Source organism: Triplophysa dalaica, chromosome 7, assembly GCF_015846415.1.
Source record: "Triplophysa dalaica isolate WHDGS20190420 chromosome 7, ASM1584641v1, whole genome shotgun sequence".
Lineage (NCBI taxonomy): Eukaryota > Metazoa > Chordata > Actinopteri > Cypriniformes > Nemacheilidae > Triplophysa > Triplophysa dalaica.
Window position 1 is genome coordinate 23,024,769 of NC_079548.1, and position 247,501 is coordinate 23,272,269.

A 247,501-nucleotide genomic window follows, 5' to 3' on the forward strand; every position below is an offset into this window, starting at 1 on the left:
CATTATTAGTTAATACTGTTTCCCTTGATGACATATCCCCATGTTTTTAAAGGGGGCATTTGACGTGAACAAGTGTTTTTCTATTTGATATGTTATAAGTTGCCCATGCATGTATGAGACACGTAAAATAAAAAAAATGAAACTGTAGGACCAAAAGATGCATTCTATCTTAAAACGAATGCTCAACCAGACCTGCCTGAAATGCCTCGTGTAACCACACCCCCACAAATCTATGTTAGTTGGTGGTATGAATTGACTAAGACCGCCCAAATGTATACTCAAGTAAGGTGGCTGTACCTTTCAGTACAATTGCGTTAGATCATAACACCTCGCTTTTCAGAGCCATGAGCTTTGTAAAAAATCTGAGCTGCGGAGTCCCACAACATTATTTTACATGAACTTCAACCATTAATCTGAGAGTAAGTACGGGTCAGGAAAACTCACCTAGTTAGCTTATTAAGAAATCCGATTTCAGTAGCTAATGGTTAACTTAGGCCAATTAATGTAAGACAATCGGTTTTCTGGTTGTAAACTGTACAAATGATTCGAGAAGACATTAAGACAACCATAATCCTATGTTGTAAAGCTGATTTATGGGAAGAACCGTGCGCTCTGTGCCACCAGTACGGCTCCAATCACAGAATCGTGTCACACTGTTTGCCAACCAAAAATATGGAGAGGCTCAGAGATGAGGTATTTTTGTAGGCTAAGTGGCGCGCTGGTTCCCACACACTTTTGGAAAAATGGAACCGGAAGTCCTACAATGCTATCCCGCTTTCAGCTTTTGCATTCAAAAATATGTCATCTCTGTGCCTCCATATTGCTCTGTGTCACACTTGAAGGAAAGGATAGATCCAACAGTTTACTCTATTGTTTATGTAGATAGAGCCACCAGCTGACACAGAGGTATTGAGATAATGTACAGAGCAACTGTGTACTGTAAAAGTACTGAAGAAATCAAGAAATAAACAATAACCTTCTTAGAACGATTTTTAAAGGCCCCATTCTTTCCCTATTTTCGAGACTTTGATATAATTTTTTGGGTGTTTATATATTTCAAGTCCATCGTCCACAGCTGTCTCTCTTCTCACGAAATGATTGGAATTTCTTCCGGTTTCTTCAAAGTCCCACCTTCCGAAACGCTCTGATTGTTAAAGCTGACCAGGTCTTTTGTGATTGGTTCCCTGCTTACAGTGTGTGTGTGAAGATGTCCCACCCATACCATTTCAGCGAGCTTCTGCTTCTCAAGCTGTTGTGATTGGTTGGTCCCCCTCTCAGTGCACGTGTATTCATAAGCTTTGGCATTAAGCAATAAACAGTAAGAATGGCGTCAACTTTACTTTATCAGTTAAAAACACGTTAAGTGTAACGGAGGTCTGCTAGTGGATATGCAAACTTCAATCTTTGTTAGAGATCACGTTTTTTTCTACTATTGCGAGGGAAATGACACCAGACCGAATGGTGTCAGACAGGTTATCACTAATAACAGAGTTGGATAATAAAACAAGCAGATTGATCAGGAGACATTTGCAAGCAGGACTTCAAATGACGTTTCATAGAAGTGTTTTAGACAGAGGTTTGCACACACAATATCAGTGTATTACACAGAACAGCTTTCACAGCTGATGTTAAAGTGATGAAGCTGTTATTTGACCGTCGGTTATCTGAGAATGTGTGTAGCTGAATTCTTATTGCCAGCTGTAGGACTGTGATGAAAGTGAAAGTAGTTTAGCGCGTAGCTCAGTCAAATGTTTACAGTCTCTGAGAAATGACTACTGATGCTCCTCATCTCATAATTAGATTCTTGAATTTCACAGACAGGGTCACAAACAAATGTTGAGTGTTTATTTTTGACCAATATTTACCAATAAACATTTACCATGTTTGAAACAAGTTAAAAAGAAAACAAACAATTGTACCATTGTACAACAGCACAATTGAGATGCCACGCGGCAATTTACATTTCTTGCAATCCCACAGGTTCTTCATTGCTCGTACCTCCTCGTGACCTTTGATTGATAACTGAGATGAGGCCATCACTAGTGAAATACAATGTTTCCATGGAAACGGCTCTATGGAATGAGGTCTTGATATAGTAGTAAATTTTCCATCATTCACTAGAGATACATTACACATATTGGACAGTGCCCCTTTATGTTATTGCATGGAATTGAAATTCCACATTCTCTATATCATTCTCAACACAAGATTATATGTTCCTATTGTACAATTGTTGTCACGTATCATTGATGGCTGGTCATTTCTTTCATTATTTTTATTAATATTGGTGAGTGTGAACTCGAATAAGGCCTACAAGTGTAAATAAATCACAGTTGTTCTCCTGCATTACCAGGGCAAAGTTTTTCCTGTGTTGTCCAAGAATCCACCATGTTGTTTCTCTGTAAGGCTGCTCATGACCTGCAAAATGTCTGCCACACTGTCTCTTGATTCAAGAGGTGCCTGGTGGAGAAATTACATTTAAAAAGACATCAGATTTCACTTTCATTGGCTGAACAAAAACAAACAAAATGGGAATTTTATTGTCGGACATAAATGATGTGATATTAATTACAAACGTTTAACATGCTTTTGTCTTTTGTTGTACTATTCTGTGCATCATATATATATATATAGACGTTTTGTTTGGCTTGAAATGAGACTCACCTTATCTCCACCCATGTCAGTTTTGACCCAGCCTGGATGAATGGAAACGCAGAGGATCTCATCTTGCTTTAACTCAATAGCGGTGTATACAGTCAACATATTAAGACCCGACTGTTAAGATAAAAAAAATGCAAGTATTTCAGATTTAATGGTGCAACCAGATTAAGCACGAAATGAACTAAATTAATTTCAAAGTTTCCCTCTAGTGGCTGAAGGTGGGAGTACTGGATATGAAATGCATCTGCACCTCAGTGCCAGATTTGAGCAAACGATATACTAATAAACAAAATAAGTACCTAACCAAATTTTGGATGGCGTGAGGGTCAACAAATGATGGACTAAATGTCATTTGGGTGAACTATTCCTTTAAAGCATAGCGGGGCCATTTTTGGGAGTTTTAGTTCAGTTCACAGAAGGCCGGTTTGGAAAATGTTGATGTCACAGAGAGCAATTTTAAGACGGAAAATAAAATTGAACTACTGTTGTTTAGTCAATATCTGAGAACAAGCTTTGCGTACCTTGCTGACACTGTAAGAGAATGTTGGAAAATGAGAGTACAGGGAAAGCATCTGAGTCATGGAGCCCAGTCCGGCAGAGATGTTAATGATAGCTGCTTTATCACATGACATGCCTGATCTGTCACTGGCTTTAGCTGCAGCGCGTAGATACGGCAGGTACTCCTATCAGAAAAATACAAGGACATTTAATAAAGCTGCAAGCAGAGGTGAAAGGGATGACCATATAGACTGGTGCTTGACTCTAAGAAAACAATGCATGGTAGGAATGTGAATTTAAATAGGTAAATATCAGTGTATTATTCTTATCTTTTAAGTGACACACTTCCTTCTGCCAGATGGTGGCAAAAGAAGAAGTGATCTGCTGTGAACTTTCTGTTTCAAAGTCAAAGATTATTCAAATAAATAAATGAATATTTAGGATAAAACAAAAAGAAGGTCATACTTTCAGTGCTTAATCCTTAAAGGTATCGTATGACACGACTAAAGATGTGATGCAATGTGTTCACACGATTTAAGGTTTAAAAATGCTGTATTTTCCACATACCGTGCTTGTTTGCATCTCCTCTTTGCTCTGCATCTCTGAAACATGCAGCTTTTTTACAAAGCTCATGACTCTGAAAAGTGAGGTGTGCAATGATTGGCCAGTTAACCAGTGTGTAGTGATTGGTTGAATACTGTAGCCGTGTGATGGAAATGTAACACCTCTTACCATATTTGGAACATCAGGTACCAGAGCAATTGTACTGACAGATACACCAGCTTACTTGTGTATACATTGGGTGGTCTAGGTCAAATCATCTCACCAACTGATGTAGATATGTGGGGGTGTGGTTACACAAGACGTTTCAGGCAGGTTTGGGTGAGCATTTGCTTTTAGATAGAATAGATCTTTTGTTCCCACACTTTCATTTTTGGAATTTTACGTGTCCAATACATATATGGGCAACTTATAACACACCAAACAAGAAAAACACGTTTTCGCGTCATATGACCCCTTTAAGAAACGGATACTTGAGGCACTAGTGACCTAATCCGTATTTCAGAGCTGTTAACAGCACTTTCTGTTACCTTGGTGACTGTGAAAGGTCCCATAAGGTTGGTGTTGAAAGCATCACGCATTTCCTGATCCGTGGTGGACTGCATGGTGCCATGCGCGAGCACGGCCGCATTGTTCACAAGCAGGTTTAAACCGTTCTTCCCCAGCAGAGAAGACACTTTCTTGGCAGACTCTTTAATACTGCAAGGGTCGCCTACATCTGTATGAAGCGTGAGAAAGCACCAGCAAGGTTTTGTGCAACCGCTGCTGTAAAATCAACTGAATGACACGTACCAAATATAACAAGTACTTTTAATCGAAAAGATAATAATCAAATTTACCAAGACGCACAATGGTGATAATGCCGTGATGCTTTTCAGCTAGTTCTCTGAGTTTCTGAATGAGAGGAAAACAAAACCGAATTACTTCAAGACTTGAATGCTGCAGTTGTGCTTTCCTTAGGTGTCAATTTTAATTTATTTGATATTTTTTCCATGTATACTATATGAAGATAAAGTGCTTATGAATTAAAGTGTACTTACTTGAACACTGTAAACAAGCATTCATCATGCTTTCTGGCATCAGAATTTAAAACTCACCTCAGATTTTGGTCCATCAGGGTCACGGCAGCAAGCAAAAATCTGCCGCTTTGGACAGGTGACCTCCGAGAGTTGTTTGACCATTTCTAAACCCAAACCTCGGTTTGCCCCTGTGATCAGGACACTGCATGCTTTCACTGCTGCCATGTTTCATCAACTGTCTCTCAGGAGCTGCTCTTAAAGTGTTTGTACAGCCTGATGACACGCCCCGTAATCTTACTTCACTGAATAGGAATGTTTGTGTGTTGCGTAACATGTTATGAGTCGCACAGAAAATGGGTGAAATGCTACGGTACATGTTTCATGCTGACTAAGCAAAAATCAGCTGATTCAAACTACATGTCCTATTACATCTCAGATCAGACATTAGCTGCTCTAATTTTCATCAGGAACATTTCATCACAGACTTGTGATAAAGTACATTTGATTATTACATGACTCATTCTGACTGGTCAGTTGTGGCATTGATGAATCAACGTTTCCGAATAATGACGATTGTTGTTCATAATACCATAAGACACAAAGATTCTCTGCATTCTTGTGCTCTTCAGTCTGGTGTTAGTTCAATAATGGCTGGTGAATTTAACAAGGATTTTTCGTGTGTTTTGATTTTTCATCATCTTTTGAAAATTAAATATGAACAACAACTCAAGCAGATATCATGCCGTATATCAGTGGTTCCCAACCTTTTTTCCTTGGGCCTCCCCACATACATATATGACAATCGGAGCCCCCCCAACCCTAATATGTGTGTGTGTGTGTGTGTGTGTGTGTATAATTGCTACTCACACACACATATATAGATATATATGAATAATAAATCAAATGTTCAGGTTATTATTCAGGGTAAAGTCAATTACTGCTTATTTTTAAAAGGTGTCTTTTCATTTTGCTCAATAAAACTTAAATTTTAGTTTTGTGCATCAGTTGGTGGAATGATTTGACTAAGACCGCTCAAATATATACAAAAGTAAGGTGGTGTACCTCTCAGTACAATTGCTTTGGAACCTGATGATCCAAATATGGTGAAAGGCGTTACATTTCCATCACACATTTGCAGTATTCAACCAATCACAACACACTGGTTAACTGGCCAATCATAGCACACCTCGCTTTTCAGAGCCATGAACTTTTTAAAAAATCTGTGCGTATCAGAGATAATAAAAGGGATTATTAAAGTAATAATCCCTTTTTACAAACAGCATAAAATAGAGACTGTGTCTGTCCCCCGGATTAGCAAACATAAAATATTGCGTAAACCTCTTGAAAGTAATTTAATAAACGTTAAACAAATCAAACATGAACAAAATACAGATAATCAACTGTTACGACTCGGATTGCTTAATATTAGATCTCTCTCAAATAAAGCACTTTTTGTTAACGATTTGATAACCGATCATAAAATAGACATGCTTTGTTTGACAGAAACATGGCTAAAGACAGATGATTATATTACTCTAAATGAATCCGTTCCCCAAGATTATTACTATAAACACGAGCCTTGTCTAAAAGGTAAAGGGGGAGGTGTCGCTGCACTTTACAATAATTCTTTTATCACCTCTCAGAAGTCTAATTTTAAATACAATTCTTTTGAAGTCATGGTACTTCACGTATCGACACCTAATACTAAGGACAAAACATTTTTAAAATTTATTCTATCTATTGTATATAGGCCTCCAGGGCACCACACAGATTTTATTAAAGATTTTGGTGGGTTCTTATCAGGACTAGTACTGGCCGCAGACAGAGTCCTTGTCGTCGGTGACTTTAATATCCATGTAGACAATGATACAGATGCCTTGGGACTGGCTTTCAAAGACACTCTTAACTCCATGGGCGTTAGTCAACATGTGTCAGGACCCACTCACCTTCGTAATCATACTTTAGATTTAATACTTTCTTATGGTATAAATGTGGACGATGTTAAAATCGTTCAGCAGAGTGAAGATATTTCGGATCATTATCTGATATTATGTTTGCTTCAATGGCCTACGGCTGCAAATCAAACTCCTTGTTACAAATATGGTAGAACGAGCACTTCAACTACCAAAGATGCGTTTCTCGATTAATCTGCCTGAATTGTATAAAATATCTAGCATGAGTAAAAACGTTGACGATTTTGACACTACTATTGAAAATTTTAACACTACTTTCTCGGAAATATTAGACACAGTTGCTCCTCTGCGTTTAAAGAAAATTAAAAATAGCAGCCCATCACCGTGGTATAATGAACACACTCGGACTCGGAAAAAAAGCGTCCCGGAAAATGGAGCGCAACTTTAAGAAAACGAATTTAGAGGTATTTCGTATAGCATGGAAGAATAGTACTCGAAATTACAGGAATGCAATAAAAACGTCTAGATCCGCCTACTTTTCAACACTAATAGAGGAAAACCATCACAACCCTAGGTTTTTATTTAACACCGTGGCTAAATTAACAAAAAATAAGTCGTCATCGACGTCAGATTCTGATTATCAGCATAACAGTGATGAATTTATGAACTACTTCACGAGTAAAATCCAAGATATAAGAGAAAAAATTATAACAATGCAACCTGTAGTGAAATCCGCTGAACAAACTAACTACAGCACCCCTAAGGAGAAATTGCAATTATTTTCTACAGTAGATCACGATGAACCGTCTAAAATCATAAGATCATCTAAATCAACAACATGCATGCTAGACCCTATACCTACAAAACTACTGAAAGAAATGCTCCCAGAAATTATAGATCCTCTTCTCACTATTATTAACTCATCTCTGACATTAGGACATGTGCCTAAAGCATTTAAGGTGGCTTTTATAAGTCCTCTTTTAAAAAAAACCAAACTCGACCCTAGAGAACTAGGGAATTACAGGCCTATATCGAATTTACCTTTTATATCTAAAGTTCTGGAAAAAGTAGTTTCAACTCAATTATGCTCCTTCCTCCAAAGGAATGACATTAATGATGAATTCCAGTTTGGATTTCGAGCATGTCACAGTACAGAGACTGCTTTGATCAGAGTTACAAATGATCTGCTTTTAGCGTCTGACCGTGGCTGTATTTCGTTATTGGTGCTGCTAGACCTCAGTGCTGCATTTGACACCATTGACCACAGCATACTTCTACATAGACTCGAAAATGACGTCGGCATTAACGGAATAGCATTGAAATGGTTTGAGTCTTATTTATCCGACCGTTTTCAATTTGTAGTAATAAACAATGAGGTGTCCCTCAAATCACAAGTCCAGTACGGTGTACCACAGGGCTCAGTCTTGGGGCCTCTGCTCTTCGCTTTATACATGCTACCTCTAGGAGATATAATAAAGCGACACGGATTTAGCTTTCACTGTTATGCTGATGATACTCAACTTTATATTTCCGCGAAGCCTAATGAAACTCAGCAGTTTCATCGAATAAAGGATTGCATAGTTGACTTAAAAATGTGGATGAGTAACAATTTTTTACTACTAAACTCGGACAAAACAACAACAAATGATGTACTTGTTGCATCAAAGAGTGCAGAACAGTACTCTACTCTCAGCCAGTCTTGTCTCTTTGTTCCAAGGTTACCGCAGGATGCAGTTCATGCCCAGACCTGATGGCAGAGCTGAGAATGGGAAGCGGTGACCTGACAAGAGCTAAGAGGATAGAGCTGGATAAAGGACGCCACAACTTTGTTTTTCCTACAACATTTCAAATGCTATTAGATTGTTAATGATAATCTTAAATCCTTAATTTTTATATTTTATTAAGCCTTGTTGTGCAAGCACTGTTGAGCTTGTGCAGAGGCAGCAGCTTTTGCCAGAGGGGAACTGGAATCCCCTGGTTGGGCCTGGGTTCCCCTGAGGTTTTTTTTCTCGATGGGAGTTTTGGGTTCCTCACCACCGTTTGCATATTGTTTTGCACTATCTGCATGGCCGGGGGGGCTGCTTTCTTATTCTTCCTTTTATTCAATGTGGAAGATATGATTGTGTCACGGCTCTGTCCCCAAGGCCCGAATACCCAGGACTGGAAGGACAGGACCGTGACACTCTATTATTTATGAACGTCGTACTGAAAGTTAAGGGTAGTCCACGAACGCACGCATGCGCAGTAACGTTTGTTTATGTTGTTGCTTTGAAACCGTCTATATCTCTTTGTCTGTATTTGAGTGTAAATGCCTTTTCTGTATTTATCTTATATAGAATGTTTGTATACTGAAGGTTTCTATGCTCTTAACAAAGTATTTCTAAAAGTATATTTTTTATAAATAAAGAAATGTAATTGAATGTGATGTTTAATACTTGATTACACATACAAGCTAATTTACCCATTACCATTATTAAGTGCTTTAAGATTTTAATTTTTTTATCATTCTTAATTGTGATAAATCATATAAACTGAAATCAACATTGTTTCAATTTATTTATTATTTCATTCTTAACTTCATTCCAGCTAGGGCTGTCACGATTATAAAAAATTTGGCTGACGATTAATTGTCTAATAAATCATTGCGATTATAAAAATTAATTGCCTGTTTTAGGGCTTTGACATTTAATTCTCAAACATTTTTTATTCGGCTTTGAAATGAGTCCGACCATATTTCATATTTTCTCTCTTTCCTCATGGTGACAGAACTTGACGTATTCAAGATCGATGTCCTGCTCTCTTTAAAAGTCTTTACGTTCAGTCAGTTCATACACAAACATATACGTAATAAAAACTTTCTTTAAAGCTCCAGTATGTAATAATTTTGTAATAAAATTTCAGAAAATAACTTGCACAGTGTGATATATTTCCTCCAGTTGTGTACTTACAATATTTCAAAAGTCTCTAAAGATTTTTTATTTCAGAGAAATTCCGATTTTAAATAACTGGCCGTCCCGGAAAAGAAATGTCGCCTCTAAGTAACGCAATGTCCGCTCTATACTTTGTTCCGGTGTAGACCAGAATATCACATGGTCAAATGCGGAAGTGGTTGATATGGATCACGATTACTCTTTGGCGAGTATTGAAGTGCCAGTAAAACGGAAGCGTCCATATTTGGATACACGCAGACTGTGTGACAAACGGAGGAATAAAACCAGGATAAATATCGGCCAGGCGTTTTCGAGATGGAGAGAGCTGCGCGACAATCTTGGACTTGACAGAGACTCTGCTCTCGCGAGTGTATTGATAGACAGGTAAGCAAATCAATTATTTATTTTAGAACGATTGGTTTGAGCACGTTAAACAACACGGCATTAACCATAAACACGTAACACTGCACAACATTAACCCAACAAATCATTTAACAAATAGCTGTAAGTTGTAACGGGATAATATAGCATAACATTTCACGTTCCTTGCAGTTCATTAATTATGATGACATAAAATAATACGATCAGATATACAGGTAATACAAAAACAAATAAATTACCTCATCCGTGATCATGATTCGTTTATCCAATTTAGATACATCGCTATGGCGAAAACGCATTTAAAACGACATCTCCCATCGTCACCTGCTTCATAGCGTCATCAAGCTTCGCCTTTGTTATTGTTGGAAATGCGCCCTCTTGTGGTCAAATACCAAGGTTACATACTGCAGCTTTAAGTAGGAAACTAGACGGGCAAGCACATTTTTTATTGAAGAGGAAAAAAGCAAAGAGACCTCTAGGTTCATCATGACGGTTTCCCACAGCTCAGGTGGGACATGTTCCAGAAGACATGTGTACTCGTCGATTTTCTTGTAGCGCTCTTGAAGTGTCTCAACTTCACTGCATCATAACTGGGATGATGTAATAAAGGTAAAACACATGTTAGCTGCACCATATCTGTACAAATGAAATGCTAAGAGACAGAATAAGTGTTATGTATATGTGTCTACTTTCATTTCAAGATCTTCAATTTTTCCCTTTAAGGTCCTGATATCTTTGACAACAGTCTGAGTACTGTGACGCATTTATTTTTTCAGAATCATGATTTTTTTCAATAACACTGACTTCTCAAAAACCAAAAATATCAACAAATGAAAGACTTCATAAAACTATAATAATGAGAAAATGTCTTCCTAACGGACTCCATCGAGGAAATTAAGCAGATGTGTACTTCCATGCCCTTCTTTACTTCTTCCACGTATTTCCCGTCCTTCCTCCTTGAATTTCTTTATCTTTTATCTGACTTACACCCTTTTTGTGAAAATCTGTAAACTGACAATGAAATAGAGAGGTGAGGAAGAAGACTTCTGACATCAAAAACATGTTACAAATTAGGGATGCTCCGATCCTATATTTGTATCGGAAATCGGCGTCGATACTGAATTAAATTCTAGATCGGGTATCAGTGACAAATTGCACCGATACCCGATCTAGCTTACATAAAATTTCTGCTAGGCGATGTAAAAGTTCCTGGAGACACCGGCGCTTAAACACTCTCGTGGCTGTGCTTTGCGAAGCGTGTGACATCATACGCTAGCAACGTGCTCTGTACGTAGTGCGCGTGAACAAGCGAACATAGCTTACATTGAGCAGCGAACAGCATGGAGCGACAAAAAATATCTGCCATTTAGATTTATTTTAGGACAGCTACGCCAACAAGTTACACCGCTGTTTGCAATACATGCGAAGTAAATGTTCCGAGGGGTTGTGATAAAACTGTTCATTATAATACTACTAATTTAAGCACGCCGAGTTCAATAAGCTGAAGAAACTAAAACGAGACGGTACGAAGCAGCTAACTTTGGAGGAGACAGCGGAAAGAATTCAGAAATTTCCATCTAGTAGTGTGAAAGCAGCGAAAATCACTGAAAGCATACTGAATTTCATTGTTATGGATTTGCAACCGCTGTCCGTCGTTGCGAACAATGGCTTCAGACTCCTTATAAACCACCTGGAGCCTCGGTACGACATGGTAAGACCTGAACTGTACCAAAAAGTCTGCAAACACGTATACGGAAAAAAATAAAGATGTCAATGCGCTGAGTTTTTGGGATAATTTGATTTTGAATTTCTATTTGCACCGACTAAACTATTATATCTTTTTCCGTTTATTTTTACATGTGCAGTTTTACCGCAAGCTAGGGAAGCTAGTGTTTTATTTATCTTTCGGTGTTGGATGTTAAATTTGATTTCCACTAAACTTTAGCTTAGTTTAGTGGACTTTGCTTTAATGACTAAAGCATTAAAAAGAGCTGATTCCTGTTTGAATATCTAAAGCAGTGAAGCTATTGCTTTTTTGCTCAATTTCAGCTGCTTTATTGTTTATTGTGCATTGATTTTTAAATTATATTTGCACATAACAGTTATAAAGAGATTTTGTTTCCATTAATTTATAACTGTTTATCAAGCTAGTGAAGCTGTTGTTTTATTCAGCTGCTTAATTTGCACTTTAATTTTGAATTTCAAGTTTAAGATAGTGAACATTTTGTTTTATTTTGCTGGTTTAATAAATAATTCACTAAATTTGTGAATCATTTGTTTGTTATTTTGTTTTACGGGTCAGGAAATGAATGTTAAGTCGAGCCTGATGTCTTGGACAGCAATGCACACAGTTTATTAAGTAATTGTGCACTTTAAAAATGTTACCTTAGTATCGGATCTGTACTCAGTATCGGCCAGTACTGAATCTCAGGTATCGAAATCGGTATCGGAAGCAAAAAAGGTGGATCGGAGCATCCCTATTACAAATGTTTATGTTCGACCTGATCAAAATATACAACAGGCAAGCATTCTCTTATGTCCGCAGTGTACACTTGATGTTCCTCATCAGTCTGTAAAAACAAAGCAGGAAAAAGAGATGTTTGATACGTCTTGCAAGAGGATCATTTGTTGGATACAAATGTATTTTATGAAAAACAACAACAATGAATGTAAAACAAGATACAGTAAATGGTGTTTCTCTCATGCGGTCTTATTTGGCTGTGCTGACCCGGGCTTCTTCAGTTGGCGCAGTGTATTCATGTCATTTTACCATGTGTGCGTCAATAAAACATAATAAGCTTTTACCCTCTACTAACAATGTGGTAATTTGGTATTAAAAGCATGTATATGAATGCATTAGATTAAAATACCATGTGTTGTGGGTGCTCACAGAAAGCAAGCATTTGATAGATTATTATAATTCATAAAATATTTGTATATGACATGTATTTGACACAATTATTTATATTGTAATAATATTGTCTGTATTATTTATTCAACTATACTTCAAAAAAGTAGGAAAATTGACAAAAACTTTACCGTGAGATAAGTTTTCAATGCATTCAATAGAAAATAAAGTTTACAGCAAAGACCCTGGATCTTTTTGAAATGGGATGTTTTTTGTTACAAATAAATGAAATCTCCGTCTCCCACTTTGTCTTTTTCTTATGGGCTGTTTACTTTAGTAAGTATTTTCATCTAAATCTGTGTTTTTTGTTTAGATTTGAATTATGAACATTGCACAGCATCGTGATACTACTTGGTATTGAGATACTTCCACTGGTAAAGTATCGTAAGACATGTTTATGTTACCGTGACATCCCTACCTTGTAGTGGCAATTGATATTTCAAGTCTTTTGCTCTTTTTATTCCATCCAATGTAACTTAGAAACAAAAGAAGGACTAATTTTACCATGTTTGTATTAGTGGAAGGAAGATTTTTATGAAAATCTTAAGTGAAAATTACATAAAAAACACATTTTACATTCAAAAGATAAAAAATAAAATAAAGAAATAAATGTATGGTTTGTGTGCTTTTCCTTTAAAAAAAGTTTTGTGACATTTCTTTAATGATATTGTAATCATATAATGAACAAATTTTTCCATGAACAAGATGCCAATGTGTGACTATGAGCCGTGGGGATGTATTATATTCAACATATTTTGAACTCTCAAAGTGCTTTTACCCATTAACCTCCATTATATGAATCACAATGCACCGCAGGTTCTGCTAAATATCCTCTTGGCCTGAATGTGAGTAAATAAAAAGCAAATTTTATATTTGGGTGAACTGTCCCTTTAACTATTTGCATTGCTGTTGTGTTAAAACCAATTTGCTCACAGTCATTCTGTTGTACTGAATATATTTGTGTCTGTTAGTAGCTGCAGCGATCACACAAAATAAATGAGAAGCCATCCGTTTTACTGATTTTATTATGCCCAATAGGCAATAGTGCATTATGAACACAGAGCAGTGGCATGAGACAGTCTCTCTCACTCCTTCAGGACAAACACATCCTTCATCTACACATGCATGATCAACAGTAAATAACCTGACTAAAGAAATAGCTGTACAGATCTCATCAATGCAAACATCAAACACATCGAGAAATCATTCCATTTTGTTCGAAAATCTTTTTTTTATTGTAGATGAATAAGATAGTGGTCATCTGTTTGGTCCAATTCCCATGTAATAAGCTCCTTTTTGGAAAGAGCTGGGGGATGAAAAGCAGACTGAGCACTTGTCTTCAGATTGCATTCAGATCATTCCAGCAGCTGACAAACATTGAATTCACATGACAGAGAACATACCCCTTCAAAGTACATTTGGCAACTTGTTCCTTTGGCGGTCCAAGTAAAGAATTTCAGTGCTGGCTATTTAACATACATTCACATGCACAGAGACTAAAACAAATGACATATTTAAATGCACTTGCGTGGCCTCGGTTCTCTTGCATTAAAAATCATTCAATGCATAAATTCAATGTTTTCTAGTTTTTAAAAACTTCATGCATTGGAAAGTCCTCTAGTAAGAAAATAGGGATTAGACTACATTGTAAAAAGCGATTTCATGCTTAAACCTTAAGTTTGTGAGCAATTTGTCAAAGTCAAACCACTATTTATTTATTAGAGAAACTGAGAAACTTGAATTGTACATGTATAATGTGATTTATAAATGTAATCAAATTCAGGAGTAATTGTTAGTCTGTTTTATCATAAGGACTATGATAAAATAAATGAAAAAGCATCTTAGTCCTCAACTCACAATTACTCTTGAATTTGATTCAAGTTTTATGAATCACATGTTACATTTATAATTATAGTTTCTCTGTTTCTTTACATGTTGTGACAAAGAGAACATTTTTGTTTTTTAGTTTCTATTTACATACTCATAGAGACTGGAAAATGTATCCAAGGTCCTGGAAAATGTATCCAAGGTCCAGTTTTTGTTTCTGAAAATCAGACCCAATACTTTGTTGATGGGTTTGATACACACAAGTGACTTTTCCATATTTCCATATTCCCATATTTCCATATTTGTTAAGAGTGTGTTCTTTGGTCCACTCTCTTTTCCTGTACAACTGATTTCAGGTTGCGTTCGGAATGCCTCGGTTTCTTCTCGGTTTTAAAGTATTTAATTTTTTTCCTATTTGTAATAGATCAGGTCAATAAGACGGGAAAACAGACAAAAAGAGAGGAATTTAACACAGGTCTGCCATGAAGCTGTGAGTAATGCACTATACAGAAGATGTCTAACAAAGCTGGGATGATTAATAATGACAAATTCACACATAATTCACAATAATGTTATCATCATGATATCAATGACATTAAATAATAAAAATACCATAGGTAAAATAATGCTAGTTTATTTTGTATTTTCTCATTTTTGGCCATGAATCCCATCAAAATACAACTGGAGGAAGGTGGAGACTTTGTAACCAAAACCGCCACCTACTGATGAAGTGTCTACCAGATATTGACACAGAATTATTTACAGTAGTATCATGTGTGATGAGGGTTATTAATATCACGGTTATTGTCAATACCAGTTTATTCCGACACCCTTAATGCAAATAAAATATTATTCTCATTTCAGTTTTGTAAAAAGAGAAAAATTAAAAATGTAGAATTTAAATATTATAAAATAATTTGTAATAATGCCATTATGCTGATTTTAATGAAAAGAATAAATTTTTACCAAAACACATAAAACAATAATGAAAGTTAAGACAATTTGCTTAATTGTCAAAGTCACAAAGCAAAAACGGTCAAAGTCACCGTGAACAGAATGTTGCGGTCGTTTTTACTTCTGTATTTTGACACATTTCCGAGTGAAATGGAATTTCTAATGACAAAATAGTGGGCGTGGCCTTCATATTACTCTGCGGTTTGACTGGATGTATAAAAAACAGCCGTTGCATTTTGAAATTGAACAGGCAGCAGACTGACTGTTGAAGGGGAGGAGTTAACGGATGCTCCGCCCAAGCCGTCTAACATTCGTCATTTAAGATGGATACTCATGACAGGAAGGAAGTGCATTTACAGATTTGAACTAAAGATTATGAGGACAAGCGACTTTTAGAAAGAGAATGACCCACATTGATAAACTATCTACACTGAACGCTGCAATATTTCATGAAAAAATAAGAATTGTCATTTTTTATTTCACTTATTACCACTTTATCAATAACCCTCGATTTCTTTGTGCAAACATCTATTGTGTGACCTGGCCATACTCTTGACGGGTTTTATGAATCCATCCATTAACTGATCAAATAAATCTTCGCGCTTTGACTAGTAACATACAGTTTGACTTAATAAGTGAAGGCAAAAGCAAGATCACTTTTTACAGTGTAGATTCAGTTCACAGTTCCATCCTCACAGGTGCCACGTTCTTCAACGTCTCATTGTTTTCCCTTCTTTTGTTGTTTTATACAATCCATCCTTTCCTCAGCGGTTCCACAGAGAATGTGATTTTGTGCCGGTAGTGATTGTGTTCATAGGTGAGTGCTGTCCTGTGTGTCAAATCTGTGTCCCTCTGCTGGGCCGGCACTTGGTTTGCGACCACCGGCCTGGTTAGGCACTGCTGACAGTAGATCTGGTCTGATCAGATACCTGCAGGAATCATCGCAATAAACTCTTTGCATTAAGATTTTTAGTTACATGGCATTGCGCTTCACAACAAAACAAATCGGCCGGAATAATTTGGAAAATTAGAACTGAAAAATGTATTAAAATATTGCAATATGCATATCACAAAAACTAAATGATTTTAATACTTCACAAAATGATGTGTAGGCAGTGTTTATTTCTGGTCTCAGAGACTGCCATGTCAATGTTTGTGCCTATATGTCTGTGCATTCATGTGCAATGATAAAAAATTGGTTTTCAGTTTTAAAAAGTATTTAATAGGGCTGTCAATAGATTAAAAAAAATTGCGATTAATCAGAACCCTTTCGTGTGATTAACTATACAATTAATCACACACGTATAGTGAAAGTAAACACACACTATTTCTTTTGTTTAACATGTTTATTTTAGTGCTGTCAATCGATTAATAAAATGAACTCACTAATCACACAGCTTTTGGTGTTTTTGGATATACTTTAAATTCTAATAATTTCACATTTCATCTCCAAATGAACGTAGAAACAACACAGTGATGTCAATACTCACACAACATCATGGAGTTCCAGGCGTGTGTCTGGTGAGGGGTTTATGAGAATATAGGACAGTCTGTTGCCCTGGTCTGTCATACCATCTGACAAAAGGCAACCAGACATAAGACTATAAATATAAACTGTAACAAAGATACAGTATAAACATAAATCATTAAAAAGATAAAGAACGTTAGAGGAAGGTTTGACCGGTGAATTAAGAGGACATGGGTGTTCCCAACAATGTTTGAAATTGGATGAAAAGGGACACTTGTCCATGGTGTAATGTTGGCACTATCCTTGCTTCTACTGCTGTATAAGGTGTGTTTGAATTTCATGTGACTGCATGGGCCGTATGACATATTTTAAGTTTTAGTGTTTTTAACTGGCAAAAATTCTGTTATGAATAATCTTATCAAATTACAAATACTAGAGATAAAGTCATCATTAATTATTATACTATTATAAGTATTTAAAACAGCAATTTGTAACTTTCTTTGACTAAAAATAAACAAATTTGTTATTGTGTAAATTCAGTCATATCTTTTCTTTAATTTATACATATTGTTAAACATATAGTATGTGCTGCATGTAGTATAGTAACTTGGTATTAGCACCTATTGTATTATTGCTCCTGTATGACGTGTCGCTTTATAGCACCCTGAACTCTTTGTAAGACGCTTTGGATAAAAGCATCTGTTAAATGATTAAATGTAAATGTATAGAGTAGTTAGAGTTGACATGTATTGTAATGTAATGTAGTAAATGTACAGTAGTAAGAGAAAAAAGTCTATTGAGTCAAGACCCAGAAGAATGTCTACAAAATATTACTACAGTACTAAAAAATGTGTGTTTGCTTTATTGTCTGGGCACCACTTGTTTTTTTATATATTGGAATAAAATACTTACAGGGCTTTACAGTGTGACATATGTGCTGCGCGTTTATATGAATTGCATTTGTCGATGTGCTTCTTCGTGTGTGAGGTTAACTAATGGCGCGATGTGGGAAAACATGGAAGGAATCAGGAAAGCTTAATTCTACTATTTAAATATGACCTCTGCTTGTTCTGCGTGTCTATGACTGAATAAGCTGCACAGTTTAACATGATACAAGCTTGACACTCCTGGATTTGTCTGTATCTTAACTATACGAGGACATCAACACATGAACTTCATCCACACAGTTGTTCTAAGTTTATTTTACAAGCATTTTACTGTTTGTGTGAAGCTACTGTCAAACACACTGAAACTCAAGCGTCTTCGCCGAACGACCGCCAAAATAAAAGTCTGCTTTATTTGAACTAGATGAAAAAAATATTAAATTGTAGTAAATTTATAAACAGTAGCCAAGACTTTAGTATACTTTATATATTTGAAGCTTACTATAGTGAATATTATAGTATACAATAAATCAACTGCAGTTTAATGTAGTAAATACTTAAGTTTGCAGTATTTTTCATAGACAAAATATATTTACGACTGTATAGTAAAGCCTTGAAAATACAGAACTCAGATAAAATCAAAAGAAGAAGAAAAGTATATGCACCTAATTCATCCATTTTTATAAGGTTAAAAATAAGTTTGCCCTTTTGCCAAATCATTTTGTCTAATAAATACCTTAAAAAAAGAGATGTCTTGTCTATTCTGTACCACACACCTCATAACATATTGTTATGAATCTGAATGTATAGCATGATGATGTCAAATTTCTTTACACAGTAATAAACCTTAAAGGACACATACAGCAGTACACATGTGTACACACTTACTGAATCCTGATGGCGACAGACCCAGGTGTTTCATACGTGTGCGGACCAGGGCGTTAAGTTCCTGTCTCTCCGAGCGACGGAAAAGATTGAGTCTCTGCTGGCTAATACGCTCGGCGGCGCTCCCCATTCCCTTGGCACCGCTGGAGCTCCTTCCACCCTTACGACTCAACCGTCGTGCCCACTGCATGCTCTTCCTCCTCAGGAGCGGGTGGTCCATGGCCTGCGAGGACGAAGGCGGCTCGGACGAGGTCGAGTTACGGTGAGGACCGGAGCGGCAGAGTAGAGGCTCGCGGGGCTCTCGCGTGTCCTCATAGTCCTCCACTGTGATAGACACCTGAGACTGAGACGATCAAACACAAAGTCATCACAAACCATGTCCATGCTGGTAAAAAACTTTTTCCCTTTAGTGACCCTGAATGCTTAACTCTACACTTAGGCCATGCTGAATGTCAAGGCACCATATGTGACCCTGGACCACAGAACCAGTCATAAATAGCTCAGGAATATTTGTAGTCATAGTCAAAAATACACTATAAGGGTTAAACAAATCTCAATATGTTGATTTGTGTTCCATAGTAGAAAGAGTGATACACATGTTCTGATGGGGGTGAATAAAAGATGACAGGATTTTCATTTTTCTCTGAACTATCCCTTAACATCATTTTAACACACTGTCAACAAGCGGTTTTCATTGTGAAGAGCGACTAATGACCCTGGTCGTGTACCTCTGAGACGGGCAGTTTGTGTGCTTCAGTGCGGTATATTCCAATGGGAATGTCTCCTGATGAGGAGCACAGCTTCTGGTAGAGGCGTCCATAAGTACGGATCCACAAATCTTCCTCCGTGATCTTCATCTATAATGAGGAACATCAGGGCATCATCATTATCATTTCATTACAACCATCATCATTATCCACATAATCGCTCAGACACGATTCAATTACAGCTGTCTTGAGTGATTCAATAACAGATTGAGTGATGGGTTGCTTGCACTCACAGCACACAGGAAGCCAGATCCAGGCATTGAGTCCAATCCTAGCAGCAGTCTGGTGATGGAGATCATGTAGTCCTTTACAAAAGACTACAACACACAAAACATCAAAAGAGTTTAAATGGTTTGCAAACAAGTCAGTATGACTATCTCAACAACAAGAGTCAATATTTCAGTGGACACCTTACATCTCATAATAAACCGGTATTGACAATAACAGGATGGGGGTGTCACAAAAAAACATTGAGATTACCGGATTTGGGGTCTCACACTAACAGTAACTATGCTTTCCTGTAGCTCAGTGGTAAGAGCATTGCCTTAACAACGCAAGGTTGTGGGTTTAATCCCAGGGGATTGCAAATACCTATGTAAAATGTAAATCGCTTTGGACAAAAGCGTCTGCCAAATGCGTAAATGTAAACTAGATTAGGGGAGTCACACTAAACCGGTCTAAACTTTTTCTGTGCCATTTTAGACAAGTATATTGTCTGTGATTTATTGACCAGATAAAAGACAAAACGCACAATAAACAAAATAAAGATAAATTGGACTAATAGCATCATTTATTTGATTAAGAAGATACTACAATAATACTGTAATCATGAACTCTTTTGGCCACGATAACCCTGCAGGGAAAACTTGACACATGAAAGCCCCAATATGATCTTTCTATATCATTTTAAAAAAATCAAAAAAAAATATTGGACATTTGGAACACATTAGCATTACTGTTACCTGATACAGCAAAGTGTCCAACATACTGACGCTAAACACCTTCCCTGCTGCAAATGGTAATCTGAACATGAAGACCAGGTTGGAGCCTCTCTCTCTCTCTTTCTACAGAACACACACAAAGCAGATTGATATCATTACGCAACATCATGTGGCCACTAAATATTCTGTCAGCTTTTAAGGTTTGCAACCTTGTTATAAACGCTACATTTTTGTGTGGTTTTGCTATTGTCAGTTAATGGAATAATGCAAAACACATTCAATAAACAAAAAAACATGCAAGCGTATATAGCTAATTTAATTTTAGTCATGAGTAAGGTAGTTAACGTACACATGTCCAACCCTCATAAAGCACACCTGAACCAGCTTATCTTAAATTCACTTGTCTTCAGGACAGTAGATCTCCAGGATCTTGAGCATCCTTGTTAAACAAATATATAATACTTTATGCCAGACTCACCTTCTCCAGTTTGGAGAGAGCCAGAGAATAGTGATCCTTCACTTTGAACTGCATGAAGCGCATGTTGGCAGGATGGGTGAGTTCGGTTATTATACTGAGAGCTGGAAAAAGCCTTTGAGAAACGATGAGAACATCCCGTCATGCCAAGTCCATCGAGCAGAAACACACATGGTGGCGACTGGCGAGGATGGACTTACCTGAAAAGTGTCTGGACGTTCACAATGGTCTTGGCATCGGCCATGTAATCCTCCTCTGCGATCATGGAGCTCTCTTTGTCCACCACCACCATTGTGTCGGCAAACGTCACCCCGCAACGCAGAAGACTGTCCAAACTTTACCAGCGGCGAGATCAGCGAAGAACAGATAGAGAAGGAAGGAAGAGTTTTGGTGGCGTTTTAAATCTTCTTCGAACAATGACATGGGAAGCACTGGGAGATTTTTAGTCGTCTCTTACTTGTCGATGGAGCCCACGGTGTAGAAGACCATAGGAAACCAGCAGATGGCTTCTAGAAAGTCTGGCTCCGGTCTAACAAACAGCACGGAGAGAGATGTTGAGCATCCTTGACAAAAAAGGTGCAAACTGAATTACACGTTTCTGATGACACTTTCCTAGACTTCCGTACAATAAGGACCAGCTGCAGGCCATCTAAACAATGCCATTCTGCCCCTCATCATACATCCAATCAGAAGAAAAACAACATGACTCAAACGGTTTATCGCATTATATGAAATCGCATCTCCTGGTATCAGTTTTCTGTTACAGGACAGACAGTGATTATGTGTCATCATAAATGCAGAAAATTGATGGGTGGAAGGTTTGTGAAGAGCAAGCAGATGAACGACGTCTGAAGGCTGCCAGCCTGTTCTGAGACACTCACACGTTCTCCAGGAGCAAAACAATGGGGTTAAGCTCCTTCCTGGGCCGGTAATACGCCCTCAGAGGAACGATGAAGTTATAGAGACCGTTTCCAGCGCTTTCTGCCGACACGATGATGAGTTTGTTTTTAAAGCCGTACGAACGAGCGTCCTCGTAGGGCATATGATGACAGGCCTGAGAAAAGAAATGATTTACTTTTAGGGTTTTCTCTTAGTTCTGTAGTTTGGGTGAAATGCAATATACACCCATTGAAAAAGATTTGGAGACCCTTTCGAAATTATTTTCAGCTTTTCTAAATGCACTTTAGAAGTTTATTTCTACCAAATTTTAAGAAATTAGGGCTGGGTAAAAAATATTGATTCTTCTATTTTTATAGATTTTCAATTCAATCCAGAGGTTGGCGCCATTGTGCAATTTGAATTCTGATATCTGTTTTATTTCTTAAACATGTTTCAAATTGTTCATGATTTAACACAGATCTGCGCAAAATTGAAGCTATGTTTTCTAAATGTCGATTTAAACAATGTCGCGCAATGACTGCGTTTCCATTTAAAGATGATATACGAATAAAGTGCATTTTGATTCTTCTCGCGATAAGTCAGTCTGGCCGTACTTCTTCTTTGTAAGTTTTATGGCAGGTTGCAAACTCACTGTTCCTAATAAATCTCCATACTGCACACACTCGCATCGGGGCCGTCATATATGATATTACCCTTAAGTGAATTCCTCACATCCTATCTCTCCAAATCTTTTGACAAAACATACCGCGAATGGTCATTTGACTTTTTTATACGCCACATGATTTGTAAATAAGACAAAATGTGTTCCATTGCAGATCTGTGAAATATGTCTTGATCGTAATGCCTGAAAATCACTTCATGCGAGAGCGTGAGAACATTTTTGCGATCCGTGGGAGTTTTTGTGAAATTTGCATATTTCCATTTGACGTATTTTCAATGCGCTATTTATATTTGCGCATTTCGAAGGATAACGGAAACCTGGCTACTGTTGCAATGATAACATTTCACTGATAACTAATCGACATTGAATCAAAGCGAATCGAATTTGAACCATATAAATAAGAATGGAATTGAATCGACAAATTGGGCTCAAAACCTAGCCCTATTCAAACTATTGTTTCTGTTTGCATTTATTTCTTTTATATTCAGACCTGAAATACTACACAGAAACAAGTTCATATTCACTTTTAAACAATTAAAAAAATATATATAAAAATATGTTTACCCTGATTATTAACACATTATTGAGTCTTTCACATTGCTTTATGTACTTTACGTCACTCCTGAGGTTTGAAATTCAACAGACACTGGACTGGTATAACCACAATACATCTAGAAATGCTGATTAAATGAACATTTGTAATGGTCTCTTCATTTTCCGTGGCTGTATCTTTAAGATTTGGAGAGAGAGGCTCTCACCTTATCCAGGCGCAGACAGCAAAATGGCATTTTCTCCTGAAGGAGATGACAAAGTGCAGGAGAGCTGCCGATGTACGGAGAGTTGAGTGGATAACCTTTCACCCATCTGTTTCAGAAAGTCAAACACAGACTTGTCATGGAAAACGGTACATGGTAAAAAAACAGGCATACAGACCTTTCAATGACATTTTGCACAAAAGCAGTGTTGGGTAAGTTACTCTGAAAGAGTAATGAATTACTAGTTACTAATTACATATTCGACAGTGTTATTAGATTACTGTACAAATGACTCTCTCCATAAAGTATTTCATTACTTATTAGTAATGACTTTCTTTATCCTACATCAGGGGTGTCCAAAGTCAGTCCTGGAGGGCCTGTGTCCTGCAAAGTTGAGCTTCAACCCTAATCAAACACACCTGAACAGCTAATCAAGGTCTCACAAAGCAGATTAGAAACTTCCAAACAGGTGTGTTAAACTAAATTGGAGCTAAACTCTGCAGGACTATGGCCCTCCAGGACCGACATTGGACACCCCTGTCCTACATCAACCTTGATTAGTTAAGTGATTTAAAGATGGACATGAAACAGCTTATTTAATTCATTCATATAAATAATATAAAACTACATAAAGTAGTATTATTAACTGACCAAAGTATTAGAAATGTGAGAATTATACATTAGAGCACAGATTTTAAAGTTAGACTTTGAAGTTTGATGTCAATTCCACTATTACACACACAAAAATTACACAAAGTATTTACATTACACTTACTCGATTTGTGCCATCTAATCTACATTTGTAATTAGTAAAAGTTTATACTATTTCAATAAATATCTATTACATTATCTACAGACCAACTGTTCACCCTGTAGCCCAAGACTGGTTGCCCACTGGAGCAGGGCTGAGCCTGGTCAGTACCTGGATGGAAGAACTCCTGGGAAAAGCTAGGTTGCTGCTGTAAGTGGGTTAGAGAGACCAGCAGGGGGCGCTCACCCTGTGGTCTGTGTGGGTCCTAATGCCCCAGTATGGTGATGGGGACACTTTACTGAAAAAAAGCGCTGTCCTTCAGATGAGACGTTAAACCGAGGTCCTGACTCCCTGTGGTCATTAAAAATCCCATGGCACTTCCCTCCAATGGCCCTTGTCAATCATGGCCTCTAGTATCTCTCTCTCCTCTCCACCTATAGCTGGTGTGTGTGGTGAGCACACTGGCGCCGTTGTACTGTGGATGCTGCACACTGGTGGTGGGTGAGGAGAGACCTCCCTGATATGATTGTAAAGCGCTTTGGATGTACAACAATGCGCAATGTAAATGCCTCATTCATTAAAAACTAAAACAGAAAGAGCTTCAGAGTCGTTTACTTCTTGCAGAATGGTCTATAAAGCCTACTAGAATTTGTTGTGACTATGATCCGTGCTCATGACAATTACTGTAAATGGACCAAATCAGATCACAAATTACACACACGTTCCTATCAGAACTACCCTTGTTTAGCTTTCAAGAACACACATAAGATTTGTTCCTTCAACACATCTGTTTTGAAACAGATGGAGTGATAACCGTCATTTTAAGGTATTTATAGCAGAGGTGAAATACGGACTAAAACAAGCCCACCCATAAAACAATTGGTTGAAAATGTCCTGTTTTTATTCTTCATTAATATTTCAAAACTTTGATATCAAACTGCAAATAACATCCAGCAATAAAGGGCTCGGCATATTCCAGGTGAATTGCGCTTTCGTTCTGCGTTTTGGGGTAAGACGAAGCTCGAAAACGTTGAGAGACAGTGTTTTCGAACAATCCAACACCCCTTTAATTCTGGAGGCGGGGTTAACATGACGTATGCAAATAGCCGCGACATTCAAAAGCATTCATGCTGCTCAAATGTTGTCGTTTTTTTTTTTACCTCACCTCAGCTAAATAAAATGACGCGTTATTTCCAGGTGGCTCTACATAACACACACACCTATTACTTAATGACCATGGACCAATGGTGGCTTGAGGGTGTTTTCCCGGCCAACAAGAATTTACCCAAAGAGATCTATTTGGTTTGCTGCTGCGAACTAGTGAAACAAATTGTCGTTTGGACCAGATTTTATTCGCAATCAGGTCACAGACGGTCATTTTTTAGATTCCGAATGCAGTATGCTGAGCCCTTTAAGGTCAATATGAACAAAGATCTGAAAATATCTTTATAACTTACTCGCAGTGAGTGCCCCACCACCGGCCCTTCTGTTCTCCTTCCTCGTCCTCCTTGCCCTCTTCTCCTCCCTCGTCCTCTGACTGATCCCCGAGCAGGTCAAATGTGGGGTTGTGTGCCCCGTCCACCACCTCCAGGACAGGTGCGATGCTGTGTCTCCTCTCTTCTCCTGAGCCGCTCACGGCAGGCAGAGCTAACGTGTTACAGCCCATGGCTTCTGTCCTGGAGCCGCTCCTGCTGACATGTCCACTGCCCATCGCCGCCGGACCTGTGCCTTCTGGACTGCTGTCACTGGAGTCCTGCAGGTCTATGGCTACTGTGCCTGATGACACACAAACATATTCGAAACATTTAAAGTCATTGTCAAATCCTAAACAACAGTGCATTGGGCACATTATTCCTGTTGCAAAAAAACGGGAGCTCAGATTTGTCTGCAATCGAAATTACCGAAGATCTCAATATGAGCTGAAACATAAACAGATTATTTTACCTCTACAATCTTAATTTCATGTTACACCTCCACACTCTTTGTGAGTTTTAATGATGGTTGCATTTGTTTCGGTTTTTAACTTCATCAAATCTTCTGAGAGCAACACCCCAGCAATATCATTGTCCTCTGTGACCATTAATAGATAATTAATAACAAATAGATGAGTTCCAGCGCGTTTCACTAGGTGGTGATATTATACCAAGTTGTTTCTTCAGCCAATTTCAGAAGGATCTTTCACATCTCTCAGATATTCAATGACAGCAAAGCAGGTTAAACAAGTGCTATCGAACTAATTTTGACTCTCAGCATCACAGATTATATTCCAGGATTACAGTTTGTGTGTGGGTAATAAACCACATATTGTAATTTAGATCTCCATAATGAAAATAGAGGTGTCGCAAAATGCATGACATCATCCCTTTATCATATTTATTTAATTTAGCGGTCTTACAATATACTGTTTTTTGCAATAATTTGTGATATTAATTATACTGATTGATATTGTGTTAATACTACACTCATACTGTATGAGAAGTTCGCAAATTCAGCACCCCTTTTAAAACTTTGCCTTAAAGGAACGGTTCCCCCAAAACTGAAAATTCTCTCTTCATGTACTCACCCTCAAGTTGTTCCAAATCTGTAAAAATGTTGATGTTTGGAAGAATGCTTTCCATAGTATGAAAATTGCTTTATTCATTTCTTTGTTCGGTTCAAAAGAAGATATGTTGAAGAATGCAGGAAATCAAACGTTTGACTACCATTGTCATTTTTCCTACTATGGTAGTCAATGGTCGCCAAGAACTGTTTGGTTACAAGCGTTCTTCCAAATATCTTTCTCTTTGTTCATCAGATTAAAGACATTTATGCACATTTCGTAAATGATGAGGATTTTCTTTTTTTTGGGCGTACTGTCCCTTTAAGAGACACAATCCCTATCCTTGTAAATTGGCAGTGATTCACTGGCCAAAAAGAGAAAACACAAAATAAAATGTGTAGAATAAATCTGATACTGTGATAGCAATATATGATGTAAAATGACAGCGATCGCAGCTTAAAATAAACATTTTTGTGTGTAAATCTAACTCAAATACTTATATTATATAAATTATATTATAAATACTATAATAATAAATACATAGCCTTCAACATGTTGTGATCGTGACTACTCAAAGTAAAAAGTGAAGATTTGAGTTGACCAACCCATGCTGGCAATAATGCTGTGTACTGGTAGGCGAGTGAGGCCGTGATAGATGGTTTGAGGGACTCCTCTAGCGTCGACCCCGGGTCCCCTCACTGGCTCTCTCTGGCCCCTGACAAACGCAGAGTTCTCCTCTTTCGAGATGTTGATGTAGAAACAGGTGTCCGAGCCTCCCATGATGTGGCAGGGTCCGGGGTTCAGCAGGATATTGGCAGTGTCCATCCTACGCACTCCGATCAGACACACCCCATATCTGGAACAGCAGGTAAAAGTGAGTGTTTGTGTGTGCGTAACTGCAGAAAAATGCGGTCCACGGTCTTACTTCTTGTGTGCGTGAAATGAGGCAAAGGTGAAACTCTTTCCCTGATAGTCTCCAAAGAACTTGCTCTCCTCCAGCCGGATGTGGTGCACTTCATTGGCGGCACAGCGCCGGTAGGTGCGTTGCCAATGGTCGACTGAGCCAGCACCGCCTTCCCTGTCACAACAAAAGCAAAAGATCTGGCAACCCTGGTGACACATAAACACCGATCATCTTTTACGAACATTCACACATCCTTCTCACTGGAAACTGTGAAATATCAGTTGTGCAATGGTGTTTTAGGTTATTCGTGTCAAATCTAGTGTGATGTGCATCGTGTTTTCGGTCATGCAGACAGATTTTTTTATGATGCTTTTATGGTTTTGTTTTTTTGGAAGCCAAATTGGTCACTCTACATTCTACAAAATGAAGAAAATCACACCGGTTCAGCATAAAATGTGACCCTGGACAACAAAACCTTTTATCTAAGTCTTATGGGTCAATATTAAGAAATTTAGAGTTTACATAATCTAAAATCTGAATAATTAAGTTGTTAGGATAAGACAATATCTGGCTGAGATACAACCATTTAAAACTCTGAAAACAAAAAAAATCGAAATATTAAGAAAATCGCCTTCGAAGTTGTTGATCAGAGGCACTGTGACAGGCCATCCACTCACAAAAATAAAGTTTTATATATTTAAGGTTGGAAATTTACAAATATCTTCATGGCACATGATCTTTACTTAATATACTAATGATTTTTGGCATCAAAGAAAAATCAATAATTTGCCCCATACAATGTATTTTTGTCTTTTACTAAAAATGTTCCTTTGCTATTTAAGACAAATGCTTATCAAATGTTTTTCGGGGTAGTTTTTAGACCTTATAGTTGATGTTAGGAAATAATTGTGTTATATATGTGCACTTGAGGTGTGTCTGTGACATGCCTGTGAATGTCAGAGATGATGTAGTGGAGGTGAGAAGCAGAGGGAGTGGAGGAGTGTTGAGATGGAGGAGGTGAAAAACAAAGACACATCACGCTGAGATAAATATCACTGTTTATGGCATCCCTGCTGCTGTGTATATTGATGTGTGAGCGTCGAAATTGGACAAGCGAGTCTGACCTGTTGAGGGGCTGGAAGGCACCCGCTCGCTGCTTGAAGGCTTCTGAAGATGCCGTTCTGATAAAAAATGTAACACATGATCATGAATCAATAGTTGAGAACTTTGTGCGTCTGTGTCTTGTGAAGGTCTGGTGTTGTTTTGTCGGTTTGATAAGCACATGTGTGTTGCCAAGATATCTGTGACAGAGTACACAATTGAATTGACCGCTTTTACACAATTTCAAGGTGCCAGAGCATTGATTTTTTACTCAAAATGTACTGGTTTGATACAATAACCAACAGGACAAATCATAGATGAGACTTTAAGGGGATACTGCATCCAAAAGTAGTCCAAAAAGTCATCATATACTCACCCTCGAGTTGTTCCAAACCTGTATACATTTATTTGTTCTGATGAACACAGAGGAAGATATTTGGAAGAATGTTAGCAACTGACATTTCAAGGAACATCATTGACTACCATGGTAGAAAAATATACATTTCAAAGAACTGTTTTCTTTCCTACGTTCTTCAAAATATCTCATTTTGTTTAACAAAGAACAAATACAATCATTTTACAATCCAATAATATTTTTTCCTACTACAGAAATCTCAGTTGCTAACATTCTTCCAAATATCTTTCTCCATGTTTATCAGAAGAAAGAAATTTATACAGATTCGGAATAACTCGAAGGAGAGTAAATGACCGGTTTTCATTTTGGGGTGAAGTATCTCAACATCGTAGTATGTTGAAGTATCTCGACAATCAAAAGTCAATATTATTGAAGATCTCAATATGAACATTTCCCTTTCTGTCGGTCTCTCGACGTTGTGTCGAGAACGACAGATGGGGTTCGCCCTTGAGAACCAATCAACTCTGACTACTATAGAAAAGGCCAATGAAATTTGGCGAATGCAATTTGCATGCCGGGCTCCGCCCCCGGAAATCCGGTATAAAAGGAGGCCGGCGTGCAGCATTCACTTACCTTTTGTTCTTCAGAGCCATCGCTCATGAGTACAACTCAGGATTCAATCCTCTACAACTACACGCTGGTGCTACGACGTGTTACAGCGGATCGTCCCTTCCTGCAGCGACCTTCCCCTGGGCGTCTCGGCGGTTCCGGAGGTGTTAGAGATTTTTTCTAAAAGTCCTTTTCAGGACTGACTGAGCATTCTCCAGCGCGGCATGTCCCGCTGTTCTCTTGGGTGCGGCACCCTCATCGAGGAGGGGGATGGACACGATCGCTGCATTAGGTGTCTGGGCGTCCAGCACACTGAAGCAGCGTTCGTTGACACATCTGCCTGCACTGCGGGCAGATTGTCATTCAGAAGTTGCGGTCACGGGTGGCTGTCTTCCTACGGGAACCAGCCACCATTTCGTCTGCTACCCGGGCTGTGACATCTGTGGCTACGGCCCCGATGACCACCCACGTTAGCAGCGTTAGTGATACGGGGAACTCTGCGAACGTAAACCCGCCAGCCAAGTGCTCACGGGCCGATCGCACCCCGATTCGCTCTTCTGAACGTTCCCCAACCGGCGGTGGCATACCGTCCGGATCCTCACGCACACACTCGGAAACGATGTGTGACGTAGATGAGATGTCGCTCGCAGCATCGGAGGGAGACTGGCATCCGACTCTGCCGAATCCAAACTCCACCCCCAGCGGTCGAGTTCAGGAGGAAGCAGAAGTGATGTCATCCGTGCTAACCCGGGGATACGTGGTTCCCGAGGTCGGTGCGCGGTGCAAACCGCGCCCACCCCGGGTGCCATGTTTTTCCCGGAGGTGCATGAGGAGCTGTGTAAAACTTGGAACGCTCCACTCACGGACCGTTCCAGTGAAACCAGCTCCGGCTCCCTTACTTCCCTCGATGGTGAGGCAGCCAAGGACTGCGTCGAGATCCCCCGGGTGGAACGTCCGCCTGCGGTGCACCTGTGCCGCGGACGGCTACCACCTGGGGGGGGATCGACCACTCCTACCGTCCAAAGCACGTAAGACTTCGGCATCACTGGTGTCGAAAGCTTGCGATGTTGCGGGCCAGGCTGCCTCCTCTCTCTATGCCTTGGCCATCCTGCAGGTCCGCCAGGCCAGGGCGTTGAGAGGGCTCCACGAGGGTAAGGCCGACCCGGGTATAATGCAGGATCTCCGTGCCACCGCTGACAGCGCTCTACGGGCGACTAAGGCGGCGGCACGGGCCCTGGGTCGGACGATGTCCACGGTAGTGGTCCAGGAGAGACACCCCCGGCTATACCTTGTGCAGAAGAGTGACAGCAAGGAAGTCCGCTTTCTTGATGCACTCATCTCGCAGGGTGGGTTGTTGGTAACACCGTCGAGGACTGCGCTCAGCAGTTTTTTGACGGCGAAGCAGACAGTGGCAATTAACCACATTTTTTTCACGCCGCGACTCGGCCGCCTACAGGCCTCCGAGATCTCACGTGACGTCTGCTTCCCTGCAACCCAGGACCCTTTCGACATCGGCTCCGGTTCCTGTGCCCCCACAGGCGGCACCCCGGAAGCAGAGGTCGAGGGGGAAACCTCCACCCCGTCAGCAACCTCCTCGCGAGAAGGGACACTGACGGGAAGACCCCAGGGAGAACAACATCGGGCCCGAACCTTCACAGCCACGGCTCTGATCGGTCGGTACGGGACGACTCCTGCCTCGTCACCAAAGCCGGGCCCTTGTTAGGGCTTGGCGCCCACTTACTCACTGAGTTTTCTGTTCTCCCCGGGTTTACTTGCAGCCGATCGCACACTCCACTGGACTGTGCTCGGCGAACCGACCTCACACCCTGGCGAGGCGTGAGGTCGTACACATACGACAGCCGTCACCACTCTCAAACCGACAGTGCGTGCCGTTGTCCCGCCAGGCAGGTAAGCAGGCGGAGCAAAAACCTTCCCTCCGGGGACTCCCCGCGACATGGTTAGCTCCGCCAGCCGACGAACCACCCCCCGTGGGAATGATGAAGCAGACCGTCCCCTTGGTCACCCTGTCACAGTCCCTGGGAGCTCGAGAGCTGCCCACACTGTCTCGCTGGCTAATGAGGGCGGTCCGTCTTGGTTACTCGATCCAGTTCGCCAGAGACTCACCCAAGTTTCGGGGCATCATCTCTCCCTCTGTCAGAGGCAGGGACGCCTCCGTACTTCGGGTAGAGGTCACCACCCTTCTGGCAAAACAGGCATCGAGTTCGTCCCTCAAAACCAAGATGTTCAGTGGGTCACCACCCGCACTTCATCGTTCCCAAGAAAGACGGCGGGTTGCCCCCAAAGGCTGCGTACCCTGAACAGAGCACCTTCACAAGCTGCCATTCAGGGTGCTCACACAGAGGCGCGTCCTGACATCTATGAGGTGTCAGGATTGGTTCGTGGCAATCGACCTGAAGGACGCTTACTTTCATGTCTCGATCCTCCTCGACACCGGCCGTTCCCACGGTTCGCGTGCGAGAGGCGGGCATATCAGTACAGAGTCCTCCCTTTCGGTCTGTCCCTGACCGCCCTTTCTCCCTGAGAGGAGGAAGGCGAGCGGGTACTAAACTATCTCAGCGACTGGCCTATCTTGGCACACTCGCGAGATCTGTTATGTACACAAAGGGACCTGGTGCTCCGGCACCTAGGTCGATTGGGACTCCAGGTCAACCAAGAGAGGGGCAAGCTCTCCCCAGTGCAGAGCATCCTCTTTCTCGGTATGGAACTCAACTCTGTCACCATGTCGGCACACCTGTCCGCAGTTGTGCCCAACCAGTGTTGAACTGTCTGAAATGAACATTTTAGGCAGACAGCGGTCCCCCTGAAACAATTCAGAGGCTCCTGGGACACATGGCGTCCTCGCGGGCTAATACCCCTCGAGTTGATGCACATGACACCGCTCCAACACTGGTTTCAGAGTCGAGTTCCGAGGAGAGCGTGGCACACCGGCAGCAGGCGCATGGTGATGCCGCCCTGCTGCCGACGCACCATAACCCCTAGTCTTTATGACTTTTTCGACGGACTCAGGTCCCTCTGAGCAGGTTATGAGGCAGGTCGTGGTGACGACTGAAGTCTCCCTGCAGGGGTGCGGTGTAGTGTGCAACGGGCACGCAGGTGGGGTGTTGGACGAACCCCCGCCTGCGCTGGCATATCAATTGCCAAGAGTTGTGGGCTATGCTACTTGCACTGAGCAGGCTACGGCCTCTCGTGCGAGACATACACGTGCTGTTCCGAGGACAGCACTATAGCTGTAGCGAATACAGATCGTCAGGGTGGCGTTCGCACACAGCAGCTAAACACAACTTGCTCGACGCCTCCTCCGGTGGAGTCAACAGGTGACTCGTTCCCTGCAGGCCACACACCCCGGGCAAACTGAACTAGACAGCCGACGTGCTTTCTCGCCAGTTTATGCCTCGTGGAGAGTGGCGACTCCACCCCCGTGCAGTCCAGCTCATTTGGAGGCTGTTCGGGTAGGCCCAGGTAAAACCTGTTCACCTCCCGTAACACCACCATTTGCCCGCTTGATAGTCCCTGCCCTCGGCACGGATATCCTTGCGCACAGCTGGCCGCGGGATGGGCGGAAGCACACCTTCCCCCCCCAGGAGCCTTCTTGTACAGACTCTGTGCAAGGTCAGGGAGCAGGAGCACCAAGTGTTATTGGTTACACCACACCGGTCTAACCGCACTTGGCCTCAGAGCCGATGCTCTGGACAGCGACTCCCCCTGAACCATTCCCCTGACAGAGGACCTGCTCTCTCAGGGGAAGGACACGTTCTGGCATCCCAGATCAGACCTCTGGAACACCCATGTCTGGTCTCTAGACGGGACGAGAAGATCCTAAGATGGCTACTCCCCCTATACGGCTGAGACCATCACCCAGGCTAGGGCCCCATCTACTAGGCGGTTACACGCCTCTAGACGGTGCCTCTTCTCGTCCTGGTGTCTTTCTCAACGAGAAAGACCCACTGAGGTGCTTGATCAGGATTGTGTTCCCCTCCTCACGAGACTGGAGACTAACATCTCCCTTCCACACTGAAAGTGTATGTAGTCGCTATTGCCACTCATCACGACTCAGTCGGTGGAAAGTTTCTAGGGCAACACGACCTGGTCACCAGGTTCCTAAGCAGCGAGAGGGCGGAATCCGCCTCATCTCCGCTCCATACCCTCTTGGGACCCTAAGTGGTCCTGGGGAGCCTCAGGGCCCCCCAAAGAGCCCCTCGGAGGTTCCGATCTTCCTCATAGAGTAAGACGGCCCTCCTGACGGCGCTCACTTCCTTCAAGAGGGTAGGGGACCACCGAGCATCCTCCGTGTCCCTGGATTGCCTTAAACTCGGCCCTGGAAACTCTCACGTTATCTTGAGACCCAGGCCCGGATGCGTGCCCAAGAAGTTCCCACTACTCCCTCCGGGGCCAAGTGGTGAACTTGCAGGCGCTCCCCATAGGGGAGGAAGACCCAACCCGATTAGTGTTGTGTCCAGTACGTACTGGACCGCACGCAGAGCTCTGAAGCTCTGACCAGCTCCGTGTCTGTTGGAGGACAGCAGAAGGGGAAGGCTGTCTCCAAACAGAGGCTGGCGCACTGGGTCGTGGACGCCGTTACGACGGCATTCCGATCTCAGAATCTCCCATGCCCATTGGCAGTGAGGGCTCACTCCACACGGAGTTTAGCCACCTCCTGGACACTGGCAGAAGCGCCTCTCTAGCAGACATCTGTAGAGCTGCGGGTTGGGCTATGCCCAAACACCTTCGCAAGGGTTAACAACCTTCGCGTAAACCCGGTGTCAGCCCACGTCCTGCGTGGCGACATGTAGGACTGGCATCCGGGGGGGCGTATGCCTGCGAAAGCACCTTTCCACCCTCTAACAGGTTGGGTCAGTGTGCTATTTACCTTTTCTTCTTACCCGAACACATCGCTAAGAAACTGGTACCTCACCAGCCTCCCTTCTTACCCAGACACTGGTTAAGAATAGGCATTCCATCCATCACCAAACAAGCACCCCCTGGGGGCTGGCTGGGCAGAGCAGCCTTCCCCCTTAGGCCGGGATACCATGTGAGCTATCACAGATAGCTCTAACCGGACCTAGTGCTACCGGACGTCTGTAACACCCCCTCCGTGGGCTGTTCCGTCTGATGTATCCTCATGAGAATGGTTCCCACTCCTGGTAACCCATGAGCTTCCCCAGGTGGGCCTCCACCTCGCGGTTAACTACTCAGTCCGCACGTTCCATGCGTTCTCCTCCAAGGACGAGACCATACCTATATCCACCATATTCCTCCCCACGGGTAGGAGGTGGCCTCTGTAGCGCTTCTCTGATTAAGAGTCGCGCTTACCCGGTGTAAACTGATCTGGACGGCCTCTCGCCTATAGAGAGCTAAGGCCCCGTCCGTGAAAGTTACCGGTCAGGGCTGTACCCATCTTTCTCCAAGAAAGCTCTGGAACCCCCCGACCACCACACTGGAAGGTTACAGTCTCACGAAAGCTTCGAGATGACACGCCCAGGCTTGTTACCGTCGCTTCGCTAGAGATTGTGACGCGATACAGCGTTGTGGCGTTTTCCATAGGCAACCCCATCTGTCGTTCTCGACACAACGTCGAGAGACCGACAGAAAGGGAACGTCTTGGTTACGTATGTAACCTCAGTTCCCTGATGGAGGGAACGAGACGTTGTGTCCCTTATGCCACGAACACGTATCGTATTCTGCTGCAGTTTGAGAGGTCTCAGGCTCTTCAGAACAAAGGTAAGTGAATGCTGCACGCCGGCCTCCTTTTATACCGGATTTCCGGGGGCGGAGCCCGGCATGCAAATTGCATTCGCCAAATTTCATTGGCCTTTTCTATAGTAGTCAGAGTTGATTGGTTCTCAAGGGCGAACCCCATCTGTCGTTCTCGACACAACGTCTCGTTCCCTCCATCAGGGAACTGAGGTTACATACGTAACCAAGACGTTCTCATCACATTTCCACAAAACCCAATTCTTCATGTATTTGACTTCTTATTTGTTTCTGTTTTTTTTTTATCCTAAGGAATTTTAGGAGAAACATCTGAGACTAAATTGATACTTGAATGTAACACAACTGATATCTCCCGAAGGAGCAACTTCTGAACAATACAAACTTCCTCTGGTGAGTTTCCCATTATTTTGTGGCATAATAATGGTTATTTTTATATAAAGTTAATTCGATATCCGAGAGCAGAGGTGAATTTTCACTTCAGTATTTCTTGCTTTCAGACAACAGAGTCATTCTCTATTTAGGGGTACATTTCAGGTCTGCCAAAAAGTCAGAAAATCAGTATTCTTTTTTGATAAATAAACTAAGTGGTGAATAATATATTCCCTTAATATGCAAAATTAATTATTAATAAGGCTAAGGCATTTTTTAAAATAAATAAACACTGAATTGCCAACATTGTAATCCGTTTATGGTTGGTAACACAGTTGATGGTAACACAGTGAATTGTAACACAGTTGACCTTTCGGCCATTTTAGGGCACTGTGCAAACTGCTCACCTTGGACTAGTTAATACACGACCTTGATTAATTTATGTTTTTGTATTCTTTCTCTTCATAATAATAAATATAACATGTGACACAGGTTCAACAGAACACGTTGATAACACATTTGACAGTCAATGAATCTACTCTACAGTACATGCAGACAATAATATGGATTAAATATTGAAGTGGAGAAGTTATGATTTACCACACCGCCTTCAAATTTTCCTCCAAAAAAGGAAATGACATCACATGATGTTGGACATGTGACTTTGTAACAAACCATTGCTGATGTATAGGGACATTTCTCGGACGAAAGTAAATGGATGATTTAATGTAGATGCATGAGCAAAATATTTTTTAATAAACCATCCTCATGATTAAATGGTTATTTTGGACAAATATTTGTAAGAAGTATATACAGAAACATGTATTCTAGAGCTAATCTGAAGAGCAAAACCTCACATTGATCAAATCGGACAGCACAAAAACAGCAAACTCCAGAATAGAATATGTCATTTTTGCAAGATAAAAGATGGGTATTTATTGGATTTTTGTTTAAAATGAATTAGAAATGTCCGCTGATGTAAAATGGATAAAAGAGTCCATAAACATGACATGTACCCCTAATTGTAGAATGACTCATACATCTACAGATGTTTTTTAAGTTGTGCAGTCTGTTTCAGATAAATCTCATTACAAACATCTACAAAAAACAACTACTTTCTAGTGGCTGTTTGTATTTCTGACATCATTCAGGCAGTTTCTTCCTGAGTGTTCTGGTCTTGGTCAGAATAAGCTGCAGTGTGAAGCAGACTCTCTGCTGTTAGTCAGAAGTCTGGCTCCTTGAGACCGGGGGGGGGGGGGGGGGGGGGGTTGATTCAGCGTGTACTTTTACTGTATGAGAGAAATGTTTATACTCACTGTCCTCTAGATGAGTGAATCAATAAAGTGATCAGGGTGGAGGTGGCAGGACACACACAGTTGAGGGCCAACATGGCGTATTTAAACTCCTCCTCACACACCACATGATCTGCAAAATAAACACGTGTCCCAAATGACATACTACACTATGCACTTAAGCCATGAATTGTATGAATTCTACAAGGGCAGTATCGTCCCAAATGGAATACAAAACGGATTTATATTAACTGGAAGTATATGTGCTTTCCTAGACGAGTGCACATGACGTCAATTGCATGTATAAAAATCAACTTTCACATTGTTCAATTAATGTAGTTTTCATAAGATTCATAAGTGAAACTACAATCATTGGGTGTCCACAGTTCCACACTTCATATTTTCAGTTGAAAAAGTGCATCATCTGGGTGCTTAAAGAGCACTCCCTCTTCGAGAATTTTCTATGTGAACGCACTACTCACATTTGTACAATAAAATGGTGTAGAATAGTGCAGAAGAGCGCAATTTGGGACGCACCTATTCACACATTATAACAAATCACACAAGAATTTACATTCTAGAGGTTTTCTATTCATAAAAATATATATATATATATATATATATATATATATATATATATGAGAATTTTTGTTTTTCTAAAAATTAAACATTTAATTTGATTAAAGCTGAAAAAAACACAGTTAATCACATGGATCACTCTTTACTAAAAATAAAAAACACCTAAGCTATGTGTACTGTGTAGACACCAGTTTTCTTTTATTGCACTTATGCTTTTTGTCGTCCTTATGTTGTTCTGATTGCTTCCTTTGCTTCCCTCATCTGATATGTCGCTTTGGATAAAAGTGTCTGCTAAATGACTAAATGTAAATTAAAAAATCAAATGTTAAAAAGGAAATGTTGAAGTGCATTCACTAGAATTGTATTTTTATGATTACACGGCCATATCATAATATCAAACACTGCCCAAAAATATACGCACGCACTGTTTATTCTATGCTTTAGACACATAAACATTTTAAAAAGCATATAAGCTGTCAACAAATGTTTTGTTATTGCCCCTAAAAGTCCAAAACGGTTTATCGTTGCCAAGCTGAATGCATGTCTCAGTACTTTAGCCTGCGTTTCATTTCAAAGACACATCTTATAGGGGGGTCAGAGCTCTCGGCGCCATTAACAGACTGAAATAAGGCAACGTCTGGGATCTCATGGGATCTCCTTTAACTCCCCTGCCCTCTTAAACAACCTCTTCACAGCTGAATGAGCACACATCAGAGGAAGACCTACACGGCCGTTTAAATGTCAGAGAAAAAGACAGTTCAGGAAGAAATGGAAAGTAGGAAAGCATGAGATGATGCTTATGAATGCTTAAGTGTCCAGTATATATACCGTTGAGATGCATTCATCTGAAGAGAGAGTAGCGGTGCCAGAGAGACAGAGCATGAGTTTCATTCGGCTTGTTGTTAGCGGAGAGAGAAAACACATTTAGCAATTTTTCAAAATTGGGAAAATTCCATTCCATTCCATTTTCTACCGCTTATCCGAACTACCTCGGGTCACGGGGAGCAATTGGGAAAATGAATCAATAAAATCACATTAGCATCGAGGGAAACAGTGACACCAGACGTATATTTTCAGCTGCTTCTGTATCATGTACTTCAGATTGAACACAACGTAGGTGTGGACCTACAGCGTACAGTCAAACAAACAGTCTCAAAACACAAAAGAGCGCCTTTTTTAATCATTTCGGTCCCCGTTTGGCCCCCTGAGGTTATGTTGCCCTCTTTCTGGGCACTGCCTTTCAATTTTACTGTGGTCTATTTTTGGATGTTTTTGAATTTGGAAATAAGAGGAAACAGACATCACCTCTGGGTCTGCTGTCTTATTAAAGAACCTGTGTTCCTCTCACGGCGGGCTTCTGATGGGAAATAAACGATAAAATAGCCGCTTGTTTTCTCTTCCTGTTGATTTCAGCATGTCATGTCATTTTTTTGTGTAAGTGAGAGATGTTAGTGACGGGAGCTTCGCCGCTTTATCAGGCTGGATAGTCAGAATCGAACATGTGCCTCTAATACGACATTGCATTTTGGGATTTGAGAAATTAGCAACCCTTTTTAGGAAAAAGATGAAACAATTTTGCTGCAATTCTGATTTGAAAAGCCTTTTCTACAGCAGGCCGTGCTCAACCGTTTTACTGGATTTTACTGACATCTATTCAGAGACGCTGCTCACTCAAGGATAGAAGAATGTTCCAATTGTCTGACTAACCCGAGTCAATTCAGAGACATGCGTAGGCTATGCCACTAACATGAATTAAGGTAACATTGTCAACATTAGGAGAGAATCTAGAAGGACTGAATGTTCTCCTGGAACAATTCGGCACAGTTTCGCCGTGGTTAAACAAGGTTTTGTCTGTTCTTGTTGTTCTTTAATATCAATGTAAAGAAGTATTTTTTTATTCATTAAAATGTATATATTTAATTATTGTGTACAGGGATTTCAAAGTCAATAACATTATAATCAATAATCAAGTAATGCTTTTTACTTGTTGATTGTTTTAAATCAAACATGTTTACATTTTTTGTGCAGTAACTGTAACTGTAACTGTATATACACATTTAGTCCCCAATGGATTTTGCAGAGATTTTTTTTTATTTCTGCGGCCGAAAACGCATAATTTCGCAGCGTCTTTATTCGAATGTTGCAATAAAAATTACGGGTGAGGGGGTTGTGTGGCGTTTGTGGTAGTATTTTCGTCTTGTTGTCCAGTACAAATATCTACAAATTCCATTGTATGGTTAACAACAATACTGTTATTTTAGCATTACTCATGTGACTTAAGATCTTACACATACAGCTGTGGCACAAATCTTACTTTCTATGTATTTGTTTTTCATTTAATTTTTTTATTTTTAATAATCATAACATTGTTTGATAGAAAATTTATTGTCCGCAAAAATACAATCTATAAAAATAGATGTAAATGATATAAATAGGTCGCGTTCTTTGAAATATTCTTGTGTCAGGCTGGAGTACTGGAGGCGGCCCTCGAAGACGCACAAACCCTTGTAAAGATCAAACGCTGAATTAAAGACTTCAATTTCTCCTCATGTCGAGCCTTTCTGCTTCACCACTTCATCTCCTCCTCCACCAACTCCCTCATTTTCAGCAACCTCAGAAAGCAAACGCTGACCTCGAGTGAAGCAGGTTAAAGTGCTCTGATAATTGTCTTCCACATTTTTTTCTAAGGCTGCTCTTTTGGGCAGCCGCTGGAAGTGAGAGATTGTTCTCACTCTGTGCACCCCAGCAAGACGGTACCAACAGGGACATATCTCTGCCATTAGCATCAATTAAAGCAGCATGCTGGTTATGTTTATGAATGAACCGCTGTTCAAACAGCCACTGCGTAGAACGGAGGAGGAAACAAAACAGCCAGTCACTAATTCCAAACATGCCCACGGAGCAGAGAAGAAGAAACAGTTAACACAATCAGACTGGCAAAATTCTACCATTTTCTCACCAAATGCAAAGTTGTGAGATTTTGTTACATTGACGTGAACAGTAGAGCTAAAGTCAAGTCTAGAGAGTCGGAGTCATTTATGCCACCCACTCAGCCACTTAGAGCATATATTGGAGGCAGTGTCACAACACGTCTGCCACGCATACAGAAACTGCACATTGATGCGTTCCGCCGAACTGTCAAAAAGCAATCGTTTTGTTAGACGCCACGCCGCCCACAGGGGGCAACCACCTCTTGACTGATATCAGTTTAACAAAAGCTCACAGTAAATGAAATACTTTTCAAAACCCTGCAGGGTACCAATGTGTTTCACGTATAGAAGAATATAAAAAAAGCTTCTGTCAACGTATCGGAAGCAAAACAATGTACTAATGAAAAAGTATGTCTAATGTTTTCATAACATGATTTATATAATGAAGACTTTATCTTTTTAGAGGCAGCATAAACGTATTCTATTATCCAGAATATCCCACAATGCTTTGGTTGTTCTTATGATGAGCAGGCTGAAAGAATTGAATTACTGAATAGTATGAATAGCACCCATGAATGAAAAATCTGTCATAAGGGTTCCAGAAGACGTGAGTAAATTACAACACAATATTTATTTTTGGGTGAGCTATATCTATAAATCTTCAACATTTTCTTGGTTAAAAAAACAAACACTCCATAAGTTATTAGGCAAGTAAATAAAGTCTAAAAAAACAAGTTCTCTGGAAATCTCAGTTGACATCAACCTACAAAAGACAAGTAATTAGCAAATGTACGTATTAATTATGAACTGTAGCTTTAAAAGGAACCTTCTGTATAGAGAGATGTATGGCTTTATATATTAACAATGGCATTGACTTTATTATTGTGAAATTAAAATTAAAAACAGTGTAACTGTCGTAGTCTTCATAAACTTAGGCCACCATTTTTTTGCGTCTTATCTTTTTTTTTACATGTACAGCCGAACGCACAGCCTTGCAGAGTATACTGCTTTCGACTCATATGCGTACACACGGGTATCGATGCATGAGCATTGTGACACATAGCAATACATCTCCAGGCCTTCAGGGGGCAGGTTTTCTTCTAGGCTCCCAGGACATGCTTGCCACCTTGTGGTTAAACTAATTACTGCACCTAATAGAATACGCATGCGTGAGGTAACAAAATTCCGGCGGTGTGAGTACAGTACGCTCATACTATTTTAATGATGAAACTTGGTCATGCTATCCCTCGAGTACGGGTAAAAATTGAACTATACTTTAACAATTAGACTGACAGATTGTTTTTGATTCTATCTTTCTAAAATTCAGAGATCCTACAATGTTATTGAACCTTACTATTATATATATACTACAATAGTTAATGTGGGCAAGTGGGTCTACACTAGTTCTATTGCGTGTGGTTGTATGTTTGTAATGCAACACAAGAGAGCCCTGCTAAAAGAGACCATGAACCGTGCTCAAAACACAACAGAAACTGTAATGGATTTAATGGTTGTAATGGGAGTTGTGTTAGTTTAATGGAAACTGTAATGCTGTCTAATGGTTTGTGATGGATTCTATTGGTTGGGATGTTTTCTGGCAGAATAATCCTATTGGAATAATGCCCAAAACGCACTAAAAAAGAATTTTGTACTGGTTCTAATGGAAAAAGATAATGGTTCATAATGGTATTTTATTAGAAATCATGCACGCAAGAGCATCGCCACAGAAGGTCCTAAAGTGGGCAGTATTTACAGTTTATCATCTACTGTCAATGTTGAGCTACAGTTTGAAGAGAATCTCGCTAAACAAGCAAAATGCTAAGTCTGGCGGAGGCTAGCAAAGCCGTTAACATCGTATAGACCGTTTTGCATGATTTAAACAACACTCATTATATTTATTTAATTTAACATATTGTTCGTCTAAAAGACATTTAACATTTCGATTATTGTTGGCTGTTTTTTGGCAACACTACACAACTGTTATTTTTACGTTTTTTGTAGTGAAGAGCTGAAAACAGGAAGTGCTTTTGGACCCAGTGTTGTTTACATTTGACCACCTACCGTACACTACAAGCTACCATTATAAAAGCTATTGAAGACAGCGTTACCTTTTAACTGTTAATAAGCTGAATCTCAACTAAACATTTTGTGACACAAATACTGACAGAACATATCACAGAGAAACCGTGCAAATAAGTCAATGAATATTTTGGTAGGAGTCCGGGGAAGTGGTGTGAATAAACACAGCTTCTAATGATTTCCAGAGGAAAGTGTTACAGAAGTGAAAAGAAAGCAAGCAGGATGTAGAGAATTTATTTAATTCACTTTCCCAACACGTTAAAAAGCTCAGAGGCTGACTGAGACAGCTGGACAGAAGGCCAAGCATTACAGATAACTAGAGATTTGAGTGCACCACACTCTCTTCCATTAACCCATTTGTCAAATTCACAACAACAAAGCATCCTGCAGCGCTCTTGGACAATAAAATGTGCCACTGCTTCAACATTGGACAGCAAACAGTACAGTAAATATGTTCATTTTGGCACCTCTGGGTCATTTATAATTCTTCAGCATCTGTTTACATGGTCAACACCAGAGAACACTTTATGAAGTTCAGAGCATTAACAACTTTGACATTGCACTTTGAAGGTTGTTTAAAGACTCTAATTTCTCATGCTGTCTTGAATGTAATTATATCAGGATTGATTGTCCTCATTTAACTGATCATTTAGGATTTCCTCATTTCCTCATTCATTTTTCTCATGTAGTGTTCATCTCTGAAATGTTGTGAATTGACTTTGCCCTTTCCTCATATTCCATTAAATGTGCGAGAAGGCAGAGGAGAAGTGAGGAATGGAAAGACTGGTGAAATAAACAGAAAGAATCCCATTTACACGTCCAAAAAGGCAGATAAGATGTGAGATTAGTTCCTCACAAACACTCATAAACACACACACGAGTAAAATATATCAAGCCATACTGCTCTCGCTTCACCTCAATCCCAGAAGAAAACACATTTCACACACTCACCTGCAAACTTGATGTGAAACTTATTCTCAGGTTTGAGGATCTGCACGTAGAGAGGGCAGTTCGGGGCAAAGTCCTTCACAGCCCAGGCTCTAAGAATGGTCTGGTGGTCCTGTGTTAAAGAGAAAGAGGCGTATGAATGAACAATTTCCAGGCCAAAGGCTCAATAAATCCCCCACTCCTACAAAAACCAGCCCAAAATTTTAACTGCCAAAATAATGTGATAGAAATGTATTGCAGTGTCAATCAACAATGATAATGACCATTTTATCTCCTTTAAACGAACTATGACAAGATGAAAAAATATAATTAAACCGGAAAAACAGGTCAAAGGATCAAACATAGCATTAAAGAGAGTTCGAAAATATAACTTCAAAGCGACAATCAAGAAATTAACCAATGACTTTAACCGTCCAAAAACACATTTTGTGCAAAAATGTCCTCTATAATAAATCTGATTCGGAAAGCTGAGGAGGCATTTTCCTTCCGTTCATGAACTTGGGGAATCCGCCCAATCTGGCAACACAAGACATTAATCTCCTTCTAAAACAATAAGCATCTAACCCCTCCCCCCATAAAAAAACTTTTAAAAAATATATTTATTAAAAGTGTAATTTATTATTATTATTTTTACTGTATTTTTCAACTAAATTATATAAATGTCTTATTGTTAGGACAATAAAGAGTTTTCAAATGTATTTTTTGTTAGAAGTATTTTTTTGTTTTTAACAATCCAAATATAAAATAAATGTTAACTGATATACATATATAAATAAATATTCTCAGACCGTAATATTTTAGAGAATTTTGATATTTTAATTAGCATAAATAAATGTGATAGTAAATATTATATCTCATTTATCTTTGTGTATTTTGTATTACCTGTACATTAATGAAAATAAAATATCTTGCAGTAAATATAATGAAAATGGATATTTTTTGTTAGAATGCATAAGCATTCATTCAATACATTTAAATATATTTCTCTGTGCTAAATGTCATATATTTTAGTTTTGATATGAAATATGACTTTGACATTTCCTTCAGTTTTCATGACATTCACTCAAATACCTTCACCAACATCTTTCATAAATAACTTCAGTCTGAACTGTGCTTTTCAAGTGTGAGATCAATAAAAAGAATGACTAAAAACGATAAAGCAACGCTTTGAAATTGCTGCTTCCTATTTACAGACAAAGGAGAGGATAGAAAAGAAAAGACATAATAGGTGAGAATATTGAACGGAAGGTCAACATACAGCTGCGAAGCGGTCCACTTCAAACCGGTTGCTCAGGATAAAACAGGCTTCAGCATCATCCATCCTGCAGCCACCAAGAAAAAGAGAATCAGATAAACCGGGCCAGGATCCATAACAGAAGAAAGAAGAACAGACAGAGAAGAAAAGAGAGCTTAGAGAATTCAAAAGTGTGATAAAGCAAAAGATGAGAATGAATGTTCCGTCAGGTCACAATAGCAGAACAAAACAACAACATGAAGCCCAATACATGATTCTGATTGTATTTGTTCTTTAAAATGAATACCTGTCCCTGTATGTACTAAACATATCAAAAATGCTCTTTAGATTAGTCTTAAATTTTGACTTAGTATTAGAAGATAAAAGATAGTTTAGTAAGACTGTTTAAAGGACTGATGAACTGTGCTTGTTTTATACTGTTATATGAGGTCTACTTATGATGGTTATGACATCCCAAAACATCAAAAAGTAATAGGCTATTTTCTACCCAGGTTTTGAGGCCAGCTCTGCTAACGCTAGGTTTTAACGTGTGCCTGCCTTGATTGAATCGCAGTTTGCGCAGTTTTAGCCTTCTGTGAATTTGCTACGAGACGTAACATTAGCTTACACATTAGCACCATTCACAGTTTTCGCACGCCATTAGTATTAACTGGAGACCTCCTGTGATTAATAAATGACCTCCCCACATCAGTATTTCATGTGACGCATTCGCACGGGATGATTTTACTCACATTTAGTGTGTATAGTTTGTATAGCCTATACTTGTATTGAGTTTAATGATACATGACCGTAACAGCATTTGAGACCAGTGATCCTGAATCGGACAAAAGATCACCGCGATCGAGGGTCTCAAATGTTGAGAGATTCCATGATAAATAAACAAACGGGAGACTCCCGGTAACTTATGGATGTCACCCAGCACCTGAAATAATACCAAAACACTTCAAAGCAGCCTCCATCATTCGCAAACGGTGTATAAAATCTTGAAAATTATATATGAGACCAACAAAGCACAGAGATGGCGATTCGCACGGACTTAAGATCACAGACAACCTCTGCAAATAATACAAATGACTAGAGGACCCCAAGTAATACTGATCTCGTGTGAATAGTGCTCAGGGCACATCAAGTGATCTCTAACAAAGCAATAGTGACGCATAGTACAAAAATGTTTTACTCGCATAAGATTACTGCGCAAATCCTATCTGATCCAGTATTGAAAGCACAGCACTGCTTTTTAATTTTAACAATACTAATATCGGAATCCGAAGGAAAGTTATGCAGCAACTGTATTCTTCCACAACAATGGATGGCACAATATTTAGCTCTTTAACAGCATTTTGTTTATTGCTCTATCGGGTTCCGTGCCACTGGTTCTGTCATGCGCGAACCAGTGGGTGGGGCTAGAGGAGTAGTCGTTAATATTTTTCTGTGGAGGTGGTGTTCAACCTATCATAGATAGGTGGATTCCAGAAACTGCCGTTCGCTGGGCCTGGTGTCAATAACAGATGTAATCTCAGTAACAAGAGCGTTTTCAGTTTTAACACTTACATGATGATATAACAAAAGCTTGGGTTAAAATTGTGATTTTAATTCATGCCTCTTTTAAGAGAAGGCATCTTTTATAAAGAAGCTAAAAGCTTCTTTCAGTGAAATTTAAGACTGATTCATAAATTCTGACTTGTGTGTTGCAAATTAAGGACTACAATGATTTAAATACAAAATGGCCGGCCTTGACCTCTGAGCCTGCATGGGTGAAGTTACTGAAGCATGGCACCATCAAATCATGACTGAATTAAGACATTAATTTAAATATATATAAATATATATATATATATATATTAAATGTATAAATGCAATCCATAATTTATTTGGGTAAAATAAACCAAAATGTTGTTACTGGCCAAGTACATAAAAATCAGTGTTGTAAACAGTCTGCCTACCTTCCCCTGATTGACAACGACAAGCTTATAATAGTGATTGATATATTGAGCTGTACGATTTTGTGGGAAATTTAACATCGGTTGACCTCAACCCGTATGAAGATAAATACATGAAGTAACCTGCAATTTCATTTTTCAAACAGAGATGGCGACAGAGATGCAAAAGTTAAAAACTGCAGTTTCAAACAATTATTTTGAATTATGCAAAAAAATATCTCAAATATGTATCCATTTTGGCTTGGTTTCATACACTTTTAATTTAGTTTTAACAGCTTATTTAAATAATTAAGCTGCTGAATCACATCCTATTACACTCACAGCTGTAGGCTATATAAAGAAAAGACCAAAGCTGCAAATCCTTAAAAAATATTTTTACATTATTTAATTAATTCCCTGTCATCATATCATTCCAACACATTGTTTCTTTGTAGTAAAGTCCATGGTATCTGCCTCGTTCTGCCATTTTGTTACTCTTAACTTGTCATGGTTATGTAGACTGAACCCAGGCGCAGACAGATGGAGAAAACAAAAGCACTTTATTTAAACATGACTCAAACATAAACCCACAATGGGGATCAAAAAACGAACAAAAAGACTTCAAATAAAACACTTCGCGCAAGAGGGCAAAAAACGGCAGGCAAGACTAGACTCGGAAACTTGACGTAGGGAAAATTTGCAGGAACTTAACATATGAAAGCACAAAACAAACCGGCATGGGACAGAACGAGCCGGGGCTCAATAAAGGGGAACACTTACATAATTACATGGGGAAGGTGATGGCAGGCGACGGGACTAAACCACTAAAAAACAAGGGGCCGGTGCCAAAACACGCCACAGGAGGACATGTGTCGCAATGTCTAAACAAAGGCCACGTGTCTCCACACAGAACGCAACAAAGACACAAAACATGGTACTGTCACGACCCTGTCCAAAAAACAGAAAGCATCAGACGAGAAGGATAGGATCATGACCTTACTAGGAGACGTCTTCAGCTCTCTAAAATAATTTAGGAGCTGAGATCTATTTGTAAGACTTATGAACCTTTCTGAATCACTCCTATTCGTAAGTGTAAGAATAAGAGTACAATGACATCATTTTAAGAATTTTGACACACTTGAATGGCTTTATACAAACTGGCCCAGATATACAACCATACACAATAATAACGAACATGAGACTTGTGGTTGTTTTCTTTTCTCAGAAGCTCTTACTTGGCCCTCATCAGGTCTTGATCTTTGAGAGCAGATCCCTGCAGGTAGATGACTCTCTGAGCCCACAGCGGGATATGAAGAACTCTCCGCACCTGGACGTCCATCTCGGCGGGACATAATATCACCACATAGTAATCCTGGACATGATGAGCTCAAATTAGTGAACAAAAATGGGTCAGGCAGACACTGCGAACCGATTAAATCCCAGAGGATCATTCACACATAAACAGATTTCTTCATGTAAATGAATGTTCAGTTAATCCCACTGCAAAAATGTCAGCTTCTGGCACTTCTGAAAATGATTAAACGGCATTTATCATGAGTTCTCTCGTCTCAAATTCGTTTTTGAGTAATGTGCGTGTGTACACGTATGCGGTAGGTGCACAAAAGTACCTGCAGTCTGGGGTGTGCGAAGAACTCATTGAGGAAGTCCATGAGAAGATCTATCTTCAGACAGCTGACACACAACACCACATGTTTCTCAGTCTGGGCTCGGTAGCGGCTGTAGTTCCCTCCAGACTTCTGACGCTCCATCCACAAGAAAGCCAACTGCTCAAACTAGAGCGAATGGAAGTGAATGAGGCTTAAAGATGATTTACAAAGAGATTTCACACATGGATTCTGTAGAACTGTGAAATCAGCGTCTGAAGGAGAGCTTTGGAGCTCATACAGTGATGTGAAAAAGTATTTGTCCCCTATCTGTTTTTTTGCATATTTGTTATAGTTTAAAATGATTCGGAACATCAAAAAAAATATATATTACTCAGAGAAAACCAGAGTAAATACAAAGTTCTTTTTTAAATGATGGTTTTATGTATTTAGGGAAAAACAATCCAAACATTTCTGACCCTATGTGAAAAAGTAATCGCCCTCCTTGCTACATCATGAATTAACTGTGATGAATTGAATAACTGAGTTAAATTTCACTTGCCACACTCAAGCATAAATACTGGCAGACCTGTTGAATCAAGAAATCACTTCAGTAGAACCTGTCTGACAAAGTGAAGTAGTCTAAAATATCTCAAATAGCAACACATCATGTCGCAATCTAAAGAAATTCAAGAACAGATGAGAAACAAAGGAATTAAAATGTCAGTCTAGAAAGGGTTACAAATCCGTTTCTAAGGCTTTGAAACTCCAGCGAATCACAGTGAGAGCCATTATCCACAGATGGAGAAAGAGTGGAACAGTGGTAAACCGTCCCAGGAGTGGCCGGCCTACCAAAATTACTCCAAGAGCACAACAACGACTCGTCCAGGAGGACATAAAAGATCCAAGAACAACATCTAAAGAACTGTAGTTCTCTCTTGCTTCAGATAAGGTCAGTGTTCATGATTCTATAATGAGAAAGAGAATGGCATCCATGGGAGAGTTCCAAGGCAAAAAAACACTGCAGACCAAAAAGAACACAAAGGCTCGTCTCACATTTTCTATAAAACATCTTGATGATCCCCAAAACATTTGGGCAAATATTCTGTGGACTGATGAGACAAAGGTTGAACTTTTAGGAAGGTGTGAGTCCCGTTACATCTGGCGTAAAACTAACACAGTATTCATAAAAAGAACATCATACCAACAGTCAAACATGGTGGAGGTAGTGTGATGGTCTGGAGTGCTTTGTAGCTTTAGGAAGTGGGCGACTGGCCATTTTCGATGGAACCAAAGATTTTGTTTTCCATGAACGGTTTTTGACCTCAAGCTTAAACGCACTTGGGTTATGCAGCAGGACAATGATCCAAAACACACCTACAAGTCCACATCTGAATGACTTAAAAAAACATAATAAAGGTTTTGGAGTGACCTAGTTAAAGCTCGGACTTAAATCCAATTGAAATGCTGTTGCCTGACCTTAAAAAGGCTGTTCATGCTCGAAACTCCTCCAATGTGACTGAATTAAAACAATTCTGCAAAGAACAGAGGGCCAAAATTCCTCCACAGCGATGTGAAAGACCCTCGTAAACGCTTGATTGCAGTTGTCGCTGCCAAGGCTGGCACAACAACTTATTATGTTTAGGGAGCAATCACTTTTCACAAAGTGTCAGAAATGTTTGGATAGTTTTTTCCCTTAATAAATAAAACCCTCATTTAAAAACTGCACTTTATATTTACTCTGGTTTTCTTTGTGTAATATTACAATTAGTTTGATGATCTGAATCTTTTAAGCATGACAAAATATGCAATAAATCAGGAAGGGGGCAAACACTTTTTTTGCGTGTTGATTCTGATGGTGTGTTTCGTACTGATGGTGCGTGTTGTTGTGGATTGTGTGTGTCATTAATGATGTTGTGTATTGATGGTGTTTTGGGTTGTGTGTCAAAAATTATTTTTTTATATTGATTGTGTTTTGGGTGTTATTATTGATGTTGTGTATTGATAGTGTTGTGTGTGTCAATACAGATGCTGTTGGGGATAGATATTAATGTTGCGGGTTGTTGTGGATTGTGTGTGCCAATATTGATGTTGAGTATTGATGGTGTTTTGTGTTATAAATTGTGTGCAGTTTGTGAGATTTGATATTGGTGGTGTTTTGGGTTGTGTGTGTCAATACTGATGTTGTGGGTTGTTTTGGAATGCATGGCCTGATATTGATGATGTAGTGAATTTTGTTGAATACATTGATGTGTTTTGGGTTGTGTGTGTCGATACTGCTGGTGTTGTTGTTTGTGTGTCAACACTGATGGTGTTATGTGGATAGAATGATATAGGCTGTTGTTGATTGTGTGTCAATATTGATTTTGTTGCGAGTTGTGAATAATGGGTAGATTTTGTGGGTTGATATCGGTGGTGGTTAAGGTTGTGTGTGTTGATAGTGATGGTATTGTGTGGGTTGATAGTGGTGATGTAAAGGATTATTTTGTTGTTGATTTTGTTGGTGTTGTGGGGGACAATATTGTTGGTATCATGTGGGTTGATGCTTATGATCTTGTGGGTTGTGTGTGTAGATATTGATGGCACTGTGGATTACATGGGTTGATATTGATTTAGTTAGGTGGCTACTGATGGGGTTGTGCAGATAGATGTTGGAGGTTGTTTGTAGGGGATTGAGTTGGACAATAGATATGGTGTTATGTGGGTTGATATTAACGTGTTGTGTGGGTTACTATTGTGAGTAATCTGAGCTGTGGTTCTTTTACACAATCTTCTTTAATAGCAGCAGTAAATCACTCTAGGGTTTTAGTCACAGTGGTGAGTATATTAAGGGATCCTCAGCTAAGATTCGATTGGTTTTACCGAGAGCTGTGGGTATAGTTTGCTATTCCGTGGCTTCCAGGCAAAGGGTATTCGGGAATAGAGATTTGGCACCGTTTAATTGCGAAAGAAAAGCTAAGAATATAAAACACATTGCAATGTGTGCACAGGGACGGATGGGATACAGTGGCTGCTGTCAGTCAGTGCTGTGGGAGGACTCCCTGCGGGCCGTGAGCCTTACTGGAGATTTCCCCTGTTAAGCCTGAAACAAACACGCACACAAACAGGGTCTTTGCCGTGACGCCCGCGCGCTCACACTTACGCGCGTGCACCAGCTGCATGCGGGGGGCACCGGTAAATGTCAGCTGGTATTTGTGGATGAAAAGAGTAGGAGGTCCTCGCTGGACCTGCTGATATTTCCTGTGTGATGGGAACACACCAACCAGCCCCCCCAAACCACACGAGGAAGCCGACAGGGATCTCCTCACATCACACATGAAAGACAACTCTCTCATCTCTTTTCCCTCCTCGGCCCCACTGGGAGCCTGTGCTGTCTGTGTGTGCACGTGTTGGTAAGAGAAAGTATGTGCTGAAGTGTGATGTAAAACGTGTTTCTTATACTGCCGTGTACATGAAAGTGAACACATCATCAGTGTGTTTGTGTGTGACAGTGAAATGCACCAGCTGTGTTGTCTCTCACAGGGGCCTTAAACACAAAAGTGATTTGGCTGGCTGCTTTTGTCATCATAGCCACATAAAATTTGCATAAAATGTTTGACAGATGAAAGTGCAAAGAGTTAGTCAAATCAGTTTGATTATGTGCAAAACCAGTGCGGATGAACACTGAAAAAAACTGGTAATACGCGACCATTGACATTATTCCATAATACGACTTTTATGAAAATACGTCAGTTGGAACAGAGTTATAGAGTTTAAAAATATGTTCAAGATGTTTTAAAGCTAATGTTAGAACCTATAATAAAGTAAATCCCAACCATTAATGTCAGCAGGTGCCAGGAGCAGTGCAAAAAATGTCTCTCATACTTTTTTCCAGGAAAAATGACAAATTTTTTAATCAAGAGGCATTTTCTTGATGAGCAAACTGACCTAAGAAAATAAGTCTTGTATTTATTAAAAATATATGAAATTCCAGTGAATTTGTGCTTAAAACAAGCAAAGAATAAGAAAAATAATCTTTAATTGAGTGACTAAAAAATAATTCATGATTATTTTTCTTACCCTATTGACAGACTTTGTTTGCTTGTTTTGAGCACAAATTCACTAAAATTTCATATTTTTGACTAAAAACAAGACTGGTCAATTTGCTCATCAAGAAAATGCATCTTGATTCAAGAATTTTACGACATTTTTCCTGGAAAACGAGAAAAAAGTAAGAAAGTCATTTTTTACAGTGAGGTAGAGAAGTTTCATTTTAGTTTGTTAACACATAAAAAGTCAAAGTCAGAATCAATCAAAAATCCTAGGTTTCCTAGGAATACTTTGGGTTAAAATGTATGCAATGGATGTCACAAAGCAGACTATTGTAATGGTTTTCATATGTACATTTAATGTAGATGAGTGTAATATAAAAATATAAAAATCACACTGTACAATAATACCTCGGTGTAAAGATCCCGTTAAGATATTTGTTGGAATATGACTTGGAAATGTGACATAAGTCTCTTTTCTTTATACTCTATTCATAACTTGCTTAGAGATATGAGTAATAGTATGAGATGGATCAAATGAACTGAAAATCCTTTTCATAAAATACAATAACTGCACCAGATAGACCTTGACAAAGGTAACATCTATTATTTTTTCGAACATTGTCTATGTTGGGCCCGGAAGAGACCCATTGTGTCATACAGTCACGTGACCACGATAATATTGAGACGATTTTGCTATTGCGATAACAGAATATCCATAATATTGTTGCATCCCTGGTGTCTTTGTCAGATTTACCTGTATTGGCAAAACTATAAGAGCCACACAGATCATGATGACCACCAGCAGTTGAGAGGGCCAGATTTTAGGTGTGACATCACCAAAGCCCACCGTAGAGAACGTTACCACACAGAAATACAGAGAGTCAAAGAGCGTGAGATTGTTCCCTGCTCGTTCCAGGTGCTGAATACCACAAATACTGGAGAAGAGAGAGAAGACATAACGTGTGCAGTTTAGAAACCAATTGAGAATGGAATTTAAAAATCCAGTTTCTGATCGGGCCGTTTCTGGAAACGGTTCAGTTAATTATACCCAATACACAGTACATGTTTTACAATAGTTCTTGAATATGGTTTATACACATTCTTTGCTATATGAAAGTACATCACATTCATTGCTAATTGTAAAATACTCATCTATGGACGCACCGATACCAGTATCATTATACCCGATACCAAGCTCATGTACTCGTACTCATATAGCGACACCGATACCGATATTTCACTAGACATATCTGACAGAATTGACTGAAATTTGTGCGTTGAAAGGTTGTAAACAAGCACATAAAATAAGTTTCAGTGTGTTTTGACTGGACAAATGCCACCTCACCAAAAATAATACAGGTACTGGGGGTTGAGATCTGTTTAGTTATAAGCATTCTTATCACGGTATTGGTATCGGCCAGTACCAGAAAAAAAACTGTTCTCAGCCTTTAAAGGGATACTTCACCCAAAAATGAAAATTCTGTCATCATTTACTCTCCTTTGAGTTGTTCCAAATCAGTATTAATTTCTTTGTTCTGATTAACAGATAAAAAGATATTTGGAAGAGTACTTATAACCAGACAGATCTCAAGCCCCATTGACTCCCATAGTAGGAAAAATTACTTGATCATTTTGTTTTGTTCTGTTGAACAAAAAAGAACACTATAATTTATACTTATTTATCACAACTATTCTCTTTGATATCACCTCTTTTAAAAGACTAATCTTGTTTTGTCTAGTAATGCAGAAACATGCGTTTTCTGTAAATCTGCTCTCTGTAAAGTAACAAACATTACAAAAGACACTATACAATGAATGTGAATTGAATTCAATTAAAAGCAGCATCAATCACAATGTGCCCCTGTGGCTGTAGATCAGCGTGGATGCCATTCAGCCAAAGCGTGCTGATATATGACAATAACACACTTTTATAGATTTGATATTGCTAACGTTTTCATGAAACCCAATTTCCCTGAATGCCTTAACCTGTGTTAAGTTCTGTTTACTCCTCTTCCTGTCATTCCTGTCACTTTAAACACTAAATCACCATTCAATTAAAATTCCAGAATTCAGAATTTTGCCTTTGGCTGCATAAACACCTCTCTTCGAGATTTAAAGGCTTTTCAGGTAGACCGTTCTGCATTGATTTACACGAAGAGCCAGAGGGTTTATATGATCCACGAATGGCAGAGAACAAAGTGTGATAAAACAAGCCGAAACACAATAACTGTGCGGCGGGTCACGTGCATGAAGGCGTGATCTTTCTATCTCTCAGTACTGCTGGTGTGTGTGTGTTTGTTCAGTGTTGAAGGGCCGGTTGAATCAACACACAGCTGTCAACGGTGAAAAGGTCACTCATTTCTCTCCCTTCTGTATCACGAGTACATGGCTAGCCCCCTCCTCCCCTGACAGAACAAGAGAACATGCCTCCAAACATGTTCTTAATTAATAAACAAGCATCAGACCGCTCGCATCATCACTTCCTAGCGGACAGTTCACCTACACGGTAATGTTTTAAGGATGTCTGCATCAAAGTGAAGTTCTCACCAGGTGAAGATGAGACAGAGTAGAGTGCTGAAGAGAATGAGGACCTGGTTAAACATGGCCGAATGCGTGCGCTGGATCGCTCGGTGAAGATCATTCTGGGGGGAAAACAAGGAAGAGAAGAGAGAAAGAACGAAGGCAAAGAAGCGAAAGGTTTTAATGACATTGTGCTTTCAATCACAATGACAATCACAAATGTGATAACAAGAAAGCTTTCAGTCTGGGAAATAAAGAAATGAGGATGAAATGGGACGGAGATTATGCGTTGAAAGTAGATACACACGGGCACAATGGTTGTGCTTGCAAGGACGCAGTGTGTGCAGATGGAAGAAGAACGCTTCATTACTTACAATCATGTTCTCGAGAGCATGTTTGGCCAGCCAGCAGTTCAGGAACACAGGGATAAACAAGTTTCTGAGGGAGGGCAAAATCACCTGAGTGCAAAGAAAATAACCACAATTTACTTATGTTCAAAAAGCTTTGTGATATAACACAAAACAGAGCGTTTCCAAGACTATTCAGACCTGGTGAAAGCACACATAAAACAACAGAATTTACACGTATTGTTGACATAAATGGTATTAAAACATGTTAGATAAATAGTTTTGTTGTTTGTTATTTAAAGAATTGTACTTAATAATGTTAAAGGAGTAACAGAATTTCAGGCGTGTGGGTTTGGGTTCTATTGATTACAAAACAAAATCCTGAAGGAAAAGACGATACAAAATACAAAATACACAGAATTAAAAGAAAAGTTCACCTGAAAATAAAAATTCTATTATGTATACATTTCTTTGTTCTTTTGAACGCAAATGCAGATATTTTGAACAATTTGGGAAACCATTTAGGTCTGTGGCACCATTGACTAAAAATGGTGCAATATAGCACTAAAAGTGATTCTTTGCTTGTAATCATAGGGGTTTTGTGCTATATAGCACCATCTCTTGGTGCTTCAGTGGTTCTCCAGAGGTTCTTTGTGGTGACTGAGGTGCTATATAGCACCGGTTCTGTAATAAAAACCTGTTAAGCCCATGTATGGTTCTTTATAGCACCTCAGTCATCCCACAGAACCGATTGAAGAACCACTGAAGCACCAAAATATGGTAATCTATAAAGCACTAAAAATGGTTCCCCTACGATTTCGGCCATGAAGCACTTTATGTTGTATATGGCACAGGTTTTTAGAGTGTACAATAGTAGACGTTTTTCAACTATGCGGTAGTCAATGGTGCCCCTCAACTCTTTGGTTACGAACATTCTTCCAAATATCTTTAATTGTGTTAATAAAAAAAATCTAAAATTTGTAACTTTAGCATGTCATCTTTATAGTTCTTGTTTTGTCTATGTATAGTGTTCGTTTACTCACAGTGATCACAAACGGAACTGCGCTGATCATCTCCAGAACGAAGGGAATGCGCAACACTTGCTCCCAAACGTTGCCCTGGAAACAAGGATGCACGTGTCAGGGTCAGGGAACAATGTTTCTGTGACCTTTCAGATTTGAGGATAACACAGCCTCACTTGGCTTCAAATCATCGGCAAACAAGGGTCAAATGCCATTGTCCTCACAAATAAGCTTAATTTATCAGCATCAGATCAGATGTTAAACATCTGCATTATTTTACATCCCGTCTGTTTGTTTACACCTGACCCGTGTGGGTGAAGAGCACTTGTTGGGTGTGATAGGAATCAATACAAAACGAAGAGTGAGAGATGTGTTGATGCAGGTTGTAGACGTCGCAGTAAAGATCGAAGGAAATCTCTCTGAGGGAAAACATGCTTTCCTCTTCCTTCAAAACCTGTGTATGACTTTTTCTTCTGTGAAACACATAAGAAGATATTTTGAGAAATGTCTCGGAGGTTTTGTGTCCCTGCAACGGAAGTCAATGGGTTTAACAACATTCTTCAAAATATCTTCTTTTGTGTTCTGGAGAACAAAGTCAAACAGATTAGGAATGACATGAGGGTGAATAAATGATGAAATAAATTGTAATTTTTGGCTGAAAAATCCCTTAATGACAATAAATAATCAGCACAGACGAGCTACTGAGGAACTGTGTAGAACCAGCTGCCATTAAAAAACACTTTGGCCGCATAATCCAGCAGAGATTGTCCTCTACTACAGAATATCATGTGTCTGACCTCCTTAATTACTAGTCAAATAAAGCATTTGTTAAATAATACAGTGTTTAAAGTGTATTTTTGACCTCTTGCAAGCAACATGTAAATCAAGTCATTATATTATAGCGTAAAACTGTGTGCTGTTTATCTCACCTTGTAGCTGAGGTACACCAGCAACATGGTCTCTGAAAAACTGATGAATGCAACAAGCACCTGGAGAGAGAGAGAAACAGTCAGACACAGAGACAAACAGAGAAAAAGATGAGACGGAGGTCTTATAGAAAGAAACAGCAAGGGCCTGCAGCAGTGGATGAATGGCCAAACTGAAGGCAACACAACAATCCCAAGTTTGTGTGTGTGTGTTTCTTTAACTATGGGCCCTTTCATGTTTCAGGGGATGTTGTCTGGTTATATAAAGGTGCCATTAAAACTGTCCTAGAAACTGTAGATTTTATTTTTTAACGTTGAGAATTTTAACACTGAATTTTTTTGGAAATTAAGAATTAAAGAGCGTACATCTAGAGATGCACACACATAACTGGCAATAATCAGTAACAATAAATAAAAAAATAAATGCAATTTTTGTATTATCAGTTATCGCCTGATAGTTTTAACGCATACATGTGCAATCAGCGTTGTATAAAGACATACAAAGTCATCGTCCATCACAATGTTTCACAATGTTTCATCCGATGCCAATTTGATAGACATCGCTACTATGAATAATTGGCAATTGGTGGTGAAATTTAGAATCGGTTGATCTTTAATCACAACCAAGAATTTTTCAAAAATTAACTTCATGTTTGTCACAAAGACAACACAAACAATCATAAAAGTGTTTCAGGGATATTTCACTACCAAATGCTAATTTCCACATGTTTTACTCACCCTCAAGGTATCCTAACTGAATATGTTTTTTTTCTTGAAGAATAATGCTGTCAGAGTGATAATGTCACCTATCATTTTCCTTCCAAGCGGTAGAAGGGGAGTGCAAATGACGAAATCTCCTTCCAGTGTAGACGCTATCCTATTGGCTGAAAACGAAAAATGCAGCATTCGTCACCGGAATTTACGACACGTCATCTGCCGGAAGAACAAGCCTCTGGTTCACACGGATTTGAGAGATGACGGAAGCTAGATATCAACGTTAATAGCGCTGTCAATAAGGTTATTTCTCTTAAACAAACACATGGATTGGCTTCAGAAGACGTTTGTTAAAGGAGCCAGTATTTGCTGTTTCTGAGGCCTTGATTTTCGTCAATCTTTGTTAGAGATCGCAAATGTTTTCCTACTGGGCGAGGGAAATGACACCAGACCGAATGGTGTCACAGGGGTTATATTAATAAACACTAATAACAGAAGCATTAGTTTTGAATTTTTTTATCAGACCTGAGTTGGAAAATAAAACAAGCAGATTGACGAGCAGGACTTCAAAGGATGTTTTATAGAAGTGTTTTTGAGGTAGGCACACACACAATATCAGTGTATTACACAGAACAGCTTTCACAGCCGACTTTAAAGTCATGGAAGCTGTTATTTGTGCATAACAACTATAATGACAGAAAGGAGCGATATCATAAGTATAACTTTTAGAGCAAATGAACAATAAAACCAAGCCAATCATAGTCCTTCTGAATTTAACGGGGGCGTGCAGTTAAATTGTGAAACATGAAATGACCATTAATGAATGAGGGTGTATAAAGTCTTTTTTAAAGAGTATAATTTCTAAATAAAATGACAGTTCCAATTGTAGCCGACCCATAGTTAAAGAAACCGGTGTATGTTCCTGTGTGTTAGTCTGTGTTTTTCTGACCTGAAGGGCCCAGAGCGGCAGAGGTCTGTTCACCCAAATAATGAGGGACCTGATGACAGGAGTCATTATTATGATGAAATGAGAGAAAGAAAGAAAAATGGCAATTTAGAGAGGCTCAAATCAAGAACAAAGCCCATAATTGAACGCTTTCCTTTCACACGTCAAACAAGCAAAGCAACACCTGAATCTAATGCATCTATAATGCTGCCTGAGAAATAAACAGATACAAACAAGCAAAGAGTTTTGTTAGGAACACAGAAATCAAAGCTCTGTTTTCAGTGCTGGGTAATGAACATCACTCAGAGAAACACCATCACACGTGTGTCTTTGATGCTTACTAAACTGAAAGGCCTTGTTAAACAATTTGTGGAACATTCTTCCTAATTCAGTCCGGTCAACCACATCTCTCACAACATTCACTACTTAAAACCCATCTCTTCTGTGAATACTTCACAGACAAATGAAAAAAAAAAACTCTCTCTGTTTCTCTCAACAGGTATTGGTCTGGCTTTTGTGGAATCTATAACTTGGTATAAGCACCTATTGTATTATTGTATTACCTATTGTATGACATATCGCTTTATTGCTCCATGAACTCTCTGTAGCGTCTGCTAAATGACTAAATGTAAACATGTTCTGGTATTATCACTGAGACACGAATGTGCACTGTGACCTGACTGAGGTCAATAAATCAATTCTACTGTTAGCATGAGACAAAACATATATGAAGAAAAGACCAGTGTTGTTTACTTTTGGATCATGTTAAAGGTTTTTTCTATGTTAAAAACGTCAATAACAGGAAAAAAACAGGAAAAGACATGCTGTTCATTTTCACTTTCAATGGGTATGTGCAAGAGCGTATGTTTCTGGCTTAAAATGTAATTCAAATGCAAGGTACACTGAACTATCAGGGTACAATGCAATGTTGCCACTTGTCTCACTTGCACAGATTTGGTTCATATTAAATTGGACATTTATCTGACTATCCTCCCATCTGGCCCTTGGCCACCATTCATCTCGTCCGTTACTCCTGCAAGAGTCAAGAGTCTGGATACTTACCAGTCAAAATGGCTTCTGTTGTGGGCAGAGGCATTCTGTCTGAGACAGCCAGGACTGCAGGGGAAGGAAACGCACACATACAAACACAATCTTACAAAATACAGTAAGCTTGCTTTTATACATGGAATAACTGAAGGCACTTCAATCTTCTCTCCATCTCACTTCCCTCTGTCCTCCCACACACTCACTCTCTCTCTCCCCAACACCGCACAAACTCTTCCCTGAACTCAAAACAGAACCCACGGGTTTCACTTTTGACCATTATTCTTCTTTCCTGTTGCTCACTTGCATATCCTTCAGGTGTTCCTGCTGAAAAAACACCTGAAACCAGACTTTTCTTACTGGTATCGCTGTCTGGATATTCTGGGGTTCAGTTGGTATTTTTGGCCGAACGATAAAACAAATAGACTTAAAAAGCTTCTTAAAAATTGAAATGATATCAAATTAGCTTCACTGAACATAAATAGTTTATAACTCTATTTTGAAGTCAGTTCCATGTCATTTAAGTTGAATTGACTCATAAGGCTAATTTAAATCAATTTAAAAGTATAATCAGATTTTTTTACAGTGCAGCCAGTTGGTCTCAATTTCAAAACCTTCCTGAAACAAGCAAACCCCATTCGCCAAACAGCTAAAACAGTAAATATAATAATATGACTAATAATAATAATCCAAATTTTAGAATATTTTTACATGAAGACGGGAAATTAATAGGAAATTAATAATAATAATACAAATATAACTATAATAGTTAACATTTATGCATTTTGCAGACGTTTTATCCAAACATTGCATTATTATTGCAGTGTACTATACATTTTGTTTCTGACTATGTGCAATCCCCTTGGATCGAGCACAGTTGCTAGCACCATGCTCTTTTTATCTCAGGATAAAACCACTAAAGAACATTTGTTGTTAAGATAGACTTTTTTGAGGAAAATGTTAATTGAGCTTAACTTTCTTAATTATAACCACTTATAACCATTTAAAATAATCAAATAGAGAAAAATATATGTGACATATGTTTTTTTTCTTCGCAATATTATATTCACAGTCAAAGCTGCAATCCCAAAGTGTTTTGGCTAACAAAAAACAAAAATCAGTTATTGAACAAGTACAAAGTTTCTTACCTTTCCCCAAAAGCTTACTTCAAAACACTAAGCTTACAATAGTAATCTTTAAATTATAATCTGTTAAATGCGACGTTTGACATCATTTAATGCACAACCTGCCATTTTTGGTTCAAACACAGATGGCGATAGAGAGGCAAGCATTATGGATTGCAGCTTCAACCACAAAATGTTTATTTACAGTACATCCATATTAACTAAATAGAAAACAGATTTTATGCATGACAGCATTTTTGTCGCATTGCATTCTGGGATTGTCTTTACTGCCCACTGTTTGGCCTTCACGTCAGCGGTACGCTTAAAAATGCTCAACCCAGCTCTCTCCCCAGTATTCTCACCAGTCTCTCTCCTCACGCGGGTCGTCCAAGAGCACTCGTACGATGTACAGCAGGCAGCTCAGAACCTTCAGGAAGAAGTTGAACAGTCTCACTCTCAAACCTGCGGACGAGAGCGGCATGTCATCCCAAATCAGCATTACAAAGACCTTCACAAGCAACAGAGTGGAGCCGAGTTCTCATGGACATGACACGACAGCCAAAGGACAGCACATCAAATGACCAGAAACAAATACAAGACCAACCAATTACCCAGCACCAGCCCCAGCGAGCTCCCTCAAAGGGGTCAACAGCACTCCACGTCAAAACACACACAAACTAGCACCTCACAGCACGAGAAAAGCCACAATGAGAGGCGCTCCTCGGCCCAGGAGCTAAAGGACTCACTGGATCTTTGGTTTTTGATGAAGAACAGCTTGAGACGCTCCTTGAAAGTGTTTTCATTCACATAGAACTCTACCTGCACTCTAAAAGGAAGGATGAGGTTTGGATGGAGATAAACAACAGATGAAGAAGAAGAAGAAGAAGGAGGAGGAGGAGAGATAATGGTGATGTGTGTGAGAGAGGAGGCAAGAGAGTTAGACGTATTTCCATGGCGGTAATATAAAAAAAGCAATCAATTGAGAAGGGAAGGACGGTGTTGCTAAGTTAAAGACTAAAAGCTTCAGGAGGAAATGATGTCGCGTCTTCTGCAAAGGCCAGCTGTGGTTGACCTTGCTATCTGTGATGGCTTAATGCAGAATTATAAATCCACCGTGAGGGCCAGAGCAAAAAAAACGGAACACTTCATCATTCCACTCCATACACTCTCTGTTACTGACGTTTATGCTTATTTTCAACCTTCAGACAGACGGTGATTTTGACTCTAGATTCGTATAAACAAATTGGAGAAGCGTTTACAAGAATCCACTCATATTTGGAGCCAATGAAGAAACATCAGCACAGGGCGTAAAAGCCGAAATGTGAGGCTTTTTTTAAACGTTTGAAAAAATGGAGCTGTAAAGTTGTTGAAATGATTCTGTTGGGAGCGCTTTTTTAGTGTTAACAACCAAATGCAGGGCTCCAGACAAAAACATCTGGAGTCATTGGCTCCTACAGGTGAAAAACAGGTGTGGAATTATTTTCTAAGAGCCACGTAACACTAACTAACATTTTTAAGTCACATACTTTCAGTTATCCTGTTGTGTGTACATCTTCCCTCTCATAGGTTTTGCTCACAGATAAATAAAGGTCTTATCTAGCAAACAATCGGTCATTTTCACACAAAAAAAAACTGTAGAAACTGTAATTTTGACCTTCGACCGTTTGGAGTCCATTGAAGTATGTATGAACATTTTCTTGTTAACAGAATTTAAAGCAAAACGAAAGGGCTTGTTACATTTTATGATGATTTTAGATTTGCAAATGTTCACGACACAATATAAAACTAAACTAAAGAGTTCGCCTGTCGCTCATTCTTGCTATGAACTGATATGAAATGAAGCGTTTCCTGAACTTCTCTGAAAAATCACATTGTTCATCCTCAGGGTCATTAAAATCCGTCACAGCAAACAGCGCTTACACTTTACAAGGCTGTAGTATAGTTCCCTTTTTCCCCGTACGCGTGGGACAGTGTACACTACGTGTGGCAAAAATTTAGACACCAGATTAGTATCTGCGTACTGTACACGCACCGCCAGAATTTTGTTACGCATGCTAATTCCATTTCATGCAGTAATTAGTCTAACCACCAGGTGGCAACTGTGTCCTGGGAGCATCGATTAAAGATAAAAGAAAAAAACCTGACTCCTATAGACCTGGAGAGGTATTGCAATATCTCGCATTGCATATGCATTAATACCCGTGTGTACGAGTCGAAAACAGCATACTTTGCAAGAGTGTGCGTTCGGCCGTACGCATATGCTCGTGCACTCGTAAAAAGAAGAAGTATGCCACAAGCTTTAAGCACTCACGTTGTGTGTATACTTGTCAATAACAAGCAGAATTCAAGGGAATTTTCTGCGTAGATCTGCGGACTCTTATTCTGTGCTGCCTCATCGAGCATTGGTGTGCTGAGTTTAGGAAAGAAGGAGAGCAGAGCGCTGGCGCTGAGCGTGCGGGAAGAAGCCCACTCCTGCCATTAGGCCTAGGTGACTTCGAACAGGCTTCGGTCTGACATGGGAGTTGGGCGCTCTAACAAGGAGGCTAAAGTCCGCAGCCTCTAGCCCCTGTCACTAGAGCATCTCTTGAGGTCTGGAAGTGAGCTCTATCTGCACTGCTCTCTCTTTCTCTGGCCTTTGTTACAATGGTGTTTTATTTAAGTGCGTCGCATCCATTGCAAACACTTTAATATAAAGTAAATTTGCATGGTCGCCAGTGGCAATCACCGCAAAAATATCACTTGCAAAATTATATTTTTAGTTGCATTCTGGAGCCCTGAAAGGTTTCTGCAGTGTAACAAATCACATCTTTAAGCAGAAATTTAGTAACTGTGTTTAAGATGATTGTGATATTTTAGAGGCTGTTATTGCTCAGATGTTGCTTGTTTATACCTCGTGAGGCTTGAATTGAACTCTTGGTTGTTTCATTTGAACCATTTCTTTGTTCTCATGATATTCCTTGAGAGAAAATATAATAGATTAGAAAAATTCTCTCATGCCATCCCATATGACTTCCATCCTTTCAGCTGAACACAATCAAATAATTTTAGATTTACGCCATGTTGTCTTATATGAGACTTGAAATTGTGAAGCTCTACAAAGCACATACATCCAATCAGAATTTAAAGCAAAGCGACACATTTATGAGGGAAAAATATTAGTATTTTACACCCATTCTGAGAAACTGAAATATAGACAAATTTGTGCACAAAATTCAAATGCCAGCATGCTGATTACTTCAAATCCATTTGGTTTTCATCCGACTAAAGTTATAATTTTTTCGTCATGAAACACAGAAACCAATACGTTACCAACATGCCTTTTTTATATTCAACTGAAGAAAGCAAGTCAAACATAAATTTGATGCCTTGAGAGGCTGCTTATGAGAGAGAACATAATTAGAAGTGTGCTTCCATGAAAATGTCAACCTAAGTCCCCATCCACTAGATGTTACAATCGTTTTTACTTCCATATCATGATGCATTTCCAAGTGAAACGGAATTTCGTAGTTGTGGAAAAATAGTAGTTGTGGCTTGCATTTGTCACTGCGAGTTGATTGAATGGCATTGCATTTTGAAATGGAAATGGCAGCAGACTGACAGTTTGAGGGGAGGAGCTAATGGATGCTATGCACTAGCTGTTCAAAATACGTCATTTGAGATGAATAGACATTAGTGGGCGTAAGTGCATTTTCAGATTTTAACTGAAGATCATGAGGTCACATGAAATATTGGAATTATAATTTTTATTTCTCTGGGAATTTAAAGGTCCAGTCAGTAAAATCTAGCGGCAAGGTTGCAAATTGCAACCAACTGCTCAATCCATCCCTCCCGTTTGAAACACTACGATGGCTGACAGAACATGGTGAATTACATACAAGCAGACCCGCAGTATTTGTAGATAAAAAATGCTCATTCTAAGGTAGTAAACACATAAAGCTTCTCTGTGCAGGCTCTTTATACACCTCTGAAGACATAGATGTATATTTTAATATAAAATCCAGTTCCTACCAAAGGCAGATAACTGACAAATGACATTAATGTTACATAAAGATGGATAAATTATGGCCATATAATTTTTATTTTACCTAAATTTCTTTCATTTTTAATAAATTATGTTTATTTAATTTTTTTACTATACAATAGATTTATATTTGTTCACATAAATTACTGAAGTATACTATAGAACAGTGTTTCCCAACCCTGGTCCTTGGGGCACACCTTCCAGAATGTTTTAGATCTCTCCCTATATAAACCATCTGATTCAACTCATCAATCAGGTGTTTGATATAGGTAGACAACTAAAACATTCTGGAAGGTTTGCCCCGAGGACCAGGGTTGGGAAACTGCTAGTGCGTTCAATGCCGTGTTTTGTTTTTCTTGTTTGATTAGGAAATATAACTATTGTAGGTCAGTCTTGCTGTGTTAAAAAGTGCAATAACATTACGCAGAGACATTCAGGAAAATCCCATGATTCTTTCACTTTCCATTTCTCCATATATCAAATAAAACAAGTGACGGTACATATCAAAACAATAATAGCAGCGGAGTATGATCCTCCCAAAATGGCGGCCCCAGTGCAGCATACAACATAGGGCGTGACGTCAGCTTCACATTCTCTGTTATGTGTTATTTACTATAGTAAACTACAGTAAAATTCCTAGATACTATTGTGTTTTTTAACCTTACTATAATAAACTATAGTGTTATTGGTACTACAATTTCCTTTAGCAAATAGTACAGATCTTTTTCGTCTCAGTGTACAAGTTAAGGTGTCATTTATTTTGACGAGTCATCAGGCAGACGCTTGAGTTTTGGTGTGATTGACAATAGCTTTTTTTTTTGTCTATGGGTTTTGCGAAAACTATTAAGACAGTACAAAAGCAGTGAAAACAATTGTGCTTTTTTTATTTCCTCTAAAGTGGCAGTTTAAAAGATACAAGCTTTGTGCCGATTTTCTGACTTCGGGATTTTCCGGAGTGTAGACGCAAATAAATCTTCGACCATCACTCATGTAGTATGTTAGTATGTGGACCTCATACACTCAGACACGCAGAACAGCCAGATGACATATTTAAATAACAGGATTCCTCATCCACATCAGGTTAAGAATGAGTCACAATAGCTGTAATGGACATGGCACAGATGCTGTCCAGATGCATCACGTTTAACCCTGAATAAGAGCATGACACACACATGTATGTACACTCACCTAAAGGATTATTAGTGTAAGGCTGGTGCCAAGGTGTCCGCACCAAAAGGGCACCATATCCCAGGAAACACAGAACTTCATCCAATTCAATGAACTCCCCACAGAGTTTGCATCTCCATCTCAGACAGCTTATAACAATAAATGATGATTACCAACTCACACCTTTACATCTGTTCTCTTCTCCCCCTCTCATCTCTCTCCAACTGAACTCAGAGCAATTCAAAGCTCACGCATGAACTGGATTTGACAAATACTGTATCTTATATGAACAAAGAATCTTCATATGCATATTTGGTATCATTTGAAATGTCTCAGTGCGATTGGTACAATGGTCTCATATCCACAGCAGTAGAGCAGATCATAACATAGGTTTGAGGCTTTAAAGATATTCTGCTCACTGTTGAGGTTGTGTCTTCATGCAAATGCCCATTTGTGGCCTGAACAGATCCAGGAAAGAGTCCTTTACAATCTAAATTGTTGTTGTGTGGAGAAAGGGTATTTTGGTCTGGGTATTTAAGGGAAGCTGGCAAAATGTTCTGGGGAATTCTTACTATGATGAACCCCACGGTGCTGTGTGTGAGCCTTCAGACACACAGCACTGTGTTTTTTCCGATCACATCTTTTTCTATTCTCAGGTATGCGTCTTAGACTCGTAGACTAATCTTTGAGGATTTGATGTTTTGTTTTCGTACTCTCCGAATTGAATTGAATTGTAATTGGCAAGAAACATTTACCTGACTAATAAATTGTCACGTTTGAATTGTTACGCATTATTCTGAGTTTATGGACTTTAGTAGATCACGTTATATCCTTTGTTACCGCAAATCTACGTTCAGGTTAGTCACGGACTAAAATCCTGTATTAGGTGGAGCATTGGGGCACGCCAGCTGAGATCTTAGAGATCCAGCTAACTACTTGGCATTAGTTTAAGTGTACTTAGACCATAGAGGCTAATGTTTCCGTTTAGAACAGCACATACTGTATGTTGTCTGACCAATCTAAATAAGGTATGTCTCAAACCTCTGGTTATTGAAATATTATTCTAACTAAGTGTACATAGGAAACTATGGCATGATTATACAAAGCTACCATCAGAGGAAGTAAGATTGGTCTATTTATCTCTAGGGAGTGGTCATGACCTCTGGTTAGAAATAATCATTACTTTTATTAAGTTTTTATAGTCTAAGGGGACTAGATAAAATAATGCTTTCTGAGTGTTACTAGTCATAGAACCTCCGGCAGTGACCAAGACTGACGAGTTTGTGACTGTGAGATCCGCGTGTAACGGCCGGCGCGAGACTCTAAGCGACACTGAGAATCGGATGAAGGAGTGTAATTTAGAATGAGGCAGAAGAATCGAACATTGACCCAAATTGCAGGATTATTATCACTCATAATAATCAAATACAAATAATATCATTCAATGAGGTTTCCTTTTTATCTTTTGGAGTCAGATAAATTACGCAATGTTAAAATAACGTTAACTGTAACAACCCAGAGCGCTGGAAAGACAGAATGCGCGAATGCCTTCGCCATGCCACTTGGACTCCGCCATTGGTCCAGTGGGTGGTTGGTGGTTCTTCTTTTCTCACATTTTCCACCACCTTACATTAGGAACACCTGTTCAATTTCTCATTAATGCAATTATGGTGGTGGTGTAATGGTGTGGGGGATGTTTTCTTGGCACACTTTAGGCCCCTTAGTGCCAATTGGACATCGTTTAAATGCCACAGCCTTCCTCTGCATTGTTTCTGACCATGTCCATCTCTTTATGACCACCATGTACCCATCCTCTGATGGCTACTTCCAGCAGGATAATGCACCACGTCACAAAGCTCAAATCATTTCAAATTGGTTTCTTGAACATGACAATGAGTTCACTGTACTAAAATGGCCCCCACAGTCACCAGATCTCAACCCAATAGAGCATCTTTGGGATGTGGTGGAACGGCAGCTTCGTGCATCCCACAAATCTCCATCAACTGCAAGATGCTATCCTATCAATATGGGCCAACATTTCTAAAGAATGCTTTCAGCACCTTGATGAATCAATGCCACAAAGAATTAAGGCAGTTCTGAAGGCGAAAGGGGGTCAAACACAGTATTAGTATGGTGTTCCTAATAATCCTTTAGGTGAGTGTATATAGCGTGTTTAAACACTTTAGTTCTGTTTTAATCAGTTTTCACATATCTAGGGGCTCACAAAGACACATTAGCCAGTGACCGTGTTTGTGCGAACGAGACCACTCCAGTCTTTTAAAGACCAGATCTCTGGACCAAACCTTATTTCAACTGAGCTCTGAATAATTGGACAGAGACACATAGTGTGTGGTGAGTCATGTCAGAACAATGAAAATAAAAGAGAGCGCGTGGACCATCTCACATGTCAGAAAAGAGCGATAATCCAAATTCACGTCCCCACGTGGGGGTCAACCCTACATCGTATCCTCTCCACACGTCTCTCACAGCGGCAACCCCACCAGACTATGCTGTGTGTTGCTATGGCGACAGAGAGCACCTCAGGCTTTCCTAACACACTCTCACATCTAGTTATCATAATCAAAGTTTGGTGGGCATGGAGGGCTCGATTTGTTCTGCGCAGACCCTGTCACTTAAGTGCAATGATTACAACTCTGGGCAAATGTTTAGTGAAAGAAAACAAAAATAATTCATTATAATTTAAAGCATCATAATTAAAGATACGGTTAGTGAAGGTCCACCCTAATAATGTTGATTTTTGTTTTATTATATTATATTTATGTATGACTAACATCTCATTTCATACTTTCAGTGCAACCATTTAAGTGTGCCAAGGGTGTTTAGAAATATTGCTGTAAGTTTTTTTTGTTGGAAATATATATTTTCCTCTTTTTCCACACTTTTGTAAAGCCCAAAGACTGTCTTTAAACACGCTGATAATAGCGGGCTATTTTGTACCGACATGCCTTCATCAGCATATTTCAGTTTTTTCAAGCCTAATGTACTTATATTTAATTAGCTTTTAGGTGTAATTGGATTCGACCAGAGTTCAGGGAAAGCACAAAACCCACATTGAACAATGCGTCCATTAAACACAGATCCGGTGCCTTGTGCATGGTGATGGTGGTTCATTAAAGATCGGGTATCACACGCAGTTTCTGCCAATTTCATATTAATCTTGAGTAGCTATACAGTAGTATTGCATACGTAGTATCTTCGAAGAGTATTTAGTTTGATCACATTTATAAAAGAGAGATACAGCTCTACGATTATTTTTGGAAAAAAGACGAGCTGCTTGAGGCAGGAAGTGGGACGGACCTAAAGCACTATCATACAATTCATCGCATTAATCCCTTCATGTTTTTTACATTTTACACGTACCCGCCATTTGCCAAAAAAACACAGACATAAGACTTAGTTTGACTTACCACGTGCGGTTCATGTCCAGCTTCTTTTAGCACTAAGACAACAGCATCTATCAGTTTCAAACAATCTCCAAATCCACTGTTATATCCACAGTGAATATAACATCCATCACTGAAATGCCGTAAACAACCAATCACACCTCAACTTCTCTCACTACCGCAAGAGTAACGAGCTGCAGCTGCAGGCCCACAGCGCAGCCAATCTTGATAAGCAGATCTTCCTATCACTTGTGTGTTGGGACGGGCTATTTCTTTCACCTTGCCGTGGGCATGCTTTTCCGTAGAATTGCCCAATAAAAGGAATAGGATCCCTGTTTCGTAAGACTTATAAAAACTTTCTGAAACAATTTGGAGTGCTTGGGGAGTATACACTATAAAGAGTGAACATAGGTGTTTCTTGGAAAGCTTAAACTATTTGAGTCCATTTTACAAAGTCTTTTGCTTTCCGAAATGTAACTCAGAATTGTGCACGTTTTCAACTTAACCGCAACGAAATTCTCGATTACTCAAATTACAAGACGTTTGGGTTTATATTTCAGTACGATTTCAATTGTTCACATGTTCTTACTCCGTTAATATTACAAGATATCAAGTTTAAAGAACAGGAACAGGAACAGGGACTTTCACAGGCAGGGAATGACTGATGTTGGGACTGAACATGAAAATGTACAACATTACACATGATCCACATCCTCGACAAACACTCTTGAGTGCATTCCAGGCAGTCTGGAGGGCTAGCTTCATGTTGTGCCATACCTGCAGGACCAGATCTGGTCAGTTATCAATATATGTTTTATAAATTAACATTTTCTTGTCCCCTTTTCTATCACATATTTGTAAAATCTAATTTTTGTTAGTTTATTCAGATTTTTTAAATAAAAAAGTAACCACAATTGCTTTATCACAGACTGTTAACATTCACCTGAGATGAGTGTCCTGAAGGACCTTTTCTTTTCCTGTAAGAGAGTCATGAAGACCTCATCAACAATTACCTCATAAGGTATACATGTCAGCATATTCTAATTTAATTTATTATTCAGAAATGAATATTTTGTAGTTTTGATAGCCAAAGGCAATGGAAATCATTGTTTTTTTAATATACACCACTTTAAGGATAACAAGATAGATGTGAGGGTGACCTCAAGCATCTTATCATGGCGGTGTTCGATACTCTGAAGGATTGAGAACTTGAACTATCTGCTGACATTGCGATCGAGGGATTGAAGTTTTGATTCGTTTGACATCAGTTACATCAGTTTGTGCCCTGATTCTGCGTATGATGTACATTTTCAACCGGGCATATCTGAAATTCCTTCAAATCACTTTTAGGGATTCCTAAAAGTACTCTTAGCTTGATCTGCAAGATCCATGAGAGACATTCACTATACATATGTCGTTTCATCATCATTAATGCATGTTTCTGATGTTTCAGTTATTTTTGTTTGTAAGCATGCCAAGATTTGGTTTGTATGTTTATGAAGAAAAATGTCTTTCATGAATGTGTAATTGTATGTCCAGATTAAGGAAAATACTGAAAGAATATTGAATAAATGAATTAATGCTTATAAATATTTCTTCAGCAATTTAAGTCTTGTGATAACATTTACAGTAACATAAATAATTCAAAAATAATAAAAATTGTACTTTTAAGCATTATTAGGTTTGGAATTATAAAGTTTTTATCTGCAGTCAATGAAATATAAGGATTTGTGAAAAATGAATGTGTTTAAGTTGAAATGCAGAAAATGTTGGTTAAATCAATGTCAATTGTGGGGTTGAATGAACACAAACAAGTTAAGTGCAACTGACCTAGTAAAATAAAGTTAGAAAACTATTTTTTTTTAGGTGTTAACAATTGAATGAATTGGTCAAGTTGAACCAAATATTCATTTTTTACAGTGTATCAAGTACAGAAATACTATGTCATACACTGTAATAATAAAAGGTGCTTTAAATATCCTGGTTTGTACTCAAATAACCTTAAACTCTATTTTAACTGGATCTTGGTGGTTCTTTCAGGAAATTTATAAGATTCTTGAAAAACCCCATATCCAGTATAATGCCACACAGAGTAAAATTTTACTCTTAAGTGTGTCAAAATTTTAAGAATGACGTAATTTTACTATTATTCTTACACTTAAGAATAAGAGTGATTCAGAAAGGTTCATTAATGTTAAGACTAGGTCTTAGTTCCTAAATTATTTAAGAGAGCTGAAGAGGTCTCCTTATCTAGGTTAAAGGTAAAAAGATGCCAGTACAGAGGCAGATACCGTGGACTTTACAAACAAAGAAACAATTTGTTGGAATGATATGATGACGGAATTTAATAAAATAAAAAATATATGAACAAAAACAGGTTAAATCCATTCTTTAAGGATTTGCAGCTTTGGTCTTTTCTTTATATAGCCTACAGCTGTGCGTGTAATAGGATGTGATTCAGCAACTTAATTATTTAAATTAACTGTTCACTTTTAAAATGTATGAAATCAAGCCAAAACGGATACATATTTATAATTTTTTTGTGCCAAATACATTTTTGAAATGCATCTCTGTCACCATTTCTGTTTGAAAAATGTCATTGCATTTAACTTCATACGGGTAGTAAACCGATGAAAAATTTCCAACAAAATCGTACAGCTCAATATATCAATCGATATTATAAGCTTGTCGTTGCAAATCCGGAGAAGTTAGGCGGACAGTTTTCACACTCACTTTTATGTACTTGCCCAATACTACATTTTGGTTTATTTTACCCAAATAAGTTATGGATTGCAGCTGAATATATAAATTAATAAAGAAATATATATCAATGTAATGACTGAATTAGATTATTAATAAATGGTGTAATGCTGCTCTCCCTATTGGCAGGCTCAGGTGGGTCACACACCGGACGCGAAGCCAGGCAGTGTAATGCTATTGTTTGATAGAATCAACATACTGATTTCTATGAGTGTAGACACAACGGCGCTGCTATTACGCGCGTGTCGGCGACCTATGCTACAACTTAGGATGCTGTTCTGAGTCCTGCAGGGACACAACGTGCCACGCTTAATTTAACATCAAATTAGATGTTCTTTGACTGAGATCATCTTTAATATACACACTGACCATAGACTGCAAGATGTATTTATCTGTTTGGGAATAACAGAATAACAGCGCATCAATACAGAAAACCTCTTGATTAGGCTACATTAGCAGAGTAGTCCTGGACGCGACGCTACACGGCTCGGCGCTTCCGCATCCAGTGGGCGACCCCCTTCAGAGGTCAAGAGGGGCCATTTTGTGTTTAAATCATGTAGTCCATAATTTACAACACTTAAAGGGATAGTTCAGCCAAAAACTACAATTTGCCTTTTATTTTCTCACCCTCAGGCCATCCGAGATGTACGTGACCTTTTTTCTTGAGTAGAACCATAAAGAAGATTGTTTGGTAAATCTGCAGCCCTCTCTGCTTCATATAACGGGAGTATATGAGGTCCACCTGACAAAGAGTTCCTCAAGCACATAATTCCAAAAAGCGGCTCCTGGCGATTAATGTTTCGTGAAGCGAATCGCTTGATATTTTCATAAAACTGAACGTCATTTTTAATAATATTAGCCATAATGTGCAATTTTCTTCTTGAAGTATTTGGTGGCAGATGGAATACCAGCGCCTTGTACATTTAGAGCTACCTGCAGAAAGGGAGTGTTGAGACTGTACAGTATGGCTAATATTATAAAAAATGACGTTCAAATTTATTAAAATATCGAGCGAGTCACTTCACGAAACATCAATATGTCGCCAGGAACCGCTTTTTGGAATTATGTGCTTTAGGAACTCTTAAACGATGGACCCCATATACTCCCGTTATATGAAGCAGAGAGGGCTTCATATAAGAAAAAATGTCACCTACATCTCGGATGGCCTGAGGGTGAGTTAATAAATGAGAAATTGTGCCAATACAAAGTTATTGGTTTCAACAAAAGTTAGTTCACTTAAATAATCGATAGCTGCAATCCTAATTGAAAGGTGTTTGTGTAAGTTAAGTGAGAGTAAATGACTCAAATTTTTATTTTGGATAAACTCCCGTCGTCTCATGGCACACTTTGGTAACACCACAGCTCTATTGCTGTCGTTCTCATATGGCACATGCTTTTTTGGGTTAAATGTCCTTCCACTTGAGGGAATAACAGCAGTTAGCGAGTGAATTGTAAATATCGCCACATGAAAGGAACCGAGCGGCTGGTCTGATAACATTGTTGACTAGTTAGCTATAGGAAGGGGAAAGGGGGAAATCTCATGAGAACCATCTGCCTCTACAGAGAATAAAACACACAGTCTCATACGGCTCTTTTGGTGATAAACATGGGAACTGCCAATACAGTTGCTTGTCAAAAAAAGCAATTACACAACAATCATGTCTAAAATGACTTAACAAGTAAATAAACTGCAACGCTCTACTAAATATGAAGACTTTTTTAAATAATAACTCACACAGCAGAAACCAATGAATTATTTTTATTTGTAAAATTGCACACTGCCGGCAAGTAGAGGAACAGTTTACACAAAAAATGAAAATTCTGTAATCGTTTACCCACGTTCATGTTGTTTCAAAACCATATGAAATAAAAGCAGAAGAATGGTCGCAAATAAATGGATCAAGCTCTAATAACGGAACCATAAACGTATAGTACCATTAATTAAAGATTTATGTGATCGATTCTCGAGTTGCATCCGAAATCGCATACTGTGACATTACGTACTGAATTTGAGCGTTTAAACAGTATGTTCTGTATAGTATGAGCAATTCAGACATACTGCATCCGTCATGTTTTATTGTCATGTGAGCTCTTTGACCTATGACATAATAACAACTACATGTACGTAGGCCTTGAAAAAAACATAATTTAACAACAATAAATTCATTTATCAGTAATTACATTTGAAAAACAGACATCCGCCTTAAAGTTTTCGCCTATTTTTATTTGATTTCCTTTTGAAACGTGACTGTTGATCAGCTCCCGTGGCATCATGGGAAAGAGAAGTGTCCACCCAATGCACCTGAATGCACACTCACAAATTTCGGCAGAAGCAGAAGACCATCCAGGTTCTTCTCGCCTACTGTTCTTTTAAAACCGTACAACAGCTTTGTGTAAGGAAATACTTGAAAGACGCAGACTTGGCAAACTTCATCAAATTAATTTCTCCTTAAAATGTGCATAGCAATGGACAAATAAATAAATGAATAAAATAGCCATTTATTTATTTTTTCTTCTTAATAATTGGATTATACAATATGAAACGATTTGACATTTCTGTCTGGTTAGCACCAACACTACATTTTATTGCCAGAGGAAAACTGGCAATGTACTATAGTGTAAAAATAATATCCATGAAAAAGATCTGTAAAGCTGAAAAAGTGCACATATAAAAAAAGAGCTAAAGGGAAAAGAGCATATAACAGAACTGTTTTTATGTGCAATATGCATCTGACAGTCAACAAACAACTAAAACAAATAAACAATAACAGGAGTTTCATTTTGGGGTAATCTATGGTTTTAAAGGGGACATTCTTTTGCCGTTTTTTAGGCTTTGATTATGTTTTTTTAGTGTTTAACAATGGATGTTCGTGTTTCTAATAAAAAAAATGGTTTATATTTCACATATTTCAAGTCTTTTGTTCTCCGCTGTCCCTCTTCTCACAAAACGCCTAGATTTCCTCCGGTCTATATAAGGTCCCTCCTTCCGAAACGCTCTGATTGGTAAAGCTGACCAGGTCTGTCATGATTGGTTCCCCTCTTAGAGTGTGTGAAGTAGTCCCATCCATACCATAACAGCGAGCTTCTGCTTCTCAAGCTGTTGTGATTGGTCAGTCCCCCTCTCAGTGCACGTGTCTTCATAAATTGTTAGCAATAAACAGTAACAATGGCGTCAACTTCACTTTATCAGCTAAAAACATGTGGATCGATCGAAATGTTACTGAGGTCTGCTAGTGCATGAGCAAACATCAATCTTTGTTAGAGATCTAAAAAAAAATCCTACTATGACGAGGGAAATGACACCGGACCGATTGGGTCAGAACAGTTATATTAATTAACACTTATAACAGAAGTGTTAGTTTTGCCTTTTTATGTTGGACCCGAGTTGGATAATAAAACAAGCAGATTGACCAGGAGACATTTGCAAGCAGGACTTCAAAGGAGGTTTTATAGAAGTGTTTTTGAGGTAGACACACACACAATATCAGTGTATTACACAGAACAGCTTTCACAGCCGATGTTAAAGTGATGAAAGCTGTTATTTGACCGTTGGTTATCTGAGAATGTGTGTAGCTGAATTCTTATTACCAGCTGTAGGACTTTGATGAAAGTGAAAGTAGTTTAGCTTCTCAAAGGTAGACATCGCCCCTTTTTGGCATGTTCCTTTGGGCGGAGGTTATTATTATTGTTAAAGACAATATCATGCTTGGCACTGAACTTTGAGCTTTGGTCATTTTGCAGGTATAACTCCTGCTCTAAGAGCAACATTACACACTAACTAAAGGTTGAAAAATGCGATTGAGGAGAATTTCCGCTTTAATATTTTTCATATTGGCAAAAGCAAGACATGGTTGTCAAAAGTAAAGGATTTATTAAGTGCCTTGAGCACAGCTCAGCACCTGCTCAATTATTTACCTGTGAATTCTGAACATCAATCATTATTGTAATGGAGTAGGCGGGGCGAGACCGTGGTTCGAGACTGGTGATTAATTGTTAATGAGCGCCAGCTGTGCGGGCACCGGTCTTGTATCACGTAGGAGATCGGGAACATATAAGAGAGCGAGCGACCGGACCGTCGATGAGAGAGGACCGGGCCTGAACATGTTTATGTTTGTATTTATGTTTTATTCGCTGGCAGTCGTCCGTGAGGGGCTGCTGGCTGTCTTTCTACTTTGTCTTTATTTTGATTAAATGTTTAAATGTTTGCCAGTTCCCGTCTCCTTTCTTCCCTATCTTGAATTTTGTTACAATTATATTCTGATAGCAGCACTCAGTCCTGTTTATTGTCACGGGTCTGTTATGTTCTGTTTTGACTTAGTTCTGTGTTCCCCTGCTTGTGTTCATTCATTAGTTTCCATAGATGTTAATTAGTCCCACACCTGTTTCTGTTTCCCTTGATTATGTTTCCCTGTGTATTTAAAGTCCAAGTGAAATTAAAATGTCTATTTTTCCTGAAATATTGCAGGGATTACTGTAAATAGTTTATCAATGTGGGTCATTCTCTTCCCAATGTGGGTCTTCCCCGGGGTCTCCTCCCGGTGGGACATGCCCGGAACACCTTCCCGGGAAGGCGTCCAGGGGGCATCTGGAAAAGATGCCCGAGCCACCTCAGCTGTCCCCTCTCGATGTGGAGGAGCAGCGGATCTACTCTGAGCTCCTTCAGAGTAACCGAGCTTCTCACCCTATCTCTAAGGGATCGCCCAGCCACCCTGTGGAGAAAGCTCATTCCGGCCGCCTTTATCCGGGATCTTGTCCTTTCGGTCATGACCCACAGCTCATGACCATAGGTGAGAGTGGGAACGTAGATTGACCGGTAAATCGAAAATCTTCTTCACCACGACAGACCGGTACAGCGACCGCATTACTGCAGAAGCTGCACTGATCCGTCTGTCAATCTCCCGTTCCATCCTTCCCTCACTCGTGAACAAGACCCCCAGATACTTGAACTCCTCCACTTGAGGCAGGAACTCTCCACCTACCTGAAGTGAGCAAGCCACCCTTTTCCGACTGAGAACCATGACCTCAGATTTGGAGGTGCTGATTCTCATCCCAGCCGCTTCACACTCGGCTGCAAACCGTCCCAGTGCATGCTGAAGGTCCTGGTCTGATGGGGCCAGCACAACGACATCATCCGCAAAGAGCAGAGATGAAATCGTGTGGTTTCTCCTGTTTGTTTATTAAATACACTTCCTGATTATTATTATTTTGGCATATTTGTACGCTTAAAAGATTCCGATCATCAAACTAATTTCAATATTACACAAAGAAAACCAGAGTAAATATAAAGTGGGGGTTTTAAATGAGGGTTTTATTTATTAAGGGAAAAAACTATCCAAGCACTTCTGACCCTTTGTGAAAAAGTAATTGCCCCCTAAACATAATAAGTTGTTGTGCCAGCCTTGGCAGCGACAACTGCAATCAAGCGTTTACGAGGGTCTTTCACATCGCTGTGGAGGAATTTTGGCCCTTGTTCTTTGCAGAATTGTTTTAATTCAGTCACATTGGAGGAGTTTCGAGCATGAACAGCCTTTTTAAGGTCAGGCAACAGCATTTCAATTGGATTTAAGTCCGAGCTTTAACTAGGTCACTCCAAAACCTTTATTTTGTTTTTTTAAGTCATTCAGATGTGGACTTGTAGGTGTGTTTTGGATCATTGTTCTGCTGCATAACCCAAGTGCGTTTAAGCTTGAGGTCGATGGCCAGACATTCTCTTTTAGGATTTTCTGGTGGAGCCCAGAATTCATGGTTCCATCGATTATGGCTGCAAAGCATCCCAGACCATCACACTACCTCCACCATGTTTGACTGTTGGTATGATGTTCTTTTTATGAATACTGTGTTAGTTTTACGCCAGATGTAACGGGACTCACACCTTCCTAAAAGTTCAATCTTTGTCTCATCAGTCCACAGAATATTTGCCCAAATGTTTTGGGGATCATCAAGATGTTTTATAGAAAATGTGAGACGAGCCTTTGTGTTCTTTTTGGTCTGCAGTGTTTTTTTGCCTTGGAACTCTCCCATGGATGCCATTCTCTTTCTCATTATAGAATCATGAACACTGACCTTATCTGAAGCAAGAGAGACCTACAGTTCTTTAGATGTTGTTCTTGGATCTTTTATGTCCTCCTGGACGAGTCGTTGTTGTGCTCTTGGAGTAATTTTGGTAGGCCGGCCACTCCTGGGACGGTTTACCACTGTTCCACTCTTTCTCCATCTGTGGATAATGGCTCTCACTGTGATTCGCTGGAGTTTCAAAGCCTTAGAAACGGATTTGTAACCCTTTCTAGACTGACATTTTAATTCCTTTGTTTCTCATCTGTTCTTGAATTTCTTTAGATTGCGACATGATGTGTTGCTATTTGAGATATTTTAGACTACTTCACTTTGTCAGACAGGTTCTACTGAAGTGATTTCTTGATTCAACAGGTCTGCCAGTATTTATGCTTGAGTGTGGCAAGTGAAATTTAACTCAGTTATTCAATTCATCACAGTTAATTCATGATGTAGCAAGGGGGGCGATTACTTTTTCACATAGGGTCAGAAATGTTTGGATTGTTTTTGACTTAAATAAATAAAACCATCATTTAAAAAAGAACTTTGTATTTACTCTGGTTTTCTTTGAGTAATATAAAAAATAGTTTGATGATCTGAATCATTAAAGCTTGACAAATATGCAAAATAACAAAAAATCCGGAAGAGGGCAAATACTTTTTCACATCACTGTATATGATGGATTTATAGGAGGAGCTATATAGATAAATAGACCAATTTTACAATGTAATATGACTGAATTTTTTGTTCTCTCAATGTAATATTCATCTGGTCTTCAAATATCATTTATGCTGCTAAATATCCCTTTGCTTTTGTTCATGAAAAATGTAATTCTTCATTCAAGACTGCACTGAATATTAATAGCTGGTCCTTTTGTAATGTAAAAAGCATTTTGATTTTTAAATCAAGTGTCACTATTAAATTGAGCTAAATCATCCGACTCCACATTGAACTCTAGCACAATATGGCTAATGATGATCTGAAAGCAAATGTATCTGCCGAACAACGAGGTACGAGAACAGGTCACACATCTGTGCGCTTCTGAAGGACATGCGGACAAAAGCAGTCCTCTAATAATACAGAACAAAAATGACATTCGTAGAGACAAAGAGAGATGCTTTCCCAACCGAGACAGAGGGAAAGAAATTGCACACCTCCCGGACGCAGCGGCTTCAGAGAGGCTTGAGAACGGTATTCTTCAGAAGAAGGTTAAGGCAGTCTGACCCTGACCTACATACACACTGTAGCTTTTCAACAGTTGTGGAAATACCTTTAAGAGGAAAAGAGGTCTTCCGAGTCTCTTCAGCCGGAGAAAATGTATTTGATGCATTTCAGCTCATTCAAGGTGCAAATTCAATGTTCAACTTTTAATGACCCAAACAAAGAGCTACTTTTTCATAGTTTTGTACTTTTCAGGGATGTCACAAGCTCTATATATCCAGTTTAGAGTTAATGAAGAACAATCCAGAAAGGTGGAGTTTGGAGTCATGTGTGTCTATTAATGACGGTTACAATTAAAATGCATTGGGCTTCTGGATAATAACCCCTCAGAGAACCATTTAAAACGAGACCTCCGTTAGTTCTCTCTCTCTCCGCCACTTACTTAGTCTACAAACATCCCTTGGCTTCCGTTCTCTGCAATGACTGATGGGATACTCGTCTCAATATACATTCCAACCAACAAATAAAATGAAAGTCATCATTTACCAGCCGTACGCGACATCCTTTGACAGTAAGTAAATGTGTTCAATAGCCTTTCACTCGAGTCGTCCCCCACTTTTATGAGTAGATTTGATTAAACCACTTATCAAACCCACCATCCCCCAGGATCCTTCGCTCATATCGCTTCCGCTCATGTGCCAGACCTGCATTTACATCTCTAAGCAGAAGTCTTCTTTAATAGAGAGTACGTCTTTTTGCTTGATGTAATAAAATTAAGAGCAAATGACCGTAAGTGTCAGGTTAATATGGATGTTAAGGCCCTTAATGCCAGAGTAATTCAAAACGACGTGGCCTTGATCTAGCCTCAACTTTTAATGTCCATTAGCCCATTTAGAGCGCCATATTCCATTACCGTCCCCCTAGAGCTCAGTACCGCCACACACACTGGCGTCGCTGTCCACTCCGCATGTTTTGTAGCCCTGTAAATTTCCTACTGACATACGCATGGCACTTCTGGTAATAAAAATTAATGTCAGTATATTATACGGCCGTCACAATGTGCCTTTAAAAGGAACGTACGGGAAACTGATGTAATGTGATAAGCGCATTATTTTTTAAAACAATTCCAGAGGCATGTTGCGCTAATGTGATTTGGGAGTCGGGGAGATCCGATCGTATGTTGCAAATATTCCTTCAGCGGAGATATGCAGTTGTACACGTGCGCGGAGAGGCATCATGGGAGATCTGTTTAGTGAAGAAGGTTACCGGCGGAGTCAATGTGGGCATCTCCTGTAAGGCATTACCATATTCTGTCAGCTCAAACACCCTTTAGTCTCACTTTAAGAAACTTAATTTATCCCCAGAAGACCTTCGAGAGTCAGTGCTGTAAAATTAATTACATTTCGTGATTTTCTAATAAAGTCAGGGGGGAGCTCGGTTTAATTTGGCAGGTCCACAGTTGTGATACTATCACTCTTCAACATGTTGCAGGCTCCAGAGTATATTACAGTCCAAGTTAAGTAGAGCCACACTTTAATTCACATCAGACCAGCCAAACTGAGATGAACTTTAAACAAAATATGTAAAACAGAGGTCTGTATGGCTGGCCTATCAAGTTATGACAGGATCGCCTTAAAGTAGTAGTTCACTTTCAAAATAAATTTTCATGATCATTAACTCTCACCCCCATGTTATCAAAGATGTTTATATTTTTATTTTAGTCGAAAAGAAATGAAGGTTTTTCATGAAAACATTCCAGGATTTTTCTCCATATAGTGGACTTCAATGGACTCCAAATGGTTGAAGGTCAAAACTACAATTTCAGTGCAGCTTCATAGGGCTTTAAACCATACCAGACAATGAATAAAGTTCTTATCTACTGAAACGATCGGTCACTTAATGACTTCACTTAATATGTAGTTATGTTGAAAATGTACACGTTCAACTTTGGACACTGACTCTGTACTTCCGCCTACGTCAAGCGTGACCTTTTCAATGTAATTATATATTTTGTAAAGTCATGAACGCACATCAAGGATCAAGGGGACCATTTGTGTTTATAAAGCGTTTACATTTTTTTCTTTTTAAATGACCGATCGTTTCACTAGATAAGTCCTTTATTCATCTTCACATATAATTTTTGATTCATTCTGTAACAATATTTTTCCCAAATTTCAAATGAAAAGCTTCTATTTGCGTTTATTTACAGAAAATGAGAAACCGGTCAAAAGAAAAGAAATGCTCTGTATTTTTTTCAGACATCAAATATTATTCGTTTATTTTCACTTTTAATCAATACAACAGTAATATTTCTACATGTATTAAGGAAAGGTTAAAATTTATTTTTATGTGATAAGTTTTTCATGTGTTTTGTCATGCTATCTGTCTTTCACCCTGCTATTGGAAGACTTTGTCACTCCTGTGGTTTAATTTTTTTTAATTCAACAGACACTGGACTGGAATGAGTCGACCACGATACATCTGGACATGATGATTACATGGAAATTTTTAATTTTCCCCGGCTGTATATATATATACTGTTATCAATATCATATATAAATTACTTATACTGGCCACCCCTACAGGTAAGCTTGTGTTTCATTTAACATGGAGAGAACTAATCCAGAGATTTCCCCTCTCGGCTTTATAAACTGGTTTATCAAGGTCGATACTAGACAAGGAGCTTTAGGAGAAATAATGGGGCTGCAGGGGAAAGTCTAAGAAATGGGACACGGACAGTAGAAAAGTCGATAAAAGATCTGGCCTGTAAAACTAAAAGCTGTTATTTGTATGATAATCCATAGCCCGGTATCATTGCTGAGCTGCCGGCAGCCGGAGTCCCACTCCACCTGTTTAGACCACCAGCTCCTCCGGTGAAGCACTCTCGCCATGCAGGTGTGTGACTGAGCATGATAGATGCGGTGTGTTTGAGTTTGTTTGTGTGTTTGTGCCACAGAAAGGCTTGAGAGCGATTGAGGCCACACATTCCTCCGAGGCGGTCGATGTTGATTTTATCATTTTGTATGTGATTGAATGGCATTTCTGCAAGGGTACAAGTAAATCAAAGATAAAGACTAGCATTTGTGTTCTCTCGCTCGATCTAAACTCCGGGAGCTTTATTTTAAGCCTGGTTTAAAGCAAAAGGCCACGCTGTTCTTTTTACCAAGTAAAAATACTAATATTTTGTTATAATATACAGTTTTCTTACCTCACTTCTTGACTGACTTTCAAATGATTCGTTCATTGAATCATCCATCTTATCCCTTCCTTTCCTCTAGCCTAGTCTGATGTGATTGGTCAGATGGTCTAGTCTGCTGTGATTGGTCTACCGCGAATGAGGCTCACAAGCTACACTGTTTGGGGGAGAAGAGTGAAGTTCGTGGGAAGTCCTAGTAAAATGTAGGCGGGGACTATATGTTTTGATGTAAATCCGTGGCGGTTCAGACTAGGGGCGACTCGTTTACGTGATTCAGAGTCGACTCCCTTTTTTCCAAGCCAACAGCTTTGTTGTTCATTCCCCTTCAGCTTTACAACTTGGCAGACTGCTCACTTTCAAACACGGCAACATTACTCACTGCATGAAATTTAATTTACATGATCTCGTAACATGTACTATTTAATGATATTGTATGTGATATTTCATTAAGAGCGTTCCAAATGTCTGTGTTGTTTGGTTACATGCAAACCTTGATGCTCTATTGCTAGAACACTTTATATGAATTAATAGGCCAAATGTTTTTAAAACATAAGTTGCTCATTAATGGTTTGTATATAGAACTGTTGTGTAAATATTGAGGTTAATGCTTTATATCAACATGGATGTCATCACTCGAGGTACCAATCACACCTGTGTTGATGTTCAGTACATCAGCAAATTCTGTTGTAATGTGAGATTAAAGGGACGGTTCACCCACAAATACTAATTCTGTCATAATTTATTCACTATTGTGTCTCTGTGAAGCACAAAAGAAGATGTTTTGAGAAATGTTTCTGTGTTTTTGTGTGCATACAATGGAAGTCGATGTAGTTTGGTTCCCATCGTTCTTCTTTTGTGTTCTGCTGAAGAAAGAAAGTCATACAGGTTTGAAATGATACAAGGGTGATGACCAAATGTATTTATTTTGGGTGAACTATGACTTCAATGCTGGTGGGGTGGGTGGCTGGGTTAATCTCTCAGCAAACCGACATAATTTCGTCAATTCTAATTGATGATGCTAATAGCACAGAAACAGACTTTATTTTTTATAAATGTACAATTTTGACACCTAGGGTAAATCAGATTTCTGGATAATGTCTGTTGAATTGGTTTCGCTAGAACCTTCCAGCTGGAGATGAGGGTGTCTGGCACTGGCTCTTGCGAGACTGAGTTTTGGCTCACTTCCTGTATCTGCTGCTACACAGGACCACATTTCCAGCCCTGATGGGAATGATGATAACTACCATACAGAGACCAAATGTGCTTTTAGTCGTGTACTATGTTAATTACTTCTGGGAATCCATATAAGTCATTAAAGCCAAACTCTTGTTTATCTTTTGAAATTAAATAATTGATTAACTCGTTTTTTTAAACCAACATGCTTGCGTTTGTACTATAATGCTTTGGAGGAAATTACGGAGGCAGTTTCTGGCATGACTAGAGCGCTTCCAAAGCCACTGCAATGTTATCAATTTATATGCATTTTTATGAGCACACCCGTTTTTTGAAATTGTGTTATATTTAGGATAAATGTATCTGTTGTGTGTAAAAATTGGTTACCAACATTCTGTAGAATATCTTCATTTGTGTTCTGGAGAAGTGATAAAGTCATACAGGTTTGGAATGACATGAAGGCGAATAAATTATTTAAGAATGATCCTTTTTAGGGTGAAATATCCCTTTAAAATGGAAATTCTTAACTTTTGCCTCTCTATTGCCATCTCTGTTTCAAACATTAAAATTCAGGTTAGTTATTTTTGTTTATTTGTTAATCAAAAGTAAAAAATAGTTAAAAGTTACAGATCACACCTTTAAAGTCCCTGTGAACTGTATATTGAGATCGTTTTTACTTCCGTATTTTGACACATTTCCAGGTTAAATGGAATTTCGATGAGAAAAATAGTGGACGTGGCTTGCGTTTTCCACTGCGATTTGATTGGATGTATAAAAACTGGCATTGCATTTTGAAATGGAACTGGTAGCAGACTGACGGTTGAAGGGGAGGAGTTAACGGATGCTCCGCCCAAGCCGTCTAACATACGTCAAGATGAGTCGTCAGGAAAACGAAAGTGGATTTTCAGATTTGAATTGAAGATTATGAATGTATAAAGAGAATGACCTACATTGATAAGCTATTTGCAATAAACGCTGCAATATGTTTTGCAATAGGGATTGTAATTTTAAATTCACTGGCTGCTGTTTTCAAAAGACTTTTCAAATACTACAGAATACAATACTCCTTTACAGAACACCAATGTACTTACTCTTAATCTCTTGTATTTTGATTTGACTACCACATTTTCAAAGAACTGGTAATCGCAAATATATGCTTAACGTGAAGAGGCACTTTAATAGTCTGCATAAACATACAGAGCGCAGCAATACAGGACTCGTCACGGGAAACAAGCTAAGTTTAAAGGACAACAATGTTTAGCGAGAACCAAGAGGACATGAGTGGCAACATAGCGCTGCAGAGCACATATGCGTAGGCACGCGTTTACATGCGAGCGTGTGAGCCAGAGACTTGCGTGGGATGGAGACTGAGGACTAAGTGTGAGATTAATAGAAGCGTGACTTGCGAGACATGTAGGACAAGCTCTGGCTGAGTCGACTGCTGAATTAACCTGTCTGTCAGTATTAATCTGTTCTGGGCCCCCAAGAATTTAATGCTTTCTGGTCAAACCTAATCAAGCCCATTCCCTCCGACACAGCGTCTGTCAGGTATTTCCCTCAAATAGATACTTGTTCCTCCCCAGAGTCTCCTTTTTATCTTCTGCTGCTAACAGAGAAGCCTGATGTAGGTGGGATTACTCCAGTCAATGGAAGCCTACGCATATCTAGCCGACCAGACACTGTTCACGTTTGTAACGATATGCATGCAGGATGCGATAATGGCGACACATAGTGAGGAACACCATGACTGTGTAAACAGAAGCATTGTATCAAAAGAAGGTTCTCTGGAGATTTTTCAGTAGAAAAACATACATTGCATTGCAGCTAAATGTTCTCCTTAAAAGCAATAGCTCACTTGATTTTGTTTTTATTATTTACCCTCCCCCATTGATTGATTATTGATGCAACAAAAACTTGTTCATATTTTCTTAGCTTTAACATAAAATTTTGTAAACAAACTCTTCAATTGTGTGTTTTGTGCGACTGTTCAAATGTATTTAAATCAGCCACCTCATAAAAAACCTTATACATTTGAATAAGATCGGTCTGGAATAAAGGAAAACAGTTTTGCTCTAAACGCCTTGTCAAGTTTTATGGGTCTATAAAGCCCATTGCACATAGAATCTGAAAATTCTGTTCGAAATTTTCACATACAAAAAAAAAATACGACCTTACACTTACACTAACACTTACACACTGCCTCCAATATTTTCGTTAGTCGTAAAAAATTCAGATTGGTTTCGATTTTCTGCGTTTTTCGCATATGGATTTTGAAAGGTGTTTTGACAATTCAGAGACACCGTACAAACGAGCGCCAAATACGAAAAAACTGATACGAAAATTTCGGACTATATGTGCAAAGACCTTTAGGTTTAAATTTTACCACATTTTCTTAGCTTTAACATAAAATTTGCCTACTTGGTATAATTAGCAGCTTTTTTAAAGGATTAGTTAACCCATTTGAAAATCATCATAGCTTACCCTCATGGCTTCCCAGATGCACATGACCCAGTTGAACACCAAACATTTTATTAAATAATAAACTAGCTACCATACCAGTAACTAGCGGTCATGTGCATGTTTCATCACAAGACCAGCAAAAACCCATTAGATCCCGACATACCACCACATTTCAACTAACCCCTCACGAGGTGTATGCTTCCATGGTTAAATCATGAATAAATCATCAGATGAGCTTAAAATATAAATCATCTTCTCTTACAAAAGTATTGATTCGCTTCAAAAGAGATGCATTAAACCACTGGAGTCTTTTTTATTACCGTACTATTGGATGTACAATATATGCTTTTTGGAGCTTCACCATGTTGGCTACCATATAAGACAACATTATGGCATTTTAATATAAAATAATTTGCTCGTATTCAGCCGACTAAAGGAAGTCATTCACATATGGGATGGCATTAGGGTGAGTAAACCATAAACTATAATTTTCATATTTAGGTGTACTCTTTTTGTGCGATGTCCCTCGGGGTGTCAGGTTGACCACGTTTGTGTGTCACACACACACACACACACAGAATTCATTTGTAGGTTTTATTCAGACTCATTAATCACTGGGTTGTCTGAACAGGAAACAAGCTTCTGTACTACAAAACAAATCCACAGGGAGATTTAAAAAAACGATGCCGCTTGCCACCTCCGCACGCTCTCTAATAGACAAATAACATAATCAATCCCCAGTAGGTGAGTGTGATGAGATGATTTTGGAAATAACATCCCTCTGAAATTGTCAAATTGAGGCTGTTTCGTGTGAGAAATGATCACCAGAAGTAGTTCACAAAGACGTGTCCCCTACTTTTAACCCCTTTACGGATGAGCTCTCGCCAATTAGTGCATTTTAAACGCCCACTCAGAACGACCGGCGGAGAGAGGGAGAACTCATTCTTATCTTTCTAAAGGACTACAGAGTTTTGGTCTTCGTTCCTCACCTAGCAACGGAGTGTCAAGCATATAATGCAGATTTTAATTTTCCATTAGTCTCACTCAGTGGAATATTTGACTTGCGCGTGCAAATTTAAGTGCATTTGCTCTGCCATTTATAATATCTCTATTACACTCATCTGATAAAAGCATGGATACAAGTAAAGGAAAACATGCTTTAGATCATATGTAATTGACATTTTAATCACAAATCTTGTTGAACAGTTTGTATTCTCATCCATTGTTGTTTAACATGATTAACAGAGCATGAAATAGATCATATAATCCGAAAGAAAACAAACAAAAAGCAGATCTGTTTAATAAACAAATGTGATTTAAGACTAGCTTAACTTTCATTATCATCTCGCACCAGATGTAGGCTTTTATAAAAATTCAAATATTTGTTGTTTTTCTCTATTTGCTGTCTGTAAAATGGCTGTTGAACAAGTCATAGAGATCAAAGTGTGACCAGATTACATTAAACAGCTACGTAAGGACAAACACAAAACACTCTCGAAACCTAGTTAACTGCATACATTGAAAGTATTTTTGGGCATTCCCAAATGCTCACTACGTTTTGAAACACTGCCAGAATGTATAATATGTGTTGTCGTACGACTGGTCATGCAAATACAAATATGATAGCTATTAAAAACAACTTAACTCATATTTACATTGACACCAGCACTAATAGCCAACTAATGTTCTCAATAACAGAAATACAATTGATATCACTAATATTAATAATAATGCTATCAGTAATGCTCTTCCTATAATATTATTTTTCTCTAGAATCTTAACACAATACTCCAACTGCATAATATTGCACAAATGGGCACACTAATAATACTACTCACTATCACTACTAATAACGAAAATACGAATACAGATAACACTAAATGTCCTTTACATATATATTCGTGCTAAATTTCCCAATAGTTATAATATTTCTAATACTAACAAACATGAATGCTCAAATTATCGTCATTACTAATACTACCAGTTTTTAAACACTATCAGTACTGATAATAATGCTCATACTAAAACTAAAAATGATTTATACTTATAGTAAATTATTGCACAGTGCATTCCGTCCATATGTTAACTCCTTCATTTTTAAAGCACATAAATGAACAGAAGCATGAGTGGTTCTAATTGCCTACCTGTCGTCCGTCTGCCAGTCCCCGAGCAACAGGTCTCGGAACCGGTACCGCGGCGGCAGCGGCAGCACCTCCTTCTCCAGCTCCACCATTGTCAGCACCGAGCTCTCAAACGAGCACTAATCGCCGCGTAATAAAGATTCAAACGCCGTCCTTTAGCCCTCCGATGCGATTTTTTCAGGTGGCACACATGTATGAAGTGCTGTCATCACTCAAAATCACACAATGAAACAGATCCACTATCACAGCTGAGCAACTGGTGCCTCCTCCCGCAACACAGATGAAACACACGGCACCTGGACATCCCGCTGCATTGCTGAGCCAAGCACGAGTGCTTCGGTTTAAATCAGCTGTAATAGTTGCCAGATGTTGCGGTCATGTCTTATTTCATCACTGTCCTGTATTGATTTGAGCGGCGAAGGTAATGCAGAGCATTGCGCTGTAACTCCTCCGATGTAATGTGGCAATCGAGAGGGTGGGCAAGTTAATCTGTAACCAATCTACATGCAACCCGCCTGCAGATATTTCATCGATTGTAATCCTATGGGTTAACTTTAAAGGGTCTATAATTCAAATGATGTACAAATCTGTTCAGTACTTGACGGAAATAAAAAATTCATCACAGTCGAGACAGCTTTGCTAAATATAGCGCACCGAATTGCGTTCGCATGTCACCTTAATAAACGAGAGAACGACTTTGCGCATTTAAAATAAATGCCGTGAAATGAGAAACCACGGAGAGCAAAGGATCTTGGGTACAGTAACACCTGTTGCGGTATTTGACATGGTTTATTTGCTATGGCGGAGAGAAAACGCATATTCAGGGTACATAATGATGTAATAAAACTCTATGATATGTACATGCTGGAGTCAAATTAATTGTGCTGTCGCATTCAGTTTCTCGAATCCAATCCAATGCAGACCTCATGCTGTCAATGATCTCTAACGCTCTGCCCCCAAGTGGATTCATATGAAAGAGCATGCCTAATACATCTTCATGTGAAGCGTATAGATCCTCAAAGCCTTTTAAGCCTTTATCGTAGTCGATGGTGTTTAAACAATACATTTAATGAGCTTAATATCAGTGACCCTTGTCATTATTGTTTTGTTATGCTGCAGAAAGCGTAGATGCGCAACGGATACCATCAGAAGTCGTTTAAAAGAAACACCTGCATGTGTTCAACTCAATTCAGACATTCTTCGCTGCTGGTAAACAAGGTTTTCTTTCAATTAATCACGACAGTATTTTACTGAGAGAAACGCTTCTAACGAACCGAAACGTGGTGGCTGTAAATACATGATCTCGCGCGCAAACCGGCGTTATGCGACCACTTCCGGAATTCGTACACTAGCCTGAGGCTGCGTCCAAGGCCCTGTCCTAAATGGCGCACTCCGGTCATGTGGACCTCTTCTGAGTCCACACTTGGTGAAGTCAGGAAGTCCAAACCTATAGGGCACTAGGCACGAGTCACCAAGGGTACATGGGAGTGCATTTTGGGACAGATTTGAGGTCGTCACACATCTAATCACTCTCGCGGTACTTTGTTGTCATTCGCTGATCAATCTACGCAGTGCCGCGTGAAGTCGATCACACTTGTTGTCCCGTTGTAGTTATTTGGGACAGGAGCTGCCGGTATGTTCTGTATTTCATATGTTGATATGCCACCCGAGCAATAGATACTTATGTTTGTAATGCATTCATTTGTCATGACGTATGCATCTGCTTATTTATTTGTACACACTATCTTATGTATACACTTCTTAATATACATAAATGTTGTTATTTAATATTTCTCTTTAATACAGAAGCTGTGTTGTTTAGCTTTACAGAGCCCAGAGACAACTACAAATATACAATAAAACATGGCTTATTACCTTAAGTAAGAAAATGCACAGCATTAAAAGTATTTATTCTTGAATAGCTGGCTTAATAAAAATAAAAAAGCAATAATGTGAATAAGTTACTAATCAATACATTCATTTAGAATGAAAAAAAATACATTTAAGAATGTATCCGTCATGTTTACGTAAATGTCTGACATCCACGACACTCCTCACATCCGTTCTGTGATTGGGCGTTCGGATGGATTCCTGGGCAGGGGACTTCAGTGGAGTCTCCATTAATGAGGGCTTCACCCAAGACCGCATCGAGGGCACAGAGTAGGCGCTCGCGGGCAGACTTCTGAGCGCTTAAAAGACAAATGGGACACCCTGCGGATTCGTAGACTTGACGAGCACGCGCGATTTAGTCCACGAGACCGCAAATCCACTTGAAATGCGCCATTTGGGAAAGGGCCCATATACCCCCAGTTTCGGTCTTTGCACATGAACGCTTGACTACTTTCTTGACGTATTTCCTGTTTTTGGCCCTAGTGGGCGTGAAGATGCAAAGTGAGCATTAAGTATTTCTCACCCGATGGGACGCACTTATAGCAAGTGCAAACATATAACGTTAATTGATGTGGTGTTTCTAACTATGAGATTAAAATGAGTTTTACTAAATACATAACTCTTGAGTTTTCACCAATAAAATATGTAACATTACGTTTTACTTCGAAATTATATGTAATATCTAATTATATAGTCAAGTAAGATTTACTTTTAAAGCGCTTTATTTGTATTGTATCGAAAGAAAATCACTTAGCCAAAAATAGAATAAATAAAAATATAACCTTAAAAAGTAGTAGTATAACAAACAGTAGAAATCTTTCCGCAACATCTGGCGAAACCCGAGCAAAAAGTCTCATAATTCAAATCTCGAACGTGATGCACGTTGGGATGCGCTTAGCCTTAATACCGCTCCGAAGCGGTATTCAAGATAGTGTGGGTTTAGTGTGCGTTAAGCGCACTGTCCTTTGGCATTTTAAAGACATTGGACACACTTGAGCTCTTCCTTCCTGTCGCGTGCACGCGCTCTTAAGTGGCCAAGACCGCAAGTGGGTTTTTTCGGACGCAGCCTCGGTAACGTTAGATCGTGCACTTCAGTGTTTTTGTCGCGTCTACACCGGACGCGAAACGACAAAATATATTAGAACCCATTATAATTTAACATTTTGGGATTCGGTACATAAAAGTTTGAATAAAACATTTTATTTACAGAGCAAATGTTTAACATGTTTAGAAAACGTATGGTATGTTAAAACAAAATGCATAAAAACTGCACAAAACCTATAAAAATCTAGCCGCCCTAGGCCACTCCGTTAACAGTGATGTTTACTGATTGTAGCGCCTCTACAGCCCAGCTGGGGTACTGCTCACTGGACGAGAACATTCTCTTCATGAATGCTTTCACAAACTCTGGAAACCTCTTCTCTATGATGCTCTGACGTACCGATCGCATGAGGGTGAGCTAAGCAAAGACAAATGTGGACAGAAGGAAATGAAGACACAACACTAAATGCAGTAAACCTGTAAGACTGGTTGATCATTACCTGGTAGGAGATGTTATGGATGGTTATGTGATGCATGGCTGCAGTATCACTCTTAAACAGGGCGTGGAGGTAAGCCCGACTGTGTCTGTGGTTTTGTTTAAGGAATGGAAAAAAAAATGTTTAGGTTTGAAGGAGAGATTATAAACATCAGCATATTGATCCAGAAGTTCAACTGAGATATCAAACAAGATGCCAATACCTCCTGCAGGTGGGACACTGGCAGTCAGGGTCGATTGGCTGTAAATCTTTAGCATATTGCTTCTGTTTAAGCTGCAGCGATCCCCAGGGAACCAAAGCGGAGCCAAATCTCTGAAACAGCATAAAAACTAATGTCAGAAACAGCCTCAGTAAAAGAAACAGAATACTGATAAGACTTGACGTGCAATACTGGAAGGGTATTGTCAATTACCAAAGTCTTGATTCTAACATGTCAAAATGGGCAGAAGCTCTTAAAATGTGCTTTTGAAGAAATTTAAATTCTGCGTTTTATTAAACATTTACAGATTTAAATAGCTGGGCGATATTTACGCATTTGCTAAAATAAGGATTGAAGTGTGATTATTTAATAGAACCTTACAGTCATGGCTAGTATAAGTGCTTAATGTTACAAAAACACAAACCTGGTACTCTAATGGCAAACTTTTTGGAAAACTTAATGGCCAAATTGAATCACTTCATTGAAGCTCACTTCTCAAACTTTCTGTATTTTGTATAACCAGAAAGATAATATGAATATTATATTCCCCAAATATAAAGAGTGTGAAGAGAGATCCATCACTTACTGCTGTACGAGTTGGGAAAACACAGTCAAACATATCACAGCCCAAGGCAACACAGACCACCAGATCGAGTGCATAGCTAAAAGATATTTTAAAGAAACAATTAAGATCAAATACTGACAAATAAACACTAAAAGCACTAGTAAATGATGTCGTCGACCTTACCCAACTCCCATGAGGTAACGGGGCTTTTCTCTGGGCAGGTGGTCTGTGCTTAGAGTCACCATCTTCCAGAAATCATCCTTTTCCTCTCCCCCACTCAAACCCCCGATGGCAAAGCCTGGTACATCACGCTTTGTCATTTCTGTGTGAAAAGCAAAAATTTTTATTCTCAGGAGAATGATGTTTCAAATGCACCCTGAGCAGAACATGCAGTCTTATATAAAGTACCCAAATCTATTCTCATATAGGGTTTATGTTAATTGCTATTTTAACGGTGATATAGCACTCACACCACTAAACCACAATAGACATCAAAATTAATGTTGGGTTTGAGTTGATGTTGAATGATGACACCCAGTGCCCACCATCTAAACAGGCCTTGCGCAGTTTGGCATCAAGTCCCCCTTGTATAATAGCGAACAGGTTCTGTCTGTCTGGATTCTTGTTTGCTGCGATGCAGCGGTCCAGCCAGCGCACGGAGCGGTGCATTGCCTCTTCCACCCGCGGCCCTTTCACCGTACTGCTGACCACATCATCCAGTTGCATCATGATATCCGAACCTGCACAGATTGCAGAGAATAACAGTCCACTGGGGCTATTATGTCATGAATAAGAATCACTAGAATGTTCTGTCCTGGCTGAGAGATAATGATATGCAACATGTCTCATACCCAAGCTGTTCTGTATGGCTATGGATTGCTCAGGGGTGAGGAGGATTTCTTTGCCATCATACGGCGAACGGAACGTGACCCCCTCCTCTGTTACTTCGGAAAGTTCGACAAGAGACACCATCTGAAAACCTCCGCTGTCCTAGCAACAGAAATGGGGAATGAAACTTTAGGGGGTGATGGTACCAAAGACAAATGAATCATAACAGACTATAATGGCGAAGATAGCTTGCCCATGCCTACCGTTAAAAGATTTCTTTTCCAATTCATAAATCCATGTAATCCTTTGGCTTTCTCTATTAACTCAGGACCCTGTTTGGACACATACAACAACGGTCAACTAAGTTTCAAACATAGTGCAGATTTCCATGTTTATGAGTTCTGACACATACCGGCCTCATACCCAGATGATACGTGTTTCCCAGACATATGTGACAGTCCAGATCCGCCAGCTGGTCTGCAGTGATTCCCTTCATGGTGCCCTGGGTGCCGACCGGCATGAACACCGGAGTACTGACCGTGCTGTGGGGAAGAGTAAGAGTGCAAGCTCTCGCCTTACTTACGGGACACTCCGCCACGATTCGAAGAGCAAGAGGAGCAACAGATGATACAGCTTTTAACGATGCCATACTGGATTCACTCTCATGCATGTTCGCCGCTATGGGCGCCGCCATTTTGAACAGTGTTTATTGAACAACACCAGGAAGTGACTCAAAGGTCTCTCATGAAAGTCGAATCCCGATTTGCAGCAATATTTTTCAATTGTTCTTAAATAATGGCTAACATTCTTCTGCTAAGAGTCAACTATTTACGATCAAGGGCCCTAAACAAATTTATTTTGTGTTTTTGTAGGAAATAAAGGCGTGTTTGACTTCATACTGCGCATACTAATCACCATTTGACATTAAAGTACCGCGAGATCAACTCGAGAGCAAACTGCACCTTACGGTCTCTAAACGCTCTCGCGGTACTGTGATACGACGATCAGAAGGCGCAGCGCCGCACTAAATCCCAAATGCTTAATATAATTCAATGCGATTTATTTTTTAAATATTAATACGTTTTTGCATTAATTTTACTATACAATATGAACTCAATTTTGACTTTGCGTTCTAGCTGAAGATAATAAAAAAGTTTATTTGAGGCTTAACTGACGGAGATTTCAGCCATCTAACACCTTTGGCTGTTACGGCTTCAACGTAAGCTTAGCCAATCGAAAGCAAGAATAAATCCAAAGTGGGCCTTGAGGACCAATCAGATCTTTGACAGGAGGCGGGACTCGCGTCACCGGTGGAGGTCGGATGTCGCCTGACCGGATGATAGCGAGAAGTTTTGTTTTGTGAGTTTACGAACGATTGACCCTCAGACCAGTAAAAGGATCTTAATGTATGATCTGTAATTCGCGATATATGACCGCCAACCAATGTTTTATTAATGATTTGTTTGTGACGGACTAAACTGAAAGTGTTTGAAGGGTGGAAACTGAACAGTTGTAAGTAACCCGAGCGACTTGCTGCTGTGAGCCCGTTCCTGCGCGCGGAGAGACGGTCAGAAACCATGGGCAACCGGGGGATGGAGGATTTGATCCCCCTGATCAATAAACTTCAGGATGCTTTCAGTTCCATCGGCCAAAGCTGTAACTTAGATCTGCCGCAAATAGCCGTGGTTGGAGGACAGAGTGCCGGAAAAAGCTCCGTGCTGGAAAATTTCGTCGGCAGGTTGGTTATCTTACTCGTTAACTTTACGCATCAGTTCACACAATCACTGATCACAGCATTTTCAGTATTTCAGCTGATAGGCGAACAGTCGTCTCGTTTGTTGCTATTCAAGCTGCGTTTGTGTACTCTTTGGTCGATCTATTGACTTGGATATGGGGTCATTCACTAACGCGAGTTGCGCAAGTAGCGTAAAGGACGATCTTCGCCATTCATTGAAATGAATTGGGCGTTAGTGAGACCGAAGCGCAAAATGGGGAAGTTGGCGGTATGGTGCGGACACAGATGAAGTTATATCGCGTCTTTGAGAGCTTCATTGTGGCACAGTGGGGAAATTTAACCACGCAAAAACGTATAGCTATGTTTAAGCCATCAAACGTATTTCCTTGTTTTGAGTGGTAATGTGTATACATGTATCGGATGACTCTGACACTTGTCTGAACATTGACGTCATGCACTTGTCTACGTGACCTTAATGAAAAGTCCTCCGAAGATAATACCATGTTTCTTTTTATATTTACAATATGATGATGTGCGATTAGCATATTTATGTTATTAAGATGACACTCAGCTGTGCTTAGAATACATTGTAACATGGCCAGAAACTAAGTAGTCTCTAGATATTTTGTTGCATTTCGTGACAATGTGTACAGTCCACATTCAACCAGTTAAACTATTAAGCACGTGTTTAAAATGTATTTTCTAATGCAACAAATGCATTTTTATACATTTACCCAAAAGAAACATCAACCTAGAAAAAAAACTGTAGAAGCCAGACATTCTAATATATTTTTTTGATCCTTTTTTTGGTCATTTTTGGGTCATTATTGGATAGGAACCAATAAACACTATAAGGCATTAGACATGGCCCAAAGTACACAACCTAAATAAATAAAAAATAGAAATTCTAGAATAAATATGGTTTGTTGTCAAATACTACGATCATTTCTTTAGGCAGAAAATTATAAAATTTTCCTTTTGATTTTTTTGGGTGACGTATCAAATATGTAGAATATGGAGCCTTATTTAAAAATAGCAAATATGTTAAAATACCAGGTAATATTATAATATAGTAATATTATGAAGTTGTAAATGGCAATGTCTGTGCTGTGTAGAGAACCAAGATCTTAAAAACCAAGAAGTAAAATATCAGCAGAAATAATCTTTATATGTACAGAAGTCGAGGAACCTCCCTCGTCCTGTTCTGCTCGACCTTGGGTTTTGTTCAGCGCAGGTAAAGGTTGGTGTAACCACCTGTTTTGCAGTATTCATTGGTCATGGCCACACCTGCATCAGACAACAGGCTACAGCACCGATAGATCATCTAAATCAGACTTATTCAATTTCTTTTAAAGCTTCAGACAGGAAGAGAAAGTACGACTCTGGCTGGAGATGATTGACAATATTTTTACATCGGGTCGTTTTGTGGTCTGCACATTGCTGCATTCATTTCCATCAGCATTCATCTTAGTATGACTGTTTTGTCTCCCGGTGAATTTAAATGAATTTGGTCTTTAAGTTAAACAGTGGAGAGAGTATAAGTCCGAGTAATTGGCTCGAATTTGTTGCTGTTTCTCATGGATGCAGATGTTTGAGAGCTTATGAATGCATTTATTAATTTTCCTTTCATCATTGAAGTTAAATATTAATGACTGATGTCCGCCAATATTTGTGCAAATATAGTGTTAAAAATAATGTTTATTTAATTTCTGCAGTTTTGCGTGTCTTATTGCACAATTGTATTGCATAAAGTGTATTATAGCTTGCACCATGCTGTCTAGCAGTTGGTTTCAAAAACAAGTAACAAGTAGATTTTTACAGGAACCCTTAAAGGGATACTTTAACCGTGTTGCTTGTGTATGATTGCCTTTGGACATTGTGAAGCACTTTGGTCAACCATGGTTGTTTTTAAATGTGACATTTGACTTGTTCCATATCTGTATAATTTTTTCTTCTTCTTATGAACACAGAGAATGATATTTGGAAGAAAGCTTATTACCAGACAGATTTTGCCCCCCGTTGACTCCCATAGTAGGAAAAGTTACTTGTATCATTTTTTTTTGTTCTGTTGAACTTTAAAGAATATATTTTGGAGAGTGTAGGTTCTGGGGCACTTTTGACTGCCATTGAATTTTTTCCTACTATTGAAGTCAATGGGGGGCAACATCTGTATGGTTATAAGCATTCTTCCAAATACATTTATACAGATTTGGAACAACCTGAAGGTGAGTAAATGATGACGTAATTTTCAATTGTGGCTGAAGTATCCCTTTATCTCTCTAAAACAGATAGGAATGCTCCTCATTTGTATTGTTGTGCTCCATCTCTAGAGGGTTCAGTTTTCCTGATGGAACAGGATACTAAGCAACATAACCTTGGATTTCATAATCGGGTTGTTGGGCAGGTTTACCCATTACAGAAAACAACAATCAGTGTGAGAGTGCTCTGGCAAACAGTAGAAATGAGACATTAGCGTCAACTTATGCTGTATGTACCGTCCTAAACCGCAAGCATAAAGACCTGCCTTACGAGCTTATTTTAGGGCTGCAAAGTTTAATTTGACAAATATTGCAGTGACGATTGGAACGGTGATGTAATTTCATCTCATATCGCTGCTTAGTATCTGAGCAAACAAAGAGGCATAAAATCACATGGAAACAGGAGCTTTAATGTTCAGTCATGTATGGAAATGAATGTGTTTGTCTGATGAAGTCACGTTTTGCCCATGCTAACGTAGTTCTCTTCCTCACTTTTCAACTTTTTTTCGTACAAAAAAGTACAAATGATGTGCATATCCCCATGCCTGTGGTTTTTATGGATGTCACATTGTTACGTAAACAATAAAAATTTAATTGGCATCAGTAACATTTATTTTTGTTGAACCTCTTGAAGCACTTTGTGTTCACACACGGTGGACGTAAGTAGAATAAAGTAAACTGATTACAAGCGAACCAAACGGACAGGTTTGTGTTATGGCCTCAGGCTCTGTAAACAGAAAGTGATCAAGTGGTTTGATCTCCACCTGTAAATCATTTTCACATTTTCCTGTGCTTGAGAGATAGAGTATGTGTGGTTAAAGTCACTTTTATTGACGTTTTCCGTAGTTTCTTTCCATATTCACGAAATGTATTGTTGTTGTTTGAGCCATTGTTCTTCATGAAAGCTGTAATACATCTCTGTCAGTCACATGATTGTTACGTACGCCGTTTCTTCTGTGTTTCGGTTATGCATTTATGATACGGGTGTTGTTGAAAGGCTGAATCATTGTTTGAAATTGCACATTATCACACCCACATGCCAGCCCTGCAAAGACTGTTTTCCTGAAGGAGACTGTTCATTGCATTCATCATCCGTAATACAAAGCACAGAAAAACCTGGAAAATCAATGAATTGAGTGAGAACTTTACAAGTTGGGTATCTTTTAAGGCGGTTAACGGGATAATTTGCCCCAAAATTGAAAATCCTTTCATCATTATTGGAAAGACACCCTTGTGTCTTTCCAATCCTGTATGGCTTACTTTTTCTGCAGAACACAAATGACATTTTAAAAGAATGTTGGTGACCATAAAATCACATTTCTCAAAATATCTCACATTGAAACATTTCAATCACATGAGGGTGACTCAGTGATGACAAAAGTTTAATTTCACTAAAGCATCAAAAATTCTCTTGTGCTACAAGCGAAGTTTAAGGAACTTGATTTGTTTCATTGGCTTTTTGTTCTTCGACTCAAGGGAAGAGTGTGCAGGTGGTTTACCTCGAAAGGGCCGTGTGACACAGATGTTATTATTTGAAATCAGTCTCTGGGGACTGAGTTCACTCAAAGCATGACCTGTTTCATGGGTTTTACGTGCTTTACTGTTCTTACTGTAGACATGCCCGAGTCATGAAAAAGAGAGGGTCCGGAAGAGTTTTCAAGACGGAAAAAAAAGAGAATTTATAGAACCACAACACTTGCGTGACCACCTTGTATGAATGACTAGCCACTCATCTGGGACTTTGATATGAGGCAAATAAACAAAACCTGTTCAAATATAATATAAACAAAAATCCCAGACATATTATCAGCGCAGTGATACCTTAACGCTTTAGCATGCTCTCTGACCTTCTGCTAGGCTTTTATCCACCATACCAACATGTAGACAGCTGGGAGTTAAGAAACAAAAGCACTATTCATTTCACGGCACAATCTGACCTCAGTGTACATTAGTAAGTTACACATATTAATGAGCCAGCTTCATCTGCATTTCTCCTTAATGCTTTACAATGACAGGCAGACTGTTGGTCAGAATTCATCTTGCAGAACTGGATTTTCAAGATCTTTCACTTGATTGGTGGGTAGAACTGGCTGAACCAATCACAGATCTGAAATGAAAGAGGCCAGTGGCTCCATCTCGGCTGTTTATTGTGCCTGATGTCATTGTTCGCCGGTACTTTCGCTATCTGGCTTTGCCGTCTGCTTTAGGAGGGGCTGTTATTCAGTTAGTGAGTTCTCTATAGGAGGAGCAAGGCTGGAGAAGATTATGCCGAAGGCCATTCTGTGAGAAATGTATTGAGGAAACTGCCGGTTAATTATTAATGGAGAGAAAGCATCTTGAAAAGCAAACCGCTTACAGCCCCTAACCGAAAATGTACTGTGGAGGTACCATGGTACAGGGAAAGCACGACACGTGTGTAAAAATTATATTAGTAATGAGTAATGAAAGTCAGCCTGCGATAAAGGCCATATCACAGACACTCTATTACTCTATTATTCGAACCAAATACAACCAAAGCAACGTTTATAAGCAAATAAATTGTTAAATTAATATCTTTACGATTTAATTACATATGTAAGATAAATAAAGTAATGAAACGAACTTAATAAAAAATGGGAATGTAAGCGATTCACAATAGTGATCTCACGATTCAATTTATATTCACAAAATGAGCAGAGAAATTTAAAACTGCCCTTTTATTATTTCTCAAATGGTGCACATTTCTTTGTAAACAAAAATATATTTTATGTTAAATAAACAAAACTAAACTGTCATTTTGAAACTAATTCCAAAGCAAATAGAAGATTTTAGATTTTACTTAAAAAGAAATATCTGCATATCTACTTAAAACCAAGCAGCCAATGCTGTTCAAAAAATCTATTGCGATTCACGTAACATCTCAACCGACATGTATCATCACATATAATCCGGCTCGTGGTTATCGTTACTTTCCTGATATAAAAGATATAAAATTCTTGACCAGTGTTTACATCTTGCAAAGTGATCTATTCTATAGTTCTGTATGCAAATAACCTCTGTTACTGACTTCTGATTGGCTGACATTCAGTGTTGTTGTTCATCAGTCAAGGTTTATCACTTGCTAATGCTCGAAAGACTGTGGTTAAATAGTCCAGATTGCACTTTTCTGTTCTTAATATTTCCTGCCAGAGATTTTAAAAGGAGACAGAACTTCACAGAGAAGATTTTCATATGCTGACTGTAATTCTGTGCTTGACCATCCGTGCCATCAACATGGTAAAACCTCTTTGCAGAAGTTGCGACTCTCTTCTTCCCCATTAATGCACCACCGTTATGACATTCACCACCTCCGACAATAAATTTCAAGGCAATAACTGTCTGACCTCGAATCATCTGTTATGGGTAATGTTACAGTTATTGCGTGTAATATTAAAGTTTCTGTTCTAATCTGAGGGACATGATGTGTTTGTGCTATCAAAATGCCTTTTATTTGTTGAATATGTGTCAATTACTCTTTGATAGGCTGTGTTTAGCATCTGTACATCCACAGAAATGTGTGAACCCCTTAGATTACAGGAGGTCTTTGCCAGTGTTATTTCTGTACCAGTTGTTGCAGTAAACTGAATTGCTTGAAAATAATACTGTTTTCAACCATTTTAGACCCCCAATGCGTTGAGCTAATGCTTTAATATCCGGCAAACAAAATACTCAAGCTAAAAGAATACAATTTCAGGTGTAAATAATACGTTTAACATTTAAACGGATAGGTGACATAAAGGTTCACCCTCATGTTGTTCAAAACCTGACTCTTTTTTTGCCCCCTTGGAACAGAAAATGAAAATATTTTGAGGAATGTCTCTGTGCACAGCAAAATCGAAAGTGTTAAAAAAAGTAAAATTAACCATCACAGTGTATATATAATCCACACTTCGACATTGTGGATTATATACACTCTGAGTGTTAATGTGACCTTTTTTATCATTTGTTTTGTTTGTTTTTTGCTGTTTTTTGCTCACGAGATGTGTTCTGGTGTCACTGTCTTATTCTGGAAAATCGGCGCAGTGGATTAGCCCACTTTTCCTGGTGGTGGAGAGAGACTCATGCTGAGTGTATCTGAAGAGAGAGACCAGTTCTGTCCGTCTATCTGTCTTTCCACTCTTTCTGCCGCTCTGCGGTTTTGCTTGCATAATAGATGAAGTGATACACAATCTGCTCTGCCTCCTCTATCATTTACAGCACATGAATAATGGACACCAGCCCACCTGCCTGTTTATAATGGAAATGCACAAGCCTATGTGAGAGATAGTGATCGGAAAGGAGAAGTGGTTCTTCTGAGGAGCCAATATAACGTTATTTCCCTGTCTCTGTTTGCAAATCATGCCGAGTATATTTACCTTCTTATACTGACTTATGGGGTGTTAATCAGTGGGTGTGTGTATGTGTCCAGCTCTGCTCAGTGGGTGTAAGCAGAGAAGTGTGCATACATGCATGGTACAGGGCGACTCGCATTTGGCATCTTTAGCCGCACTGCTTTCTCATGCGGTGCGCGTGCAGCATTCTGAAAAGTTTAAGTAATATCATATCGATGCCTGGAAAAACAAGAGCATCGCATATCATGCGCATTGCAACCGCTTCGTATTTGAGCAACAATTAATATAACGAATTTGCACGCGCAAAAAAATGCGGTATGTGAATGGCCTTAAGGGTGCACATCACTGTCAACGACCTGTTTTCAGTGTCTCTCGGCTCTGGTGGCCTCCAGGCTTTGGCTTTGGTCGTACAGACACATGCGTCAACAGCTAGGCCTCACTGTCTTTGCAGACTGCCTTTCATATGCACGCTTGAAAGCTGCGGTTTACTCATCTCTTCTATAACTGTGTTTTTTAAAGCACAAACTTTCTGTCCCCTCGGGCTCTGAGCGTTGTGCATTAAGTGCATTGAGTGAAGCCTCACAGCTGACTGCACAGGCTTTGATCAGGACCAGATGATGAGCAGGAACTCCCGGCGAGTCGGGCGGATATGTAGCCAAAATAGGGTCATATACATGGCAACATATTTATATTTCGAGTATGTGTGGCCAAGGCGTCAGTTTGCAGAGCAGTTTACGCTGATGGGGTAACGTAAGGGGAGGCAGGTTCAGGTCGCTTGTACACGCCCCAATCTCTTGTCTCCTCCCCAGAGTCAAATCAGGGACACAAAAAAACAGAAAATACTATTTAAAGTAAAGCAACAGGAGAAATGTCACAGTTTATTATGCAGTACACATATACATTCCTGTATATGTTCCTGTGGCTGCCAAATGGGGCACTATAACAGGTGTTAGCATTTAGCACACATTGCTCAAATGTCAAGAATTTGGATTCTTTAAAGCTGAATGTGTCATGATAACAGGCCTGAGCCATTGGTTGCTTTGTGGGTCATACTTGGCTCTGCTTTTTAGCACATTTCAAGGGTGTGCTGCTCAGTTGCTAAGTCTCTGGCCCTAGTCAAAGGAGCATCTCATGCTTTTACACAACAACAATGTAATAAAAAACGGTGAATTTCTCCCTTGTGTTTTTGGTAAAAACGCTGTATTATGCATGTCTGGCCTGTAGCTGGCGATGCACTTGGTCCTTATTTCATTACATCATTTCTTGTATTCCCTGACTCTTTTCTTGTTTTTAGTCTTAAATACATACTTTGGATTATAATTACACTAAACTGGTCAAACGGTTTCGATCACTTACTGACTCACTTCCTATTTTATAAAAATAGTGATAGTAGACATCTTTTGCCTGAAATTTGGCAGTAATGTTCTCTTGGCATTTTTTTCAAGCAGCTTCTTGGGGGTCTCACCGTAAGATGTTTTTCTAACAATATTAAAGGAATTCCTATCTATTCTAGGGATGCAGCGATTACAGAATTAAACAATTAACCGCGTTTAAAAATGCCTTTGTTAAATAATCGTAGAGGCTCCGTAACACCGCGTGTATCTGTTATTTTATTATTATTTAAAGAATAGGCACTATATCACGTTGGTAAATCCATTATTGTCTGATGTGAACTAAAAGGTGAAGGGAAACAAAACTCACGTGGAAATTCCGCAAAAATGTCAACCTTACCACAAAAAATATGAACATTTGGTGGTTCAAATATTTCTCTTCAAATTTGTAAAGCATTTGTTTTATTTTCAGGTATGTGCCATTTTAAGGATTGTCACTCCATAACGCTACATATTCCTCACAAATGGACACATGAAAATCAATATAAAGTAACTCTTTGATGTTCTATATAGAGGCATCCCTTCTCCCTTCATTGGGTATTATTTTTTAAGGATTGTGCATTTTATTTGACAAGTTTATCGTCTCCCAAAAACTTTGGGAGTCTTTTTTTTTGCATGTTTATTTTCCTTTTTTAAAATATATATATACATATATTTTTTGTAGACAGACATTTTTTGATGTTTAGACTCTATCAACAAGGTTTCAGTAAAATATGAATAGATGGTTCAATATAATCGTAACAAATTTAATCTCTGAGCATTTTTATGTCACATCCATAACACTGGAATTGTGATCTGTGCTCGCTAGCACTTAAAGGGACAGAAGCATAATAAACATCTCTGTTTTTGTTGTTTGATAAGCATTAAAGCAAAGACAAAACACACTCACCGCATCTGAATGATCAACTTTAACATGGTTTGATCTATATTTCATTATACTCTGAAGCTTATGAAATGTAAATTTTACATTTGACTCCTTTAGTCAGTTTCCGCATCTGATAACCACATTGAGTCCAACCTGTAACAACCAAAAGCACTGTTCATTTCATTTGTGTGTTTGCATTATTATGTCTATTGGTCCTATTGCTCATAATGTGATAATTTCATATTGTTTTACTTACTGATTGACTATTAGAGTTAGGCTAATAGTTTTATGGTGTAACCTGAGATTACATTGGTAAAAAACTTATTAATAACTAGACATTATTATTTATTCCTTTTTTGGCAGGGCAAGTACATTTTTTGTCAGGGCCAGTAAAAATGTAGAAATGAATGAATGCATAATAATCGTCATAATCCCTAATCTATTCTGAGCTCTTACTGGCTGCTCTTTTGGCATTACTCGAAGTTTTCCATTTCAAAAACATTTTATTTAAAAAAAAGTGTATTATTTTATAATAGGACTGTCAAATGAATAATCACGATTAATCACATCCTGAATAAGTTTGTTTACATAATAGATGTGTGTGTACTGTGGATATGAATTAAGCATTTACAATCACATACACATGAATATACAAAAATTCTCTGAAATTTAAGCATACTCATTTAAATGAAAAAACATTTCATTTAAGTGTTGGAAAACTTTTGAGCGTTCTTGGATTTTTTTGTTTATTTTGTAATTTCACTACGAGTAGCATACTGTGTACATGGCAAACAAAAATGTTGAATCCATTTATTTATGGATTTATGAAACACCTCGTGTTTTGTTATTTAATTTTTTCTTTTATTACTTCCACGTTCTAAGAAAAGCTGACCAGACCTATATCTTGGAGCGTTTTGTATTGTGTGTGTAAAGTTGTGTATGTGACCAATAAACAAGTTGATTGAATTTTTGCTCTTCAGATGAAAGCCGTAATTCGGTAAACGCTTTGAAAAGTAATGGCACATGTCTCCTCAATACAACCATGTGATTTTCAGTATCCTTGTTCTCTGATGAAACAAATGGTATTTTATAAAATGAGTGATATCGTTTGATAAATAAACATAAGTAGGGCTGCAACTAACGATTATTTTAATAATCGATTAATCTGTAAATATTTTTTTCGATTAATCGATGAATCGGATAAAAACAAAAAACAAGAAAAGCATTCATTTCCAACCCTTTATTCAAAAACAGAACTAAAATCTTTAGAAAGTGCACAAGCATGTTGCTCCTTGAACATCCCTGAGCTGTTATAAAAATAATAAAATCAAATAAAAATGGACTAACACAAAAAACATACACATGTATGCTTTACATCTGCAAAATATATAGACTTTTTTTAAATAAAAGTGCCACCTGAGCTGCCAGAACAATAAATAATTTATAAAAACTAAAGAACAATACAAATCAGAAAACTTAACAGGATTTCTTTGAATGTAAGAACTTGTTCTCTACACTACACTGCAGACAGACACTCGCAGATGCACACACTCGCAGACGCACATACTTTTGCAGACGCACACACTGACAAACACTGACACACACACACACACTCTCTCTCAAATTCACTTGAAGCTTATTCATTCAATTACTACAATCATTGTAGTAAGTGCAAGTTTCATTTATACACCACATTTTAACAAAGCTTAAGACGACCAAGAGCTATAAAATAACTTTAAAATTATATTAAAAAGTACAACACACACAAATATATTTGTCAATAATAACCTATATGGGAGAAAGCACAGAATATACACTGCAAAAATTGCTTTTCTAACTTAGTTGTTTTGTCCTGTTGTCAGTCCAAATTTAAAAACAAATCTTATATAAAGAAACATGTACTAGACACATGAAAAAGCATAAGAAATTATGTCTTTTGTTTTCTGAAAAAAAAAACACCTCAAAATTAAGTGATTGTTTGCTTAAAGCAAGAAAAATTATCTGCCAATGGGGTACGAGAAAATAATCTTAATGAGATATATTTTCAAACAGAAGTTTTAAGCATCAATTAATTTTCTTGTCTAGTAATCTTGATTTAAGATTTTTTAGATATTTGGACTGGAAATTAGACAAAATTACTAAGGAAGTTTTGCAGTGTAGCTATACATGACAACAGATTGATAAATGAATGGTCCAAAAAAGGCGAGTGAATAAAAACGTGTCTTTAGTCTTACAATGCAAAGCGCAAAGTAACTACACCACCCCTGATTATACTGTTATTAACGAGCTAATGCTAACTTGTGATGCTTGTCAATCTGGATAACGAGTAAACACCAGCACCAGGGACACTACGTTCTTCACTTCGAAACGGAACAAAAGTAGGATTCTGTAGTGACTTAACCTGCTGTTGAACTCCTCATCACAGACTCAAACATGTTTGAGTTTCAGGTGCTGGATCATTGCCGCGTTGCTCCCGCCATGTCGCGTTTGCATGTTTTGTAGTTAACACAGTTTTTCTGTTTATTTAGTGTGAAATGCTCCCGCACCTATGATGACTTGGGTCGCGCTGATTTCTCTGCCTCCGTCATGTATCTTTCCTCCGCTCGTTTTTTAATTTTTGCTCCGCCCTGTATATGAGGCGCCGAACTCTGCTAGCATCAGTGCGCGAGAGAGACCGAGTGTGTTTACTTCGCTCCGCGCTCAAATAAAGTTTTTTTTTTTTGATAACCAAACGTCTCCGTGTCGCGCGACACAACGAATCGATAATGAAATTCGTTGACAACTTTTTTACTAATCGATTTTTATCGATTTTATCGATTCGTTGTTGCAGCCCTAAACATAAGTGATGTCTGCCTAGCTGCTGTTGTGTAATGTTGGTTTCAGTGGCGCTTATAAGACCTATCAATACGTAAATTCAAGCATAAATCTGAAATCATCCAGCTCTCTGGAGTCTGATTATTAAATACTTGCCAATTCGCCAGTGAGAGACCACAGCACCAACTCAATTGCAAAAGCATCTCGGGCTCCAGTGGGCTGTCAACGTGTTTTAAAATTCATTGGGCTCTGATGCGTCTTCATATGTGTGTCTTCTGATATGAATGCAAAGAAGTGGCTGTGAACACTCGCCCCCACACTTATGAATAATTTCAAAGTATCGCCACCTTTGAAAATTGAGCTTGATTGCTATGAATGACACGGGGGCATTGAGACCCCCTTGTGCTCACTTTCTCTCTCTTTTTCTTTTATCAGGGATTTCCTTCCCCGTGGCTCAGGCATCGTCACCCGCAGGCCTCTCATCCTGCAGCTAGTTAACAACAAAGCGGGTGAGTGTGTAGATCGCTCGAGTTTGGTTTATATGTGCCTGAAACAACATGCTTTCATGTGTGTCTACGTTGTCATGCTGGCTCCCTTTTGAAGCAGCTCATCAGTTTCAGAACAAGGTTATAGCGCGTGCTGTTAAGCTGTTTCCTCTAACGCTCATCTCTGTCTGCAGAATATGCCGAGTTCTTACACTGCAAAGGGAGGAAGTTTGTGGACTTCGATGAGGTCCGGCAGGAAATCGAAGCAGAGACGGACAGGATAACCGGGTCTAATAAGGGAATCTCTCCTGTTCCCATCAACCTGAGAGTTTACTCTCCACATGGTAACGTGGCCCTAAGCTTCCTCACACCACAGCGTTCCTCACTCCGTCATCACAGCAACAGGCGTTGTTTTAATATGTCACATCTCTCTCACTGTGTCACAGTATTGAATTTGACTCTCATCGATTTGCCCGGGATGACCAAGATCGCTGTAGGCGACCAGCCGGTAGACATCGAGCACCAGATTCGAGACATGATCATGCAGTTTATCACTAGAGATAGCTGTCTGATTCTAGCTGTCACGCCCGCCAACACCGACCTGGCCAACTCGGATGCCCTCAAGGTGGCTAAAGAGGTAGACCCTCAAGGTAAGGATTGAGCTCAGGGGATGCATATTTAGTTTTTCACCCCACGGAAGTAAATAATTATTATAAATAAGTAATAATAAACAATAGGATGTATCCTACAGCTCAAGCTATGTATTACATAGCCCCCAGTCGTGTGTTAACAGAAATAAACCCAACAGCAATGTGAAAGACTGAGCGAACGCAAAGACGCATAAAGGCTGTGATCAAACATCAGAGTTATTCCATCAAATATTTTAAACCATTCAAGTACATGTTTAAAATGAATATGAACTGCAAAACAAAATGTTTGGGTGAAATGTGTGTAGTTCACAGAATGAAACAGAAATCTAAATTATTTTTATCCAATAAAATAATTTATTGAATCTTTATGCTTATAATATTATATTAGTATATTATATTTACCTAGTATATGTAAAAAAAACAAATATAAATATCATGTATAAAAAAATATCGTTTTGCTGTGCTGTTAAATATTACAGTGTCATACTCCGATTATGCTTAATAAGGTGATATATGTAAGATCATGTAAACGCGTAAAACGGTTTTCTTTTATCGGGGAAAGCTCATAAAGGACTAGGGTTGGGTATTGAGAACTGGTTCCATTTTAGAACCAGTTCCAATTTTCAAAGAATCGGGTATACGATAGGATGCGCGCATTTCGGTTCAGTCTATCGATTCCTGACCTTTTCAATCACTCGTGAAAGGCAGTGAGCATTATACCGTTGTATCTGTCTGTCAGGACCTGCGACAGGGACTTTATCTCCGTACGCACACGTGCAGTTCATCACCATCGGGCATCGCCACTATGAATGCAAACGTTCAAAAGTTTTGTTAAACTTTGTGTTAAAAGATGACAGCTTTGCCACATGCAATACGTGTGGTAAAGATATTTTGTGAAAAGGAGGAAGTACCTCTTATATGATGAAACGTGTCTAAGTCTCTCAGCCTCGAGTCCTTCTGCTAACGCACCAGATAATTTACAGCTTTTAGCAGCATCTCACACTCGGGTGCAAAATACAGAAAGAGATGAAAAAATAATCAGTTCTATTTAAGTTACTTCATTCTTTTAAATAGTGATCACAATTAAATATATCTGGGAAGCTACAGGACAACATGCTCTAGTTTATTTTAAATTATATTAATTTGAATTATCAACTTAATCAATTTAAAAATGAATTAATTTAGTATTTATTATACAGAACTATTTTTTTTAGCTAAGGGATGATCTAGCAACTGCATGTTATATATTTGATGTTGTATTTTTGTGTTTTACTTAAATAGTTTGGGTTTGTAATTGCTTCTGATTATTCCTTAATGGAAGTGTTGTTTATTTTATTATTTGACGAATTGTCACAGTTAACAGTTACAGCCTTCTGGTTACAGCCTAAATGTGGCAAGAATAAAAAGGAAAAACTGTTTTCTTGAAATATTTGCTATATTTTTCTCTCCCCACAAAAATATTTGTATCGGAACAGAGAATCCATAAGAACCGGATTCGATAAGCAGAATCAGAACCGGAATCACTAAGTTTAAAACGATACCCAACCCTATAAACAGCGTAAGCAAAAACAGTTTTTTTTGCCCATTACTCTGATTTCACGCTGCATGTAAACGCCTTTACCAGTTTTCTCTCAGTTTTGTTTACGTGCGCATGTCTGAAAAGCGCAGTAGTAAAGGTCCCAAACGGAAGTAATAGTAAAATAACGTATAAAAGTCCGCTCTCGTATCATTCAGTTGATGTAGAAACGTCAAAATGAAGAACTATTGTTGCATATGCAGATACTGGGGACATGAGAAGAGATATAAATGTACAGCTTCTGACCGTTTTCCCGGGGCATTTTTCATTACTAAACAGACTATCGACGATGACGTCACTGTAAGCGAGACAACCGACAAGTCTCAAACTTCAGTGTAAACGGGGTTTTCTTCATAGCCGGTTTATTACTATGCATGTAAACATATTGTGGGGCAATCGTGGCCTAATGGTTAGAGAGTCGGACTCGTGACCAGAAGGTTGCCGGTTCGATCCTCAGGGCCGGCGGGTAATGATTGCGGTGCCCTTGAGCAAGGCACCTAACCCCTACATGCTCCCCGGGCGCTGCAGTGATAGCTGCCCACTGCTCCGGGTGTACGTGTGTTCACCACTTGCTGTGTGTGTGTTCACTACTCACTGGATGGGTTAAATGCAGAGGTCACATTTCGGGTATGGGTCACCATAACTGACAAATTGGTCACTTTCACTTTCATATGAAAACAGGTTTCCTTCAAAGCAGATTTTTGATAGATATCCGTTTATTCTGTGCATGTAAACGCACTCATTGTCTAGATACTGCCGTTGTATAGAGTAAAACTCGTTTTTAAAATAGTGATGTTTGTTTTGACATTTATTTTATTTTTATCACAAACATTGTGATAGGTAATAGAAATATTGTGGTTAGGACTATTTGGGAACCTTGCGGATAGGACACAAACTGCCTGTTTATATATCAACAGGGCTGCGTACCATTGGGGTGATCACTAAACTGGATCTTATGGATGAGGGCACGGACGCCCGGGAGATCCTGGAAAATAAACTCCTGCCGCTGCGCAGAGGTGAGCAGCTAGCGGCCGCACAGCTGTAAAACAAATATTGCATTGACTTTCTATAAAACCTTTGTTAAATAATTTACTCATCTACCGTAAAAATGCAATGCTTTTGAGTGATATTTATATTCACAGCTTTTCTTTGTGAATATAAATGTGATTCAATACATACATTCCATTTCCATTTCTAATCATGATTTTTGCTTGAAATATTTAATAGCTTATTTATATTTAATAGTCATTTTTAGACATCGTGGAGGAAAAGATTTCAAAACAGTAAACATTATAATATTACATAACAAACAGTTCAGGTTCTAAATTCTGATTGGATGAGCCAAATGCTATCATACTTCCCAGTCTGAGCGCATGGTGAAAGTAAAGAGGTTAAGTGAGTTTCTCTGCCTCAGGTTATATTGGCGTGGTGAACAGAAGTCAGAAGGATATAGATGGCAGGAAAGATATTCGGGCTGCGCTGGCAGCAGAGAGGAAGTTCTTCCTGTCCCATCCCAGTTATAGACACATGGCTGAGAAGATGGGAACAACACACCTGCAAAAGACCCTCAACCAGGTACGACTGGAAAAAATTACCATGTACAACAACTATAACAATAATCTATGTAGCAAAATTCCACAATGGGACAAGATTCAATATCCCTTTTTATTCTTTAGCAATTGACCAACCACATACGAGACACGTTGCCCGGCTTGCGCAGCAAACTCCAATCCCAACTCCTGTCTCTGGAGAAGGAGGTAGAAGAATATAAGAACTTCCGGCCGGACGACCCGACACGGAAGACCAAGGCTTTGCTGCAGTAAGTGTATTCCCGAAGCCCTGGTTGTGAACAGTCAGCCAGATGTGTGTTAACTTGAGTGCGTCTTGTGTTCAGGATGGTCCAACAATTTGGAGTAGACTTCGAAAAGCGCATCGAGGGTTCCGGAGACCAGGTTGACACGGCCGAACTGTCTGGAGGTGCCAGGATCAACCGAATTTTCCATGAACGCTTCCCGTTCGAGTTGGTCAAGGTAGATGTTTCTTTCTTGAATGGAAACCTCTGCTTGAAATGAAGCCGATCTAGGACTTTGATCTCAAGATAACAAGTTGCAACTAGTTCCCAGCCAACCCCACACCATTCCGCACAGTTGACTCGCTTTGACAGAGTCACTCTCTCTCTCTTTCAGATTGTGTTTGATGAGAAGGAGCTTCGACGAGAAATCAGTCACGCCATTAAAAACGTCCATGGTGTCAGGCAAGTGACATTCCACTTAGAGCAAGCGCTGGTTTAACCCTACGATGGCACTTCTTACTTATCCCTCACTCTCTCACTTCAGTCACATGCTGTCTCCCTCACTCTTTTTATGATGCGGCCGTGCTCTCACAACACGACCGTCAGACCACTGGAATTGCTTTACTGCTCACCTGACATGTTTCTTCTTGTCATCATAGCAGCCCGTATGAAGCACACAATAATGTAGTATCCTTGGCCAACCGTTTGAAAGGTTCTTGTAAATCCACAAGTTTTAGACAGTTATTCATGAAAGCAAGGCAGTCGGGCCTTGAAGTTACTGTCAGAAATGCACTTTTAGGGAAGAGGTTGCGGCGTTCCTTGGGAGAACAAATTTATTTTCGTGAGGTTAATTTAAAAAAAAAAGTTATACAAATATTGATTGATTTTTTTCGCAGCATCAATCACAGTACACCATTATGTGGCAGATATTAAAGGGATAGTTCACCCAAAAATTTCAATTCTGTTATGAATGACTCAACCTCAAGATCTTGGCGATATTTAGCAACTGAAATTTATTTTGTTGAACACAAAATTACATATTTTGAAGAATGTAGGAAAGTAAACCGTTCTGGGGCACCTTTGACTACCATTTAAATAGCTGGAATATAATTTTGATATACACGGTAATAATTCCTTGCGTAAGCAGACAAAACATAATAAATGCAGTGCTTTTTTGGATGCCTGCTGTTTGGTAAACGCAGTCGTGACATTTCTGGGAGGCAATTACAGAAATACTTTTAAGACTGTCCTCAGGCATTTAAAGGTGTCAGAAATGAAGACATAAATTTTAATCCGAGCTTTTGTTATAAAAGAGGGAATCGTATTCAAGCGAACATCCTGTAAGTGTCAGAACTAAAAACGCCCTTGTTACTGAAATGACAACTGTTATTGACACCAGGCAACTATGATGTCATTGATAGGGTGAACACCGCCTCCACAGAAGAATGTCAACGACTACTTCTCTGGCCCCGCCCACTGGATTGTGCATGGCGGATAGAGCGAGCAAGCAATAAAAATCCCGTTAAAGATCGCAAATACAGTGCCTGGTTGTGGAAGAATTCAGACGCTGCATAACCTTCCTTCACATTCTGGCATTAGTAATGCATGGTTGAAGTTTATTTTTAAAGACGTTCCAGCTCATGTGGGTAGCGTTTGTTCGCTTCATTTCACCGCAGATTCCTTTGTGAACAAGGGTCGAGGATTGATTTGTGAAAAGACTAAGATTAAAAAGCAGTGCCATTAATATTGGATCCGTTTGGAATGGCGCAGCAATTTTATGTGAGTAAAACATAATTGTCACTTTTGCTTTGTTAGAGATCGCTTGAAATGACCTAATGTGTAACCTAACGTGACGTGTCTAATAAATTCACAGAAGGCTCCAACTAAGTTTACTACGCAAACTGCCATACAATCAGCAGTGGGCGTTATCTTCCAAGTCTTCATTGTGGCACGCCCATTAAAACCGAGCCTTTGTCCAGTCGGCCTCAAAACCCGGGTAGAAAATAGCCTATATCTTATTGATTTTGATGTTTTTTAATGTAAAAACCACGCCAACATCATAAGTAGACCTCAGACAACAGTATAAAACAATAAAAAGTCAGTTCACGACACCCTAAGAATGACCATAACAACATTTCAGATGCTGTCTCTGGTTAGTCAGGTTACACCGTCTCATTGTGCAGACTGTGTGGAGGAATTTATTCGGCAAATGCGTTTTCATTTCCCATTATTCGCATCAACCCTTTTCGCAAAAAAGAAAAACCACCTCAAGCGAACATAAAAACTGTTCTTTTATTTCAGATTTGGTGTTTCCATCACTCGTTTCTGATGCGTAACTTCAAAATGCACTTAAAACCAGGGTGACGGAAACCCGGCTAATGTTGACTCAGAAATCTCAGTTGCTAGCATTTTTCACGATATTGTTCTTTGTATTCAACCGAACAAATATATGTATACCAGTTTGGAACAACTTGAGGTTGAGTAATTCATATCAGAATTTTCATTTTTGGGTGAACTATACCTTTAATGTGTTTATGATCTGGCTTTGGTCAGGGTTGTTTTTGTTGCCATAAAATGGTAAATATCGTGTAGTGAGGGCACGACCTTATGTGTATAGAAGACTGAGGTCTCTGAAATGTCTAACTGGCTTTCTTCCCCACAGAACAAGCCACACCCATCTTTGTTTTTCTCAATTCACTTATTGGTTCATTTCTCTAGTACGTGCAAACTAAACCTGTCTCTTTCTCCGCCTTTTTCTTTCGAATTCCCCACACCCTTCTTTTACTTTCATCTAATCTCTCCTCGCTTAGTTTCACTTGCAGTATTTTTCTAATGATGTCATTGTCTGAAATACCTGTCTTGAATTATTTTATGTCGTTTTATTCGTCTTGTTCTCCTCCTCTCTGTTTTTTTCTTCTGTCTGTCTCCGTCTTCTCACGTCTCGCTGTCTGTGTCCCTGTGCGTTCTCAGAACGGGCCTGTTCACCCCAGATCTGGCGTTTGAAGCCATCGTGAAAAAGCAGATCATTAAGCTGAAAGAGCCCTGTCTGAAATGTATCGATCTGGTCATTCAGGAGCTCATCAACACGGTCAGGCAGTGCACCAACAAGGTACTGCAGTACCCCAGCCTGGCCACAGGGGGGCTTCCTGCGAGGGGGTCACACGGCACCTGACACCAATAGACTATGCTTTTCATGAAAAGCACGGTGGGTAAGCCAGAGGCTGAACGGTAGACTGCGAGTTGGTCGGCGTGTGACCCCCTCAGCCCTCCGGCTGCCTCGTGCGCAGGCTCTGCTATCGTGTGTTGGGGTGTTGTGACGGTCTTGTGAAGTGGAGATGAGCGGAGAGCGACTCTCTCTCTGGTCATCTGTGGTCTGAAAGGGACGAGCCGCGGGTCCTGGAGGGACCTAAGTGTGGGTTTTTTTTCAGCCTGTTTACACCAAGTCTTAAGTTTCTGTGGAGATTCTTCTTCCTGAACAATTTCAACAATAAAAAAACTGTTTTTTGTTCTTAAATACCAGCACAAGAAACACTTGAGAGTATTTGAACACTTTGTGTCTGCATCAATTGAAAATGTAAATGTTCTAGAAACATAAACTAAACCTAAACTTACAATCAAACATATGACTCATGTATTGTAAACAAAACGAGTCATTGAACATTTATTTATAAAGGCTCTCTTCTGTTTAATGGACTCGGGGTTAAAAGCATGTAGAAATACGTTCCTCCTCTTTGTTTTGGACTCTGTGTAAACAGGCTTTTAGGCTATGTTTATCATTGTGCCATGAGACATCATTCAATAGCTTGTTTTAAAACTCGCGGCTGCCCCTTTCGGACTCATTTTGTATCTGTTCATAAATAAGCAATGATTAATCAACTAAAACGGTTGTCTCTTTTTATCCTTCCACCTTTTCCTTTCTCTTTTCTGTCCTCTTTTAACACACTCGAACTCCCGCAAATCTGCCGCCCCTCAGAACGGGGTTGTTCACCCCTGACCTTGCTTTTGAGACTATAGTGAAAAAGCAGATCCGCAAACTGAAAGAGCCCAGCCTGAAATGTGTGGACCTGGTGGTGTCCGAACTCACCACCCTCGTCAGGAAGTGTTCCAACAAGGTAACCGGGAGTTGCGAGGAGGCGGAGCGTATATCTTAACGCCTTCCTCTTTTCCACACGCTGCAGCCCACTCGGCTTCATCTGTACGAAATCAGCCCCGCCTCCTTCTCTGGCACACCCATCGTGTATTTGGAATGTGTTCGTGTCACACTCATTCGTACTGCCCTACAATAAACCAATTTCATATCCCCTGTGAATCCCACGGGCTACTTGAAAAAAATCTTTTTTCAAGTTAAAGCCGTTTCCAGCTCGCCCTCTCAGGCTCTTTGTTGCTTTAGTAGAGCATCAGTTAGCCAACCTTTCAGCCCGAGCTTGGCCTGACAAATGAAGGGCTGCTGCTGTTGTCATAGCAACAAAGATTTGTTCATCTGCCCTCTTGTGGTTATAGAACGAACTGCCTTCACAAATTCCCAGGCTTCCATTTTCTCATTCTTTGCATTGCTTTAATGGTTTCACTTTCAGCTATAGAATACCCGTGTTGTGACTTCGTCCTCATGTTTGGAGGTTATCTGCACAGAACACAACATATTTGACTTTTGTTTAGCACCCTATCTCTATTTATTCCTGGCTGAAAGTGATTTTTTGCTTCCTGCACAACTCTCTTTAAATTGCTGTTTCTCTGTGTGTGTGCATGCTCCCATTTCTTGTGCATGGTAGCTTAGCTAAAACCTCGTCCTCACCCATGTCTGCATGTGAAAAATGTTGATTGCGGTTAGCTCTGTGCTCTCGTCTCGAATGTTTGCGACACATATGTGACTGTGGTCGCTTGTACATGTCGTTGCTGCATCTCTGTGGTGTTTTTCCCCACAGCTTGGCTCTTTCCCCAGACTGCGAGAAGAGACCGAGAGGATCGTCACTTCTTACGTCAGAGAGAGAGAAGGCAAGACCAAGGACCAGGTGCGAGACCAACTTGTTGAACTTTGGGTATTTTAGGGGGGAATTTGCTCATTTAGTAACATAACTTCATTCTCCAGGTTCTTCTGCTGATCGACGTCGAGCTGTCTTACATCAACACCAACCATGAGGACTTCATTGGATTCGCAAAGTATGTGTAACACGCAGTGCATCAACTTTTCTTCAAAAGCATGACCTCCCCTCCAAACCGTAACCAGCTTACAGTGTTGAAAGGGAGTATTTGGGTGATGTGTCTTGCGCATCCATGTTTTCAACTGTGGGCATTACTTCTGTTTTACTCAAAGTCTGACCAACATGTTAAGCAAAAACATTGACATAAATAAACCGAGATGATATATACTGGTGTAACTATCTAACACGGCCTACATGGTGCCAGAAAGTGAGAGATATTTACAACATGCATCATCCAGATGTCTTCTCCTTTTATTTTAAGGGTTGTCCTGCAGAAGACATTTAATCTTGCTCTTTTTAATTCAATTTTATTTATATAATGCTTTTCACAATTTTGCATTGTTGCAAAGCAGGTTTACATAATTAACCAGTAGATAAAGAGTAATAAAGTAGTGTAATAAAGAGATGTAATTATGAAAAAGATAACACCAAAAACACGGTATTATGATACACAGTACTATTGCAGTTTTTCTCAATACGAAACTTAACCGAAGTTTCACACGTTTCTAATTAGACATTTACATTTAAAGTACTAGTAATAGTACACTAATAATCATACACTTAACAGAAGGGCTGGACAAAAATAACCTATTAATCGTTTTTTAAAATGCGGTCGATTCAATATCGTTTCTCCAAAGCTTTGAATCAAAAAAACTTTCATATTTCCGCAAGCACTGAACATTCACTAACTTGAATGTAATTGCTCCTACTATCCACTAGATGTCACTTTACATTTTACAACGTTTGGATTTTACAACAGGGAACGTATCTATCTTCCTTCATTGCTTAATAAACATGGCGGATGCGGGTGTGTTGTCGAATTTAACATCACCTTTACATAAAAGGCAGCGGTTCACATGATTACATTCTCTATTTACAGCTAATTTTGTGAAATTTTGTTTGTTATACTTTTTCTTATATGTAAAAAATATTTTCTGTTTCAATATACCCAAGTGTGTTTAAAGTTTAATATACAGGTTTGTGGCTCTTCATGAATTTTTTTTTATTAAATCTATAATCGTTGACTCAAATCGAGAATCGAATCGAGAGCTTGTGAATCGGAATCGAATCGGAACATCAGTTTTGATACCCAGCCCTACCTAACAGCAGGGCGAAGTTTACTGACCAGTGCCACCCAGGGCTTACAAACGAAAAAAATATAAATATATTCGTTCCACTTTGAGCAGAATCAGTATTTGCACGTGTTTATGTGTTTCTTCTGAAATATTTAGTAACTGTAAGTCACATAATTGTGTACCCTACATAAACAAAGGACATAGGGCCTTTTTACACCTGGTCACTTCATGCGGTCTCTGATCGGATAGCTTGAAGTCTTGAGTACATAACTAGGGATTTTTAAGATCCTACTTTGGTTTATGGAGTGTCCAACAACAAGTTTATGTACATAAAAGATGTAAAAACACTATTATTTTGTAATAATACGGAGTTATTCTAACTTTACTTCTTGACTGATTCTTAAATGATTCGTTCCGCGATTCATCTGTCTAATCCCCTCCTTTCCTCTAGCCTAGTCTGATGTGATTGGTCGGATGGTCTAGTCTATGGTCTAGGCTCACGAGCTACAGTGTTTAGGGGAAAGGAATGATGGGATTTGAATGGGTCCTGAAAGTGTTTCGCAAGGCATTTATAACTATATTTAGTTGGTTGATATTAGACAGAAGAATAAAATAACGTTATTATCCGGTTGAATGCATTTACAAATAAGCGGTTCAGAATGATTAAACGTGATTTTGTCTATGTTCCGGCTATAATGTTGTTCATTTTACGTTTTTTGTTCCTTGAACCGGTTCTATGTGGTCTATGTGAAAAGAATCCAACTAAATGACTTAAAGGGAAAAATCTAACTTTTGTCATTAGTTACTTACCCACATGAAGCTCAAAAAGACCTCCCAATGCATTCGGAGCAGAAATATTTATTAGTAGAAATACAATAGAACCAGTATGATCAGATGGATTATTTTAGCGATGTCTTTAGTACTTTTCTGGACCTTTACAGAAATGATTAACATTATGTCTATGAGGAGCCCTGGAAACCTCGATGTAATCAAAAATATCTTGATTTGTGTTTTGAATACACTATGAGGTCTTATAACATGTAGAATGTAAAAAATGACAACCTTTTATTATTTTTGGGTGAACTATTCCTCCTTCATATATTTTATTCTAGTAATCTACTAGAAAAGCTAACAAATTTCTTGACACCCATAATTTTCTACTTTGCGGTCATGCTAAGGGCATTAAAAACTGATTTTTGGCAGTTTCCGTGATTTATTGCTACTTTGGGTATAACCACTTTGAAGTTCAAACATTGCATTTAAGTCATGCATATAAGAATCCATAATTCATATTCTTGCTATCCGTGCGCTAAACTGAGTTCTACCTAAAACTTAAATAATATTTTAAGTGTACATTTTTTAATTATTGACATTTTCGACAAGTTATAGATAATTACGACAAATCTATATATCTATCTCATAAATGAACTACATACAAAGAAATGTAGCATGTTAAAAGATCTGTGAGTCACACTTGGAGAACTGTGTCTCCTGTGTATTGTAATGCATTGTGTTTCGGTGAAACAGACCGCATTGTTCAGTTTTTCAGCCAGTGCATTATGTGTAGAGCATTAGACAACAAGTGCACTAGTGCATGTCTTTGTCTTCTCAGACGGCTAGTGTACGACCGAGGATTGATGGCATGTGCGTTGTTTGCATGCTCAGTTCTTAAAGTTAGAACTGCCTGTAGTACATAGAGCATCAGACCTGTGTTCACCCCGCTCGATCTGCGTGTGACCTCATGCGCATGCTGTGCGTGATTATACCGGTTGATAGGAATCCTCTGTTAACCGATCTCGTCCCGTCACTTTCAGTCTTGACCTCAAATGGATGGATGATGGTAACCCACCGGGGTACGGCAACAACAGGTGCGCTAGCGCCCACCCACCCATGTTAATCAGACCTCCTTTTCTTTCTCTCACCCCTCCTCATGTCTCAAAGACATGATTGCTCCCATCCAGAGAGCAATCCAGAGGAGGTTTACACAGCCAGCTTTACTTTTGTTCTATTCTGACAATACAAAACGCATTGTTCAATCATTGCCTGATCGATGCTTGTCTGTGTTTGTCCCCACCTGCAGTGCCCAGCAGAGGAACACTGTCAGCAAGAAGAGGGCCATTCCCAACCAGGTACTAAATTCTTTGCTTTCTCCCACTTTTGAATCCTCACTGATGTCTTTCTTTTTGTCCCCACATCACCCCCTTATCACTGTTCACTCCACTCCCTGTGATTGAAAACTAATCTGTATATTTTCCCCAATGTCTTTGTTACTTGTTCACATGGAAAAGTGCATCCTTTACTCTGTGTCCTAACCAGGATAGACTCCATAAAGTGGCAGTTGATTCTTATTTGTAACGGGCATTGGGTCATCCAACCTGATCTGATAGCGAATTCATAACTATTTTACAAGGTGGCTATTTCGTTTTGATTTGTTACTATGTGAATGTAAGATTTTTAGAAAAAGCAACTGAAGCCCCTCCCCTAGCCCCACCCCTAAACTCAACTTGAAAATATATGATTATTAGAAAAAAGCCATTAGCCATCTCGTGAAATATTTACGAATTCTTGTGAGATCTTGTTGGGTCATCATGTTTTTCAAAGCGATGTATTAGGCAGTCCCGCCCACCTTGAAATCTCATTGGTCCAAAATCCTGGCCAACTTTATTATATTATCTATGTTGTACCAAAGGCCTGAAGAAGTACAATTTGCGATTCTAGCGTAAAACTTTTTAACTAGAGATGCAGCAATGTATCGGCCGATAATCGGTATTGGTGGATAAAAGCTATCTTTCAAGCTATCGGTCGATAGTTTAAAAACATGGTCGAGGATCAGGTTCGATCACAACAGTACAGGAAATTGCTATGAATTTATGCTCCGTTTATAGAAAATTTCAAGAAACATCACCAGTTTGATGGTCAATATTACTAGTCATTATATGAATTAATAACATTAGGTAAGTTAAAAAATATTAATTTAATCTTCAGAATCGGCATCTGCTTATATCACTTTAAGTAATCTGCTATTGGTATCGGTGGAGAAATGTAGTATCGGTGCATCTAACAATCACAATAAAGTTTGTGGGGCACTGTTAATGTTAAGACATTCGTATTTTCAAGTTTGCAGTATTTTAAATAAGTTTAGCAACACAAACATTTCAATTTTCTTCGTAATTAACTTTACAACATCAGATATGTTTCGCAGTTTTATATTTATGACAACTTTCTTATTGCAGAAATATTGTTTTCATGCCTGGTTAGGATGCAGTTGTATGGTTGTGTAACTTTTTTATTCAGTATAAATGAATGTTGCCCATCAGTGAGGAATAACAGTCAGACTGAAGTCCAAAAGATTTTCCATTTGCCAATGGGTAATTTGGAAGCATGCTGTAATATTAAAACGCAAAGTTTAGTCCGAGCTATTTCCTCCCCTGCCTTTGAGAAACTGCTTTCACGCATGATTCCTCAACAACAGAATGAAAAATCGATGCATTATTTTGTTTGTCTTGGCTTAATTTAACAAACTTTTTTTGAGTGTAATTCAGAATGTGCATGGATCCAACTGTGACAATGATGCAGCTTGATAGAAAAATCAGATTTGTGGTACAGTCTGAAAAGTCTAATCGCATGTAACTTTGTTGCTCTCTCCCTCTCTGTCTCTCTTTCTGTCTGTCATCCTCTCACACTCCGTTTTCATCCTTGTCTACACTTCAACTTTATCTCTCTCTGACTCTTTTCTGATGACTCGCTCATCACACCCCTGTCCCTTTAAATCTTCCCCTTTCTAATCCCTCCTTCTGGACTGTTCTTCTTTTCTTGCGTTGCTTGTCTCCTTTTATCCTTTTCTCAACCCCCTTATCACTGCAGGGTGAAATACTGGTAAGTACCCCAAACATCGCGCCACGCCCAGTTAGAGGTCACCAGCGCTCATCCAGTCAGGAGAACTGAGGCCAACAATCAGAACTCACGTTGAGCAGCGGGGGGCGGGACTGGGGCGGGGCTCTTTAAACTTCAGCAAGCGCTGTAAAGCTGATTATTTGTCTTTTGCTCTGCAGCTCTGTGGCCTGAGAGAAGGTGAAGCAGAGAAGGTATAGTCTGGAGGAAAACTAAAATGGTGGAACCTGGAACGAATAAACAATAACTTAGGGTTACAAGTAATCGGTAACCGCATTGGAATCCTCCGTCAAATGTCCACTGTAATTCGTGGCGTCACCTAACGTTCGGTAATTCTCGTAATTGAGAGAACCCTACTAACAATGTGTTTTGAGCAAATGTCACACTGCACCCTTTATATCGTAATTCGATGTATCGTGGTTTGCATGTAAGGTTTTGTTATGAGAAAAGTGTGTTTGTATGCGAGAGAAGAGAAGGCCTTGGTTGTCCTGCGTCTGGATGTGAGTTCTGGAGGCTCAGGCTGGGTGAGCAGAGTTTGCCTTGTGGAGAATCATCCTCTCTGTCATCAATGGGATGTGGGTGGGTGGGGTCATGAAAACATCCAATCAGACTGGGGAACCGAACTCTACCTCAACAGTTTTACATTTGGTTTGTGTTTGGTTTTTCTTGATGTGGTGTAAGATTTACCGTTTTTTTTTGTCTTTTTGAGATGGGGCTGGGCGGTATAAAACCAAAATAATTCATTTTAGCATTTTAACAATATTTTATACATCATAATACTGAACACTGCTGTTTTGAAGTTAAGGGTCACTTAAATGCTTTCTCTTTCTCCAGTCGCTTGGGATAAAAGCATCTCCTAAATATATACATGTAAATGTCGTCGTTCACTATTCAAATCCGTCCTCAAATTTGAGAATAATTGTGAAGTCGTTAAACTTTGTGTTGAGTTATGTTGTTACTAAAAACAGTTCAAAATGAATCAAAAATACTTTTAAACTGTAGAGTTCATCTTTACTGGGCTTTAATTTGATGCTTTTTTTTCTTTATTTGGTCTAAGTCATCCATATACAAAAAACATTTTTTTCATTAAAAAAATGAAGAGACCATTTCACAGTTATTTTCAGTTATTCTAAATTCACTATCTATAGGTGTGTGTTTAGGTATTGATCACTTTTGTTTCATTCTGTGAACAACTAATAATATTTATATATAAGAATAATAATATAAAAAATAAATCTTGTTGTTAAACTTTGATTTTATCTCAGTTTTCGTGTTTCTTGTCATCAGTCTTTCACATTGCTGTTGGAGGACTTTGTCACTCCTGAGGTTTGATTTCATTGAAATTCAACAGACACTCGACTTCAATTACCACAATACATCCAGAAATTCTGATTTAAAAAAACATTTGGAATGGTCTCTTCATTTTTTTGCATACAATAAATGTAAGCATGAGTCTTTTGATCAAAAGGTCTTTATTAAAGTGACCCTAAAATTTGTAAAGTGACTCTAACTGTTGAACAGTTTGTGTAATAAAAGTATTAAAGGAGTAGTTCACTTTCAAAATAAATTTTCATGATCATTTACTCACCCTCATGTCATCCAAGATGTTTATGTATTTTCCTTCTTTAGTCGAAAAGAAATGAAGGTTTTTGATAAGAACGTTCCTGGATTTTTTTCCATATAGTGTACTTCAATGGACTCCAAACGCTTGAATGTCAAAATGACAGTTTCAGTGCAGCTTCAAAGGGCTTTAAACCATACCAGATGATGAATAAAGTTCTTATCCAGCGAAACGATCTTTCATTTAAAAATTAAAACATAAGCATATGCTTTGTAAACACAAATGCTCGCCTTGACAAAGGCGGAAGTACCGAGTCATTGTCCAAAGTTGAACGTGCTAGTTTTCAATGTAACTATAAATTTGTGAAGTCATGAAGGCGCATCGCAGAACAAACCAAGGCGAGCATTTGTGTTTAAAAAGCATATACATTTTTTTGATGACAGGTTCAGTAGATTAGACCTTTATTCATTGTCTGGTATCATTAAAAGTTCTTTGAAGCTGCACTGAAACTCTAATGTTGACCTTCAACTGTTTGGAGTCCATTAAAGTCCCGTGTATGGAGAAAAGTCCTGAAATGTTTTCATCAAAAACCTTCATTTCTTTTTGACTAAATAAACAAACACATAAACATCTTGAATGACATGAGGGTGAGTAAATGATCATGAACATTCATATTGAAAGTGAACTACTCCTTTAAGCTTCACACAAATGTAAATGATTAAACTACAATGTAAACAATTCATAAAATTATAATGTAAAAAATAATAATTACAATATATATTCACAGAGAGGAGTTTTTGTTGCTACCAAGTTTAAATCAGTGGTGCTTAATATTAGTCTTAACTCCCTCATACTCAAATCATTACATTTGTTTAACCACACAAACAACCAAAAATAAACCCATTACAACAATATTCACAGTGTTGGTGTATATCGCCCAACCCTAGTCTATTTACCACTAGCCCTTATATATATATTTTTTCTTCTTGCTGTGTCAGTACTGGCCATACTGTGGCAGCATCAAGTCCCTTTTCCTAATCACTTAAATTCACAAAATGAGCCGTTCCTCATAGAAATCTCTTTATCGGGATTTCATAGATAGGGGAATTCCTTTTGGGCTACTCATGAATCGTCTCCGTAGGCATCCTCTAATCTTCTATCACCAAATTTCTCATAAATGCTCATAAAAGCTGATCATACTTTTCCAAACCTTTCATGTACATGTTAATAATGATGTTTTTGCATGGACGTTACATTAAGCCTGGTATAATTCAGAGAGAAAGCAGTTCAAGGAAAAACGAGAGCGAACAGAAAATAGGGTCAAGCTCTTGTTTCATTCAGCTGTGGGCGGCAAAGTGAAATCGGATCCGCGTTGGAGAATTCAGATCTCAAGCCAAACTCTGACCGCAGATATTTGCTGGGTTTTTGTCTAATGAAAACACGGAGTACTTTTCCCCTCTCTTAGTTGTGGTAACCGCAGCAGTCACCTCCTACTCGTCGAACTATCCTCATCTCATCCACCTTCTGTCTCTTTCCCCTCGCGTATACAGTTTGCCGCCTCTCAGAGACGCTTTTCAAGGCTTAAGAGAGTCGATGGCATTTCCCCATCAAGGCATAGTATATAGTCTGTCTGGCGCTGCTTTCTGCCTGTGTTGTTTCTCTTGGCCCTCTCACGCTAACTCTTCCCCCTCCTCTCGAAAGCTTCACGCCAGCTTTACGGAAACAAGGGAAATGGAGAAAGGGGACGGTATCGAAAAATGTTTGTGGTACAACATTTCCTTGGTTTATGCGATTGATGCCGTGTGGTAAAATGAAGTTATGAGGCGCCGTCAGGATGAAACTGGTTGCGAATGTAAAGCGTGTTTATTAAACTGCATTTGACTTTCATGATGTTACGACAAAACGATTCAGTACGAAAGAATGTGAGTGTTACTAACCTAAATGAGGCTGTGCGGTTGTAGTTGTACAGGGTCTCCGACCCTACATTTATTTAACGTTCTTAATTCATTTCTTAATTCAATCCTTCGTATTTCAGAGACCCTTTAACCCCCTAAACAACATTGCAATCCCATTAGAAGCGTCATCTCTACCTCCCCTCCCTATTTAAACTACTCACTTTTTACATCCCTAATGTCTGTACTTTCTTGTATCTTCATGATGCCCCCGTACCTGCTTCTCCTTTCACTGTCCAATATGTTTCTCGTCCTTAGTAATTCCCGAGCGTCTTTTCTCAGTTTAACATCACTAACGCCACTCTGTTTTGTTAAGCAGCACGCAGTCTAGCTTTTACTCACCAAATCGACCCTAACATACACGCCGACCCCTGTTCCTCAAGCAGGCCAGTCATTCTGGATGGCGTCTGCTGACTGATAACCCTGTCATTAAGAAAGAACTTGTGTAGAGGAAAAAAGACAAGCACAAACTATTTTTTCCTTTTTATTGTCTTTTATTGTCACTGTATTTCAAGACACTCCCCAGTGCAAGTTAACTTGCATCTCTTAAATGTAAGCATTAGCAAAATATCAAAAGATACCACAAAATATTTCGGCAGCAGGTAAGTCGTAGGGCTTTTGATTTCATGGGTTGAAGACACAAGACTGTTGAATATATGAACGTGGCTCTCATAAATGTTTCCCCACCCCTGTGGCATGCCCTCCTCCCCACCTCTACCCTCCCACAGGTGATCCGTAAAGGTTGGCTAACCCTAAACATCAGCATCATGAAGGGCGGCTCCAAGGACTATTGGTTCGTCCTTACGGCTGAATCTCTGTCCTGGTACAAGGATGAAGAGGTAAGATACATCTGTTCTTCATTTCCGTTTCTCATCCCCCACCCTCAAAGCTGACGCCACTGAAGTCGGGCTTGAACCCATGTATGCGTTGGACTCTGCTCTGTTGAGTTCTTTTAGCTGAGACTTGAGTTTGTATTATTTAGAAATGGAGATTTCGGGCACCGTCTTTCTTGATCCGTCTGTTCATACGTGCTGTCCGGTTTGCTCAAAGCGCAGGTGTGTGTGTCCCAGCCCAGCCTAACCAATGTGCGGACTACTGTTCAGCTGCAGCATGATGAACAGGTAGTCTGAACACTGGGCAGGCGGGGGGGAGGCAAGAGGCCGGCGGGACCGCGGGTCACTGCCCTGGAGACCGCACACGACTGTAGAGGATAGCAAACAGTTCAGACGGGTACATAGATAAAGGGTGAATCGCACCGAACCTGTCCACGTCAGATTTCAACGATCGAAAGAAATCAATCAAAATATATTTGTTTCGTCGTTACTATTAATGAGAATTTAGCAAAATCCCCCAGTTACTATAATAGAAATGCGTATTCAATTTTAACTATGTAATGCAGAAAAAAATAGACGTTAAATTATTTACTTTTTATTTCATTGTTGGCTACATTTATTATAAACTGCTTCCTGGAGATTAACGAAGAAGGTTGTATACATTACACCGTATGAAATATGACCTGGACATGTGTTTCACTTTAATGGACAATTCGACGTAATTGAAATCGTACGTTTTTACGTTGAACTGTCTACGCATTTACATGCATACAAACGTTGAAGCAAGAATTCGAACAAAGAAGAGCATTTCTGTAGCGACCCACATATTCAACTTCAGATGAGTTTGAGATTATGATACATATATTAAAGCTAATACAAGAAACTATACATTAACGTTTCGTATCGTAATGTTCCGATTAAAAAGTTGATCAAACATTCAGTATACTCACATGCTCACTGATGCAGGCTGACGGAATACATATTCCAGGCCTCTTCAAGAAAAATACTGGCCATCAAATCTCTTCTTACCAACTTTACGTCACACGCTAGCAGTTTTCAAACTTTATCGCCGTTTTACAAAAAACGCTTCTTCGTCTATGGTTTCCGAAGAACAGAAGTACAAAGATCGAGCAAGCGAGATGCAAGTAAGAAAGGACGAGAGGAGAGAGTCGATGTGACGTGGCAAGCCGACTGAAATGTTCCAGCCGGGATCTGACTTTGGAATTTGCAGGAAATCGTACTGGGTTACTAGGGGGTTGTTGTGTGTGTGTGTGTGTGTGTGTTTGTGTGTTGGGGGCAGGGAAGAGTGATGTAACTGTTGGGACCGTAGCAGCGCAGACATAAACGATTCCAGATGTTTCTTCTCAACTCAACAGAACCAGTTGGCAGCTCATCAGACTCCTCCTCTCCTCTTTCTTCTTATGGGTTCACATCCCCCTCTCTGACTTGGCAACCTGGTGGTCCTTCTTAAATAAAGGCCTGAAATTGGAAAAAAATACATTTCTTTCCCTAATTTAAGTAACTCCCTCCTCCCCCGGATGGTCCGCCATATTTTTTTTGCACTGGTTATATTTCAGTCTGCAAGTTTGAAACTGGTTTTGATGAAGATTATGTGCAACTGTGGCCATTTTGTAACTCCTGTCTTACCCCCGTCTCGCCAACAGGAAAAAGAGAAGAAATACATGCTTCCTCTGGATAACCTGAAGCTCCGAGATGTGGAGAAAGGCTTTATGTCCACTAAGCACATTTTTGCTATCTTCAACACCGAGCAAAGGTCAGGGCTGTGTGCGGCTCTAAATGTTTGCGTGTTTGTGTAATTGTGCGGTCGATTCATGTATGTGTTTGGTGGCCTCTGCAGGAACGTGTATAAGGACTTGCGTCAGATCGACCTGGCCTGTGACGCGCAGGAGGACATGGATAGCTGGAAAGCCTCTTTTCTCAGAGCAGGCGTTTATCCTGAGAAAGATCAGGTACAAATGTTGTGTGCACACGTTTTTTTCAACCTCAAACAGCAATCTAGGTAAAGCGGAATAGATGTGATGTCATGTCTGTCATGTCTTTTTTCAGCTGTGATGTTTTGAAGGCAATTGCTACTAAAGTGATATTTCACCAAATGAAAATTCAGTCATCATTTACTCATCCTCTTGTCGTGTCAAACCTGTATGAGTCCGCGTAACACAAAAGAAGATATTTAGAAAAATGTTGTTGACCGGACAGCAATGGGAGCAATTCACTTGCATTGGTTTTGTGTTCATACAATAGAATTCAACTGCTCCCACCGCTGATCGGTTATAAACATTCTTCTAAATCTTTTTTTGTTTTCATGGGAAGAAAGAAAGTCATACAGGTTTGAAACGACAAGAGGATGAGTAAATGATGGCAGAATTTTAATTTTTGGGTGTACTGTCCCTTTAAGGCCCACATAAAGAACATAACTATATTATATATATATATAAAATCTTTCTAAATTTAAAAACAGTGGAGTTCAAGCCACAACTATACGAATAACAGTAAAGAGCAATAACATTTCTGGAATCATTTTAAGAGACGTTTCTTGACATTTCTTGTGAAGTTGTGATCTCTTCAGAAAGTGATTGTAATCGTACAATTATTTTTACAGTTAGTATCGGTCACATACATCAAAATTTTTATACGAGGAAAAAAATAATGTTAGTATCATCAGTGTTCAACCTTCAACGTTATTGCAAATATTTGCAATATCATGTATTCTATATATTACGTCACTTATTTAATGTGAATCTGCTTTGCAACAACGCAAAATTGTGAAATTCCTATAGAAATCAGTTTAATTTAATATACAACGTAAAGTAATAATACAATGAAATATTACGCTATTTATATATGTTAAATATCATGTGATCCATGTAGTCTTTTGGTGTTGACGCTAATATATTAATATATCTATATCTTTCTGGTTGTTAATAGGACTTTAGTATTGCTCAATTGGGTTAGTGAGTATTACAAACCGCTACATCTAAATATTAAACATGCGTGCAGTTTGGCATTTAGAAAAGTTACAATATGTGGTTCTCATGATGGCTCAATACTTTTTACATCCATTAGAAGGCCCACAAGCCAGACGGAAGTGCATTTTTAGAATGTCTGCATTTTTATTGCCTTTGTTTTGCATCAGTATTCAATCAACTATCATGACATTATCATGAAAATTTATTTTGAAAGTGAACCACTCCTTTAAGTTTGATGTTATGAACTTGTAAATTGCAATCAATACAATGTTCAAAAATAGAATGCTTGTAACTGATCACAATACCTCTAATCCACATAACAAGTGTATGTAAAAAAACACTTGAAATGCAACACAGCTATGCACTAGTATACGGCAAATGCAAAGTTAATGTTACATTTTTATATGTTCATCTGCAACAGTAAAGCTAAGGTGTGTGTGTGTAGGTGGAGTCTGAGGATGCTGCCCCAGCAGACAGCTTCTCCATGGACCCTCAGTTGGAGAGGCAGGTAGAGACCATCCGTAACCTGGTGGACTCCTACATTAATATCGTCAACAAGACCATCAGAGACCTCATGCCCAAGACTATCATGCATCTCATGATCAACAATGTAAGTAGATCATTGCGTACAAGAAGTTGATTGTGTAGTTCATTGATTGATTAATCTTGCAAAACCAGATTTTTGTCCGTGGGCATAAAGTCTGGACCACTTTGCATTACATTGGTACAAAGAACTCAATAAAGTGCTTTTATTAATAATACTTCAATGATGACGTTCATTTAAAACACATTTTGCCTGGTGCGCAAATACTTTGCATATTTTCTTGTCAAGATTTCAGATGTATCCGCTACCAGTCTATTTAAATGTAGGTTGTAATTTTAAAAAAGCTCACGTCAAATGGTCCTTATATCTCTTAGGTTTTCCATCCGGGTATTATTTTCAAATTTTCCATATGTTTCATTTCGCGTTGTCTTCATTTTCAGGCTAAAGACTTCATCCATTCCGAGCTGCTGGCGTATCTGTACTCATCAGGAGATCAGAACAGCCTGATGGAGGAGTCTGCAGACACGGCCCAGCGCAGAGAAGAGATGCTGCGCATGTACCACGCCATCAAAGAGGCCCTCAACCTCATCGGTGACATAACCACCAGCACCATATCCACACCCGTGCCTCCACCTGTGAACGACTCCTGGGTTCCTGAGACGAGGTGAGAGCGCATCATGCAGAACATGATCTTCAAAACAGAATCCTGCCTTGATATGTTTACTTTAATTCAATTCAAGAACATAATTGTTGTTTGTATTTTTGTACGATGAAATTCTTATTGAGTTTTTTTGTCATGAGAAGATGTGCTAATAAATTGCAAGACACAAATATATCATAAAAATGTAATAATTTTAAGCGTTCGTCAGACTGGAAAGTGAATTAAACCGAGTGTATTGTGGGATACAGTATGCTGAAACACTACATTCCTCTTATCTGTAGCCCCACCCCCCAGCGCAGACCGGCTACATCTGCCCCGCCCCCCAACAGGCCCCCAGCAGTGCGAGGATCAGCACCAGGCCCGCCTCCTCTTAACCCCACCCCTCCATTTGGAGCTCCACCCATTCCTTCTCGGCCAGGCCAGCCTATGAATGCCTTCGGCAACAGCAACCAGGATCCTTTCAGCGCTCCTCCTCTGATCCCCTCGAGGCCGGCACGTATTCCCCCGGGCATCCCCAGGTAACCACATTCACCATTTTTAACTCATCTTGACTTGACGTGTGCACCTCAAACTATCAAAGTTCGTTTAAGAGATGCTTAATGCTTAAAGGTGTTTCTTCAGCACTACGGTGATCATTTCCTGTTCTCGCCAAATCCGTATTATACGTTTTCCCAGTTGAACTATTTTCGTCTCTCGTTACGGTTCACTTGTTTTTCTCACATGTCTTTCTCTCTCCTGTCTTTCATTAACTTGGTTGTGGGTATGTCTCATTCCTGTTTCTCCTTCTTTTCTCCTCCTGCAGCAGAAGACCCCCTGGCGCTCCTAACCGGCCCACCATTATCCGCCCCGCTGAGCCCTCCCTGCTAGACTAGACCTGTGTGCTGGGCACCGTATTGTGCTGGGCTGACAGAAAGCAAGAGAGGGGGGCTGGAGAGCTGCACTGAAATATGTGCTCCTGTGTCTACACACACAGCCTGACCAATAGACCTTAATAATCCACTCAGACTGTTCTGGGATCAGCGCTACTAATGACATCTGTAGTTTCTTATGCCCAGAGCTCTAAATTAAGCACATGAATATTAAAACACAGTTATTATTATTATTATTATTACTTGAGAAAGGTGAGCCAAGGGCCTGTCATTTTTCTGTCATGTCATCTTTCAGGTGACCACCAGGGGGTGTCCTACTCAACTCGTGTAGCTGACAGAACATTAGCTCTGGTTTTCTATCTGGTGGAGATATGTTCCTTCTCTCTGACTAGCGATTTAATGTGGGATAAATTGTATAAAAGCACTGTGCAAGCTAGTTGATGTTTAAACTGGCCTGTTTTTTCCTGTTCTTGAGTAACTTAAGGGTGGTTGAAGACCTCTTGCATTAGACACACTCATTGTGGGGGGTTTGTGTTTTCTTTACTCTTTAACTTTTGCTGAAAAGACACAATGACCGTTATTCTTATTGTTATCATTTGAGGTTGATTTTGATCTCATCTTGTTCTCTTGATATATTGATTTTCACGTGAATTGACGCTCTCCTGAATGGCGACTGTTCACGGTGTAAAAATGCGAGCAAACATTCAATAATGCCACGAAGACGTCGCTGCATCCGGGAAAATGTTTCTGTAAAGCACTTCTAGTTTATTGGCTCTGGAATTTCATAGATAGCTGGAGGTGCAAATATCTGTAATGATGTGTTTATACCATAATTCAAAAAAGACATGTGTATATGAACATAATCCTGTAACCACTTGTAAAATAGTGTCTCAGGTAACATCAGACTCCAAATGCGGTAATCTAGGTTACGCGAGTGTAACGGCATGGTTTCATAGATTTAACCTCAATTCGTTCGCAAGGCCTTATTGGTGATATTCATTACACGTTCAGGGATGGAGACCGTGGGGGAATTAACCGTCATAGCGCTACAGGAAGTGGGAATGCACTGAATGTTAACTTGGGCGACTGAACCACAGGGTCACTGAATATGGCACATGCAGGTGTATTTGCGGACTTGATGTCTATAGAAACCGAAACGCGTGACGAATCTGGTCTCACCTACACGACACGGGAAACTATGAGAGCGCTGAACTTTTAATGTAGTGATCATACTAGCTGTACTAACACATTGGGGCGGCTTGGGAAGTAGGGTGAGTATATTATTTATAACCTGATAATGGTGTGTTGATTTGTGTTTTTCATGAGCACTGCTTCTCCTTTTTCGGTCTAGAAAGACAGACACTTCCCTTTTAAAAGATTGAGAAATCGCCTGTATTAACAAAGCTTGAGATTGTTGGTCGTATGTAATTCAGAGCGAGGTTCCCATTGATCCAGCTCGGATCCAGCGTTTGCTTTTTATCGCCCAACATGTTTTATTCTGTTTTCTTGATCCGTACATGGATTGGGTGTTGGCGGAAAGGGACTTTATAGCTTCAGCCTTCTGTCCAGAGAGTGTGTCAATAATCGAGGCGGATTAAACCGCTTTCAAAAACGGCCCGGTTGTAAAATGGATCTCAAAATGACGTTGTTGTTCTGGACAGAACGCTTAAGTGTTCTCTTGTGTTTTATGGCTGCTATGATGGCAACCGCATCTCCACAATCCAGTCGGTTCGTCCATTTAAAGGCTTGAAATGTACACGTTTATACCTTTAATATATTCAAACATCTTATCTCATTGACCGGATAAATCACTGCAGGCATACCCTCCGTCGACATTCTGTAGTCTAACCCTCGTCATCCATTCATATTTGCCTCATATTTGTATGGATTGGGAGACCGAGGACATATTTTGCATTTCTTTTGTATGCTTTTGGAAGAATGAATCATTGTCAAGTGCCTGTGTAGCGATTTTAAGGATCCGGAGCAAAATGAGAATGCTGAAGTGAAATAATAAAAGTTTTGTGGATCAGAAAGATCCGGCACTCTGCTGGTTCATGTTTCCTTGTGTGTTTGTTGGGTGTTCCCTGCACGCCTGTTTCTTTCATTTTGTCACTACGAGTTCAATTCGCAACATCTCCAGGAGCAGGATAGGATTGTTTTGAGTAAAGGGATAGTTCACCTCTGAAATGAAAATGATGTGGTTATTTACACACCCTCGTGTGATTGTCTTTCTTCTGCAGAAGATATTTTGAAGAACGTCAGTAACTGTAAACCATTGGTCCCCATTGACTTGGTTTTGTCTCCACACGAACAGGGTCAAACAGTTTTTCAATCTTCTTTTGTGTCATATCAGGTTTAAAATGACAACAGGGTGAGTAAATGACGGCAGAATTTCCATTTTGAAGGTGGACTATCATAATAACACAATAAAAACATCATTTGGGAAAAAAAAATTAAACGGAATTATCTGTCATTGGAAATGAACTGAGGTACTATTCCTGTAAAGCCAGCACAACCCAGCATAAAGTTTCCGTGATGGTCAAAGATAAACAGATACAGTGATGTCATCAGTCATATAATCTGATTCTGGATTACTCATATATGGTTCATTGGACTAGTCATTTATTCTGCATTTTGGTGTTAAACTGTGTTGTTCAATCCTGTTCCTGGAGACTCACAACACTGCACACTTTACTAACTTTATGAACTTAGTTTGCATACTGTGCAGATATTCTTTTTAAGTATGTAGTTAGGAGGAGTGTCCAACATATACTGCTGTCATAATACTCAAACCGTGATTATCAATATTGTGTTATTTCGACAAAAGATAATATCGTAAATAATTCAGCACCTGTACTGTTTTGCTTTAAAGTGATGAAAAACTAAAAAATCTTTCATCATTTACTCACCCTCTTTTCAGCAACACTTCAGTATAGGGGGCAATTCTCATTATTAACTAGTTGTTCTTAGCATGCCTATTATTGGCATATTGGCTGTTTATTTGTACTTATGAAGCACATATTCAACATGACCATATTCTTCATCCCTAATCCTACACAATACCTAAACCTAACAACTACCTTACTAACTTTTAATAAGCAACAAATTAGTAGTTTACTGAGGCTAAAGTCATATTTAATGGTTTATTTATACAGAGAATTGGACCTTAAAATAAATTGTGACCATTCGACACAAGATAATATTGTAAATAATTCAGCAACTGTCTAGTTTTACATCAAAGTGATGGTTCAACCTGTCAAACCTGTATAGTTTTCTTTCTGCTTCCTTCAAAAGACGGCATTGAATAAAGTTGATAACCGAACAGTGACAGCACCCATTCCCTTCTGCTTTATGGACACAAAACCAATTCAAGTCAAAGGGTACCACCGTTGTGTTTTAAAACATTGCTCAAAATATCTTCTTTTGTGTTCTGCAGAAGTAAGAAACTCATACAGGTTTGAAATGACAAGAGGATGAGGCACAGGGGTTACCAACTCGTTCTCTTGCACTTGAAGTTTAAGTGTGATTTGTTGACCAAAAAGAAAAAACTAATAAACCAAAACTAAGATGAATTTGACTGACAGTGTTATTGAAAATTATAGAAAATGATATTGTTTAAATAGATCATGATAATACCCTCACAATGAACTGTGAAGTGAAACAGGGATACTGTGACAGCTCTAATAGTAAGTCATTACACCAATATTGTAATTTTGTCTTGTAAGGCAATTTAACGTTGCTATAATGACAGTATCAAACATCTCTCGCCAGTTGGACATGTATAAGGAACACAAAACAAGGTTTCAATGAAGATGTAAAATTAATAATCTGTAAAAATGTTATTGTTCGGAAATATGCCTTTATTAAAGGGCTAAGGATAGCTCATCCTTAATGTGCCATTGTTTGTTGCTCCCAAAAATGCAAGGAAAGATAATTTAATAGCGGTCGATTTGGCAGAAAGGTATTTTTGGACCCTTCATTCCAGTGGTCCCTATGTACAGGATTAAGAACCACAAATGTAAACCATACAATGACTTCCTCAGTGAAACTGTCTTTATCAAGAATATCTCATGATCGGGCTTCCTCAAAATGTTGTCGTCTTAGAAGGCTCCAGTTTTCTTAGTCATGCATTTTACTGAATATTGTGATTCAAAATCATGTGATTTCATGAGTAATTCCATATATTACTCGTGTTCAGCATATTTCACGTTGCTTTCCTATCGATAAAGGGATAGTTCACCCCAATATGAAAATTCTGTCATCATTTACTCATCCTCTAACCTGTATGGCTTTCTTCTGCAGAACACAAAAGAAGATATTTTGAAGAATGTGGATAACTGAACAGCGGTGGCAGCCATTCCCTTCTACTGTATGAACACAAAACCAATGCATGTGAATGGCTGCCATCGCTGTTTGGTCCACCACGTTTTTCCAAAATATCTTCTTTTGTGTTTTGCGGTAGTAGGAAACTCTGACACTGCAAAACCTTTGTGATGTAACCTCAATGTTTTGATGAATCTTGTCTATTATATACTATAACAACTTACAATCACTAAAGCTGTTATCAAGAGGTTTCTTCTGAAACTATATAATAATGAGTAAATGAGATGTAGGTTGTTCAGAACTAAATCTCACCTCTCACATCAAGAATTAATGCCTTTCTTAAATCCATGATGTCAAAATGGCACGTCGTGTTTTAAAAAAACGTTTAAAAAAATCTTCAGTTCCATGGGGAAAAAAACAGACACAACATGGAATTGAAATGATGAGGGTGTTCTTTTAACATGTACATCGATAGTTGACCAATTCTTACTTCTGTGGTTTTGATTGCTATTGTTAAACAGACGTCCAGCTCCCCGCCGGCAAGAGAACCAGTGGTGAACCTGTGTGAAGACCGGGATACAACCGCTATACATCACTATGAGGACAGCATCATGACGTCCATTCATACGGTGTCTGTTTTTTTAAGGCAAAAGGCAATAAATATGGACTGTCATAAATAATGTACTCAAACTAAAATTCATTCAGGGACTGCAATTTGTATTCTGAACTTAAAGGGATAGTTCGTCCGAAAATGAGTAAAAAATGAAAATATTGTATGTGAAGAGAAGATGCAATATCACACATACTGAAAATCAAGAGACTGTGATTTTGTCTTAGCATTGGTTTGACCGCGTGCCTGATATCCAATACAAATATTATGTGGGAAATAACTTTTATACAATAGGTCACTTTAACAAAAATCTAGCATTTTATCTGTTATATTCGCTGATTTGTGTGTGTTTTTGCTCTGTCAGATACTTGACAGTTCTGAACGTATTTTTCCGCATTTAAGTGATGTGAATTCATAATTTGTCCAAAACTTGCTCTCGAGAGATCAAAGTCAGATCTGTCTGAATGAAAGTCCATAGAGACGATACTTCGGGTACACTGAATAAACAAATCATTATTTTTACGCCCAGGGCTTAGTTTCAAATACTCAACTCAACTTCTTTGAGAAGCAATAATGGGATTTTGCTGATAAAACACTATTATTGCTTTATATGTGATGAAACCTTCCAGTGCTGTTTTGAAAAATACTGAAAGTCTGAGCAAATGAATGAAAGTTGTCACACAGTGGAATTAAACGAGGAACAAGGTAAAATAAGCAATATAAATATTGTCAGTGTTTGTTTTGTGGCAAATCCAGGAGTCTGAAGAACAATAAATGCATGTATTTGAAGTAAACAGACTAAACACCCAAGGCTGACAAGATAGTAGCCAGTTAATAACAACTTTCTAGAAGCTGATCTCTGCTGTGTGGAAAACTATTGCAGATTTTTGACAATCATTTCTTGGGTCTGGAGTGTTTGTTGGATTTGTGAAGGTTTAGTGCTGCTACAATTTTTGGCAACTGGTCTGATTGCTCAACAGCCTCTTATGTTTCACTGAATGATTTGTGATGACAATGCCAAATTTCTACGGACTAATGAATGAGATTTAAGAGTCATTCACTGAGAACTACAATAATCTGTTATTTGTGATCATGTACATTCACTGCAACTGTAGGAATGATTATTTACAGACATTACATTTTGTTGTAAAAATATTTTATTTTGTCTTTTAAGACTTATTTTGGATAAAGGTTTAAATATACTATTATTTGCTGGGTGATGGAAGTATATCTGAAATGTTTTTTTGAGAATGAATCAACCTTACAGGAACAATTTGAGTCAAAGCACCAGAATAAAGACTACAAAACGAATGATGCCGATCAATTAATTTTTCCTTGCATTTCCACTGCAACATTAAACTGAGTTGGATTTGTTACCTATAGGATTGTAATGTGCTGTTCAATTACACTAGGGTGACCATTTTTAAAGGACACATCCTCCGGAGGTTGCATTTGCCGACCGCACGTCATTGAGGTTCCCGCATTTCGTTTAAAAAAACATTATAAAATTAATATTTTCAGTTATTATTATTATTCTTTTTTTTTTTTTTAAACTAACCCTCTCTCTTTCTCTCAACAGGTAGTGGTCTAGGTTCTGTTGAAACCAGTAGCTTTGTATTGGCACCTATTGCATTATTGCTCTTGTATGACATATTGCTCCTTAAACTCTTTGTAAGTGGCTTTGGATAAAAGTGTCTGCTAAATGACTGAATGTAAAATGTACATTTCTTTCTCTGAAGACGTTGTAGTTTCAGTCCTACCTTGAAATGTAATGGTTGCTTTTCTGAAATAATAAACCTCAATGACGTATGTGGTGGACAAATGCGACCTCCGCAAGATGGACCCAAAATCCTGGCTGGAATGTGTCCGGGAAAATAACACCAGCATATTTTTTTAAATACCCATAGATTTTTACTTATCTTTACTGTGTGGTAAATCCATACAATCTGTCAGTTACAATTTATCACAATTTTATTTCTCAAGTATAAATTATTTCAAGTATGATGTTCTAAAAGTCAATTGGACAAATGACATTCAATAATCCAAAGCTTGTATTTGAAATAAATTGGGTGTTTTACATTATTTGAGCTTTAAAACTCACCCTGTAAACCTCCTAAAGTCATTCATTGATATCTCGTTTGCCAACAAAAGGCTATTGACAAACCCCATGTATCATTGTCCTTAATCCATTAGTACTTTTATTGAATTCCTTCATCTGAAGCCTGACCGCCAATCATCACTGTACAGTACCATTCACACACAAGAGTTCATAGCATCTTCTCTGTAACTGCTACGTGCAGACTCCGTGTTTGTCACTGAACAACCTGCGTAATGTGTACACCTGTGTGAGGGACACGCTGACCATGACCAGCAGACTGACACTGGACCAGAAGGAAACACGCCACAGATTATCCTCCAGCAGATAGCGGTCACGAGCCTCCAGCGCCCGCAGCATCGCCTGGGTCTGACGGCTTTGCTCCAGGTTTCTGTGCACGGAATCCATCGTTTCCTGTGTGATCAGAGATGACAAACAGTACATATGACCAGAGTCGAGGCCTCGCCCCCTGTGCAAACCACACCTCCTGTATCTGAGACAACTGTATATACACAAGCATCTATACTATAGTGTAACTTAAGTGACCGTTGGATTTATAATGTATGTAAATGTAAAGAGAAGAGAGAGATGTATATGGATTTGTGTACCCGGATGTCCTCCAGTTTGTATTCCAGTGTGTCTTCAGGTTCAGCCAGACCGGCCCAGTCTTCATCCTCATCATCCTGCTCTGTCGCATCCACAATCACCTCCACATACACCATCTTCTCTGACACACGACTGAAACTGTTGTCAAAACAAATCCTGTAGTCTCCCTCTTCCGTGGGTTCAATCCTGAAAGTGAAGCACACAGCTATATCAAACTACACGTGTCAGTGATTTTAGGAGTTATTACTCAAATTAGATTTGTCCTCACTTATAACTTTTGGCAAGTAGATGGCACACACAAATTGATGAGGTTACAGGGCATTGTGTCGATTTAAAAACAATAAACAAAACATTTTGCAAGCATGTTTATATTTGTAAAGGATAATCCACGGCTAGGCGTGCATTAAAGGATTTTAATGCACGGTTAGCCGTGGATTATTCCGTTTATACCATGGTTATTTTCAAAGTTAAACCTTTTATTGATGTTTACAGTGTCATTTTAGATTAAACTGTGAAAATGACGGTTATTTTGTCAGTTTATTTTAAATGTAATCAAACTGACTGGAGCTACCAGTGCGTTAAAGGCTTTTAATGCAAACCTTCCAGGCAATCAGAATCCAGTATTCAAACAGACCATGGTATAAATAATGTTAAACCAGAGTTTGTGAAGACAAAATGATATGAGGGTTAAAGAAATTGTGAGCTAACTTGTCCATGGCAGAAAAGTTTGTTATAGATCTTGACAATAAAAAATCTCACAAGAGCACAAAACGAAATGGAAAAAACAATTGAGTTTGTGAGCCTTTAATGGTAATTTTTTTAGATGTAGCATTGTCAAATGGTCATTTTAAGGGACAATTTTTACGATTCAAATTTTCAAAAAACGTTATAAAATTTTGATCCTCCAAATTTTGCCTACACAGTATGAATCCAGAGAAAAATCACAATTGTAACCAGTGTTACATCTGGGGCTGCAAAAACTAATCGATTAAATCGATAATGAAATTCATTGACAACGATTAGTTGGTCTGTGACGTCACTTGCGAGCTGTGCAGTTATAAAACAAAAACCCCTTTTTAAAATGACATGTCTCTTTGTGTAGTGTGCCGTTTTAAAGGAAAATGTCTCTCTCTGTGCTTGCGTCACTCTGTGTGGCACAAGTTGCGTAGTTTTTAAGTCAGACGTTTTTTGCTTGCTTCTCCTCAAGCCGCGAACTTTAAAGGGGAGAGGTGTTTTAAATGACAATATTAAAGATTGTATTAGTAAAATCCCAATTTGTGGCGTTTGCACTTTGCAAAGCATGGGCTAAATACCCTGATTTGGGGGTTTATTTAGTTCAGAGGTGGGAAGTAACAAAGTAAATTTACTTAAGTATTGTAATTAAAGGGTGCAGTTTGTAAAAAAAACGCCGCTAGAGGGCGCATGATCAAAACAACAACCCTGCCGTAGCTTAAAGAACACTGTTAAAGGTGAATGGAATGATGGGAGCTGTTGTCTTCAACTCCACCGCTGATGGCCATCTATCAGACGGGAACGAGAAATCATGTTAGCAGATGAGGTAAAGTTTTATAATTGTTGCAAATAATTATGGTCCATAAATAAGTGACTGCTCGAAACAAGTTAGTGGGTTGCTAGACGCTAGACACTACTGCCGCATATTTCCATGACACTGTTGTCCTGCGGTTTCTACGTCAGTAAATGTGGTAACAAAGGGGAATGCGGATATGACACCATCGACAGGCGATTGCACAGCCCTGTGTCACTATTTAGAAGGGCGATTTTCTCACGATTTACAAGTTGTTGGAAACATTTGACATATTGCAAGTACTCAGCTAAACAAAATATATAACACTAGCCTAGTGTTATAAGCCTAGTCTAGCGCAAAATTCGTACAAACTGCACCTTTAAGTACACTTTTTGAGTGTCTGTACTATACTTGCGTATTATAGTGATTTACATAAAAAGTGATCACCTGAGATGAAGCATTAAAGTGATCACTTTTTTGTAATTCTTAAAGCTTGTCCACACCGGGACGATAATCAAGCGTGTTTATCGTCAACGTTTAACACCTCGTGTCTAAACAAAGGGTGCTCACACCGACGCGCAAAACCACAGGCGTAAAAGCTTCTTTGTTTTAAATGTATTTTTATATACAGCAAAGTTCATGTGAATACATCGGAGTACAGATAATGAGGGCTGGGCGATATATTGTGCCATTCTTATGCTCTGAATATGGGAAACAGAAGAAGAACGATTAGTTCCAGGAAATATCTGCGTTCATATTCTATGTCTGTTCTACACACCTTTTCAGGGATTTTCATGATAATAAATTACATTTATAGTGATGATGTTTGTCGAGTGTTGCTTTTTCAAATGCACATTATAAATGACTTTTATGATCTTGACTTTTTGATGATTTTAGATCGAGTAGTACTTCCTACTGATCAGAGAGCCGTGTACAGCAGCTGTGCATAAAACACAGAATCGATTTCAGAATCGATTTAGACGTGTACAATTAGCCTGAATCGTGATTGTAACAAATCTCAATAAAATGGAAGGAAGGAGGCGGGAACCGGCAAACATTTAAACATTTAATAAAGTAATATAACAGCCGGCGGCCCCTCAAGGACGACCGCCGGCGAACAAAACATAATATAAATACAAACATAACATAAGTTCGGGCCCGGTCCTCTCTCTTCGACGGTCCGGTCGCTCGTTCCTTTTATATTCTCCCATCTCCTACGTGATTCGAGGCCGGTGTGCGCACAGTTGGCACTAATTCACAATTACTCACCGGACTCGAACCACGGTCTCGCCCCGCCTACTCTACTACATACCCCCATCACCCCTCACAGGCCGGGGGGTACCCCCGCGACTGTGCAAGCTCCCTCCCCCTCCCTCGGGGGGGTGGGGGTATGCAGCGACGAGACGAGACAACGGAGACGGGAGCCCTCGGAGCGACCGGAAAGAGAGAGGGGAAAGAGGAAAAAAAATCTGGTTCCCCGACATGCTGCCGCTCGTTCCTCAACCAGCCGGAGTACTCTCCTTCGCGGTGCCTTGCGGTGGCCCTGCGGCTTCGGTGGACGGCTCGACCGTCCGCCCCCTGGCGGCCGGCGGTGGCTCCTCCTTTATCCGGGAGTCGGGGCGGGTTCCCCGTCCCCTGTTCCTCCCCCTTGGGCGGACGGACGCAGGCTCCGGCCTCTGGCAGGCGGTGGCTCACCCGGCACTTCCGCCCCCTGCTCCTCCCCCTCGGGGGACGGACACAGGCTCCGGCCTCTGGCGGACGGCGGCAACCCCCCCGCTCCCACTTGGACGAAAGCCACCCCACCTCGACCCAGGGGCGCGGCAGCAAAGGTCGCCGTTCCACCGAAGTTTTGACGGTGGCCGCACTGTGCACTTCCGTTTCCCCAGAGCCACCGCTTCGGGCAGCCACTGGCGGACGCCCTTCGTCCGCGCCGCCCGAACTCTCCGGCACCGCGAGGCCACTCGGCGGCGAGGACTCTCCGACAGCATGTCTCTCCTTCCTCCCGGGTTTCGGCACCAATCTAATACATCTCAATAAAATGGAAGGAAGGAGTCGGGAACCGGAAAACATTAAACAAGTTTTAATATAAATAATAACAGCCGGCGGCCCCTCACGGACGACCGCCGGCGAACAAAACATAAACATAAATATAAATACAAACGTAAAACAAGTTCGGGCCCGGTCCTCTCTCCTCGACAGTCCGGTCGCTCGTTCCTTTTATGCTCCCATCTCCTACGTGATTCGAGCCCGGTGTGCGCACAGCTGGTGCTAATTCACAATTACTCACCGGACTCGAACCACGGTCTCGCCCCGCCTACTCTACTACAGTGATATGTATCACCTAGCCCTACTGAAAATATGATCTCACTTCCTGTATAGGTCTTGCTATCAAATTTATTTATTCACTCTTCAAGAGAATGATAGATCAAAAACAAGGTTTAGTAGATCAAAAATCTTTATAAAGCATTTTAGTACAGTTTCTTTAATAAGTCAACTACTTCCGGCTAGCTTCTAAAACTAATTAGAAACTGCTATGAACAAGACTCATATTCTGATTGTGTAACAGGCTACAGTTTTCGGTTCATGTGGTCGATGTCAGACCTACAGACAGCATGCAAGCTGTGGAGCAGAAAACATGCAAATGAAACGGAGAGTTGAGTAAATATGCAACTGTTCAGTGCGCTTCAGTTAGGGCATTTGAAACCTACACGTGGCTGCCGTCTGACTTTCTGAAGTCGGAGACCAGTCTGTACCCACGGGGGGAGATCAGAGTGAAACCAACACCCACCCCGGCACCTGCAATGACCTACAGAGATACAAAGACTGATTCACAGATGTCTATAGAGCAGGCTGATCAACAGCCTAATCCAGATATACACACATACACAGCTCATTTTAATTGCAAAATCTGATGCATTTCCAAGCTAAACCAAATATTTTATGATGAAAGAATGAGAACTTACTTTAGATGTAAAGTCTGACACTCTCTTTGTAATATTTAGCACTGAAGACTCATTCACAATGATTTACATCTCAGTATTGGAATAATTTGTATGTTTGTCATTTATATGACATTTCTGATGATTGTCTTACAATCCCTTTAGAAGCTGCCTATGTATTCTAGGGAACACCACTTTCTCACCCTTACCTGAACGGCTAACTGAAAACGATGGCTGTTAATCTATTTCATATCTGTCTCTTATCATATATGTTATAAATTGACTGATCAAACAGTTCAATGAGGAGCCAGTGTGGTACAAAAATGGAACACCAGACAGCAACCATATGCCGCTGTGATCCTTCTGGCAAATGAAATGAAGATTTGGGACGGGTCAGCTGTGCTTCACCTGTGCCTGTTACTTTGGTAAAGCCGAGTGGTTCCACAAACAGATCCCTGACATGTGACACGGTGAGAATGTGACAACACTGAAAGAAATTCTATCCTATTCACTTTAATGGAACAAAAAAACAGCTATGGAAGAAGCATCTTTCACGCACAGGCACCATTCAGTCTTACTGAAATAAGACCCAGAACACTCTGCATAATGTGGATTCTTGGTTTTAAGGTAAGAAGCTGATCATAATGTTATTTGCAATGGGAACCATTTATATTGGGAGTTTTTACAGCAGGGATGCACTAAAAGCACTAAATGCACTAAAAGCAAAAGTTCACCAGCTACCTGATATCCCAAACAAAACTACATTATATGGCAAAAACCCAAACCAGCAGATCTGATCACAGAACAGTTTATTGAAAGTGTAAATTAGATCAAATGTGCATTCTAATAATAAACCAGTTATTTTAATCCTTGCATAAAAAGTTAAACGTCGCTCGTTACCCTTCAGTTTACCACTGATGTTTATTCAGTATTAATATGCATTCCTCAATCGGCACATTTTAAAGATGAACTTTAAAGTTTTGTTTCACCTGGTACTGCACTCCCATCCTGCCGCTCCTGCGCGCTGTTTGGAATATGGAACGCCAGGAGGGTCAAAAACGTGCGTATTTTAACGCCTTAACAACGCGTAGAGTACGCGTTGTTTGCGCGTAGAGAACGCGTTGTTTGCGCGTAGAGTACGCGTAGTCTATGCGTGAAAAATCGACGCGTACTTTACGCGCAAACAACGCGTACTCTACGCGCAAACAACGCGTTCTCTACGCGCAAAGAACGCGTACTCTACGCGTGACGTCAGACGTCAATTTCGCGTGTTTTTGAACCATCCGGCCACTTGCCCAGTTTGGACGTGTAAGCCTGATGAGTTCCCATTGGCTGCCGAGCGGAAGGGTTAAACCATTACTGTAGGCCTAGGGGCATTGCCTTCAATTTCTGACTCCCTGCCATCACATTGCATCTAACATGCGAAAGATCCTATTATCTATTTATGTATCCAGTTATCTAATATGCTATTAAATATAGATGTTTTATAATCTTTTTAATCGTTTACTGCCGTGTCATGTTAGTAACCATTTTAGCAGAGACAATTAGTTGATAAAAGACACACGCAATGTGTCAGTTCAAGTGGTGTAGGGGTTAGAGTCGTTGCTTTGTTGCAATATATTTTGGTGTCTGGGTTAACGTAGGATCGAAACCTACTCGTCGCTAAAACTGATCCTCCTTTAACAAAATTTGTTTTAGAAATCCTCTAGCCACAGTTTTAAGCCCTATCTATGTATACATACGTTTATAATTTTTTAACTTCATGAATCAGTACATTTATTCATGTATAACCAAATAATCAATAAAACATTTCAATAAATTAAAAGTGAAAAATTGGATGTAATTGCAAATACTTTCTATAAGGAAATACAGCTTCCGAGGCAAATGTCTGATCACAATATCCACTGCATACAGGATGAAGGAGGTATCACTTGTGATATGCCTACGATTTTACAAGAATATTTATATAAACACTGTTGTACTGTTAATAACTGTTGTACTGCTTAATTTAATAAATTGTATTACTTTTTCATGATTCCTTGATAAATGTAAAGAAATAATAAAAAAATCTTTGTCCAAACTTTTGGCCAATACTGGATGTAAACAATAACTGGATAATATTCAAATTCTGCTGTTATAAACTATAAAATACAAACTAAGCCATTACAGGGTAGCACTGATTAAAATATTAATCTATATTAATGTTTTGTGAAAATGGCATGGTTTATGTCTACACAGGCAAAAAAAAGAAGGTCAGCTTTTAAACCATTTTAATCTGAAGTTTAAATCAAGATGTCACATTACTTATTTTAGCAGTATAAAACTAATATACTGTATTAATTCACAAACATAACATGCATCCATTTAGAAGGGTGTGATGTAAAAAAAAAACTTTTCTATGGAAAAGTATCCAAATGGACTCATAGGCAGAAGTTTACTCTTGTACAATAGGAATCACAGTTTGGAGTGCATCCATGGCCTGACTATTTACAGGTCCTGCAAGAATGTCTACTTCTTGGAGTTGCCGCATCTGTATTTGGCTAGGACTGAACTGGTTAAAAGGAACACTGACTAATTCCTGCCAGTTCAGCACATGAACTGAAGAAACTGCACCTTGTGTAGCTGTGTTGTTTTAAAAAAGCTCAGCCATGGCAGTAAGTTGTTGCTGCTTTGGAATAATCCACATTGTGAAAAGCGCTATATAAATAAACTTGAATTGAATTGAAACATTTGCTTGATCCTGTAACATATAGAAATGTCAAAATGAGCCCCTTTGTCAAGTTCACATATTCCCCTTAAGCTCCACATTTTCGCAAGCTCTACATTATATTGAAACATCAGCACGTATCAAGCGTACGCATAGTGTAAGTTCTGACAGGCCAGGTTAGTCAATCTTGCTGTGATCTCATCGGGTGCAGCTACTCAGTGTAAACCAATTTGATCCAACACATATGTTGTGTCCAATTTAAGTTGCCTTCTTACAGCTCCTCTACTGCTGTTCTGTCGTCCCAATCTTAAAAATCCACCCTCTTTCCCAAATCCTCATCATCTGACATTATCAACCAGGTACTTTCTAATTTTATCCTATATGTTATTTTCCCTTCTGACATGTACGAATTATCTTTTATGTGATATACTTCTAATATCTAAAATGTGCATAACTATTGTGAAAGGCATGTCTGAAAATTCTTCTGTTTATATAACTGTTCTGGTTCGGGGATATAAAAATTTTTTCAGGCTTGTTCTGCCCTTTAATAGCACAGAATAGCTTCCTTTGATTAACATTTAAGTGAAATAACTGAATATTAACCTAATCGAAAATGCTCATCTTAGAACAAAATTTGAGATGGCACTCAAAGGCTTTTGCATCTGAACTCTTCAATTGTAACTATAGTAATATACTATAGTTCTTCTGATGTGATTACAAGCATCCATGCTAAATCCAAACTAGGGATGCACCAATATGTTAATTTTGCATTCTTTAACATTGGAAACCGATTACAGATAACTTAATATGTTAGTGTCCTAATATACATTATTGTGAGCCTGAAACAAAAGACAAAAAGTGGACAGGTAAACCAGGTAACATTTAGTACTCTTTTTTAAAAAAAAACATGAACTAGTCTATATGTTGAACGTGTTTCCAGTATTAAGTTCCTGGGGACCCATATTTCGGAGTTCCTGTCCTGGACCACCAACACCTCATGCCTGGTCAAGAAGGCTCACCAGCGTCTCTTCTTTCTGAGGACACTAAAAAAGAACCAACTGTCTTCAACAATCCTGGTGAACTTCTAATGCTGCACGATAGAGAGCATCCTGACCAACTGTGTCACAGTGTGGTACGGGAACTGTTCTGTTGCTGAGCGCAAGGCACTGCAGCGGGTGGTGAAAACAGCCGAGCGCATCACAGGGACTACACTCTCTTCCATTGAGGACATCCAAAAGAAACGCTGTCTGCGTCGAGCTCGCAGCATTCTCAAGGACTCCTCTCACCCCGCTCATAGACTGTTTACTCTCCTGCCTTCCGGTAGGCGCTACAGGTGCCTCCGGACAAGAACCAGCAGACTAGGAAACAGCTTTTTTCACAGAGCTGTTTCATTATTGAACTCTGCTCCACCTCTGATTCCACTACCCTCATAACTTTAACTATAATGCTGCTATAACATTGTTTACATTGCACTACAGGGCTGCCATGCATGACTGAACTGTACACACCAGTACTTCATGTATCTGCTCTACCGGACTGTTTACACAAACACAGCATCATTTGCACTCTATACTGCTCACTTGCACACAAGGAATATTATACTGAATGCTCATTTGCACTAATGGACTACTCTCATAACTGCATTACCTCATCTACTGCACTGTAACATCAATAACCGCACTAACTCATCTACTGCACTGTAACTCTATTAACTGCATCTACTCATCGATTGCACCATAACTTCAATAACTGTATTAACTCATCTACTGCACTGTGACCTTAATAACTTCATCTACTCATCTATTGTACCATAACTTCAATAAGTTCATTAACTCATCTACTGCACTGTAACCTTAATAACTTCATTAACTCATGTACTGCACTGTAACCTTAATAACTAATGTCTGTAATTATTGCACACTCAAGTCACTTGCACCATTGTATAGTCTATATTGTTATCTGTTCATAACCACCTGTACAGTATTGTTCACAGTATATATCCTTCTGTATATATTGTCCATAGTACATACCGACTGTCATACTGTCAAAGAACATTTGTATAGTATTCTGTATTTATTCAAACTGTATATCCTGCACTTGCTAATTGCACTTCTGGTTAGACCTAAACTACATTTCGTTACACTGTACTTGTATATGTGTAATAACAATAAAGTTGAATCTAATCTAATCTAATATGAAGCCTATACTTGAAAATAGTTAAATTTTCTGGTATCATGATTTCATAAACAAATCAATGATATTCTTCCACAATTCTAACACGTCTCAAGACAGAAAGCATTCAGATAGCAATCGGCATTAAACAGTATGCTTTTGTTTCCAATTTACACATTTATAAATATCTACATTCTGTATCTACTACACAAACAATGTTTTTCTAATAGTAGTAAGTAAATGATCATGACAGAAAAATTAGACTGTACTAGATTTTAAATGTGAGCATCGTGAACCCGATGTGGTTCAATCAGAAGAAGTCAATCATAATTTATCGGCTCAAATATATCGGCCTAATTTTATTATCGGACCGAATCTGTCTCTCACCACACCCCAATAATTCATGACAAAATGTTATGAGGGACTTTCAACTGTTTGGGGTTTTTATTGACTTCCTCCTTTGTCGTTTCAAATTCTTAAATAAAATACCATTTTAGTTGATTGATTAAATCAATATAAAATGTATGAATGATAAGCCCCACCATCTCACAGCACATAAACTAAGATATATATATATATATATATATATATATATATATGGCACAACAAGGGATTGTTCTGTGCACATCGATTACGCAGGTTTGTATATTGGCTGCTCCACTGCATTGTAACACGACCACATATGCACACCGACACAAAACACAAAAAGACTTGGGCCTAAAAATGAATTTGACTATTTGTATTTGAGTAGAGACAAGAAAATATTCATATAAAACCCTGTGTTGTGTGTGCACCGTTTAACCTATACCTACTTATTTCTCTTGTTTTTTTTGTGTGGGTAATATGTGGGGATTATATTTTCATAACACATCAGAAATGTTGTAATGCTGATTTTCTTTGGAGAAGGAATTTATTTATCCCTCTATAATTTAAATTACAGACAAACCTTTTGTAGAAGATATAGAAAACCAGACCAAACATTAGATTCTTAAGTGTGAAACTAGTTTTATTCATACTGGTCATCCATCCATCCATTTTCTACCGCTTATCCGAACTACCTCGGGTCACGGGGAGCCTGCGCCTATCTCAGGAGTCATCGGGCATCAAGGCAGGATACACCCTGGATGGAGTGAATACTGGTCATATTCGTTCAAATTAATATTCATGAAAACTAATGTAAACTTTTTCATTCTAAACATTTATGCTAGCTGTTGTGACTATTATTGATGGGCCAGCATGTCCTTATCTTATGAAAGCAGTAATTTGTCTACGCTTACAAATTATGTGTTCAGGCGACAATGAGGTTTTTTTTATATTTGTTTAATGTATTTTTAAAGAAAAAACGGATTTCTATGAATTCACTTTTATTTATCTTATATTTCAATTAAATTGTATTGTAAAACATTACTTTATTTTCATCAAGTATGATGAAACTTTAAACCTATTCTTCCTAACTGCAAAGAAATAAAAAAGGTCTGTAGCCAAGGTTTGAAAATTAGTAAGACTATAAAACCTACAATTCTATAAATTATTGAACATGAATAAATTTACTGATTCGTGAAGTTAAAAAATTAAAACGTATATATCTATGGACAGCGCTTAAAACTGTGGCTAGAGGATTTCTAAAACAAATTTTGTTAAAGGAGGATCAGTTTTAGCAACGAGTAGGTTTCGATCCTACGTTAACCCAGACACCAAAATATATTGTAACTAAGCAACGACTCTAACCCCTACACCACTTGAACTGACACATTGCGTGTGTCTTTTATCAACTAATTGTCTCTGCTAAAACGGTTACTAACATGACATGGCAGTAAACGATTAAAAAGATTATAAAACATCTATATTTAATAGCATATTAGATAACTGGATACATAAATAGATAAGAGGATCTTTCGCATGTTACATGCAATGTGATGGCAGGGAGTCAGAAATTGAAGGCAATGCCCCTAGGCCTACAGTAATGGTTTAACCCTTCCGCTCGGCAGCCAATGGGAACTCATCAGGCTTACACGTCCAAACTGGGCAAGTGGCCGGATGGTTCAAAAACACGCGAAATTGACGTCTGACGTCACGCGTAGAGTACGCGTTCTTTGCGCGTAGAGAACGCGTTGTTTGCGCGTAGAGTACGCGTTGTTTGCGCGTAGAGTACGCGTTGTTTGCGCGTAGAGTACGCGTCGATTTTTCACGCGTAGACTACGCGTACTCTACGCGCAAACAACGCGTTCTCTACGCGCAAACAACGCGTACTCTACGCGCTGTTAAGGCGTTAAAATACGCACGTTTTTGACCCTCCTGGCGTACCATATTGGAAGAAGCACTCGGTCGCTCCGGCAGGCAGAAGGAAAGTGAATTCGCTGTTCTGATTCGATCTGAAGGAGTCAGAAAGAGCAAACAAGCAACAAGATGGGTCTCTATTGCATCTCTATTTGTTGTTATGGATACAAACTTTCTCAAGATGTCCGCAAAATTTTGTCAATCTAACTAAAGCTACTTTCGAATGTTATCAGGTTAAGGTTGATCATAACTATGTATATAAGTTGTTTTTAATTCAATAAAAATTAATTCGAAAAATTCATTATGGGGTTACGCTTAGGAAAAGTAAAGAATATTAATATTAATCCTATTTTTGTGGATTGATTAAAATTAATTTTACTGGTGGCCCAGGTAAATGAAATATTAGCCTACCATGGTTTTTCTACACTTTCACCCAATTAATTGTAAGATTATTCTTACTAAAGGTACTGTAGTAAGACCATAATAAATTCGTCATTACTGTGTTTGTTACTACAAAACCTATTGTCCATTGTTAAAGTGGCAGTCCGTAAGTTATTTTGAGTAAAAATGAGCTAAAATTAATTATTGAGCAAGTACATGAAAGAGCGATGTTTAAAACTGTGTCACTACGCTTGCTGGATTCACCACGGAAAGCTTGTAATAATGGTTTTGGTATTTGCCCTGTCGGGTCGTCTTTCCCAGAGATCCTCATTTGGTGTCTTTCGTCTATGCTTCATTTCATCACATTCGTAAACAGAATGAAGAGGATCCGGCTGCTAGCCAGCGCGTGGATGCTGCGAGTGACAGGCGATTTATAGCGTGTAATCACAACTGTTGGGTAGGATTTTATACAACTTTTAATATTATTTATGGCGGCGTTTAGTACTTTTACACTGGGGATCTGGGGATTCATCAGCTGTGAAAAACAAGAAAGTACGAACTGATGATAGTTTACAAAGAAAAAGTGAATGTGATTGGACTTGACAACAAGAATTGATATTGTCGAGGCATTTCAAAGGTGGTGTGAACACTGTGATTAGAAAGGATTTAAATCGAATGCATGTGACTTTATTTCTTATGAACAGGTAAGACATTTCAATATTTCCATAGATAACATCAAAACCTTAATGTGTTAATACAGAGGGGTGCATTCTCTCTTTATGTACATTATGATAAATGTAATTTAAGCTCTATTCACGTAAGATTAGTATTAGCTGGGGACCTTGTGTGATTTAGAAATGACCTCCCACATCTGTATTTCATGTGGCGCGAATTAGCACGGATATCAAATTTATGGACTTATATCCCGTATATGATGCCAAGGCTTTGCATATAGTAGATATAGTTGTAGAATGATTTATGACCTTACTTGTCAGCATTTAAGACCAGCGTTCGGGGATCTTCTGTCCGGTTTCCATTATGGGAGTTTCCATGAGAAATAACATAACTGGAGACTCCTGGCCAAAACGGCAGGTATGAAAATGACACATTACCCTAAATAACATCAAAACACTTCAACACAGCCTACATATGCGCTATTTAGGTCTATTTATGTACTTATGTGTTTCGTGTTATATCATCTGCCATGTCATCTGTGTTTATTATGAGTTACTGATGTACAGTGAAGATTCTCACCACTGCACTGTCACAGGCCATGACTCAAAACATCAGACTCCTCCGCACAGTTGAGCATTCCGTACATCACTTGCAGTAGCAATGACAAACTGAGATGGCGACAAAGAGGCAATATTTGGCTTAAATACTATTTAAAGCAGTGCTGTAAGCAATGTGTCATGCATTCTGACTTCTTTACAATGTTAAACGTGCTGTCTTCTCATGCTTCACATGGTCAACTTGTCAAAAAAAGAGTTGGGTGTATTACGTAGTATTTCTGTCCTCAATACATTCCCCCAGCGATTGTACAGGTTTCGGAAAGTTTTTTTTCGAACAGATAAAACTGTTTTGTAACAATTTTTCTTAGTCTCTTCTTGGACAATTCTCCCAAAAAATCAAGCAGGATGCCCACGTGGCATTATGGAGAGAAGGGAAGAAGCATGCGCAGACGTCACTTTCACTTGTGTGCAGGAGAGAGAGAGCTTATGTTCGTGAAGTTCAGGTGTTTGTTTGATTGTTTGTTCACTGCATTTGGCTGATGAATGTTATATAAACTGTGGATATAACGCTGGATTTAGAGATCGTTTGAAACTGATATATGGAGCCGTCCCAGCGTTAAAAGATGCCGAACATGAACCGCATGCGGTGAGTGAAACTGATGTCTGTGTTTTGTTGACAATGTGGTTAAGTTCAGCTTACCCCTCCCCCCTCATGCGCTGTATGATTTCGGAAGTTATCTTTCAGCTGTATCTATCTTTTATAAATGTGATCAAACTAAATACTCTTCGAAGATACGACATATGCAATACTACTCTATAGGTACTAAAGATTAATATGAGATTGGCAGAAACCCCGTGTGTTACGGCAACTTTAAAACTCTGGAGAAAATCGTCCTTAAAGTTAACCATCAGAGGCGTTGTAGCAGGCCGTTGCTAAGAAGAAATAGGTTTGTTTTAACACTATCTATTGGCTTACCGCTGTAATGATGTTGTGGAGAGTGGTTGAACCCAAAAGCTGAAATTCTAAGCTTTAAATAGATTCCAAACATGAGTGGGTAATTCTTGAAGAGCAGGTAGCAAGCAAGTGAAGTCTGTTGTGTGTTTCCTGCCATTTGTGTTAGCAATTTTTGCTTCATCCACTCACAACATATAAAGTTTTGATATATGTACGGTTGGAAATGTACAAAATATCTTCATGCAAATATCTTTACTTAAAGGTACAGTTTGTAGCAATCGCTGCTAGAGGGCACATGATCAAAACAACAACAATCGTGTAGCTTAATGACACTGTGATGAAGCGTGGAATGATGGGATATGTTGTTTTTTCACTCCACCGTTGATCGTATCACTGATACATCAATCAGACGGGAACGAGAAATCATGTTAGAGGAAGAGGTAAAGTAATAAAGTTTTAGAAATGTTCCGTTTGATGAAATCATTTTATTTCATTATAATGAATTAGACACAAGTAATGTAAGGTTTAAAACTAAATTGTTATTCATAGATGTTACAGTAATTATCCAATTACTGTATCCAATTATCCAATTATCCAACGCACATCATTTACAATAATGCTAGACGGACCGACGGTACAAATTTCTTCTGCATCTGTCTACGATAGTGTCACGCGGTTACTACGTCAGTAAAGACGGTAACAAAGGGTAATGTGGATGATGCCATTGACAAGCGACTTAACGTCCCCGGTCCACTGTTAAGAATGATGATTTTCTCAGGATTTAAAAGCAGTTGGAAACATTTGATATATAGCATTGGCCAAGTGGTTTTTGGATATTTTACTGCAAAATTCTTGAAAACTTGACCTTTGATATCCTGATTATTTTGGGCATAAAAGAAAAAACGATAATTTCGACCCATTCAATGTATTTTTGGCTATTACTACAAATTTTAGCGTGCTACTAAAGACTGCATGGTTCTGTTTTGCAAAAAAATGTCAGAAATAATGACTAAAATATGCTTTGTAAATCTGTGAAGGCCTATTGTAACCCAGTTATTGCACAACCTTTATAATATAAGACAATAATGTCACATGTATAATGATCGCCTGAATACTGAACAAATGTTTGAGTCAAAAGCCTTTTTTTAGTGATGCACCTATCTCGGTTTGCTTATCTTCATATCAGATAAACATGACCTCACAGACAGGGGCTCACGTCTATATGTGAAAAAATAGGGCATCTCAATAAAGGAAGAAAGAGTTTTCTGCGCCACTTGCATATTGTTGGAGTGTTTTATGTTTATTTCGCAAGACAAGCTCTATTTGTTCATCGCTCTAGAAGAATATTTGCAGTGAATGTCCCTGCTTTTGAGGGTCATCGAAGAGATAGTTCTAAGTTTGTGAGGTTGTGTTGAGTCACTGATTTTATATTGCCAGAATGTCCCCAGCTCTTATTAAAAACAGTCGGTTCAGATTCCAGACAAGAAAAAATAGTGTTCTGCTTAATATGCTACTTTTAAGTTCATTGTATTAAGTAGGCTATATGTAGTTGAAAGTTTAAGTATAATTTTAATAAACTTTATCTAATATGTATACAAATATCAATGTACTACAAGTTTATACTTCAAATCGAATCCAATCCATTTAGTGTCACTCTAACATATACACAAGTGCAACAGTAGGAGAAAAACTTGGGTGCAGTTCAGAGCAACATGGCAGTATGACAGATACGTAGATTACAAGTAACAAAGAATTACAATACTTTACAGTAGACATTTATTGTACACATTTCCTCTTGGTGGGGGTTCTGATGCTGCGGTATCTCTTTCCTGATGGGTGCAGTGAGAATAGACAGTGACTGGGGTGGCTAGTGTCTCTAGTTATCCTCTTCGCTTTTTTTACGCACCGTCTGGTGTAAATTTCCTTGAGGGAGGAAATTCCGACGGTGTGCCTGGAAGTTTGTACCATTCTCTGCAGGGCTTTCTGGTTAAAAGTGGTGCAGTTACCGTACCAGGCAGTGATGCAGCCAGTTAGGATACTCTCCATTGTACAGTCGAGTGAGGATGTGGTGATTCAGGCCAAACTTCCTGACCGGCTCAGGAGAGACGTTGGGGAGCCTTCTTCAATACGGCTTCGGTGTGAGTGGTCCAAGTGAGCTCCTCTGTAATATTGACACCTAGGAACTGGAAACTGTTGACTCTCTTCACTGGTGCTCCGTTGATGGTGATAGGACTGTGTTCTCTGTCTTTCCTCCTAAAGTCCACCACCAGCTCCTTGGTCTTACTGACGTTGCAAGTACAGTATACTACTTCAACTATAACTATTACTACTTAGGACTACTTTTTACATTTATGCATTTGCCAGACGCTTTTATCCAAAGCAACTTACATTGCAACATACTACATTAGTTTCTGAGTATGTGCAAATATGGGATTGAACCCTAGACCTTGGCGTTGTGCTAGCATTATGTTCTAGCCACTGAGTTACAGGAAGACATTTTGGAGGGACCGCTTATAAGAGAAGGACTTAGGACTTAGGTGTCCTACAGAAATTTTATCAATAAATTTAAATGAATGAATGACACATCTAAATTTTGTGTAGACAAGATACTGTTGCACATGAATTCACAAGTTCACCTGAGCAGATAATGAAGATAGCAGGGGTATTAAAAGTATGCGTGTTTGGCATGTCTTTCCGGGGAGCGGGTTCCGAGCTGGTCGGTTCCATCCGAACCCGGAATGCTCCCGCCTCCCAATGCTCCCAGGGGCGAGTGCGCCGAGCTCGGAAATGTCCGGTAAGGATCCTTATCTATTTATGTTCTGTTTCGCTTGAGCTGATAGGGTAGAGTCTATGATTGCTTATTGTGAACCAGCCGGTCTTAATTATATGCTCTGGCTTCTTCCGAAATTAGTTAACCATTAACATCCCTTATTTACCAAAATGAATCACATCAAGTTATAGGCAACTTGTCATGTACCCTATGGGGTGCCTTTAAGTATACTTTTTAGCGTAACAGTCGTAAACATCAAGTTTGCAACTAGTTTTCGACTTAAGCAGTTTATTTAAACTAATTGAAAATGAAAAAAAGTAGTGTAATAACTATTTAATAGGCTACTTAATCACATGAGTAAACATAACTACATGCAAAGTACATTTAGAATCCTTACTCGTTTTTTATTTAAAATAATTATACTACTGGCAAAATACTGTTTTGCTGTTTTCTAATAATGTTGTCAATGTTGTGAATCAAGTTTAGGTGACACTTACAGTAGTTTAAGTAGTAGTTATGAGAGCAAAGGGCCTCTTAAAGATGTTTTGTGAATATAGTGCATCAGATCTTGTATGCATATGTGCTGCTGTGTATGGAAGGGGATGTGGTGACTGAGAGGTGATACAGAGGAAGGTGTGAATCGGTGGGCTCATTGCACAACCATATAAATACTTTATGCTGTTCTTTCTTCGGTGGCTATTTGTGCATCCTACACAACTTGTTAACGTCCTTTTCTTCCATCTCCATTTAATTCCACCTAACCTACTCAAAACCTAATCTATACGGTTGTCTTGCTCTGACCGTAGAAGATAGACCTGCTCTTTATTAAGACTCTCTCTCTCTCCTAAAAAGTAAATAAATCCTCTCTACATCTTTATCGACGTTTCTTTGAGGGGTTCCTATCCCAGCAGCTTGTGAGATGGACTAAGAGTTTCTTCACTTCTCCTCGCAGACAATTCACCTGATCCGCCCACCTGAGTGCTTTATGAGTGATGGTTATCTCTCGCTCTTAGAGTGGGTCTCGCTCTCACTTTGCTTGTGCAGTCGGGCTTCTCACACTACGAGACAGAATCTTCTCCTCTGGATGTTGAGTTCTCAACTCATCACATCTAAGACGGCATAAAAATGGTTCACGGTGGTGTTAAGTTTCCCTCTGTATTCGTGGTGGACAGCAAAGCGAGACCCCCTCCGCTGCCCCCTAAACCGGGTCGTAGGCAGAGGAGAGAGGTGATCCAGACGCTGCTGGTGATTCTGGTGTTTGTAGCTCTGTTCGGCATGGTAGTGGAGGCCTGTTTCATCTATTATCTTTACACATCCAACGAAAAGCCTGTAAGTATCATTCAGTCCCATTCTTGTGGCTCGGTGAAAATACTTTACGTGCAACTTTTGTTTGTTTGCTTGCTTGCTTATTTGCGGTCTGTGATAAACTTTTTTTAAATGTAAACTTGATGCCTTTCTCATGAGGAACCGTAAGAATTTTTAATTTTGTAAGCTGGGTGTGGACCACCTCAGGGTTTGCAAACAAGAAAAAGTGAAATGAGTGTAATGACATAATTAAATGAATGGAAAGATGTTTTGGAATTTGAAGAAAAACTCTTGTATTTATGATGCAAATACATATTCTGCAATTTTTAAGGTCACAAATAAAATGTAAGCACATTTTTTCACATATACCATCACCAAAACATCAGGTTTTACACTAAAGGCTTGTTTTTAAAGCAAGAGGCAAACATAAGAAATCAATTCAGTTTGATCTAGTTTCTTATAATACGTCTGGTGTAAATGACAAAATAATAATCTTGAAAGTATATGCACTACCATTGAATGTATGTAAGTACATTATATGAATACACACTCAGATGTTGGTTCGTGCATGGCCCCTCCCTTTGCATGAAGTTTGCAGAAGTATATCTGGACTCACCTGCTAAGGCGGAAACCAAATGGTCCTGTGGTCACCCAACCTAAAACTGATGCACCAGATGACACAAACTAACCAACGAGTCTGAATGCTAACAGTATTTTTTTATTACACGGCTCGTTGGAATGCTTGATTTTAATTTTCGCAACATATGCAGGTTATTCCAAGAAAACAACCGCTCAAAACTGATCACACACGGTAACCCGGATACAGCATATCATTATGACTTTTTTTTGACAAATTAAATATAAATATGTCTATTAATAACATATATGACATTTTATATAGAAATGATTAAACCAAATTGCCTTTTCAAGACAATTGATTGTCGTTTCTTACATTAAACCCGAAAGTAAATGAATTTTCCTCATGGGAGGTCTGCTTTCTATAAAATTTAACTAAAATAAAATATTTTATAAAGAATTCACATTTCATCAAATCATGTCCGCTTCACATTGTGTCCTGATCACACTGTCGGGGCTTATTTCTACAATAACAACCAGCTGCCTGTACATTATCCCTTACCTATATGTAGGGTTTCTAATATAATGAAATAAATACGATTTGTGACAAATCTGAGGGTCTGTGGAAAAATGGCCAAATAACATCCTTATACCGTATTATTCATTAGTCAATATTTTTCTACTTTTCAGTTTTAATGTACTTATGACACATTTTACAATTACTCACTGTAAACCTAATAGTCGAAACACTGTAGGGATGTGGACAGAAAAACTTTGTATCACATCACTTCCTCAAATACAATGTCAGAAAGATCAAAGCATTGCGTTTAAAGTGGAAATGTTAGCACAAAACACATCCCATTCGCTCCAGGACAAAGAAAAGGCTGTGTTTTCTACAAGAAAATGTATACAAAAAAGAATTGTTGAAAATTGTTCTTGACTGAAATGTCACATGATATGATTCTACAGTAAAAAGGCATACATGCAATTGAAGCTCATAATACATTTGCCAAAGAAAATAAACTAGATTGTAATCACAGGTTTTAAGCTGTAGTTAGTCCGAGACGGTATTCTTGCCATTCATGTGTTTGTCAGACTCTTTTAAACTGACTTCAAGAGGATTCAAAGTAATTGTTTTAGCAGTATGCCTATAATCTGTGTTCTCTGGAAATCAAACCCATGAAAATGAGCCACATGAATTCCCCCAAAGTAATCATTAAGTTAAAGACACACAAACTTACAATGTCATTCTTCTCTTCTACAGACCCCTTCAAGTGATCAACAGACTGCAATGAGTAAACAAGGTAAAGATTTCACCAGCTTCTATTGTTGCACAGATTTAAATTGGCTGTGAATAATTAATGAGTTGTTTATTCTACAAAAACCCAATCAGACTGCATTTAAACTGTTGTAATGTGTTTTATTGGCATATGAAAGATAAAGAACATAAGGTCCCCCCCAAACAAAAGCCAAGTGGAGCCATAGACCCGTCGAAACCAATGGCACAGCTGACAAGTGAGTTCTGAGCGGTTTCTTTTCCCTGTGTGTTTGGTTTTAATTGTAATGGATGTCAAACTGCAATAACTATAACATGGGACTATGGGAATGATTGAGCCTTTCTGACGACGCCATGGGGGGACATAAAACAGAAAAGTTTGGGAAAACTTGATCATACCCATGTATGCTTCACTCACAGGCTTATTTCTCACTCATCCACACACACAAAAATGGTTCTATAGAGCACTAAAAGTGGTCCTTGGCTCGTAATCATCGGAGAACCACTTTTAGTGCTCTACAACCATATATTGGTGCTTCAGAGGTTCTTTAGGGTGACCCAGGTGCTATAATTTCAATTCAAAGGTTTTTAAGATTATAGAAGCAATCATTTGATCAAGTGTGTCCAAACTTGTGTACAGTATAACGCTCACACTTTTCTCTCCCGTTTAGCTGGTCATACTGGAATAGGAATCATGTTGTGGAACCAAAGCCAGGAATCTATCCTTTATCGCATAAAACACAATGAGAAAGAAGGCAAACTCATCATAGAGCAGGATGGATTCTATTCCATTTACTCCAAGATCCACTTTGAGGAGACCAACCTATATTGGACGCACTCTGTGTCCCGGACATCACCACGCTACACAGGAGGAGAGATGCTGCTTCTTCAGTCCAGCAGACAGCGTCCTAAGCCCATGAGGCCAGGATCTAGAACCTTAGACAACAGCTTTCTCAGCGGAGTGTTCAATCTCTTCAAAGGTGATGCGGTTTTTGTCAGGGTGGAAGAATGTAAACTTGTGTTTTCAAATTCAGCTGAGAACTACTTCGGAGTGTACATGGTTTAAGTGACTTCATACGTACAGAAAATGTGCATTTATTAATTAATCAAGTCAAGTTTTACACATAAAGAAACAAATGGTTTCAAGAAAAGTCATATGACAAATCAAAAATGTCTTGATTAGTTACTGTATCATAGAAATTTCTTACAGAAATCAAAACTTTGACAATGAAAATGGCCTTTTATGAAAAATACCAGCAATACAGATCAATTTTATTGATTTAGTTATTTATTAGATACTTATATTTTTTATATAATAAAACATGCCAGTATGATCTTAACGTCCCGTGAACAGGAAGTTGCATCATTTTAACGTATTCTGATGCATTTCCGAGTGAAACGGAACTTTCGATGAGAAAGATAGTGGACGTGGTTTTTGTCTTTCTCTGCGATTTGAATGGATTTATAAAAACACCTGTTGTGTTTTGAAATGGAACTGGCAGCAGACAGACAGTTGAAGGGGAGGAGTTAACAGATGCTCCGCCCAAGCAGTCTAACATACGTTATTATGAAGACACAGGAATGTTTAAAAGAAAATGAACCCACATTGACAAACCATTCACAATAAACGCTGCAATATTTCATGAAAAAATAGACATTGTAAATTTTTATTTTACTGGGACTTTAATGTCAGATTCTTTGTGAATGTAATGTATGTTTTGTATTGATGATGGGGCACTTTAATGCTTTATTGCAGTCAACCGTAAGTGTAGCTCATAATAGAAAATTCAAATGTGAAAGGACTTTTACACTGAAGTCTTAAAAGCAGAAGCAATATATTTGAACATTTTTTATTATTATAGAAACATAAATTTAAAGAATATGACGCCTTTAAAAAGATGTACATATGACATCCGGACTCTTCCATGTAACATGACAAACTTTTGTAGAAAAGCATTTTTTTTAAGCATCTGCAGACTACTGCAGTATGAGTTTTACTATTTTATTTGTAATAAACAGACTTTGTAATGAAAAATACAAATATTCAGGTACATTTATAAAGATATGTTTGCAGTGGCTGTTCAGCCCTGTTACATTCAAAGTGTTTTATATAAAATGTTATGGAGGTCAGTGCAAAACTAGGCTTTAAAAACCACAACTAGAACATTTCATTTCATCATCTATCCACACTGACAGATATTAGAAAATAATTCTTGATAATGTCATACTGTATTAAATTAAATTACAGTTTATTTGGTATTTTGCACATGTATTTTTACAATTTAAAATTGTGCCTATATTTCTATTTAATTCAACTCTATGTAATTTTCCAAAGGTACTTATCATATGTATCTTATATTTGTAAATGTGCTTATTTCTTAAATGAATGTTGACAGAATAAAATGTTTGGATAAACTGTTGTTTGTTTAATTTGATGAATTCTCAAATCCAAATAAAGCTTTTGAACACCTAAGTGTGCTCCAAGTCATTTCATTCTTGTGATTTAACCGCTGACATGTCATGTTTTCATTGACTCATATGAGAGGATCATCTACAGTTCTGCGGTTTGACATTTTTTTACATTCACAGTGACTTTAACGGGTGAACACTGAACGGTTTTGATTTGATTTCTCTTTATAATTATTTTCAATGCACATTTTTCTCTGACTCATGTTATCCTCCCATCGTCTTGATGAGAAGATGTGTGAGTCACTTGTCTTTGTAACCTGTGTGTTGCGTGGGAGGACATCAGAGTGCGGTGCGCCACTACAAACATCTGAACAACTTACATCAGCTAAACTCAAAATCATTTTCAATTTTTCCTCTTCCAATGGCACGCACAGATGCTGTGCCAACTTTTATCAGGCCATGTGTTCCTCAAGCAGAAACGCTGGTTTTACTTTGTGTGTTTTTCTGAGTAGCTGGTCTCTACTCCCACACGTGTGTGCATTCTTACCAGAGCTATTGTATGTTAGAAACTAAGCAGGAAGTGGGGGTGGGGGACGGGAGCCGCGGACGCAGGTACACGGACGACTGTTTCGCTGACTCAGACCTGTCTCAGAACTGAAGTCTTTTCTAACAAGCTCGATGGAAGATTCCAAGCAGCACGTGGCATGTGGGCCGTTTATCATTTACAAAGTGAAATAGGGCAAACATTTCATAACGTTTCTTCACTTTAATGTATACATAATCAAATATATACATATAATTAGTTTGTTTTTGTTTTTGCAGAGGTGCATTATGGGATTCTCTGTTTAAAAAGCATCCCACGATGCTGCTCTAAAGCGGGTAAAGATAAGGCCTGTGAAGATTTAAATCAATCTTATGATATTCTCATAGTTTGGATGGTGATGAGTATAAATGGAAAAGTCTGTGCGTTGTGTATTTTCTGGATAATGCTTGTTTCAAACCATAGCCTGGTGGAATATGGACTCAATCATGGGTTAACCAGACATTTTGGTGATTGAGTTCATATTTTGACTCAGCTGTGGGTTAAGAGCTCATACACTTTCTCTCTTTCTGTGTGTGTGTTGTGTAAAGCTGATTCGTAGAAACATGTGATTGAATCGATCAACGTTCACGTTAGTTTCTTCAGTCTTTACCCTGTAGTGGTTTGGTGAAACCAAAAGTAACATGGTGGATTTTCCTGCCCTTTCGATTTGCATCATACACTAGCTCACAAGTGTGTGAAGAGACTTTTGTTCACCTAGCGTACGCCAGAAATCAGAAATGCTGATTTGAAGATTCTGGTTTGAATGCAAGCTATTGTTATAAAGCAATTATCTTTCAATCATTTCTCAAAATGTTTCCCTTCAGAGATGTTTCCCTTCACTAGAAAATGATTAGATTTCAACGCACGGTATGTTTTGCTTCATCTAGATATAAAGATCGACTATGAAAGTCATAAAACTAAAAAATACTTTTCATCACACCACAAGTCCGGTTGTGCACATTCAAGGGGTCAATTCAATTTGACACTAAAAAGCACACAACGCATCTTTATCCATTGATAGCCATTGAAATATAGGTATGAATTGTGAAGAAATCCACTTGTTTTGCAGGCAACATATACATCTTCAAACGCATTGCTCTGTCCATGTATTATAAGCCCCCTGAGCAAATCCGTTTGCAGTAATAAAAGCAGTAGTAAGTAAAACACTGCCCCCTGCTGATGAAAAACCGGACCTGTCCCCGAAACATTGTTTGTTTGTCAGTTTAGGGAGGAGAAGAGTGAGCGATCGTGTTGCCAGACACATTGTGGCCAGAAGGCATGAAATGTCTGATGTGGGAGTTATTTTCCTCTGCACACCGCGGGACAAGAAAAAGCATAAGAGCATCATATTAGCATATCTCGATTCCATTTTCAGCTACTGAAAACAGACAGAACACGGTTAGTGTGACGTGTGAAAAGAAAGCGGGTGATTTATGACTTTTGAGAGGAGGATTGCCCTCTGTATGAAAGCCACCACGGGCTCCCTGATTCTGACGTCACAGCCGAGTGGAAACGCCGTTTTGTGCTTCTGCGCTTTTTCCCTGTCCCGCGGAGGAGGAGATGTCTGATTCTGATAGAAGTGGGCTGTCAATCATGGACCGGACGATGGCTAATAAGCCACACAATAAGACACATAACTCCCACTCTGGTGGAGAGACTAGACGGGATAGTTGCTCGATATGGTTCCTTGGTTGTCGTTGTCTTGCCTTTTTTAGCGTAGGCTTAAAGACTTCTTGACTATAAATACGTCGTGACGTCAAACACATTTGAGCTGGTGGTTAATGCAGTTTATTACTATAAAATGGCAATCACAAATTAATAATTTGAAAACTTTCTGAGCAAGTCGGCTCATTCAGACAACATCGATCTAAGATATATCCCAGCCTGCTGCTTTTATTCACACAAGTCCCGGTTAGAAAAAGAGCACGTGCTGGTTATGTAGACTATGTTTTCAAGCACGGTATATGGGTGACGTTTGTTGACAAATAAACCATAAATGTGTACTATGGTGTGACAACAAGTAATTTGAAAACAAACTATTAATAATATATTTTGTAGTACTAATATTTATAATATAATAGCATAAGAGAGATTCATCTTCATTGGTAGTTTTTGCCATGACATATACAGATGGTCAACTACCCATTTTCTAATGGATGAAAAGATCCTTGTTGCACAGTTTTGCAACTATTTATCATAGAGTAGATTTTCATAAATTTTGATGATATACTTTATGTCTAATGGCAAAGCCGTATGTCTATTCTTTCAAGAGGTTAAAGACCAGACGATATCTTTTCTATTAAGTTCAGCACTTTAAATTGAATGTTTAAATAAGATTTTGATATATAAGGATGCAATAGCGACAACAAATCTATCCCTGGAAAATTAGCCTATGGCGTTAGCTGTATGTAAATAAATGTAATTGATATAGCAAAGCTACATAAACTTATTCATAACCCGTATAAGAAGAAGAGACGTTTTCTTAAAATATGATTTGAAATTCAGGATTAGTAAACTGTGCTGTGAGAAGATGAATGAGGCTGTGATCTTCTGTCAGGGGTCTTGACTAATTCATAAGGAACTGGAACACTACGAAGATGCTGAGTGATGTTTTGGTGAGAGCGAGAGACGCTTACACACTCTTTCACTTTCTGTATTGAATGGGGGTCTCGCGATTGAGTCATCACAACATGATGTCATGCCGCACAGAGTGATGACACATGGGATTTGTCTTTCTCCCTACCAAGAATGTAATACATTTTGAAATTCACTAAATGTGATACACTTTGTACAATGCAACAATTCAGTGCAGTAAAAACATAGTATAAAAACTGTTAAAAGGTGAAAGAGTCATTGAAAGACGTGTCAGAGTTAAAACCCACAGCTAAAGAAAGATGCAGATTTATGGAAATGAGTCACTGCTATGTGTTTGTGTCTCTGCCCCCTCACTCCCACCTTGATGGAAAGTCTCGTTGTCTTATCTGTGGCGTTCACACAGAAATATTACCCAAATCTACAATTAGTATAAATTAATCATCACAACAACGTTTAAAGGAATATTTTTTTTATTTTCAGATCATGTCTTTTCAGACCCACAAAAGTAAATCATATAATGTTTTACATTCCACGCTATACAAAAATACTGTAGTTGTGCAGCTGGTTGCCAGTAACTTACTGTAGATTTATATTCATCTTATTTATGGGCAATTGTTTGTTCACAGATAAATGAACATTAAACATTAACAAGTCTTTATCTTTACAGAAAAAACGGTAAAGTAACAGCCTCATTCAAAGCATTCTGGGAACCAGAGTCCTCATCAACCTTTTTCTTTTTTTCTAATTTGGGTTCCCAGAATGCTTTGCATGAGGCTGTTATTTTGAAAGATTTTTCTGTAAAGATAAATACTTGTTAATGTTTAATGTTCATTCATCTTTGAACAAACTAACAAGTAAATTCCACAGATGTAAATCTACAGTAAGTTACTGGCAAACTGCTGGCAGTAATACTGGCATCTACAGGTTTTCTACAGATCTACAGATTTGTATTACAGTGCAGGATTCTGTGACCAAACGGTAGATTTGTATGAGGAAAATCGCTTTCCTTTAGCTCAGTGGTTAGAACATGGCGCTAGCAACGTGGATCCCAAATTGCGCATACTGCCAAATGCATAAATGTAAAATTTCAGGAGAGGGGAAGATTATTGATAAAAAAAGACTTAAATTCAGTATATAAATAAAACCCACATTTTGGGGGGGTTATATATTTATTTTAAATAAAAATGTTTTATGTCCAAAACTGTTATTTATTTAATCTCTGTAGGAATTGCATGAAGAAAAGAAAAACTGACACAGCTGACAGATCAATGACATCAAACCAAAAACACACAGAATGAGTAACTTTAGTTACGAGATAAATAGAGGGCAAAAATATTCAGTCTTGAGAACAAAACACTAAGAACGAAACAAATGAGACACTTACAGCAACTTCAAAATACGTAAGAATAAGACACATTCAAGGTATAAATGGAAGTGCTTTGCAAACAGATCTGCAAACCAACGCTTAGACTTTTAGGTTTTATTTTTCTCTTTTTGTCCAGAGCCATTTTGCAACCTTGGTCCCGACTCTTAAGGTTTTTATGGATGTATGAAGTCAATTTCCCTCAAGTTTCCACAGATATACCACAACTGTATTCTGTTAAAGTTAAATAATCTTTACCATACAGTCTCACAACCTTTTAGGAAGCTTATTGTAAAGAGACATAACATTAACACTTGACTAAAAACTAAAAATCATTCAAATAAATCCTGACAGTTAAATGTTTAATAATATATCTCTTGTTTCATGCTTAACATCCAGTTTTCCCTTTAACCACCAATATTCTTTAGTTTTGTTTCTTGCTTCATTCAGGGACAAACACGAACGTTTCTGACAAAGTAAGCGTTATTTAGAAATAAAAGTCCCGCCTTATATTTGGTTTTATAATGTAATGACGTTCATACATTTGAAAGGCTAAAGTGTCAGATACCTGTGAGACAACAGTGTAATTAATGGCATAAATAAAGATAAATACAAGAAAATAGAACAATGACACACATTGCTGTTTAAGTGATTCATGTTAGTATGCCATCTGAGCATTTTCATTGCCCAAAGCTTCATTTCATTTGATCTAAATAGAAGTATATTGATATGTTTAAAAAGTTCTTTATTCCTCCTGGTGTGCAACTGCATTATTAATATTCACATAGTGATCAACAACAGGGTCCCAATTTTTCATAGGAACCATTACAGTCCTGCTCCTTTCTGTACATTACCTTTCCTTTCTGATGAAGAGCATAACAATATAATGTCCAAGATTGGTAAAACTTAAATATATAGTGCAATAAACGCAGAAAGAAAAAATCTCTTCAGGAAAAAAATTACTTATAAATGTTGTCTGATCATTCCAGTGTATTTCAGTGCTTCTCGCCGTACTGTCCACATTCATACGGTCATCGGTTTTATGTTATAGTCTTATAAAAGTGCTCCTTCAGGATTAGATTCAGGATTATCCTATCTTGATGACACCCAGGTAAGTTTCTGTGGGAGAACGTTTTATTTTGGCTAGAGGTTTGCAAGTGACAGTAAGGGAATCTCCTTTAGTTGCTGGAAATCCTTTACCCATCAAACCAGTTGAGAGTTTGGATTGACTGATATGACTTGATAAACTGAGTCTTTCAATTGACATCTTTGGATCGCCCTTCACTTCCACAGTCACATTACAACTCTGTTTCGACTCGAGGGTGACCTGCAGGTACAGAAAATACAGACCATCCTTCTGAAAGGTCAGCCAACGATCAATGAAATCCTCTTGCGAATTAGATTTCCACTTGAGTCGGTCCAGCATGACTGAATGGTCCCCTTGGGGAAGGTTTAGAAGAGAATTCAGTCTTCGATTTTTATAATGCATTTTACAGATTTTTGTACAGATTACACATTCTTATAATGCATTTTAGGAGAAATAACTGAAATTGGAAAGTCTGAGATGTAGAGCTTAATGGTCTAAAAGTTCAAAATGTGGACTTACAATCTGGATCAAATATCATTAGAGGTGTGAGATCAGAAGATTGGGTGATACTTCCGTGAGCCTGTCGTAACAGAAAGAAGAGAGACATCACTTATTGCAATTTTTAATAACTGCCAAGACAAAACATGATTGCCAAGCAACGTGGTGAAAGTTTACCATTAATCATTTATATACAGAATGAAGAATTTGATAGAAAGATACAAAAGCGGTTGCTAGGGTGTTCTGTGTGGTTGCTATGATGTTATTAAGTGTGTTTTAAGTGGTAAGCAGATTCACAGTGGTACTGACCACAAAGTCCCAGTGAACTGGATATTGCGATCATTTTTACTTCCGTATACGGATTTATTTCCACAAGAAAAATAGTGTCTGTGCCTTCGGTTTTCCATTGCGACTTTATTGGATTTTAAAAACAGGAATTGCGTTTTGAAATACAACAGACTGATAGCTGGAGTGGAGGAGTTAACAGATGCTCTGCCTAAGCAGATTTCACTAATAGAAATAGTTATTTCACAGTCATAAAACTGTTGATGCAACACAAAATAAGAAGTTACCTGGTTGTCTTAAAGTTATGAGTTAATTTAACTTAAAAATATTTGTCAACACAATAAGTTTGCATCAAATTCCTTGCTTTAACTAATATTTATTTGTTAACCAACAAAAAGTGACAAATATTTTTTTACACTGATGCTAAGGTGCAAAGGCTGATTTAATGATATTGCAAGTTTTACAAAAAATATTTTCATTCATGAAATGTTATTTATAAAAAGTAGACTATGGTCAAAATCCGTAAAAGTTATATAAATAGTTATTTTCATGAATGCTCAAATGACACAATTGTGGGAACAAATGTTGAGTATGCAGGACTTCTGATGTCAGTGAAACTGAACAAAAAACAATATTGAGGGGAGTGGAATGGCATTTCCCCAAAGTGGAATGATGTCATAATGTCTGTGGTTAGTCTTCGAGTTTGAAAATAACAACAACGCTGTATGGTGGTATGGAGAAAGTAAGGTTTCAGAACGTAGGGTTCTCATATCATAAAGGTGTTACTTTAGAACAAAACCACCAGTTCATTCTTCAACACAATGACATTCTCCTCTTCAACCAAAACCCAACAATTCCTTATTGATTTAGACCTCAGAGTACTCCAGCAGCAGCCGAGTTTCATAACACACGACAAAAGTATGACTCAAATACACAAAAGGCGGATCTGCACTAACCATATTTGCCATAGACAGTTTCAGTTTTTGTTACTTTTTCTCTCACTTGTTCTCGTAGATTTACTCCGTGAGTGGGTTGCCTGAACATGTTCTGACATGTGCCACGCATGACTATCAACACATGCCATTTGAACATGAATATAGTTACAGTATATGTTCAGAAGGTGTCAAATCTGAGATCCGATGAATGTTCCTTTTACAAAAATCACAGAGAACACATCAAAACCCATGACAAGAGACCAAACCTTTCTAATCGACCTAACCTAGCCAACCTAAAGACTCCCAATATTAATGCATAAACTGCATTGATATGTTTGATTGTCTTTGCATTACGATGATTATATATTATTTTTTAGGTACTGATCTTTAATGATTCGATTGTGTATCTGGTTTGTTAATTGAAATGTTAGCTAAATGTGTATTAGATATTACTAAAATGTTTGAATATCAACTATTTTTTTGTTAAATATTTCATAAAAGTAACTTGCAGTACATTTTCAGCCCCTCGCTCATACCCCCCCCAAAAAGTGCTTGTATGGCATCACATTATCTCAAAGATATCACAAAAAGCAAGTTATCATGTTTAAAACATCCCACCGTGTAAAAAACACAGTGTTACACAAATGGTTGATGTTGGCACATACTGTTATATAATACTGAGAATGAGTTTTCATACTGACACTAAAAGCTATTTTTTACACAGAGTGGTGTAAAGATGTGAAAACTATACAAATTGAAGCACACTACGTTCAAGTGACATATACACATTTTGCATGAAACTGATTTATTGCACTTTCTTTTATCTTCTTCACAACATTATTTTGTATCGCAGTTCCTTGATTTACAAATTTCATATTTGTTACTCATGCTATCACTCAAAGTCTGTTGTGATTACACATTTCAGCGTTCGTCCCCAGCTGGGGTCCTGAGTCATCAAGCCACTGTGGTCTCACTGTATCCCACCAATACTGCTAAAACTCATGTTGAACTATTCAGTGCATGTATGTGTATGTGAACAGTCTGTTTTGTCTACTCACAGGAGATGGTGTTGTAGAAGCAGATATTGACCGATTATTATGTTTGCCAGAATCCAGTGATGCTCCTTTGAAGAAATGGAAGACTACAATCGTGGCAAGACCCAGAGTCAGCAGGGTGCACCAAATGAACAAACCGCAGATCAGCCTCTTCTGCCGGGCCAGGGCACCACCATCCCTGTTGCCTGTTTTTTCATCACAACATTCAGGAGACAGAGACATTCTGGCCAACAGCCTCTGCGACTCGAGCGAAGTGACTTCAGCGAGGCTGAGATTGATGATCTATACGTGTGGCCCCAACCCCACTTCTTGTTCTGGTTGGCCTGTAGAAAACCTCAGTATGTGTCAAACTTCCTGTTTGATGAGCGTAGATGTGCGCTTGCGTTCCTGTTCAGTGTTCTCAGCAGTTGTCCAGGAGGAGTGCTGTAGTGTACTTTCCCCTCCAGCACGGGCGATGTGCAATGCGACACCTCTCGCAAGGGTAAGGGACGGGCCCTCCTACTTGCTGTCGAAGGGAAGCAGGTGTCTTAGAATAGACTGATGGGAGTTTTTATATCCGTGTTCATCACCACATGTGACATACTAAAATGTTTACTTTGTTGTTGGTTTTAGAGTCACTGGTTTCTGTTTTCGTGTCTTAAACTGAGCGATGGCTTACAAGAGCATGTTCTCACATGTTCAAAATAGAAGCAAGAATAATCAGATCTGCATTAAACAATCGTCTTGTTCATTTCTTTATTTTGCTTGTACTTCAATAAGAACACTAGGAATGGCCAAAGTTTGCAGTAAAAAAATGTAAGGTTATTTAAACCCAGCGTTGGGTCAAAAATTGAGAAACCTATGCACTTCAGTCAAAAATCACCCTGTGCTTGGTTGTTTAAATCCAATATGCTGGGTCGTTTCAACCCATTGTTGGGTTAAAAATAACCATATTCTGGTTTAATTAAACCCTGTTAGTTGTGTCCAACTTGACCCAACGATGGGTTCAAATAGCACAACATTTTTCGAGCTGGGTCAAAAAGAGATGAATCCAACTTTTGGGTGTAAATTAATCTGTGCTGGGTTGTTGTATTTCAAATACAAGCATTTCCTGGGTTAATTTAACCCAACAGTTGGGTTTGTCCCTTTTTGACCCAACTCTGAGTTGAAATTAAACCAGCATTTTTATTATATATATTTTTCCCTTAAATAATGCAAATTAGATTAGATTAGATTAGACTCAACTTTATTGTCATTACACATATACAAGTACAAGTACAAGTACAGTGTAACGAAATGTAGTTTAGGTCTAACCAGAAGTGCAATTAGCAAGTGCAGGATATACAGTGTGAATAAATACAGAATACAATATTAGGAAAATACTACACAATGGGCATGTACTATGAAAAAAAAACTTTACAGAAGGAATGTTCCATGAAAATATGACAGTCAGTATCTACTATGAACAATATATACACAAGGCTATAAACTGTGAACATTAATGTACAGGTGGTTATGAACAGATAACAATTAGACTATACAATAGTGCAAGTGACTTAATTGTGCATTTATTATAGACATAGCTATCAAAGTTTCAGTGCAATAGATGAGTTAATGCAGTTATTAAAGTTACAGTGCAGTAGATGAGTTAATGAAGTTATTAAAGGTACGGTGCAGTACATGAGTTAATGCAGTTATTAAAGTTACAGTGCAGTAGATGAGGTAATGCAGTTATGAAAGTTACAGTGCAGTAGAAAGTTACAGTGCAGTAGATGAGTTAATGCAGTTATAAGAGTAGTCCATTAGTGCAAATGAGCATTCAGTGTAATATTCCTGGTGTGCAAGTGAGCAGTATAGAGTGCAAATGATGCTATGTGTGTGTATACAGTCCGGTAGAGCAGATACATGAAGTACTGGTGTGTACAGTTCAGTCATGCATGCCAGCCCTGAAGTGAAATGTAAACAATGTAAAGCAGCGTTAAAGTTATGAAGGGTGTTGGAATCAGTGGGGGGCAGAGTTCAATAATGAAACAGCTCTGGGAAAAAAGGTTCTTGTCCGGAGGCACCTGAAGCGCCTACCGTAAGGCAGGAGAGTAAACAGTCTATGAGCGGGGTGAGAGGAGTCCTTGAGAATGCAGCTCTACGCACACAGCGTTTCTTTTGGATGTCCTCAATGGAAGGGAGTGTAGTTCCTGTGATGCGCTGGGCTGTTTTCACCACCCGCTGCAGTGCCTTGCGCTCAGCAACAGAACAGTTCCCGTACCAGACTCTGACACAGTTGGTCAGGATGCTCTCTATCGTGCAGCGATAGAAGTTCACCAGGATAGTTAAACACAGTTGGTTCTTCTTCAGTGTCCTCAGAAAGAAGAGACGCTGGTGAGCCTTCTTGATGAGGGCATGAGGTGTTGGTGGTCAAGGACAGGTCCTCCGAAATATGGGTCCCCAGGAACTTAAAACTGGAAACACGTTCAACAGCCATCCTATTAATGTGGATGGGGTCGTGTGTGCCTCCTTTCGCCTTCCTGAAGTCCACGATGATCTCCTTTGTCTTGGAGGTGTTAAGGAGCAGGTTGTTGTTCGAGCACCATGTGGCCAGGTGCCGGACCTCCTCCCTGTAAGCAGTCTCATCGTTGTTGCTGATGAGACCAATCACTGTTGTATCGTCTGCAAACTTGATGAAGGAGTTAGATCCGTTCACAGGCCTGCAGTCGAGTGTGAAAAGGGGGTAGAGAAAGGGGCTCAGTACGCAGCCCTGTGGCACACCAGTGTTGAGGGTGATGGTGCTGGAGCAGATGTGGCCTAACCTAACAAGCTGAGGCCTGTTCGTCAAGAAATCCATAATCCAATTGCAGGTTGAGTTGTTAATGCCTAGGTTTCCAAGTTTGATGATTAGCTTGGAAGGGATGACGGTATTGAATGCAGAGCTCAAGTCTACAAACAGCATGCGTGCATAAGTGTCCTTATTGTCCAGATGTGTGAGCACGGAGTGTAGCGCCATGGACACTGCATCATCTGTGCTCCTATTGCTACGGTAGGAGCATTGGAATGGGTCTTTTAGGTGTGCCAGTACCAGCCGCTCAAAGCACTTCATAACAATGGGTGTGAGTGCTACAGGGCGGTAGTCGTTCAGGCATGTCGGGCTGGAATGTTTAGGAATAGGCACAATGGAGGTGGATTTAAAACATGCTGGAACCACTGCTTGGGCGAGGGACAGGTTGAAGATATCCGTGAGGACCCCATCGAGCTGCTCCGCACTTGCCCGGAGTACGCGACCAGGGATGCCATCAGGACCAGCAGCCTTGCGTGCGTTTATCCGGCTTAGTGCAGTGTAAACATCTGTGGAGTTTAGTGTGATGCTTGGGTGGTCAGTAGAGGGTGTGAGCTTGGTGGCGGGTTCCTTATTGTCTCTCTCAAAGCGTGCATAAAAGTCATTAAGCTCGCTCAGGAAGGCGGCATCTGTGGCTATAGGGGTGGAGTGGTTGGATTTGTGATCACTAAATGTCGTGCGTACTAATAAAAGGTGTATTTTACACCTATATGTGTCCTAGAATCATACAAAAGAATTAATCCATAAAAACTGTTAGAAAATTGTGAAAACTTTTTTTGTGAATTATTACTTGCTACATAAAATCATGACATTATTTAAAGACCATTCTGTGAAAATATAAGACTATGTCAAACACTAAAATTACTTGGAGATTAATGGTTCAAATTTAACTTTGATGCTTGTTATCTCATAGTTAGATTTTTAGACTTTAGCCTGGTTTTTCACACACCCCAAAAGTTTGTTATATTGACAACTGATGTCACTTCTGCTTTTCTTTAACATCTAAAAATAACTTTACACAATGGAATCTATCAATATAGTGTGAACAGTTACAATTTCATCGATGCAAACAAACTAAAACGTAGAACAAATTTGGTTGGAAGCTCCAGGCCCTGGGTTTAAACAGATCCCTGTTTGACTGGACTTTGGACTTCCTGTGAGGGAGACGCCACATTGTCAGAAAGGTAAACAACACTTTCTCCCAGCTGACTCTCAACACCGGTGCTCCCCAGGGATGTGTTCTGAGCCCACTCCTCTACTCCCTGTATACACACGACTGCGTTGCCACACACAGCTCCAACGTCATTGTGAAATTTGCCGATGACACGACAGTGATAGGCCTGATCACTAACAACGAGGAATCAGCTTACAGAGAGGAGGTATGCAGTCGGACAGACTAAAGAGGACCAACAAAACCAAAGAGCTGGTGTTGGATTTCAGGAGTCAGGACAAGGAACACAGCCCCATCACCATCAATGGTACACCGGTGGAGCGGTGAACATCACCGTTGATCTCACATGAACTGTTCTCAATGATGCATTGCTAAGGAAGGCACACCCGCGCCTCTTTTTTTTCAGGTACCTGAGGAAGATTGGGATGAGGCAAAAAATATTTTATAGCTGCACAGTTGAGAGCATTCTAACTGGATGCATTGCCACCTGGTATGGAAACACTACCGCAGGCAACCGCAAAGTACTGCAGAGGGTTCTGCAAACTGCCGTCAGGTTGTGGGAGATGAGCCTCCCTCTCTCCAGGACATCTTGAGCAGTCGGTGTATGAGGAAAGCCAGGAAGATCATCAGTGAATCCAGCCATCCGAATCACAGGCTGTTCTCCTTGCTGCCTTCGGGCAGACGATACCGGAGCATTTCGGTCCCGCACAAACTGCCAAAGGACAGCTTTTTCCTCAGGCTATAAGACTGCTCAATATCAAAATCCGGTTAATTCCACATTCACTCATTGACACTTCTTTTTACCATGCATTCCAATTTCATGGACTATAATGCATTGCACCTAATCCAATAACCATCTATACCAAATTTACGTATATACCTATATCTGAACTATATGCACTATATGGTTGATCCATTATACATAGACGTTCATGTGGACACCTGCATATTTATTGTGTTTGTTAAAAGTCTAATGTGTATATTGTGTATATACTGTCCATAAGTGTATAATGCATATTGTCTTTTTTGTACAGTCTGTCTATTTAAACTCTAACGAGTACATAACATGACATCATGAAAAGGACATTTTATGCAGTGTGTAATGTTGCCGTGTTTGAAAGTAAGTAGTCTGCCAAATTGTAAATCTGAAGATAAATGAACAACAAAGTTGTCGGCTTGGAAAAAAGGGAGTCGACTCCTAACGAGTCGTTTGCCGCGGATTTACATCACTAGAAATGGTCCTCGCCTACGTTTCACTAGGACTGCCCGCGAAAACTTCACTCTTCTCCCCCAAACACTGTAACTCGTGAGCCTCACTGCAGTAGACCAATCACAGCAGACTAGACCAGAGGTGGGCAAACTACGACCCGCCGGACACATCCGGCCCCCCAAGCAATTTCCTCTGACTAATTTGATGTAAATACAAACAAAATCCATTAGGTGGTGCAGCAGATGTACATAAAATGAAAAGAGAGGAAGACAAACCAACTAGACGGACGGGTTTAAACACTTCGTTCCCGTCTTGTGTCTTATGCAGCGCCTCGCTCTGAGGCGGGACGAGTGTTGCGAGCTTTGGTTTACTATAGCATGACATGGCAATTTCTTTTATCAAAAGCGCGTCCTGTGCTCTGAGAAAGAGATACGACTGTGACGTATGGTTCTGCTGTTCTGCAATCGGTCACTATAGCTGTGAAATGTTATTAGAGAGACTGCTTTTACTTTCACTTTTTATAATTCCGACCTGTGAAATGGTTCCAGTCATAGATATATGTATTTCCCGTAGTGATACTGGTGAAATATGGCATGGCTCTCAGCCAATCAGATTCGAGAACCAGAATAAATCTAAATAAGGCTCTCAATGGGTACAGTATGAATTAAATTGAGATTTGCAATGCCAAATGTTTGACTCACATTGTAATAGTAATTTTATTTTATTTTTAAACCAAATATTACACATTTTATTTCTAGTATGTACATATATAACCCAGGATATGCACAAAGGGTAGAGGTGCAGAAAACAATAAGTTGTGGAGATCTTCTTTTTAAATATAGTTAGATCAGATCAGATATTTATTGCATTTTAAAAGTGAATTCAATATTGAGCAGAATTAAGAATTAACAGTCCCATTTTTCACGTGGCACCTTGGGATGAATTGCAAACCCCTGAATTAGAGGAATATTTAAAAAAATGTTAAAAGAATAAAAATGATGTATACTGTAAATCATTATAATAATCTGTTTTATTACAGTGTGCAAATGTTATCCAATTTTTTCAATACAAAAGTGTTTCTAAAACACACAGTAGTTATCAAATTTCTGTTTGGAATAAATAAATAAAGATTTAATTTAATGTGCGAATAATATGTTTCTAAAACATGATATGGCCCTCGAGTTAAAAAGTTTTTCCACCCCTGGACTAGACCATCTGACCAATCACATCAGACTAGGCTAGCGGAAAGGAGGGGATTAGACAGATGAATTGCGGAACGAATCATTTGAGAGTCAGTCAAGAAGTAATGTAAGAATAACTCCCTTTTATTACTAAATAATAGAGCTTTTAAACCTTCTATGAACATAAACTTGTTTTTTGACACCCAATAAACCAAAGTAGGACCCTGAAAATCCCTAGTTATGTACTCTTAAACGCTGCTCGTATGCACTACATACTGTCACTTAAGTAAGTAAAGTCATACAAAAGTTTGTCACACAATTGCATTCTACTTTGTATGGAGAACACACCCAAGACTTTCACTCACCACACGTAGTGATGTGAAAAAAAGTGAGTTGAGTTAAGTTAAACGCTTTATTTTTGAATGACGGCAATGATCACGGCTTTAGCTGATAAAACATGTCTGATGAATATGATTGTGTCCTCTAAATACTACCACCTGCAGCTTGTGGTTTATCTGGGAAAGTTTTGAAACAGTAGCAGTAGCTCAAGGCCTAAATAAGAGGACTCTTGCTATTTGTCATCAACCAGACAGAATTCCTTAGAACAAACACCTGCAGCAAAACAATCGACCACAGCTAGAGGAAGACGAAATATCAACACTTTCCAAAGCCACAAGAGATTTTCCCGAGTTTAACTTTACCAAGCACTGAGCGAGATAATAATCTGTCAAAGAGGAGAGCAAAAGAGGAAACACAGCGTTCATGCTTTTAACCAAACGGAAATGAAACTGACTCACAGGTACTTCTAAGACATTAGGTAATCTAGTGACTTTTAGTTGGTGATAAGGGCGATGGGTCACTCGTGTGGGTGAGCCCTCGGGCCGTTCTGAGGAAGTCTAGCCCTCTCAGAGATGTGCGGGGACAGGAGGGGAAAATAATGTGGTGTCCGTCATTGGCCTTGCTCTCTCCTACACAATTTCCATCAAGTGAGCATTCTGTCTTAACGGCTTATAATATTATGAATCATATCACTACTTCGACAGCTGCGGCAAATTAAATGTGCATTAAATGAGTAAAGCCAACGGGGGAATTTAGAGGTGAGAAACTCAGGGCTGCCAACTTTTGAGGTCAGCTTGGAGTGAGATTTTTCAGCCCGGGAGGTGGGGGTTATGTTGTGGAGGAACTGCAGATGGGGTATGGTGGAAAGTTGAAAAAACCCACTAAAACCTTGCATCAGAAGTATTATGATTGTCATAACATTTCATAGCAAAATATCATTGCTTTTGATTGATTTGAGGTGAACTGTCCCTTTAAATTTTGAGCACAGAAAAGAGGTCACATTTATCTGACGCATACGTCATGGAGGTTGCTCATTTCAGTTTCAGTCCACTTTTTCTCATAAGACGTAACCATTGTGGTTTCATTTTTTTAAATATATATGTCAGCGGCATTTTGGCCTTTATATTTGAAAGGACTGTTACAGACAGAAAACACCGGACAGAGACGGGGAGTGGGACCGGCTAAAAACGCTGAAGACGGGAATCAAACTCAGGTCATACGACACATGTGCAGTCACTATATGACGGCAAGCTAACCACAGGGCTTATGACGCTAACATGTTTCCATTTTGCCTTGAAATGTTACAGGTGCCTTTCTGAAATAAATACTGAAATAATTTATCTTATAAAGGATGTAGACAATTGATCTTGTCAAAGGTATAAAGAAGCTGACAAATAAAGAAAAAGTTTTTGTCTATTAGAATTTAGAATTTGAAAATAAACATACATTTTATGTTTTAAAAAGTTTTTTAAATATAATATATAAACACAAATATATATAAAACTTATCAAAATATAAAATATTTTGTTTATTTACAAACAGTTAAGTTTTATGCTTCAGTTATGCCAGTGACATAAACAGTGACATCTGCTGACGGACAAAATGCTTCGTTCTCACGTGAACATGCCAGCTGAAGATAATGAGGAAATGATATCACTTCCTTTGCCAAGCTCATACCAAACATCTACATAATGGCACGTAAATGGCCTGCTCAACCCAAACTCTAAATTCCAAGGGTTAACAAAGGGTGTAGGGCATAGGAATGATGACTTCATTTGGAATTTTCCTTGTGACGGCTTGTGACGGTTCGTTACGAATCCATGTACCCTTACACCACTAATACGTACACATCAGTGGATACTATATCCCTCAACATTTTTATTGTTGTAAAATATTGATTGTATAGCCACTGACGTTGTGTGTTGCACTGGAACCATTACTGTCTTCTTTGATTTGATTTGTTCACCACAATGGCTCTGTAAACATAACTCCCGCCTTCTTACATTTGATTGGCCAATGTCCACCTTATTTTGACATTGAGGTCCACTGAAAGACCGCCGAGGAAAAAAGTTTGCAGCACCAAAATACGGTGACATCGAAGTATTTATCAAAGGAATTTAGTTCACAAATTTTATTTACAGATCTTGGCAGTATATACATGCCTTCTCGCTATATTTAAATCATTTTGAAGGTGATCCTGAAATTAACTCACATACTGTCTCACAACCCAGACGTGATTTACAGACTGTAGTAATTTCAGCCGGTCTTGAACTCTGTGCACAAATACAAGGTACATCACCCTGGATGATTCCTCTCGGGTTACAAACATAAAAAAAGGGGAATCCTTCATCTCACTGCAGTCTTGATGCAGTAAGTCATGCTTCTTAAAGTGCGATGATTCAAGAGAACCTTGTGTCATAGTCTAAATTTAACGATTTAAAAGGGTTTGCCCATCACGTGCATGGGATTTAGGGGTGCTAGAGACTTTCTGGTCCGATATACCTGATCTCTGGTATGCTATACAATACATGTTCTGCTGAGCTCTGCTACAGAAGTTGCAACCTGACCAAAAGAAGAACTTTGTGAAATGCCTAAATGGTATGTGTTTAGGTTATCTTCTGCCTTCAGGGTTATAAATGATAAGTTTTGTTCTTCTGCTTAAGAAACATTTTCAGAAAGTGTAATGTGACTGGCTCGTGTAGGATCAAAATGGACCTTTTCGGTGGCATTGACCATATGATTCATCTGCCTCATATGTATGTCGTAACAGCAGATCTTGCTCAATTTTCCCTCCGTTGCTTCCTTATAGTATACAACATGCTGACATTGCAAATGACCTAGAATTAAAATGAAACGAAAGTGATTCGGTATCTCAACAACCATATTGTAATATGTTAAGTAGCTTCTACTTCAAACATAAACACATTTTTTTAAAACATTTTTAGCTTAACTTAAAATCCTTTGTTCATGCAACACAAAAATATAAATTACTAGAAAATGCTCAAGAGAAAGCATAATTCGAATGGAAAATTTTAAGCTGTTCAAACTACAGTTCAAATTAAGTGGGGGGAACCCTTATTAAAAGTTTATTCAAGTGTGCTATACAAGTATGCTTATTTAGAACATAAAATAGGAAAGTAAACTTTCAGTCTGCTTATGTACTTCTCGGAAATATACTTAAACGTTATGGATATTAATGGCAGGAGTCAGATGCAGGGTCAAAATTGCTTTATTCCAACAATGACAGTGGTAAAACAATGAGAAACACCAGCATAAGGTTAGTACGGGAAAGGGCTCGAGCGCTCGGCCGGGAATTAATCAAGATGCTAGTTAAAGGGGACTCAAACAGTACAAGAGTCTTAATGGACAAGGTTAGTGTTATCCAGAGGCCGTTGCCCGAGAAGATCTCAGGGGAAAAGTCCTGGCACGTTCCGTGCAAATACCCCCAAAGGGAGAGATCTTGAAGTAGCTGGATCCGTGTGATTCCAGAGGGATCGCTACAGAGCCCCGAAGGGGGAGTCCTTACACGTCCCGTGCGAACAACCCCGGAATCTCAATGTCCTCGAGACAAATGTTGAGGGTGGATGGTAATCCGATCGAATAGGTCTGAAGAGTGAGTTGAATCCTCCGGAAGAGTGTCTCCAGAAAGGGGATGACAATAGCTTCTGCAGCGAGGAGATTGAGACCATTAATCTCAGGACGCCCTGGGAAATTCCACCATAAGGCCAGCCAGAGGGAGAACCGAACTCACCCGATCAGCACCGGTCTAGGGAAACAGAGGGACACCAAGTAGGGTGCAAAGAGCTCTAGAGCCTGGACAAACAAGAATAATTATTGACTAGACTAGACAAGACTAGGACTGGAAACAAGACAAGAACATTCACAAGTGGAAGTCAACGGGTTAGTAAACTAACGGACTGACAAGGAACAAGAGGACACAGGGAATTAAATAAGGAGAGAATGGATAGCGGGAGTGGAAACCGGTGTGATGTGATTATTCAGGTGCGCCATGATGAGAGTAACGAGGAAGGCGGGGAATACACACAAACTCCAAGCACATGGAAGGCTGTCAAACTACCTTACACGTGCTCGACCAACATAAACACAAGAAAGACTAAACACAACAAACAGGTGATCACACCCGGGACCTGACACGTTGTGGTTGTCCTGTCAGATGTTATTGTGTTGCACACTCTGCTGCGGTCCAGTTCAAAATTCTTTTAGCCAAACGTGACTGTTTGTGGAGCTGGACTGTTGTCTGCCATGTGTGGCACGGTTTGAGTTGTGCAGCGTTAAAGGCACAGGCGCTGATTATAGTGCTGCTGAGTCACAATCGTTATTTTTTTTAACGAATTGTATTACTTTAATAAAAGTTCAAGTCATTGTCGAGTCTTCCACTTTAAGTCAAGTCTCAAGTCACTTGCTGTCAAGTCAAAGTCAAGTCATTTTCTTACTTCAATCAATCAAGTCGCAAGTCAGACCTGAGTCAAGTTACCTGACTCAAGTCCCCACCTCTGCTAATATCCCTTTCATTTGCAGAAGTTGGATTCTGAAACAAAATGGAAGAACAGAATACATACTAAGTATTGGGTGTTGCATACTGGCATAAAAAATAAAATCTAGGGTTGTCACGGGACCATAAATATGTTTTACGATACCACACCAGCTGAAGTATCTCGATACCAAGTAGAATCATGATCCTGTGCCCTATACTTCAAATCTATACGTAAAAACACATATTTAGATTAAACATTTTGTATTTACTGTAGTAAACTATATTATACTTTGCACTAGAATATGTTGTTGTATTAATTGGATAAATTGCAGCAAATATATTTACATTTAGTAATTTGTAAATACTATGAATACTGTAGTATACATAAATATTTACTATGATAAGACTTAAGTATCTATGAGTTGTAGTAGTTTACTGTAGTAAATACTAAAATACACTAGATCATTTTTCAAGTGGGAACTAATTCAAATGTCGGAAAAATTTAATTGATACAGCAGTCTTTATGAAGTAAATATTAGACTTACTTTGAATGCAGAACTAAAACGGCCTGTAGTGAGTGAATCATTTAACCAACTTGTTCAAATCACCAATTTGAATCATTAACTCGTCCGAGACATTCAAAACACACATTCCTTATCTGTATAGCAGCTGTTTAGAAATGCAGCTCAGTCTATCAGATAACAATATCAGAAAAAAGTTGTATTTCTTCTGAAATGTAATCCCTATCAAATGCCGAAAGACTCACAAACACTGCTTTTCATATACTTAGAAACGTATAGGAAAATCCAATGTAAATTGCTTTGGATAAAAGCGTCTGCAAAATGCATAAATGTAAATGCTTTTTGAAATCTTCTTTATATGAAATAACTCTATATTTTGTTGTATGGTTTATCTTACTATTTATTGTTTACTCTTATAAATTTCTACACAATATTTCAATTTAAGATTTTTTTCTCTGTTACTTGTACAAAAAGAAGATGCGTCTGATTATTTAAATGACACGCACACTTGTACACATTTGTAATGTAAGTGTGATTGTAATGTTGTTTTTCTTTCTTACAGAAATGTGATTGTGACAAACCTGTCGGAAGACACAGTCAAGTTTCTCCGCACGTACAACATTTGGAGGCTAAGCTAAGGTTTTCTATTTATTATGTCTCTTACATAATTTCCTGTTTTATACTCTTGTCAATGCTTATTATATTAATGAAGCTACTTTTTATATTAATATGTAAAGCTGTGAAATATTTTAATCCTGCTATAGAAATATATTTGAACTGAATAGAATAGAATTTACTTATTTTGTTGGTTTAGCTTGTGTTCCCTAATATTTTCCTAGTAAGTCGAACATTAATATGTCCATCCATTTTCTTCCGCTTATCCTGGGCCGGGTCGCGGGAGCAGCAGTCTAAGCAGGGATGCACAGACTTCCCTCTCCCTAGACACTTCCTCCAGCTCTTCCGGGGGGACACCGAGGCATTCCCAGACCAGCCGGGAGACATAGACCCTCCAGCGTGCCCTAGGTCTTCCCTGGGGTCTCCTCCCGGTGGGACATGCCCGGAACACCTTCCCGGGAAGACATCCAGGGGGCATCCGGAAAAGATGCCCGAGCCACCTCAGCTGTCCCCTCTCAATGTGAAGGAGTAGCGGCTCTACTCTGAGCTCCTCCTGAGTGACTGAGCTTCTCACCCCATCTTGTACTTTCGGGCATGACCCACAGCTCATGACCATAGGTGAGAGTAGGAACGTAGATTGACCGGTAAATTGAGAGCTTCGCGTTGCGGTTCAGCTCCTTCACCACGACAGACCGGTACAGCGACTGCATTACTGCAGAAGCTGCACCGATCCGTCTGTCAATCTCTCGTTCCATCCTTCCCTCACTCGTGAACAAGACCCCCAGATACTTGAACTCCTCCACTTGAGGCAGGGACTCTCCACCCACCTGAAGTGGGCAAGCCACCCTTTTCCGACTGAGAACCATGGCCTCAGATTTGGAGGTGCTGATTCTCATCCCAGCCGCTTCACACTCGGCTGCAAACCATCCCAGTGCATCCTGAAGGTCCTGGTCTGATGGGGCCAGCACGACGACATCATCCGCATAGAGCAGAGATGAAATCGTGTGGTCCCCAAACCCGACTCCTTCCGGCCCCTGGCCGAAGACAGATATTCGGTCCATAAATATTATGAACAGAACCGGCGACAAAGGGCAGCCCTGCCGGAGTCCAACATGCACCGGAAACAAGTCTGACTTACTGCCGGCAATGCGAACCAAGCTCCTGCTCCGGTCGTCAGGGACCGGATAGCCCTTAGCAAAGGGTCCCGAATCCCATACTCCCAGAGCACCCTCCACAAGATGCCGCGAGGGACACAGTCGAATGCCTTCTCCAAATCCACAAAACACATGTGGATTGGTTGGGCAAACTCCCATGAACCCTCCAGCACCCTGGAGAGTGTATAGAGCTGGTCCAGTGTTCCACGACCGGGACGAAAACCACACTGTTCCTCCTGAATCCGAGGTTCTACCATCGGCCGGATTCTCCTCTCCAGTACCCTGGCAAAGATTTTCCCGGGGAGGCTGAGAAGTGTGATCCCCGACACCTTCCGTACCCCTTCTTAAAAAGAGGGACCACCACCCCGGTCTGCCAGTCCAAAGGCATATGTAATTAATGATTTTGAGTCACCTGTACATGTGTAACGGAGGCAAGCTAGTGAAGTGCTGTGCAGTAAGTAAACCTCACTCCCCAGCCTCAAGGACACTCTAGAGACAGACACTACAGACTGCGGTATTTAGCCTCCTCGCTAGAGCGCCCGACTCCCATGCTGGACCGACCCGGTTCGAGGCCCGCTTAGAGCGGTGCGGAGCATTCCGGTTACACATGTACGGTTAGACGTATATTACAAGTGCAAAAATAATATCTAAATAGTGTGGTGATAAAAATACTTCTACTAGTAGTTTACTAAGAATACACCTTGGAGTGTGCTTACAAATGTATACAAGTATTGATCTAGTTAACTATCAGTATATATGCAAGGTTACCTAAAGAAAGCTTCCAAGCATACTAAATATAAATTTGTAGTTTATTGAGAGTAAACTTCATAGTGTACTTTTATAAATGACTTATGTGCTACAAGTAATAAACTTGTAAACTACCAGTAAACCTAAAGAAAACATACAAGTATACTTGTAGTATTAAAACTACTTAACTAATAGTTTAATGGGAGTAAACTTCAAAATGTACTTTCACAGACTAAACATGTGTTAAAAGTATTGATTTAGTAAACTATCAGTATACCTACAAATTAAACTTAATTGTAAACTTGTTGTGTACTCAAAAGTAATGTTCAATTTAAAGTACACTTAAAGTAAACTAAAAAGTGGGCCCATTTTGGCTGCTTCCAAATACCCCCACTTGCGGTCTTGGCCACTTGAGAGCGCGTGCACCATCAGGAAGGAAGAGCACAAGTCTCTCCAATGTCTTACAAATGCCAAAGGGCAGTGCGCTTAACGCACACTAAACCCAAACTAGCTTGTATAGCGCTTGGAACGGTGTTAAGGCTTAGCGTATCCCATCATGCATCATTTTCTGGACTTTTTGCTCGGATCTCGCGAGATGTTGCGGGAAGCTTTTTGTTACTACTACTACTTTTAAGGTTATATCTTTATTTAATCTATGTTTGGCAAAAATGTGTTTTTTTGGGGTACACCTGGTTTGATACAATACAAATAAAGCGCTGTAAAAATAAATCTGACTTGACTATATAATTAGATATTACATATAATTTTGTAGTAAAAGGTGGCGTTACATATTTTATTGGTGAAAACTCCAAAGTTATGTATTTTGTAAAATTGCTTTTTATCACATAATTTGAAACCCCACATTTATTTACGTTATATCTGTTTGCACTTAATTAGTGTGACCCAATGGATTAGAAATACTACATGCTCACTTGGGATCTTCACAACCACTAGACCACCTGGGCCAAAAACAGGAAATACGTCATGAAAGTAGTCAAGTGGTCATTGCAAAGACCGCAAGTGGGGGTATTTGGACGCAGCATTAGTATGAAGCGCTGTTCAAATAATAAACTTTCAAGCATACTTCAAATCGATTGATATTAGACTACTTACTACACAAAGTATACTTGATATATACTTGAACTTTACTTAAGTATGCTTAAAAATATGAACTTCAAGTAAAAGTGAAATCAAGTCAATTTAAAGATTGAAAGAAAAACACAAACAAAACTAGGTAAAGGTAGAAGTCTCTGTGATTGCTGCTTTAGACTGAAAATACTTTGATTAAAGATTGTGAGGGCACTTGAATAAAAAAACAATAATAAAATACAAGTTGTATCATTTACCATATCCATTGAAATATTAAATAAAAAAAAAAGTCACAGACAATGAAAATACAATGTTTAGAGAATCTATTTTTGAACACTGTTTGCAGTGACAATATATATTGGATATGCATATATAGAAATATATTTTTAACCTTGAAAGAGTCTTTCCGACCCCTGTTGGCCAGGGGGCCCCAAGCAGCCGCTTAACCTTCTCTTACTTTGCTTATGCCTTGGGCCGGCTCTGCCTCTCTTGCATAAGTAGACACTTAAATGAAAGCTAAAGGTATTTTAACTTCAGTTCAGTGTGCAGTGGATGTGGATGACTCTGCATGTGATTTTTTTTAAACTTTTCTATATACTGTATGCATATCCAATATATATTGTCACTGCAAACAGTGTTCAAAAATATATTCTCTAAACATGGTATTTTCATTGTCTTTGACTTTGGAATGAAGGACACTCAAAACAAATACGTCTTAAGATACTGTATACAGCGGGGCTTTATACTGTTATAAAGAAATTGGGTCCATCCTGTTTTCATGTCATCCTGTCCTCCTCTGTTTTTTCCTCTTCATCATCACTCTCTTCACTCAAAAACTTGTTCTCCAAACCAATAAAACCATCCTGAGGCCTATTTATATAGTGCTCGATATTTCCAAGTTTGAGATTGAGATTTTTTTTCACATGCGATAGTAACATCACCTGTGGCCTGTATCACAAAGCCGGTTTCAGTTTTACCCAAGTTTGCTTTAGTTTTAGTTTTCAGGCTCAAGAAAGTGGATTGGTTTTAAACAGTGTTCATTGCTATGGCTCACAAACCCAAACTGGATCAGCTGAGTGCAAAGTGACGTAGATCTGAATCCTCACAGTTGACTGTCATGAGTCTCAGGTGGAGACATGGCGTGGGAACCCAATTGCAGGCAGACACAGACGGTAAAGGTGGTAACACTGATATTTATTAAACAAATAACAGTACTAAGCAAACAGGCAAAACAAAAACCCACGAGGGGGAAAACAGGACAGGAATATATAAACTTTAACAACAAACACTGACTTACTAAACTATAAAACAAACACTTGGTACAAACACTAAACTAACACTTACTAGACAAGGGAGACAGGAACAAGGCAAGAAGAGGGCATGAAGCAGACGTGAACAGTGAACAGCAGACAACTTACAGGTACAAGAACAATGCACGAGCACAGGACAATGAACATGAGGACTCTTTATAGGGGAAACAGACAAAGGATCGTTAACAAGAAACAGGTGCTGGGGATTAGCACTGAGGAGAGGCTGACGAGGAACGTGATGTAGGGAACCATGACGAGACACGAGAAAGAACTATGTCTTTCCCACATAAAACCATAGGTTATGCCATGACTCCACTCAAATAACACGAATAAACATGACATGATAGTGGAATCATGACAGTTGACCCTTTAATGTCAACAGAAAGAGGCACATCGGCAAGAAAAACACGACATATATTCAATTCAATTTTATTTAAATAGTGATTTTCACAATGTACATTGTTCCAAAGCAGCTTTACAAAGAGATTTTAGGAAATTTAATTTGTTGAAACTTTTGTGAATTTTGTGACCGATATCAGACAACAGAGGAATGTTACAGGAATGTCTTTTTTGAATGGATTCTTTTCTATTTTTGTATCTTTGACTTTTCTGTATATCTGACTTCTTCTTCTGACGTCTTTATTACTGTAAAATATTAATAAATGTTAATAAATGTATACATTAATAATAGTAATACTGATATGTTAAAATCGTATATTAAACGAAATTGTTAAACATGTTGAGCAGAGTTTTTAACTGGCTTCATATCCTCAATGTGAGGCTGTAAAAAATGTCCTGTGTCAAATATTTCAACATTTACACAATCGGCATTTTTCTCCAGATAAAACCGTTTTAAACTCTATGAAAATATATTCTTCCATGTTGAATGCTGTTGACTGTTCTCTGCAAAAGCCCACTCTTTATTATGGATGCATATACTGTGTTACCAATAATTCAGGGTTATACCTGTTGAGAGAGAAAGCTGGTAACCAGCTTCATAATACAGGGTTTGTAAACTCAAAACATACTCTGAAACTCTGAGTTTGTTCATCTCGCTTCGTGCTATAAACCACTGACTTTTAGCTGAATTGTTTTTGTTTACAGTTTTTTAAATCTACAGCGCAACATGCATATAGTCACAATTTGGATGACAACTGTATCGTAGTTGTGCTCAGCTTGCGTGTTTAGTGTTTTGCAGCACAAGTGTATTTGGCTAGAGGAGTGTGTTTTCCAGTAATGAGTGAAAATTAGTTCAAGATTTCCAAATGTCTAACTACGTAAAGTTGTTTTAACTGGTGTAGGCCACTGGAAATGGCTTTGAGAGTTACGTTTTGTTGTCACAAAGTGAGAGGCCAAAGAAGCATCCGTCTTTATTGGGTCGTCACAATTGTACTTACAGTGGAGTATATTGCCATGATGAAAGGCTGGTCATTAGACTTCGTAGTAGTTACTGTACAGTGCCAGTTTCATTTAGCTCGGTTGGTATCGGTAAATGAGTGAGACAATTTTAAATGTCAGAGTTTTTCCAAGAAAACAAAAGCTGTAAGTTTCACTTGATGTGTCTATAGAGAACTGTTTAGTTAACTAAAAAATAATTTCAAGCTGAGTGTACTGCAGATCATTTGGAGTTTTGCTTGGAGTTTGCAGACTTTTATGCACTTCTGTTGCGAAGTGAGTGAATGGTTTCATATATGCTCATGAACCACTCATAGTGTAAGAACAAGTTGAGCACATTAATATGCACAGTTTGACAAATGTAGTGCACTTGCACTTGCTGAAAATCTGCAAATGTGATCAATATGCATTCTAATACATCCTGCAGACACAGTAAGCATGGTACAGTTGTCATTTGATGTTTGACGGCCTGGGACTATACTTATAACATACACAACAGATGAGTGTTTGCCTCCATCTACAGGTGAAAGAAGATTTATGCACCCGATCTGATTGCTGTGATAGACAGTATGTACCAGAAACATATGTCAAAATAATCTAAATGTAACTAAGAATAAGTTGAATATTGGATTTTGATACACAATTATTGTCTGATTGTGGTGGTAGCTTCTGCATCACTAAATTTGGTCATCATATACCAGAAAATATTGGTCATTTTGTCTCCATATATATGTTTAATATGCCTATTTAATAATGCAACTGTTGAGGTTTTTTATTTTGATCTTTAATAGCATTATGTACATATATGGACAATACTTTACATTAAGGTACTCTTTATGAGGTATTCATTAATGATTAATAAGTCATTTACAAATGCATTATAAAGCAGTTATAACTGTATGAATAAAAAGGTGGATTCTAACAAAATACCTGCCAAATAGTGAACAGGTATAAAAAAATAAACACACTAAAGTGTCCAGCCTGACGGCCTATATTGCAAACAACATCAAGAAAATAATGAATCTGCTTTTGAATCAAAGAAATAATGAAAAAATACATTTAGTAAGCATTTATAACATGTCAGTTAAAAATGGCACACTATTTGACAGGTCCCTCTTTTTATTCATGCAGTCATAAATGGTTCATAGTGCATTTATGCACTTAATAATCATTAATCAACACATTTATAAATTCTTTTATAAGGGTACCTTCATGTAAAGTGTTACCCATATATGTCTTATTTGATATTTGTTACATTTTATATTATAAAATCAAGCTAATGTTTTGAGAACAAATACCTTATTAATAAAAACAATAGTTTTTTTTAAAGATTTGCAACAAAACATTATTATAAATCCATACGTCTACGGGACGATTCACTACATTTTAAGTACATTTCAGTCACATGATTTTCAGTTTGCTGAAAGCTTGAGAACTGTTGGTACTGGATTATTAAATTCGTGTAACAAATTGTAAACAAAATGTTTTCAGTCTCATTTGCATCAGAAATAAGTGTCATCAAATAACATTTTTCTTCATTAATCTGGTTCTTGAGTTTCATTTAATGCCTCAATGCTGACTGGAGGGGAAATAAATATGAAGTGACTGAAATTATTTTTTATGCATCATGAGACAACAACCACTGCTTATGCAAGGTGTCCTCCAGTACCCAAAACATTTGGACGCTGCAGTCGAGTATCTTACCAGCAACCATCATCACAGAGACTTAGTTGCGAGTGCAAACAGGGTTTGAGAACAAAGCAAAATCTTGGGTTGTATCGGAAACTTCATTGTAAAAAAAGTCACCAGATGGCAACCTTTCCTTGCTCTCCACATACACTTGAAAAACTTCACATAAGGGTCCATAAGAATAAACCCCACAGACAGTCCCAGAACTGGTCTATAATCTCATGTGAACTGACGTTTACAGATTTTTAGTTTCTCTTTTGAAATGAAATGCACATCCCATGGCCTTACATGGACGCACATAGAAAACACGAAAGTTCACTGTTTACCTGTCATAGCAAAGTGCGAGACTTTGTGTAAGGTCTATATATATATATATACTACCTTAATCAAACATAACAAGAGTTTCCGTTTTTTATAAGATATACTAAAGAACAGGGAGAGGCAAGTCATTGTTAAGATTCATTAATAAACAGATGGGGCAAGTGGAAAGAAAGCGAGAAAGAGAGAGTGGGGCTGGTCACATAACTTAGCGAGCAACCTACAGACAGCATTCACTATTTAGCCGCTATTCAGGGTATACTTGTTTAACACACTAGAACTGGACGCGTTGCACGTTCAACTGCGCAAACACTACGCGCCTATGACGCCCTCAACGCTGTCTAGGTAGGAAGCCTACTAACTTTTTAAAACACAGTCACAGAGGGCGGAGGCATAACACTAAAACCCACAAATCAAAACACGATCCGCGTAAAGTTTTCTCTCTGTCGGGGCAAGAGTGAGAGTTGAACATGGAGCTCAGAAGTTACAGAGGATGACAAACTTTACTGACACATGTTTTCAGAAATGCGTTTTTCTTCATCATGTGCAAATGAGGATGGCCAAACCGCAGCCAAAACTTTTAAGTGCCGGACAAATGGAGTTTTTATTTAACGCCAGAATTCCTGTCCAAGATTATTAGAAAAGACGCGCGCGCATCGCTATATTCATCATCCACACGTGCGCGCCTATGTGCTATGACACTAACTGGACTTGAAAGAAAGTTTCAAAAGTAAAGTTAAACTTATTTCCCGACTTGTCAAAGTGGCATTCCGGTGTATTTGTTAGATTTAAAGCAAGGACATCATGCAGAATCTGAATTCGGTGAACAGTCGCACGGAGCTCCAGCAGCGGCTGGCGGAACACGGCGGCGCCGGAGACAGCGCACGGGAGAACGGCACGAACCACCTCCCGAGTCCCGCTGAAGGTGTCGACACTGTCCAGTGCTCCAGCAGAAAGATGCTTGTCGGGCTGGACATCCTCTGTCTGCTCGTGGGTAAGAGAAATACATTGATGCTAATGAAAAATGACCAATGAAAGGTATTATAAAACTTTTTAATAGCCCATATAAACTTTTTAATAACTTTCAGCAGTGGTCTAATTCTCATGTTACAGAGTTGATGTGTATTGAAATAAGTATGAAGACATTTATGTTTAAACGCATCTGAATCTGTTTAGCATATAAATTGCATTAAGGATATAAATGAAGGCGTTTGTGAAATGTTAACAAACTGATAGATTTTTTCCGCTTCAACTCCTCTGAAAAAGAGAGGAACTTCACAGCAGATTTATTGTAGGTTGCACGAACATCTGTTTTCCTATTACATGTTTTTGACACTTTTCACAAAGTTATTGATGTTTTTCTGGTCCATCAAATCTCGATATGGGAACAAACTTTGTAACATGGAGAAATTCAAGGTTGCGCCATTCAAATAATCCTCTCAAAACCCAAATCAGAGCTTAGGAAAGGAAAATAATAAGTTCATAACCTCTGCACACGTGCTGTGTGTGTCTTAAGTTGAGGGTTGGCAGAGAAGTTTGTCCTGGGAAATTGTGGGGTATCCATGGAAACAAGCAGTTCTCCAGGGAAAAGTGAAAGTGTCTTCTCAGATGATTTGAGCTGTGTGTGTTGTTTACTTTCCAAACAACATTTTGGTTAAACTTTATTGTTGCATTCATGAGGGAGACTGCATCTATTTATTTATTAGATATTATTTATTACAATGATCTTGCTTGGCCTATAAACACCATGCACTGTGCTGTGTTTTACCTTTCTGTGTTTTTCTGATTTGCTCCTGTAAAGCTGCTTCGGATCAATGCACATTGTGAAAAGCGCTATATATATAAATTTAATTGAATATAAAAAAGCGAAACTACATCAATTTGGTAAGACTGTGTTTGTTAGTTAACATTAGTAAACGCAATAGCTAACATGGCCCAACAAGAATATTTTTCAGCATTTTTAATCTTTGTTGATGTTAGTTAATGCCTTATCTGACCCTTATCCCATATAATGAATTCAGATAAATTCAGTCGTGCATGTGTAATAACGTTAAAAAAAACGTTTATTATTGTGTAATGTATAGCATAATTGTAAGACTCTTTTAGGAAACTTTGCATACATACAGTATACTGTAACGTAGACTATATACTGTATATTACGTCTATTCCTGGTGTATTAATGGAAGTTACCCCAATGTGTTACCGCAAACTGCCACATCCCAGTCTTTAAGCATTTCACAGATGCTTTGGTCCAAAGGCATTCACCATGCAATCAATCTAAACATTTTATTAATGTGTTTATTCCTTTGGAATCCAATATGTGACATTTGTGTCGGTTGCTCCATGTGCTACCAGTTAAGCTGCATTCATTCCTGCCAAATACTGTCCGGTTCATTTGTTCACACATTTGCGTCTTTCTATCACCGATTGAAAATCTGTGCACACCCTATCAGTTTCACTCGCTTTAATATGTCAACAATATCCACAACAGGGATGAGGGAAAAGCATTTTAATTATGTTTTCATGTTGTTGCGTCTGTTGTGCCAGACAGAACCCGTCCAGGCAGACAGACTGGTTACAGTAAGCAAGTTATTCATGGCCCTAACTGTGTGCATCACTCAAATAAGAGCTGAAGCTTGCTTTTGGCTTCCAGGTAGAAATCTCTGGTGTGTTTTTGGAGATGTGAAGTGTCTGGCGCTGGTTGAGGTTTCGGGAGGATGTGTCATGCAGAGAGACCTGTCTGGTTTTGGGTAACTCGTACTTTATTGTTGGACAGCCGTCATCTCTTTCTGCAGTATAATGTTACAGTCATCCGTTCGGCGCATTTGTGTAATTTAACCGGAATAATTTGTGAAACAGTTCACAACCTTGTGATGACAGCAATGCAGAGAGGAACTGCCGTTGATATGACGTTAGTCGAAATCAAGGTCGTCTGTGACCGCATGCTTTACAGTTATGCGTATTTTCCCCTTTTTATGGCTGTGGATCTGATGCGACTTCCTCTTTACATTGATCAAAACCGTGAGTCACAGAGAGTCACGCAATGCATCTTGTCTGTAAATCATCTTTATTAAGCAAATCTGGCAATGTCATATGTTTGAATCAAATAGCTGTATTCTCCATCTGGATGAAAAATATGCATCATGAAACGGACAGTTCTGGCTCTGAAATCTGACAGAATGAGCCATGTGCTAAGCAGCTGTAAAGTAGCCAATATACAAACACCTGTGAGCTTACATCAGGTGAAATGAATATTGAAGAAATTGCTAAATTGTTAAGCGACTGCAAACATTCTAAAGTTAGGCTACGGACATCTTAACTTGTTAAGAAGTTGTTTATTAAAGTAGCGAGTCACGAGAGATCATGCTTTACAGTATTTTACCACAGTTCAGATTGGGCTACAGTTCCTAACTTTGGCCTCTATATCGCCATCTCTGTTTAAATATGAAATTGCAGCTGACTTCACATGCTTGAAATACATTACTATTAAAAACTTGATATTTGATGTTCTTTGAGTTGTTCATGTTTGGAACAATAGTTGTTCATGTTTGGATTTTCAAAAAAAATGCTTTATGTATTACATAACACACTATGTTTTTCGCCGTTATCTCCATTCTCAGAAGACAGGCGGTTGAGTTCCTGGTTCTATGAAGTGCCTCGTTCTGAAACGCTCTGATTGGTCAAGCTGAGCCTGTCTTTTGTGATTGGTTTACTGCTTAGAGTGTGTTGAGATGTTCCGCCCATTACCCTATCCGTGTTCCAGGGGACAGGGTCAATGTTAAATTTGTCCGTCATGATGTAACTACTTCAGGAAGTAGCTTTTTGTTGTCCCATAGAGCCGTTTATTGTAGCCTTTAAAAAGTGATTTCTGTTAAAGAAAATATCTTCCTTTTCTGTGAACGTTGATCGTTGCTACTCGACTGATGTTGTTTATGCTCAAAGAACTGTACTACACACTAACTAAATTGAAAGAAATGAAATTCCATCAGATCCCCCCTTTAATTTTTATTTCTACTAACTAAAAAAGTTAACTATTGTAGCTTTAGTGAGCCATTTTATAAGCACTCGTAACCATAGCAAAACCCCTGTTGCACAAGCATTTGTGCTTTTCTAAAACCAAAATGACACCTTTTTTTCCTCAGTGGTTTGCCAAGCAACGAAAATTTGGTGCATTAACAGAATTGGTGGTCGCAGATGTACGTTTATTAGCATTTTACATTTTTATAACCTGCGCTATAAAACGAATCGTTCCAGCTGTAAAATGACGTGAGTAACATTCAGAGACTTGACTATTGAAAAATGTGCATAAACACACACCTGTGAACGATCTAAACTGTGGTGCCAAGTTGTTGCTTGGCGACTGTAAACGGTCTACAGTTATAAACTTGTTGGACTGTTTACTCGCATACGTGTAAACATCGGCATCCATCATCAGTTTGTTGTTGCATGATGCGTGAGAATATCGCAGGCTGAGGGATTGTACCTGGACCTGTTTTTTTTCGGCAGTGAATGGGGTATTCATGCCACGGCATTCTGATCCACTTTTAATAAGTCCACAAAGCTGGAATAAGAGCAGCTTTTGATGGGGGATCTGTCTGAAACTCTTGCTGTGCTTGTGAATGCCGACTGGAACTGCAGCAGAGAACAACGCAGCAGATTGTTTACTGGGGCTCTCGGACAAGCTGAGACGATCGATCACCCGCTCGGCTCCGGCCCCGTGCAACTCTTTTGTAAGTGCATTCCTCCCGGCAGATTGAGATACGCAAGGAGGTTTCTGAGAAATGCTTGCCCTGGAGATATGTGTGAGTACCTGTGGGTCGCGCAGAGGTCAAAGGTGAAAGTGTGTTGGAAAGGTCACAGGAATACCTGCGTGTGTGAGGAAACAAACACCACTGATTCCGTATCTCCAATTTCACAATCCTCGCATAAGACTTTCTAGTGTGAACAGTAAATGTCTAGAGTTTCAGGAGACTTAAATGGCTGTAAATAGATTCAAGCTGAATCTTTTTGTTTTAAAAATGAAACCAGGTTGATTTCTTAGCTGTGGGACGCCACTGGTTACGTTTAGTGACGCCTTCTAAAAACAAACGCAAGCCACTTGATTAAAAAATCTTTCTGTATATTTGGACATAATCAAAGTGGTTTGAGGGATAGTTCACCCCAAAAATAAAAAAATCATTAGCCCAAGTGGCTTAAACAAACCTCTATTTGACTCTTTCATGCGTGGACCACTAAAGAAGTTATTTTGAGAAACGTCTCAGTGGTTTTGTGTCCATACAATGGAGGTCAATGCAGGTCTTTGTTGTTTGGTTACCAACATTCTTCAAAATGTCTTTTTGTGTGTTTTACAGAAGAAAGTCATACAGGGTTGTAAAGAATTTGGGGGGAACTATCCCTTTAAAGACATCTATGGTTTTGTACACTAAACACGTTTGGTTCCACATTGGGTTGTCCAGTGTAAACTGGATCCTAAAAGCAAAACAATTTGAGAACTTTAATGCCATTACAGTATAATGGTGCATATTTAAAATAGCATAATGAACACGTATATATATATTGCCTTTTGATACCATCTAGTGAAGTTTGGTATCACCAGAGTGCAACACCAGACTCATACATGCCACAGATCGGATCTAAAGGAAATGAGTGAGACATCAAAGCAGAAGACATAAACAAAGCACGGAGTGTGTGTTTCTGTGTGTGTGCGTGCTAAGAGCTTACTGAGAGCATTTATTCAAGCAGGACAGGTGTCCTATCAGATGGACCCATCCTATACCTGAGTGAGCCACGTCTTCCTGTTTATCACTTCTCCTCACGTTTCTTCTCAGTGCCACAATTGCAGCATGTGAAGTGCTTTAACAAAGAACCCGCCAGAGTGTGTTTGTTTAAGTCATTTAGTTGGCAAAGAAAGCCGTCAGGTGAGATTGGGAGATTGCAGCATGCAGCAGCATGCCCGTTATGTGGGCGGCAGCGCATTCAGGGCTGCTCACATGCACATGGTGTCTGCCGTCTTCACATGCTCATTCATGTTGATAAATGCACTGGAGTAGTGGATCCCAGCACACTTCACAACTCTACCATTACATCACTGGGACAGCATAACAGCTTTTATAAGCAGCTGTTTAGTCATATTTGGAATATGTATTCATGGGTCAAAGACGTTAAGATGTCCCCATCAAAAGAAATTTACAAGTGATTTCATGTCCATAGAAAGAACACTTAATGTAAGTCAAATGTCTACTTTATGGTTTTTGGAGAATGAAATGTCAAAATTTGGTTAAAATAATGTTACATTGTCATTCAGTGTAGCACAATATTTATGTAAAAATTCAAACAACAAGTGAGCATGTTGCATTTTATTGTGCTTTAAAGGAGTAAAGAAATATTAATGATGAATTTGAAAAACCTAAGATTTGTTTTTACAAATAATAAGTCATTTGTCTTTGAATATGTCATTGCTCAGAAAAACAAAGAATAAATTAAATGAAATGAAACAGTTTAACACTTATTGTTTTTATGCTTAAACCCTTTTCGTCTTGACACTCATACATTGTATAGCCTACGTTGCAAATACAAATTCATATATTCAATAAGAAATATTTATCTAAACATGTTGGCATAACATGGCAATATAAGTCATTCAAGCAGCAACTCACATGGTTTTGGTAAAAAATAAACAAAAAAAAATATTGAGCAAGTACATATCAATAAGTAGTAAAAGTATGATAGAGATTTATAAGTTGAGTTATTGGGTCAAATTTTGAGGGAAATAAATAAGTATGTACAGTAAGCTGCCGTTTTTTTAATTCACATATATGCTAAACTAATTGATTGCAGCTTAAGTCAGTGGTTTTCAAAATTTGATGCCAAGGACCCCCAAATATGATTAACCTTTTGTGAAGTACCCCCTTCCTAAAAAATCAATCGTCTATATACACATTTATGAATAAAGAAACATGTTAAATAGTTTCCTTGGATTGTTTTCCAAAGTGAAATAATTGGCTAGATTTAGAGTAATGTTAAATGAGTAGGCTAGATAAACCTGAGAAGAAACATTTTAAATACCAACTTTAAAAATAATTATTGTTTCAAAACAGCATACTAGCTTACAAACCCCAAAGTTACATAAAGGGGACAAATAGTGAATACTAGAGAGATTGAAAACAAATTGTAAACAATTCAGCAAAAATGCAAGAAAGGAGAGAAAAACAAAAATATGAACATTTTAAAATTTGAAACTTAATATTTTCAATGTTTGAATGTTGAATGTTTGAAAACCCCTGGCTTAAATAACAATAATGTTCATAAAACATTAATATACGAACAGTTGCATATTAAAAGATTTACAGTATGTATTCAAATTTGTAGTGCCTTATTATTTACTGTATATTTTAATAATATAATGATATAATTAGCCTAATGACTTAATTACCTTGTTTGTATTTATTATTTCTGCACAGTTGCTAAGATATTGGCCTTTAAATGTCGGCAGTGACTTTTTTCTTCAGTGCATAAAACTCCAAATGCGTTTTCTGGGTCAAAGTGACACATTCATCTATCTATACTCATATTTATGTACTCGGCATAAGCCGTATAAGTCACAATATGCTTTCACACCGGTTTTATTAGCAAATAATCATCTTGTTATAGGGAGTGTACTTCTTCAATCCAATATCATTTCTACAATAAATGGACATATAGAGACCAGCCTGACATTACTGTATCTCTCTCTCTCTCTCTCTCTCTCTCTCTTTCTCTCTCTCCGTTCAGCCCTTTGGCCAAAGTGCATTAGTGACTCTAAGCTACTCAACAGTATCCAGTGCAGCCTGCTGGAGTCTGCCAGGTCTCCTGTACAGGGTTACAGCTCTAAATGAGGAAACAGCCCAGGGCTGGCGGAGCGAAAGTGTATGTGTGTGTATGTGTGCTTTAATACTGTTGTTATGGATCAGTTGTAAGGTCAAAGGTTAAAGCTCATAGCTCAGTGAGATCTATGGAAGCAGCTCATCTCCCTCATGAGTGAAAGAAAACCACAGTGAATCCTGCCGAGAGACACAACAAATTAGAGGATTACACCGACAGAGGAGCGAATGAGTGGCAGTTAGTGGCAAATTACACGCGGTAAACATGCGGCTCAGTCTGTTCCTGTTTTCAATACCTCTTTCATGCTTTGGTCTCGACAGCATCAAAGGACTGCTCCCCCCACATACATACTTTTTCATCAGACACGAATTTCCCCGCGAGATGTGTCATGATGACTGTACATGGTATCAGCTCTTGCCATGGCATCTCACCCGGTGACCTGCCCGAACACGGCCTCATTCCCCAAAACACACACAAACACCCTACGAGTGCCTGGAGGCACTGTTGACCCCCTCAGCTGTTGGCTGTCTCTCGTCTGTAATGTGTGGCGAGACGGGGTAAATCGCAAGCCTGAGGACACATGTCTGTACTCGGCTAGAGTACCAGGAGAGACGCAGAGCTGAAGGAGGTGGGGGTCAGAGAGGGATGCTGGGAAGCTCCAGCAAGCTCCAACTCATCTCTCCCTGTGGTTCTGCTCCCCTCCACCTCTCTGCCTGTCATGTTGGTTTATTTTTAGGTTTGAAGGAAACATTTTAGGAACGCTTGAAGGGATTATGAGAGGAGTGGGCTGTGTTAAACTGAGCAGTTGTGCACTTGTCGACAAAATATAAAACTTGAGTTAGCTGCATGGTTCTGGGTTCTGTGATGTTAAATCATGGATTCTTCAGATGCGTGCGTGATATCACTTGAAAAGGAAAGCCCTCACGGCGTATTGAGGACAAAGATGGAACACAACTATGACCTAAAAGTGGTTCTTCTCCATCATGGGAACTTGAAACTTCTCGCGTTGAGAAAAAAATATACAACAATAAAAGACAATGTTGTGTACCTTGTGAGCTGCAACTCCTGGAGGTAATTTGCTCTGCAAATACTTTAAAGTTTTGATTAAGAATTTACATTAAAAAAAAAAAACATGTACCTCAGTGACCTCTCAGAGTCAACCAATCCTATTCCAATAAAGCTTTTAATGGCATCATGCATCTGAAAATGTTTCTTCTAGAGCACTATTGCAAACAAATACGAAAACGGCACATGTATTGAATAATTCTCATCCACCTCCTAACATTTCTGTAGGTAATTTGCTTTGCAAATTCTTTAAAGGTTTTACAAAAACAAAGACATGTTCGATATAGGATTGACATAAGAAAGCAAAAATGTACCCCGTTAAACTAATCCTATTAAAATAAGGCTTTTAAAGGTTCTACGATGGCATCATATGACTGAAAGGTTTTGTTGAAGACAAATGTTGAAGAACATTTTCGCAGAAAATACAATACATAGACATTCTCATCCACCTCCCCGCGTAAGCCAAAACTTCTGGAGGTAATTTGCTGTGCAAATTCTTTAGAGGCTGTACGAAAACAGACTTGTTTTATTTAGGATTTAAATAAAATGTAAAAAAAACTATGCACAGTGACCTCCTCTGAGTAAACTCATCCTATTCCAATGAGAGTTTTAAAGGTTCTTCAGCGGCATCAGTGGTCCTAAACCAGCACAAACCAGAAACCATGCTTCAAAACCTACCTAGGCAGCATATGCTGTTTTTTTTCGACAGGGCAGACAGGATCAAAAAAGCAAAAATGTACATGAACCTCCTAGTCTGGTTTCAATGAAGCTTTGAAAGGATCTTCCATGGCATCACAGGAACTTGAGAAGTTTTTATCTGGCATCAGTTCTTTAAAAGGTCCTTCTATCAGGCATTCTTGCAACCTTTATTTCTAAGTGTGCGTGTGTGTTGTTCTTTGGAATGTGATGGTGTTTGTATCTGGTGTGTGTGTGTGTGCGCTCCGTCTTTGTTCTTGGTGTGATTTGTCTTTAGTGTGAGCTGATCAGGGTAGACACAACAGAACACCATGCAACAACAGGAAGAGTAATGTCCCCCCCTGAGCTATCTCTCTCTCTTCACTGAGATCAGCTCTACCCGTCTACCCAAACAGACGCTTTCTCAGACAATAGCTTCAATTAGTAGCTTACTGGATGATGGTCCTATGATCCAAAACAGAGTCGTACTGCCAGAGGCCGTATCATCTGTACAGCTCTGTCTGATCCGCGTATGTTTGTGTGTCAGACAGCGCAACTCGTGCACACCTGACCCTTTATTTTCACAAAGCGTCTCATTGTCTCACGGAAAGACACCGAAAACAAAAGGTGGACAGAAACCACAGATGACACAAGATTGGACGAGTAAGCCCTTGTTCACACTTAACTTCTTTTTCGAGAATAAAACGCTGGCAGCGTTTGGTTACAAACAGCAGCCGAACCCCATAACGTCTGTGCACGAAGGCAGCCCAGAGAAACAGATAGGCAGCGCAACGGAAATCTATTTGACTTACAAACCGAGAGTTTTTTGCCATAACTAATCACATATTTAAAAAACACAATACTTGTACCTCACTAGATATAAAATCCAATGGGTTTTTTGGCCGCTATTTCATTTTTTCGAGCTGGAGCCTTCTCGACCAATCACGTTCCTCGCATGTTTTTATGGAAAGACAGGTGTCTGTCATTGGTTAGCTGGGGAAGAGGAGCTCGACGTAGGCCGATTTTTCAGAAAAGTTGAACTTTTTTCAACCTCAGAAGAAGCTGCGGAAAAGGACGCCGGCATTTAAAAAGCTCACGACGCTAGAAGCTTCGAAAAAGAAGTCAAGTCTGAACACTAATCGCAGCACGACTCTCCCTCGCTTTCTGCGAAAACAATGAGTAAAAACTTCTGCTCCTCATTCACATCAAATAAAAACGCCTCTGCTGTAGAGATGTCTGCCATCTTTATGTCAATTTGGTGTTTCGTCGTCCAAGGCCTTCTTGGGTCTGTGTATGCGACCGTGTGTGGTGCCTTTGGTAGAGACCTCGGACTAACATCCACATAGGCTTGCTGCGGTTTTATATTGACTCTGTGGTTTTGAGAGATGTTTATGTATCCAGGTTTTTGCAGCCGCATTTCAGAAAGTCGGCCCCCAGTGTGGCGACTTGAATGGTCAAGTTTGTCAGTGAGGTTTTTTTGTTTGTCGAGTCATTATTTATAACGCATGTAGGAATGTTCGGGCCGGGGCCGGCGATGATGAGGTGTTTAAGTTGAGGTTTGTGGGAATAAGTGTATGTTTTAAATAATGAGGTGTTTGTGTGTGTGTACTGTTATGAAGAGGAGGGGAGTTGTTTACAATGTTGGTCTCAGCTGAGTCTTGTTCTCTGACCTCAAATTCCAGAACGGACGCTAATCGACTCCGTCTGGCAAAGTCTCTCTATCTCTCTCCCTCATCTCTCACACTAACGTACTGCTCCATCTTCTCAGTTGCTGTGGGTTTTAGACGATTTAAATGCTAAGGCAAGCGTCTCTTTCCAATGGACCTTTTACACCAAGAATGACAACTATATTAGCGTTAACATCAAAGAAAAAGTTATGTTTATACTAAACCTGCATACTGCAGATTTACATGATAAAAAACGTTTAAATTCTCTTAAATTTAGAATAAATGTTTAAATTGTATAGTTATGGTCCTGCAATCGTTTTATCATACCCTAGCAACAACAAAGAAATGGATTAAAAATGCACATTTGCAACTGCACGTCATTGCAACCACCTGGAATATCCTTGCAACTACATAGCAACGCTCTAACGACCATCTATAACACCTTAGCAACCACATAGCAATGACATGACAAACTCTGTAGCATTGTGTTACTGACTTGTGCGCACATATCATAATCTTTCTTCACAAAACATTGCAATTTACTGCAAAATGAATTATCAACACTTTTAACACATAAACTGAAATCAGCTCCAGCTGGTTTTTATTCTCTTTTTGGTGTCGTTCCGTCTCTTGGTGCCTCTTGTTTTGTTGTTATTCTTTCACAGTGAGCTCATTCTGCGCCGTGGCTCTCCAATGTGTAAATTAGAACCAGATCTTTTCATTCCAAGCGAAGCACGAATCGCCTCTCTTCGTCTGTTCTGTACCCAGTGTTTTGTTCCCTCTCTCTCACGACTGAATTAGGGCCAGGCTGAGAACACTTTGTGCGACTCGACACGGCCATGTGTGCCGTTCATCTCCCAACCCCTCTGTTCTGTTTTCTCCATCCTTCATCTCGGCCCGTTTCTCCTCCGGCCAGGTTTGCTCGCAGCTGCTTGACAGATTTCCTGCGGCCAGCTGGCGGTTTGGAGGTTTGTTGTGAAGCTCTGTAAGTCAGCCCGAAAGAGTTCGAGCGAGAGTGTAGCTGTGGTCGTAGTGGCCTTACACTACTCATTTGGACTCGTGTACACTGCTGTCTACTGTGTGTAGCGTGTTTGCTCTGGGCTTGGGTACAGCCAATGTATGGTGTGTAGCGCTGAATCACGGGCTGTGTTTGTCTCCGGCACGTTAAGGTTTCTGGCCCGGGGCTTTTTGGATCAGACCTGCTAATGGACTTGTGTTGATCTGCGAACTCTGCCGGTGTGTTAATGGAACAGTGTGGAGAGTGTATCACAATCAATAGCATCGACTGGGTCCGGGTTGTAAAGAGAGCGGTGGATACGGGCTATTGCATTACCACTTTGATCCATTAGCGATGTCCTCGTGATAAGTGAGCTTGGATGGAACGTTGATCCTTATATCGCCCCTTGTAGTAAATGGATTCGCTGTGATTTACACAATACTGCAGTACGGAATAGATTTTCAAGATCTTCTGGCCTTGGTACGTCAAATTATTTGATAAAAATTATGATGGTTTAATCACTGGTATTGACGACTGATGATGGCGGACAATTGATACGTGTTCAACGACATTAAAACATCTGTAATTCTGCATATCCATTCACTCTGATATCTTTTGTTCCATTTCCATTTTTCTGACTACTAGAATGAGAGATCATTATAAATTGCTGAGAACCGAACGGCTGTCAGAATGATGTAGGGGGTCCTTCGAGGGCAGGCGTCGTTGATGATTCTCAATCCTTGACCTGTCCTCTGGAGAAGGGCACACGTTACCCGGTTTAGCTCGACTGATCTAGCTAATCATTTGCTTAGCTGACAGCAGCTAGCTGCGGGCTAACTTGGTGTTTAGAGATAAGGAGCTTCTTTTGGAGGGGGGCTTATGGACCACCCCGAGCACAGACTGCGAGGTCGCCGCTTAAGCGTGTTCGACTGAAGCACTGGAGGTTGAGTTTAAGGCGGTATCTCTCCGCTGTTTTCTTGACCTACATCAAGCGTGAACGCAGAGCGATAAGAGGATTAGCACACCTGGAAGGTTTCTACTAAACTCTCAGAGTACCTAAGCATAGACAAGCCAGTAAAAGAGAGAGAATGCTCAGAATTACTGCTGCCGTTCCCCAACCTTCAAAAAACCTTGACATACCCCTTTCAGAGGCAAGCTGCGTGTGCAAATTTGGGTACGATATTAGTAGTTACATTTTTAAAACAAAGTGTAGATTCAGAAGGAGCTTGATTGCACTATCAATCATTTTCAAGCATATATTTAAAGCTGCATTCTGTACGTTTTGCCTCTTTATTAACACTTCTGTTTGAAATATATTGCAGGTTACTTTACGTACTTTTCATTTTTAGGGAAATCAGACCAGACACCTCAAATATTAAATCCGATTTTTATCTTACTCAAAATATATATATATTTTTTTCACCAAAATATGTTATAGTCCACGCAACACTTGCTCTGTTCCTCCAGCTCTGGCCGTCCCTCAAAAACAAATTGTGTCTGAACTCATTTGTGTGCTCACTGTCTAAGTTATACTTTCTACCTCACCCTTTGGCACTCTGCTATTATCTGTCTGCACATGAAACTTCTAACCAGCTAGAAGTTAAACATTATGAATATCCAGCACAGTAAGATCACAAAGTTAATGCTCAGTGTATTAAAAAAGTTTAATTATGTAGTAATTGAACCCAGATCTCTATGATCACAGTACATTTACTTCTTAACTGCTTAAAATATAAACCTTAATAACATCAATATATACATTATGAAGTGGACAATACAGCAGGCAATAATTCCTGGGATGTTTTTTAAGCCCCAGTCTGTCCCTGAATTAGCCCCAGTTTGGCGTGTAACCAACAAACACTTAATGAATACATTTAGGGCAATATGCACTGAAAGAATCTCTAGTCTTCTTTATTAAATGTAGAAGCCTGATGGACTGGAATCTTGGTCACAAGTCTTTCATATCCTGCATGACGACCAGGGCAACAGTTAATGATAGACCTCTCGGTTACACATAGGCACACAACAACCCGGACCCTGCAGGGAAATGTGGCATACACACCCGGCCAAATCATGGATGTAATGTCGAGCATGCGATACGCTGAAGAGAGTGAGAACGTGTGAGAGGGAGATCAGGGTCACATCAGGGTCTGCTGACGCGGAGCTCCGTGCTATCTCTCCAGTAATATGTCTTCTTAACCTTTACATGTTCAACCTTTCGTGCTCAATTGCGCAGGATGTTGCGTCTCACCTTATCTTTGTTTGGCTCAAGTTTTTCTGGGAAAAGCCGCTGTCAGCTATAAACACAGTGCAAAATTAGTCCTGAATTTCGATCATGCTTGTTAAAGGGGGGTGTGCTGATCGAACACAGGTGTGTTTTGTGTGTTTTAACGCTAAAGAATGCGCGGAAGAGACATTTGACAAATACGAATACATTTTGAGGGTGTGAAAAGAGCAAAGTCATTCAAAGGATTCTTATGACATTGCATTGCTACTTTCGGCTCTTTGACAAAGCTTCACTTTCGCAAACCCTTTCGTTTTTTCTCTCAAGTTGTTTTGGATGAATAATGACGATCGGTCGAAGTGAACTTGGTGTTCTGTGGATGCGTTTCAGTCACTGGTGACCTACTTTGCACTTTCCCTCTCAGGATCTGTTTTTGCCCCCCGGATCATGTGTGTGTGCGTGCCCTGAAAGCCGAGCGGTCACGTACGCTGAGAGATTCTCTGGCAGGGGCTGTGTTTGGGCCGCTTGGGTTTGTTCCAGATGGGGGAGAGAGTGGAGGGTTAATCATTAGTCTCATGCTCTGTGTGGACCGAGGGCATGGGACTGTGTGGGACCTGGGCCTGGGGAAACAAAACCAAAGAGAGAGTGAGAGAGAGAAAGGGAGAGAGAGAGAGGGAGAGAGAGAGAGAGGGAGAGAGAGAGAGAGAGAGAGAGAGAGAGAGGGAGAGAGAGATGGAGAGAGGGAGAGAGAGAGAGAGAGAGAGAGACAGAGACAGAGAGAGAGAGAGAGAGAGAGAGAGAGAGAGGGAGAGAGAGAGAGAGGGAGATGGAGAGAGAGAGAGAGAGAGAGAGGGAGAGAGAGAGAGATGGAGAGAGAGAGGGAGAGAGAGAGAGAGAGAGAGAGAGACAGAGAGAGAGAGAGAGAGAGAGAGAGAGAGAGGGAGAGAGAGAGAGAGAGAGAGAGAGAGCAGTGTGAATATTTAAATAAAGTTACTAATGAAAGTTTTTAGAGGAGGTAATCTAATCATTTATATCATGTACAGTATATCTCTATTTCCATATCTAAATCTTCAATGAATTATCGCACAGCTTAAGGAAAGTCTTGTGCCGTATGAAGTCAAGCCTTTTCGTTACACATGGCAAACTACATCTGTTAATCTAAAGATTATATGAGCAAGCATGTAATTAACTATTAGAAAGAAAATTCACAGATATTTCTCTTGAGACAAATGTCACAAATGTCTTTATTTGCGATTCAGAAGAGAACAACTCGTCTTGACAAACTGAGCTCAGATTTCTGCAATCAAAAGTCAATTTCGTTCAAGATCTTAATATGAACTGTAACATTTCTCATCATGTTTACCCATATTTTACCTTGATTTTAATCGACATTTATATTTAACAATTGCGAGATTTTTCATTTTCTGCATTTCGTGAGATACATCTGAGACTAAGTTAATAAAGTAAAATTTTTGTTACTTCTGAGATCTCCATCAAATCTTCTGGTCAAGGAAAAAATAACAACTTTGGAGCAATTACAAAGTCATGGGTTTGATCATTACTTAGACAACACATACTTAGAAATCAAATGTATAGGTTATTGCAATAAAAGCATCTGCCAAATGCATACATGTAAATTTTAATAGGGGTTAATTCCAACGTTATACTTGTGACCTTTTGCGTTATGGATGTAACAAACTCTCAGAGAATGTATTTGTTTATATACTGAACTATCTGATGTATTTTAATAAAGAAAAATATCTATGCACAAGTTTTCTATTTAAAAAAAGGGAATAAACATGCCTTATTGAGGTGACAAAAAAGGACATGGTTTTTGGGAGACAACATTCTTTGTAGGATTTCTGTGAATTAAAACGCACAAACCAGAAGCAATATTATCCAACATTTTCATGTGTCCATTCATGAGGAATTTGTACCGTTGTGGATGTTACAATCCTGAAAATGGCACTTAACTGAGTATGAAAAAGCAGGCACTTAAAATTTAACTAATGCTCTAAAAACTTGACCAGAGACATCATTACATGGGTATTTGAACCACTAAACGTTGACATATGTACTTTTAGCATAGTTAAAACCTTTGGTAAACACCTTTTCGATGGTAAAGTTGACATTTAAACGGAATTGCCCAGACTGTTTGCCCACAATGAAATAGGTAGAAGTGATGATAGGAAGACAGAAAACATCAAATGGTTTGGGAAACAACCTAAGCTAGATTTAGACATGTCTCGCTTATGGAAACATTTTGAGTCATCTACAAGATTTGCTTTGTGATTCAGACCTTGAGAGGTCACAGGTCCATTCAAAACAAAGCAGGAAGTTTAGATGTGGTCCCACCTGCTGCCTTTGCTTGTTTAATCTTTAAATTAATAATTATTTAAATCTCTTTCATTCACCTGGTGAAGGAGATAAAATAACACCTGCAGGTCTTGCTGAATCTTTTTCAAATAAATTCTTGAAGCAGTCCATAAACAAAATTCTGCAAGTTACAGCAAGGTGTAAGAAATATTCAATACCTTCTACTATCTGTTTTCTGCACACCTGCCCTGAACCGTCCAGGTGTGTAAGAAATGCTTTTGTTTGTTTGCATTTGCCTGAACGACAACTATTTGATGCACTCGACGTGAACCATATCCCCGCATTCCCAGCAGAACTTGTAAGAAACTTTCCGTCTTCCCGCAGTCCTCAAAGCTGTATTCTTCAGGGTCTCTTTTTTCCAGATGCCTCTTCTATTCATACTGTCATATTCTCGTCGCCCCCCTTCACCCTCTCCCTCCTCCTTCCTGCTGGAGCTATGTCAGGAATGCCAGCTCTCGGGCTGAATCTCGATTCCCGTCAGGAGTGGCAGTCTTAATATCTCAACCATAGGCGTAATTGCACATAATAGGGCCGTCGAGATGTATCAATGCCTGATTTTGTTGTGCCAGAAGAACATTTGAAAAAATCCCACTAAACCCGTTTTTTTTTCCACAGCCTCTATTCCGTTCTTCGCATGTGAACTCAAAGCCGTGACTCCGTACATGAGGGGCTTCTTCTGTGGAGACCCGAGCATCATGTATCCTTACATCAAGAGCGAGGCCATTCCCGATAGCATGCTCATCGCCGGAGGCATCATCATCACAGGGCTCACGGTAAGGAGAGCAAAAAGTGTATAGTCCAATATGTTTCAATAAAATAGAGAATGTGAAGCTGACGTCACGCCCTATGTTGCATGTTGCAGTGGCGCCGCCATCTTGGGAGGATCATACTCCACTGCTATTATTGTTTTGATATGTACCGTCACTTGTTTTGTTTGATATATGAAGAAATGGAAAGTGAAAGAATCATGGGATTTTCCTGAACGACTCTGCATAATGCTATTGCAGTTTTGAACACCATAGTTATATTACTACCATAGTTATATTTCCTAATCAAGCAAGAAAAAAACACACTGTTTTAAATGCACTAGCAGTGCGATCCTCTCAAGATGGCGCAACTTTCAACACAGCACAATCTCTATAGAACAATTATTTAAAGTCAACTACCGTTTCCAATAAACACATCTGATACGTGTCTGGTGAACATGACTCTAAACCAGACTATTTATGTAGGACTTATTGGAGACCAACTAGTCATTTGGACAACCCACCGACTGGTCGATTCTAAAAATATGACGTTACACATGCCTGACACACACACATAGATGATATTGTATGACTTGAACGAAGGCCTTATGAGACTTCCTGTCCGCAGCAACACAAGCCTACGGTTCTCCTGTTACTGAAGGCCATTGATCTGCTCTTTCCATCCACTTTCCAATTGAACAAGAGAGCCTGTTTCGACGTGAATTATTCATGGTTGTTAGTGAACATACTTTATGCTTCATGGGCCTTGTAGTAGTAAACTCGTCGTTGCATGGCTGTAATCTCAGTTGTATGCCTCTGTCTTAGATTGCGGTTGGGGAGTGCTACCGGGTGCGCTTCAGAGTCGTGCACTCCCGGGCGTTTGTGCGGAACCGCTACGTGTCCTGCCTGTACAAAGAGCTGGGCAGCTTCCTGTTTGGCTGCTGCGTGGGGCAATCTTTGACCAACATGGCAAAGCTGAGCGTGGGCCGACTCCGTCCACACTTCTTGTCGGTGTGCAATGTCACCTACGCTTCGCTCAACTGCACACCCGGAACTTACATATCAGTGGTCAACTGCAGGAACACCCCCAAGATGGTGGAGGAGGCCAGGTCAGTGGAGAGCAAGGGTTTGTATAATGGGAGGGAGAGAACAGAGATGATGAAATGTAGTCAGCTGACTTGCTGACTACTGCTAACATAGACAGCTGCCTATTAAGAATGCATCAAATTCAAAGTAGAACTTTTCTGCACAACTTGTCTACTAATTCACTCTAAAATGAAAGTTCTGTCATTATTTATTCACTCTCATGTTGTATAAAATATGTGTATGACTTCTGTGGAAAGCAAACAAAGATATTTTGAGAAATGTCTGTGGTTCTGTGTCCATACAATGGATTTCAGTGAGGTTCGGTGTTGAGGTTACCAACAAGATTGTTGGTCACCAACTTTCTTCAAAATATGTTCTTTTGTGTTCTGCGGAAGACAAAACGCCATACATGTTTTGAATGACAAGGGTGTAACTAGATAATGAATGAATTTTCATTTTTGGGTGAACTATCCATTTAATGAGATCATTGCAAAGCATTCTGGGATTTCGTTCTTTGCAAAGGATACATTTGTTGCTGTCCATTCATGCTAATTTGTATAATTTATCCACACTTTCCTCAGTTGAACTGTTTTTTAAAATGAAAAAATATCAAACATTCTCTCATGGTTCATGACTTTATATCATATGAGGCGAGAGACACGAGAATCATTGAGATCTGAAGTTATTGATGTGTTGCCATATTTAAATCTTGGCACCCTTATCTGTTTTGTTTCCATTTTACTGAATAAGCTCAAAATATTATTTCTCCAAAATATGTCTTTTCATTTCAGAAGACATCAAATAACCCACGTAAGTCATGTGGAATACTTTAATGATGGATCAATTGGATGCGCTTTTTGGATCTTCAACATTTTGGCACTTATAGTGACAGATATAACATTTTATTGCGGGAAAAAAACCTCTCTACAGAAAAAACATATATACATCTAGAGTGGCGTTTATATGTTTTTATGTTTGGGTGAACTATTAATTTACATTTTGAGATGCACCGGGCCCATGAAAATCTATTTGCTGCTTAGTGCCATAAATTGACATTCTGTACCTTTAAGACATCATAAGTGCAACAGTGCATCATTCAATTGCTGTTTATGTAGGCCGCTCACTAGTTTTGGATAGAGTTATAGTGAATAAATACTCTTTAAAGTGCAAATGCAAGATGTGTATACTCACTCACATACACTACATGTGTTTTATGCGAACTACAGAGTAGTTCACGCACTCTGGTGTTTACCTAACATCACATCATCCAGACGATGTTATGACCCATAAACCAGATCAGCAGTTGAATGATTTGTTGAATAATTTTTCTTTTTTGCTCTTCTCTAACAGAAAGTCCTTCTTCTCGGGTCATGCGTCTTTCGCCATGTACACCATGCTTTACCTGACGGTGAGTATCGCTGTGTGCGGCCACATGTTTACCACTCAATCACAAGTCAAGATATCACAGAGCGCCTGCGCTTGCTGTGGGATGCTGGTGGGGAGTTTACTGCTGTCAGACTTTGCTTCCACGTAGGAAGATGCCAAAAAATCCTACTGACGGGAAACTTCTGCTCACAAACATATGCACACACACACACACAGATAGACTGTCAGAAAGCTCTGAGAAAGCAGAAAAATCCCAAAGGCATCTCGCTTCAAACGGGAAAGAAAGGCTGGAGTGAAAGAGGGAAAGTTCTACAGAGTCCTGATGAATAGATGAGTGCAGAGAGGGGGAGAGAAAGTGAAAAGCAAGCCCGAGACAGAAGAGGCCTTGTTCAGTTGTGGGTTGGGTCGGGGGGGAGAGGTTTGGCCTGCTGAGAGATAGACAGGCTTCTTTCAGCTAAAACCCTCTCTCTCTCTCTCTCTCTCTCTTCCTCTCTGTCATGGCCTGGGGAGGGGGCACAAAAAGGGGAAAAATGACAAAACGCTCACAAACCATCAGGAAGCTTGACATTCCTTATCAGAACTTACACGTCTCGTGTGCCAATCTTGCATTCGGAACGGCGGGAAACTGTCGAAAAACAAGCAGTTTTCTACCATTCAGCTGATTGAATTCATGGGCCCGCTGCCCACTCTTAAGGAGGGACGCCCCTTTGACACTCATTAGAAAGAGAGAAAAGAGCTGGTGAGCAACGGAAAAGCCGTGCCAGGCTCTTTGTGCCTCTCTGTGCCTGCTTTCTTTCTCCGGTCGGTCCAATGGGCGCACTATTGCATGTGTTTTGCATGCCTGACCTGCAGACACATGTTTCAGCTCTGGAGCCAGCTGCTATGGGCTTTACTGCAGGAAGCCAAAGACCTGTGACGGGGGACCCTCAAAGTCTGGAATGTTCCACGGTCAATTGCGCGACATATATCCTTAAAGTATCCATCTGCTGCCTGTATTTTGTCTGTGACCTTTGACCCTCATAATTCTTATTGGTGACTTTCATAGTGTTGCAGGGTTAGGTTGTCGGGCGGAAGGATGAACACGTGCTAACACGCTTTTCTTTTTTTTTGTGTTACTCACTTTCACTCACTACTTGGGTGGAGAAACAAGAATCGTAGTAGATTCCTGCCACACAAAACACATGTCTACCTAGCTGTTTATATTGGGGATTGCCCTGTTAGTTTCATCTATTGTTCTTGAGACAATTAGAATTACTATTCTGTCAGACACAAGCTTAAATTGATTTAGACATGGTAAAATGTGTTTAAGTCCCTGTGAACTCGAAGTTGCGCTTGTTTCTACTTCCTACCCTATTGAAAAAAAACAGCATATGCTGGGTTAGGTATGTTTTGATTCTGGTTTGACCAGCTTAAACTGGCTAAGGACCAGCACATGACCAGCCTAAAACAGCACTAACCAGCATCAGAACATACCAAACCAGCATCTGATGGTACTTTGATGGTACTTTGACCCATTTCAGAGTGAAATTTTGAATGAGAAAGGAATGGGCATGGCTCAAGTCTTTCTCTGCGATTTGACTGGATGTTTAAAAAACACCTATTGCATTTTGAAAGGGAACTGGTAGCAGACTGACAGTTGAAGGGGATGAGTTAACAGATTCCCCGCCCAAGCCGTCTAGCATACGCGTCTAGCATTCAGATTTCAACTGAAGGTTATGAATTTTAAAAAGAGAATGACACACATTGATAAACTATTTACTATAAACACTGGAATATTTCATGAAAAAATAGGTATGGTAATTTTTTAATTAAAGAAATCTAAAGACTTTAAACAGCTGAGAATACAACACTATGAGTGGGTTATGTAAACAACCCGGATAATAATTTATTTAAACTCATTGCATGAGCTTATTTATTCAAAATGAGTAATATCAAGTGAAGAACGTGATGCTTCATGTTCCATGTGAACCGCCATAAGCTAAAATCTAGTATAGCTTGTCAAAGCTAGCCATTTTCTAGGCCAAGAAGTCATTACTCATTGGGTTGTGAACCAGCCTCCATCTCTTAAAAATCAGCTGGAATCTTAGTTAAGTTTTTTCTGGTCCAAGACTGTTCTCCGAATAGTCTGACTAAATAAAAAACACCTGACAAAACTCACAACGCTAGCTTTGTAAAGTTAGTCTTTAAAGTTTATAGATTTAGCAAACATCCGATAAATTGGTTTTCTAAAGTGTGACTTGCTCGAAACAACACACACACATGCAGTCGCACGCCCTGTAGCTTTATTTATCACTGTTTTTATCAGCTTGTGTGTTAATCATTTCTCAACCTTCCTCTCTTTGTGCAGTTCTACCTGCAGGCACGGTTGTCATGGCGAGGGGCGAGGCTCCTGCGACCGTTACTGCAGTTCATGTTGGTGATGTTAGCCGTGTACACAGGACTCAGCCGCATTTCTGACTACCGCCATCATCCCACTGACGTCCTGACTGGATTCCTGCAGGGAGGACTCACGGCTTACTGGGTGGTAAGAATCTCTACGTGCTCAGATATCTCACACAGGACAAAAAGTGAACTAAAATAGTGTAATAGTAAAAATAAAAAATAAATAAAACTTGATCTCAATTCTAAGCAACAACGACAGCACAAATATTTGTCACAGATTTATGAATTTTTGGAGAAAAAGAGTGATAGGGGTGAAAAATCCTGATGTTTATCATTAAACAACACAATCTCGCAGGAATTCATAACTATTTAATGAAGTGGCTAAATCGTATTCGTACATGTAAGTACAATTTGCTGTCGTGCCAGTGACGTTTGGGGAGAGGCGTCACTATTGCTTTCTTCTAATAATCATGTTTTTATATGATTCATACGAATTAGCCAAGTTGTAAAATAGCTACGAATTCCTGTGAGATCAGGCTGCTTGAAAAAAGTGTCAGAGGTTGAAAAAAAAGTCTTATATCAATATCATATTATAGAGGTTGGTGGCAATTCCAGTTATGACCCATCAGTTTTGAATGCATTGTTTATTAAGTCGCTTTATCTTTTTTATTGTTTGTGGTCGCAGGCCTTTTACATCTCGTCCATGTTTAAGACGTCACGTGCAGACCTTTCTCCCAAGAGTCTGTCTCTGGAGAGCCCCCTGTCCAGCCAGCAGACGGTCTGCTAACAGAGCACACCCGCACGTAGAGACATCTGAGAGACTCGAGAAAGATTGTTACTGAAAGAGAGAAGAAATGCGACGCGTTTAAGTGAAGAAGATGAACGCAACTACAAACTTCGGACACGCTCTCCATTTCCTGCCAGGCAAGAGAGAAGAACAGTTATATAAGTATCTAACTCTTCATCGAACCCGTCCGCGACGTATCAACCCTCCATAGACAAAAGTTATTTTTATATAAAAAGTTTATCCTTTATATTTTTCAGATATATTATAGTTGAAGCTGCTAATAATTGTTGTTTTATGTCACCTGTAGCCCAGGTTTGTTCTGTAGTCAATTTAACACAACGGCTCATTCTTTCTCACCATATGTGACCCTAATAGAGACTTTTGACATTGACGTGTCAAGCTATTTAGATTGTGTCAAATGTTTGATGCCCTCCGGTCTGATGAACTGATTCGTGCCATTGGACGAGACAATGAACCAATCAAAACATGTGTTTCGACCACCACCAGTCTGTTGGCGAACGGACCTACCTTGACTCTCCTCTCTTGTGCGCTGTTGCACAATCATAGTGGTGCTGACTGTAGACACCCTCTGTTTATATAAAAGCACTAATTTTGATTTAATGCTAATGCAATTAAGCTTGACATTTGTGTATTAACCACTTTCACCGCACAAATGAGACTACAGAGTGACTGAAACCCCCCGTCTGCATAATGAGGGGCTCTGTACCTGTGTATCCTTTACTACTCATAGCACTTGAATGACACTATGACACTATGGAACTTTCTAATGACTAAAGATAATATTTTATATTTGATCTTGTTTAATCAGTGTTTTATTCTCTTCCTGCGGTCAGTGCCATGTATTTGTGTTATTGCGTCTGTGTTTTTCCCCCAGATTATAATTATTCAGAATGAATGTACATAAATAATTGTATAAACTATCCAGATTTTGAAAAGTATTAGCATCTGTTTTGTAAGTTTTTTGTTGTTGTTGATATATATGTTTTATTGTTCGTGTTGATCAGGTACGAAGAGTTGTTCTAATTGTTAAAGAGACTAGTGACTGAGCCAGAATTGACAGAAAGCTATATTCTACTTATCTACTTTCATTTCATGTGTTGGTTTCCCCTGTGAATGCCTGCAAGGCTAAAATAACCACTGTATTAATAAACCAAACCAATAAAATGAATGTCTGATCTTTGAATCTCATTTTGGTCTTTGTAAATGCAGAACTAGCCACACGTCCACCCACATGCGGCAAAACAAAACTACACAACCCTTGGGAGCTCATGTGCTGATGAATAAGAAACATTTATTTAACTTTTTCGTTACTGGGCTGGTTTGACTGGGAAATCACACATTCTGGTTGGTCAGATATGTAATTATCGGTTCATTGCATGCATCATTTTTTTACATTTTTCAGTGATTTAATTTACAGATCATTGTTTAATATATAATACAACTATGTAGTAGGTATTTTAAATTATTTGATTTGTCAACTAGATATTTTTGGAGGGGTCTAACAAAAATCTTGCAATCACAAGAATTGCAAATTGATATTAAAAGGTTTAATGTTACTTGACAACCCAAAACAACATGAAGTTATGATTAACAATAGAAATAAATAATTCATACCCGTATAACTGTTTATTAATATTTAGTGTTCAAATTTATTTCATGAAATATACTTCATAGTTCAAGTAGTGAAGTTCAAGTATGTTTTATAGTGGAGAAAGGAAACTAACATTAATGAGCTAGTAGTGTTTCATTTGAGTAGTATTAGTAAGTAAGGTACTATTTTAATACAACTTGGCACACTTTTCAGTTTATAAAAGTTAACTTCTACATATACTCTAAGCGAGAGAGTGGTCAACTTGCATGCAGTACAACTATGCTTTTTGGTTTTGTAGCGCAACTATTTAACTCAAATATTTTTTTAATACAATACTTAAAATGTTTTGGTTTATAAGATGACTTTCATAAACTATATAGCTCTACTAAAGACCTACTAATACTTTTTGGATTAAGATATATTTGTACAGTAATCTCATTACACTATTGAATATGTTATTAGAAACTAGTAATTTAAATCCAGAGTAATTTAACCAACACTGATTCTCAGTCATCTACACAGTATTAGTTTAGTGGTTTTTAAACTGTATAATTCTAGACTTTATATGTATATACATATATATATATATATATATATATATATATAACCGTTTTAATATTATTTTGCACTTCAAGTATACTAATAAAGCAATAAGCCCCAAGTTGCATTTTATAACAGCTAAGGGCGTTGTGGCACGATGCGAAGCAGGGCTTATTGCTTTTATACAACGGATATTCCATATGCTTAGCAAGGTTTCATAAAATTAAGTAAATGAAATGATATTTAGCCTATGTGGTGTGGTCAGCCGTAATATATCGGGGTATTTTATAATGGCTTAGAACTCCGCTCAGCCAATCAGAATCAAGGACCAAAACTGACCGTTTTATAAAGTATATTTTACAGGTCCAGTGCAATTTGTCAGCATCTAGGCCTTCGGCTCACTCAACCCCTCCCTTTTGAAGCAATATGGCGGCTGCCAAAGAAATAAGATGTTGTCATGTTTTATCTTCTTTGCCGAAGGAGACAACGTATTTATGAAATGCACTGCAGTTTGTCCCTTTAGGGCTACTGTAGAAGGGGTCCCGTAGCCTATAGAAATAGCTCATTCTAAGGTTATAAAAACATAAAGCTTCGGCATGTAAGCTCTTTATACACCTCTAAACACAGAGATATGAATATTGCATTTCTGTCAATAGACCCACCAAAAAAATCATGCATTGGACCTTTAAGCAAAAATGTTACTATTTTGGCATTCATTTTTATAATAGTGGCTTAAGCTTGAGCTATACTTTCAGTAGATGTTATATATTGATCAAAAGATTGATTACAAGTATACATTTGGGCAGCATACTGTATGTCAAGTACACTCACAGGTAAGTGTAATTTTATGTCTGAAATGTACTTAAAGTATATTTCTTATTTTCAGTTTAAAATACTAACGCTAAAAGAACACTTGGATGAACTTCTTTTTCAAAGGGTCTTGTGGATGCTTGTGGCTTGTTGCTTTATGTGATGAATGTTTAACCCATAAAATTCTGTTCAATAGCACTGAAACGTCATCAAAAACACCAAAAGCAGCACTTTTGGGAAACAAACCATCGGCCATCCAATATCTACACTTCTCAATCTCTCTCTTTTCGAGTGCAGGGGAGCGTTTCGGTTGTTTGGGTCGTGCTACCATTGCGATTCCTGGCAAAGTGCGAGAAACAGAGGAGGCTTTGCTTTTCTTTCTCTTTCTGCTTTTTTCTCATCCAGTGTACTTCCAGAGTGAGGGAGCAGAATAAAAGGCAGCCAAGATCACAGAGAGAGAGTGAGTGAGGGAGAGAGAGAGAGATAAAGTGAAGTGAAAGGGAGAGAGAGAGAGAGTGAGGGAGAGAGAGACAAAGTGAAGTGAAAGGGAGAGGGAGAGAGAGAGAGCGAGTGAGGGAGAGAGAGAGAGAGAGATAAAGTGAAGTGAAAGGGAGAGAGAGCAGTAAAGGCATGAGTGGAGGGTCGGTATGAGGGACGAGAGAGGGGGCTGAGCTCTGCGGTTGGCTGATGCTGGGGTTTAGGGGGGCTTCGGGTGTGGGGCACTGGGATGGGAAGGAATGTGACTAGGGTTTTGTGGCTGTTTTGTTTCACAATGTTGTTACCAGGGTGCATATTTCAAACTTGACGTGTAGTGTACATGTTCCATAATGTACTGTATAGGCCTGCTCTTTTACAAAATGAACTTCACTTGACTTCTTTTGCTATGACTCCTTCAACGACCTTCATTCTGCCCCACAATCCTGAAGCTCTTAATCGTCAGAGATAAAGAGGCACAGAGTCCTCCTGTAAATAATAACTCCTTGCTGCTTTAAAGGAGACAGGAAACATCATACTCAAAGCAATTAAAGTTTACCTGACATAAAAAATAATAGTTTTTACAGTCTTGGGGCTTCATTTATAAAATGTTATGTATAAACAACCTTTACCCTCCCACCCCATCATATACTGTATTTATAGGCCTACATATATATAATTGCAACGAGAAAGGCGGGACGATAGCCGTGAGGGAACAACACGAGGCCGCTGAAGCTAGTGATAATGAGTGTCACCGTCGACGGTAGCTGCCGGCCTCCGGCATTTTACTTTCGTTTGGACATTTGTTTATTTTAATTAAAATTTGGTTGAATGTTCGCCGGCTCTTGCCTCCTTCTTCCTATTCCTGAACCTTGAACCTTGGTGCCGAAACCTGGGAGGAAGGAGGTGGGAACCGGCGAATATTCAACCAAACTTTAATTAAAATAAACAAACATCCAAACGAAAGTAAAATGCCGGCAGCTCCCTCATGGTCGACTGCCGGCCACACAGACATAATAAAACCAAACATAATGTCCTAGGCCTGGTCCTCTCTCGTCATACACTCCTGTCGCTCCTCCTTTCATACTTCCGATCTCCTCTGTGAGAGATGCGAGACCGGTGCAACGCACAGCTGACACTCATTGTCACTCATCGTTCCCTCACAGCTCTCGTCCCGCCTTGCTTGTTACAATAATGTATATGGTCTATTAAACTCATGACAAAGTCCTGTCTTCAATAATTGTTTTTCACATTAAAAAAAATCAGATTATGAGAATGAACAAGAAATTTATTTGATATTGAATTCAACTTTTTAAATAAATAAAACAAAAAAATGTATCAAACAAAATTGAAATAAAATTGAATAAGAAAAATAAAACTTGTACTGAATAAAACTTTTAACAAGAAAAGGTCAGGACAAGATGGTTACATCCATTTGAATTTAATTACGGAGGAAAATAAGGTTATAACATTGACAATAACCTTTTTGATCATGTAAATTCAGCCCAGAGACGTTAATAGAGTAAATAGGGTCACTTTTGACAACAGTAAAGCATCTGTAAAGCATGAGATCTACCAGTCCAAATCTGTACAAGTGAAAAACTTAAATGTATCACAGGGCGTTTACATAAAGATATACAATTTTGTGGACAAAAAAAAACTCTTTGTAGCTGGAAAACATGCGACGATGAATCATGTTGAGTAAATTCAGGAACGTCCATTAGCAAACAGTGTGAGTTTTGTTTACACGTTGACTGTTGAAGAAGGCTCTCCCTGCATTTTAAATCCTTTCATATCTGTTCATTCTTGCTCATCTTTTACAAACAGTAGCGTCTGGTTTGCCCCTGGTCTTTTCCATCTGCCTAATTGAGTCTTAATAGCAGTCTGTGAAAAACTTTCACACCTCATTATCAAAGAAAATAAAGCCTAACACACTGTTTCGCTCTGACCAAACAAAGCGCATACCTCAGGGAAATATGTTCGATAAGAAATGAACGGAACAGCCCGTTAAAATAAGCTACCATTATAAACAGCGGTGATGTGTAGAGATAAGAATCAAGGGTGTTTCCTGTGTGTGTTCAGCTACGTAGGTCCCCTTTGACCTCACCCAGGTGAACGACATCTCTTCATACCTTGGATGTGGGCCGTGGCTTCCGGTATCTGATTAAACCTTTATCAACCACTTATCAAGACACTCTCACACAAAAGCCCAGAAACACTACACCGGCATGGCTCCGGTTCCCCCCAAAGTAGCACTAAAACTACCTCATAAATCCAAAGCCACAAATGCTTTGAGATATAATGATCAGCATTTTTTATTTGCGCTCTTGCCGCAGCTTTTGACGGCGGCGTTAATCTGCTCGGGGAAAAGGCTAAAGCTCAGCAGCAGCAAAAATGAGTCGGATGAAACCCGGCGTACGGTATCAGCAGTGTTCTCGGCTCGCTCGGCGGCCCACGCCTTCAACCCCGCGTGACGCCAGCTCAATTCCTAATAGAATTAGCCTGGATTAATTGGCTGTTTATATTCAGCAGTTCCAGCCTTGTTCGTTTCTCTGATACGCAGCGCATTGCTCCATTTATCCCGGTAATGAAAGTGGAGAACGCAGTGGCAGCGGTCATTACCGCTCCCCAACCAGAACAATGTGTTCCGAGTCAGGCCTGTGAAAGACATTAACTGGGCCGACTGAGAACACTGATGACTAAATATCTCTGTATCTTTCCATCGGGGACGACCGTAGGGACTGCACTTAGGTCAACCATGCTTCGACAAGCAAAAAAACAAAGTGTGTTCCAAAATAGCCGGATGCCCCTGTGGGCGGAAATTGCTGCTGAAGATGGAAATCAGATGTGCTGGGGATATCTCTGGTGTTTGTGTTCCCCTCAGACACGTACAGCACCTGCACACCTGTCATACCTGAGAGAACATACCCACGGCAGGCACGTGTCCAACGTCATCAGATTTAAACTCCTGCGTCACACACGCTTGTATGAACAAAAGTTGACTTGTTTTATCATTGGAACATCCAGAACCGTGTTGAGGTAGACATCTACACAGTTCTCACATTTTGAACAGTTTTTGAGATAAAAAAATATTTCAAAAAGCCCAAATGTTTGAAGAGTTCATTTACAAAAGCAGATTTAATGTTAATGTTTTAAATGTTCAAAAATCCTGTGTTTTCTGCATTCCAAGCAAATGTCAGTTCAGTTATTTTGATAAAGTAATAAAAAACACAATAAAACACAATAAACGCATGATAACAATAAAAACATGACTTGTTGAAAATAAACTCTTCATGTGCAACATTTTGCTAAAATAAAGTCAATATTAAATATTGTTGTCCAAGTGGTTTGATGACATGAGGCCTGTTGCACAAAGCGAAATGAACAAACTCAGTGATGTAGAGTAAGTTTAGATTTGACAAACCCAATCTGGTTTAGATCAGGTTCAGCTGTTGCGCAACGCTTGGTTGATAAATATTCTTTGTCAGCTCAGGTTTGAGAGTCCGCGAGGCGCGTGCACCTGAAACTGTGACACGTGCGGCAAACAGCCAATCACACAGAACATAGAGAACATCATCAGTCTCACTTCTTACGAGTGTCAGTGTCACTTCTCTGTTGAAAATGAAGAGATCATTATGAAAAATCTCATGAATTGAAACGCATTTACAAGGCAGGAATAAACACTGACTTTATAAATCAAGTTTATCAACTATGTAAATTATTTACATAGGTTTACAAAAAGGTCAAATGAAAATATGCACGCTTCGTAACTTTAAAAAGATTTATATATGAAGCTTGTATTTATACTTATATGGTTATAATAATTTAGATGGTATGTTAAATAATATTTGTTTAATATAAATATAAATTTTTATAGTTTGATTAAAATATTAATATTCATTATCAACTAGTGTCTTGATTATATGAGTTATATGAAGTATACATAATCATTATCAATAGATATTATAAATTAGCAGCAAAAGATTTTCCCTCTTACATCTTATCACTTTAAACCTTTTTTAATATGGAGCAGGAGAAACAAAGACAATTTAGTCATGTCATTTCGACTTGAATTAAATCACTTTAGACGTGTATGAAGTCATTTTTAATGGGAGGTCTGAGGGAATTTCACTTTACATTTATTTAGTGAGTAGTATAGTTTAAGCATAAACAACATCTTCAAACACTGGCTCAGCTTGACCAGTCAGAGTGTTTCCGAATGAGGGACTTCATGGAACCAGGAAATCAACAGCGATTTCTGAGAATGGAGATGATGGTGTAAAACACAGGTGAATTAAGAAACATGTAATATATCAAGCCTTTTTAAAAAACATGAATAACTATTTGTAGTGGAGTAGGCGCGGCGAGAGAACGAGCGATGAGAGTGGACCGGGCCCGAACATGTTTTATGTTTGTATGTATGTTCTTGTGAGCCAACCGTGAGGTGGCTGCTGACATTTTACTTTAGTATTTTTTGTTGTGGTGTGTTTTGTTCGCCGGTGGTTGGCCGTGAGGGGCTGCCGGCTGTTTTTATTTTGATTAAAACTTTATTTAAATGTCTGCCGGTTCCCGTCTCCTTCCTTCCTTGCCTTTAGCTTTTCTACACTATTGTATTGCACAGTGGTTCCCAACCTTTTTTCCAGGGGACCCCTATTTAAACATTCAACCTCTAAACCCCCTCAGACACATTTTGCATACTGACAGAAAATACAATCAATACGTATCACTTGTTACATTTTTAATCAATGCAAAAACCGCTGAATAAAACAGGGCAATCTGAAACAATTCAGAATAGATTTTCTTTACAACAACAGGCTCAAATGTTTCTTAAACTGTAGCACAAATACCACAAACAATTGAAACTGAAAATCTAAATGTTATCATACAAATACATCATTTGTATTTTTAACCTCCAAACATCTAAAATAAATAAAATTGTAAGAACAATAATATAAATGAAAAATGTGCAAGCATATTTATTCTTGACATTTCTTGCAGCCTATCTCTGAATGATGTAAGGCTTGTTAAAGTGAGCACTAGCCTTGTATTTCCTGAGCTAAAGATTGGATAGCAGGCGTGAATTGAGTGACAGCCAGACGTAAGTCATTGTGCAAGTCCCTTTTTTTGATTGTTACCAGAGAGCTCAAGACAGATATGTTGTGGCAAGCGACAGGATGAGTCTGGTTATGGCATGTTGCGCAAGCCTAGGCGCGAAACGGGTCCTTTCACGAGCCACAATCGTTTGTACCCGTGTTCGGTAAAGAACCTTCGGATCCATTACCCATGCGCGTTCTGTGACATTTTTGTCAACATCGAATAGACGTGACCTCATCTGCTCCTGTAGCAGTTCCATGTGACAGGTGAATTCGCGACTCAAGTGCTCAGGTAAATTACCTCCAGTTTTGAAAAGTACTCCATCCAGGGTGTATCCTGCCTTGATGCCCGATGACTCCTGAGATAGGCGCAGGCTCCCCGTGACCCGAGGTAGTTCGGATAAGCGGTAGAAAATGGAATGGAATGTTTGAAAAGTGATGGAAAGTGCTGTAGTTCCTGTTTCATCAGTTTATTCTTTCTGAATTCAACTTTCGCACAAATGCTTCAATGATTTCCTTGCATTCCATGACGTTCGCGTCCGTGTTTTGCATGCGCTTGTTTGTTTCGTTGTAAAGGCTGAAAATATCAGCCAGGTATGATATTCTTATAAGAAATTTGGTGGTCATTTCGTCAAGCAATTTTTGTTTATATAAGCTCAGTATTTTTCTTTCAGCTCAAAAAAAACGGACCAACACCTGACCCTATGGTACATATCAGTAACATGGAAAATATCGTCACCTCATGTCGTTGTTGACAAATTGGTAGACAATGAATGTCCTGCTTTACTTTCTGCTTCGTCTGCCACAGTGGACATTTCATCAAGTTGAATAGAGAATGGGTGCTCCTTCGACATTCAACATTGTCTATCATTTGGTCAGTCCTGTCTTTTACTGTGTTATTTGATAGGGGTACTGTTTTAAGCTTGGAAGCCACCTGCCTTCCACACATTATTTCTGACATTTTTTACACAACCGGGTTTGATTAGCGTTTCTCGGAGGGTGTGCGTGTGCGGCTTTTTGGTTTTGGCACTTAAAAGAGCACACTCGAAGCACGCAACCGTTGCATGTCTGTTTTCATTTCCAGCTCTAGTCAAAGCATATCTAATGTTCTGTGGCCTGTTTGATTTACACATTATTTTTCCTTAGGAATAATTCTCTGGGTTTACTCACGGTCTCAGGGTGTTTGGTGGTCTGATGCCTCTTCAGTTTGCAGGTATTCATGCTTTCACTCGCTAGTCTCTCTACACAGATTTCACACTCACATCGTCCATTGCTTCAATAAAACCAAATTCCAGATAACTGTCCAAATAAATCCTTGTTCTTTAACACACATATTTTTCTCTTCTCTCTTGTGCTTTGCCATATTCGTTAGTTTTCTGTGACTATTTTGTTTTGATCGTTGCGTTGTTCAACGGGAAGTCTGACATATTTTGCCGCCTATTTTTTTCATAAATTCATCCACCGCCTTTTCCCGACTCAAGAAATACACATCTAAATAATTAAGAAATTGCTTATTTTTTCATTAATATAATAAGAGCAACATTGGCGACCCCTAGTAAACCTTTAGCGACCACTAGTGGGGGTCACGACCCCCGGGTTGGGAACCACTGGGGTAGCACATCATAAACATAAAGACTTAAAGAGACAAAATCGGACCCCTTTTAAATGTGTCAGTGTAATACAGATATCTTCCTCTAGGGGGAGCATGCAAGGTTAACGAAGGCTAACGTTTACAATTACATAATGCCGCATTATACTGGCAATAGTTATAGTCCAATCAATTCTCAGAAATAAATTCATAAAAAAAAATTGTGTTTGTTTAAATCAGTATTTAAGATTAGATGTATTTCAAGTTTCAATTTAAGGTCAACATGTGATTTTTTTCATTTGGTTGTTAATGTACTGTAATAATGACCAAAACAATACCAAAGACTGTTATCTAATCCATCATGGCGCCAAAGCAGGTATTAGTTTATTTCAGTGTGTCCATGTTAAACAATATACTCAATGCTCAAGAGGGATATGTTCTTCAGTGACACAGTGTCAAGGTTACATTTGTTGTTAACAACGTCACATCAACCTTTGGAGCTGCACATGGTCACTGAGAGAGAGAACACGAGAGAGACATACCACACTATTGCAGATAAGACAGACATGTAGGAATTTCAAGGGAAACAACATGTTTGTCCATCTAGAACTGTCACTTATAGCTAAACGAATAAAACACCTTATCTACGTGACAGACAAGGTCTAAAAGAGATAGCAAGCTGTTCGCTTGTCGGGTCTGAACGTTAAGGCTCAACACTCTTGCATATGTGTGCGTAAAGTTCCCATTCCATTCCATTTTCTACCGTTTATCCGAACTACCTCGGGTCACGGGGAGCCTGCGCCTATCTCAGGAGTCATCGGGCATCAAGGCAGGATACACCCTGGATGAGTGCCAACCCATCGCAGTGCACACACACTCACTCATTCACTCACGCACTCACACCCTACGGACAATTTTTTGTGCGTAAAGTTAAATAATTAAAATAGCACATAAATGGATCATTGCACTTTGCAGGTGGGGTGCCACAGTGTTTCATGCATGTTAAACCTGCTGGCTTCATGGTCCACTTTGCAAAAACCGAGTCGAACATATGACGTTCGTATAGGTTTCAGGAACGTTTTTTTCTCGATCTTGAAATCCTGAGAAACAACATATCTTAGTCCCTTATTGGAAAATGTGACAATGTGTGCTCCTGCTGTGGTCCTGCCTCCCCTGCACGTGTTCAGGCCTAGTCTGTTTTCGGAAGTAATGGAACAGCTGTATATGTCTTTTATAAATGTGATCAAACAAAAGACTTTTCAAAGATACAAAGTATGTATTACTACTCTATAGGTGCTCAAGATTAATATGAAATTGGCTGAGACTGCGTGTGTTACATCCGCTTTAAAGAAATTGAAACTTTAAGTAAGGTAGTTTCGCTTTTCTGTATGCATACTCTAAACTTCTGAACATTTTAAGTAATTAGATGATGTTCAATGTAGTGTTAATGTTTTGTTTAGAAGTTAGCAAGCTGTTTCATGGCATCATGTCTTTATTAAACTGCAAAGGCCAAGCTTGTGTTTTAGAGCTTGCCAACAGATTCCTCAATGAAGCAACAGTCGATTCCACTTCGGTCTTAAGTAAGTAATGTCTTTGAAATATTCAGTGCTCTTCACTTCAAGATCGAGTGAAACTAACATGTCAAGACACTAATGTCCTTTGTGTTGTCTGCACAAGAGAACGAAGAGAATTGAAATGAGCTCAAAAGTCTGGCTTGTAAGAATCTGTTATATAGAGCAGAATTTGCATGATTTTATTATTATCAAGACTAAATCTCTAACAAAATGTTGTTGTGTAACACTTACGTCACTATGAGAATAGCATTAAATCCAACAGCAGCAAGTGCTTTTGGGCTTTTTGCACAATCACACTTGGATGAAAGATTGCAACGCTTTTTCCACAAACAGCTGGAGCGGCTTCAAGGACTGGCCAAACTCTGCAGGGGTGTGGACACAATCATTACAGCTGTTATCACCACCAAGGGGTCGTTTATATGTGTGTCGGCTCATGCATACTGCAGATTGACAGCAAGTCTGCAACATGGTTTGTTATACATCACTGGACGAGCAAAGAAGGTAGTTGTAAAGTTTATATGAGCACTTACAGGCTGTAGAAAGCTATTGGAGACAGCTGTAATTGGTCATTATAAAGACGTGCTGCTGTCCAGATGCTCTTTGGCTGGACTTAAGACAGAAATCGATTTTATATATTGATTAGACATACGCAGACAGACTTTTGACTTTTGCCTTGAAGTTTGATACAGTTTACTGCTTATTCCAGCCATGAAGAGCCCACAAGATCAGGGGTTAACCACAATTTGTGTGACGATTTGGAAATGTGCAAATCTGAAATGAATCATACAGTGCCACACATAACAAAATCGTGTTCAGTAATCAAATCAGTACAAACATTGTTCAACCCAAACCATGCCATTTCTCTGGTGTTGTGAGTGCTTTGTGTTCAAAATCAGCTTGGTATTGGGTTAAAGGTCTAGTGTGTAATTTTTTATTTATGGTTTCTATTGACAGAAATGCAATATAATTTACATAACTATGTCTTCAGAGGTATATAAAGACCTTACAAAAAAAGCGTTATGTTTTAATTATCTTTGCATGAGCTATTTCTATTTACACACACAGTGGGTCCCCTTAAATTTACCGTTTTGTTTCTAAAGTAGCCCTAAACGGACAAACTGCTGTAATGTGCATTTCATAAATATTTTATCTCCTTCAGCAAACAAAAGAAAATTAGAGGACATCTTAGAGCACTTTTCCACCATCGTGCCGAATCGTTCTGAGCACAGTCTGAAATGGTTACAGTTATGTTTCCACGTGAGCCTGGTTTGACACCACACTATCACAAACTTTTGGAATTTTCTGATTCGTGCTAATGAATGTGCGCAGAGCCGTTATAGTTCAGTATCTTGTGTTACCGAGGCAGCCGTGATGCGTTTGTGTTTACATTCTAAAAAATTCGTTATCAGCCCTGCGGTGGAAAATGAAACCATTTAGGGATCGGCTGGCATGGATCTGCACGGAGTGGAACGATTAAGCGAGGAGAACGATTCAGCGGGATGGTGGAAAAGTGCTCTTAGATCTGTGTCAGCTACCGTAGTGTTTTGAAAGGGAGGGGCGGACTGAAGTGAGCAATTGGTTGCAATTCGCAAACTCACCACTAGATTCCAAGTAATTTCATATACTGGACCTTTACATTTATGAGTAGATATTTATGATTTTGTTGTCTCACAATTATATAATTTATCACACAACAATTAACTTTATTCCCAAAATTAAATTACTGAATCTTTTATTGCCACAATTTAATTCTCAAACTAAACTTTATTCTCAACATTCTTTTATTGTACTCTGGTAATACAAATGCATTCTCACGATTAACTTAACTTGATTCTCAAACTTTTTTGATGTTACAGATTTTTTCTCTTAATTAATTAACTATATTCTAGTTTTGGTATTTACTGTTGATGCTAAAACGTTCTTTTTTAACGCTGTACTTTATTATTATTTTTACCTTTGTAATGCTACAACTATCCTCATTATTATTTTAAAAAACTGTTTTACCTTTGTTCTCAATTTAACCCTTCATATATTTTTACAATATTACTCACATAATGTGTCAAATATATATTCATACCTTGATTCCCTTTTTCTTTCGTTTTAACTTTTGTGCTACAACTTTATTTTCAGCATTCACTTTATCTTTTTGTTTCTACTCTCGTAATGCTTTCATTTAATTTCTGTACTTAATTTTACTCTCTATTTTTTACCGGATGTTAAAGGTTCTTTAAGAAACTATTTAGATGAAAAAGATTCAATGGTTCCTTTATTTTTAAGAGCGTATCATATTGATGTGTTTTCTGTCCTTATTTTACATCCATACCTCACACACAGGCAACACATTTATCACCAAGACAGTCAATGAAATTAAATACAACTTTCGCATCCTAAGTCGTGCTCTCTGACTTCCATAAATTGTGACATGGAAAGGCGTTTAGGTCCCGTCTGAAGCCGAGATAACATATTGACAAACGAGAGGCATTGATGGAGACAATACTGCCGACTGACATCAGCTCCTGTAATTATATGCTCTGTGTTTGATCAGGATGACAGACGGATCATCTGGAATGCCAGAGCTGTCTTCCACCGGTGTGTGATGGGAGCAAACAGGCATTCACAGGCCCCTGAGGGGGAAAGCGGGCCTGTCCAGACACAGCCCGAGATCGTATTCCTTGCATGTGTTCACCTGCATACTTCCTGCACATGGATTAACTGTAAATTCTCCCAAAGCCACAGCTATCAGAGGGATATGAGGACGGTTAGCTAAACAAAAGCTCTGTTTATACAGTGATATGCAGTACAGATCAGCTGGGGAAAGCAAACTCCAGATAAACAAGGCAGTGTTATATAGTAGGGACAGCTCTCACTTTTGAGGAAAAGAGGAATGTTGTAATACCATAGACGAATCATTGCAATCACTCCCTTTTTGTTTAATTTAACACTTTCAAAGTATACATTTTCAAACTCTGAGGAAAAGGATTAGAACTTACTGTATGTATGTAGTACACATTCCCAGACTTCTTACATGTGCCAAAAATCATAGCCTAAAATTGCCTTAAAGGGATAGTTCACCAAAAATAATCATTTCCTCATCCTCTTCTCAATTCAAACCTGAATGACTTTCTTTCTATCGCAGAACACAAAAGAAGATATTTTGAAGAATGTTGTCAACTGGCCCCATTCACTTGCATTGGTTGCAATAGAGGTGAATGTAGGGATTGTTATGCGCTCACGGACTTTCTTCAAAATATCTCCTTTTGTGTTCTGCGGAGGAAAGCAGAGGTTTGAAATGACAAGAGGTTGGGTAAAAATTTTGGGTGAACTATCCCTTTAAGAAGAAACCAAGTACTTGATTGACACGTAAAGCAACCAATCACAATATTTATTTTCCTTACAAATCATTATTATCTGAAATGGATCATGCCACAATAATAAATTGACACAGCAAAAAAAACGAAAAATGTGTAGACTTTCTGTCTATACAAAGCTATAAGTACTTATTATTTCAGAAACAAAACTCCATGTGAAATATACAGTCTCATAAAAAATGTTAAAGAGTGATTTTGTTTTTCCTCAAACGTCTTTAGTGTTTCGACACCGTAATAAAACTCTCTAAAAACACGACTTTGTTTCCATCCTGGCCAATAAAAATACCTCTGTGCACTTTCTCCTAGAAGTTACATAATTAATCTCGCAACCAGAGCACTTGATGTGAATGTTTTTGGACTGTATGCAGCATTAACTACATGCTTTTATGCATAAGAGAGTGCACAAACAACTCAACTTTGTCATTTTTTCCGGTCACAATACAAAAGCGTGTATCAGAGGAACCCTTGGAAATGAGAGGACTGGCTGTTCTTCACACCGGCATTCAATCAAAAAGAACACACAGAACTTTTTGTCCGTAGGCCTACATATGTGCAAACTCTCAAATGACCCATGTAAACAACTCAAATATGAAGTTTATATACAAAACGAGCGGATTAGGTGTTGGGACGTCCCTGAGCAAACAAATCCCCCGTCCTCTCCTTTTCCCCGGACAGACACTTTATCAGTTTATCAACATCTGCCGGAAAGCTGCAAAGTCATTCTCGTGAGCTTATGAGGGATCTCGACTGTGCTGAATCCGACCGTACAGAAAGACTGTATGGCACTGCACGCACTGCTCTTTCTCAAAGCTGGAAGGCCCTGTGGGATGGAGGTCCAGAAAGTATTAGATTTAGAAACATCAGTAAGTGAGCATTTATGGGGGTGGGGGGAGATGGGGTTTAATCGAATTCTTTATTATACTGCTTTATAAGATTTTCTCAGAGCTCTCAGGTTGCTGTGTGTGAGTGCAGATGGGATCGTGTGTGTGAGGTGAGGGAGTGATTGTTAAAGAAATAGTTCAACAAAAAAATCTACATTTTTATTATTGACTCACATATACTCCAAGTAATTCTATCCCTGTGTTATTTTCTGTCTGAAATAAAAAAGGTTGCTCTTCAAGCTATTCTTTAACGTACATAATGGTGAATGGTGCCTGCATGAAAAGTACTGTGGTATACCTTAGTATTTACTATAGTAAGCTTTAGATATCATAGTCATTACTTTGTTGATTTTTACTACAGTAGTCTTAAAAGGTAAAGGGATAGTTCACTTAAAAATGAAATTATTTCATCATTTATTCATCCTTGTGTCATTTCAAACATGTAGGACTTTCTTTCATCTGCAGGACACACAAGAAAATATTTTGAGGAATGTTGGTTACCAAACATCCAAACATCTTTTCTATGGACACGACCTTTGGTTTTTTGGTTTCCAGCGTTCCTCAAAATGTCTTCATTTGTGTTCTTCAAAAGGAAGAAATTCACACAGCTTTGAATTTTAAAGTCTTCTCATTATTTTCAAATGTTACCTCTTCAAATTCTTTATCTGAAAAAAGTTTAGAAAGGCGATGTGCTTTGTCAGCCTAATAATAAAGCCGCAATCATTTCAATGTGTGTCTAAGTGCACAGCTGTGGTGTGTGTCTGTGTGTTTGCTGGCAGGTTTCAGTCTGGCTCACTTGTGTTGTTATTGGACTGTTGTTCTCTTGATTCTGGTTAGTGCTGAAGTTCGCGTGTGGGTATCGACTTTCACGTGTTCCACCCGGACCCAGGAGAGACGGACGCCCTTCTACTAAAAGCCTTTCCCAACCACAGGCCTGAGAACATACAGAACAGAAGGAGTTGTGTTTCCCTGCGCTTAAATGATGGGAGTCGTCTTTAATTCTGCCAAGATAATAGCCATTATACTTCAATTACACTTCACTATACAATTCAGTTTGCTGACCAGAAAAGAAAAATACTAATGTTTCAGTGTCCCAGGAGAGGACAGCTGTGTGTGAAACGTTACCCCGCTGTATAGACCAGCATATGCTGTCATTTCACAAAACTGGTGTGCCCAAAAATGGAGAATTTACACACCCAATTGTTGTTAAGAATCAGACTTTTTTGTTATGTGGAACACAAAAGAGACTTTTAAAGAAGGTTCACGCAGGTTCATAAAATTACACTGTGAAATTTTCGGAAAAACTGTATTCTGTTTGAGCATTTGTTTCTCGCAAAAAAAAAGATTTCACCAGAAATAACAGGCAGTATGTCCACCAGCTACTGTTGATCATATGCAAGGTCCGACATGGACTAACATGGGAGTTCCAGTAATTAAATTTAATCTACAAAGCCAAAACTTTGACTGAGGTAAAGTCTAGTGGCTTTGGGAGCTAAAACTGGTCAAAACAAGCCATTTAGATGAAACATGCTGTGGCATTGTTAGTCTCTATACGGTACAATAGAATCCTATATGCCCTGACTCACTGAAGTTGTGTAAAGTTAGACAATCAGATAAGCGCTTACCAGATCAAGAAAGTCTTTCCAAGTTCTGTGTGCAATATACATCAGATGGTAGGTGAATGAACTGTGGGCGGCCCGTGGGTGCATGGTGTCCATACAAATATACAGCTGCATCCGTCTTCCACAATATTATTATTTTGTTTCTGCAGGCACAACAGTAAATTCCTAAACATTTGATTGCAAGATGGAAAGCACAACTTCACTCCTGGAGGAGAAATGCCAGTATTCTGTTCAAATCCTCATCATTATGCCCTGGAAAAAATTCATGCTGAGTGTCTGAAAGTAACCAAACATGAACAAAGAGGTTCAAAACAATAATTTATCTGCAAAGTATTTTGCATTTTCATTTTGAAAACTTATGAAAAATGATGTTGTTTACCATGTTTTGAATTTACATGTATTTCTAGCTTTATTGTTTTTTTATGACATATTTCAGATTTTAGTGGATTGCAAACCTTATTGTTTATTTGCCAGAAGAAAGGTACAAGGTTTTTGTTATCATTATTTGATTACATGTTAATGCAAACTTGTGAAATAGGGAAAATATGGTGCCCCTTTAAAAGGCACAACTTAGATGTTGCTTAAAGTCCCAGTGAAATTAAAACATACAATGCCGTATATTACAGTGTTTATTGTAAATATTTTATCAATGTTGGTCATTCTCTTTTTAAAATTTGTGTGTCCTTATAATCTTCAGTTAAAATAAGAAAATGCACTTCCGTCCTGTAATGACTATCCATCTTAAATGACGTATGTTAAACAGCATCTGTTAACTCCTCCCTTTCAACTGTCAGTCTGCTGCCAGTCACATTTCAAAGTGCAACGGCTCCTTTTATACATCCAATCAAATCGCCTGAAAATACGAAAGCCGCACCCAATTTTTTTTCATTTAAAATTCCATTTAACTCGGAAATGCGTCAAAATAAGGAAGTAAAAACTTCAGCTTCACGTGGACTTTAAACTATATTTTTTATAGTTAGATTAATCTCAGGGAAATTGTAAGATTTATTAAAGTAAAATAGTGTATATTATATTTTGATGACATGCTGTATTGAGTGATTTGAGATGTTTCAGAGCCTACTTTGTACTCGATTTGTATAAAGAGGCAGAGGGAACAAAATATCTTCATGATTAGATAGCTTCACTGCTTCTAATGAGGTGGAAAGAACAAAGTCAATCCATCCAGTGGCAGCGATGTGAGAGATGCAGGTTTACACAGACCTTAAACACAGCCAGATGTGTTTACTAACCTGCTGTGATATGGGTTTACACCATGATGTGCGTCACACAAGTATTTGTTGTGTTTATTGCATCTTTCTGCTCAGCTCAAGGACAGGAAGTAAAAACCAAAGTCGCATGACATCTATAGAAAAGATATGCCGACAATGAGCATGTCCTACCCATTCAAACTAACTTTATTAAATTATGGACAGTGGTTCCACATGGTCTCTATTACGTTACTTTTATACAACTAAATTAATCTATGTATCTCAACTCAAATGGATTATGTAAAATGGTTCAAATAATTGTGTTGTGCTAACTTGATTTATTTAACTAAACTGAACAAGAATCACAATATTTTGATCTACTTGATTAAAACATGTTAATTTAAAATTAAAACATGTAGATAGGGCGAAAAGCATTACAGTTTTTAGTCTGTTTAACACAATGCAATTGATTTTGAACAAAACATAATACAATGGTGTTAAAATGAAATGAATTGTTTAAATAAAGTAAACAGGATCGTAAAATCATTATTTTGAGTGTTTTCACTCCATCTTAGACGAATTTGTCTGTTGATGTAATTCCTCATCTCTAATAACATTGCGTTTCATTTTCAACACCTCTAAATTGCATGCATACGCCTGCATCCTGTGTGAAAGCCATCTCTTAACACTCATAGCATGACCCTGAGGGGTTTAACCACTGTACCACAGTTATAACCGTTGTCTCCTGTTGTGCAGTGGTCTACTTTATAGGGGGCTTCATTTTAAACAAGAGACATTTATATGCTTGAAAGGGCCTTTTTAAGAATCTGGAGCTTCATCTATTCAACTATAGTCTATAATATGGTTAAAAATATACGAATGGTTTCATCCCATGTAGGCAGCTGGCCCGAAGTTGACCTCCATCTGTGTTTGGTAATGGGTCTTGCTATAGTGGCTTGCAATTTATCTATTTATTTTTTGTATTTATATTTATACTTATCGGGCCAAAGACACGTAAACGAAATATTTCAGATTATAACCTGCAAATTGAAGGCTGCACGGTTACTCCTACAAATCCAGTTAAAGACTTAGACATTATATGAGACAGCTGTCATGAATCTCGGGTGAGGTGAGGACAGAGGACCCAAGTGCAGACAGGGAGGTAAGAGGTTTTAAACAAGACTGTAATAAAACAAAAACCCACGAGGGGGTAAAACAACATAACATATAATGTGACCACAAACAGGAACGAAGACTTACTTAACTAACAGGACAAGACTAACAAAACATTAAATCAACTACAAACTAAACTTAGTGACAACCGGAACTCACCCACATGACACAATCAAGAAGTGACAATGAACTAGCACAAGATAAAAAAAAGACACGACGTCAATATAAAGGGAACTAAATCAGGAGACAGGTGCAGGGGATAAACTCATTTATTAACACTAACTGGGAAACAGGAGGGCAGGAACACTGGCGAGACCTGGAGAGCGCATAAGGCAAGCCAAAAGGTTCAAAAAGTCTCTCCCCACAGAAAACAAGGGATCCAGCCTGATTTTGCCTCAAGATCAAGACATACCAGACATGGTGAGGCAAAATCATGACAACAGCAACCTGTCATTTGGAAATCACATCTCAAATGTCACAAAATTAGAAATGTTACCAAATTACAAAATATTCTGTGTTGCTGACGCAGAGAAGCTTATTCATGGATTTGAGACCTCAAGCTTTGACTACTGTAATGAAAACTAACTACATGTGATACAAACTACAGTTAGTTCATGATGCTGCTGCCAAAGTTCTGACCAGGTCAAGAAAATACGATCAAATAACCCCAATGTTATCATCCCTTCACTGGTTACCCATTAAGTGTCGTATTGACTTTAAAGTAGGGCTTCAACAACTAATCGATAAAATCGATAATTATGGATAATGAAAATAGTTGTCAATGAATTTCATTATCGATTAGTAGGTCTGTGAAATCACTTGCGAGCTTTGCAGTTATAAATCAAGTGCTTCTTCCTCCCTTTTAAATGTTCCTCCGTGCAGCTCAAGTTAAGCAGTTTTTAAGTCAGTTGTGTTTTGCATGCACACTCTTAAAGTCACACAGTTTTAAAGTTTAAGGGGAAAGGTGTTTTAAATGACAAAATTAAAGACTATATTTGTAGAACCCAATTTGTGTCGTTTGCACTTTGCAAAGTACATGATAGGCTAAAAAACATGATTTGGAGGTTTATTTATATCAGAGGTGGGAAGTATTGAAGAACACTTTTGTACTATACTTATGTATTTTTTTTCTGGATACTTTTTACTATACTAACACATTTGAATGACAAATATCTCACTTTTCATGCCACAAAAGAAAAATGTATTTGGCCAACTGCCCCCTCCTTCCCACGTTTGGGAGAGATTATTGTCGGCTGCTTCTAATATGACACCTGAATCAACTCATCAGCCTTGTTGTGTTAGTTAGAGAGACATCCACATCATTTTGGGAGAAGGCAAATTAGGCTGCGTCCAAATACCCCCACTTGCGGTCTTTGCATTTGACCACTTGGCTACTTTCATGACGTATTTCCTGTTTTTCGCCTGTTTTTGTGAAGATCCCAAGTGAGCATGTAGTATTTCTAACCTGACGGGTCACACTTAGCAAGTGCGATCAGATATAACGTTAATTAATGTTTCTAATCATAAGTTAAAAAGTAGTTTTACAAAATACATAACTTTGGAGTTTTCACCAATAAAATATGTAACAATACATTTTCCTACGAAATTATATGTAATATCTAATTATATATTCAAGTCAGATTTATTTTTATAGCGCTATATTTGTATTGTATCAAAGCAGTTGTACCCAAAATAGCTAAAACAAGAGTAAAACACATGTTAGCCAAACAAAGAAAAAATAGATATAACCTTAAATAGTAGTTGTATAACTGACACTGGAAAGCTTTCCGCAACATCTCCCGAGCAAAAAGTCTCTTAATATATCCAGAACATGATGCATTTCACAATCGATTGTGAAAATAATTGTTAGTTGCAACCCTACTTTAAAGTTATTTTAATGACTTATAAAGCCTTAAATGGTTTAGCCCCTGCCTACATAACATAGCTTCTATCACATTACAACCCATCACGCTCTCCAAGATCTCAAAACTCTGGACTTTTGATAACACCTAGAATAACTAAATCCACCATAGGGGGCAGAGCTTTCCGAGGGTCAGACATACTCTCCTAATTATAAATCTAGATTAAAGACACATCTTTTCAGCCAAACATTCACTTAATGCATAATATGCCAAATAATCTAAATAATCTGTATTTATTAGAAATTATTTACTAGAATAATCTTGTTTGTTCTATAAACATCATGCACTGTGCTGTGTTTTTCCATTTTTGTGTTTTTCAAATTTTCTTCTGTAAATCTGCTTTGGAACAATGCACATTGTGAATATAAATAAAATTGTAGGTTTAAAAATGTATTGGTCTAAATTAATTTCTCGTTGAATTGACTAATATTTTTAAATTAATTTTAGTAAATGAAATTGAGGCAACCAGGTTACTTTTTGTGTCTAGACCGGATGCGACAGGCATGAAGCGACATAACAACCTGCTTGTTCTTAATGGGTTTGTCACGTCTTTACGCATCCAGTGTGGATAATATTTGAAATTATTATGGGTTCTAATACGTTTCTTTTGTCGTGTCGCGTCGCGGCTGCCGTGTCCGCTGTCAGTTGAACCAACAATTATTTTTTACAGTAAAAACACTCATGTATAACTGAACTGCCTGTATATTTCAGACTAAACCGTCAATTTTTTATTTAAGTAGTCGTATGGTATATTTAAGGCACATCTTTTATTCTTTTGAATATCTCGTTTTATTGAGTAATGTTAGCTTAGTATTTCATATTGATATAAGTTACTTCTGACCCATTCCGTACAGTGTATATTCTAACATTCAATCCAGGATGGTCTCGTTTACAGTTTGCATACTTTACTGTACCACATACATCAAAAATATGGCATTCTATTGAGAGAGAGAGACATAAAGAATGGGAGAGAGAAAGAAAGCAGTAGACAGCCTAGATAATGACACACGCTTGTGTCTATGTTTTCTCGCTGGACCAGAGAAGATGCAGTGCATCTTTAAATGAAGGGTGCTTGTCTTGGCGCCCTCTACTCTCATGTGTGTGTGTTTGTGTGTGTGTGTGTATGAACCAGAAACAATGAAAAACAACAGGCTCTTTTCAAAGTTCATCAGATGGGCTGACAGAGACAATACCTGCGCCTGAGCTCCCAAAAACAATGTGCTATCAGCCCTTATATACACTCTAACATAAACACACGTTAACCATATGTGGCATGAACAAACACAGTCTCTCAGCACATCCCAGTGATTTCACAACCCTCCTTATCACCGCTGTTCATGTGGGCACTGTCTGAAGATGTGCACGTCGATGCCAAGATTCAGCAATGACTCACTTGTGACACAACATCCGTCCAGACGCCGGTGAGTGGGTGGGTGTGTGGGTGGGGAATTACTGACCTTAATTGATTCAGCACTCATATCTATTAGCATGAGTTCTTATAGCTGCAGTGCTGGTAGTAGGGGTCTGTTTTGAAGGTCAGATCTCTCTCATCACGGCCCCTGAGGTATCAGCCGCTGTAATGATGATGAAGAGAACATGTGTGACTCAGAGATTCCCTACTGCATGGCTCTGATGATTCCTCTTTGATTATTAAATGATATAGAGGCTTACAAATCAGAATCACTGTGGCCTTAAGTTCTGATCATCAATAATAGATTGATTATTGATCCCTTTGAACTCTCAAATTCTGTAAACCATCCTGACGACCAAGCTCGATGATTGATAGACAAAGCTAGTTTTTGTTTCTCAGTGATACTGACACTTTAGTCGTATCTGTCAGGTAGTCCTGTGATGATATCGTGTGATGTGATAATAAAGTGGCATGTATAACAGATTCAAAAAAACCTGTGACCACTTTAGTGTAATCAAAAGCTACACGTTAAATTATTTTTGTCAAATTACTATCACGTTATATCATTATACACATATGTTTATTATCTTGTTTTTTATTAATTTTGGCTTTGTACATCAACACCTTGCATGATTATGAAACACTGTTCATGTTTAATCAATTTACACATTTGCATTCAAAGGACTTTTTTAATTGATAAAATGCCAACGTATCCTAAAACATGTTTGCCGGCACTGACCCACATGATTCAAACTAATATACTGAAGTCACATGATGAAAATACAAAACTTAATATTACATTTCACAAATGATTCTTAAGTGTTACAATCACTGTCTATGCTGACATTTCCTATTTTCAATCTTTTCATATTATGTTATAATCTTCTTATGAGTCTTAAAAATGTAATTATTATTTTAAATGTATTTATATTTTATTCTAGTGTCAATCGCTTGTTTTTGCAGTGATTTGTTTGGGGAAAAGTACTACAAATAAAATTAGACTGATTAATACTTCACATTCACAACAATGTATTGTTTAGTATTTGGTAAAGAATACACTATTTCATTTTGAACAGAAGGGTATCACTAGCTCCGGTTTTCTTGACTTTCTTCAAACTGTCCCTCAAACTCACCTTTGCATCGCAGATGGTCCCTTGTGGCCCTCTAGTGGCTCTCATGTTAACTGCACATTCTGTCAATCTCACTCATTTACTCTCTCTCTCAATGCTTCACAGCTCTGTGCACATCACCCTAGTCATTCTGTAAGAATGTACATTCTAGTGAAAGAAAATGCTCAAATCTAAGCACACTACAAAGTGCGTACAGAACAAGTGTACATTTATATATCACTTCACATGAAGCTCACCCATCAACTATTACAGCAACCCAGCACTGCATGAAGCTGGGCTAAAATAAAGCAATCATAAGTTGGCTCCAAGACTTTCATTCAGCTCAGAAGTGCTGAGCAGACAGTTCACTTGTGCTTGAGTGTAAAGCACATCAGATGGCCAAGGGTTGCATTGCAGGTAACCTATATATTCAAGTCACCATGAAATTAAAACAGACAATTCCTATTGTTTATGGAATATTGCAGTGTTTGTTTTAAATGTATGTGTGCAGATCGTTATTCTGTTAAAATTAATGTTCCTCTCCAAACAACATCTTTTCTGCATGATATATGTCGTCTCATCCTGGGGTCCAATCAGTCCCCAGATGATGAAATCAAGCCCCGCCCTACATTTTTCTCAAATTCCAGAAGTTGTTTCACTCTGATATCAATCACAATTCAGAAGAAAACACCATAGCCTTTAGACTTTAACATGCATTATTGTATAATCCTATATTTTATTATATTGTAAAAATAACAACCAATTTTATCCAATTAGTTTTCTTCAGGCAACGTTTGCTAAAAGAAAATGATGAGCACATTCAAAATGTTAATTTATTCATCATTTCTAGATGTCTTGTGGCCATTTCTGTACAGTGTCTGTTGAATTTCAACAAAATCAAACCTCAGAAGAGACAAAGTCATCCAACAGCAATGTGAAAGACTGACAGCATGACAAGACACATTTTAAACAAACCATTTAAGACTCAGGAGTCCGAACTGTGATGAAAATCCCAAAAATATAATATTTTATAGGATATATATATATATATATATATATATATATATATGTGCCCCTGGATCACAAAACCAGTCTTAAGTTACACGAGAACATTGAATGGGTCAAAATTATAGATTTTTCTTTTACGCCAAAAATCATAAGGATATTAAGTAAAGATCATGTGCCATCAAGATATTTTAGAAATTTCCTACCTTAAATATATCAAAACTTTATTTTTGTGAGTGGATGGCCTGTCACAGCCGCCATGATCAACAACTTCAGGTGATTTTCTCAATATTTGGATTTTTTGCCCTCTCAGATACCAGAGTTTTAAATGGTTGTATCTCAGCCACATATTGTCCTACTCTAACATCTCATACATCAATAGAAAGCTTATTTATTCAGATTTCATATCATGTAAAAATCTCAATTTCGAAAAATTGACCCATAAGGTTTTGTTGTCCAGGGTCACAACATAGTTTTACCCAAATACATGTATAAATATGACTGTTGTATTGCTTGAAAGTGAATTTGTTTTCTTTGCAGTATTCGAGGTCTGAACAAATACAGACAAGGTGCACTTCTGCCCTTCTGTCCTCTTTAAACATTTTAACCATTCAGAAAACTCAGTAACCACCTAGAATGCTCTCCAAACCCCTTAGCAACCCCCTGGCAACCACCCGAAAAATCATTCATTGTGTAAAAAATGTTTATATGAAATTATTTTATCCAGTTATGTCATTAAACTCTAAATCCCAAACTTATGTGATTTGAGTGCTTTCTACATTTAACAGCAAATGCCCTGCAACGTCCAGTAAACTTCTTTGTCCCCTGCTGAGCGTGTAGGGAGCAGTGAGCATCACAGGGAGCCTGTGAATCAGAGTTTAGCTTCTGCAGCCCCTCAGTTATTAGTCATTACATACCAAAGATCTCGTGGTCATCATTGAAAATGATTCACTAGATATTATTCCTAAAATAAATGGTGCAAAGCGTAGCTTGATGAGAGACGCTGCTATAGTAACGGAGTTAAAAAAGGTGCAAGCACACTAACCTTGTCTGTGAGACAGACACATGAGCACTGTACTAGAGAAACAGCATGTTGTGATCCCTTGTAAAACACAGAAACACTCTCTATTATGGCATTGAAGGTCCATGACCACAGTTCACATCAGTCTGATCATGCAGAGAACATTGAAGGCATCAGCCCGATATTACAGTATATCCGCTTATAATCTTATCAACTTTTTTCACCCACTTTTGTAATACTGTAATTCTATATACATGCAAACCAGGAACATCATAACATCTTATAAATAAACTATCTCCGTCCTCCTAATTGAGTGACTAATAGCACTGAAAGTTTATGTAACAAGCCCACATATTGTGAACAAGCACTTAGCCCAATATATCTCAGTTTTGCGTTTTTGTTTTCCATCAGTCTTTCTCAGAATAATCTACAGCTTGACTCGTGTGCTGGACCACCAACAGCCTGTCATGAACATGGAGAGATGCCAGTGTCACAAATATTGTTTCAAACACTGAGCCACGCATAAATATTCTGTATGCTGACACTTTCTGAACATCTTGCCTCAGTTTCACTACGCACATTATGGTCGCATGTGACACAAAAACTGCAATCCAAATCACGTGACAAAAAACATTGTACTTAAAATATTCCAACCGTCCTTGAAACTTAGTCCCAATATAAATATTTATATGTTGAGCAATTTGTGCCAAGATATTTCACATTGTGATAGAACAGTGATCGCGGTCCAAAATTGCCTTTTAACTCCCACACCTGCCAATGGTAGGAGGCTTGAGAAAAATCACTGTTCGTAAGTGTTTCGGACAGAAAACTGAAAACTGAACATTTGTGACAGTTGATGATGAGCTATAGTCTCTCTGTGAACCACAACAGTCATCAAACATGCCGCTGGGATTTTATTCATCATATTTTATTTTATTCAGCAGTATGAAGAATATTCCAGAAATATGAGATAGCTTTGAAAGAAAATAGGCATTCTAGATTAAGCAAGTATAGTCAAACTAAGGTTAAAGAGTCCTTTCAGCAGATGTTTTTCTGTTGATGAGTTTGATCAAAGTAATTCCAGACTTCGTGGCTGACACCATTCTCTCAACTCAGTTTTAAGACATGTTTTCTGTTATGGTCACTTTATAGTGACTGGTTCCACTATTTATGTCACGATTCAGTCTGAATCAACTTTTAGTTTGTTTTCCTGAGTTCCTGTTTCCCCATGTCATTTTGTAGTTCTTTGTTGTTTCTTTGATTTAGTTCAGTATTCATTATTGTCAGGTGTTCTTTGTTTGCCCGTTTGTTATCCCATGTGTATATATATCCCTAGTGTTTCATTTGTCATGGTTCAGTCGTTGCTTCAGTGTCCACGTTATCTGGTGTTTTCTTGGAATGCTTTTGTTCCTTGTTGCTTTATTCTTTTAGTACGTTGTACTTTGTATTTTCGTTTACTTAAATCTTATGCTGCAGGTGGATCCGTTTCCTGTCAAGTTACTCCACTTAACAATTTATGCTACAGGACTTCTCAAAAATATATTTTCTTCATTCAATAAATGAACTTGATATCAGTATATTGTAATTTGTAAGACTATATGTTAAAATAATATTTTAAGCTGCAAAACAGACAATTTATGGCCATAATCACAGTTTTTTACTGAAAGAAATGATAGAATCATGACTACCTATAAAAAACGGTAAATACGTTTTTACTGATGTTTCATGTATTTTTGAAATAATGTAAATAAGACTACAAATTTACAAGAAAACATGAAGAACATTTTATGTGAAAACATTATTATTTTACAGAATTTTACATGCACCCCAGCTGTGGAAAATGAATGTTTTTTACATAAAAAGACCAAATTTACTAGAAAACTTTACTGGTGACCTAGCTGCACCTACAAGTACAACTTTTACTGGATATTTTTACAGGAAACCTATCAAGAACAATAAGATTCAGGTTAACGTTTTTACATTGAAGTTCATTCTTCCTGCCATATTATTCTACATAGGACCTGTTTTCATGCCTTAACAAAAGATTTGTTGTCAATGGTATCAAATGCATTGGGCAAGAGCTTCCCCTTTAGAGGTCTGGGACTGCTGGGGGTTTGTTCCCCCCAAAACACACAAAAGAGAAATAACTTCACAACAAATAACCTTGGTTACATACCATTATAGACAACATATCATTTAAAAGACATTAATAAACACGTATCATGTATTCTAAAGTAATTTTGTAGGAATTCTACTCAGGCACTCAATAAAGTTCCTATTGAAGGTTATTTCAGTGGAATTGGGGATTTCATTTGAACAGTGGGACTCAATTGTTCACTACACAAGCCAACTGCCAGTTTTACTTAATCGCCAAAGTCAATTTTACTGGCATTTAGTGCCTGGAGAGTGTTCAAGGTCATGCCTCGAATCAGACGCCATTGGTCGAGTCAATGTTGCTGTGTTGGATTGGTCAGGTTGCTCAAACACACCAACATTTTTGGATAGCAGCACAGAGACATGCTATTTTGCTCAGGAGAATGAGCCTAGGAAAGGTCTGTACTTGTAGTTGTCTCTGCATACTAAGCTGGGATAAAAGGAAGCATTTTAACATCAATCCACTTTTAAAAAAGGAGTGTTCGCACCTGAGTGTGTTCTTTGAGAGCCCTGTGTTGCAGTGTGGGATGTGGACACATGGGGGCAGTGTGGGGCAGATGCTCAATCACTTCCATCACAAGCCTTTTAGTCTGCTGATGAACACTGCCGTGGAGAAAGAAACTGACACACTGTCTGTCTGAATGTGTCAAGACTGTTCACATCAAAGAGACGCCAACATTTGTGCTGAGAAACTGTGTGAAGGAAGTCTGCAGAAACTGAATAATTGTGCAAATAACTACTTAAAATGTTAAGGTTTGTATCAACAACAGTAATAGTAGTGTTTACTGTAGCCCTTATTGCAATTATAAAAATACTAGCAGTTTTGTCAGTAATGGGTAATATAAGTAATAACAGTGAGACCACTTGCATACACATTCATAGTTGTTTTATATGTAAAATTTACTCCTGTTACTCTCAAAGGTACTCCACTGTTATCACAATTAATTGATATAAATAAACATATGATGTGAAATGGAAGCTTACAGAAAAAGGCAAGGTGTTGTTTGTGTGTGCTCTTCTACTCACACACACACATTTTGGAGAAAATAGCATCAATGTAAACGTTTACTTTATATTGAAAACACACTAAATAATGAAAATTAAAAAAGGCAAATGTTTTTTGTCTGGGTGTTGGTAAAGACAGGAGAAGCTACATGTGTGTGTGTTACAATAAGAGCAGTGAAGTGTGGGGTGAATGTCTGGTCAGATATGGAGAAACATATCCCAGCGGGAGCACCATGAACAGGACAGTTTGCACACACACACACACGCACACACACACACACACGTACTGTACAACAGCTCTGTTAAAGGACAGGTGCGGGTCACTAGGACTGTATTTCTGTTGTGTCACTAAAGCTATTCAATTAGATAAATGCTGAGCAACATTGATCCGTGTTTGTCAATGAGTAATATTACATTAATGTTGCAGGTTATCATGCGTTTATGTTATCATTGTAATCCAGGCCTGCATGTTGGCTTTAACAAATGTTTATTTCTTTTCATTTTCCAATTTTCCTGTTTTGTGTAAAATAACAATTTGAAAAATGCAAAAATTCTTTCAATAGCAGTGCAGTTATTGTTTCTGCTTATGTTTAACAAGGTGCTTTGTGTGTTAACATATAAATGAATATATTTCAATTTAAAATAGCAAATCTTAAATCTCGATTTGACTAATTTGCCCATTTTAAGTCAATAAACAGCATGTTCCTGTTGTGTGTTTCACAGTAGATGGCTGGTGAAACTGTTAGATAGTGTTTCCTGTGCAGTTAGATAGAAATGTTATGGAAATTATTGTGAAGACGTTGTTATGTGCATTCCCAAAAACTGACTTGCCAGGGTTCTTTAATATACACTACAGAAAATTATTTGTAAATTATTGTAAAATTTGCATCTTTGGAATTCTGTGGAGTTGTCATTGAGGCTGCAGCTGAGGACCAGTGATGCTCTGTTTCTCAAACTGGAGATGTTCACTATTCCCCTTAAGTTATTTCAATGAACTGAGGCGTTTTATTTAAAACAAATTATCTTGTTGATTCACAAAAATGTTGAACTGAAATGTGAATCGATTTTGTAGTGTTCAGATATATCTCCAGTTTGTTTTGGGTCAGGCACAAACATAATCATTTTGCTCAGTTCAGGTCATGAAGTAACCGTCCAGTTTGGATCAAGTCAGATGTTGCACAAAATTTATTGTAAAAGCTTCAACTATTCGGGTGTATTTACAAGCATGCTTCAGATAATGTTTTACAGAATACCCATGTTTAGACGTCCTGACATTCTCCTGTAAAAGTCTCACCTGCAATCCCCATTTCATTGTTCCCTCAGTGATTGCGAGACATCCGTGTCTCAGTACTCATTACACCGAACACAGAGCTTCAATGTCCTTTTGGAGCGCACTGATGTTCTTGTGTAATTCTGTGCTTTTCGAAGGCCATAAGCTTGACAAGCTACGAACTGCATAAACTCTAAAGTAGTGAAAGAACAAGTTACAACAAAAAGAAGAAAAATATCGTGAAGCTATTTCAAGTAGCATTATCTTTGTCTCCTACATAACTACAGTAAAATGTCATGCAGGGGCTTCTGGGAACATTATTGAGCGATGATTCAGAATCAGAAAGAGCTCCATTGCCAAGTGTGCTTGGACACACAAGGAATTTGTCTCAGTGACCGAAGCTTCCAGTGCACATACAGGTTAAAAAAGTGACAAGGCGCAGGTAACAAAACGTAAAAAATAATTTTGACACATTTAACAAAAAGGACAATATTAGACAGAAGGACAATAGACAATATATTGTATGTAAAGACGTGCTAAATAAATTATACTGTGTTATATACAAGTTATGCAGGGGAATGTGGATAGCTGAATATAATCACAAAAATATATGTTTAATAAATATGAGTATCTATTACTCACATTATTCATCATCTGTGAATGTTTTTTTTTTCAGTATACTGAAATAATCTACTCGATCAACGGATTTGTTAAAATGAACAAGAATTCCCAACGCTAACCTACTTGAGAGAGAGAGAGAGAGGGAGAGAGAGAACATTTAAGGGTCAATTGGATTATTGCCTCTGCTTTCTCAGCTCCACAACACAATGTGATGTAGAAAACAATGATGTTATGTTTTGTCTCTCAAAACATCTGTGCTTACGGAACAAAAAGCTTTGTGTTGCTGCAGCTATGCGTAGTTTCCAAATAAGTGAGGTTTTACTTTTACACCGTGTCCACACCGGACCCAGCGCAATGCGATATGACACAAGACAATAGCACCAATTAGAGGTCTTTGTACTTTTTTATTTTGTTCTCACTTGATACGGTGCGTCGCAGCACGACAAAATCCATTAAGATCAAGCCGTTTGTCACTTCCGGAGTAGAGGTGGTTATAGTTAGATGTTCCCCAACACAATATTACAAAGAACAGGTGCTAAACATGCTAAATGTTTATAATATTTGTTGATTTGAAAAAAGGTTGGTTGGGTAAAATATGGAGAAAACCAAATGTTGGGTTATAAACCTGTATTGGGTTGATTGAACCCATTGGAAGGGAATGGGTGCTTGGTTATCAACTTTCTTCAAAATATCTTCTAATTAAAGGATGACAGAATTTTCATCTATCGCTTTAAAGTATGTTTCTTTAGATCATCATCAAAGTAAAATAATACTCTGGTTTTTATTAAATGAAAGGCTGAGAAAGATTGAGGCAATTTAATCTATTTGCATCGTCACCTCCCTTTTTTTTCAGCTGTCTGAAAGGAAACACCCCACAAGTAAAATCATCTATCTAGTCTCTGATTTGGGAAAAATCTGTCATTTCAATGTGTGCCATGAAGTTGGCGCTTAATTATGTACGCAAACTTTCAGTAAATCTGTAGAAGGCATGTAACACAATCGCGCAACCTTGCGCAGCGGGACAAAGTATGATAGTGAATTAAAAAGCTCTTAGGCCTCTTACTGCGCAACAGAGATGATATGACCAGACTCAGCAGCGAACAGCCTCGGGTAGCACCATGAAAGTATAATGAAAAAACCCAAAATACACACTGAAAAATACACTTTCAAACTCTGAAATACACAAGTAAACTCTGAAAACACACACACACACACTTATCACTAAGTGTGATCTTTCATGAGCCTTTTTAAATGGATGTTCCTGTGTACTTCTTTTTATCTGCAAATCGAGCCTCGCAGACAAAAGACAGCAGAGGCAAAGTGAAAGCCATTAGTTTCATTAATTTACTGAGCTCTCCTCACCTCCAGCCTCTTCATTTTCTGCTGTTTAACACGATACGCTGAAGAGGAGTGAAGAGGAACATTTTCATTTTCTTATTTTCCTTCACCATCAACCCACAACACACATCGAAACTCCTGTGCACCTTTAATCCCTCAAAAATGTGGGATCTTGCTCTCGAACGAGCCCGTCTGCATCAACGCGGGCCTATTTGGTGCCGGTCCAAGGTGAGTGGGTGTGGTGGCCAACTGATAATGTACCCTGAGTGGGCGCCAGATGCATACTAATGCACTTTTCCTTACACCAGCCTTCTTTCCCAACATTTTTAGGGCAGAAAAGAGAGCTACATAAAACCAATTCAGATGCCTCTCCTGCGCAGTTCAAGAGCATGTAAACGTGAATAGAGAGCGGTTGGCTCATCTTTGACTACACAAAGCAGGTTAAATGTAGCTTTTCTGTGAAATAGAGAGACCTGCTGAGGCTAATTTCAACAAATCATCATTCTAGAGATATAGTTTTTTGCCGTTTTAAAACTGTAAATGACAGTAGTTAGATACAGAATAAACAGTAAAAGTGCATTTAATATGATTATAAGTTAAGGTGACAAAAATGAGACAAAAGTAATGGCGAGTAGTAATAGCATTTGTACTCTCCAGGGTCTATATAGGGATGTAATGTAGGCCGTATTGAAGAGGATGGCCTCTTTAAAATAAATGAACAGTTCAAGAACATCTTAAAAAACAGGAGCCTTCTGTTTTGGAGACCGCCTTTCTGCTGGAATGACCCCGACTGCACATGCTCATTAGTTCCTAGAATTTCTTTTTAAAGGTGAAGTGAGGATTTTCTGCCCCGCCACCATCACCAGACATAATTATAAAATGACTGGATAGGTGGGGGGGCCACAAATTTATTAGGGTGAGTTCATATTTGTAGTTTCATTCTCATGGTTATTTTGCTCCGGACCAAAAAAGAAGAAAATGGTTTGCTTACCGTTCAGACTGGCATGTTAACAGCGAACCAAAAGATACCGAACAATAGGTTACTGTTCGTAACCCCGGTTCTCTGAAATATAGAGCAGAGAGATCCACCTATGGGAAGGGCATCCGTACCTGACCTCTGCAGAAGCATCCAGTTGCACCAAGTCTGGCTTTCCATCCCTTCTGTGTGGTTTGCACGGTTCTGAAACACGCTCAGGAAGATTTCCCCGTAAATTGATGCCATTGCCTGGTGCTCCCTGCTAAACACATTCTCTATACGGGTGAATGATGCCTCAATGAAACATAAGACTTTCATGAGCAAACCATCGTGTCCCAAATTTAAATGCTACAAATCATACATACAATACAATGATCATATTGTATTGGAGAACTAAACTTAATTTTATTTAACTTTAATAATTGTTTCATATTTCTTTGTATCATGCATTTTTTGAAGGATAATGTTGGGATATTTAAGTTTTTAGAAAACAAGTGGATGGCGAGGTAACTTTTATTGATTTATTACATTCATTGCAAATATTCAGGGAAGTGATTGATGTAGTGCCTGGCTTGCCATTAGTTGGATCATGTCATGTAATAAAACTTCCCCCTCACCAGAGTTTTGCAGACATAGTTTGGGTGTCACCTAGATCCCAGAGAGTCAGTTCCAAATAGCCTGATACCTGGTGCTTCTCCAAAGTTTTATGACCATCATCTCTCCAGGAGTTCCAGAGTTCCTTTTGCTTTCAGTAGCCCGTTAAAAGAACATATCACCTAATCCCCCATCTGAGGCTATCCAAAGAA

At 38.9% G+C, this 247,501-nt stretch overlaps 8 protein-coding genes across 13 annotated transcripts; 3 read left to right on the forward strand and 5 right to left on the reverse strand.

Moving 5' to 3' along the window:
* Positions 1-1,831: 1,831 nt before the first annotated feature.
* Positions 1,832-4,979, reverse strand: LOC130426340 (C-factor-like). The gene is made up of 6 exons (XM_056753059.1): positions 4,818-4,979; positions 4,560-4,614; positions 4,251-4,438; positions 3,183-3,344; positions 2,665-2,775; positions 1,832-2,460 (listed from the first exon to the last, which is right to left on the reverse strand). Exons 1-6 carry the CDS (start codon positions 4,962-4,964, stop codon positions 2,347-2,349), a joined length of 777 nt encoding a protein of 258 aa, XP_056609037.1. The 5' UTR covers positions 4,965-4,979; the 3' UTR covers positions 1,832-2,346.
* A 10,337-nt stretch (positions 4,980-15,316) lies between these two features.
* Positions 15,317-90,711, reverse strand: LOC130426475 (potassium channel subfamily T member 2). Its single transcript, XM_056753280.1, has 31 exons — positions 90,604-90,711; positions 89,917-90,020; positions 88,567-88,646; positions 61,392-61,491; positions 59,924-59,977; positions 58,865-58,913; positions 57,205-57,264; positions 56,297-56,371; positions 55,281-55,364; positions 54,934-55,028; positions 53,141-53,321; positions 48,380-48,544; positions 47,987-48,123; positions 44,836-44,899; positions 43,581-43,689; positions 37,066-37,174; positions 28,707-28,763; positions 27,604-27,756; positions 27,284-27,534; positions 25,597-25,915; positions 23,392-23,497; positions 21,954-22,126; positions 21,530-21,601; positions 21,273-21,407; positions 21,076-21,187; positions 20,619-20,720; positions 19,890-19,973; positions 19,618-19,746; positions 18,893-19,232; positions 17,143-17,227; positions 15,317-16,581 (listed from the first exon to the last, which is right to left on the reverse strand). Exons 1-31 carry the CDS (start codon positions 90,709-90,711, stop codon positions 16,464-16,466), a joined length of 3,810 nt encoding a protein of 1,269 aa, XP_056609258.1. The 3' UTR covers positions 15,317-16,463.
* qtrt1 (queuine tRNA-ribosyltransferase 1) lies at positions 90,444-94,754 on the reverse strand. Its single transcript, XM_056753248.1, has 9 exons — positions 93,996-94,754; positions 93,847-93,915; positions 93,607-93,745; positions 93,301-93,495; positions 92,939-93,077; positions 92,777-92,852; positions 92,194-92,303; positions 91,995-92,079; positions 90,444-91,912 (listed from the first exon to the last, which is right to left on the reverse strand). Exons 1-9 carry the CDS (start codon positions 94,275-94,277, stop codon positions 91,751-91,753), a joined length of 1,257 nt encoding a protein of 418 aa, XP_056609226.1. The 5' UTR covers positions 94,278-94,754; the 3' UTR covers positions 90,444-91,750.
* Positions 94,755-94,887: 133 nt separating this feature from the next.
* On the forward strand, positions 94,888-133,117 carry dnm2a (dynamin 2a). 6 transcript variants are annotated; one of them, XM_056753473.1, is made up of 21 exons: positions 94,888-95,321; positions 107,431-107,504; positions 107,675-107,824; positions 107,927-108,130; positions 110,624-110,722; positions 111,121-111,281; positions 111,383-111,525; positions 111,601-111,736; positions 111,893-111,960; positions 114,469-114,607; positions 116,421-116,507; positions 116,585-116,655; positions 119,853-119,901; positions 121,637-121,648; positions 125,905-126,015; positions 127,674-127,783; positions 127,868-127,979; positions 129,442-129,606; positions 129,981-130,204; positions 130,483-130,719; positions 131,004-133,117. In XM_056753473.1, the coding sequence occupies exons 1-21, from the start codon at positions 95,161-95,163 to the stop codon at positions 131,071-131,073; spliced, it is 2,583 nt and encodes an 860-aa protein (XP_056609451.1). In that variant the 5' UTR covers positions 94,888-95,160; the 3' UTR covers positions 131,074-133,117. The 6 variants fall into 6 exon arrangements, with proteins under 6 accessions (XP_056609451.1, XP_056609450.1, XP_056609452.1 ...); XM_056753472.1 differs by lacking the exon at positions 121,637-121,648 and adding an exon at positions 121,825-121,857; XM_056753474.1 differs by lacking the exon at positions 114,469-114,607 and adding an exon at positions 115,472-115,610.
* A 5,063-nt stretch (positions 133,118-138,180) lies between these two features.
* tmed1a (transmembrane p24 trafficking protein 1a) lies at positions 138,181-154,938 on the reverse strand. Its single transcript, XM_056753281.1, has 6 exons — positions 154,799-154,938; positions 150,352-150,419; positions 144,158-144,192; positions 142,938-143,035; positions 138,707-138,890; positions 138,181-138,512 (listed from the first exon to the last, which is right to left on the reverse strand). Exons 1-6 carry the CDS (start codon positions 154,936-154,938, stop codon positions 138,294-138,296), a joined length of 744 nt encoding a protein of 247 aa, XP_056609259.1. The 3' UTR covers positions 138,181-138,293.
* Positions 154,939-156,385: 1,447 nt separating this feature from the next.
* On the forward strand, positions 156,386-161,205 carry tnfsf14 (TNF superfamily member 14). The gene is made up of 4 exons (XM_056753313.1): positions 156,386-156,991; positions 158,808-158,847; positions 158,981-159,058; positions 159,491-161,205. Exons 1-4 carry the CDS (start codon positions 156,788-156,790, stop codon positions 159,883-159,885), a joined length of 717 nt encoding a protein of 238 aa, XP_056609291.1. The 5' UTR covers positions 156,386-156,787; the 3' UTR covers positions 159,886-161,205.
* A 4,499-nt stretch (positions 161,206-165,704) lies between these two features.
* On the reverse strand, positions 165,705-170,001 carry tnfsf18 (TNF superfamily member 18). Its single transcript, XM_056753592.1, has 3 exons — positions 169,633-170,001; positions 167,376-167,436; positions 165,705-167,209 (listed from the first exon to the last, which is right to left on the reverse strand). The coding sequence occupies exons 1-3, from the start codon at positions 169,849-169,851 to the stop codon at positions 166,857-166,859; spliced, it is 633 nt and encodes a 210-aa protein (XP_056609570.1). The 5' UTR covers positions 169,852-170,001; the 3' UTR covers positions 165,705-166,856.
* Positions 170,002-190,054: 20,053 nt separating this feature from the next.
* Positions 190,055-214,124, forward strand: ppap2d (phosphatidic acid phosphatase type 2D). Its single transcript, XM_056752852.1, has 6 exons — positions 190,055-190,663; positions 207,149-207,306; positions 208,105-208,388; positions 209,716-209,773; positions 212,099-212,275; positions 212,819-214,124. Exons 1-6 carry the CDS (start codon positions 190,474-190,476, stop codon positions 212,918-212,920), a joined length of 969 nt encoding a protein of 322 aa, XP_056608830.1. The 5' UTR covers positions 190,055-190,473; the 3' UTR covers positions 212,921-214,124.
* Positions 214,125-247,501: the final 33,377 nt, after the last annotated feature.

Excerpts from the sequence above, each read along its gene's own strand:
- LOC130426340 (XM_056753059.1), bottom strand. The coding sequence starts at position 4,964 with ATGGCAGCAGTGAAAGCATGCAGTGTCCTGATCACAGGGGCAAACCGA. Across the intron at positions 4,439-4,559 it reads TATCACCATTGTGCGTCTTG|ATGTAGGCGACCCTTGCAGT; the intron begins GTAAATTTGATT and ends CGCTTCATACAG. Across the intron at positions 3,345-4,250 it reads GACCTTTCACAGTCACCAAG|GAGTACCTGCCGTATCTACG; the intron begins GTAACAGAAAGT and ends TTTTTCTGATAG.
- LOC130426475 (XM_056753280.1), bottom strand. The coding sequence starts at position 90,711 with ATGCGGTCTTGGGTGAAGCCCTCATTAATGGAGACTCCACTGAAGTCC. Across the intron at positions 61,492-88,566 it reads GACTGGCAGACGGACGACAG|GTTTGAGAGTGAGACTGTTC; the intron begins GTAGGCAATTAG and ends TCTCGTCCGCAG. Across the intron at positions 53,322-54,933 it reads CTCTGTCTCATCTTCACCTG|TATTTGTGGTATTCAGCACC; the intron begins GTGAGAACTTCA and ends TCTCTTCTCCAG.
- qtrt1 (XM_056753248.1), bottom strand. The coding sequence starts at position 94,277 with ATGGCGGCGCCCATAGCGGCGAACATGCATGAGAGTGAATCCAGTATG. Across the intron at positions 93,078-93,300 it reads GCGCAAGGCCTGTTTAGATG|AAATGACAAAGCGTGATGTA; the intron begins GTGGGCACTGGG and ends CTTTTCACACAG. Across the intron at positions 92,853-92,938 it reads CGTTACCTCATGGGAGTTGG|CTATGCACTCGATCTGGTGG; the intron begins GTAAGGTCGACG and ends AATATCTTTTAG.
- dnm2a (XM_056753472.1), top strand. The coding sequence starts at position 95,161 with ATGGGCAACCGGGGGATGGAGGATTTGATCCCCCTGATCAATAAACTT. Across the intron at positions 111,282-111,382 it reads TGCAAAAGACCCTCAACCAG|CAATTGACCAACCACATACG; the intron begins GTACGACTGGAA and ends TTTATTCTTTAG. Across the intron at positions 129,607-129,980 it reads TGCATCTCATGATCAACAAT|GCTAAAGACTTCATCCATTC; the intron begins GTAAGTAGATCA and ends CTTCATTTTCAG.
- tmed1a (XM_056753281.1), bottom strand. The coding sequence starts at position 154,938 with ATGGAGAGTATCCTAACTGGCTGCATCACTGCCTGGTACGGTAACTGC. Across the intron at positions 143,036-144,157 it reads GGATGGGAGTGCAGTACCAG|GTCATTGCAGGTGCCGGGGT; the intron begins GTGAAACAAAAC and ends GTATCTCTGTAG. Across the intron at positions 138,891-142,937 it reads AAGTCAGACGGCAGCCACGT|GATTGAACCCACGGAAGAGG; the intron begins GTAGGTTTCAAA and ends CTTCACTTTCAG.
- tnfsf14 (XM_056753313.1), top strand. The coding sequence starts at position 156,788 with ATGGTTCACGGTGGTGTTAAGTTTCCCTCTGTATTCGTGGTGGACAGC. Across the intron at positions 156,992-158,807 it reads ACACATCCAACGAAAAGCCT|ACCCCTTCAAGTGATCAACA; the intron begins GTAAGTATCATT and ends TCTCTTCTACAG. Across the intron at positions 159,059-159,490 it reads ACCAATGGCACAGCTGACAA|CTGGTCATACTGGAATAGGA; the intron begins GTGAGTTCTGAG and ends TCTCCCGTTTAG.
- tnfsf18 (XM_056753592.1), bottom strand. The coding sequence starts at position 169,851 with ATGTCTCTGTCTCCTGAATGTTGTGATGAAAAAACAGGCAACAGGGAT. Across the intron at positions 167,437-169,632 it reads CTTCTACAACACCATCTCCT|GCTCACGGAAGTATCACCCA; the intron begins GTGAGTAGACAA and ends CTGTTACGACAG. Across the intron at positions 167,210-167,375 it reads AATGATATTTGATCCAGATT|GGGACCATTCAGTCATGCTG; the intron begins GTAAGTCCACAT and ends ACCTTCCCCAAG.
- ppap2d (XM_056752852.1), top strand. The coding sequence starts at position 190,474 with ATGCAGAATCTGAATTCGGTGAACAGTCGCACGGAGCTCCAGCAGCGG. Across the intron at positions 190,664-207,148 it reads CATCCTCTGTCTGCTCGTGG|CCTCTATTCCGTTCTTCGCA; the intron begins GTAAGAGAAATA and ends TTTTTTCCACAG. Across the intron at positions 209,774-212,098 it reads ACACCATGCTTTACCTGACG|TTCTACCTGCAGGCACGGTT; the intron begins GTGAGTATCGCT and ends CTCTTTGTGCAG.